A 263,071-nucleotide genomic window follows, 5' to 3' on the forward strand; every position below is an offset into this window, starting at 1 on the left:
GTTCAAAAAATAAAGATGTGTTGGGCTATTCCAGTTAAAATCATACCCCCTATGGAAGATACAATCTTAATCCCACATACAGGGGGTGTATGTTTCGAATGGAGTCACTCATTCAGGTAACCCCAGTATGGAAGATTAAGGTCATGTCTTCTATAGTTTCTGTATTTCAACTGGAATAACCCATTGTGTGACCCTGCTATTGTATGTGACAATCCAAGTGGGCTCATCAACAAGTGCTACAAGATTGTACAGTGACCTGTAATTGTAGACTGACTAAATTGCTTTATTTCATGTCCACAAGTATCTTTCAACAACACTTTATTTTGATTTGTATAATAATAGTTTTACCATTCATCATAAATATATGCAAGAATTTATTTATTTTTTATGTTTACAAGATTATTCATGTATTTCACAAATGTTGATGTTTATTTTAAGGAATCGGATAGGGTTCCAGGGGTGTATTTCACCAAACTTTTAACCCTTCATAACTTAAGTAACCGTTCGTAAGATACGAATACCCTTTTACTAAATGTAACTTTACAAAAGGTCCTGTAGTAAATCCTTATTGTTTACGAAGGGTACCAATCGTAAGTCATGTTTGTGAATGGGAACTTACCATACGTCGTAAGTTATAATTGATTTTGAGACTTACGAAGCTTCATAAAATTGAGTGAAATAGACCCCATATCACTGTAGAAAATGGTTTTGCAAAAGCATGCAGCCACTGTTTGTTGCATATATATCTTGGTCAAAGAATATTGTTTTCTGATTTGTTTAGCAAAAATGTTAAACCCGTACATCAATCTGAAGAAATATAATAAGCTTTACTTAAAATTATCGCCCGTTGACTATGACCAATCATAGTTACAGGTACTTTGTATGTCATGATAGTTGTATTATGAATTATGATTACTAACCAATGCAACCTCATTAATAACCACCTAAAATTAAGCAGCAATAAAAACTTTTCAGTGAATAACTAAGCATCTAGGATATGTGATACAAAATTCACATCAATTGTAGAAACAAATTTGTTACACTCACAAAATAATAACATGAAAAGAATGTATGTAATTAGAAAGAGGTAACCATAGGCAAAATATCTAATTCTCGATCATGAGAGCCAACTTGAGTACACACAGGTATTTGTGTCAAGCATACTACGCAAAGACCGGCGCTTACGGCGCAAACACAGCGTTTGAAAATCAACCAATCACACGGTCTTTGCTACATGTAGGGAAGGTCAAGGTTCGGTCAAGTAGGCTGCGCGATTGTGTTATTCTATGAAAAATACACTGATGCAGAAGGTACATCATCGTATGATCGAGAATTACTTATTTTGTCTGTAGTGTGATAATTACTTGTCCTGATTGAGGATGATAAATTTATAGAGGGAAGCCAAACAAGGTTGGTGTCTGAGGTTATGGTTTGCAAAATGGGTTAGGGTTTACAGTAGAGTTGGGATGAAGAAGATGAAGTGGCAATAGGCAAAAAACATCCCCAAAAACATCCTCAATTACAGATAACTAACATACTAATTGTGTCAAGTCATTTATTACAAGGCAGGTTTGTCTGTTTGGAAATTAATTTCTAGGAAAATGTGTTACAATACATCTAAAACAGGAAATATATTGCTTGTATATAATTGTTATAATAAATAAATATAGAGTATATACAGCATTACCAAAGTGATCAGCCAAAGTTCTGTGAAAATATATATTCTGGGGGAATGTCCAAAAGCTGGTGCTAAGTTATTACTTGGAGCCAATTTGTTCATTGCATGAAAGCCCCAAACATTACCAGAGAATGGGAAAAAAACCCACAATTTTTAATAACTTTGCACCGTTTACTAGGTCTTCACCAGACTGCGCAGAGACATGTGTGGTGGTTTGGTCATGTGGTGGTTATCGGTGAAGAAGAGCAGGGGTTTTAGCTCTTGCAATGCATTGCAAGTTGCTGCATACATGTATTTGTTCACTTACTATTTTGTCATTCAAGATGTTAAAGATCCCTTAACATAATAATTGTGACTTTCATACATCATATGCATATTTTGGCTTAAATCTGTTTGAAACTAGATTTGGTTGGAATATATCCATAAATAAGTTTTGCATTTCCATTATTGATGCTATACAATTCTTTCAGATTAGCAAATTAAAAGAGTATTTTCAAAATATTTGGATTCTACTATTTTATATATTTCTGAAACAAATGTGCTTTACAAGTTTTAATAAATTGAAGTAAATTTGCAAAGGCTGCTCAGATTGGTGCCAAGTTTATTTTTGACAATATTATGGCTTTTTCATAACTGGTTGTGTGTAAGACCACAAATTTTAATGCAATGATGTAAATAATATTTATGCAAATGTTTATGTACATTCTGTATCTAAAATGAAAGTTTGATCAATGTTGGTGATAATGATCACAAAATATCCTACCGTTAAAGCCTCAATTGTTTCATATTACAAAATATTTTTACCTCTAGTTGAGTGAGGAATGAAAATAAAATTCATCCTTGACTGGGATACGAACCCAGTTGAAATCCATATACCTATGGAAAAAATGACCATAACCTTCCACACAGGGAGTGAGAATTTCAAATGGGTTACCTGAATGGGTAATTCCATTTGAAATCTACACCCCCTGTGTGTAGACATTCATAGTCATGTCTTCTATAAGGGGTGTATGGATTTCAACTACAATAACCCATTGCATGTACTGCACATAGTACTTTGCTGGTTGTCTGCTGCAAATTTGTTCTCTCACCAGTCACTACTTCCCAATGTAGGGAGTGATTGATTAGACATTCAACAATTCTTCCTATACCTTTGTACAGGAGCCAAACGTTATTAATCGGTGATGAATTCACACTTTTTCAATAGCGTATAGGCTACGCAATTACACTTGTATGCGTATGCACTCTTACATGTTAAATTAATTATTTTGGAGAAGGTGGCTAAATATCGCTGTTTCTTTCGCTATCTTTTTTGTGGTCATTGTGTGAAAATCAAAGGGTTGTTTTGAGTCTACATATTTTTCAGAGGGAGGATGTACAATCAAATTTAACAGCAGTGTATTAACGATTTTATTTACAACATGCGCAATTTGGGGAAATAATGGATGTTTAATTGTGACCAAACATTGGGAATATGATAGCGGTGGAATGAACAAGTTTGGGAAAAGTGGTCTTTCAATTGACTTGTGTATTGATACCTGTACAAAAATAAGTGAAATAAAAAACAAAACCAGCTGGGGGAAAAAAGCCATGTTATTATTACTCCAGCTGAAATTGCCAATGTTTTATTTGTGCCCTCTATGTTGGTATGAATTTCTTCTAGAATAGTTGATATGCATGTTTTAGGGAAACTGACCCTAGTCAAGGAAATGTGTGGATTAATTTGTTTTTATATATTCATTGATTTTACTATGCATAAATATTGTGCAATATGAGTTGAAATGCATATATGTGTATATTGATAGATATGTTTGTAAATAATATTTTAATGAAAGGGGTTGAAAAGGCTAACAAATGTGTTGCATATATTGTGGAAAATGTGCTCAATGTGTATATTTATCTTATTAACAAAATGTTTTGATGAATCCATCCAACAATAACTACCACTCAAAGGCATTTCAATCCTAAATGTATGTGGCTCTTGTTATTTCAGGGGTATTTCCCAATGTGATCTCAAAACTTTGGGGTTGCAGCTCAGTAAAATGTTTTTGTAATATTTTCAAAAGGGTGCACAATGGTTGCCAGAATATTCTAAATGTTTGCTTATAGGAAGGTTATTCATTTTCATAACATTTTCAAAACATTTTGAAAAGTTCCCACAAAATGTTGCAACATAATGTTAGTAATTTAAGTGTGATTTGTTTTTTTGAATATTTTTCAAGCACATTTTGACACAGAAACTGTAACAACCTGACATTTAAAGTCATTAAGACCCATTGAAAATGTTTTGAATTATATTTTGTGTTTGCTGGGAAGATGTTTGTTTGCATTTCTGTCCCAGGTGCATAATTTTTTTTCTTGGGAGGTGAAAAATGCCCCAAAACTTTCATTTTTTGTATATATTATTGGCCTTACCTCAAGAACTGCAAGACATTTGGAAATATGTGATTATTTGTTTCCGTGACTTATTTCCTATATCGACTGCTCAGTGCCAGAAGTGGGTAAGTGCAATAGCTCTCATGTGTAGCTGCCATGTGTAGGTGAGTACAGTATTCACCAGCGAAGTGTTACGTGTAATCCGATTATCACTATGTCAACTGAATCACCACGCTTTTGTGTTCAGCACCACGATTGAAATGATCGCAACACAAATTCCATGGCATGTACTATCAATTCCAAAAGGTGCGTGATCCAGTTACCAGGGAGTTATGTAATCACTTCGCTGGCGAATACCGTGTGTAAATTGCCAAATGTTTGCAGGGCAGCCATTGCACTTACCCACTTCTGGCACTGAGCAATATGGCTCCTATCCCACTCACTTTCACTTTATATATTTTTATGTGCTAGCTAGAGCAGTCTGGGAAGTGAACATTAAAACATATAATTGGCAATAATGATAACTTGTTGTCATGTGTGGTTGTATTGCATGTGTAAATGATTATTTATTGCAAATACCGTACATATTTTTTGTACAGAATTAAAACAAACACTTAAGGTCACACAAGATACTGAATTTTTTGTAGGACTGTGTACCTAAAATGAAGAATTGACCTTTGTCACGTTTCTCACCATAGTGCCATAACTAAAAGGTCGCAGATAGGAGAAACGTGATATACCTTTTTGGATTCCTTATGTTCAGGGGAGTAATTTGGTATACTTTTTAAAAGAATTCAGGTAATTTTGGCCCCCACACAAGTATGGGGCTTTATGTTATCATCCAAATGGTTGCCTGGTTGTTTCTTTGTTTCTTTGTTTGCTTGCTTCTTTGTTTGGCTGTCCGGGCGGAAGCAAATTCATTAATCCACTGTGCATACAACAATTCATTAATCCACTCTGCAGCTCCAACCCAATAACCGATCAACTTCATTATTATGTCTTTAGAATCTTGCATCCTATACCTTTGTACATAACCTGGCTGTCCGATAAATTTGCTTTATGTGCACAAGTTGCCATGTAGAACCAAAAGTCACATTTTGACCAAAAATCATATTTTTTTTGACCAAAAATCATATTTGTTTCACCAAAAATCACATTTTTCACCAAAAGTCTCATTTTTGACCCAAAATCACACATTTGACCAAACACATTTTTGAACAGAAACCACAATTTTAAGCAAAACCATGTTTTGACCAAAAAATCATGTTTTTGACCAAAAAAATAATGAAAGACAAAGATAAAAAGAATTTATCGCGTCTGACGTCATCTGTCAATCAAATTCGAGCATGGTTTGTTTACCAGTGTCGTGATGATGACTTGCTGAATGCCGATTTATAACCGGGCGCCTTATTGTTAATTTTGCACCTTTCGACATGCAAACCATCTCAGAAGTTAGGTATTTATAGTAGGAAACTTTCTTAACCGAAGGCACAATGTCCAGAGAAAAGCTGCTTTTTGCCTTGTAAAAGTACGTATTTTTCGCCATTTGCTGCTATTCCTTTTCTCCGATCAGCACCAGATAGATCAGCCTTCCTTTTATGCGCTATTAACCTGTGTAAACCAATCAAAGATCGTAATTGACAGTGACATCAGACGCGATAAATTCTTTTTATCCTTGTCTTTAATTATATTTAATTTTGACCCCTGTTTGACCTTAATTGACCCCTACCAAAAATGCCTGACACTTAGAAGAGGGCAGCCCAAGTCAGATTTGTTCAGTACCTTTCAGGCATTTGTTATATACAGGTGATTACCTCAGCCAGGAGATTACTATATTCATGATGTCCACTAAATCATTAATTTGAACACATGCATTTATATATTAATTGTTTTCATAATCATGCACATCTTCATATTCAGAATCTTTATTCTCATTAATATCTTGGTAATCAGGACTTGATGACATAGTTGTTGAATTGGCTGACTTCTTAGCAAGATGAAGTTCATGCAGTTTTTGGTTGATGTAGGTGTGGTCAGTTGATGGTGCTTGGTGGCCACCTGTTAGTGTTTCCCTTGGTTCGTTTTGAGGAGTAGACAATTTAGATTGGTTGATGGAGATATGTTGTTTTGGTTGAGTTCAGCATACGGTTCTTGCTCGGTACCCTTTTGATAAGCCATATAAGTGTGGTCAGTTGATGGTGATTGGTGGCCAATTGATGATAATACATTGGTTTGGTTGAGTTCAGCATACGGTTCTTGTTCAGTGCCTTTTTGATAAGCCATATAGGTGTGGTCAACCGATGATGAGACTTCTGGATTAGAAGATGCTGTCATGGTGATGTTCTCATCTGATGGTTTATATTTGTTATATAGGATAATTGTAATTACAACACCTATCAGTACAAGAAGGATAGCACCTACAATGCCACCAATTATGCCACCAACAGGTGATGAATGCCCTAAACTGTTGCTGGTATCTGTTTTTGTCATTCCCATTCCATTATCATTGTTTGGATCAGGAGGAACCAGTGTGTTCATTAGTGGTGTTTTTGAAATTGTGATTGGACCAGCAGAACAATTGCGTTGCGGAGCGGTTGGAAAAGTGTCACTTGTCATGTAGCAAATAAACACTGTGTTATTATCATCCATGGTAACTTGTCTTGCTAAACTTATACTACCCATTTCAATGTATGACCCATTTTCTCTTTGAAGAGTTAGTCTCAGGTTGACAGGTGGTGATGAATCCCCAGCTATACAACTAAATATAGCATCAGTGTGTTCAGTCAAGATAGAAGATGGATGGATGCTACATAATGGATAATGAGGAGGTGGAAGGTATTGTTTTATTATGACTTCAATGCATTAAAATTTGAACCTTCTGCAGTTGTAAATCTGATGCTACATGTATACAAACCAGCATCTTGTTTGAGTGCATTTCTTATCTGTAGCAAGCTTCCATATCCTCTATTGGATACATATCCTAAAGTTACACTATAACTTGATGGAACACCAGCACTCAACGTAACATTCGTGGCAATAGTTGTGCCAGAAACTTCCCATTTGTATGTAACGGAACCACCAGTAGTACCAGGGTATTCACAAAAGACACGAACAATAGGTCCAAACCTTGTTGTATATGTAACCCACTGACTCACGCTCACTGACAGTTGTGCTGCAATATAATGAAAGCAAGTCAACAAAATCATGTACTGAAGTATTGATGCAGCCATGTTGATCAATGTTACATCAAAGACAACGATAGATATCAAGTTCAAATATTTATGTACAATCAACTTCCTTTTTCATACAATAAGTTGACATTAATGTATAGATTTGATCATGCATGCAAGCATGACAAATGATTGAACATTTTGCTCCATTCAAAAGTACTTATTATTAGGCGAGTGCAAGTATTTTTGATCGCTGTTATTTTCAGACATTAAATTTTAATGTAATAATTGAAAAATAGAAAATGGTAAATATATTTTTGCATGAACATTAAGTAATATAGTTATATGTATATTATTGCAATCATCCGAATATAGTCCCATGTCCGATAATAGTTCCACCCTCTCAACTTGGAAAAAAGTCGGAAAGTGAGAAAATATTTGATTATAATATCATGGTATGTTTTGGAAATCTTAAAGCCTCAACATGAACATCATTTATAGGATGTCATGGATTATAACGGCAGAAAATAATATAAACTGGTTTGACATCCATGCATATAACAGGTATAAATTAACCATTTATATACAAGGATACTTTTGTTTAATAAAGCTGGAGGGTCATTTAAACCGTAAAATGTCATATGCTTAAAGGACTCTTGTTTGCATTAAGTGCGAAAGGTGTGTAGGAACCACAGAAATAAATAAAGACATTGAACTACAAGGTTCACCTGTTTTCATGATCGCCTGGGTATGGGATGAACTTTGGTAAAAAACAATATTTTTTGTACCAAGTTTCATGAAACTCTAACAATCTGTCATTTTGATCTTAGAAAATGACCCTAATGACCTTGGAAGAAATTTCCATATTGTTCAAGGAGAAATACCAAATTTCATGAAAATGCAACAATCATTACTAATTTGACCTCAGATAACCTCTGATGACCTTGAAAAAAATTCCCAATTTTTTTTTCAAGTAGAAGTACCAGGTTTCATGAAAATCACAATTGTTACCAATTTGACCTCCGATTACCCCTGATGACCTTGGAATGACCAACCTCACTCATGCCTTTACCACAGCACCACTCTATCCTTATTACTCAAGAAGGCCATCACTATCAGAAAGCAAGGCACCACAATGAACTGAGACAAGGACCAATATAATCTGGGTCATATTTTTGACGAGAAATTGTCTGGCAATCAAAAACTGCAGTTCAACAATCATCACATTAACAAGTAGCACTGGTAGTTATAGAAACGTCTACATGAAAGGTGTTATAAGCTGGATTAGTGTATGAAAAAATATAGTTTGTCATGGAATGTTTTCACATGGTGTCAACAAGGACCTGTACCCTAAATGTTCCTCCATGGCTGCTGGCATCATTATACAGGGCTGCATAGGGATTCTCTTATATCTGTTTCTTTGGAAACAATGGGAAAAGGAATGCCCAGTGGTCTAATTGTAGGATTTCAAGTGTCACAAAAAGATGCATTTTGGCAGCTTCCCATCGCATTTAAGGGGGGGTACTACACCCCTGTGGTAAATTTGTTACTATTTTTGCATTTTTCTCAAAAAATAATAACACACTGGTAACAAAAGTTATGCATAATATTGGGGCAAGGAATCCAATTACTACACTGAGATTTCAGTGACTCAAGACAAGCGGTTCAGTATATATGATAGGAAATGTGGTACATCCTAGCGGTACCTTATTTCTTATCATAAATAGCGAACCGCTTGTCTTGGGTCATTGAAATTCCAGTGCAGTAATTGGATTCCTTGCCCCAATAATATACGTAATTTTTGTTACCACTGTGTTTTTAGTTTTTGAGAAAAATGCAAAAATAGACACAAATTTATCGAGGGGTGTAGTACCCCCTTAAATCACACATTACCTGTGTGCAGACATTATTTGTATTTACAAGTCTATTTACTACATGTGGATGCATCCACCAGTTCCACTTGTTAGCTTTCGCCCTTACACTTTGTGTGTCGATGCCTCAACACCCCTCTCACTAGTGCAACTGATGTGCGTATGGAGTAAGTAGATGTGTTACAATAAAAAAAAAATGTGCATTATTTTTAATTTGGGGGCTAGAGGCACATTTTAGTTAAAAAATGTTTACTACAATGGAAATTGCTTAACATTAATATGATAGTACACCAAACTCTTTCAATTTTCAGCATGCATTGAAAAAATGACACAAACACTTCATTGTATATTATTACCAAGGCACGCAGGTGCAGATTTTATTTGAACTTTCCACCAAAAAAATCCACATTGGTGGGTCACATTGGGCCAAAACAATCACATAATTATGTTAAATAAAAAGCGATATAAAAATGCTTGAAACATACCTGCATGACTTATACCTTGTGTTTGCCTTAATATTTATATATAAATACAATGCAATATGGTCCATATGATATTATTGCAATTTTAGAAACAAAAATATTATAAAAAGTAATTAGCCACCAATTGTATAAGCGCAATGTAGTAAAATGATTTGGTTTTGCGTACACTGATACCTGATGCGTATTAATCTTACAATTTGTACAAAACAACTGACATCAATATTGACATTGATTGATAGCATAAGATAAAGGGGCAGTTTCATAAAGTACCAAATCAACTTCAAGTCTTTAATGATAATTTTTTGTCAGACTGGAGACTTGAGGTAGTTTTGGGTACTTACAATGCTTTTCAAATCTTTCTTAAATCAGACCATTCTAGTGTCCTGTGACTCCTGTCTTTGAAATGTGTGTTAAAATATTAAGAAACATACCAGTAAACTACACAAACATTACATGGTTGCCATGTTCAGTCAGAACAATTTACAGAAGTCTAGAATCTGTCATGACCTACAGGTGAATTAAGTAATTATTGGCCAAGATCCAACACTATGAACACTAGTGGCTCTGTGATAAAGACACATACACATGCGTTGTACAGAAGAAAGCATACACGCACCTTACATTGCGTACACACTTAGTACGCTACATGGACGCAATGCGCATGTTCCAGTTTGGCCAAGAAATACTTAATTTACCTGTATTGTCGCTTACAAAGGAGCAAATAGCATACTACTGGATTATTTCTCCATGAGCCAGGCAAACTTTGAAGTGGGATATATGTGGTATGCATTGTGCTGGCTATATGGGCTATTCCAGTTAAAATTCCTACACCCCTATGAAAACACAACTTTAATCTTCCACACAGAGAGTGTTGAATTTCAAATGGGGTTACCTGAAAGGGCGACTCCATTTCAAATCCACACTCCCTGTGTGGGAGATTAAGGTGATGTCTTCCATAGGGAGTGTATGGATTTCAACTGGAATAGCCCAATTACACACACTAAGCTCTACATGTGTAAACCTTAGTAATGCTCAAGCTTAGTGTAAGATGCACCTTAATCTTTAAATTTCGGGCCTTCATTGAAATATGCCACAGGTACACTATTTTGGCATCCCTATGTGACAATCCAATATGGGATAGACCCTTCCTTTGCTTTTGGGTTGTAAACCTGAACTTGGAAAAAAATATGGGGGAAGCATTGGGGCAGATTGATTTCCATCCAGTAATATGTAGTTTGCATGGACTGAAACAGCAAAAATGTGGAAGCAGCTTTTTTCTTTTTCTTCACATAAAATGCACATCGTACATTTACAAAATAAAATATTTATCAATCAATTACAACTAAGAATGTACTGTTAGGAATGCATCTATCCAGTAGAAAATGTTTAAAACTTATTCATAATACAGAAATTCTGAATGAAAAAAAAAAAAAATGTGTTGTACAAACCTTGCAAATCATATGACAAAAAATGTAAAACATTCTGCTTTGAAATAATGGTATTACAATGTAATTTGATTCAATCAATAGGCTAAAAATCTTAGTTAATGCACCCTATATTTAACCAAACAAGAACTTTTTGACTCTTTTAAAATTATAAACTATATATAATTCATTTCATAACACACAATAAACTATATTGGCAATTCACACCTACATATAGACCTTTTTCCCAGACGTAACCGATCCATCCAGATTGGGTTCAGCATTTGAGTCATTTGTGCCTAAAAGCAAAATGCTGCGCCAGCACACATGATCACTGCAGTGACCTCTGCTTAGCTAGTGGCAAGTGCAAAATCCATGTTTCATATCCTAAATGTAAACAATGCGATCAAAATCACACACAATGATTGGTTTTCAAATAGCATCACCTAATTTTGTTTCTTCTGTCATTTGAGCAATGCTTATATTAATTATAGTACAGTATTTTAGATGGTCAGGTAAAAGAAGACAAAACCAAGAAGAAATAAGCAGTGCAGTGTAGTTTCATCTCATTGAATGTACACTGGGAAAGCACGTGTGTTGTTTGTTTACATCTGGACCCAATATCGATTAAGTGATGTCACAAGAAAAAGGACTTCCTGCAAACTGAATTCATTGCTCAATCACTAGCTTTAATAAAGGATAGCTGACTGAATATGACTGTCATGTCTTGCATCAAATAGTCTATCAGTTCATCACTCATTGCTAGAAAATGAACAATAAATTCAGATTCAAAACCACCGTCAAATGTCAAATAAATAAGTACTTACACATAAGCGCTACAGACCGGCTGCAACAAAAACATTAAACTAAAGCAGGCAGGTAGGCATCCACATTGTGGAATCCATCAATTACTGGGTATTGTTATTACATCACTGCAATTTCATAACATACAAATTTCATCACCAAGTTTGTATTAACCCCATGAGAACTACTTGCTGATTGGCCAAAAAGAAGTCAATTGTACCAATCAGCAACATTGTTAGAGTAATTTCACCACGCAAAAAAATTGGGGTGAATTATTTGCAAAGCTTCATACTGATTGGTGATTAACATGAAGATATCATGTAATTGACCAATCAGAGGCAATGTTAGATCGGCAGGTAGTGCTCAGGGGTTAACAAGTGTATGGCAAGTGTGAGATTATTGAAGTAGGCCTATTAAAGATGAAGAATTTTAACATAATATCATTATACCAATACATAGAAATCCATATTTGGCTACAGTCCTAAATATACAGCAGGTTTGTCAGATTATGTAACAAAATCTGTGAAAGGAACTAATACATTATGTAGTACAGTTTTGTGTTACATGTTAACATTTTGGCAGACTATCAGTCAAGAAAAAACAAAGAGAGCAGAAATATGACAGAAAGCAGGCCCATGATAGTTCATAGTTTCTTAGTTAAATTTAACAAGGAATACAATGTTCCAATGACATAGATTTTATAAAAATAGTCATGACAAAACTATATCATTCACATAGATTATACAGAGTGAGGAATACAATCCTGGAAAGTTATTATACAGGTCATGATGGGGGTCAAGGTTCAAAGGTGACATTTTTGAGTGGAAAATCTGATCTGGACTCGGAGGATGATTTAAGTACTTCCCATACTATATTGCAAAATGTTATCACCATGCAATTATAACTGCCACAGTACCTGCGACATCGAATTCGAATTGTGACTAAGGATTAGCATAAATTATTTGTTGATAGGGTGTTTACACAGTAGTCAACTTCAAAACAAACTGTGAAATCAACTTTTGCGTTATCACTTGTTCATGCTTCAAATAACCATTATGAACTTGATTTCTTAATTGCATGTTCGTTTACACTGCAAAAGTTGAGTTTGAATTTGACAAAAGTTGCTCTGGGTTGTCATTAGAAGTGAACTTCTGAAGTCGAGTTCAAAATGCAGCCCCTTGGTTTTAGTATACCACATACCTTCTGACACTTTGCATCATACATCGATTACCACACATGACTGCAACAATATCGCTAATGACACAAGATAGAACCAAACATGAATAAATCTATGTATAAATGTTAATCCGTGTGATATCTGTGTCATCCTTGATAACATGAAGTTGAGTTCAAATTTGACTTAAGTCGACTTCAGGCTCTGTGTAAACTGGGTCATAGATAAAGGATGCCTTACATTATTGATGAATCAAGTTGGTTTTCTTATGGACTACGTTGTGTTCAGGTGACCTTGACCTGTTTTCTCACAACATTGAGCTAGCTACTTAGTTTGGATATTGGGAAGTACTTAAATCATCATCTGGTTTTGACTGTTTCATGAGAAAACTTGACTTTTTATGCATGATTGTTGTATAAAGCCACATAAACTTGTAGCATGTTCCACAGTTTTGCTCTTTAAGAATTTAGGGCAAATGTTTTTGCAATGCGCATACCTCTAATTTTATCTCTTGCCAAAACATTTAGCCCCATGCATTACAATCCAATATTTTGCAGAGCATTATGCATATGAAACCTTGATTTTCCTTTGAGTTCTTTGATCTGGTTAAAATGCATCTATAATGTATCTTACCAACAATGACTAGTTCAGTTTCTGATTGGCTAATTATTATCGGATTTGCATAATTTATTCATAACACACTATACACACTAATGGAAAATATTTAATGTTAGACTCAAGTAAGGAATTTAAATGGTTATTTAGATGTATCTAAAACATCAAATCTGCAATTTCTTGGTTTATCTTTGGTGTAAAACAGAAAAAAATTAGGCTAGCACATCATTTTTTGAATAAAGGATTTTACAGCTCTATTCCATAAGCTGCTTAATTCCTCAATAAAAGTCTTTACACAAGTCTAACTCATGAATATCTTACACCAAGGATACACCAATTTCTGCACATTCTCTATGTTGTTGTTGAAATGTTGGTAATTAACTCAAATTTTAATTTCTACATGGAATTGGGTTAATATTAAACAATGTGGCAGTTTATGCAAGTTATTTACACGGACCTTATCCGAATGTAAGGCATCAAGACAGCTTTACTGTATTAGCGCAATACATTTCTGACTAAAAACACTTTCTGTTTTCATCAACAAAGTTTGAACAAATCTTTTTTAAAACTAGAGAAGAGTTGGGCCACTTAAAACAGATTTATTTCTGAATGTAACCGTTTCATAAATCCAAAGTGGATTAAATTTGATAAAGTTATGTCCCACTCACAGTCTACACTCTGTGACTGATAGTTTCATGTTCAAAGTCTGTCATTTTAAACCCATGGGCGTACTGGCTTTCTTACAATGCCTGTGATTGGTTAATTACAGGATATGATCATCTGAGTAACCAATCAAAATAGAGCTTTTAGATCTTTTAGCAATTTTAAGCTTAATCCCTTCAGCCCTACTGACTACTCTTACCACATCTCTGATTGGCTAAATACATGATATAGCTCTTTTTATAACCAATCAATATAGAGTAGTGCCCATGGCTGGTAGTGCCCATGGGATTAAGGGCTAGTATTAGTACAACATTTTTGCATGTGTTTTTCTGTTGTGACAGAGCTGTGCCACTGTGATATTGGATTCTCCGCTGTCATCATTAGCAATGTTTGAGGCATTGCTCTTCTTCTTGATGTCAGAGCTTCAGCAGAAAAACGTTACAGCAATATCACTGCTGCCAAACTGTCACAATGCAAAACTCACACACAATGTCAACCTATTACTGGCCCAAACAGAACTTAATGACATGTACACCAGCTACAGGTGAAAATGCTATTACTATAGAATATCTTTACAGCATATTCCCCAGTTTGCAATTTTGTACAATTTATAGATTGAAAAAAAGAGCAGATATTTGTACATTCTGCTTAGCAGATTATTTTGTGTTTACACTTCAGTATAAGAGAAAGCCCCTTAATAGTTGTGTTCTTTGTATAAAAAACATCAGAATTATGCTACATGATCTGTACAAGCTTGGTTCAGTTTTAGGATACATTTTGCAGTGTAGTTTTAAATTCAGCTTTATTTGCTGTTACCCACTTAACACATGCCTTGTTGATGGGAAAAAGTTTGTACAAGTAGCATACATGAGACAGTACAGCTTACTCCAAAAAATTAGGAGAACATTTTCAAATGTTTCACTCATTGTAACCATGGTAACCTTTTCAATAAATAAACATATCAAAATCTTCAGTATTTGACATGGTTTGTTGTCTGTTTATGAGTTCCAATTGTGTGACCTTTACACTCTATTGCCTTTGTTTTGATAGTCTGTGACACATCTTGGTTTGAAGTAGCATACTTGATTACAAGAAGATTGTACAAATGTACACAGGACCTGCCCCTTGCATTATTTCACACAACCAACTTCCTAATAATTAATAACATACACAATTTCAATGTAAAGACCCAGTGTAAAGTACTGGTTACCAGGAGCAAGTCAAGACAGGTTTTGTCAAGTAAATTTACATTTTACACCTTAGCAATTATGACCACTTGTAACAAATGCTGATTGCAAAACAGACATGTCCCCTTTCAACATGTACACATTCTGGAGTAAAACAACCTCCTATTTGACATGAATTGAGTTTAACTTCTCCTCAAAACCATGTAATTGTAACCAATGGATATATTCCCACTGATCATCCAGGACCTTTGGCTTTCTAGTCAGATGCTCCTTTATACTAGAATGACAACTTTCTTCATCTTAATCTACCATCAGTAACTACAGTAACATCATTCAGGTTGGATTTTTTTATACATAATTCCCTTCATTTAAAATCAAACCACAGATGATGTCATAGTTTTAAATCATTTGGCACTTTCCACATACACTTATATAAAAAAAATTGTGATCAATCAAGAACAAATCACTGAGTATATACACATTTTTTTAATTCTTTTCAGTGGGGATTTATTTTTTACACTATGCCTACAAAGTTTTCTACAATGGAAGCCCATGGGGTGTTAGTCAAGCGAGTTTCCACTTGACTTGAAATGAAGCCTTTACTTTCAGGATATTTGATATTAAAAACTATTTGAATGTATAGTTATGTAATAAAATATATCCAAGAAAAAATAATGGTCAACTTCTTCAGCCTGGGAGGGCAATTTTCACATAATAAAAGGCTGTGGTATTTTCTAGCCTTTTTATATTGAAAATGTTACAAAACACAAGAATATTTGCAAGATCACTGTCCTTCTCTGGGGTTTCGATGCAGTTACACCATGGTTGCACCAAAGTATCACTGCAAAGGTTTTGACAGAAAAAAATTTCTTTAACAACATTTTTTAACAACATTTTCTTTAACAAAATTGTGGCTGATTATTTTGAGACTTGAAGTCAACAATAACTTTGAATAATTTAATTTATAAAATAATGTTGTGTAAACATAAACAATGGGACTTATAAAGCACCTTTTATAAAGTAGGCAAAGTGCTAAAGAGAAGAAAAAAACAAGAAAGGAAAAGAGCAACACAGTGGGAAAGAGGTAGGTCTAAGAAGATTCTTGAAGGTGGTGATATTTTCCTTAAGACCAGAGGAAAAGTTTGACATATCGCACAACTTTCTATGATGAATTGGTGGGCAATTCATTCCAGAGGCGTGCCCTTGCAGTTGAAAAGGTCTGATCGCCAGCTTCTTTTTATGGAAAACAAGCAGATAGTACATTGGGCTCAAGACATTGTCAAAAGCGCAATGACTACTAGTATTTTCAAAGTCAGAATCTTCATTTGGTAATGGTAGTACTTTTTTCACGAGCTTTTAAGCTCTCAAATTAATCTCACCATATGCTGGTCTATGTTAATTGACCAGAGTACAGAGTTGGGTATACAGTAGTACTTGTAGTAAAATGACCAGAGTACAGAGTTGGGTATACAGTAGTACTTGTAGTAAAATAGAAATAGTACTTATAATATAACTAGTCATTAGTGACATAATTAAAATGGTAATAGTACTCATAATGTAAGTCAAGATTTAGAAAATATTTATATAAACAAGTTCATCATGGTGCTCATTTGAAGATACGCTTTCAATTTCAACACATTTACACTATGAAAAGCAGAGAAATGTGATGCTGACTTTATGTTTATATGTTTTTTTATTTAAAAAAATAAAGGACATAATTAAAAAGTCTAACTGAATTTGACTAAATGATGCTGCATTTGCAGTCAAATTTGATAGCAGCATTTCAAGTCCCAATTGAACAGCCACTGTACCTGTTTACACTGCAGTTTTGACAGTGTCTTTCGGCTGACTCGGTTGAAATTGAATAGCAAATTTTTCGTAGTGTAAATGTGGTCTAAATCTACTCCTCATGATGAACTTATCCTAAACATACGAAAATTTGAGGAAATCTCAAGCAGTACTTATTTTCATAAAACATAGTTACACTGCATTACCTTTAGCTATACAAGTTGAACTATGACCCAAATCTTTATCATCTCCAACACCACAGTTCAGAAATCTGTAATTTACCAGATTGAAATAAATTAACATCTGATATACTGGTATGATTAGCAGCATCCACAAGCAATATGTTAATGAACTATGCATTCAGAGATGCACATGGTAGACTAGCCCCTAAAAGAGCATAGCTCAAAATTCTTTTGAGCATTATTTTTTTTAAATACAGTTTTTTTGGATATTTGGTCAGTTATATCAACACATCTAAAAACAATAGCTACATTCTATTCAACCAAAATTTCATCTAATACAAAGAAAAATAATATTGATTTGCCAGTATTCACATAACATCAAACAAAATTTGTAGACCTGTTTCTATTTTCTTTTTTACATCATACCGATTTTGGACACAAGCACATATATAATCAGAGTATATAATATTTTACAAAACAAAAAATCTAGCCAAAATTTGCATATATACAAATACAGCATTCCATAGCAAAAAACAAATTATTTGGTATATTGAGCACTGGAATTATGAAATAATTTTAAATATAAAACAATTTATATGATTATTGTTTAAAAAAGAAGACCATAATAGAACATAAACAGATTGAAACTCCTTATCACACTTTAGGCTGGTACACTTTCCCGATTACAACTGCATTTGACCATAGTACCTTCAGTTTACAGGGCCGGTACTTTACCAGTAAAGCTAGGAGTTCCCACAAGCAGAATACATTCCTGCTTTACAAGGAATATGAATACTATAATTAGTATAAATAAAGTTCTGACAAATTCATATAAACATAGCTTTTAATTGATCCGTTTTCAAGATATTCACTTCTATTGTTAGCCTTGATTCAATAGGAATGCAACACATCATACACAGTAACCCAGCACCAATTAAACAATGGAGCACCACCTCCTTCAAGGATGACATTTTGTACTTCTGGAGGGACACACTTTCCCCTACATAAATGTACTGTAATCATGTCAGCTGGGTGTTAAGAGCTACTGTATGTAAACTGCATCTCAGAGATATTATCTGCAACTTATGCTCTTTAAGCATGTATGCTATTATGCCAATCAATTAGCTTGAGAAACTCAGGGTATTTTTTATTTTTAATTATTACTTCAAAATATCATGCAGGTAATATACAATGGTCATTTGTATTCAATTTCACCCTTTTAGCTTGATTTAAGTAACTTATTTTAAAACCACAACTGATGCCAAAAGTTTTGAAGCTTATGTTCAAAATTGACCATAATTGAATTTAGCCAATGGCATGAAGATACTTTTTTTCATGATACCTTAAAAATATGATTATTTTTCAAATATTACACATCATCTGTTAAGTTGATTAATCACCCAATAATATGAAATTAACACCATATCCTAAGGATGGCCTATACACACCAAACTAAACTTTAATCCTAACCCTTTGGGTAAGGTCTACAGTTGATATTAGGTCTTGTAGTCCAGGTCCCTACATTGCTAACAATATCTCTGACATGCTACATCTTGTCGTCAAGGTATAATATAACTTGCAAATTTTTATCACATAATTATAATGTATAACATTGCATTGCAATAATATTTGTCATATAAGAAAACCACCTGCTAACATTATGTAATCCCAGTTTACCAATTTCATTCAATTCAAGAATACTACTACATAATGTGTAGTACATGAATACATATAAAAAGTACTACAGCAGGGTAACATTACTATGCTTTTTAAAAAAAGAATCTCTACAAATTTCAGGCTCATAAAAATGACACACACATTCTATTTTCTATTGGTAGTTTAACTGATAAGAAAATTTTGTCATACTAACATCAAGCAAGACTGATGGTGAAAGTTGTTGTGACCATGTAGCAAGTTAAGACTCCAAATGTGATATATGCCATGGTCCTGCCTTGTTATATTGGAAGTGTTATTCAAAAGAAGCATTCAGAAAGTCATCTCATTTCTTAACCCCATGAGAACTACCTGCTGATTGGCCAAAATTAATATTGTGTCCAATTTTGAACCAATCAAGGAGGGCATTAATAAGATCATCTGCAAATGCAAGTTTGACCATACATAGTTTAAAGCCTGGTCATAATTGGCAATAGAAATGACAATTTCAAGTTATCAACCAATCAGAAATGCTGTTAGATGACCAGTAGAGTCCAAGGGGTTTACATAGCAACATTTACACAACCAAACATACAAGGCAGCCTTAGTATATATCACATTCTGCATCTGAACTCTCTTCACTATGTTATCACATTGAGGTTATCAACGCCCTGATGTCTCCATTAACACAAAGTTTCTTATCTCAAGGAATGGTTAGATGTACAAAAGGTTATCTGCTATTTTAGTACCGGTATGCACTATAAAGCTATGCATTTTTTTCTTCTCCATTATTTGTATGGCTTGATACATACCACATAAGCTTTGACTATAGTTATTTGACATTTTTATAGCCATTCCTTTACTAATGACTCTAAATGCTGGTCTATCCTTCATCTACCCATACACAAAATCCCTTTCAAGACTTCAATTGAGGGATTACATAGCTTTATTCCATAAGTTGTATAATCCTGTCTTGATATCAGGCTAACTCTGAGTAGGCTTATATGAAGGTAATGCCTAAATGTTGCCTCCTCCCAAATCCATCATTGTAGCTTACAATAATATTGCATTAGCAGAATGTAAATCTCCGACAAGTTCTGAAAACAAGTGTTAAAGTAGAACATAGTGTTAACTTGATCTTCTTTGCAATCAAACTTGACCATCTCACCAACGACCTACATCATGTGGCTTGGCTCATTATCCATATCTGAGGTATTTGCATGACAGAAGCACAGTGTCTTTGATCTCACATTAGTTTGTATAGAAGCAAACCCTCAACCAAGAAAAGTTTATTCAGATGCAAGATTGTAGAAAGTGATTCCATGGCAAGATCTAACCTGAAGCCTGGTCTCCATCGAGGCGAGTCCTGTTGAGCCGCTGGTTTACTGAGTTAACTATAAATTCACACATTTCAAGTAAAAACTTGCAGCTTCTTGCACTTGAATTGGCTCATAGCCTAAGTCTTTTCAGCTTCTTGTACAATAAGCAATTGTTTTTATAATGGCTCACAGCCTGCATTTTAAGCATAATGTACAGTATGCAGTTTTGCACATGATGGCTCATAGCCTAAGTCTTTAAGCTTATTAAACATTAAGCAAACACCTGCATATTTGCAGTTTCATATAGGGGGTGGCTCATAACCTATGTTCCTAGCTTGCAAGAATGTGTGCAGGAATTCAAAAGTAGGCCTCTCGTTCGGTTCTCGCCTCCAGCACCTCCTCTTGATGTCATAGATATCCTTGGGACAGTTCTTGGGTTGTGTTAGTAAAGTCGGTCTACCGGATTTCTCAAAGAATTGACCACTGTTTTCAATGACCTGTTCATCAGTGAGTTGCGAGTATGGTTGTTCTCGGCAGAGTGTCATGATCTCCCAGAGTGTGATGCCATATGCCCAGACGTCTGTCTTGCTTGTGAATTTGCCCTGTTACAAGAGATGAGAAATTATTTTATTCAATGTAATTCATATACAACAACTTATTATTTATTTATTTACAGGGTGAAGCAGGCAACAAGCGGCATGATGGGCGGAGAGAGATGGCAAAACCACTCAGCTGTGTGGCATTTTCCATACACTCGATTAGTTTTGTGGGGTTCATTACTGAACCCCAACGGTTTTAGCTTATATTATTATTTATTAAGATAGGCCTACTTGCTTTTGATATTTTAAGCATTTCAAAATTTCAAAATAATCCCATTCAATTACACGGTTGACAACGGAAATGTACTGAATCTAGAGTATTTGTGGTGCTCACCACCTGGGGTGAAGCAAGAGTTATGTTATGTTATGGTGAAATACCTGCACATCACAAAGTGTCATATTACGCTTGGGCAAAGTTTTCATATCATAAAATAATTCAATTCAATTACATTGAAAAATGTTGCTTTGAGTCATTATAATTCAACACATTGTTCAAGTTATTCTAATTCTGAAAACAGTTAAGTCACATTAAACAATTGAAAGATTTTGTTTCAAAAGCTCACCACTTACTTGTTCATAAACAGCAAATAATTTTTATCATATAGTGAAGTGTGAACTAAAATATGTATTTTCAATTTAATAAACATCCTCATATTGAATCGTCTTTAGTGTGAGCTCCACAAGTTTTTCTCAGTAAAACTACTCAAGTCAAGTGTCACACTTGTAAATTTATTTGCCTTAAGCAAATATTTAATAACCATGCGATCCCCATGTGACAATTATGTGATACTCATATCCAACAAAGGATTAGAACCACAACTGGCTATGCCGACCTTTGGCTAGAAGCAGTAAGTCCACTATTTAGCATATAAATTGAAGATCTGTGCCAGAAGTGATTATGTCAATATTTCAAAAGATAATTATTTTTGCTGGAAAGATCACCTGCATACTGATTTGGAAATTGAATTCAGATTGATTTACATTTTCAAATCATATTCACTTTGGACACTGCCAATTTAAGTGTTAAGTGCTCATGATAATGCCAACATTTCATTTCCCAACTTACCATTAATATACTCTCCCATGCCATCCACCTTATTGGTAAAACTGCCCTGCCTTCAATGCGGTAATAGTTACTGGAATACAGGTTGCGACTCATGCCAAAGTCGGCTATTCTGATGGTGTAGGCTTTGCCTACTAGACAGTTCCTTGTGGCAAGATCACGGTGTACAAAGTTCATGTTAGCGAGGTATTTCATTCCCGATGCAATTTGCGTTGCCATGTAAATCAGTGAGCCCATACTGAAACACAATGTGGGTAAATAAATTGGGTTAATGTAGATCCACTGGAATGTATGTGACATAATCAGGGGTGTATTTCACTAAATTTTTAACTCTTCGTAACTCAAGAAACCGTTCGCAAGTTACGAATACTTTTTACTAGACGTAACTTTACAAATGGTCCCTGTAGTAAATCCCTATTGCTTGTACAAAAGATACCGATGGTAAGTCATTTTAGTGAAATGGATTTTACGAAGCGTCATAAGTTACAATTGATTTTGAGACTTCTGAAGCTTCGCAAAGTTTAGTGAAAAGGACCCCAGGGTAGATTAGCAATGTCACTAAAATTAATCCTGAGATATGAGCAAAAGGAATGTTGAAATTCTGTTGTATTTGCAACATAATATTTATGTTCATATCATAACTCCAAATCCGATGTATTGTTCAGAATATTGTAGCCTATTAAATAGACAAAGATTTTAAATGAAAAATTTAAATTGCACAGTATGATCTTTTGATTAATCAGTCCATAAAAAGCAAAAGATTTTGAAAAGTAGAGGCACAAAAGTATCTTGTCACCACTTGGTAAGCAATTTTAGTTGTAGCTTTTGATTGCAAAATAATTGACATTTGGTTTTTGGCATCAACATTTACAAAAGAACTCTTAATAAAATGCCAAATCACAGCAACGTGCAAGGAATCCTCTCACTTTTCCATGGGTGCATGTTAAGTGATTCCCGATTCTCTCCTGCCTCTTATCCTGTGTCAAGTATTTCAGTACAAGCTATGTCTAATTTGCATTATTAATGCTCTGCGTGCTAGCTATTATAGCCATATGCTTCCACTGAAACAATACTAGGCTTGTTTGTACTCATTTTAATGCATTTTTCTTGCTGATTCCAAATATGGTCATGAAAATGTACAATTCTGAAAATTTTGAATTAGTAATGTTGAAGTTGTATTCAACTGTTTGTTGATTCTCAACAAGCCTCATTTCCGCGTGTTAGGTCACACTCACCTGACCACCCTAATATTTGATGCTCCATGTCCCTTAGGTGCATTCCAATCTGGTTGACTCTCAAATAAGAACTGATTAAGATCTCCATTCTCCATGTACTCTACTATCATACACAGTGGTTCATCCTCTGTACAAGCTGCCAGCAGCCGCACTATGTTGGGGTCTCGTAACTGAGACATTACCTTCATCTCTTTCATGAAATCAGTTCTGTAGAGGAAGAAAATGGAAAGGAGGAGAAAAAACTATTATATATCATGATCAACAAAACTGTCAATATGACACCTTTGTATACTCATTGTTTGAAAATATTTGGAATTTGATCCTCTTTGCCACCTGTTTACCAAAAAGAAAACCTAATCTATATAAATAAAAGGAAGTCGCTAAATCTTGTGCGCGAATAGACTCAGAGATGATTTCACTTTCAGCTCTGATTTATTGGTACATTGATCGGGTACATATTGCCATTAAACCATCTGAGGTTCATTTTGCAAAAATTGATGGTAACTAAGAGAATAACATAAAAAACTGTCGTGTTGCTATGCAAAATCGCATGCAGTGGCATTGTGGGTAATAAGGACAGTGTGAACCGCGTAATAATATTTCCATTAAAAAACCATACGCAGAGCAACATTGGCCTGTTTTCTGCCAACTGCGAGGTGGCCAAGAAATGATTCAGGCTATTTAGATGGACAACATCGCATACTTTAAGAATGATCTTACGAGCTTTTAAGCCCCTCACGAGAGCTACGCACCTCATTTTCCGCCACTGCACCGAAGTTGGCAGCCAAGAGATTAAGGCTACGTCGCGTGAATTTTATTATTTAAGGCCTATAATGAATCGTCGTTTAGTTTTACAGCCACATTCATACGGGAGATTGAGGAATATACGGGGAACGCATTGCACTTTATTTGGTTGAAAACGGTCAAGACCAAGAATTGGCCTCAAAATCAGTGAAAATATGGTTAAAACCGGGGTTTTTCCCGGGATTTTTGTTGTCAAAACTCAGTGGTAGCGCGTGCCGTAACTAACTGGCAGCAGGGGTTGGCGTTAGTAATGTCGCGTCGGCGTTGAGCAATGTGACGCGCGACGTCGGGTGCATAATAATTATGCACAGACCAACTTTCCGTGCCAGAGAAATAGAAAAGAAAAGAAAGGAAGACAAAACTGAAAAGGTAGGCCTATGGATGGGTCGGGTTGTGGATTATATGCATGGTACTGGATTCGGTTAAGAGATTACCCGCCAAGATGATAAAAATCGTGAGGATACGAGAGGAAAGAAGGAAGCTAAAAATGAAAGAATAAATAAATAAATAAATAAATAAATAAAAAAAACTAAGATAATGAGAACAGAATTAAATAGATAAAATTCAAACGGGAAATCACAAGCTAAGCAGGAAATATGAAAAATGGGAACAAAATGTAGAAAAAGCCAAAACTAAAAGGAGAAATGTAAGAAATGGTAGATTTATAAAATAATGCATAGGAACGGGGCTCAATAAATGAATAACATGGAAACGGAAATCACGAGCTAAGCAGCATGGGAACAAAATAGACCTATGCAAAAGAAACTGAAGAGAAAGAAAGGAGCTAAATGAATAGAAAAAAAGAAGAAAAAAAAAGGTAGGCCTCTACGGGTAGGCCTATTATACAGGTTATGATTACAGTAACTAAATGAAACGGGAGCAAACTAAAGAGGAAAGAAAGAAACTAATCAGGAAAATTAAGGGAAAAAAGAAGTTAAAATTAGAAACTAATCACGAAAAATAAGAAAAATAAATAACAACTGAAGGAAACGGAAATCACAAGCTAAGCAGCTGATAAAAATGAAGCTATAAAGGGAAACGATAAGAAAGGATAGATTTAGAAAATAATGGGAATGGGGTTAGGCCTAGATAGATAAATAACATGGAAACGGAAAATCACAAGCTAAATAGCATTTTGTTTTAATGGAAACACACTAGGCCCGTGCAGAATAAACTGAAAAGAAAATGGAAATGCAAGAAGGGACAGGTTTAGAAAAATAAAATTTACCTTTCAATGATTCTACCTTTTCAGTAATTCCTCCTGTTTTAGTGATCGCTCCCATTTACTCATCTAGCGGGGACCCGCGCGAAGCGCGGGTATCCCGCTAGTAAAAATAATTTTAATAATAGTGTATAACATATAAGTGCAGTCATGGTGCAGTTCAATTCTAATATTGGTAATTTCACAACTATTTCGATTATTTCAACTTGATATGTGGGAGTCTGTGAGTTTCTGAGAATCTACATTTGTAGCTTTCTCAACATTCTCTCTGGAGAATGGAGAAATGTCTCAAAAGCTAGGTAATCATTATACTGGAAATATAATATTTGATTTGAAATATTTGTGGCAAGTTCAAAAATAGCATTTAAAATAATTGTAAAAAAACCACCCCAAAACAAAACAAAAGCAGAACACACACAAATATAATGCTTTAATACGACATATTGTACCAAATTGTGTAATGTTCCATATGAATGGTCATATAGTACAGCGTTTGAACATATGAAGAAACAATATCATATTTCTCTCATGCTTAGATCATATTTCTCATAAACTTCATGATAACAATTTTCATATAAATTGGTTTTAGTTGAATATAATTTTAATATTGTCATTCTTTTGTGGAAGAAATTCAAGACATTTTACGTCATAGCTGAAATCACATTTTATTATTATAGGTTATTAATAATACAAGACAAGAGTAAGATGATGAGTCCTAATACGTCACTAAGCCTCCGAGTCAATATGTAATTTATTGCTGTCTGTGTCAAATCTGAGCTAATCATGTGCACATTAATATTGTATCTGTACATCAGTTGCTGTTATTTTTTATTCTTTCCCTTTGAAAAACAGCTTCAGATAGGCTGTGAACCTGGAAAATTTAAACATGTTTAAATCTGCATTTAGCATCCTCTGGCGATATTATTTTCCCTACACAATAAAATACACCTGCTGCTAACAAGGAAGACCCCCTATTTTGAGTGTATGCCTTATACTACAGAAAACTGTACCTCCAATTCACACATTGCATATGTGTGCATGGGCACCCCCACCAGCACATGAGGCCCTGTACTTAACTATCCAAACACGGACACATTTTTTCTGATCCGTTTTAAACAAATTATACACAATATTTTTGGATTTAAAAATATCAACTGGGGACTGAGTTTTATATCAACAATAGGGGACACACTCTCATGCATTATTAAGCTGTTCGCAGTTAATTGCACATCTAAGCTAAATGGGGACAGTCCCTGGTTGCATGACATCCAAGGTTGGAATGTAAAGTTTCATAACAACGTTCATATTTGACAGCAAACACATACACACCCCACACCAACAAAATTATGTGCAGTTCACAACCAGAAGCAAAATGTGAAACATCAGAATCTCCTCTACAACAAATATTTAAAGAAAAAATAATGAAACACTGGATAAATAATGTTTTCACCAAATGTTTTGGAAAAAGTCCTTAGTAGTATTTAGTTATCTAAAGTAACAATGCACAACATGATGGTATTCATTGCAAAAGTATAATATTTTTAGAGTATAATTACAAATGGGGTTCTTATTCATCATACAAATAAATAATGACTGCAACTCATCATTGACTGATGAAGCCATATTTCCTATATATCATATAACATGACAAAATGTTGGTAATATTTTCTTTCTGACATTAATTGTACCATCAATCCAGTATATCTTTAGCATGACAGATGGTAAAACGTCTTAGATATGGTTATCTGATAGCAGATGATGAGGCTGCATGATAGTAGCCTAATGTATAGTCATAATCATTATGAAGAAAACTGATCTGTGATTGACCTTGAGACTAAATGATTATCAGTATTATAAGTATTATACGATACATGTTGTGGATTGAACCAGCAACTTTAAGCCATTATGTACCCTGATTAAGTAGATTTAAAATGAGTTTGGTTGATTTATTTACAACCTATTTTTTGTTGTTGCATATTCCTAATGTTTACACAATCCCAACTTACACCTATTCAGCTAAATTGGATGTTTGTAAGACAACAGAGCAATAACGGAGTTATGGAGTGATGGAGTACAAAATGGAGGGAGGGAGGTAGGGATGGAGAGAGGGGAAAGAGAGAAAATGTAGGTAAACAGTTTTAAATAGGCATGGGTCCAAGTCTTGTATCATATGCTTTCCCTCATACATGGTGAAACAATTTGAATTCAACATCAAGTACTGCAAGGGACTGCACTTCTTTTGTGTATATATAAGAAGTATCACCATTCTGAAATTAAATCAACGACTTTTAGCTGTAATACCCACAACCTGATACAGAAAACTAATAAGATACAGCTGTGAACGGTTAATGTTCCTGTTTACGGATGCTTCTTGTATATTTAGTATGCTTTTGCATTTTGTATTCAATCTGTTAAGTGTTTATGTGGCTGCAGTGTAGCTTTCTAGCTTGTTTACATAATTTGAAAGTGTTGTAATAGGTTACTTTACTAGCCAAGCATGATATATACTAAAAGGTATCATATCAGCCTCTAAGAATTATTTTGATTGGTTACAAAGAGGGCTATATCATATATTGAGCCAATCAGAGATATGGTAAGAGTAGCCAGTAGGATATTAAGCTTTGGAGGAAGAAATCTAAAAGCTCTATTGTGATTGGTTACTCATATGATATAATCCTGAAATTAACCAATCAGATGCACTGAAAGAAAGGCAGTAATACCCATAGGGTTCAAATAATATAGAGACAATGGGTACACTAAATCAGGGTTTTCAAACATGGCATGAAATCTGTAATGAACCAAGTACAAACATGCCTTGTTTTCGGGGTGTGGTTCTTGAAACTTATCCATTTCTGACTTCAATGTCAAGTATTAAGAAGTCCACACAGTTAGGATGACAGATTTTTGTTGAATAGGATGAGACAGCAATTATTTCCAACCTCAAATAATCTTAAAACCTATTTGTGAATTCATATCCTGAGTTCTAACCTAAATAAAGGAAACAATTATGACATTTTGGTCTTAATATATTGACATTTTGGTTTAAATCCATAAAAATCACTCAATTGATGCTAAAATTAATATTGATTTGTTCAGCAAAATAAAACTATACTTTAAATGCAGTATTAATAATAACAAGTTTGTCTGTGTATCTAACATAATAGGTTAGATATACAGAAAACCTTGTTATCATTTCATCATAAAATTTTCATTAGTCAAGTTGAATTATACATAATATGCATGTACATACATTCAATAACCTTTGAATGAGTTGGGTACACAAGCTCATACTCCAAAACTTGCAGTCCAATTTTGAGCAATCCTATTAAATGCATGTTATTGAACTGTGTCATAAAAATGAGCTCATTTGGTTCATAGGAAATGGTACCATCCAATAATGGTACAATCCAAACATTAGCCCAGTTGTGGTAAATTAGGCTGTCTCTGTCACAAGAGGACAAGTGGGAAGAAGTACATTAATATTCATTCTCAAGTATTGAAATTGAAATGTCATTATGAACCAACATAAGTGTGCTTGAGAGGTTTAAATTATCATTGCTTATTGTTCTAGGTTAATAATGAATGATATTAGTATTTTTGTATTTTCTGAAGCCAACCATATCATGAACACAGAGAGAAACACAACCATGAATAAGGACATGAATATATTCATTGTAATTCACCTGCAGTAGGCAACCGAGGACATAAAATTGTGACATTTCAGTACAGAAACCGTGGACTTTTATACATAAATTTGAAAATAAATCGCTGCACAAGGACCGGACAATAGAACGATAATGTATGGCAGACCTACAGGCTCAATTCTTTCGGTGTGTAAGGCCCTCTGGGGTAGGCCTTGTTACTGTGGACAAAACCATGGTGCTTGTGTATCCATGTTTTATGAGCTTCAATTCATACAAAAGTCCACGATTGCGGTGAAAAAAACAGGCCCTACACCCAGGTACACAAATTTTATTAACAAGCACCCTCAGCTACTACAATTACCAACCCAGTAAGAGTAAGACAAAAAATATAACAACCTTAATTTTGGGTAGCTGAATTAAGCAAGTAGCATTATTATTTGAATATAAAAGTTTAAGTTTGAAGCAAATAATAATCTGTTCTCATCAACTGGGAATACAATGAGACCTGGATCTATAATAGGCTACCATTGGGAATGTGAATAGTCAACAGGTGACTCTGAAACAAACAAACAAACTTTATAATTAAAGCATTAGTAATAATGCGGAACACACCAAAAACAAATTAACCCATATACAGTCAGGCAATACAAATTCTGAAATTGAATCATTATACTAGTTTACCTGGCCTACTTATGCCCTAACCTCATTTTCTTTTGAAAGCTGAATGCATTAGTGTCAGCTACATCAGTCTTACAGTGTAACAAGCTTGTTTTATATTTTCAAGTTAAAATATTTAAGTAGGAATCACACCATACACAAAGCTGCCATTTGGTTAGTACATTCAAATCTTCAAATTTTAAGCATCAATGTGAATAAAATAACATGAAGCAGCTTTTTTGCAAAAACGTGTAAGACATCAATGTCGCCAATACTCTATTTACAAGCGTCAATACCTCAGGCCAATTTCATTGAAGATGTTTTTACTAATAACAAATTTCAGCGCAACTGCTACAGATATTCATAAGATATTCAGTTCCCAATATAATACTAAATCTAGTTTTAGAAATCGTACAAAATCTTACAAAGGAAACCATTGCGCATGCATACATTACACGTGTTGAGCATGATGCAATCAGCCTAAGTCATATCCAGGGAATCGCTGGCTGGGCCAGCCAAACCCCCATAGCAACAAGTCGGTGATCTTGTGCGTGGCACCGGAGGGGTCTTAGGTTCAAATCCCTGGGGTGCCAAGTCAAAAATTTGTTCATCTTCTCTCCTTTTTCATTCCTCCTTTCCGTTACGATAGCCAAAAACCATGTTTAACGTTAGGGTTAAAATAATCACATTTCAACTAATACAAATATTCATAAGATCTTTTATTTTGTTTACTTTTTAAGTAGCTTTAAATATTTACATAAATAATCAAACTTTATACAGTTTTCTCTGACTGCTAACTAAGCACACATCAGGGTGGCATAGGATATAGTTAAAAATATGCAAGGGATTAATTCCATATTATTCATTACTTTATTCCAAATTATCTTGATCTTGTTTATATCATAAACATTATACAGTACTTGACATTCAATTTTTACCCCAAAATGACAGAATTACTAAAAAGCCATCAATTATACTTTTATCTCAGAGTATAGTGCTAAGGTGATTAAATTAAAATGTTGAAATTGTTGAAAAGTTTTCTCAAGTGAACTGAATTCACATATTTCCATATTGCTTGACAAAACCTATGTGAAGGAAATATTGTAGAGAGTAATAATTCACTTGGTTTTGTCAAGCAAAATGAAAATATGTATATTCAATCAACAAACCAACCTACATACCTTTTGCTATGGGAAGTAACTTCTAGAAGAAATGAAAAAGCAGAGGACATGAACAAAGTCACTTGGAATCCCCCGGATTCGAACCTTAGACCCCTCACTTGCCAACTGCACGATAACCGACCAGTAGCCTCTGGGGTTTCGCTGGCCCGGCCAGCAATTCCATGTGCATATAGGACTTAGGGTGACATGACATCATGTGGGATGCATGTATGCACAGTGGAGATCCTCTTGGTAATTTGTGGCTATTTACTGGTGTTATGGTTAATATACATGTAGCATTTTCTTTTAGCTTCTCATAGCTATATACCTACTCATATATTGCCTCCCACCATGCTTCTATTAATGCTACAACAACATTAAGAGTACCAAACAATAAAATCATACAACCAAATCCAGGGGCGGATCCAAGAATTTTCAATAGGGGGCGCTATATGCCAACCAAATTTTTGTGGGCGCCACACAAAGTCAGGCGCCACTCTGCAAAAAGTATTTACAAGCATATATGCCTATAAATGAAAGTTTTTTTGACAAATGAGATGAAAAGCAGACATCCTCCACAAAAACATTATTTGGAGTTTGAGCAACTATTTTACTGATACAGGCAGCTGTACAAACATGTATTACTGTAAAACCAATCTATTGTAATGTTTTTGTGGAAGGTGTGTACCTTTTGTCTCTTTCGTCAAAAAGCACTCATTTAGAGGCACAAATGATGGAATTCTACAGTAATATTGCAAAATGCTCTTATTTGGTGGATGTCCCCTTAAAGTGAAATTTCTGTGTAAAATGTCAACTGCTATGACAATCACAAGTGGTTGAACTGGGTCTTGATAATAGCGAGAGTGTCAAGCAAGCCATGTCAACAATAAATAGACTCAGTGGGCATAGTGCATATTGACTCAAAGAAATTATTGCATGACCAAACTGAATCAACATACTGTTTGATTTGACATAACAAATATTGAATGGCAAATGTGTCTTTTTAACTTGAATTCAGATATTCAAATTAAATTTTCAAATAATATTCAAAATTGTGAAGCAAAATTGTATTGCAATAACATGTTTCCAAGATTGTATTTTTTCATTTTCAGGATAATTGTGTGTGAGTGGGGGTGTGCATGTATTGGTTTTACTACACATCCTAGGACTTAAATTAGAAGACACACCAGTTGTCTGAGGACCTTACACAAAGAACCTACAAAGTTGCATGAAAATATGGCCATTGCTGGAAGTCTTACATCTCTGCCTAGGTATATATCTAGGTACCAGTATCAGATGCTCCTAAGACATTGCCTTTTGACACCACATCACCTTTTCATGTATGCTCTGAAAGACATTGACACAAAGATGCGAGTGTGGGGTGTTTGTGTAAAATTAGAGCCATGCCTACAAAAACACCAAAGTCAAATAACTTGAGTAGAACAATTTGAGTCATAAAATGTACCCTATCATCTTTATTTATCCTCTCCAATTTAGTCCTATCACCTTTCTGTTTGCATTTCCATCAAAATTCTTCTGATGATTCTGAAAATAACCCAGAATGCAGGTCTACTGACAACTGTGATGCCACATTATACATGCCAAGAATTCCAGTGATCATTCCAAATGCAATTAGCACTCTCAATTACAACCATTCCAACATTAATGTGCTGCTATTTATACCCATATTTTTCAAATGGAATTTCTGGCAGCCATATTTACACCTTAACCCAAACAATATTTCCCAGTTCCGTCTCCAAGCCTTCCACATATGGCCACATCAACCCAATCAAACCAGTGACCCCCAAAAGAGATATAAATGCTGATTTCCCAGTCAGATGGAGCCATAGGCTCTCACATTAAAAAGCTACTGACAGTGAAGCACACAGCGCTAAATTGGCATCCTATGGCGAGACCATGGGACAGCCTCAAACTTGCAGGATTCTCATGTTCACATTCATAACAAAGAGATTTGGGTCATTCTGAGAGAGTACGTGTCAAACCTGCACAATATTACAGACTTATATGGCTTCTTTCAAGCTGGGCTAATCCAGTATATAACAAATAGATTTGAATACAGACCTACCTGTCACATACTTCTTTACAATGAGTGAAATAAGACCTAGAAATCATAAAGGATTTTGAGCCCAGGCGATTCTCTTGAAAAAAAAAAAAAAGGTGCAGATTTAGAATTATCCTCAAAATTGATATAAGCCTTTCAACTGATTTTAAATCAAGAGGCATATGGGATAACATGTTGAACATGGCAACGTAACTCAATTCTCAAAGCCTATGTCCACAAAAATATTTTTTGGGGTGAGAGGGGGATTAGTGAGATGATGAAACAAATTTACAGCACAAATAAGATGTGGGGACCACAATCCTTGGATCACACTCTTCAAAACACTATATTCATGCCAGTGGGGTGTGATGGAGTGCTGCACCCCTATAAATCCAAAAGGTCTGCTTTGTCTGTAAATAATAGCATATTTAGGCTAAAAATGTCTAAAATTTTGATAAATATACCCCAAATCATGAACTTTCTATGATATTTGTTAAAAAACAAGGATCCAAAAAGCACCCTGTGAATGCTACACAGCATTTAACTTCCTACCAAATATGGCATATATGTAAAAGTTCAGAAATTTCTGTAAACATTATGACCTTGAAGACACCCACATGCAGACTCATCCTACATTGTAACATTCTATACCAGCCCCCACCAGGAGCCTCATGCTCTAAATGATGTAATTGCTTTGTCAAGTTCAACTTGCGACCACACTAATATGATCATGTTGTGTTTCCTTATAACATACCACAGACAATAGCAATGTATCTGTTTTCATAAAGATGATTTCAACAGTGCAATGTTAATGTTACAACAGAGGAAACTAACCAGTATCATAGTGCTGTAATACTAGTAAGTAGGCCTATAAGCTTAACAGTGGCTCATGCGTCATGTTAGGTTAATTTGACTTTTGATGGAATGGATGGTAATTATAGTCATATCAGTTTTCAAATTCATGTAATATAAGGAATTAAAAGTGCATAGATTACCTACGTGATTTTGAGGCGCACGGCTTCAGTTATGCAAGACATTGTTTACTTGTGTCACTATAGGTTTCATAGAACGTAAAGCTAAGACTAATTTCAGCAGTGACTTCATGAAAATAATCAATTCACTGGAATGAAGATGTCACTTTACTTGTGGATATTTCTAGGCTAACACTCACTGTTGTTCCATATCCAAAAGCTTACCTCAGAACCTTACCTATTACCCTAAACCTTAACCATATGGCAAAACCCAAACCTTAATCACTACAACTTTATCAACACTAGTGACTTTTAAGTTCTTTAAAACTGGCTATTGACGTATTGACAGGAAACTATATTTTAATCAGAATGGCTACTTCAAGAGCTTCAAACCTTGCAGTTTTAGCTGAACCCTCTCCTCCACCTCCAAAGACACACCCTTATATCAAATATATTAGGTACCCTAGGGTCAAATCACATACTCTGTGTCTAAACTTTATGGTAAGGACCCTTCTGCATCCCTTACTTGATTTCAATAGGCACAATAACACATTTATATCACTGAATTGAGTATCTAATCTGTATTGCAATCAGGTTTTCAAGTTATTTACTTTTCAAACAAGTTAACATCTTTAAAGTGGTGATATTATGCATCATCAAACTAAAATAACCTTGTACTGAATTATTGAATTTCATTAGTTTTGTTGTCTTTTGATTGCAAAAAATATGCAAGTACCTGATAATAACAAAGCATTTAGGACCTTCTTCCGGTAAACGGTCAGAATAAAGTAAACCTCAAGAACTGAAGGATGTACTTCTAAGAGGAATGAAGATTAAGTTCAAGTATAAATCCTGTGGGTTGTTTTTAAAGTTTTTTAGATTTTCACAGTGTAAACATCTGCCATAACTGAAACTTAAAATTATTACGGTCTTGATCAAGTTTTCACATGGATGTTTTTGTTGGTTTTGCGCCGTTTCTATGTATAAATTAATTTGAAGTACTAGTCTTGCCCTGGAGATAATTGTTAAGTGATTGTTATTATTACTTAATTGAAGTGCAAAAACCTGTGAAATGAAATGGCTAAGAATCAACCCAGAGAACAATCTGGGACAAAATATTTTGATCACTTATAACCCATGCTTTGTCATTGGCCCCACTGAATCACTGGGCTATTCCGGTTGAAATACACACCTATGGAGGATATAACCTTAATCTTCCACACAGGTAGTGTGAATTTCAAATGGGGTTTCCTGAATGGGTGACTCCATTTGAAATCTACACTTCCTGAGATCAAGCTTGCGTTTCCACAGGGGTGTATAGATTTCAACTGGACTAGCCCAGTTTTTCTTCTTCTGCGTGGTATGCAAGTCAGAGGTTCAAATCCTAGGGATTCAAACCTCAGACCCCACGCATGCCACGCAGAAGATCACTGACCTATAGTCACAGAGTTACGCTGGCCTGGCCAGTGATTCCCTGTGTATATAAGACTATTCATAGCGAGCTTTAGTGAGTTTCAGTCAGGTTAGTGTTAAGCCACAGATAATGCTCCATCCTAACAAACCATAAGGCAACTTTATGGCAATACAGCTTCCATTTCATATGTCCTAGAAGATTAATTGAATATTCACCATATGCAACTCTTCTTTTGCCCTTAATAAAGATAGATACTCATATCCATCTTGCTTTCAGCACAAGGACCGCCGGGTTAGAAAATGTCACCATCACTTGCTGCAAAACCAATAACATTAATGGCTTTGATATTTCAATACCCTCAAGATCTTTTCCGAGGGAGGCAATTTCTGAAGTTGCATGTAAGAGAGTCATATCTGCTATAGCTGCTCACAGACACTAAAGGTATGTTCAGACCAAAGATATTTTTCCCCACCTCCTGGATAATACCTACATCAATGCTGTACAATCTTGTACAAGAACCACAAAAAGAATCACATCATCCATCCAACAAGTTAGAGGAAACTTTAATGCTTTGAGTGCTAGCCATATACTTCAACATAAAAAGTCCAAGTTTTGAGATATTTTGTCAAAATATCAAGAGCTATTTCAAGAACTACTGAACCAATACTAGGCTTGTTTGTACTCATTTTAATGCATATTTCATGTTGATTTCACATATAGTCATGCAAATGTACAATTAATCTTAATTATTTTAAACTTGTCGTCTGCAGTTGACAACCGCGTGGGGAGTTCAGTCATTATTTGATTAATACAAGTAACACCCCACAGCCATTACTGATACAAACATATTACACTTACATCTGCTGTGCTGACTTTGGATATCAATTCAACATGTTATCAAAACAAGTCGTACAAACACAAATAGCACAGAGAATGTGGAATAAATAATTTCCCTGCACATGGCTGACACAATTTTAACACAAATCGGCAAATACTTCCATGATGCCCCAGGTAGCCCGACAAATCTCTGACCCAATAATAAACTTGATTGCATTATGAAAAAAATACTTGTGTGTCAGTTTTGGCAGAAACTTTTCCTTTTTTACATATTATCCCCCTCCACATACCTTGCATTTTTAGTGGCATCTTTTCTCAGCATTTTCACAGCTACTAATCGTTTCTCTCCTTTATTTTTCTTCTGGAATGGGAAGCCATTGCCTATGTAATCCTGTATGTCTTCTGCCTCACACATGTGAACCTATGGGAAAAAGAACCAACAATGAGAGAACATCATATTCACATAAAAAGATCTGGAAATGATTGGTAGAATGCACAGAAGATATCTTACACTTCCCATAATGCATTTCTCCCATTTTCTGTACTGATTTGATATCAAGTGCAACATGGGTCAATAGTGACGAAATTTACTTCAATAAACAGAGCATATCCAGATCTTGCAAAATCTGTTTATTTTTTTACTATTGATCCATGTTTAGCAAGTCAATTCTCTAAAAGAAAACAAACAGAATCTGTATAAAGTAATGGGAGTGTCATTAAAATGAGGTGATGTATCATGTTGCAAAGGATTCTGGGAAGGGTAAGATATCTTCTTAGAGTAGAATGTACGCTCGTACATAATAATTCATACTTTGTGACAAAATCCTAGAATTCTGTGATTGGTCAAAATGTTTCATCTGCAAACAACAATGATATTAATGTTGCTTGGTTATTTTTGTACACCTTATCAATGCAATATACATACACAAAAGCACAATTAAAGTTTTCTGCTTAAACACTTCTTTTTGAGACAGTTATACTTTGCAACTTCATCGCAAAACAAGGTTTTACAAGCATGATACATATCGAGGGTTGACAAACAGAAGGCCTTAGAAAAATGAGTAAAATAATATTTTGCATTGAGATGTGACCCAAGTATTATTGTGCTATAGATGCAATAGGAAGTTGAATTGAGTTAAGGCTTTATGATTTTAAGAATCTGTGGTATTATAGATTATTTTGGTACCAAAATCTTAAAATAGCCAAAAAGTGAGTTAAGGCCTTCTGTTTGTCAACCCTCGATATTTGTTATTACTGCATGTGTCATTCTAATACATGCCTTCATTTGCTGCTTGTATGCTTTACATTACACCGGCATTCCAAACCTTTCCACAGCTATGCATTATGGAGACGAGAAAAGCTTGGAAACTATAAATGCATTTTTTGCGCATATATTTGCATCGGAAAGCCTTATTTTGGTTACAACAAGACAGTGGATCTGTGCAAAGGGTCTATTGATACAAAATATTTCAGGGACTGCAACAGTTGCACATATATCACATGTGATATGACCTGATCCAAGCAGACCAAATGAGGCGATTGTGAAAGTTGAGTTATTATCATCATCAATTTGCCCAGTAACTAAGCATACTATTACTGAAATCCTTGCATCCCTAGAACACTTAGTTGCAAAGTTATTAGACTCAATATTGCCAAGTTTCTTACTTACTTTACAGCTCTTTGTTCCCTATTTTTGCTTGAAATTTGAATTTCATATTGCAACCTTTAGCCAGGTTGGATCAAGTCCCATCACATATGTTCATGCAGCTGCCTCTTCACATTTAACATTGTCACATGAAGTCAAACAAATCATTGCCAGTGTTTATAGTATGCAAGGTATGGCAATAAAGTCAACTCACATTTAATATATGCTACTGTCATGTAACAGTTGGGGAATTCAAATTTAAAACATAAATGAACCTGATTGAACTTTGATTCAGGCATCCACAGGTTATCTCAACTACTGTTTCTTTCCCTGCCATTCACTTCACTAGGCATAATTTAAATGAAAAACAATATGATAAAAATTGGACAAATAAAATGCAAATTATTATAACATGTTCATCTAATGACATTTGGTAGGTGACTTGCCATAAAGCATCCAGGGTTTTTGTGCACAAGAGCATCCAGGGTGGTGTATGTATGAAAGAATACACAAGTACCCACACCACTTCTGAAGAGAAGAGACAGATTTCCCTATACTAAATCACATGCAAGGTGAGTGTAATATTGAGTTGTGTAGGGCTAAGTGATGCAAATGGTAACATTTAGAATCACTGTACCAAGAACAGCATCTTGTGTAGCTCAGATTGTATGCATTAATTAACTGGTTTCTTCCTGAGTGGTGTAAGCTGTACCATATAAGTTGCTTGGTGTGGGGTAACACATGATGGAAGAATTTGGTTGTGTATGGGTGTAACACTAGGCAACTAAAGCAAGAATTTGTTTTTTGCATAATTTACATAATAGCCATTACACAAGAAATAATTAAAACTTTAAGAACTGCTGCAAATTAAATTAAAAAGACTGGCGGTGAAAAGATCTGAGGAAGCAATCAATATACATGTAAATTTGAAAGACAAATAAAAGCAGCTACCACAACACTTATGAACATAAAATTACAGCACAAATCAACAGAAGGAAAAAAAGACAAGTTCTAGTAAAACATGCCATCAGTCACATGTAGGAGACAGTGAGACATACACTACAAGTTGATGGGGTCACTCCTTCTTCAATAGTCTCCTCTTCTGCCATCTCCAAATCGCAATAACTCCCACCATCGCTGGTATACTGAAACTCTGGTTCAGGACATAGTACTTGTTCAAATTCTTCATGACATTCTTCATGATATTCTACTTGTCCACAATCCTGTTCCTCTGGGCAATCAAGTTCAAAAGCCTGTTCCTCTGGGCAATCATGAGCAAAAGCCTGTTCCTCTGGGCACCCATGAGCAAAATCAGTTTCACTGAAGCCAATTTCACCAAAATATACTGGCTCAACACAGTCTTCACTTCCAAAATAGGCTTCCCCACAGCCTTCGTCATAAGGTTCTCTATCATAGTCTACATGGCACCCTGTTTCATCCTCTTGTGATGGAGACCACAAGAACTTAACATAAGCTCCTATTTCTGATGTTGCTAAGGCTAAATGTACCTGTTGTTTAGGGTGAGAATGTTATGGTCAGGAAAGTGAAAAGTATGGTATTAAGATGATTGTTAATGATGATTAATAATTGTTAATGATGATTTCTTTTGTATAACGGGATATTTTTAGTGGCACTTATTTTTCATGATTTTTATAGTTCTGAACAGGTTTATGGTTTGCTCATAGTTTCAAGAAGCTAAACATTGAAACATATTGATCCAAAATATTATTTTGTGGTTCTGAAATTTAAAATGAGAAAATAAAAATCTGGCGAAAATGTCCCGCTTATACAGTATAAGCGCAGCAATAAATGCTGTCTAAGGTCCAAGTATACAACAGATGAAATCAAGGAATTAAGAGATGAGAACCTATTGGGAATCAGGCCACATGTACATACATATTGGGCTATTCCATATGAAATCCATACACCCCCTATTGAAGACATGACCTTAATCTCCCACACAGGAGGTGAAGATTTCAAATGGAGTCACCCATTCTGTTAACCCTCTTTGGAATTCACACTCCCTGTGTGAAGGTCATATCTTCTATAGTGAGTATATGGATTTCAACTGGAATAGCCCATTTATGGAGGTCCTACTCAAAATGATTGGCTAAAATGGGTTAGAATTGTTAAGTAATCGCTGGTAGATAAAGCCTGAAACCACCTGAGAGGCTGGCTCATTTTAAAGGTTATCCATTTTCTTATTCTCTGATAGCAATGTAGAACAATGTAGAATATAGTTCGGATGACTTACGCACAACTATTATAGTACATAGATTAAAGTTAGCAAATACATTTGATACAGACACTTCCTCTTAATGCATGTTAATCATGGAAGTTAGTAGATGATGACACTTGTATTCATTCTACATGCTAACAGAAAACACGAACTACAAACTTACCTCGCCAAACATGCCCTCTCCTAAAACTTCCAGAAATTTGAGTTTATGCCTTGGATATTCTGGGCACGGAGACCTATTATTGTTCAGTTTTTCCATGCATTGACTCGGTACACCATATATAGTATTTCCTGACACTCCTTGAATGTTTACTACATCAGTTTCAGCATAATGGGCAAAGAGAGCTTTGCCTTTTCGGTAATGTGCCTTTTGGCGTTTCCGGTACTGCATATATCATGGAGTACTCTGCAAAGAGACAAGTGGCAGTCAAAAGTTTGCATGAGGCTACAAGTGTCTTATCAGTCTCAAGCTGTTTGTCTTTTTTGCTTTCTCTTTTTCACTACCAAATTGTTGGAGCAGTGCAAGAAAGTCTTAAAAGAGGAAGCCCTGCCAGAGCAGTTCTTCTGGGGTAAACCAAACCTACCTGGTTATCAAATTAATCAGTGACAAGGTTATCTCTAAATATGACAGGTGCTAATTGATGTCTAGCACCTGTCAAATGCAGAGATAATGTTGTCACTGATTAATTTAATAACCAGGCTGGTTTGGTTTACCCCAGAAGAACTGCTCTGGCGGGCTTCCTTTAAGTATCATTTTGGGGCGACATAAAAGTCTTAAAAGCAATTAATTAAATTTGAATTAAATAGATATAAAGTTAAAATTAATAAGTAAAAAATATTGAAATATTAGTGATTCTCTAGTAAAATGATAAAACTGCAGATACCACGTTCTAGAACTAACACAAAAAAATATGATGAAAATTTGAAGAAGAAAAAAAGAATCCTACCTTCATCATCACTCTGCTGCATATTCTCAATCACATGATACTGAGGTTCATCATTGGGATGCGTTATCTGATACGTTGGATTTGTCCTGTTCCTATTCGACACAATCGGTACTACTTGCACATTATTTGCAATAATCCCATTGGAAATTCTTCCGTTCATAGTATGTGTATCTTGGTTATGAATCTCTGTATCAAAATATGCTACTGGTATCCTGTGTTTGAGCTTGATGTACTTGCGTCGGTAGAGGAAGAGTAGGAGGGCGAAAACGATGACGAGAAGGAGGAGGATACAGACGACTATAGCTACAGCAGTGGCAGTGTTATTGGAGTTCTTTCCTTGGATATTGGTACCTTCAGCATCTGAAATCAAAATGGAATATTTATTTAAAGCATTAATCTTTTTATAGAAACTAATTTACTTTACTCTTCCTATTAAAAGGCCACTGAAACAGATACAATGTTATAGAATGGTAACTTTATGGACTTCTGAAAATGCATTAAAAAATTATAGAAAGTGTTATTAAGTGCCATACAACATCAGAAATATACTGCATTCAAAGTTACTTCACAACAGCAAGCACTTTCAATGTTCTCCATTTCTGTAAGTAGTAACACATACTTACTTTTTTTTAATTGGATGTATCATGAAGATCCCAGTTACATTTGAGTAAACGCATACATTTAATCAACTAAAAGCTTGATATTTATCAATTACGGTCAAATTGCAAAAAAACATAGTTGATGTTCCAATGTATCACATGATCTAATAAACCTATTACTATCGCTCCTAATCTAATCGACACAACATACTATGAGGTGAGGAATAACATCCTCACTTTATGACTAAGATCGATAACCTGCACTCATTAGTTAATCTGGAAATTAGACTGCATAGAGTAGAGTATGAGTTTTAATACCTAATACATGAAAAGTCATTCCACGAGTGTACATTATGCATAATTGAGGTTAAAGAACTGTCTTGCTAGGATTAACATGTTTAAGTGTTTTAAATTTGCATCTCAACTTCCAAGCCAGAGAAACACAATCAGGGGGATGGGACGTGGACTTCAGCTATGTATAATTGATCAAATTCAACATTCCAATACCTAATACTAATGTCTTTCTATGTGATACATAGAGGGAACTTCCAACCTATGAAATGTGCTATGTGCATTCCAATACCCAGTGCTAATGTTTCATTCATTCACAGTAACATCCTACATGTGTGAAAAAACAGAACCTTGCACTTAGGACTGTGCAGTAAACGGTCCTGAAATACTAGGACTGTTATGCAATTCTTCGTAACCTATGTGGAGGTCGATGGCCACTGTACAAGGAATGAGAGAAAGTATGTCAACAGCACTAAGGCACGGTACGCTCTGGGAATAATGTGCCGATGAATCTAACAATACTGTCTCGTGACTTCTACAAAGATGTATCTATGTCAGAAACCAATAGCTGCTTTAAGCAAACTCTATTTTTGAAGTACCAATGCATTGCATTGTTTACTCTTTTCAACTGTCTATATATTTCATTTAAATTATTTTTTTATGTAAGAGACACAAAATGACAATCATAACATTACTCTAAATGATAGTCTCATTTAAATTGAGAGTAACACCATGTTGGATTTTGCAATAGCAAGTTAGAATCGGTACATTTACTAAATTGCGTCACCAGCGTATGAACAAATTGCCCTTCTATGCTTGTGTGTACGCCCCACAGGATTACGTAAGCATGGGCAAATCAAATCTGCCATTGCGAAATCCAACATGGCGTTACTTTCAACTTAAGATGAGACAGAATAGTCTATGGGTAAATCCCCATTTTGAAGCTCTGCCAATTTTGGTTGGAGACAGTTATTATGGGAAAGCATTACAGATATTGGCTGAAGCTGGTACAAAAATTTTGGATTGCTAAGCCAGAGTCAATTGCACAAAGCTTTTACCTACCATTTAGTAAAGTAACTCAACATTATGTTATGAACATTTCCCCCATCACAACTTGATGGCCTTTTGGGCTGTTTTATTCAAGGGATGCAGTATTTCTGCAACTTGGACATTACTATTTGTGGAAAAGTGACCTTTACTGATAATGAAAATGGACTTTTTTAATGGTTTAAAAAAAAATTACAAAAGGCCAGTTTGTGAATGGAGACGTGCCGCTGGTGGGCGCCAGATGCGCATCCTGCCAAAGGGACTGCGTCAGTACCCGATGCCAGCAGGCAAGTACGCCTACTCGCCCCCGACCAGCCGGAGCTGGGACAGGGCGAATCGCTTGCCGCATTTCCCCTATGTGTTACACGTGTTTGTGAGAGGCGGGAGTAACTATGACTCTCTTAAGGTAGCCAAAACGCGCATGAATGGTCACCCACCCGCCCACCCCGCTGGCAGACTGGTTCATTCCATTGTGACATAATTGGGGCCGTGCCCGGCGAATTGCACTTCCATACTTAATTTAACATTTGAACTTAAAAAGTGAAGGTTTTTGTGGATGGGACATTCCTGTACCCTCCTTGACAGAGACCTGGATGAGTTCTTGTTTGAAATCCCTATTACTTGTGATGAGTTCAGTTATCCCCCAGTTGTAAGATTCAATTCATCATAATGTACAATGGATCTTGTCATTTTATAATGCAACATCATGGACCATGGTTGGATCTGGATTCATTTTAATTATTGTCTCATTTTGCCTTTCTTTCAAAAAGATACATGTAGCATTTTAACAACAAATGTCTGAACAGGAGAGACTAGGCAATGAACAACCAAAGGGGAGCAGCATTCAACCTTTTGCCCCGGTGGGTTCAGCTTGTATTTAAAGGTAGGACGTATGACCGTTCCAGGATTTGAAAATGACCCCCTATTTAACGGGGAATCAAGGACATTTGCAGCAATTTTACCCCCTATTTTGCGTGAAATCAAGGAAAATTTGCCCCCAAATACCTCCCCTATTTTTATCATTTTGAGGACGCATTTTCATTTCACCCCCTTATCACGAGGAATCGAGGACATTTTTCCGAAATAAATACCCCTATTTTTACCATTTCAAGGACGCTTTTGAATTTTCCCCCTACTTCATGGGGAAATGAGGACAATAAAAAAAACTGTAGCGGTAAAACGTGGACGAAAGTCCTAGAAATACACCCAATTTTTCATTTCAAGGACAATTTTGCTCCAAAACACCCCTAATTTGGACAATCGCGAACATTTTTGTCCTCGAAAATTCCGCGGACATTTCTTGAAAAGTATCCCTAATTGGAACCATCATGCGTACACATTGTCAGTGAAGACTGAACCCACCGGGCCTTATGCTGGTTTCATACTACCCTGCTGCTTGCCGCTGAGCGGCGTGGCGCACGCGTATTGCAGACAAACGGACCCAATAAATGCTTGTCATTGGTTGAAAAGCCCTGCCGCTTGCCGCAGCGGCAAGAAAGTATGCTGGAGGATTTAGTCACATTTATGACCATTTGATCCAGAACAATTCTAGAAACACTACATCTTCTAGAAACACCATCAAGTTGCTGGATCAAGTCATCACTCATGACTAAGAAACCAGAGAAGTAGGTTTTGAAACATCGATCCTCCATAAAATGTGAGTTCTTTGTACATGGATATGTTTTATAGAACTTAAGCTACAAATTGAACATTGAACTATAAATCCAAATGAACCCCTTCCATAAAGTGAACAAGATGTTACCTTTCTCTCATACACAACATAAATATGTTTTAACATCCTAAAAGCTGGAGTAGTTTAATAAGCACTGAGGGCAGCCATTTTGTATCTACACAGGTATATCTTAATTGCATGCACTCTCATTAGTAATATATCTGGCAAACTAATGACAAAAATAGATTGCTTTCATCATATTAATGTACAATTCCAGGGACCCAGGAGAGTTGGTATCTTCACACTTTTTCTTGCATTAACTTTTTTTATCACTTGGTCACAACACATATTGAGGATTAGTTTGATTAAATTTGTGATATTGTTACAAATTTTATCTTGGTTATTTTAATAATTTGAAGGGAAAGAGCAACACAAATGTTAATTTTTTGTAAGGTCAAAATATAACGTGGTATGTGATTTTATAGTTTTTAATATACAGGCTTTTTAAAGGCCATTTTAAATAGCATTTTGGGTAAATTTCATCACAAATTTATTGTTGGGAAATTTTTGACAGGCATTTATTTTAGCACTTTTCATGGCTAATTTCAGAACCGTAAATTTAAAAGTCCCCCCAATATATTTCTGAACCATAGTTAGGTTGTGAAGCTGTTTGGAACAACAAGTAAAACAAACTGTTCATAAAGCTATCATATAAATCGTTATCAAAATCACAAAAATTAAAACCGCTAAAATAACCCACTATTCAATATTTGGCCTACATACAAATTTGTAAATCTCTAAATAAACTTTTTTAAATGAAAGAGAAGTATGCAAACTGGTTATTCGATGCGGACAGCTGTCGGGTGACATTTAGAGTAAAGTGACATTTTGCTGGGATTTGAAAGGAAAAAAATCAGACGCTGGGGGTAAATAAATAGGGGAGCTTTTTGTTATTGCATGGGAGCTTCGAGCCAAACCAAATGCCTTATTTTTTTAGAAAGTCTTGCAAATTTGTTTACACTACCTAAACATACTGCATGATTATTCCTTATACAGGTCAACCATAACAGACTGCTTAATCCAAGAGAAATAAATACCTTAAATAAGAGACTTACCTGTGGTTAGAGGCTTGTATGTAACACTAGCTTCAGGTGGTTTGTTACCATCTAGATCGGTAGAATGTTCAGGTGGTACACCTCCAGGATTGCCAGAAAAAATAGGAGGCTCTGAAATTCAAGATATATACAAAGGATGTAAATGCAGTTCACTGTTTACTTAAAAGTTCAACATCAATTAGACTTTATTCAGTTATAATTACCTAGAGTAGAATTCTCTCGCTAATTGGTCCTGCATAAATAGCGATGGTGTAGATTTAAGAAGTTGATCGTTACTGATTTGAAGCTTATTACCATATATAGGAAAGGATGAAAGACACAAGTCAGTCAGTAAAGAAAGTCAGTAAAGAAAGTCAGTAAAGAAAGTCACTAAAGAAAGTCAGAAAGAAAGTCAGAAAGAAAGTCAGAAAGAAAGTCAGAAAGAAAGTCAGAAAAAAAGTCAAAGTCAGAAATGAATGAATGAATGAATGAATGAATAAAATGGAATGAATGAATAAAATGGAATGAATGAATGAATGTATGAATAAAATGGAATGAATGAATAAAATGGAATGAATGAATGAATGAATGATGGAATGAAATGGAATAAATGAACATATAACTGAATGAACAAATGAAGGCGCAAATAAACAAATATGAACGAACAACATAATGAACAAAGAACGAACAACAGAATGAACAAAGAAACATACATACAAACAAACAAACAAACAAACAAAATTAGACAGCAGTAAAAATGAAATAAAACAAAACAAAGAAATACAAGAGAAGGGGCAAGAAAGAAGGAAAAGACGAAGAAATAGGCCCACACAACATTTATCTGAAACATAGCAAACTATTTAAAAAAACCCAATATATTGCCTTTACCATGACAGGCAGACCAATTTGAATATTGTCTAGCTAGCGATAGTTCTCGGCCACATTTTATGCAGGAGGTAACAGAAGGATGTCTATTGAGACATTTGATTTATGTGACCTTTTTGAGTTAGCTACAATTCCAAGACATTGAGTACTGAATAAGTAGGTTTTGACACATTCTGAATTTAAAACATTCTTTGATCTTTCAAAACATTTTTGGATTCCGTAATTTAAACTTTTAAATGGTTTTATTTGAATCAAAGGCTCAAATATTTGCAACTCTGCCTTGGGTTTTAAACTAAGCTTACTCAGCGCATTTCAGAAACAAAATATTCTTCCATGAGTGCCTGATTAAACTTGCTCAACCCATTTTGAATGCAAAATATATATTCTTGCAGGTGTTTGTTAAAAAAGAATTTGCCTGTTACAATAGAGCAGATGGTAGACTTTTCTGATCGCAGTGACTATATGAACTAATAAACCATATTTAAATTGCTTTAAAAGCAATATTTATAGACTCAGACATGTAATATAAAAAAATGATGTAATTTTAGCACTGGATAAAGCCTTTGAAATTGGTTATCTGCGCTACCAAACGGTAAATATAATTTTACGACGACATTGTGGTTGAAGAATTGAAAGTGCTCTTACAGCCATATTGTAACATTTGCCGAGGAGTATGCCTTCCAATGTTTTTCAACATTATGATTTTCCATGATTGTAATGTACGTTAGACATCTAAGAAAACTAATATAACCTGCAACAATTAAGGTGCTGTAGACCGACTTCGGTCACATTTGACAGAGTGACACGCAATTGATAACATAATGTATTGGTATTAAATAGCGCTTTTCTTTGTTTTGCTTCATCTGCTCCGAACTATTTGTGGAAAAGAAATGCGGTTCTATTTCTTATGGAAATGTTACAATAACGGCTTTGAGGTACACTTACAATTTGGTATCAGAGAATTTGAAGATTATAACATTTATTAACAATTCATATTACTTATATATTATTAAATGTAACCCCATGAGCACTACATATACAGGCCAAATGATCAGCCTCTTGATTGGATACAAAGAAGGTTATAAATGTATTGAACCAATCATAGGTATGGTAAGAATAGTGAGTAGAACTGAAGGGGAGAAAGCTTAAAATTGCTGAGAGATCTTAAAGCTCTATTTTGATTGGTTACTCAGATGATTGCATCATATAATTAACCAATCAGGGGTATTGTAAGAGAAATCCAGTAGTACCCATGGAGTTAATGTTAATATAAGTGATTTATGCTTTGCAGGGATGTTGAGATTTGATAGGAGATAGGATATCAGCATTTAGCAGGGTTTATTTCTGCAACAAAAGATCAAGTAATTGCTGTTTTAATTTTGGGGCAAAAAGATGTATAATAAGCACATATTTCAATTAATTTTTTATTAGGTGCATAACATGCAGACTACAGCGTGTTTTGCTTTGGGTTCACACTGGTGCAATTATTGTCATATGACACATTACAGTGAGTGTATTTACTTAAAATGTTTCATTACATACCTCTATGTAATTCATGTACAAACGTGCCTATATTAATGCAGAATGTAAGCTAAGTTGGCTTGGGAACTGTTTTGAAATAGTGGTAACTCTCGAAACATGGCACGAAATATCAAAGTGGTTCAGGGATTTAAACTCCACTAGGCTTTGGCAACCTGCGAATGCTTTAAAAATCTTTAGGAACATCGCTTGTAGTTGCCTTTAGGTTGCTATTATTATTACTTCTAAAAATGCCTTTCCTAATTATATATCCTGACATTCCTGTGTGTTCTTATCAACATCTCTCCAATGGGCAGTCACATTTGGTATACCAGACCAATAACCAATACTCTATTGGATTATAGATGTACAGTTAGCATTTTAACATACAAAAAAGCGCCCTCTGTCCTGGACTTTATTTTACATATCTACAAACATATCTCTGTTTGGCACATTAGCTACATCACTCTTGGTTGTTTGGGTAAACACTTTACATTACCTTAGTTATATCGTCATTTAAAACAAAAGCGCCCTCGTTTGATTTGTGTGAACATACCTTTTGTAGAAGGATAGCCCAGATAGTCTGGATCATTAGGATCTAAGTTTCGTGTTACCGGCTCTGCATATAGATAGGTGTGTGAAAAAGAAGCAGGAGTACATACAGACAGAAAAAAAAGCAACAAACACATCAAATCTATTAGCCATGCATGCAACTAGGTTTTCTATGGGTATCAAGCATGGTAGGCTCAACTAAATGGTGGTTTGCTGTAAGCTTATGTGTTGCCAAAGGGTCAAAATTTTGCACCCTGGGAGTAACATTTTCTTGATATGAAACTGGGTGTTAATTCCCTGCAATTTATTTCAAATTAACAGTATGAAATTATAACAGAAAACCAGCATTAGGTTCAACCTACTGTGCAGCTCTACCCATTGTTTGTTAAAGTGACTTAATATGCCAGCCATACTAGGCCATGCTTTAGATTCTATCTTATCACTAGTGACTACTGATGAGTTGATATTTTACCAAGATGTCAGTTTACTACCTATGTTTAAGTATCATACATTAAGACCCAGTCTGTTTGAATTGTCTCTATATTGTAATCAACAAAAAAGGACTTCATGACAGAGAGTTTGACGTGCAAAGGAAAGTTTGAATTTAGAACAGATAAATAAATCAAAGTAGTTTTACAAAATATACTTGTACTGAATACCAGATAGAAGAACGTATTACAGATCACTAAACATGAACCATTCACATACAAGTACAAATCATTCTTGTTTTAAATTGAAAATGAAAATAAAATATAAAGCAAGCATCAAAACCCGTTTTATTAATATCCGGTTCTGAAATGATGATTAAAATCAGGCATCAACATGATCAACATTCTAATAAGTTATATTTATATATTTTAAATAACTGTCATGGTTTACATATTTTCTGATGAAAACTTTAATGTGCTATGAAAATGGAAAAAATGGGTTGCAAATTAAAATTAAAATGTGGAAAATTGGCAGAGCCACAGCAATGGTTTCTTGCATTTTGCCTGCTTGCAATTAGTCTTAAAATCGTCATTAAATGTGGCTTATGGTGCAAAAATAAAACTGGTATCAGCAGCCGTGTGCTACAAAATAAAAATATAATTGTGCATGATTTCAGGATGTTTTGTACAAAACATAGAATGACTTACTTTCAAGCCCAGACATCAAAGTAGAATACTTTTTATCAATATCTGGGTATCAGTTTTTAACTATTACCATACATTTTTCGAAATACAAAATTCTTCAAAACAAGATTGGTTTTTTTAAACATTCAATGATTTATTGATTACAAAAAGGTTAAACTGATCAACTTTTTGATTTTGTTCCAGCTTGTTTCTTTTATAAAGTCATTCCATATTTTGATAAAAACACCTGACTCTTTTGTGCTGATATCATTAAAACTGTTGTTTGGGGGTAAATGGAGCGGAGATAAATATGACACGCATAAAAACCTTCCTAAAATAGAAACACACACAAAACATACCTGCTGGGTTTTTGTCCCACACAGAAGCTTTAATTATGAGTGAAAGGACATATAAGATAGAGTGTTTCTATTAGAGAGACTATAATATAGTTTTAAGTACTTCTAGAAACCATGATATGTTTGTCAAGTATTCTAGATATTAAACAGTGTTTCTAGTATGAAGATGAACACTAGAACTATGAAGAAACAAGACAATTACCATGCAAAGTGTGCAACAAAAATGGTACATGTGATGCAGATTTGATATTTAATTTGTTTACACTTTTTTACAAAATATATGACAGGTCAACATAAGACATGATTCCACCATGGCCGCCCTTTAAAATAAAATTGTCTTTTCCTTTTCTGCTATTTTTTTTTCTGCATTGTGAAACCAAACCCACTTTCCAACAATTTCAGATGTTTTACAATTGCTTCCTTAAGCATGTACAATCACTTGTAAATTTAACCATTCAATGTTATACAATACTCTAATCAGTCTAATGCAAAGCAAAAAGAAAAACATTAAAATCTGCAGAAACTTGTAGAGAATAAACAAAAATTATATATCCAAAAACCACATATACAATGCAGAAAAAGCTTTCATAAAATACTGAATTTTGATCACACAGAACCAACATCTGGTCACACATTTGATTTGAAAATACAACGGTGCAAGTGAAATGAGAGATGAGATATAGTATAAACAATTATTCTAAAATTACAGTGCATGTCAAATATTTACTAGGATTTCACCAAGCAATTTATATGTATTTGTAACAATACAACCATGCACACCAAAGTTCTTCTAAATTCAACTAATAAATATAAGACCAAAGTTTGGAAGTACTTTCTAAAATAAATAACTAGGCCTAGTATAAACACTACGTGCAACAAGCAACCAATTTACAAGGACTTCCTAAGTGCCCAATCCTAACCAAAGATGAATAATATATATCCCTGGTATGAAAAGGTCCGTAATTTTCAAATGTAATGAAGATTTGAATTTCAGAAAAACTGTAAAGCCCAATATTTTTGCAAACAAAGCCCAATTTTTTGCAAACAATTTCCTACTTTTGAAAGAACCCTATTTTTAAAGCTTGAATTTTTCACAAATTTTCACAAATTAGCGCATTTTCTTAAATGAAAAATAAATATGAACATTTTGTGCTTACAATGTATAATAGGCTTAGACAAACTTCGGATAACTTGCAAGCAAGCCTGGAAATAAGCAGACTAAAACCAGGAGCAATTTGTTTTTGAACATTGCTCCTGGTTCACTGGGATTTTACAAGCACCAGGAGCAATATTTGAAGAAACATGAGCAATTTTCAAATAGTAATTCCTTTTCTGTATATACAATATAGCATTCCAGCACTACTGCATCAAGTGCAAAAACTGGAAGCGGGAGCCATTTTCTAAATAAATTGCTCCTGTTTCATGTAAATTTTACAAGAACCAGGAGCGATTGGTGGCTTTACAAGGGCAAATTTGCTCCCCGTGCCCGCTTATTTCCAGGCTATCCATTATTTCCATTGCAAGTCTATAATGAGATCTTTCAACTACGAGACTAAGTCATCAGATTCAGTATGTTAAGCTTACCTGATTCAAAATCAATCTCACTGATCAATATCCATGTGCTTCTATGCAGCAACGTACATTTGATGAACTTGGCTACCCTCTTCTCTAGATTCACTGTCACCCATCTAGCCTCATCATGTTCCATATCCTGCCGTACCGTATGAAAGATCTTACTCCTGGAATAAACACCTTCTTCTAAACCAAACACAATTTCAGCAGATTTGGGCAGCTCTACATCTTTGCTGAAAAAGTTGTTCACATAGAATCTAAAGGCAGTAAAGTTGCGCTGCTCATCAAATTCAAAACGTAATTCAGGATTGGGATGGGTGACGTTTTTCCATGCAACCCATTCGAATCCCGGTTCTAAGTTAAATGGAGTCAATCTGTAGTTGCTGCTACCAAGATTGCCATCAGTAAGTTGGCCTAAGCCTTTGATAAGTTCACCACCTGTAGCTACACCATCATAGATGTCATCATCAAAGGCATAACCACCTCGCAAATCAGGTTCAGGCATGGAGTATGACACCAAATGATCTGAAGAAAACAAACAAAAACATTGCATTCATATGTATATTCTTTAATAAAAAAAACCCCAGAAAAACAAAAACAAAAAAACATAGGAAACAAATTATTTTAATTTTGTTTAAATCATAATCATATTGATATTCAATAGCAAGATGTAATGCTATGCTATGCTACTATAATTTTATCAGTAAATGCTTTTTAACCCCATGAGAACTACCTACCTGAAATGAAATTTTCATTATCAAATGGCCCAATCAGCAACATTGTTAGAATAATTTCACCACACAAAAAAAAATGGGGTGCATTATTTGAGAAAGCTCCATTCTGATTGGTGATTAAAGTGAAAATATCACGTAATTGACCAATCAGAGGCAATGTTAGATCGGCAGGTAGTGCTCAGGGAGTTAAGGCATAGATTTGGCCAATGTCTTGGGTTAATGGAACATGGCATCTAATCTTGATTGAACAGATTCAAATTATTAATGCATATTTATAGCTGTATAGAAATTTAGTTTAGGTGTTTGTATAATATTATTGATATTTATTGGTTTCTCAAACCATTTTATGCCATTATTCATTATCAACATTCTTTATTTCGGACATCAAACATCGCTTGGGAACTCTAGGGTATTAAACCCAGGACCTCAGTGGTGCAAAACAAGGAACCAACTTGCTCTCCTAAAAAATTTAATTCATTATATTTTATAGTACTTTCTAAACAAAACATGTAACCATAAAATACTATTCAATTTCATAGGAGCTCCAAAATTTGAGCACTTAAAAAAAGAATTATTGGTCTTGGTAAAATCTGCCCCAAGATATATCAACCATGATAATTTTCAATTGGTGTTGTTTTATCATTATACACCAGATGTACTCCCTCCCTCCCCCACTTTGTGGTATTAACTTTCTATCTGTCTTCACACTTTGTATGCTAGCCACAGCAGTACATCATGCCATCCCATCATGCACCACACATGGCTGGCACCTTGCTATAATTTGCTACTGGGGGATTGTAATTGTTCATGGGACATCATCTCAGTCAGTTCTACCTATTGCAACCGTTACCTAAAATTGTGGCCAAATTGTTTAAAATGATCTTGTCTTTGTTAGTGGGAGCAGGTTAACATAGCAGTTCTGTCCTCGCTTTGCACCACCAATATACCAGATTTTTGCCCTGAATATTCCCAGATGACTTTATGTGCATTTGGTTTCCATTCCATGCTCGCTCTCGCCGATTTTCTCCAGGTTTTCCTGTTTCCTGCTGCATCTAAAACTGGGTTTTCTTCCCTGTGTGTATTGATACACCTTGTCTCCCGTATTGAATGTAAGATATTAAAGGTATTGTAAATGGTGCAAATGGTCTGAGTAACCAATAAGCATCAATAAATCCAAGCACCCAACCAAACCCTGAAATTCTGTTTATAGAGACACTGGACCAATGCATGATGGGAAGCTAATATCTGTTTATGCTAGCCTTGGGGTAATTTGTCTGGTCCATGATACAGATGCATACTCAAATATAGGACACCAATTTTTCCTGATGGCAATTTTCTGTCTGTATTATGGTAATTAACTTCCAATGCATACAGCTGTCCAACTGAATATACAATTTTGTCACATATATGTATGTATACAAACAGAAGATTTGACTTATAAACAAACTAAGATGATGCAGAGGAAAATAGACATGGGTAGAAGAAAAGCTGAAAGATATGACAATCAGGAAGTGAAGGTAATTGAGAGAGACATAAACAAGCTAAAGAGAGTAAACAAGATGGACTTTCTAAAGGGGGAAAGAGACAGACACAGGCAAAGACAGAAATTGACCAAGACATATAGATACAGGCAGAGGAATGGAGAAAAAGACATAGGTGGGAGGCTAAGGGATATGCAGGAGGGTGGGGAGGTATGGAGAAAGAAGGAAAGATTAGGCATGACCAGCTCGTAATAGGCAAGAATTATTTGGTTTTCGTTACTGGGGGAGTCAATGAATTCCCATCTTATGCCTGCGTAAGTGTCAGTCAGTCACGCAATACGCAAAGTGCAATGCACGGATTGCGCGCAGGTGCTGCGCCCAGGTGTGTGTACCTCATTCTAATCAATCCACAATGTTATGAATTCTGCCTATTATGAACTGATAAGAGTATAGAGGGAAACACACCACAAAGAAATTGAAAGACAAAAACAAGTGAATCAGGAAGAGAGGAATGTACAAATGGAGGGCAGAAAATATAAGCAGAGTTTGAGGTGGATTTGAGCTACTTGCAACCAACCAAGTGTTAAAAGACACTGCTACTGTGTGCTACGTGTCTTCTGGCATATGAGATATTGAGACTTTTTGCCAGGAGACAGTTTCAGTTTGAAAACAGCTCCCACATCTTGTTATGGAAGAGGCTATCCAGGAGCATTTTCATGGTTTGGAGATAGGTGAACAAATTGAGTCTAAGAGCCTGTTCATTTTTTCTCTTGAAGTGGGGAGCAGGAAACAGGAAGTGGGGAAGAACTTTTTCAACTTCATATAATTTGCAATGAATTTCTGATGTTCTGATCACATACCAGAGTTGTAACGAGTTATGACTTGTGACTCAAGGTAAAGTGAAATTCAGCTGACTCAATCCCATTGACTTTGTACAGTGACTTGACATAGGTGACTTGTCACAACCGTGTCACATACATACCTTGTCAAAGACATCCAAAGAGCTCCAGGCCTCCAGAAAATTTTCTGCTGTCTGGGAACTTAATGACAAGTGCTTAAAATTTTCTGTGAAATAACTGAAATAGGCCTATGTGCGCGTAGCGGACATCACGAGCGCGAAGCGCGAAAGCCTAACGGCCGGGGTCCAGGGCCCGCTTAAGGGCCCTGGAAGCACTCAGGGTTTAGATGCTCTCTCGTGAAATCTGAGCCTTATTTTGGCACAGTTTTCTATAAAAATTTACATCCTTTTTCACAAAAAAACACAACTTAAAATTTCAAAGTATTACAGTCAAAACTCAAAACAATTTTTTATTTATTTTTTAGAAGTATTTTGCAACTTTGAAGAACCACTGGACCTATTCTGAAGGGTTAGGATTATTCACAGATAATTTGAAAAAAAAAATGGAAAAAATTACGAAAAATTACAGTTTGTTATCCTAATATGCAAACCATTAACTTGTGTTTACCTCTTCATCTATCACATATTATAAATGCATGGAAAACCAATGCATCTATAATATGTGATAGATGAAGAAATAAACATTAGTTAATGGTTTGCATATACAGGATAACAAACTGTAATTTTTTCGTAATTTTTTTCTGATTTTTTTTTTCTTTTTTTTAAATTAACTGTGAATGATCCTGAAGTTTCATAATAGGTCCAGGTTTTTTTTTTTTTTTTTTAATTTTTTTGCAATTTTTTTTCTGTGACCTCTGTGACCTTTCTGGGAACGCCGTTCCCGCGTTCCCGTGGTTTTTGGAGGCCTGAAGAGCTCTACCCTCATACACACCCCGTCACACACCTACCTTGCCATAGACATCCAAAGAGCTCTACCCTCATACACACCCCATCACACCCCTACCTTGCCATAGACATCCAAAGAGCTCTACCCTCATACATACCCTGTCACATAGCCTACATACCTTGCCATAGACATCCAAAGAGCTCTACCCTCATACACACCGATGTGGTTACTTCCACTACAGGAACAATTCTAAGTTTGGTAGCTATGATGGCTGGGCTCAGGTGGACAGTCTTGACGGTCTGCGTGTCCCAGTTACCGTCAAATACCTGAAGATAAAAAACAAATACAACCAAAATTAAATAATGTAATTGAAAGTGTTGAAATATATTGGAGTACTTTACCTGACATGCAATAATCACCCAAGTTTTGAAACAGTTTCTTTAGAATCCAAATCCAAGTTTATCTTTTCTAACATACAGATCCTTTGTATGAAGTTGAATATTGTCATTTCAAAATAACATCAACAACAATATCCTTTACCAGTTCATCACATACTGTAAAAACTCAATAGTTAGCACATGTGCTTACTATCGAGCGCTTTAAAACATGCAAACATGAAGAGCCCCATCCACAAAATTGTAATGGATTTGAGCTAATCATCGATACTCATATAGTTGTATACAAACAAGCAAACCAGCAAATGTGTGCCTCAACCCCACTAGCTCAGTTGGTAAAGCGCCAGACTTTGGTACAATTTCATGTTTTCAAAAGCTCTCGATAGTAAGCACATATGCTAACTATCAAGTTTTTACGGTATGCAAGATACAAGTTACTGCAAGTTTTCATATTGGTCATATGGACTACTGTAGAAATAACAATTTTTTGCATTTTGCTGATTTTGAACTACTAATTTCTAACTACTACTTGTTTTTAATTCACATATTTGAGTTTTCATACATTCACCCACACAAAAGAATATATTCGCTTGTGTTTCATTATCTTTGCAGCAGCTGCATTCAGCATGAAAAGCATGAAAGTAATATTCTGCAAAAATGTTTACTTTTATATTGTAACCTATTATTTGGTAAAATACATAACCTACCTACACACCTGATCGGTTGATCTAAAATTTCATTATGATGATTTGATATTTGATATGGGTAAAATCAAAGACTTATTATAAGGGCTTCATAAAGTTCACATCTATGAAATATCTGCTTATTGGATTTTCATACGACTACCAGTATGTGAAGTGATACTAGGAGTGCACCTCTGACATTTACAGGTGATGTCAAAATGCAACAAATACTTTGAATCTTATAAAATCATGTGAGCATACAGCGCTCCACACAAACTTGAGTAAAGAAGGCTATGATTTAATGTAGGTTTAGACAAGAATACATATAAAACCAAATTTAGTGAGCATAACAAATCCAGAAATATGATTTTGCCCGCCCCGTGCGAGATATGATCATATTTAATGTAAACAGTAAACAGAATTGTTTGAGAATTTGTTTCCTCAAGTGAGAATTTGTTTCCTCAAGTTTCCTCATGCAACATACAATGATACATTTCTTCCTTTTCTCAAAACCTTTGATTTTTGACCATCACATTCCTGATTGTAAAACACAACTAACCAAACAGGATAATAATCAGTGACATAGTCATGGGAATCTTGGAAATTATCTTTTTGTACAAAATATTAAATTGATGGCAAAATTTACATTTTTTCACCCCCCCCCCAAAAAAAAACCCTCACTTTGCTTCCCAGTTCCCAGTATAGGGGTGCAATATTGTCGAATATAGATTCTCACAAATCTCATCAATTTTGATTCTCTCATTTGCAGAATTGTTGCAAAAATTGATTCTCTGATGAAGTATCAAGTACCTTTAAACCTTTTACCCATTATTTCAGTAGGCCTAGGCCTATACATTTTGGAATGTGAACCACCGACTTCCAATATATTCAAGTTTGGTAGTGAAATAAATGCTTTTTTGCGGTTCCTAACGCACCACCCTTGTACACATGCGCATGATTCGATATTGCAACCAATGGAACATGACCAAAGTCTCTACCAAATTTGAGGTGAACTAAAGTTGAGCAGACAACATACAAATATTTTCCCAGACTATCAAATGTATGTCCCACAATAACATATCAAATGAGCTTGCCTGCAAACATTACATGTCAACATATAAAAAAGACATACAAACACTGCTGGGGTTTAAAGTGCGTTTTCAGAACTTTCAACACATGAATAATTTATGAACATAAACTGATGAACTTCCTTAGTTGACAAAACATTAATGTTACCTTCCATTATGCGTGCATATGGGAATGTATAATGTTCAATACTTTATCCCTTTTCATAAAACCATCCAAACCTCTTCTTTTTCTGTATTGGGGCTATTCAAGATGAAATCCATACACCTCCTATGGAAGATGTGACCTTAATCTCCCACACAGGGAGTGTCAATTTTAAATGGGGTTACCTGAATGGGTGACTCCATAAAATCTGTATGGGAGATTAACTTGATGTTTTCTATAGGGGCTTCAACTGGATTAGCCTATTTTCGTCTCCATCTCATTTCTCTCTTCTTGTTGCCGCATCTCTCCATCCTTTTCTATCTTTCCCCTATTTCACATTTTGTTTCTTTCCTATTCATTACATCCGGGTAAATACAAGGGTAATCATTGCAAACATTTTTGAAAGGCTGGAAGGAAAACTGAAAAAATGAAGATCCTTTTACCCCACCAACAAATCACAATGTCCCTTTCCTCCTTGTGCAGGCAACACAATGGAGACAGCACCATTGGAAGATCTACCAGTCAATCTCATTTCAACAGTTTCACCTTGCAGTCACACAGACAGACTGTAGGCAAATATTATTCCTTTGTGTATTGAAGTTTAATGTGCTATCACAAACTTCATTTCTCATCTTTCTATCATCTTTTAAAATGTCAGAACTTCCTCTTAATAGAGATGTAATGTTATACTTTTTTGATAAAAATATTCCTTTTATTTGTGTATTGTTGACAAAGTATGCTATTACTAACTCTTTATTTCCCAATATTTTATATTTCTATATATGCCAACCTGGTAACAAACTGCCTGCGAGTATGCAATAGGCTATTCCAGTTGAAATCCATACACCCCCTGTAGAAGACATGACCTTTATCTCCCAGACAGGAGATGCGAATGGAGTCACCCACGTTTGGTAATCCCATTTGAAATTCACACTCCCTGTATGGATGATTAAGGTCATGTCATTTCATAGGGGGTGTATGTATTTCAAATGAAATTGCACAATTAGTCTCCAACAACCCCTCAAGCCAAAAAATAAGGGAAAAGAAGCACAGCTCAACAAGCCTGAACTTGATCGACAACATCCACTAAAACTCCCCGTATTAAAATGAATGATTTTGCACATATTATATGACGGTAACTACTGTGCAGTACTTAAGTTGCTCCTTTCCCGATATTTATGGGGAGCTTGGAGGGATGACACAGTCTAGAAAGGAAATGTGAGTCTATAAGAAGAAAAAGTACCGGAAATGAACCTATAATAGTAGGATTAATCTTTATACCTGTCTCATATAAATATTTGGCTCTGATGGTCGGATATACCTGTATCATTTTCGTTATGTAGTGAAATCAATAGAAAAAGAAATCATACCATTGGTCTATTGAAAATTGTAAGACTAAATTTGTTTGAATTTTGTACAATTACATGATAGAAGTTTATAAATTACATGAATCAAAAGAATTCCAACTCAGGATTTTTCACAAAAGCCAACCTTAGACACACCTCTGCAACGTTACATACAGCAAGCAGGTTTTCTACTAGATATTAAAATTGATATTACGTTGTGTACCAATCTAATATTAGAGCTAGTAAATACTAAATAATTTTCTTTTGATGGATACAAACTTTTGATACATACAAACATTTCACAACTAGGAGCCTCAAGAAAGATAAAAGAAATATTATGTTACATTTTCCCCTTACACCTCCTGCACAATCTAATTACAATGTACCAACAGACAAGAATTTACAAGTCATTCGTTAATTGAATTATCCAAAGTGAGCATCAAATCTCAAATTGAAATATGCTTGCAAAAACAAGCTACTTACTGATCTGTTTAAAATATTGTATACAGTGGGAAATGGGCCATAGAAATCATTTGGCATTTCTGGGAACTAACAACTAGCCAATTTGAGCAAATGTCAGCCATTGTTTGGCATAACAAGGATGGTTTTAGCTTTTCTGGCTACAAACAAAATGACAAATGCAGCAATTTTGGTGACAATTTATTGCACTTTTACAAGTCATATATTTTCTAGCACTTTATCAAGATTTCTTAGAACTGCATTCTCGTGCTCCTGCCCTTTTCTATGCCCTGGTGCGGTGGAATTTTTTTACTTATTCAGAACCGCGGAAAGCCATTCCTCAAAAATAATTTTAATGTAGCTGCTTGAAACTGTGAATAAAAGAAAAAACATAACCACTAAGATATTACAATGATGAAAATTATACTTTACAGAAGAATTTTTATAATAGCAGTTCTCAACAGAATTGCTTTTTTTAAAGTCCACTGACAACAACAAATCTATGTCTGCTTCACAAAGAGGGATGCAACATCCTGACAAGTGAGCAAATCAAAATATCACAGCCCTCAACAAAAGGTATCACATCATCAAAATAAGAGGACATTAACACTGTCTTGGGAGTATTTGACTGTCTGGCCAGATTTCTAGGCAGCATGTAGAGGCTCATTCTGTCAATCCTATGATCTGCAAAACATGTCTTTTTGTAATATGAAATTTTAGTCCTGAGTTCACAGTGTTGTCGAAGTTAGTGGTTTATCATCCTTAATGAGGCTCCTATGTGAATAAGTCAGCTAAGATATTGCATGAACATTTAACAAGTGTTTCTGGATATACCTTCAAATATATTTTGTTGATGCAATCAAGCAAAGTACAGTCATTTGTTGTGAAAACTCAATTTTGTTTTTCATGATATATTTTCACCAGGGACTGCCTTTTAAGAGGAGTGAGAGCAATCACTTCTCTACAGCTCTTCTTAAGTTGCATTTGCAAGAGCGATTTATAGCTCCTCTAGATGACTCGTTAAATTTTTATGCTTTAATAGCCCCAGGTGCAAACAGCTCTTCTAAAGCTCTTCTTGAAAAGACCAGAAGAGCATTCTGCTGCTCTTTTGTCATTTTCAAACGGCATTCCCTGTTTTCACCCAGTTCAATATACTGATATTAAATTATCCTACAGTTCATGGGATATGAATAATCTTGCCCAAACCATCAGATATAAAAGAAGCTGTACCCTTATTTCGGTTATATATAAGCTGTATCAAATGACTGGTGTTCATTGATAATGGATGAGTCTGACGCATCAAAATTCAACTTATGATCTAAATAGTTACAGATAAATTGTATAATTAATCATAAACTATACATTCTGGACATTTCAAGCATATCCAATGAAAATTGCATTTGGAAGAGGCAGGCTTTTCAATAAACATCAAAATTGATGGGTACCAATAATTTTGACACAGCCTGTATATCTTGATTGTTTTCTTCATTTTGCCATTTTTGGTCATTTTAAGGACATTTTGCACTTTGCCATCCCCATTTTGTCCCCGAAATTTTTCTGTGAGGGCATTCTGCCCCCCCCCCCCCGCCCCTGACTACGACACTGGATACACTAGACTGTCTTATAAAATAAAATCTCCACCATATCACAGGGGTATTCAAATAGCTTTGTTTTCTCTCTCCATAATATATTGTCAAGTGTCATTATCTCAAACTGAAAATATTAAAACGTACCTGGAACACAAACAAGCCATTATTCTCTCTCTATCCTTGCCTGCATCATTTACATGGTCAATGCCATGTAAAAAGATACCCTATATATGCTATGGAAGTGAAGTTTTTACTTGAGGAGATGAAGCATATTTGGTTTCATGATCACTCCAGTTAAAAGATATCTGTTTATATGAAAACATCCATGCTTGCATAGCTTAACCCTATTCTAGAGAAGACAAATAATGGGGTCATGGCATTAATGTTGTATACCAGTTGGCAAAGCTTTTGGAGCGTTCAGGGAGTGTGTGGAAAGAGAAGTCGGCAAAAGTATAAATGTTCACGCAACATTTATTTTTATGCTCCAAACAGCTTTCCCAAAATGACAATGTGCATTTATTAGCAAAACATGAAAAAATTTCCACTTTCCAAATTATATCATTATCAACATGAAGAGCAAAACAGCTACCTCATCTTGTTGACCTTGCAGAGATGAAAAATAGCGCAGAAAGTTTGTGCCAACCTGGTTATTGCTGAAGTCACTGTTCTTGATTCTGAGGTTACATTGCTTCTTGAAGCTATGGAGGGGACAATATTTACACTTTACAAAAAGTGGTTTAATTCTCCTCCAAAGCCGATGAGAAAACAGCATTCCGTTGTCCTGCTTCCAATATCCCTCTTCAACTACAGTCAGAATGGCAAATGAGTGACCACAATATGATGAATGCGTGTATTCCAGCCACGCATCCATCCCAATTCACCCACAGGGATGATACAGGATGCATCCAATTATGCACGCACATAAAATGGCACATTGCGTTCATTCATTTCTCATTCTGACTACATTGTTATACAGTTTGTCCACTTTGTAGTACAGAGTAAGGTTACGCATATTTTGCACAAGCATATTGTGCGCCTCGTATTAAGACGCTCATGCATTTGTGCACGCCTAGCAGTGTGTTAATTAGAGAATAAAGGTATTGTTATTAGCTGCTGGAGTGCATCTATCATCTCACCGAGTTGTTTTACGCCAAAAATAATGATATCGCCCGTGTTATATGAGACGGTAAATGCACGACAGCGGCTAAAAACAATACCTTTATTCTCATTCTTAAACACTTACAATAAAAATATCATTACCAATTTTAATCAAATTAAATGCTACATTTTACAAGGAATTACCTAGGCTTAAAATCGATCAGTCCTGTTGTTGCTATGCGCCTTCGATTGGTTCAAATAGCACATACGAGTATCGTGTCGACAGTCGACACAAACGCGCTGAAGTGTGTGATATTGTGTCATATCACATGAGTAAGAACCAATAAGTTTGCAGGAACGTTCTCAAGTGTTTAAGAATTCCTTTTGATATAATGGCGTGCAGAAAGTTGCATAATTTACTGCATACTTTACTTTGTACTTCAAAGTGGACAAACTTTAGAACACTTACTTTTTCTAAATTCTGATCTTTATATCTCATCCATCTTCCACCATTCCTTGTGTATTCCAAACGGAACTTCCTAGCATATTCTCTGCCATGTCCATAATCCCACCTGCCTTGCATGGACAAGGCAGTGAACACCGTCATGTTGATGAAGTTGATTTCTAGGAACTCATATCCACCCATGCTTTCTGGTTTCGCACTGACTGGACACCAGGCACCACCACCAAGGTTTAAACTTAGTCTAGGAGAGAATATATGAAAGTATTTTACGTTAGATACTTATACAGACAAATTTATTAGAGATGTTCATGTTGCTCTGTATTTGTGTGAGTTTCTGTTATTCAGTCCAACCTCCCTATCCCAATCTCTGTTATAAATTTTACGTTATCTTTATCTTTTAAATTATAATTTCTCGGGCTAGCATCGTTTATTTCCGATCCTTGCATATATTAATTTGTGCCTCGCATTGTCTTATGCCCTGCTATAGGGTGAAGTATATAGGCCGCCTCCTTCTTCATTATTGAACATTTTAACTAAACAAATTAATCTGCAAGATATTTTTGGTACATAAATATTATGTAGCCAGAGGTTTCCAGTGGTATAAAAATCTCAACTTTTTTTTTTTTTGAGAAAAGAGGAGGGATGAGTCTGTGCCTGTGGATCACGAAATGCCCTTTTAAAATTTATACCATAATTTCTTGAACGTGCATCATTTATTTACGATCCTCATTAGGGCACAACATATCTTCATTATTTATTTGCTGTTGTTACAAAACTGTACTAATATTATGTGCATTTACCAGCATCTATTTGGAAAACTTAAGTATGAAAAATAATGAAAACAGTTCTACAACAAATTAAACTGGGCCATTAAATTTCCTTTTCAGGCAAAAACAAACTGTCAAGCTAATCACTTAAGAAGAAAATCGACTGCTCAGTGCCAGAAGTGGGTAAGTGCAATAGCTGCCCTGTGAATATTTGACAATTTACACAAAGTATATAATTTGTACTCATCTGCACATGACAGCTACACATGGCAGCTATTTCACTTATCCACTTCTGGCACTGAGTAGTCGATATACCCTAGAAAATCAGAAGGATCATTCTCTTCTAACAAACACTCAAGAATCAATTTGTGGCTGATATTTAATAAGATTTGTGTTTGAAGAAAGTCTGGTTAGCATAATAGCCAACAATGAAAACACTTATCGATATTAAATAAAGGAAAGAAAACGCAAAACACTCATGGTGTAGAAACAGCTATTGGACAAGCCTTTAGTTAAGTTTAAAGAAAACATCTAATCCAGACACAGAGTGTATCTAGATGGTGATGTTGGTAAGGATAAGAGGGGCATCACACTTCTTTAAAATGAAACTAGAGCTCTCTGATTACTCTCTATAGTTGGACAAATAATATGCATTTCTTTCCAACCTGTTTGCGGGAATCAATATTAACTATTTGAGTGCACAAGCAAACTTCCTTTGATGAGTGTAATTTTTCAAACAATTTCTTAAGATTGTTGTCAAATGTATTAATCATTTATTCATTTTAAATCAGAAATGGATATTCATGGAATAAATATGCTTGTAATTTGTTTGGCGTATAATTGAGAAAGGCGTAATTTAACATAAGGGTGCACCAGTGATGCATTCCACAACACACAACTAGTGTAAAATTCTATGAGAGTCATTCAAAAAGTTCTACCTCTTCTCTTATAACTTTGGTTCTGTAAATGGCAGCTTCTTTAAACTTGGCATAATTATACATTGGAATGTTACCTACAGATACCTGCAAATGTATATTGATACTTTTTCCAGATTTTTGTAAGTGACCTCAGAAGCAAAATAAGTAAGTGGAAAAAAGTAAAAAGTTGTAAAACAGTTAAATGAAAATATGTGTGTATCCCTCTTATGAGATTAGCTCGATATGCAAGTGTTATGATTATACTAGCAGATTATAACTTCAACAACATCAAATGTGTAACCAAACATAAAGATAACCAGTTATAAAAATGTATTTTATCTTTAAAAACGTATACCAGCATCCAATTTATACTGTTAAATATCTAATGGTCTTCCAGAGCATGAGAATCTGCTTGGGGACCACCCGTATGAAATGACTTTTAAGTTCCTCTGAGAGCTGAAAACTCATATTATAGTTAAGTCAAATATTAAAGAGTAACACAGAAAGCTCATAAACAGTAAAACACAACTTTTAATGAATCACTTAATATATGCTTTGTCTTATCAAGTCCTGAAAATGAAAAAGTTTTGAATTTGAAATGCTGCATTTCAGGAAAAATGCACAAGTGAGCAAGGAAAACCGATGCCTTTTATTCTTTTTATATGTTACACGTATAATTATAAAATATGGCCTTGTTACACTCAGGAAAGTTTTTTTTTTTTGCTGGCAAAAATGGCCAAATGGTTAAAACAACAATTTTCCACCTGCGGCAAAACCCTGCAAACCCTGACCAATTATAAGCCAAACTAACGACAGTAGTGGGCAAGTGCGTAACCAGCATCAGCATTCCAGAAGGCAAAAGCAAGATCATGGGAACGTTGTCCTGGTTAAAAGGGAAAGAGCATCTACAAAGAGCCCCTTCACCAGAAACAGTCATTTTTTCAGACCCAATTTTACATAAAACATTTTTCCAAGGGAAACTCTTCCCCCTTCCCCCATCTCCTCATTACAGTAACACCCCTGGTAGTGGGTGATTGGCACAATTGTGCACAGACTGGATTTAGTAATTAGAAGAAATGTTCAGCTAGTTTTAAGGAGATATAATGATATCACCAATAGTTCTAGTTATAATGTAGGCCTACACACCAACAGTTGCAGTTTGTCATCATTCCAACATAATATAAGGAAATTTCTGTACAATGTGTAGCTGTGTTTAGTGTAAGCCAATTAACAAAAGATCACAGAATAAAACTCATAATCTCTCATCTCATTGTAATCTATACACAAATTCCTGCGTATAAACAAAAGAATAATATATGATACAAACGTTACCAATCTTAGAAATTTGGGTAAATGTTGCCAATCTTATGACACGAAATCTTAATGTTTCATCAATACATTTAAACAAAGGTTAATACATTGACCTAATTTGTATCTAAAAAATAAAACATCCCCTTGATAATCTTCACCACATTCTCAAATTAATACAGTAATAGTCAACTGATTTAGACTTTTGCACATGCTCCTCAATCAAAAAATAGTCTCCTTCACATGCTCATTCTATACTCATCACTTAGTATATAACATGTTGATTTAACCTCTCTCCCATGCTCATCAATCACAGCCTCAAGGGAAAGCGGGTACAACCTGTATATATCAGTAATGATTTCCTCATTATTGATGATGCTATTCAAACTAACTGCAAGTTTAGCATCAAGATTATTAGCTACACTTAGTCCCAAAGAGTAGGGGTGCTTTCTGTTTTATTTACTGTAGAGTCAAAATATGTTTGTATAAAATACACACACTTATAAAAAGCATGATGAACATAGACCTATATACATGGCAAATAACTTAATCAAACCTGATGTTTCTGATGGGTAACTGGGGGAGAGAAGGAACACTTACAAATTTATCAAACATCTAATGCAGCTAGCACTTATCAATTAGAACAATTCATAAGATGTTTTTTTTCTTCCATGAAACATACTTTATATGTTCAATTTGGGCAAGCATCCATTGCACTGCCTTGTTGAGTTTCAACCTATAACAGAGGCCGTATAACGTATATATGCAGAGAAAATCCGATCCCCATTCATTAATGCATACATAATTGATGTTTGAGTTTCCCATAGGGATAACTAACCTTATGAATACGGCTTCACAATTATTTCTTTCCTTTCATGAAAAATTTGAAATGCTATGTTGCATCTTACTCTTTACTTGCTCTTTTGGATGCTGACTTTCTCTATAGACCTACCTACTTTTTCCTGTTTTTGCAACCCACTAGTATACCCACTATTTTTTTACAAAGCACCCAAAACACCCTAATTGGACACTTTTAAGGGCACTTTTGAAAACCCATCCCATCAATATACTAAAATCGCTGAAAAGATATTCCAAAACCATTGCTCGTCCCTGTAAACTTTCAACTAGGGAGAACCAACAGATTTTGAATCTATCCCAAATGAGTGCACCAACATGCCTGGTAGTTGTTCAGTGGTTTCACCATTCCAGAGCTATCCAATCAAGCTTGCAAATTTTAAGCTCAAGATCTTAACCCACTACTGTACATGGCAACAGATTTCCCACAAGGGATATCCATGAAACGTATTGATCATCTTGTGTGATAGTGATAATTTTCAAACTAGCTTGAAAATCTTCATAGTATGTACAGCTGTAGGTATGCAAATCATTAATGGTGGTGAGGTATTTTCAACTTAAGAAGGTGAAGGATTTTCAACTTTTACATGGTGAAATAAAATTCTAAGCTCAAGATCTTAACCCACTACTGTACATGGCAACAGATTTCCCACAAGGGATATCCATGAAACATATTGATCATCTCGTGTGATAGTGATCATTTTCAAACTAGCTTGAAAATCTTCATAGTATGTACAGCTGTAGGTATGCAAATCATTAATGGTGGTGAGGTATTTTTCAACTTAAGAAGGTGAAGGATTTTCAACTTTTAGAAGGTGAAGTATTGGTAACTATGTTTGTATTCATCTTCAGGATGAACCTGCTGCATATTAATGTGCTAAAATGAATGCTCAAATTCCCACCAAGTTTTTGAATTGTAGACAAATGGTTATAGGTTATAAGTAGATTATCTCTGTGAATCTGAAATCAGGACGTATGTACTTGAATGAGCGAAATTCCTGACAAATATATGCTTTGCAAAAAGGGCTAAAAGATAGGTATCTCATGTCTCCATGAATCTGAAATGTAGACGTACTTGAATGAGCACAATTCCTGACATATATATGTCTTGCACAAAGGGGCTATAGGAAGCTTATGTCTCCACAAATCTAACTATCTAGGTGTATTTGAATGAATGAAATAGAGCATTTACAACTGTGAGCTGACAATTTGAATCAACATTCATCATCAAGCCGGCTATGTTTGTTCCACTTGTTTGTGTTCCACTGGGAATCGGGAACAAGATGCTTGTAACATTCTCCATCTCTTGAGGGGATGAAGATGTGAAATGGAGAACATTTCAAAAGATGAGCCCTTTTATCTGCTTCGATTTGATGACAGACAAACAAGGTTTCAAGAAAATATTAGACAAGTTGCTTCAGGTTAGAGTCACTCCTTGAACAGTTCTTGATGACAACTTTTTTTATATAATTTTCTAAAAGGTGCATAATTGTAACATTCAAATTTGGCATTCAAAGTTTTACCTACATGTAGTAAGCTTCTGCTTCTGAAGTTGGTTAATATGAAACGGGTGCCAACAACTCACATTGGAAATTACATCTTAAGAACCACTGACCATAGCATTCATGTACTGTATCTGAATCTCCAACATGAAGACAACATTGATGAACAGGCCTGTTATGGTTATTAATTATTTTAAACTGTTGTGATTTGGTAGTTCACAGCATCTTACGAATGGTAGTGAACTTTGGCAAAAATTGCATTGCTCAATTCATAGCGAGCGTGTAGAAGAATGAAAATATCACAGATATACTTTTATAGGTGCTGCGGTTCTTGAGTTACGTTGTGAAGAGGGCTGAAACAACAACACTTTTGTAAAACGTACATAACTAATTAACAACAATAAATTAAGCAAGTTTGCAGAGTATACGATTTGTAGAATGAAATTTTGCAAAACATCAAGGTGTTAATTTTCAATAATATATTGATCTAGATAATGAAAATCAATTTTTAGGTTGCTTCGACCAACAATACCTGGTCTACCCTTAAGAGTCTCATTGGTATGGATAATTCTCAAGAATACACCATCACTAACAAAGTATACATAAATACTGCCCTCTGTATTCATTTTTGGCTGAATTCGCCTTCAGAAAACTTTTCAAAAGAGAGGAAAGATTAGGCTAAAAAAAAAAAGTAAATTGGAATCTTAGTCATTGACAGTGATAAAGAACCCATATGGTACAATGCTGTCCCATTCAAATCCATACCCAGTTGAAATTTATTTTCACCAAAATTTCTTTGCTTGCTTTTGTATTCATCTATTCTAAACAGAATCAGAGGCCTCAAAACTTTTCAAATTGCACCCTAATTTTGAATGTCATTTGGAAATGGAAGTATATGTCATAAATGTGCCATGTGTAGATGAGTACAATACACTGTGTGTGAAATGCCAAATGTTCACAGGGCAGCTATTGCCCCACTTCTGGCACCGAGCAGTCGATGTACGAGGTACAATGGAATGCTTTTCATCAAAAAAAGGTGTAAAGCAATTGTGCACTCTAATTTGAAAGATGTATCGCAATAATTGCAATGAGGCTTAATACGAGGTCCTGTATCACCTATAGTCAATTGAAGTTTCCTTCTTAAACTTCACACACAAAGTCTTTCTCTGTTCAAAAGAAATGTTGAGAATTGCATACCTTGCATTTTGTGGCCCATAAGTTAGTGGATCTTCTCCATAAACAGAGCTAGCTGCTAGTTGATTATCTGGAATCCTTCTATCACTCATACCAAGACCTGAACGACATGTTTCTATAAAAACAAACATATAAAAGAAACAATAAATACATTTAATATTCATCAAATTTAAATAATCACTTTTATGGTTACCAATGGATCAAGGGTGGACAATCTGATACACTCAGGCCCGTAACTAGGGGGGATATTTGCGAGCGTAGTGAGAGAAAAAATAGGGTTTTTTATGCCTTTTTGTCAAGAAACTATGAAGAAAATTTTGAAAAAAAGTCCACTTTTTTCAAAATCTGCCCTGAAGTCCCGGGGGGGCCACTCAAATATGACAGTGTACGCATGCGTGACCACATTTTTTTCAAACACCCCCTAAACGAGTTTTACCCTACCAGCAAATTTAGCCCCTTAGTAAGGTAATTTAGTGTAGAATTTACCCCCTAATGAGTTTTTGGCTGGTGAAAATGCAACAAATGTACCCCTTTTGGACTCATAATTTACCAAAAATTTGAAAAGGTACCCTAAACAAGTTGTCCAGTTTCAGAAAACTACCCTTATTCTTGAAAATTACTGTTTTTAGACCCTAAACGCCACGCCAGTAACTTGCCTTGCCTAAAAAAACACCCCCTTTTACTTGTTTTTTTGGTCACGCATGCGTACAGACCATTTATGTGAGTGATCCCCCCGGCCTGAAGTCCACCTTTTCAAAATCTACCCCCCCCCCCCACAAATAAATCTTGGTTACTGGCCAGGATACACTTTAGGTGTTCCTTTTTTAAGCTAATGATAGAGTCAACCTAGCATTCTAGTAAAACTGAGATTAATTATTGTTTGCATACTTCTTTGAAAAACATTTTTTTCACATTACAAAACTTCAGGGAGAATTCTCTCTACCACAATTCATATTGAGTGCTATCAATTGCTACCAAAATACGCTTCCCCTTATGTAGTTTTCATATTTAACGGTTCTGAATGTATCAATTGCCATTTTCCCCATCTTCAAACCACCCACATGGTACCCCTTCAAGAGAATCCATGTAAACGACACATACATTTAACCAACAGCGCCCAGCTAAAGTTCATCCTTTTTCGCTCTATTTCTCTGCATTGTTTATGGCAACATCATTTGCATTCAGTAAACCACTATGCAGTTACATCTATTATCATCCTTCCTCTCTTTTTATAAGAGGCAGTCAAAGTAGGTCGCTCAATTCCAGGGTTACTGACTCCATACACTACCAGGATAGCAGCAGGATATTAGTCCCTATCATTCAAGCCTGAATGTCTTTTACGTTTTCTTATATTCAAAATGTTCTGTTCAAATGCATGTGAAACTGACCATGACTGCATATGACATGGGTATGCAAGATATAGGTTGTCACAATTGCAGGTATTAAACAATCTTGTGTGCCATCTGATCAAGCTTCAAAATAACCAGGCACCCAGGAGCCATTTACCCAATGGTCATAACATTTTGGCTCCTTCACACCAAAATCATATAAACCAGGCTCTAAATTTTTTTTTAAATAGGACCTTGTAGTTAAAGCAGGTTTTGTATTTAATGTGTACAATTGAAATTTAAATGACTCTTAGCTCTTTAAAAATGGCTCCTGGTTCACAACATAATCTCAGGACCAGGAGCTGCTTTATCTGAATGTGTGGCTCCTGGTCAAGATCTGCTTATTTTGAGGCTTGCATCTGATAGAGGGCATTTTCACACATAAGTGAAATCTCTTGGTAATCAAGAATTTCAAAGCTATTAATTATTATTATGATCTCTTTTAGGATCAAACGATAATGGGGCATATTTATTTTCATACTAGTAGCATGACTGCAATAAAGTATTACACACTGACTCCAAGATCATCATGTTTTTGAATCTGAAATGAAGCTCCTGATCCCCCACCACCTTTACATACACAATTGCTCAAAGGAATGAAAATGAATATGAATGAAAATTGAATTGTTTTTATTCAACAATTGATTTTGTCCAAACAAAAATAGCTCTAACACTTTATGATTTTACGTTTTGAATCTGCCACATCATCATGGTAAGTATCAAAGATGCTAATGTAAAAGTGGGAATTTTCATATGTGTAATTTTTTGCCCTTTTTAATCTTGTTTAAAAATAAAAATAGCCTTATACAAGAACCTATTTGTGTGTATTTATATCTTTTGTAGCTGTGTTGAGCATGGAGAGCGAAGAAATTAATGTTCTGTGAAAATTCACTTTAACAGTATACTTCATTTCTCATCTGAAGAGTGACAAGATGATAAATATTTATGTAGTAATTTCAAATGTATGATTTGGTTTGATATATTACTGTACTTTAGTGTATGTGCATATATGCAAGTAAAGAGAGAAACCGAATTGTAGAGTGTGTGCGTGCATTTTTGAGTGTATGCTTTAGTAAACACTGTCGATCGGGGACACATTGTACAATGTACATGTACATGAGAAAATGCTGTGTAACAGAGGACACTAGGGAACTGCGGTCACCTGAGCTTACTGGACGGAAATGATTAGGTGCAATACCATAAAAATGCATTATAAACAATGTCCGCATGGGGGGGGGTGTAGCGAATGTCCACGCTCAATGATTAAAGGCCAGTATGGCCAATAAAACTTAAATGTGCTGTCCACAAGTAGACAACTAATAAAACTAAAAAGTATGTGTGTGTACTTTTGTCCACCATTGGTGGTATTTACACGTGTATCAGGTGAGGTGTGTGTGAGGGGGGTGTTTCTGTGTATTGGGTGTATGTTCATGTTGAATTTGATCCAATCCAGGGACACAAGTGCTCAAACAAGAGAGCAGCTGGACATATTTAATTAATGTAGGAAATTTCACAGGGGTACTAATAACGAAAAGGGTGGCACTAGTTAGAGTTAGATCAAATAAATAAAATCAAAATGTTTCAAAATAATACGCAAGTCAAAATATTGAAGTACCAAAATGCTTCCCATGCAAGATGACCAAAACATGGTTTATACTACTTTCTTGCATTTCCAGTGCTTTTACCTTTAATGGTACATACCTTAACTGGTTAGTGACACTCTGTATGTGCATAGATATTTTTAGTAATAAAAATTGGGAAAAACCTGAATTTAAGTTGTGTCAGATTTCAACAGAACTCTTAAACAGCTTTTCTTCTGCTGCACCTACTTATGTCTTGTGGCACCAAGACTTAATAGATTGAATAAAATCCATACATCTAAATTTACCAGTACACCTCAAATACTTACTTAAATCGATCCGTGCCAATCCAATACCTGCAAAGTACAGCAGTAGCACTGTAATATTCCACATTAGAGTTCTCCACACACTTATATCCATGGTAACATCAAAGCTCTGTTAGCACGCACTATAAATCACAAACGTAAAACTAAGCAAAATTGCAAGAACAAAACAAACAAGTCTGCACCTGGTCGTGCGCTGTCGTTTACATCAAACATGTCACATGAAAGGTCACATGACATGAAAACATTAGACCATGATTGCAATACATTAATCCCCCTTTTGTCATGAAGAAGATGAGTTTCCTCCACGTCACGATGCTGCAGCACCTTATGTCTCCCCACTGGAAATTGATGTGTTGCGTATCTATTACTGTGAATAGGACACTAAAAGAATGCTTACAGCACTCTGTCTATGCCTTCCAGATAATTATAAGTATGGATTCTTCATCTTAACAACACATCCAACTTGTAATCCACTAAGATATATCACAACACAAACAATATAGGCTTAGTACAACTCCTTTACATCCTCACTACGTAATGACTTGGTATGTGTCTGATAATAGCCCCGGAGAGTGAGTGAGCGTGGGTAGTGGGTTTAACACCAGCTTTGTAGATGATCCCTCAATAATGATATCTTGCTGACTTTCCCTCCTTGGGCATCAACTCTTGTTTGTTGTAGTTGCACCACTGGAACGTGAAAACTTTCAGACACCGAATTTTAGGCGCAGCTGGAAGTTGGAGACAGATTGGGTTGAGAGGTCAACAAGCAGCTGATTTGGGGCCAAGTTCAGGTTCTCTCATGTTTTGTGTCAAGTCTGAAAGAACAAATGATTGAGTGCATTTAGTTAGATTGAGATTTTATTCACAAAATACAAGGATTTGTAAAACAGTCATTTCCAGATGTTTACACAGGTTGCAACATCTAGCAACTTTATATAAGCTCTCGTCCCTAAGGGAGGTTCAAAGCAGAAATGTGATTACTAGGATCAAAACATTTCCAGGATCTCATGCACAACAAATTGCCAAAAATTGCACCACAGAAGGTATGCTCCCCCTTCCCACAAAATTATGAGCAATTTTGTTTTTTGGGGAGCAAGGAGCTTTATTCTGAACAGATATCATTTCCAAATTTAGACCATTTGTATATTTTTGGTCTCTTTTTCATTTTATTTGGTATTTCAGGAGCAAGTTGCAGTAGAATTCCAGTCATACATCACCACCCAAAACATTATAAATAAAGACACCCCCTCCATGGCCCAGGCATTCCTTTTATTGTCCAATGAATATGGTTCACAAACTTATATTAAATGCACAAGAATTGCACACTTATATTGAACTTTGCTTGTAAACAGAAATATGAAATTCTAACTGGCTATGGAGGATTTAATCAACTTCAAATTTATTTTTACACTGTTTTATTTATCAACTTCCACTAAACACCTCGAGGGAAGAAACTAAAATAGATTTAGAATTGTAAATAATATGGATTGCATAATATGGATGCATAAGAAAAACACCAGTAAATGCAACAATTTTACAAGTGTAATAAGCATGATAAGTACAAAACCATGGTCATGGCTTATTAAAATGAGACAAGTGATGGGATGTGACAGATGTTTGTGGCAGTTTTCATTGTAGTTCTCACCCTATATCCATGAACTTGTAATAATGTGAACATAACAATGTTAACCATTTCTATACCCTGGTTCACCTCAAGTTCGGTAGTGCTGCCAAACCGCTCTTGTACTTGTAGACATGTTTGCATGCTCTGCACGATTAACTTTATGATGGTGTATTGAATCAAGTACAAACATGCCTGCTTTGTCAAGTGATTTAGAAGATCTTGAACTCCTTTTCAGAATTTTTTTTTTCCTTTGTCCAACCAAACCAGCTACAAATGGATGGGGGTTCTAACCCCTTTCTTAGTGGAAAGTAGAGTACACGGATATGCGGCAGATTTGGGTTGTATTTCCAGGCTTTTTGGTTTAGATTTGGGTCACAAGTTTCAGAAAAACGTAGAGAAGGGGAGCTTCAAACAAAGTGTTGATTTTTCATCGTTTTTAGCAAACTTTGTACAAATTTAACAGAATTTGGCAAATTTAAGTTAATTTTATTTCAATTCCCAGTTTTTCTTAGGGCTGAGGCCTGTAAGTTTTGGTCAAATTTCATGAAGTTTGGTATATTTTTAGAACACTGCAAGTTTTCAGAATCCAAACCGCACATCCCAACCTCCCTCCCCTTGGACAGGCTCTTGATTAATTACAACAACAATGTAGGCCTAATAATATTTAACATAGTTAGTATTGTACCTAAAAGTACTAACATGCTTAGTATTTGCTAAGTGTAAAATTTCCAAGGAAAGAACTTCCTGATATATCCCCTTTTTCCACACAGGGGAGAGTGTAGTTCCTCATGCAGATAGTATGATATTTAAGTATGACGATAAAGTTGCCTTTAAAGCAACAAGGCTATATTAAGACTTCTCCACCATATGGTAAAACCAGACAGGTTTGACACATCTGAGAATATAACAACATTATTACAGGCAGTGTTTGGTTGGGAACTGAGATAATAATAACAAAGACTGCATATGGGTCAAGATACACAATAACTTGATGATACAAGATATCTTGGCTTTACCAAAACCTTTGACAACCTGTTTAATAAAACCATAATTATGACATTAACTCATGACATGAGCAAGTTACCTTATGAAAAATTTGGAAAAGCATAAAATTGTTTCCAAATAAATGTATCACATGATAAAACTTGCCCACGTTGAAGTTTGTTCAACTTGAGCAAAATTTGTTTGTGGTAAATATTTAAGATTGGCTGCTTGACAGGCAACATTAAAACAATGACTGCTTCATTAATAATGTTTCATTGCCGCCATAAGACACTAGTGAATTATTAGCAGTGGGAAAACATATTCGTCTGCCAATGGGCTATTCCATTTAAAATCCACAAACCCTTTGTGGAAAATTTTGGAAATATCTTCCACAGGGGGAGTATGAATTTCAAATGGAATTAACACATTAGCAGTTCCATTTGAAACTCACTCTCCCTCAGGGGAAGATTCAGGTAGAATCTTTCTCAGAGGGTGTATGAAATTCAAATGGAGTTGCCCAATGTACTCATTTAATTTGAAATTCATACTCCCCCTGTGGCAGATATTTCTAAAATCTTCCACAGGAGTAGTGTGGATTTTAAATGGAATAGCCCAATCCAAGTATATCGAGTTAATGTGACAAAATTCACCAGCATTCTCTTGATCAATTTCAAAAAGCCTTGCAAAAAAGTCCTTTTAAAACAAGGCTCTTGTTTCAGAATGAAATAAAAGGGAAAATACAAAAAACGTAGCATTTTCAAGAGGACAAATCGACAAAATGTCCCCAGACATTACTTTCACCTAACACAAAGCACACAGTCCCCAGGAAACCATCCACTGTAACATTGAGTTGACACCTTTTATTTGGAATACGTGCAAAAGAATGAGTGGTATAAAGTTCTTATTTCGGTGATAAAAGCATGTACGGCATAGTGTAATGTCAAGCTTATGATCAAATAGTTAAGTGTAAGTCACTTCAGTTATGCATCAATGCATCTCAACTCAGTAACATGATCATCATGTAAATACAGCTTCGGATGTGTTCCGAATTTCCCTGCTTGTGCTTACGGCTTCCTATGGATTTAGAAACTTTCCTACAAAACAGGGTTACCATGGTTACCTGTTATTGTGAAACCTACGCCAATACTAGGTATGTTCATGATCAAAAACAAACAATATTAACTGATTACAACCATTTTTGATCCAATATTGTTATACATTTTCCCATTTTCAGTGTTTTGCAGTTTAATTAACCTTTCATCTCCTTTCAACATCCTCATTCAGAGGGTTATCAAAGGAGGCGGGAGGAGACAAACGTGTTTTCTACCAGATACGCTTTTAGCTTAGAATATTTTGGCACAGGTGTATAGCTTATACAAGAAGTCATGCTTGAGTAGGGGCGTACTGCAGCCTTCATATGAGAAATGTCACATTGATTCTATTTTGATATTGCTGTTATGGGAAGGAAGAAACTTTTAAATTGCATCAGCTTGCAATCACATGGTAAAGCCATGGATAAGAGAATCTTTGAAACAAGTAGCTTACACTGCGTACAGTGGCAGCACCAAGGGAGGGGGAATGGGTAAAATCCCCCAGTCAGAACTCTTTCCCACAGTAAAAACCCAAGCTAATGAAAATTGTCCACTTTCTGCAGCAAGTTTGGGCTGAATTTGTTGATCTTTGGGCCCCCCCCCCCCATTCACTGTCCTCCCCCCATTCCCTCTCCCCCAAAATTGTTGTTTCTAGTGCTGCCAATGACTGTGCACGTACACTGTAGAATGTCTCATAATGAACAAAGGGATACAGAGATATGGGGATAGCTCCAGATAATTGTGTTCCAAACCAATGAATTAAATAAAAGAATGTGTTCTCTACTATGTCGCCATTGCCCAAAGAGGGAGAAATTTGCGCAACTTATAAAACCCTTGTTTGTATTCTGCATGTGTTTCCATTTCTGACACCTGTAACATTCTAAACCCTGTATTGACATCTGGCAGAAATGCTAGCTCTTTATGCCCTATATAATTTTGGTCCCCTTCATGCTTGACAGTCTAATATGGCAGACAGCTTTTTGAAGTCTTTGATCTCCCATTTACATTCTTTGATTCACACAGAGTTATGCCCATATCATACTAAGCAGTCACAAGGAGCATAGCATTTTTTGTGGCGTAATGTCTGTCCCTTATGGAAAAAGCAAAATGCTATTACCCTATTGATCAGTCGCTAGCATGCGCGGAAATAAAATCATCAAATCACAACCAGTTGACTTGAAGGTAGCTTTGTCGCTAAGTCAGAACCCACGACTGAACACTGGTAGCGATTGCGTAAAAGCTACCAGCCTTTGATCACTAGCTAACATGAATTGGGCAGTCAACTTTAAAAGAATTCCCACTTCCACCTGTATGATTGATTCATGAGATGTACAAATCCCTTGTTGCTATGTTCAAAATGTAAAGATATTGATAGCACATTCTACTCATGTTTGATGCATATTTATCAGCAAAACTGTCCTAGTTATGGTGTGAAACTTTAATGTTTCCAAGCCACATTTTTTATGTGATTTAAATGATGCATGTATGTATCTTCAAAACATTGGCCTCATGTGGAAAAGCAGCACATCACAGTGTTAAGCAGCATGACAGTATGACAGAAATGGAACAAAGTTCAACAAAGTTTACACTTTAGTTTGTTTCTTGAAAATCTTGAAAGAGAAATTATATGCAGTGTGGGAATTTAACCCTAACCATGCTTAATCTAACAAAGCAAAACCACTGCCATTACATGCATCTCACGTAATGCCATGACGCAATTATCTTATGTCATAATACCCATGGTTTTGTTGGCTGGGCAGCGAAACACCTGTCGGTGATGCACTGCTTGGTAAGCAAGGGGTCCTAAGGTCGAAGTCCAGAACAGTGCAACTTTTTTGTTCATCTTCTCTCCTTTTTTGTTCCTCTTTTCCTTTCCGGCAGCAAAAAAAACACTTGGAGTGTTCGGGTAAATGATAAGATGCCAAGAAGCAGCCTTTCAATTCATTCAGAATATGGCTGGTTGCTTTGAAGTTAAAGGTGTGTGACCAGCTTCAGGTTGACAGCATCGCACACAAATTTAACCCATCAAAATACACAGATTTTGGAATTAGATTTAAGCTCATATTCTTCTCAGCATTTCAGAATAGACTGTGTGAACTAAAAAGTATTAAAAAGAAGTAAACCGCTCCTGGAAGTACATAAAGTTCTAGGAGGCACTGCTATACTTGAATTTGTTTTACTAGTAGGCCTCAATGTAAGAAAGAAAACACAATAGGAAAAAAATCAGACCATCAACCTTTAATGTAGTATGTATGCAAAAGTAAACTGCTTGAAATCAACCTTTTAAAAACCACCCACATCTTCCTCCCATTTCCATACCATTTCATCCGCTCACAGGAACAAAGTGAGGTTCAAAATACTGCCACTGAATGCCAAGCTTGCTCTAATTCTCTCAAATTGAAAAAAAGATGAGCAAAGTGATGTTCAAAGTACCCTGAATTAATTCAAAACCTGCTCTTATTCGTTTAAGCGGAAGAACATTAAAATACATAAATTGGTCAGAATTGGTCTGGAGTGGGATAATGCAGGCGGCGGCGATATCAACAAAAACACTCTTGCCGTCTTGGACTAGTGGACAAACAAACGATTGAGTGCTATGTTTGTGAATAACCTGTATAAATGCATGATGTGAATAGAGATTGGGATCCTTAGCTGGTCACTGTCTGAATATGTGACATTTAAAAAACAGAATAAAATATTCCACGGTAATACTAGTGTTTTAATATTACATTGCTATATTATGATGACATGTCACCAAAATCTTTAACAAGGCAAAAATTTGATGAATTTTTTTTCTTGTAACCTTATGGGTTTTTTTTCTGGAGGCTAAAATGACTCCGAAATATCACCAAAATCTTGAATGTGGCAAAAATTTCATGATTTTTTTAAAATTTGAAATATTTTTTTCTTGTAACCTTATGTAATATAGCAAGTCTAACAGCTGAAACTTAATAATGTAGCTAGTCTAATAGTTAAAACAGTATAAGCTTTAAAATAGAACTGCTAATGTGATATTCATGTCAAGTCCATCATATCCTTCAATTTGACACACATGAAAACCACATCACAACAACTGAAACGAGAAAAACCGCAGTCGACACCGTCCTTGCCACGCCAGAGGTTTCATCCATTCAACCCCACACACCATTACTAACCTCATTAAAGGATCATAATCGCCATCTAGCCTGGGTAAATGAGGCTGTACCAAATCGCTTGCTCCATTTCTCTTCATCTACCTCTTGTCATCACTAGGTTCAGATTGCATACATGTTAAAGCATCTACAAGTGTATATAGGCCAAACTCCTCTGGCACTAACCTCCTTCAAACTGTAGTGCCATTATAGCAGTGATTTTAACTAAATGATCCAATAAGATTGTATAAGGTATTCCGAGAGAGGCCTTATTTGATGTATTAATAATACAAGTCGCCATATGAATCAACAAATATTTATATTTCCAAACCAACGGTTTAATTGATCCAACTTCTTCAGGTTGAATCAAACTTGTTACATGAAATACTCCTGTAAATATTTAAAGTTCATTTGTTTTGTGTACAAGTAAATTGTAAAGGTTTTACCTTTCCTTCAAAACACTCCCATATTCACCATCCCTTTTTCTTCCCAATCTTCACACAACTCTGAATCTGATAGGAAAGGTATCTCCAGTCCTCTTAATAACATCCACGCATAATGTATACTTGTTTGACCATTACACGACCTTGACGCACATTAAATTAAATCACAGTTCAACTAGAGTGCCTCATCTGCACATATTGAATCACACATGGTTACGGACTTACCACTTGCATTCTGTAATTTCACGCTCGCTTCCTCTGCCAACATTGAGAAATGAGGCCTAGACAAATCACTTGCTCTATTTCCTCATGAGCATCCTCCTCTTGTCCTCCCTCACTACCATCATCATCATCATCATTATTATCCACACCTTCTCATCATCATGTTGACATTTCATATTGAGACAGATGACAGGCCAAACCTCATCACCAGTCTCCACCATTCACTCTCCTGATGGCAAATAGTAACCTTGCCTCTGGGTACGGTATCATCAATGCATGGCCGGGTCAATGACCATTATATAAACACGATGACCAAACATCAGTCCTCCTACTCGGATACTACAATAGCCTACAGCTTGTAGTTGGAATTCAACATTACTCAACTCAATCAGATGAAATTATCTCTTTATTGACCCTGGAACCTGTATGTAAATAGTAGCAGGAAATCTCCCTATGTTCATTACAGTACTATTGACAACTATGCTCTATGAAATGGTATATCTGATTGATTTTAAAGCAAATTAACTCATATCATAATTAACACCAATGATAGTTGCACAAACCACACCAGCATTACATTTATCAACATCAATATTTTGAAATGGCTCGTTTCCACCTCGGAAAAGATGACATAGCATATTGATCTATTTATAGAGTAGGGTAGGGTTAATGAGAGTTCATACATCACAACAATGAAATTAAATTCAATATTCGTCAACTTCCTCACACCATGCAGAGAGCTGCGATCATATCACCCATTAGGCGGCAGGACACTGATATGACTTTTCCAAGAAATTTAATATCAACTCCGCAATCAATTAGTGAGCTCTGTGTGAAGGTTTACAACAAGATTTACAATGTGAGTGCATCGGTATAACTGTGGAAAGTGACGGATGAAGATTTTAATTACTTTAAGTAGAAATTCTCACATATGTGAAATAGTTGTAAATTAAACAAATATTCTTGCAATGAATTTGATAACATACACCTTGTGTATACAGGCATGAGATGGAGGTTCAATCAAAAAAGAAAAGCACCAAAAAGGAGGACAATTAATGAATCTCCTATACTTTTATACAGAGAAGAAAAACTCAAACAGGAGGAATTCCTCTAATCCGAGGAAGAATCTCATCCCTGCATACATATGCCAAAAGATTGAAGGTGTGGGTTTATTTTATTTTGAGAACTCTTGGTAATAAGCTTCTGTAACTCTAGGATTGATATTCGGTGATACTAAAGGTTAGAAAAATAACTTGGAGATTTAATATATATCTATGAATGCTTCTTATTTGACCAAATCTATGATATAGCATTGAAAAACAACACACACAAGAAAATTACTTTTTTATTACCATTTGTAGACAAATAACCTACTTTTATAACCTATATTTAAAAATTGATGTTACCTCTGACATACTTTCTTCTCAATGATATTATGATTTATTATCCACACACTTCTCACCAAAAATAAACACATTTTCATAAATTTCAAATTTTGTGAATCAAAAATTTACCATGATTGGCTATACTATAAATTTATGAAGATATAGTACTCTCATCCACCATGTGCATTATTTATTTATTTATTTATTTATTTATTTATTTATAACATTTGGCAAAAGGCAGGCAAAGCCCAATACTGCTCAGAGGCTACTAAATTCAAGGGATGCCAACCGAATATTACGGGACAGAGACATGGGAAAAGGTCCAATTTTTGATACAGGAGAAAAACCGTAGCACCCGCAGAAAATCCTGCAAGGAAAAGCATGGAACGGTAGGTAACCAAACTCACATGTGGCAACGTGGGAATTGAACCCAAGCTGTAGTGGTGAGAAGCGAGTATGTAAAAAGTACCAGCTCTTAACTACCCATGAATGTAAAATTCTGGTGAGGAGTACAAGTTTGCTGCGGGATGTTGTTAGTGCATCAATATACAATCCCTTATCATTGCATTAAAAAGTAATAACATATAGCAGAATAGGGAATATAGTAAGAAGGCTGTTTTTGATTTGACAAATATTTTCAACATCTTCTCAATATTTTCAACTTTAATATCAACTGAAAAATTTATCACGAGAAGTGCATCTCAAATTCAGAATTCAAAATTAGAATATATATCATGATGGCTTTGTTCTATTTTCAATATCATAAAAATTGCATAATGTGAAAAACCTTAAGATGCGGTATACATAATGGGTATGTGGAATTCAATATGAGAGCAGGCCTGTATCATTTCATGGTGAATTTTGCATACTTTAATGGACTAATGCAATACTACATCTGAGGCAAATATGAGTAGCTTTTAACTTTTTTTACATTTTGTTGTGTGTTCTCACATACACTGTATTTGTCGTCATCATCATCATTATCAGCAGCAGCATCATTATAATGTTTGCCTGCTGTCATTTTCATCAAACATGTATTTTAACCAATTGCAATGTCATTGTCTGATACAATAGGATGATTTCAAACATGTTACAGAATAATATAACTTCTGCTATCTACTGAAGATAGCAAAATTATCAGCAACAAACATTCAGCAAATTTAGCCATCTATTGAAAAAGCAAACAAAGGCATTAGGCAAATAAAGTCTGCTATCTACTGTAGATAGCAAATTTATTCTCTTTAACTACAACAATGCATGTACACAGTTCTGCCATCAACTTAAAATACTAGTAGCTAAGTCATTTTCTTCAAATATTGTAAATTTTTGTCCAATGACAGTAAATATTACTACTTAGGATACCTTCAAAATCTAACCCCAGATCTATAAATGTCATTTAAAATTGGTACACACAATATCTCCTCTCCTGTCTACTCAAGACATATTTAAATGTGACATCTTAAGAAGTTGTCTCGCTGGTGACAGGTGTTTCCGTATAAAAATATTGCCACCACGTTTCAATGTACAGGTATCCACACCATTATAAAATCCTATAGATTAAAAGCATTCAACTTGTTCTGAAGGCAAGTCACATCACTATGATACAATATCAAACATTCACACATGAAGTGGACTGCTTCCTACAAACAGGTTATTTTAAATGTCACTTGCTATCTTCTGAAGATAACATAGTATTGATATGCTTCATATTGCTATATATATTATATACTGAATATATCACTGCATAATACATGTATTGCTACTTACTGAAGATAGCACAATTAAAATAACCATATTTCATTAGAAAAGCCACTTGCTATCTACTGAAGATAACAATTTATTTATATGTATATTCATATTGCTATCTACTGAAGATAGCAAAATTAAAATGACCATTATTTCCTTTAAAATGCCACTTGCTATCTACTGAAGATAGCACAATTACACTGACCCTAAATGATCATATTTCCTTGAAAAAATGTTTTCAAAATATTGCTATCTACTGAAGATAACACAGTATTTAAATGTATTTCATATTGCTATCTACTGATAATAACACAGTATTTATGTATTTCATATATTGCTATCTACTGAAGATAACAGTATTTATATGTACTGCATATTGCTATCTCTACTGAAGATAACACAGTATTTATATGTATCTCATATTGCTATCTACTGAAGATAACACAGTATTTATATGTATTTCATATTGCTATCTACTGAAGATAACACAATTTTTATGTATTTCATATTGCTATCTACTGAAGACAACACAGTATTTATGTATTTCATATTGCTATCTACTGAAGATAACACAGTATTTATATGTATTTCATACTGCTATCTACTGAAGATAACACAATATTTAAGTATTTCATATTGCTATCTACTGAAGACAACACAGTATTTATATGTATTTCATATTGCTATCTACTGAAGATAACACAGTATTTATAATTATGTATTTCATATTGTTATCTTCTGAAGATAACACAGTATTTAAATGTATTTCATATTGCTATCTACTGAAGATAACACAGTATTTATATGTATTTCATATTGCTATCTACTGAAGATAACACAGTATTTTATATGTATTTCATATTGCTATCTACTGAAGATAACACATTATTTATATGTATTTCATACTGCTATCTACTGAAGATAACACAGTATTTATATGTATTTCATATTGCTATCTACTGAAGATAACACCGTATTTATATATTTCATATTGCTATCTACTGAAGATAACACAGTATTTATATGTATTTCATATTGCTACCTACTGAAGATGGCACAGTATTTAAATGTATTTCATATTGCTATCTACTGAAGATAACACATTATTTATATGTATTTCATACTGCTATCTACTGAAGATAACACAGTATTTATATGTATTTCATATTGCTATCTACTGAAGATAACACAGTATTTATATATTTCATATTGCTATCTACTGAAGATAACACAGTATTTATATGTATTTCATATTGCTACCTACTGAAGATGGCACAGTATTTAAATGTATTTCATATTGCTATCTACTGAGTCCACACCACCAAATCACACCACCAAGGTAAATGGCCGATAAAAAAATCAGTGTTTTTATTGTGAGAACCACACCAGGGTTGATTTAATGGGAAAAAAAGTTAGAAAGAAGGCTGGTGTGTCTATTTTTTGTGATAGCTGTACTTTGTGGATGGTTTTCTTATTATCTAAGTATAAAAAGATTACATTTGTCACAATTCTGAAATTTGAGGCACATTTTTTGTTCTTCTTCGCCAGATGACGTCACTACATAGAATCAGTGTGCTGTAAGATTGACAGGATGTACGTAGTTTTCGACGAATCACTGAGAAAAATCAAGCCGCTTACCTACCCAATATTTGTTGGTTTTATGGTAAAAAATATCATAAACAATAGTTAAAATGGTGTTTTGAATGAACCAGGAGGTTTAACAATGAGAAAACAACAAATTCCTCCATACCTTTTAACACATAAATGAATAGGAACTCTATTTGGTGGTGTGGAACCTGTATTTGACATGTATGACAGACACTCTAGAAACACTGTCTGGCGATGCACTATATTTAGATCACCGAGCGAGATAAAATTCAAATTGTGGAATAGTATATAACCAGATTTGTCTGTTTTGGGGTAAGTTTTTTGCTAATTTTGCATTACCTGGGGGTGGGGGGGGCTAGATATGGGGATTTGGAAATATGCTCAAAAATGGCTTTAGATTGAATTTTGGAAGTTTAAGCTTACTTGAAAAAGTCTCAGTAGCCTACTGGAACTTTACCATGCTAAAGTGCATGTAATTATTAATCAGCTAGTCAAGACCATTCTTCTTGCACAAGATATAAGGCCTATAATCCTGAACTAAAAAATTGGTGTTTTGTCGAGTAGGCTAGGCGCTAGTTATTGACTCCGAGACATGACTGAGTTCAGCTAGGCCTATGCAGTTGCAGTAATCTGTCTGATTTCAATGTTGTTTTTGTTCAGATATGACCATGTATGTGACCATCTGGCATCATGATGAAGGTTACAGAAAAAATCCCTCAAGCATTTTTGACTATTTACAAGAAAACCGCCGCAAACAAGAAAAGCCTTTAAAAAGGGAAGCCGTGTTTCATGAGTAAGTCCAACTATCGCTTTGCCTACCTGACAATAGGTCTGGATATAATGTTTGTTTCAACTTTAACATGTGTTCTGTGACTCAATTAAAAACATCTGAAAGGTTGAGAAGCAAAAAATTAGGCCCTGTCTGATTATCATATCTTAATGTTGCTATCTTCAGTAGATAGCACATGGTTAGCAATGCACATGCTGCATTAATTTGAGTCGGCATCAATACTTAAACTTGAATGATTTCACTTTTAATGGTCAATATATGTTCAGAAAGGCTGAAGATCATGTAAAATGGGGTTTTAAGAAAAATTTTGGATCCTGTAGAGTCCACACCACCAAATCACACCACCAAGGTAAATGGCCGATAAAAAAATCAGTGTTTTTATTGTGAGAACCACACCAGGGTTGATTTAATGGGAAAAAAAGTTAGAAAGAAGGCTGATGTGCCTATTTTTTTGTGATAGCTGTACTTTGTGGATGGTTTTCTTATTATCTAAGTATAAAAAGATTACATTTGTCACAATTCTGAAATTTGAGGCACGTTTTTTGCTCTTCTTCGCCAGATGACGCCACTACATAGAATCAGTGAGCTGTAAGATTGACAGGATGTACGTAGTTTTCGACGCGTCACTGCGAAAAATCAAGCCGCTTACCTACCCAATATTTGTTGGTTTTATGGTAGAAAATATCATAAACAATAGGTATAATGGTGTTTTGAATGAACCAGGGAGGTTTAACAATGAGAAAACGACCAATTCCTCCATACCTTTTAACACATAAATGAATAGGAACTCTATTTGGTGGTGTGGAACCTACTGAAGATAACACCATTTCAAGTTCCTTATTCCTTCTACTCTAGTCCTTTAGATCTTCTGTAACATTGTCATTATTCATTTTCAAATTGCAATCTCCTGAAGAAAGCAACACCCTTATAATAATAACAACTGAAGGTAGCACATCAATGCCTAAATACATAAAACAATACTAAAAAAATGTATTGCCAACCACAAGTTGTGCTTTATGTATGATGCGCTATTCCCAAAAGATTTGAAGGGCGTCAACCAGGTGTACAATATATTGTATAAGTACTCTTCAGTTAAAATATATATGGAGAGAAGCAGAGCACTCACGCATATCTACATTCTTAAAATATGTACACACATCAGACTCAATTGTGAAAATTATTTATGCAAACTTGAAAAGCTACCCATCTAACCTGACTCATCACTGAGTGCACACGTCTATGACAATCGTTTACTACGTGCATATACTGCATAGCAACCTTCAACCCTTCGAGGAAGTATAATGTTGAAAAACAAATATTAATAGGAAATTCAAGAGTACTGTTTTTAAATTTATCGTCTCAAAAAATCTTTGCTTCAGCTAGGTTGCAATACGATGTACTAATAACTTATCATGAAGGAGGAAAGCCGATCTAATCTGATCAGGTAAACTCTATCAAAGAGCTTTAAATAAATGAAACCAATTTGTGTGAGCAAACAAACCTTCTGACAGCTTTGTCTTCTCATCAATTTTAAATTTCCTATTATAAAAACAAGCAAAATAATATAGATTTATCCTTATTCATTTCTAACAGCCCTGAAAATCAAATTTAACCACAATACGTCTGGGGAAATTCATTCATCTTATGCTATTATACGCACCTAAAGTGAATCAAATTTTTGTGGCTAATAATTTCATAATAATAAATGTGGGAGATTATTATGAATGAATAAAACGTGACACAACTATCTCATACAATTTAGTCTTGAATTACAGACTGATTTGTTCATCTTAAAGTACAAATTTATTCCAAACTGTCAGTGATTGGAAAACCAAAACTAGTCAAATTAATAGGTTACATGATTTTATCCCTACAGAAACGGCTCAAACATCACTGCAGTTGATTGAATTTTCCCGGGTCTGTGCATACAGCTAGAGAGAGTAATAAAGTGGTTTTGCATTATAATTGAATTGATATATATACTAAGGGATTTTGATAAGATTAGAACACAAGATGGGTTACTGACCTAATTATTATGTGATTCCGACGGATGATGAAGCTTACGGAGATCAAAATTGACAACTCACTTCTATAATATGTTCTGCATTATCATAATTATTTGCAGTCGTATTCAATTATTCCTAATTCCTGACAGGAAGGTATAAGGCATAATTTCTATTTAACTGGGTCAACAGTAAAATTACATCTGGTAGAAATACATGGTTTTGGAGGCCAAATGATGCACCTTGATTTACAAGTGTGTATTTATATGGATACAAATATTTTTCCATTTAAAAAAATCAACCACAAATGATTCTAGCAGCTGATTCTAAGTCCAAGCTCTCCAAATCTGCAAAGGTGTGGTTTTTTAAAATCAATAATGTCAAAAAACATATCTGGAGCCAAAAACTGAGATTTGCATCGCAAGTAACATAATTGCGTATTTGTAGCAGGCAAAAATAAATGGATTTCATACTTAATTGCTGCTACTCCTAACCACATGGGTCTAATTACTGTCCAGTTTGGAATTTAATTAATAAATGTAAATTATAATTTGCAGGGCAGCAGATTGCTGGTCACGACTTTCCTGGAATTAGATCAGATTTACACAGCATATGAAAATTACTGGGTTCCCACTAATATACTGTAAATCAATAATATGTCAGATTCAGTGACTGGTTTAAACCTGTTAGAGCCAATTGGGTTATTACAGTTGAAATCCATACCCCTTATGGATGACATGGCCTTAATCTCCCACATAGATTTCAAATGTAGTCACTCATTCAGGCAACCACATTTGAAATTCACACTCCCTGTGTGAGAGATTAAGGTAATGTCTTCCATAGGGGGTGTATGAATTTTACATAGATTAGCCCATTTAAGTTTTGTGTGCATTTTGCTGGTTTGCCAAATACAGTAGTAATTTTGTCACAGTTTTTGGAGAAGATGCACAAAACTATTCATTTCGGTGAAAATTCAAAGTAGAGTACCGTTAATCTTTTATGGATGATAACTTTGCTATCTTCAGTAGATAGCCAACTTGTCTTCTTCTGTAACACGGTGGAGTGATTTTATTGTTGCCTTGGAAAAAATGCATGCAAAAACATTGGACTACAAACTGTTAGCAACCTATGTAACTTTATTCTATTGCTGCCCTGGTTCTGAAGCTTGAACTTGGCACCATTTAGTAGTCTTTTTAAAGAAACTCAAAGCCTCTGAAGTCCCAATAAGCCATGCATAATTTCAGTGCAAATGAGGCTACCTCCTGTTACCATACAACACACTTTTATAGCAGGCACTCTTCAGAAGTTGCCATTTTGAACCATGGAATTGCATGTTCATTATCACACTACTACAGCTATGGTCCATTAAATGTGCAAAATAGGCATTAAACATGGAAAAGAAATTAGCTCCTACGGCTAAACTTAGTGAACCACATGTGGAAAGTCAAGAGGCAATTATGCCCTGATTCTATCTTAAGACCAACAAATTACTCTTAAAATGGTGTTAACAAAAGGTGTGCCTGCTGAGCATGCATGTGTGGACTAGTAAATACCTCCAAAACAAGGTAAAGTTCTTTTTTACATAAATGATAATAAAACCAAAATTCAAAACACTTGTTTGTTAGATATTTTGGAGCAACGTAAAAATGCATATGGGACCATGTCTCATTTGCCATGTGAAGTCAGGTAACGGTTGGATAGTAAAAAGTCAAGTGGGTCTGTGGTTAGGAGCCTACCTTTGGGGTACTGCATACTGCCAGATCCTCAGTTAGATAGACCTTATGTTGTAGGGCCTTGTTTGCAGCTCTTTTCAAGTAAGGGTAAGGGTGGGTGGTATGTGTTTACAACATGCATTTATAATTTAGAGAAAAGTATTGTTTATGGTTTACTCTTTTAAACGGTTTGCTCATTTGTTTATTTTGATAAAAGCAGTAATCTGTTGTCTGTATCATCATCATAATCATAACTGCCATTGTACCTATGGGCATAAATGTTTATCAGTATATCAGCTTTGCATGCAACCACAGAGTTTTTCACCTTCCTGCATGAAATCCACAACTGCAAGCTAAGCACTACTTTCAGCCAGCCAGCCAGCCAGAGCCAATTATGATAGCCAATCCCTTGCAAATGACCTAAACTATTACCTGCCTAATCCATCTCCATATATTCAGCAACCTGATAATCACCTGTGATATATGCAGCAATTCCAGTAGCTGGCCATTGCATCCTACTATATAGATGGTAATGTAATCATTATCCAGTGACAACACCAAAACCGCATGTCAACTCTCTCAACACTGACAACATTGCCTAGAGCCCTTATTTCAAATGCAATTGACTGTTGAATCCATTTGACTTCATTTACTGATTGCCGATTGTGTATTCAGAATACCTGCAATCCCATGCTAATGTCAGGATTATGGCATAGCTGAAAATACCATTCAGAAAACATTTAGAAAATGACCCAAACAGATCATAGCAGTGACAATTTGACCTCAGAGTTGTAGTGTAGTGATTATTCTTATTACATTTTTATATCAAAAGCAGATTCTGCAAGTTTCCTGATCCAATCTATAGGACCATATAGCCAATCCTGCACCTTAGAAATAGATGTGATCTAGACTAAGCCCTGTTCACAAACCATGACGCCCCTCGAATAGCGCGAGGGAATTGTTGGGATATCTTGGATCATTATACTGGTAACATAGTCCCAGCACAGAGCTTGTGCTAAAGTGATCAAGCAAAATGTGGCTCTTACAGAATGAATTCAATCTTCTTCAAATATTAGTGTTCACGTTCCTGCAAATGAGTAGTTCCTGCAAATGAGTAGAGACTTAAGCTTACCTCAAACCGATGTTAAAATGATGTCTGCCTTGCTCTGCTTTATCAAGTCACATATATATCCAAATTATTATCTCCTATCCTATCGAAAGTGTTACTGTTATTTCTCCAACCTTCACATCACACAGAATATAACAAAGCAGCTAAACCATGCAATACAATGGCATCTATTAATGCTTATCTTCCAGCATTTCCAGCAGCCAACTATCCACAAGACTAGCCAAGTCCTATCAAGCACACCACATCAATCCCTCATCCAATGATTCATTAACAATGCCAGCGACATTCCCACCACTTTGACGAGATATCCAACAGATTATCATTTTGCACCTTCGGAGCACGGACAGCTTAAGAGCTACGGCTAAGTGAGAAAGATTACGCATCTAAATGAACCACTCATGCAATCTGATCACGATTTTGCCCCATCACTAGGATCCACAACATGCTCCTTCATCAGGGCACAGTTCTTTAACCCCAATACATTTGTACAGTTATTGCATGACTTTTGAAATTTTGAGCACAAAAACTCATACTCAGGAACTTGAGGTCAAATTTTGCACTATGATTGTTTCATTGAGGTATACTGAACTATGTCATTAGAATGAGACTATTGTGGTCCATAGTGAAGCAATGCATAATCCTTGTCAGAGTTCAAAGACAGTTTCTGTAACAACACTTGACAGATTTCAATCTACTCACAAATAATGTTTTCACACAATTTATCCGTGTCTCTTTTATAAAATGTGTGATTCATTCCGTAATATGTGCAAGAGTGAACAAATATCTACAACCATGACACAAATCGATGGATTTGAAATATACATGATCACGCAGCATTTACCACCATACAGTGTTCTCTTTCTCACTGTAGAGAATATATCATATTACATCTATAATAGTTATATATCATTCTTTTTTAATCAGCATCTGTAGATATTACCACCTTTTAGTATGTTTATCCTATAATAAAATCATGTGGATTGAAACTGAAAATTTAACACGGATTGGGGCATTTTTCTCCACTTCGTGATCTCTTAGATTGAAATTGAATACATACTGTTGGCTGAGGCAGTATAATGACAAAACCGATTATAAAATGATGGCAAGTAGTCATGACTGGAATGATACATATAGGTTAACATATGCAGAAAAAAGTTGTGAAAAGTTATGTTCAATTTATCTTCTTAGTCCCTGATATGGTTTTAAAATATTATATTTTGCGAGGTATTTAATTTTGCAAATTCCATGAGGAACCCAGATTTAACAATTTAAATGCCAGCAAATTGATAACTTTTTACATTTGATGAATTAAAATGAACATAGAATTTTGGGATACGCACATGCCACTTTAAGGGATCTAAAATGAGCGTTTATTATGCGTTTCGACAGTATTTTTGTGGGACATGAGAGCACCTCAGACCTATCGAATTGCATTCTGAATACTGAAGCATGTCTTTCTGATATCAAATAATTTTCATTTTTGAAAATCACAATATAATACAAATTTTATGACAAATTATAAAAATTTGATATTTTCAAATTTTGATATATAACAGTCCTCGGTAAATTATATAAATCTAATGATATATTCTTAAAGTTTATGTAGCAGGGAGGAAAAGCCGACGGTCAATTGAAAATTTTGACCTTTCATATTGAGGATATGGATTTTTTCCTAAAAAGACCTAATTTTTTTGTGTGTTTTGGGAAAAAAAATCCATATCTTCAATACGAAAGTTCAAAATTTTCAATTGATCGTAGGCTTTTCATCCCACCTACATACACTTTAAGTATAAATCATCAGATTTATAAAGTTTACTTCAAGTACTGTTAAATATCAATTTTTAATGATTTGCCATAAAATGTGTATTAAATTGCGAATTTCAAAAAATCAAAATTATTTCATATCAGAATGACATTCTTCGTATTCAGAATGCAATTCGATATGTCTGATGTGCTCTAATGTCCCACAATAAATACTGTCCAAACGTTCATACCCCAGCCCTTAATGTGCATACAAAAAAGGTTGTTATATAGTTCTCACAAAGAAGTATTTTTGAGGTATGAATTTATTGCGGTTTTGACCTTTGAACAGGTTGGCAATTTCCTTTATTCAGTTTCAAATGGCCACACATTGAACCAAAAAAGCCTATGGATTAAAAATATTTTTACAGGTTTTTAAATTCAGTTTAGCAATTAAGCACAAAATGCGTGAAAAATAACACAAAATGAAAATTTCCGCAATACGATATTGATATTGCGCTCTAATCAATTTGTACGTATTTTGGCAACTCACATTATGACACAACTAGATTTGCAATGGCAAAGATGCATATCTTGCCTAACTGTATTTGTATTTGACAGAACCTCTTGATTTAATGACATTTTAATATATTTTAAATCCAAAATTGAGATGCGACAGGAGAACACTTTCAAATGCTCTTCATATAGTGCTCAGATTTGAATGTGTTTATAGAAGTTTGCTGTGTTAATGGCAATAAAATCCCCTTCTGAATTCCATTTCATTTAATTCTATAGGATGATCAACCCAAGATAAAAATCATAAAAACAAAGCATATGTGACGCGATGTGATCAAGGAAATGTGTCTTCACTGAGAAAATTAATCTTCATATTTGTTTATTTATAGACTTACAATAAAAAGATTCTTCAATACTCCTTTTGGCCAAGCATTAGAATCTACTTTATCAAAACACAATTAATTTTTCATCTGTGCTGTGATCAAGCAAAATGAGAAAGAAGTTGGAAATTTAGTTTGCAGATATAAGAAAAATGTGTCAACATTTTTGTTTATTTATAGACTTACATTTAAAAGATTCTTGAATACTCCTTTTGGCCAAACATCAGAATCTACTTTAACAAAACAAAATTAATTTTCCATCCGTGATGTGAGCAAAATGAGCAAAATGAGAAAGAAGTTGGAAATTCTAGTTTGCAGATATAAGGAAAATGTGTCAGTGGCATATTTCTATGTAATTCCTGTTTTGTGCTAACTAAATTTGAATAACTTTCTACCAAAAGGTGATAAAATATGGCATTTTCAGTGACACCAAGCTACAGAATTACTAATAATATTATTTGAAATATGAAAATATAGAATTAGATCGACATCAGACTAATTTTGCTTGATCACATTGCATATAACCACAGTGACTCCCACATCACATACCCCATTTAGACTCGCCAACATCTTCACTAAACACTATAAATAAGATTAACTTTCAATAAAAACAAAGAACCATTAAAGTATGTATTCTATAGGGAAGATAAAAGGCTGCATAAACATTGCAACCTGTTTTCAAATTGATTTCTTAATGTTGAATTCTATATTTTCATTTTATTCCCCCATGCAAAAATCACACTTTTTGGCTCCAAATGCATTTTAGCAGGAAATCACAGATTGGCAAATATGTATCTTCCCCTGAAAATATCCCGTGCACTGACCTATCTTGCCTATCACCTTGTTTGTTTGGTTATTTAAAGTGTTTTTTTATATTTATATGCAACCAAGATACTGATACTAAACTAATAAAAGAAGTGTTTTTTATTTGGCATTATGTGACAATGTGTGACCAGCAGAAGAGTCTTCTTCAAATTCAAGGAGCTTAAATATTAATGGGCAACGTTCTCTGTCATTCACAAAATATATGAAAAGATGTTAATATCACATTGACTCTGCTGAATATTTAAAAGTATAAAGTAGATGGGAAATTATCCTGCACAGATTTGATGGGCCTCAAACGTATGATAAATGTGCATTGTGACTTTATTCCCATTAGTGGCAATGGCAGATCTCAGAAACCTTATGGTCTTGAGTTCTAATACCAAGTGGGACAACTTTTCCTTTTTTCTTCTTCTTGAAGCGAGGAATATTATGTTTTATCACAAATATATATTTTTCCCTTTTCACCAATAATCTTTTAAAACAAAGACTTGTCATCAACTATTGAATTCCTGCAACACATGTCCTTGTTTTCATATCCCACATCTAATAGGATCTAAATCCAGTTTGCTCTTTTGAAAACACTTCTTATTGACATTTTCTTGCATCCATGACAGGAAACTATGGCCTCCTAGTTATATTTTCCTAAGTGTTGTAACATAAATAACATGTCAACAATTATTGATGTCTCAATAAGCATTTGCGTGCATCATCTGTAAGCAGAAAGTATGTATGAAATAGTTCCCTTTCCTTCGTTCAATTTCTGTCTATGTGAGGTCTCATGGTTTAGGTATTGATATGGTTCCTAGAAATCAGGTGGGATCATGATTTTGTTCTGGGTGGGAATATGTGGCTGTGATTCTGAAAATTGACTCTGCAATTATATAAAACATCATGAAAAGAGATCCAAAAATATACTGATGATCTCAAATTTGAAATGATTCCTGACCAAAAATATTTAAGTCTTCAAAAATTTAGCTACAAAAGGATCAAAATGGGCAATTTCTTCTTAACCAGGTTTGCTCAAAATGTCACATTTAATTTTGAGCATTTGAACATAACACAGCGATGATAGTTATGACTTTCATGCACTCATAATAATGGGCCTACTTTTTTGACAGCTCTTGTATCTGCTCTGTCAGCTTAACTGCCTGAGTGAGATATGAAATTCCCCATACACAATTGACACTGGCAAGATATTACAGGCACTATTATAAACATGTATCAAGAAACTGTCAAAGAAAATGTCAACTTGGATTTGATGCTTAATATAAACCTCTTAGCATAAAAACACTCCTCACTGCCACATATGAGCATAATTAGAGTTCAGATGAATATGTTGATTGCATAGCCATTTTTCACTTTGTAAATTATACCAAATGACCACAGGCCTGTAAGCAAGGCAAGTAAACAAGTCATCAACAATATATAGGGTGAATAATCATAACAAGATATCAGTTTATCAAAAAAGTTATAATGACAATATTTATACACCTCTTGTGATATAATGTCTGAACCACTAATCACTCCTATTTCAACAGGGTTGCATAAGTTAAAACAATCATGTTCAGAAATACCCCTTGGTGGTCATTATACACTTAAGAAATATTAAGGACCTATGTCTGATCCTCGAGGCAAACCAAGACATGCAAATCCTTTTCACAGGAGCACAATGTCTTAGATTTACTTACAGAGTACAACTGTACAAATACAGAATTGGATGCAACCAGGACAGCAACTTTTCTTGCTATCATATTTTAAGCAATTCAGGACTGAAAACAAACAAACAAACAAACAAAACAAACAAACAAACAAACAAACAAGCCTACAAAACTTGATAAACAAAACCAAACAAAAACTTACAATCCAGATGCACAAAATTCAACCCTGCCAAACCTGAGATGCCCTATTGGTTCTCATCATATCTCATTTTTGCATTTTTTAATTAACTAAAAAGTTTTCAATATACATGACATGAGAACAAGAAGCCATTTACAAGAATTGAATAGTACCTTGAATGGAGCTTCAATATCAACACTGCCATTTTCTTCCGTTTTGCCAATTGTTTCATATAAAATAAATACACAATGAAAGTTTTTGTTGACATACCCTTCACTTAAAGCTACAAAATTTAATTTGTAACACTTTTGCTCAGATCACTATTACATGTAGAGCCTTTAAGGATTTTGAACATTTGAGTACGTCTTTTGCAAAATCTTAAGACTTGTAAAATCTGCAGATATTGCCCGCCGTGTAAATACGACCACGGTCACTCACCGGAATAATTGCTTCAATTTCAGGTGTGTTTTCCTCTATGCCTTAAGGAAATGTAGAATTCAATATGACTGGGGATCAATGTTTGAAATGGGTGATGAGAATTACGTGCACCATTGCACCGCAGGTCTTCACCTTTTTTCCCCACATTCTGTCCAACTCAGCTGTTGCTTGAAATTGCTTTTCTATACGTCAGTAGCTCCAAATATTCATAGATAGATAAAGTTTCATGTTTTGCATCAAGTGATTTTTGTTTGTTTGCTGTTTGTTTGTTTGTTGTTTTTCACTGGGTCTATATTCAATCAGAATCCCTTTGTTCTCCTTTGTGGCACGTCAATAGTAATATTCAAAAAAGAAGTGCATTGTTATTTTGAGTTTATCCCTCTGCCTTCAATACCATATTAATTTTAAGATCTTTTGAAGTTTTGATATATTTTGGCTTAATTTATGTTAATTTGAAGTTAGTCAAAAACAATGACAGTAAAATATATGCAAAATTAAAAAGCTCTTACAACAGTAACTGTATATCACATCTGTTCATGGTGTTATCGTCAACATCGCTTTAATATGTACCAGAACATCTGGCCATGGTTTGACAGAAATGCTATAAGTGAAGAGGACATTATTTCCAGGGATGAGAATAGATGGATGGGACCATTGTGACTTACACTACATTGAAATGTTGATGCAATTAACAACTAACTGAGCTTCTGAACACAGATGAGTCCGCAATTAAGTTGTTATCTTAAAATGTTAAAACCATGATTCTTAAACAAAGGTATAGGCCTCCTAGATACATGTATGCTAGTGAATATAGGGGTCACTCAATATTTTGTGATTAGAGAGAAGGGGCCATCTCAGTTTGTGCCCTAATCACTAGACTAGACTTACATCATATCATGAGGGTTCCGATTCAGAGCTATATGTTCCATAAAATATGCTCTGGTTTATGGCTGAACAAGATTGTTATCTATGACTTGTGATCACTTGAAATGTTTTGATATTTACAGAATTTTTTTTCAACTGGCTCCTCAAATCATTTAAAAATTAAAATCATACAAAGCTAAATCATATATAAAAGAGGAAAAACAGAAAAATCATCAACTTACTTATTTTACTCACATTATACCACCAAAACCTGCACATGAATTCCTCTGGATATATAAAATGGCATATCGTAGCACTATTTTAGTCCATTTCCCTGAACAAAAGTCATTAATCCGTACAGTTTTTGTTAAATGCGTATATTTACAAATTACATATAAGTAACAAAAGGAGCTTTGTAATTAAGCAGCTTATATCCAGCAATGCTATGTCTTAATCTTCACAAGATGCGAAATGCAGACCGAGGGATGCATTACACATGCGGATGAGTGAATACTTATGCACTGAAGATTTGTAAGATTTACATGGGATGTCAATTTTAACATTAGTTTAATTTTGTTTATTTCCCAATATAAAAACACAACTCATCATAACATATTGACAAAATATAGAAAAACTGTGTATAAACATTGACGATGATGCTATACATAATAGATGCCAGAGAAAAACGAAAGGCAAATTTTACCACTAAATGTGAACTTTATAAAACACATCTGATGCATGGAATATTTATCTCTTCAAAAATGAAGCGATCAAGACATCACTAGTCATCATCAGGCCGTTGCTCTTTTTATAAACACTTGGTGAGTAAGTGGCCAATGTTGTCATGGCAGTATAAATTGCGGCAGCTAGGCCTCTATGTTTATATCGTCCATGTCTGTGATCCATATCTTTGAATAAACTTGGAAACTCTATACCTGAAAATGTTATTTCACGTTATATCAATTCACTACGTGATTGCTCAGGCTTCTTATAACTATAGTGTAAGCTTACTTCTACTATTATGGATTCTATACACAGGTCACCAAACTCAAGATACAAAAGCATATCACAAGAATCATTAGCGACAACTAGGCATATTTGTCCTCCTCATATATTTCAATTATCAAATAGTTACAAATATGATGTGGGTTTGAAATTCACATGTTTTAAAACCTGGTTTGAAAATTCTGAATAACCATTCAATCAACAGATTTTGAAACAAATATCCTACTCAAGAAATAAGCTAATAACACTACAGGGTGGGCCATTAAAAAGTTCACACTTTTTCGATGGCTTATTTCTCAGAAATGAAAACACATATTGAAATAAGTTGAACATATTTGTAAACCTCTATGTCTGGACTGTCATTGCTGAAAAGGGCATTAACATCCATGGTCTAATTACAAAATGGCGACCATTTAAAGCAGAGAAGTCAAAAACCACTTTGCACACACGTAAGACTATAGACAATGATCATGCATATTAAGTTTTTAGGCTTAAGCAAGTTTTAAAAAAGTTTGATGACTCTATATATACATTTACTGGAGTGTCATTGCCGGGGTCATCGGACTCATGCGTGTATGAGTTGTTTACTGTTTGAAAATCATTCACCTGTGGAATTGACACAAAAGGCTGATTGGACATGCTCATTTACATAACAAAATATACTAGTTTTGGAGGGAACTTCAAATTTAAAATGCCTTGCGTGCGTTCTTGTCATTCATGTTAGAGATACCCGTGTAAGTACTTTGAGGTGATTCTTGCTGTTCAAAATGCGGCAGTTTACAAAGGAGGAACGAATTTTCATCGAGGAGGAAATTTCAAGAACCGGAAAGGTGCGCACTGTCCTGAATGCATGGCCGAACCAGTTTCCGAATACCAGACTTCCTAGTCGCCGACACATCTATAATATTAAACAAAAGTTTCACTTACATGGAACTGTTCTCAATCAGAACAAATCTAACAGTGGGAGACCACGAACAGGAAGATCAGCCAATCACATTGCCGATGTTAGAAGGGATTTGCAAGCTAACCCAAGATTGAGTACTCGACGGAACAATTGTCCCCATATTCCAAGGACAACGTTCAGACGAATCATCACTCATGATATCGAATGGCATCCTTACAAGATCCTTAAGCGTCATGGACTGCAACCAGGAGATCCAAATCGGCGACTTCAGTTTTGTAACTGGTTAGTTAACAGAGCACGTCGCTTTCTTGATACCGCTGTTGTTGTTGACGAGGCAAACTTTCAAATGGACGGGTCTGTCTCTTCTCACAACGTACGGATGTATGCACCGAAAGGCAATCCTCCGAGAGACTTTGCTTTTAACGCTCCACATGACAAACGCAGTTAGTGTTCTCCCAGCCGTCACAGGAAACAACCGGTTGATAGGACCGATATTCGCTGACCAGAACATAAATGGAAACGCTTTACCTCGACATAATCAATGATCAACTAGAGCCTCAACTGGTCCAAACAACTGGACAGCAAGCTTAACGGGCCATCCGCAGGGCGTGGTTCTTTCAAGACGGAGCGCCAGCCCACCGTCTTATCGCTGTTAGAGACAGATTGCAGGAGTTGTTTCCGCATCGTGTTGTCGGCCTTGGACATCATGTGGAGTGGCCTCCGAGGAGTCCTGATCTGACACCTTTGGACTTCTGGCTTTGGGGTGATGTCAAGGCGTCTGTGTATGCCGAAGGTCCACCAAGGAATTTATGGGAGCTGAGGAGACGTATTACAGATGCGTTCACAAGGATCCGACGCACCAGGGTTACTTCAAGAGCAGTTCACCATATGTACGATCGTGCGATGAATTGTATTCGCGAGCAAGGAGGACACGTTGAAGGACGATAAGAACACTTTAAAGACAGAAGCATTTTCACTGTGGCATGCATAAATACGTGACTTTATGGAACCATGATAAGCAGTAATGAAGAACAGAACTATTTTTATCAGAGTCAAATATGATTTTACTTGTATTCTTACTTTTCTAGTGCAATATTTTTAATTTCATGACAATTTGAGACAAATAACTTCGTTTCCATTGAAGCACTGCTACGGTTTACATGTGTCTATATGAAGAAATAATTTCCGAAGAGAAGGAGAGACATTCCTGACACCTATTTATAAATTTATCTTGTTATATCTCTATATAAGATTTATGTTATAGTGCAATAACCATCACGAAGACTCGGGTATAAAATTATGCACATTATCTAGAATGCGACTGCAAACAAACGTTAACTGCGCAGATTATTTAAAGCTACTGTTACATATTCTGTTCAACTGGAAGGCTACATATTCTGTTTGAAAAAGAAATATTTATTTAAATATGGTTAATTTACCAGAGAAATATTGACAGAACTTTCATGCGTACTGTTATTTTTCTTCCTTTGTTCCTAATCCATTGTGGTGTGAACCAGCGACCACCATATATCGCGTGATCATCCGCTCCATTTGACTTACGTGTGTGCAAAGTGGTTTTTGACCCCTTGCTTCAAATGGCCGCCATTTTGTAATTAGACCATGGATGTTAATGCCCTTTTCAGCAATGACAGTCCAGACATAGAGGTTTACAAATATGTTCAACTTATTTCAATATGTGTTTGCACTTTTGAGAAATAAGCCATCAAAAAAGTGTGAACTTTTTAATGGCCCACCCTGTATGTGACGTCCAGAAATGTCAAATGACCCCATTCTTGAGTTAGAATGAAACTGAAGTCTTCTTTAAACCGTTAATTTTACACAAGATTAGACCAAAACACTTGCCAATTACACTTGCTCGTGCTGTGGAGCTGAATTTATTAAATCTTCCTCCTGCATGCACAATGGACTGAGATTTGTCATCGGGAGGCCAACAAAGGCACTTTCTCTCTATTCACTATCCTCTCTATTCGTAAATATACAACTTGTTGTGCAATCGGGTAATACTAATAGCTCTGATTTGTCATCAAAGGTGTCATCAGATGCGAATAAAAATATTACATTTCCTGGCACGATATGTCAAATTTCCAATAACAAAAGATGGAATATTTTTTCACATGAAGCAAAATTCACTCCATATGTTCAACTTTGATATGCACAGGTTTTACCAATAACATAATTTCCATAAATGGGTGTTGGGAATTTGCTTACCTAAATAATAATATGATCCAATGTGTTGATATTAAAAAGCAAGAAAAGTAATAACAATCACATGGATGTGCAAAAAGAATTTGTCAGTGCATCAGCTAGTGCATCAATGAACCAATTCTTGTAATTTTCTATGGGAATGTATTAGGAGGGCTTGTATACTTTTCTCTCAGGAATGGCTTGAAAAACCCAACTGCTGGTCGACTGCCAGAAGGAGCCATGGCAGAGCCGGTGGTTGTGCCTAGTTTATATTGTTCAGAACAATAGAACATGGTCAGTTGTCACCAGGGTGCAAGCGGCTAACCAGCGGCGTTTGAGTTTATAAGTCATCCCGGGAGACGGTAGTCATCCCTTACGTGATAAAATCTATATAACAAAAATAATTTGGTCATATAGGTACAGATGCGGATCCTGGAACATACCCTGCTTGCCAACTCCTCTCCTTCCCTGACAGTGCATGTTCTATAAAAGGGGAAAAAGAATTCTCATTTCCCTTTTTGTAAGAAATTGATCTGTTTCCTAAGGTTTGACTATATTCCTTACAAACATTTTGTTGTGATATTGTGGACTAGATAGCTTGTTGTCCTCATTCCAAATCATACCCAATTGTAACTTTAAAATAGTATTTGATTCATCATTCACTTTATAATAAAACTCCTTCAAATAGATACAGATTCTGGGAATATCTGACATAATATCCTTTCACAAGCCCTAAAAGTCTCAGCTTGGCCTATATTTGGATGTTCCACTATAAAAAGCAATTTTTTTCCCCAGCATATTAAATTTCACATATTTTAAAAAGGAATCAGATCAAGAAACTAAGCTTCCATGATGTTGGGTGCTGGAGGGTTAGAGGAAGCACAAATCTAAATCTTTTTGTGATAAACTGCATTTTGCTACTAGATGGGCTATATTTGAATGTGAAAGAAAGTAAGAAAGCATTTAGTGCTTGGTCGCCTTAATTCTCTGCAAAGTTTTGTTTTATTTATACACAAAACATTGTTACAATTGAAAGCAAACTAGTTACAATGCAAGACTACAATTTGACAGAAAGCTCTTCAAAATCAAATAATAAGATTGGAGTTGGAATGTTATTACATAGTATGTCCTGAATACAAAATGACCAATGCTGGTAAGATTGTAATTACCTCCAGTGCGTGTTGTAATTGTACACAGGACAGTAGCAAGAGGGGTGGATGGGGAGGTAATAGACGTCCCACTTTTTGAAATATTTGTTATGTTTTTCTTTATATATTTATTTTGGCATATATTTGTATTTTGACCACTCCACATTTGTGATGGCCACCCCACATTTTTCAGCCTTGCTATGGCTCGACTGTACAGCATGTTGCATTTATGTATTATTGTTATCCTCACTGCTACCATCGTTATCGCTGTCCTCATCATCTTTAACATGTTTTTTTTTTTTTAAAAGCTCATTATTTCCCTACAAGATGGGCAAACTATAGAATCAGTTTGAGTCAATTATCTGGTCTCCCTTGATGCTACACTTTATTACAGAATCAGACAAGGAGCAAATAAGCCTATATTGAACAGCTGAGTGGTCTTATGCTGTACACTCAAGATGGACCATCCCTTACATTTATTAATAAATATACTGCCACCTCATCCATCTCCTTGTTTTCAGCATCACTAATCAAGGGATAAATGATGGAATTGTCACTCCTGCATTCTAAATTCCTGCACGCCATATAATAATAACATGCTACATGATATTCACACCTAGTCTCTCCTGTCACCTTCATCATAAGCAAAGGGCCTCTAAATTATATGAGCAGAAAAGCTTTAAGTTTCCTGGTGACCTGAAGACCTACATATTGCAATGCAAATATGCATAAGACTTAAAGGTAAGGTAGTTTTAACACTGATGGTCCAAGGCATTTAGAAATAGTCCAAGCATTCCACATCATCAATTACTAACAGTAATGAGCACTGTCCACATTGTTCTTATATAAACATTTCCATGTTGGTAATACCCAGTTCTGATTAGTGAGTCTTCTTCCTCTTCCAATGAGCTGTCTAAGTGAAAAGTGAAAGAACAATGTTTTCTGAAAACAGTGAAGGGATAAATGCTGTTGAATGTCAAAAAACCAAGTACACTATCTTTACTCAACTACTGGTCAAACAGTCCACTATTATCCCCACATGTCACATCTAGACTTCATAAGATTAAATTCCCCTCCATCAGGTGGGTGGGGTTGGGTGCTGAAACATGTATCCTGAGGAACTTGTTTCATACAAAATATGGTCGAAAAATCTACAAATTTTATTGCTTGAATTGTAACACAGACTACATCTTACAAGATATCCAACGTTCATTATGCCATGAATTCCAAACACAGGTAGGCCTAGGCCTCAAAATGTATGGCACATCTATAGAGGAAAGCTTAGAGTTTCCTTCTAACCTGAAGACCTACATATTCCCAAGGCCTGCAGGGAATTCTTTGGTTGTTTCAACACAGACCAATCAGGAAATTGTACAAGTGTAATCACTGTGCCATCATTAAAGAAAGTATTTACAGCATCTCACAACTCGAGATTAAATTGTGGGACAATAAAAACACCTTTTCTAAGAGCAAGGTGATAAGCCACCTGCAAGCTCTACTATTAAGTTGCAACTTCTACTGCATCATTAGCGAAAAAATAAGTGCAATTTTCGGTGGCTTTGTTTTTTTATTTCAAGACAGGGAACATATGGAGAGTAAAACAATACTGGACTTCACATTTTTTAACTAATGATTATAAAGTGGAAATCTGATAATGTTCATGAAATGTTACGTGCTAGATATATGTGATGGTTGCAAACCATGAAATAAATTCACTGTGAACATTTTAATATAATCAGTATGCAATATTCACTACCTGTTCTGCAGGACAAGAAGCTAAGATTTCAAGTCCTACACCTGCTGGCAAAGTAACACAAAACTACCCTTGGTGAAGATATTAATGTTTGAAAAGCTTGGCACCCGGCAAATCCATGAATGCCACATTCAAGAAATCTTAGCACAAGAGCATTTGGCACAAGACATTACATACAAGAGATGTGTACTTCTTCAAGGCATTTACTTTCCTTCCCATCATGCACTTGGATGATGGAGAGGTCCATAGAAAGGTTATCAATCTTTGCATGAAAGTGTCCCTGCCAAAACGTCAAATCATTCTTTAGTCCACAAAATAGAAGAGCAAAACAAGTACTTTTTGACAGTTTTAAAGTGAACACTCTGCGCTCTGATTGTGTCCATAATATCTTCAGGCATACCACTTCTCTTTCCATCAAACATCCTACTTAGGAAGGTCTACGGTTTGATGGTTTGATGTAGCTATGCAAAAGCAACTCAAATTCAAACACAGCCCCCTGATGTAATGTTTTTGATATGAGTGACAAATAGTATACAAGAAATGCAACATTCTACTTACATTTCCATCACTGCTGATAACTTATGCTAGGTGAATTTGAACCTGCCATTTCATTTCACTTCCTTTTCCTCAGAAAATAGTCCTTATGACTTTTGAACTTCATCCACTTTATATCTCCAATGAAAGTCTAATTGCAGCCATTCACATGTTTACATTGTACTCTCTCTATGACTGATTGAAAATCTTGTGTGACCAACTTTGATGCAACCTCTGTGACCAGGGATTTAGAAATAGATAAGTTGAAGTGCCACTTATCTCCATCTAGCTGATACTTTATTTTCCCAACAGCTTGGGTTCAAGAGCAAGTTTGTGACCGACTGTGATGGCTATCTGCAGATGTAAATATTCCCAAATCCCCAAACATCTCAAGAAGTGAAGCCAGCCATACAAGGCAAAATTCTTATATCATCTCGCTGACCAACTGCAAAGTTGACTTTACCCGAACAGATGCACACAAAGCTACAATAATGTATTGAAGATGCCTAGCACAATGCCGGATCAATTTGTACCAGCATTTCAAATCAGGGGACATTTTACCCCTCTTTGAGTTTGATATCATATGTCACTAGAGGTAGAGTGGTAAAAAGGTCATTTACCTTCAAAATCTGCATTTTTCCTCCTCTTTGTCCTGCTGTGCAAATTCATTCGTAGACATAAAAAGTCCTGATTGTGTCTTCCTTCTCCGATTATTATCCAACTTTTTTATATGCAAAAACACAACTAGAGTCCTGAATCTTGCGATGGGTTAAACTCTTCCATCGCCCATCTCTCCTCCAAGAGTAAGCTTAGGTAAACTAGATAGATTTAGATACCCATATTTGGGAAATTACAATTTCCATTAGCTAGTTAAAATTTGAAAAAAGTTCTTGACTCATATGCAAGTGAACAATGCCATGTAATTTATAGGCCTGATACCATGCTGCTGGTACTGACAGCCTATGACATAATTCATGTTCATGTTCATGGTTGAGTTCATGCTTGTTGTCATAACCCAGACAGGTGCATGCAAACACCCTGGTACAGGGATATGGTTAATACACACCTATGACGTCGCGCTATTGTTTTACCGCTCCATTATTTTCCACGAATGGAGCGATGATCACAATAACACGCCATTCGTAAATGCCTTTCTCTTTTCTCTGAAAAGCAAATACTTTTCAGGGAAAAGTACTGGCATTTACGAATGTAGTGTTAATATCAATTGCACTTTTGAAAAGCAAGTATTTGCGAAAAGTGCGGTATTGTTATCATCACTTCATTCATGCAAAACAATGATACGAAAAACAAGAAGAAAATGATTTTCATTAATACAATAAATTGAGGAAGCGGATAGCAACATTTGCACAGTATTGTCATGGGACCTGAGAGCACATCAGACATATCGAATTGCATGCTGAATACGAGGATTGTCCCTATATCTAATAATAATAATAATTTTGATTTTGTGAAATTCGCGATATAATACAAATTATTAAAATTTCATATTTTTATATTTTTCCAAATTTAACAGTCCTCGAAGTAAACTTTATAAATCTAATGATATGTATTTAAACTATAGGCCTATGTAGCTGGGATGAAAAGTCGACTCAATTGAAAATTTGATTTTTTATATAGAACTTAAACATTTGTTTCCAAAAAGACCTACATTTTTTAGTGTAAAAAAAAAAAAATCTATATCTTTAATAATGAAGGTCACAATTTTCATATGATTGACGGCTGTTCAACCCAACTTCCTACTATTTACTGCATATCGTTAGATTTATACAATTTACTTTGAGGACTGTTAAATTTCAAAAATATCAATTTTAATAATTTGCCTTAAAATGTGTATTGTATCGCTAATTTAATAAAATCTAAATTATTTGATATCAGAAGGATGTGTCTGATTTGCTCTTAGGTGCCACAAACAAAATACGTAAAAAACGCCGCTATCCGAGCCCTTACAATGCAATCTGTGAAAAGTAAGTCAAGATCAAAACGGGCAGGTTAAATTGTTGGCTAAGTACGTTGTACTTATTATGCAAGATGTGTTTTACCTAAAGGCTTTACTTCGTAGGCCTTTACTTTTATTTATTTGGACCTTTCTTTCTACGCTTACTGTTTTTTATAACATTTTTTTTCCTTCTTTATATTTTTATACGTTTTCAGTGGCTTAGGCCCTACATATGATTTGGCATATTTTGGGCAACATTGCTACATATACATAATACACATTCTGTATCAATGTATTTAGGCCTATGAATCTGTTTATTTTCAAATCGTTCTCTTCGGGCATGTTTAATAATGATAAAAGCCACAGTAGGTCTATTTTCTGTATAATTTTTATTTGTCATTAGTATATCTGATGTTTCATCTGATGGTATTTTGGCATGCTTGAATATTTACTTACATCGATCAGTAGGCCTATCCGATACCGTAAAACGGGTAACTTTGGGCACTTTTCAGAGTTTTTAAACCACTGCTTCCAAACAAAACCAAATATATTTCTAATTATCTCTTTTTTATGACGTTAGGGTTCCCTTCTACACCTTGAAGTTGAAAAAGATTTTTGAATAATTTTGAAAGGGTGCCCTAGGGGTTGAAAATAGCCTGACCAAAGTTACCCCGCATTTGGGGCAACTTTGGTCAGAGTATTACATTCCATGAAGAAAAGAAAATGAAAAAATTGATCTTCGCTGTATATGGGCAAGGTTTTGTTTTTTGTGACATTTGTCCCCATGCAAAATTAAGCAAGCACGCATCCTTGCTCACAAATATCGATTTTTATTTTGTCTGAAAAAATGTAAAAATGCTCATTTTTGGTCAAAAATGCCAATATTTTCAGTAACTTTCAAAGAAATTGGACATGAGCGACTTCTTCCAAATATATTTCTTAACAAATTGAGACCAAATATGACTAAAAACAATATTGCTGTACGGAAATATGACCATTTAAAAATATATTTGAACGACCAAAGTTACCCGCTTACCGGTTACCCCCATTTTACGGTGATTAAATATTACAATGTTAGGGACGCTCCATTTGATTTCGGAAGGGGACTGGAAGTTGAGGTGGCTTTTATATCGCGTCGAAGGCGGCGAAGTTTGTTTTGTTTTTTGCCGACAAAGTTCAAGGACAACAATAGGCCTAGGTAAAATGTGTTGTAGTACATTTAAAATGTTCATACCTTTTCGTACCTGATTTTGGTCCTTCTGCTGCGAATCAACGATAGGCCTATATATCCTCGGAATGATTCCATCACAAAATTATCCAAGATAAACAATAGTGTCCATAATTGCATGGTTGTTCCAAAATCGTAAACTCAATTCACAGAGAAGAGTATCATTGCTCAGGTATAGCGATAGGTGTAGTTTTCTTGAGGTTGACAACTGTAATGACCATTTCATATGAGCCTATACATGCTATATGACCTTTTGCCAATTTTCCTTATTATGCAAAATAGACACCTAAACGCAACTACTTCAACAGTTAATACATTAGAAGTGGGCATAAAGAACTATTGATGGTCTAATCACTTTAATGATTTTACGAATCTACGTTTATTCAATTTGTGTAACAAACATTTTAAATCTTTATAATTCAAGAAGGTGGTTACGGATGATTTGAACTAAACACCTGGATCGTGATATGATGGGTATTTCTATAGAAATTTTACATAAAGCTGAGTCGGACTATTTTTGCACTCGCACCTAAAATTTAGTACGATCATTATATTAGTGTATTGTCCGGCATCAATGAGTAATTGATCAATTTGTAAAGAGCAACCTATTTCAATAACACTCCATTCGTGAAAAATAATGGAGCGGTAAAACAATAGCGCCGACGTCATAGGTGTGTATTAAGTCGGTTAATGGCACGGTTAGAGCGTGAGTGGGTAAGAATGGCTTCGCCGCTCCGCGGCTCAGCCATTCTTACCCACTCACGTTCTAATCCTTGGCCATTATCCTATACGTAATGACCTACCCTAGATTTACCAGTGTTGCCACACTCACAGTTTGGTAGCCTAAATAGGCTACTTTTTCTGGGCTACTTTGAAACATTGTCCAACGACTTCAAAAATCAACACTAGGATTTCAAAACTTTTGGGTGACTTCAGAGTTTGAGTGGAAGCACATTCATTTTAATGTTTTAGACAACAATCTTTGGATAATAATGATTTTAGAAAAATTTTGTCTCAAAATGTCCTATAAAATTTATTTCTGAAAAAGTTATATTTGGACAGATTTTGGTCAATTTGCGGGGCATCTCAATTCTCTTTTCTTTATGAACTGAAATTTTGTGGCAACTTTGTGATTTACTACACATCACTGACAGATCTATGGACCTGGACTGATGCTAATCATGCTAATGAAATGGAATAGGTAGGTAGGTTATCTCAAGATATAAATCCACAGATTGGGAGTGCTCATCATTTGAAGAGATGAGAGATGCAATGAGAGCTAGGAGAGTTATCATCAAGGGACTGCCATAATCATGCAATGACAGATGTGAGAACCTAAATTTCTTTGTCTGCTCTTGGAAAGTCATTTTACTTAGAGTAAAAGCAAACAGAGCCAAACCAAAGCAAAACAATACATATGAACAGAGCACTGTATTGAGATTGCACTTTTGTATGTTTAATTTACAGAAGCAAATTAAAAGAAAATTTAACTTGTCCCATCAACTAGACTACTAGGCAGTTTGATGTGATTAGGCCTATATTAAAACTGCAGACTACCTTCAGATATTTAAAGGGGCATTTCAGTGATTCTAGCATCCTCTTTGTGGTATGGTTCAATAGATATCCATGAAAAAAGCTTATTTCTAAAATTTTATTTGATTCAGACATTAAAATTTGTGAGTTTCACATAATTGAATGTACTCAAGTGTCCCAGACCACTGTGTTTAATTTCTGTCTGACAGACCACAAATACAAATCGGATGATGTCTTTGTTAAACAAAGGCATCTATAAGAAAACTCTCCTGAAAACTCATTTGTTTTAATCTGAATTTGTATTTTTGCTTTGTACTATATTTCATGTGTTATTGTTTGTTGTATTTTGTATGGCGCCTTGATCAATCTGGATATTGCGCCTTATAAGAAATTAATGTATGTATGTATAAGAAAGGTTTCACATTAAAGTGTAGTTCTAATTTTCTGATGGTAAATAATCTGAACTGTTTTGGAGTAAGTTGGCAGTGAGGCTGTGGATCGTGCACAAATTGCCCCTTTAACAGTTCAGAATCAAACATTTTAAATGTTTGTGTGTCTGATTGATTGAATAAATAATGAAAAAGCAATATATTCATTCAATGCTAAGGCTGCCCTGGATGATCTTCAACTATAGATTAGTTTTGTCAGCTAATCATTCATACCTTTACCTGAAAAGGAAAGAACGAGAGAGCAATATTTGACTCAATTTTCATATCCAATATATTTAATATATTTAATGAAAATGAATCAAAATAATTCTTGACATTTCTATTACTCTCATATTGCATAATATCACAAATCATTATTTATGCAAGGATGATGATGACGGCAATGATGGCATATCTGCTGCACCTCATCTTAAATTATGAAATAGTTCTAAACATCGAACAGTGTAAACATCCATTGGGTGAATAGAATCATCAGGTTTGTGAAATTATGATCAAATTAAATTTATATGTTTTGGTGAATAGATTCATCCAGTGGCAGCGCCAGGATTTTTTTCGGGGGAAAAGTGAATTTCAAGGCGGGGGAAAATTTTGTTGAAAATTGCTTCAAAAAAGTGAAAATGTTTGTAATTTTGGGTTTCTACTGGGGGGCAACAGAGGGAAAGAATTCTGACATGCGGGGAGGCATTTTCCCCCATGTCCCCACCCATTGGCTTATCTTTTTTATGCCATTTTTTCACCAAGAATACTGAAATGCCATAGCAGCAAGAAATTTGTCAAACATGACCAAATGCAGATAAATGAGGCGGGTGAATGAAACGTCATAATTTGTGACCTACTCATAACATTATCCATGACCCAATGCAGGTACAGATGACAGGTAATAATTTGTGATCTACTCACAACATTGTTTATGACCCAATGCAGGTAAATGAGGCAGGTGACTGAAAGGTCATAATTTGTCAATTTACTCATAACATTGTCACACATGACCCAATGCAAGTAAATGAGGCAGGGGACTTAAATGCCAGAACTTGTCAATCTCCTCATGTTGTTCAACACTTTTGCAGGCATTTGATACCAAAGAGTTCTAGCAAATGAATATATCAAAATGTGTATTTTCAAGTATTTGGATTCAATCTATTTTTCTAAATTTTTGAATGGGTAATAATATTTCCATATACATTTTACCCATTCTGTGCAAGTTCTCTTGAATTCCTAAGCACTAAAATGGAGGAAATTGAAGATAAACTGTTCAACATTTTATAGCAATTTGGCAGACCAACCCATCTCACAATATTCATGAATGATAAATACTTTTTTTGAAAATGCAGTGTTATCAGGTATCACTTCTTTGAAGTGCTTGCACTCAATATTCTTCCATTAACATCCATCATTACACTACCATGCCATGGGCACACAATATTATGATAACATTTCTCTTTTTATCCAGGTAAATTATCCCCTATATGACAATGCAGAGAAAGCAGGAGGTTGAGAGTGACATCTGCATACATTGTTATATTCACATACAGAATAGTTCATGTCTTTGCAAAGATTATGTCCTTTTTTGTGCAAGACTCCTAGACATGACAATACCAAAAGACACAGTTCCAAAACCCAAATAGTATAACATGCTTATAAAAGGAACTTGCATTTCCTGTGTGTCAACAATCATTCTCCACAACACAAGTTCAGGTTTGATTATGTAACATATGAATGTAGGTTATTGAACGATGCAATGGAAGATGAGAATGTTTTAGCTCATTGTATCTATGGATACATTCATTGTCAGGGTCAAAATAGAACACATGACTCATTCTACCTAGAAATGCCTATACTCTCCATAAATTACAAGCAAATTTATATGATGATCAGAAATACATTGCACTTGAATTTGGTTTATTTCTACATGTCACCATCAATCATTATATTAATAAAGGCAATAGAGAATGTCAGGTAGTAAATTTGCTGTTCTCATTTACACCAAGTAGAATGTTTTCGCTTTGATAATATTTATTATCTTGAACCACAACATTTCATGTCATCATCATCATGAATGAAAATTGAAGCGTTACCATGGTGGAGCCAGTTTAACATTGTAATGGGGCATTTCTAATGATACTAAAATGAGACTTGGAATTATATGGCAGACTCATAGTCTAATGCACAAAACGATCTTGGGACATAATGACTGAAGCTAACATTAATATCTAAGCCACTAACATGCCAAAGTTGCCAAGATGACCACTTTTTAGCTTGACTTCCACTTCCGGGAATATATAAATTTTCCAATAGTATCTATACAGATGACCTACATCAAAGACAAGAATTTCTATGTGCAGAAATGTAGTCAAACAAGTAAATTTGGTGCACGAGCAGTTTTATTGCAGCATATATTTTCATTAATTATAGAATCTATAAATGGTAGAATGACAAAATTCACAAATGTTGTTGCTGCAATAGTTTAAGACAAAGAGTAAAATGGGGACAGCATTTTCCTGCTTTAATATACAGAGTACCCAATAGTTCCTTTATCGTATCAATGATCTTCCGATTGCATCGTGGCCCCAGTACTTGGTTCCAACTACCAGCTGGTGTCTGGTGATAGAGCCTGCAAGCAGTAAGGATTACATCGTCCATAGATCACATGAACTATGAATCCACCCCAGCATCTAAATAACATGTTTGGAGAAAGGGGGGCTCGCGAACAAATCTTGACATCAAGACCTCTTTTTTTCTCCCAACATGTATGCTTTGTGGTTGCTAGCATTTTATTCATAGATCATACGAAGTTGGATGTGATGGATACCCAAAATCACTTTTTGCCCCTTTTGTCCCCCTTTCGCTCTCAAGTGCACAACATTTTTCCCAGATAGAATAGAAGTAAATCAAAGTACACAGAATTCTAACACCATCTTACATATTTCATCCTACATTGAAATTAAACAAAAATACAGAAGTGAGATGAGTAGTCATAGAGTCTACTACAAATGCAATGATAGCTCATGTATAGGTAGATATACATGATCACATGACACAGAAGTCAGCATTTGTATTCATTGGCTTGTAAACTTACCCAGTATTCCACTTTCTGTATTGAATTAGATCAGATGCTTGAAGTATTCAGTGCAGATAACCTGCAGGATAAGATGAGAATAAAACAGATAATAAGAAATGAGTTAGGTAACAGCTGTAAATAATTTGCAATCACTTCTGAATATCTATAGCTACAAGGAGATTGGCCTAATTTCTGTTGAGGGAAAGTACATTATGTAACGCAGGGAGAAGATGCACAAGACAAGTGCCACCAACTTAGTAATACAACAAGAACACCCGTCTTTCCCTCCCATTATACCTATGTATAGCATGTGAAAATGAGAGAGAGTTGTATATAACCCAACAAGATATGCACAAGGGGACTTCATACACAACTCTCCTCAGGCTGACTAGCTCTCAGTGTTATTGGTTCCATTTTATGTCTGCTATAAACCTGTACTGGCAACAAAGAAAATTGGGTCTTGCCTTTTTATGAAATTTGACGAGTATCAATATTTATGAATTCATATCAAACCTAGTTATCAAAATGTTACAAAGAAATTTTAAAAGATGTGACAACTATTCCTTTTCACCACAACCTGAAAGCTGGAATAGTTATAACGCTGTATTTCAATACTTATGAATTCATATTAAACCTAGTTATCAAAATGTTACAAAGAAATTTTAAAAGATGTGATAACTATTTCTTTTCACCACAACCTGAAAGCTGGAATAATGCTGTATTTCATATAGTTTATTTCAATATCCATCAATCCTTAATCTTAATTCATCAACTAAATGTATAAGTATGAAAACTAGTGTATCCTCTTTCCAAATACGATATTTGTGTGCTGAGGAGGCAGAAATGAATACGATATCACCAGAAACACATTATCATCTTCAAAACTACACTGAGGCAGGCACAGCATAAATATTCATAGAAACTATAAGCCTTCAAGTCAATGCTTAGAATTGAGCAGGTACCACAGCCGCGTAGTTCAAAGGATTGACAAACGCTTTATGATCCTGGCTCCAAGCAGGAATTGTTGAAGAAGCAGAGTTACCACCCTGTCATAACAAAACAAACAATGCTTGCAGAATGAAGGAACATGTCTATAAACACAGAATTTCAACCCTCTTTTTAATGCAATGTTGACAAGTACACCGATTATTACTATGCTTCTGGCAAATGGTGAGAGTGAATGATAAAGAGATCCAGGGCATATCCTGTTCATATGTATCACAAAATACAGGGTCGAATAATACCAAAGCTGATACAGACCCTATATTCTAAATGCAGCATGATGAGGAGGTTTTAGCCCAATCTGTGCTCTACACCACTGTCTGTGATGATGCATTGTGGTGAGTAGTTGTCATCCAGAGAACATTATCCAAAAAAATTGCTGTGCAGAAGGAGGATCTACTTGGGAAAGGATCTATAAGCCTGGATCTATGAAGCAGTTTGCATACAATCACTCACAGGAGCTCACAAGTTACGCTAAGTTGACCACACTAAAGTATCCCTTCACTGAGGAGTTTCAAAACCATATTTATCATAAAATATTCACATTTCATCATGCAAGTTGCAAAGCACAGATGAGCACAGATAATTCATTTATAGTTCAGTCACAGGTGCAACTCATAGAATTTGAACACTTCTTGTGACCGTATCTCAAGATAAGTTTTAACAACAAATGAACTTTGTTTGAATGCATTGCATATGACGTAGGCTAGAGACCAAAATTCTCCGTTTTGTAAATTCGGTGTTGTTTTCTGTTTTCTAAACATAACCATAAAAATTTACCGACTATAGAGAAATCCAATTCTTTTCATATTTAAAAACATTTCTGTAAAACGAAGAACGTCAGGCTCTATTATGTTGGCCATCACAGTTTAGCTTTGATTCATCAGTCCATCCCTAAATAAAATTTATTCCAAACAAGCATAATATTAGGCCAGGCCTACATCATGAATAGACATCTTGATTGTCTCCCAATCAAACTGTGCAGCCTACTTTTCCACAATAATACACAACTTGATCCTTGAACTTGATGGTGTAACCCAGTAAACAATCCCATGTTTTGCTGGGAGGTTTCTGCTACTCCCAATGGGGATATGATGACACCTATGACCTCACAAGAAAAGTGTTTTGAAACCTGACCCATCATAGACCTTATTTCTCACCATGGAAACCTGACCTTATTTGACCTAGTAATAAGGTCTAATAACAATGCTTTGTACATCAATTGAGGAGTATCAAGAAATTGGGACACTGAACATGCTGAAAGTGAGAACTTCTGATCACTATGATCTCAAACAAACTCATCTGTAATGGCACAGTTCTTGAATCAATCATTCTGCACAACCACAGGTTAATGGTGATCAGTGAACAGTGCCACTGGAAATGAGAGTATTTTGGGCTCATATTTTGTGACCCAGATTTGTGTGCTGAGGTGGCAGAAATGAATTCATCCAACTGAGAGCTAAAAGTGAAAATTAGGTTATTTCATTATATCTGGTGATTTTTAGCCTCATTCACAGTGTGATAATTCAGTTAGCCTTACATAACTCCCTGGGTAATTATTTAGCCTTTCATAACTACATATAGTTAAAGTTGATCCCTGGACTCATCCTTTTCGCCCAGCCCATTCGGGCTGGTACCTGTTTCAGGTTTGGGGTCAGTTTACTCAAGAGATTATATTTTAGTGGTATTGGAATGATTTTTTTTTTTACTTTTTGTGGTTAAATTTTTTTAAATATTTTAATTCGATTTGTTAGGAAAAGTAAGTATGTTTTGCCGTTTCAACGAACGAAAACGAGTGAGTATTACCAAAGTTATGTTTGAACTAATTAATTATGACTTTAAAAGTTTAAAGGCCTAAATGTAACAATAATAGTTAATATATATAGCATCATATGGTCAGCAGAAGAAAATCTGACATCACCTATGATGTCATATCAGTGTCCTTGACCGGGGTCCTTACTCCTTGACCACTGAACAGCGTGATATCATGTTGATAACAGATCTATAGAATCAAAATCTTCATCATATCCTCGGATCATATCACAGATTCTCAACAATCTGTGATCATATGGACCATATTGATGTGAAAGTAGTTATCTATCATATCCTGTGTCGTTTTATGGATAAAAATGACTCAAAATGTTATTGATGAAATGGTTGCTATCATAAACATCAGTTTTGTCTTTTCAACGGGAAAAATCCGATGCAAAATAAAGTTTTTAGGGCCTAGCTATAATATGGGCATAATTTATGCATATAGTATTGAACAATGTACCCCATTTGACATGCACTTATAGATAAATAAATTGTCTTACTTTATTAATTTAATAACTTCTTTATTATAAATAAAATGACACATAACTATTTGATTCATAAAATTACATTCAACAAAATGATTGAAGAGAAAACACACAAGGCACTAGGCAGACTGTTATAGAATGGAGTATGTAAGATGCCATGTCCATAGCTTCAGAGGAGTTTCCGACTAGCAATCAACATGATCAGCACATTCAGAAAAACACAGTTTAAGAGTGAAGATTGTAGTGAGTAACCAGTCCTTTATAAATGTGCTGGCCACTATCTATTATAATATAGTAGGCTTAAACTATACATTGCGAATTAATTAAGTTATTTTAAAATAAAATGTACATGTAAGTTAACTCAAACCGGCAGTGTATATATCGAAAGCAGTGAAATCGGACATTCCTAAGCGAAGATATTGAGTTCGTAAGTTCTGGTATTACAAAATTGGAAATTGAGATATCGTGGGTAAAAAGCTGAAAAGACAAACAAACCCAACGACAACAACAACAACAACAACAAAACAAACAGACCAGAACAATTTGGAGTACATGTAATGAATTAAAAGAGTTGACATGAGATTAGGAATTAATGTTTTCTGCTGTTTCAGTGTGCATGTTCTCATCGTTGATGGTTTGGTGGACTGTCATGTAGATGTAAGCGTGATCCTAAAAATGCCTTTCACATTGACCAAAACTAATTACAAGACCTCTTCTACATTGAGGCTGGCTTTCCTTTTAAAGGGAATTTTTATATAAATGGTGTCACCATACCTTTATTCCAGAATAAATGTGATCAAGTTCCAAGAAAATGCAGCCTTATTCCCTCCCATCCAATCCACTCAAAATACTCAAATGTATTTCAAGTGAAAGTATTGATAGACAGGAAATTTTAGGCCTTAAACCATCTACTTAAGTATTCACATGCATCGCCGCTCGCGTACGCTAGTCACACATTTAATACGCAACACACAACTACTAGTGGAAGTGCTGCGCCCAACTGCGTGCATGGCATTCTATATCAATACATGGTGTTATGAGTCTAAAATCTGAACAAAAAGTACATCTTCATCCAAAAGCTATGACTAATAATTTTTCAAGGTCAACTGAAGTACCAATAGGCCATATTCATTTCGCCTCAGGGGTAGAAAAAAATTCTTTCCCAGGAAGAAGAGCCAAATTTCCACTTCTCACATAATGACATAAATCCCCAAATTTGCCTGGAATGAGCTTCTTCCTGGATTAGGATGCTGACCCCCCCCCCCCTCCCTAAAACACAAGTGTGAAATATCGAAAATTCAAACCCTTTAAAGACCTACTTTGACCAAACATAATCAGACTTTTTGACCCCTCCCGCTAAAGAATGAACTGTCGTTTTTAGGATGTCATCGAACTTTTGGTTTGTTCCCTAAGACCTAGTGCCATCTGCACATGTTTAATTTTACAGTTGGCCTATTTTAGACCAGATTTGAACATAATCAGGTATGATTCATCAAAATGATTCCACACACTTTACACGTAGCTGATAAATGCTGAAACAATCACTTTCTGCAGCAACATTCATTGAAGCCCATCTTTCAGCGGCAAGATTTTTTCCACAATTCATTCAACACTGACTGGCAAACATTTTTCAATCATAGCAAACAAAAATTTTACAAAGTGCTTATGAAATCCATGAAATTACTGCCAAACATTAAATAAGCACAATATGTACATTTTGTGACTTTCACATGTCACATCATCACCAGAATCTGTGGTAAGATGGGTTCATGAAATTTCTATACACATAAATTTCTATTTTGCAATAGAAAATTCAAGATTTTACAAATTTTCATACATTTTCTCCTGCAAAATTTCGTTTTTCCCGCATCAGATAAAATTCCTCTTTACATGTTATTTTACAGTAAGCAGCAATCATTGCAAAGTTAAAGTTAATAATTATTGACATCATCAATGAACAGGTTTTTAATTATTCTGGAGATGCCAATGATAAACAGAAGATAAATGGTCTGTCCTGTATGCTAGATGGAGACAAAGATACTGAACCGAGCTCTAAAATGATCTACAACAGAAGCTAGCAGTTGACCGGTTCCTTCTTTAGCTTTCAGTGATGAGCATGTGCATTCAGAGTCTATTTTTATATCAAATATTGCTTTTACTATATTAAGATGGGTCTGAGGGGAGCGAGCATGACCTAGCATTGTTTGTACTGAAATATTAAGACAAATAAAGCTGACACACAAAATAAATAAGTGTGAGTTCTGTACAGAAGAACCAAAGGCTTTATATACGTTGTAAGGGGTGTCATTTCCAACCCATGTGCATGATTGTTCTCGGGAGGGGGCAAATACCCAAAACCTTTGTTGTGGTATATTATTGTCCTTAACTCAAGAACTGCAAGATATATGGAACTATAAATGTGATTATTGGCTGCTTTGGTTCCTATTGGTTAACTCATTTCAAATAAGATCAATGTATTTATTACAAAGTACAATGCAGTTTTTTAATTAAAATGTCTATAACTGGAAAGATATGGCTTACATGTATGCTATCCCACTCACCTTTAATAACACGATCAAGCTGTATGATTTAGCATGCAGTGGCAGTGCCACCAGGGGGGAGGCATGGGGAGCAAATGCCGGTGCCCCCAGTCAGAACTTTTGCCCCTCTAAGTAGCCCCCTCCCTCTCTCAAAATTACAAAAAAAAACTCAAAATTACAAACAAATTCACTTTTTGCAGCAATTTTGCACAAAATTTATTGCTTTTGCCACCCTGAAATTCATTTTGCCCCCCCCCCCCAAAACCAAAAAAACAATTCCTTGCACCCCCCACTGTTGGCATGATTGCTAAAAAGAATCATCATGGTTACATAATCAACTTGTCGTGCACACATTACAATGCTAATAATTGCATTCAAATTATACAATTTATCAACCTTTTTGTAATACTTATCAATGTGTCAAAATTAATCATTTGCAGCCAGCTTCTGTAAATTGTATTTTTTATGAAATGTCAAATAAAATACACATACAAAATTTGCTGGCTTAATCTCTTCTGTAGCTATGCTTGCAGTAACATTTTTTTCTTGACTTTTTCAAGAAACTTTGCCACTAATTTGCTTCTATTATTTTCCACCCTCGAGGCTATTTTCCCTACACATTATCATCAGCAAATGTTCAATGAATCTGACATTTCACAAAATCAACTTATCAATTTGTGAAACATGTTTTGTTGGAAATCTGAGCACGCAACATCGTGATTTGTGACGAAATACGAGAGTAAATTTTAAAAGGATTTGCAATGAAATGGATAATTGTTGCAACTTGAGCTGACTCATTCCACACATGTGCTCATCATTATGTTTCACTTATTGCCTAGAGCTGCCTAATAGAAATATGTTCCATGTGATTTCAGTTTCGTTTGCAATGTTTTTCCCCCAATGTGAATAAATTTTGAAATATTGAGTCCATGTGAAAATTCTGTATTTTCAGATGCACATGGTGCTAATAAAACTTAACAACTATACTTAAATTAATACTAAAATAATTAGCAAAACTCATCCTAAAATATGTCATTACAAATAGATACAGTCAACAGGTTAAATCTGTTTTGCTTCCTCTAGACAGTTACAACACTGCTTTGATGCATCTGCTGTCTTAAATCACAATGAAAATGGGGTAAAAACATGGGATTAATGCTGTGATGGATCATGGGGGAGAGGGAGATCAATGTAAACGTAGGGAATTTAGCATTACATACATGTATGTACATTTGTTTTAGCACCTTTTGCCCTCCAAAATACAACTGTGTTATTCATGAAATAGATTCATCAGGTTTGTTGGTAAACATTATGTAAGATTTCTTTTAAACAAAATTTCCGTACAAATCCTTGCTCATCTTCTGGCTCATAAATACGCCCTCTTCAGTCTGGATAGTCTAACCGAAATTTAACGATCTACAACCATCATTCTGATGATGCCTACCGACCATCATAGGTGAAACCGTCAATAGTGAGTAAAAGTTTTGTTTTGTTTTAAAAAGAACCTTTTATAACAACTTTGTGTTAATTTTACGTACATATCGATCACAAACTTAATAGCAAGTGAAAAGTTTAAAAACACTTAACTTATAAATAAAGAAAAGTAAAACACTTGTAGTGTACCCCATAAATCCATGTTTCACACAATGAAAATCACTTTAAGCTTCATGCATTTTACAAATGGGATCTACAGCACTAAAAGTACCAAATAAGGACATAAGCATGATAACATTGAAATTGAAATGTTCTTGAATATCATGAATACAGTGACAGATGTTCTCATGTTTTCATGTGCAACATGATTACTATTTAAGTACAATTGAAACATGATGAAATCACTCTGACAAATGTCAATGTTTTGTTGTATCTATACACCATAGGTTATCCAATCAAATCTACCATTGGTTATTTTGATACCATACAAAACACAGACTTGATATAAGCATGATGAGCACAAAAACATTGTTCAAACCATGGTAGAAGGGAAATCAGAGCACCCTAAAATCCATCAAAATTCAGATTTTTGCCTTTTTTGTGCAAGCTGCAAACATTTATTGATGAAAGCAATATAATGAAGAGTCTTAAAACTATCATGTATGATATCATGTGTAAAGTGAAAGAAAGAAACCCCCTGGCTACTTTGATGTCTCTTTCCGTCCCATCTTGGATCATCTACCTTTACTGTTCGATTATAAAATACATCATATGTGTTAATTGGAGCACATCTAATTTCTAATAAATAAATAAGTTACAAATCAAACTTTAATCATCTAGACATTTTTCGTTTTATATGGTCATAAAAACATTCTCTCGCCAGAAGTTTTACAAAGAATCATCTATATTGAGCACATGTATTATGCAAGCATGGATTTAAACACAAATGTCAGCAAAGAGGCCAATTACAGACCAAAACATGAAACATGAAACAATCTGAATTCTCAGCAATCAGTAGCGATAAGATTCAATGACTATTTTATGAATACATTTGCCTTGGTTGGCTTTGTCTATAGCACATGGTGGGCTGTGGTTGTTAGCGTAATCAATAATTGCGAGATGAAATCAGAATTGCGGATTGGCTTTAATCATACTTCATTGCTGCAGGTGTCTCTCTGTCTGGCTATACTTGACAATGGTTTCATGTAATGTGCCAGGGGAGGGCTGTCATAGCCTCTTACACACACGCACACATACCTGATTTGGCTTTTTTAAGTCCTCTACCACTATTCTGTCTGCGTCTCTGCTTTTAGTTTCGTGTAATGTGCCAGGGGAGGACTGTTATAGTCTCTTACACACACCTGATTTAGCTCTTTATCATAATATTGTTAAGCAAAGCTGCACATCTTCAAGAGCTTGACAATAGGGTTTCATGTTATTAAGTGTCTGGTCATCTATACTCAGGAGAGGGTTGCCGCCGTATCTCTTGCTCATTTTAATATCAAGCTGAAATTGCAGCAGTGACTCTCACCAGCAGCATCGCTGTTTGCATGTGAGTGCTCAACAATGCGATTCACATCATACAAAATGGCTGCGGGTTGCCAATGTCTCTTGCACAATTCAGTTTTGCTCTAATAATCATTTCAGGATTACAGGTGTACTGTAAGGAATGCTTGACAAAGCATTCCATATCATATGCTACAGGAAAGTTGCCCCAAACTTTTTACACAGTTCTGGCTGTGTATAACTATGTGTTGGCTCTATTTTGCTGAAGGTCCCTCCTGCAGTAGTCTTTGACTTACATGTAACCCTAACGCTCCTGAATACTACAAAATACTACTTGATATATGCGCTGTTCGTGCATGCATCCCACGTGGTGTGATGACGCAATCGCCCTATCTGATATATAGGCACGGTTTCGCTGGCCAGCGAAGCCCAAGACCCGTGGCAAAGTGTCGCCGACCGAGTGCTTGGCATGCGAGGGGTCTCGGGTTCGAATCCGCCCAGAGCAAACAACTTCTTTCCTTCTTTTCTCTCTTTATTCTTTCCTTCTTTCCCAAAAAAAAAAAAAAAAGCCCCATGGCGGTTAGGGTTAGGTTACCACTACCGAAACTCAGTATAGGCTTCCTTAACCCTAACGCTCCTGAATACTACAAAATACTACTTGATATATGCGCTGTTCGTGCATGCATCCCACGTGGTGTGATGACGCAATCGCCCTAAGTGGTATATAGGCACGGTTTCGCTGGCCAGCGAAGCCCAAGACCCGTGGCAAAGTGTCGCCGACCGAGTGCTTGGCATGCGAGGGGTCTCGGGGTCAAATCCCGCCCAGAGCAAACAACTTCTTTCCTTCTTTTCTCTCTTTATTCTTTCCTTCTTTCCTTCCCGTCAGCCAAAAGCCCCATGGCGGTTAGGGTTAGAGTTACCACTACCGAAACTCAGTATAGGCTTCCTTAACCCTAACGCTCCTGAATACTACAAAATACTACTTGATATATGCGCTGTTCGTGCATGCATCCCACGTGGTGTGATGACGCAATCGCCCTAAGTGGTATATAGGCACGGTTTCGCTGGCCAGCGAAGCCCAAGACCCGTGGCAAAGTGTCGCCGACCGAGTGCTTGGCATGCGAGGGGTCTCGGGTTCAAATCCCGCCCAGAGCAAACAACTTCTTTCCTTCTTTTCTCTCTTTATTCTTTCCTTCTTTCCCTTCCCGTCGCCAAAAAGCCCCTAGGCGGTTAGGCTTAATAGGCACCATCTCTTACACATCTGTTCTGGCTGTGTATTTTGGCTCTCATCATATCATTGCTCAAGGTTTTTCCTGCAGTATTTGACAATGGTTTTACGCAGGGTTTTACGTCATACTTCAGTTGAGTAATACCACAATATCTTACGCATACATCTGTTGTGGCTGTGTGCTGTGGCTTTAACCATTATAGCGGAAGCTACCAAATCATTCCATATCATATGCTACAGGAAAGTTGCCCCAAACTTTTTACACAGTTCTGGCTGTGTATGACTATGTGTTGGCTCTATTTTGCTGAAGGTCCCTCCTGCAGTAGTATTTGACTTAATAGGCACCATCTCTTACACATATCTGTTCTAGCTGTGTATTTTGGCTCTCATCATATCATTGCTAAAGGTTTTTCTTGCAGCATTTGACAATGGTTTTACGCAGGGTTTTACGTCATACTTCAGTTGGGTAATACCACAATATCTTACGCATACATCTGTTGTGGCTGTGTGCTGTGGCTTTAACCATTATAGCGGAAGCTACCTCCTACATACAGTATTTGACAACAGTTTTACGTCATACTCCAGGGGAGGGTTACCACAATCTCTTACACAGACTTGTTTCTATCACATTGAAATCTGTTTTGGCTATAATTATTATCATACTTTACAAGCTGCAATTATTGATGTGTTCCCATATGATGAGATTGAACTCCTATTCAGGTTTTGAAACATTTCCAAGTGACAGCAGGAGAGATGAACTTTAGGTGACAGTAAAAGTGCAAGGATAGGTTTTATTTGGGTTTGTACATTTTGCAGTGATTGGAGTTGGACTGACATGATCCATATACCAACACACATTAAAGATATGTATCATTCTTATACTGATAACAATGGCATTTGAACTTTATATGACCATAGTCTCCATGATATGACTCTGGATAGCATACAAATAGCACTACTGATATGAACGCATGATAACAATTAAGGCTAATTCTATGTGTCAAAATAGATAATATTAATATCGACATTATTATCATATTCCAAAAACAAATATTCCAACCAAATCCATATGGGATCCAAACAGTGTTGAAAAAGTACATTCACTGAGAGCTGCAGTGGTACCAGGGATATCCCTTGTGGTACAAAGTCTGATCATCAGCCATTCAGACAAGCATAACATTTAGCTATAGGGTTATTAGTACCTTTCTTTTGCCCTTTTCATGTCTTGACATTTTAGTGATACCACAATATGTATCAAAAGCAAAGGATCTCAGTAAAGAGATGCAATAATGGGGTACATGTAGGATTTTTGAAAATGATCAAATTAAAAAAAATGTTTTTAGTCAAATCCAATATAATTTGTCACTCTGTGAATCTGGGCTTTCGTCATCTTGTATGATGGTTTGCCAGATGATCAGGCCCACTGCTTCACTCACAACACTTGGCTGCTGACACAACCTCATTACCTGAAATTGGTATGATCAACACATCAAGACAAGATAGCAAAATTTTGGGCTGGGGTAAATTGACTTTGGGACAAAAACGAACGATATACACGTTTGTATAAATAAAAAAGAAAGTAATATTATATTAAAATTCTTTACTCTTTAAAAACGTGTATACCGTCCGATTTTGTCCCGTAGTCATTTATCCCGGACAAAAACTGAACTAAATGTGAAGCACAATGTCAGCCAACACCTGCTATATGATAAATATTCAGTTAATGAAACAAATGCCGTAAAAATGTAATTTTTTTGACTGTATATCGTCTATATCGTAGAGCGTATATTTATATACATGCATCTTGAATAGCATTATGTTTTAGTTTAAGCCTGTTGAAGTTACACAGCTTTGTGGCGCAATTGATACGGCATCTGCCTCAGACGCAGTGGGGCACGGGTTCGAGCCCCTGAATGTATTTAGATTTCTTTTTCATTATTATTTTACAATATTCTTCATCATATTATATTTGTCATAAGCCAATGTCCGTCTTTTTTCTGTATGTCTACCTATATTTTACGGCACTGTACAAATATCATCGTAATTTCCGCACTGATGATGTTTTTATATAAACATACGTAAAATCTATGATACGGGTGCAATTACATTAATTTGACGTAATAATAGCTGATTGAAAATTGCTCATTCAGTTCTTTTTATTTATCATTTGAATTAGAAGGAATTCGATGTAATACTGCATTTAAAATCATTCTTTCTTTTTTTGACAAAGAGTTTTCGCGTAATTCAGACCCAAGCCAAGACGCAAAACCAGGCATTAGCGATGTTTTTAATGACCACCCGCTAAATAAACAATACATTTTTTCTATTTTTTTTATTTATCGTAAAGCCCTATCACTTATATGTTTTTGTGTGAAATATGAAGATAATACAACATTCCGTTGCAAAGTTATTGAGTAAAAGCGGAAAACAGATGCAATATTTAGGATTTGACTCGGACAATCCAGGAAAAAAAGGTTGGCACAGTTTGCCTGTCTTTTGGTATATCTCTGCCCCTGCTCCCCCAATTCAATGTTGGACCAAGCCATGTTGTCAACAGGTCTGTGAGACCCTCCAACATTGAATGATGGGGAGTGGGGAAGGATGAGATATAGGGGGGAGTCTGTACTACACATATATTGCATGCATGTTTCCCTCGCCTCCCCAATTTTAATAGGGCACGCATTTCCATTGTTTAGTGCAAGTGTGCCAACTATTAATTTCGCGGGTTGTAGGTTAATGGATATGATACATGTATAATCAAATACTATAAATGTACTAAGAATGTTTTCAGTTTCACATCATCCTTAAATACATGTACATGTATATAACAATTCTCTTATGGTAGCTTCAACTTCAAGAGCTTTTGTGACATAAAAGATGGCATTTCATCAAATGATACATGTCAGCTACACCTATTAGGCCCTTCACAATTGATTCTTAGTTTCCTGTTTCATGGTTGAAAACAAGGGATGAGTTGACTTTTAATTATTAATTATTAATTATCTATTATTTTCTTTATTTTAAAACAAGTGGTCACAACCTACATCAACCCGCTTTGACTAGGAACATGCATTTAATTGTTTTACAACTATGTTTGATTTTATACATAAGTAATGGTACAGGTATGTTCTTTGTTTATTCATCATTATAGTTGATATGAGCAAAGTCAGAAAGTAGCAAATGGAAGTCATTAAAAGTTATTTTAAAAGAGAAAATCCAAAATAAAAATAAAATAATATAAACAATTATCTACTTTGGACGCGGGCAGGAAACAGGAAACTAAGAATTAATTGTAAAGGGCCTTAGATGTCATTTATTATTATTTCTGTGTGAAACTTGTGAAATATATTACCTGTAGAATATTTTGTTCCAGAGAAGGTGTGTTAATGAACTGTGCCATTGGAGATGATGCTATTTTTGATAGTGAAGGTATCATCATCCTTATATCACATCCTTCCATCTTGAACAATTCCCGCATGACAGCTTGCTTTTCAAACTGGGCTGTTTTAAGAGATGTCAATCAAAATAACTCTGTTACTCTTTACCCTAACCTACCTGTAGCTGTTTGAACTAATTTACACTAAAAATGTTTTAGAGCACTTTTGTTCTGTAGGAAGTCACCAAATTGCAGGAAACGAGGAGGAGGATGGCAAGCTTCACAACGCGCCCTTATCATTATCCTTGGCATATCTCATCCTTCATCTTGGTAGCAATTCCCCTATGGTTGGCTGTCATACATAGATGGGAGATCCCAAATGATGCATCATCAGATAGTTCACTTCATCACAAGCAGTTGTATTGAGGAGTTTAAGGTGACAGGTCCCATCTGCAATAGCTGCCAGTTGTCATACACATACTTTTAGATGCATACAGTATAGAATGCAGAAATTGTCAATGCCTTGCAAAAATTGTAAAACGTAATACGGCAGCTATTGCATAGAGGGCTCTCTGTCATCCAGCACTAATCCTTTCATTTCATTGAAGATGTAAAGGGAGTAAAATGCAACTAACGTGGCTTTAACAATGAAAATTCTCTTTTTTCAGAAAGTATAAAACAAATCAATTTGTGGCACATTAACATTCTGCACATACCCCTGAGGAAGATTCATTAGTTATTCACCTCCATCAGTATCAATTAATGTACTTATCAAGTAAATGATGCAAACGCTGATTATTAAGAAAATATTACAAGCTTTTACCTGTGTAACTATGAAATAAATTCCTTTTAGGAACATTTTGATTTCATAAGATATGCCAAATTAAATTGCTGCAAGTTTTACCTGCAGGAGTGCGATAGCTTACTACATGTTGTTATACAGCAGATTGAATACATGTAACTAAAATTAAGCAAAATTAATTAAATTATAATCATAATTTACAAATCGCATCCTTTCCTAAAATCTTCACCTCAAATCATATCAAACTGCATATTTTCCAGTTAATCAAGCATGTAGTATTGATTTTAAAATGATACAGTCAAATATATTTCTTCACTACACATTTAAGGTGTGCATCCATGCATAAATGTTTTGTTGCAGTTGTATCTATATCAAATGTTCCACATTTGTAATTAATTTCCGTTGTTTATTCCTGTTTCATTAAAGCCATATTATAACATTTGCTGATAAGGACGCCCTTAATATTTAAAAAAAAATTAAACCAACATACCCTGCAAAAAAGACTCCAGCCTCCAGGTGCTGTAGTTTTGACAAATCCGAGATTTTGAATAAAACGCAGGAACCATCATTTTATTAATACGTTGGAATTATTAGTCAAACACATACACAATGTTCATAACACAGTACGTACATGGCGTACAGGACGGTGATCTACACAACAAAGGTTGGTACCATAACATGACCGGTGCTGGTAGTAAATTCCAATTTTCTTTGCTTTGCCAAAGTTGTTCGGCTCAAAAATAAAAGGGGAATATCAAACAGTAAAAGCTAACATTTTATGGCAAAGAAATGCTAATCTATTTTGTATGAAAATGTTATAATATGGCTTTAAGAAACAAGCCATTATCTTTATAATGAGACAGTACACTCATAAGCATGGCATTGGTAGTTCAGATGCATACATGAAGACATCAAAGCAATTACAAATGTTACTGATATACCGTCTACTATGTAAGCGATATGATTATGGACATTAAGTGTCATGCATTTGGATACAACTCACCTCGCTACGACATCCTCATATAGACAACATAAGACTTGCAAGCAAATGGCTCTTACAGTGAACCGTCATTAAAACTACACAATATGCATACAAATGGAGAGTTCCTACAGCGTGCTATAAATCCAAGTCATATCTGTACGCTAACAAGGTACTCCACGTTTTTACATTGTGTATACTTAATTACAAGTCATGATTAGGTTACCTACAAACCTCGCTGCGCATGGCGCCTGATTGACCCAAAGTCGACCGGATTCTGTTCTTCATTTTTTTTTCCAAGAATTCCCTACGCCACTTCTCGCATTAACAATAGAACTCTCGCTTTTAACACATGTTTACCTACACAGGGTATTACAGATCCCTGTGGGCAGTATTATGAAATCTATTCAAAGACTGACAAGAATCAGGACAGCATCTCATTCAGGAGCATCATTACACCACAAGAGAATACTACATAAAACTAGTTTACTTTTTTACATAATTAATAAAAAGATGATGGATTGGTTTGTTTCGTTATAATTTTAGATCATACAGGGTGTCCCAATAAAAAGAGGCCCCGCATTGCGCCCTCTTTTTCTCCTATTTCTGAAGAGTTGATCTAATATATTTTGGTATGTAAAGAACCCTTTAATCGTTAGCTTTTATAAACCAAAACAATTATTTCAATCGGCTCACAACTTTTGACGATATGCCCTTTTGAATAAAAGTACCCGTTTTTCACTCTGTCCACGGATATCAAACGGAGTGGTTGGGATGGCTCATGCTGTGGAATGGCCTGCACGATCACCAGACCTCACACCACTTGATTTTTTCCTTTGTGGCAAAATCCAAGATCTTCGCAAACGTGACACTGAATGCAGTCTCAAGTATCCGGCGCACAAGGATGGTACGCAACGCAATTGATGCAATGAGGACCAGGGCTGAAACCTATATTCGCCAAGGAGGCAACCGGGTAGAGGGCAGATCAGCACAGTAAACTCACTTCAGAAGAACCAAAGACAACCAAACAGCCATTTAGGGCTACCTTTTATCCTAAAAAGAGAAATGACTTATGTTGTAAATAAAAAAAAAAGCAAGAAACAACAAAGTAAGAAAGTAAGAAACATAATAAAACAAAAAGGCATAAATAACCAAGAAAAATAAGTAAATTTGCAAGTAAAGCAAAAGAAGTCCCATTCGGCATCCATTTTACCCATAAATTAATGACACTATTAACAAAACTTATTGCCCATAAACCTACAGGTAAAGCCCATTCCATAAATAAAGTTATTTTATAAAGTTCTCATTGAGGAATGTTTGATATTCATGCATGGTATGTGTACTAATTTTCAATCTTTGAAGTAGCCAAACCTTCTCCGTGGACAGAGTGAAAAACGGGTACATTTCTCTAAAAGAGCATATCTTCAAAAGTTTTGAGCAAATTGATATAATTATTTTGGTTTATTAAAGATAACGACTCAAGGTTTTTTTACATACCAAAATATATTAGATCAACTCTTCAGAAATAGGAGAAAAAGAGGGCGCAATGTGGGGCCTCTTTTTATTGGGACACCCTGTACCTTTTCCTCTTCCTTCTTAAACTATCATTCAATTCAAATATTATTACAAGTGTGAAATTTCACTTGAACATGAAGTTGCATATGGATAAATTGGGTCATAGATGTAGGTTGTATATACAACTACAAGATATTTAGGTTGAGGAGATCATCTCTACAGATTAATGCTTCCATCATTGACAATTCTGCTGTATTGATGAGGAAATTTCTCTTTACCCTAATACCACAACGTAGCAAGCATACTTTCCTTGAGCACACATAATTTGGCTGTGATGAACTGCAGTTAGGGGCTGTGCAATAATTATGAGCCCCCTCCCCCCGGGGGTAAAATTTCTGAATGGCCTGCCAAAAATTGCTTGTCCCCCCCCTTTCGGCTCGCCAAAAATTTCTTGCCCTCCTCCCCAATTTTACCCTCCCCAGGGCTCATAATTATTGCACAGCCCCTTACATACATGTATACCATATATCCTGCCTAAAAATTTCAACAACAAAATGCATTTTGGTTTTCAGGCTACCAACAGGAAACAAACATGTTTCTTTTTTTGTTATGCAAAAATTGACTCCAGGCAGGATGGAGAATGTTGTTTGTTGATGAAGACAATGTTGGACTGCAGGTGCATCATCAAACATAGATAAAAAGGTTAAGTTTCTCTTTATCTATGCTTTGAAAGGTCAGCAAATGAAAGTACATTATTATAATGGATCACAAATGAACTGAGGATAAAGTTAGCGGACTGATTTAATTGTGATGATACAGTCAACAATTTAACTCGTTTAGTGTTGAATAATTTTCATATGTATGATATATTTCAAAAGTATCCCCATTTTCATCAATAAAACACTGCTCTCTAACACCCCCCAGATTACTGTCAAAATATATAACCTACTCTCTAAATGTAAAAGAGTGAAAATTTCACTCGGAACTTGGAGTGATTTCATTCTCACTCTATTCGAGTGGTTAGTCATTCTTTTAGAGTGAAAAAAAGCTTCTACTCGGTCAATCTAGATTCACTCCTTACAGAGTGATCCAAAATTACCGCTCAATTTCAGAGTGAAATCAGAATCACTCTTTGCGGAGTGAATCCACAGTTCATACAGCCAATCAAAATCCGGAAAATAAAAAAAAAAACAAAAAAAAAATTGTGATTATTCATTCGGCGAATAGTCGTTGCAGCAATGGCGGTGGAGTTGTCAGTAGTCAGGAATGGGCGAGGCAGTTTGGCGAAGAAATAGCCAATATTTTCGCCGGTAAGTATACTTTGAACTATTTTATTTATATGTTGAATCATTGCAGATTGTAATCGACAACTAAAAATCTGATGTTACTGTCTCAAAGGTGATAATTGTACCCATGAAGCTTCTTCATTTGTTGAACACATTGATTCACATTGTCCGTCCGGCATTACGGTGGCACACTCATGGACTGCTATGCATACCTGGTACATGTATTACTTCATAAACCTGTAAATGATTGAGTGTACTTGTGTAATAATTGTAATGTTTGTTATACTGCGTCAGCCTTTTTATTGTTAGTATGTACCCGATCACATCTCCGAGTCGATGCGCTAGTCATGCTATACATACCAGTAGCCACAGGATCACATGCAGCAAGGCCAGGCCATACCTAGCTAGGCTTAGGCCATAGGGCCAGGCATGTTATCTCTGACCAGTCTCTAATTTATCATGTTTATATACTGCAGCATGTTATATCTGCATGTGTGATGCCAAAAGTCACAGAGGACTATAGGCCTCTATGTCTGACCAGTCTCCAAAAGGCTTTACTATAGTACAGCACGTCTACCTGCATGTGTGATGCTAGGCCTATAGTCCTACATCACTAAGCTTTTAAGCATGCCAAAATTACCATTTTAATCTTAATTAACATGTAAAAATACTTATTGTGTTGTAATTCCTTTGCTCACAAAAAAACATGAATGAATGAACATTTTGTGCCTATTTCTGTGATTATTTTTTGTCAGTCTCATTCACTTCTTTATTTCAGAGCTATTAACTCAAAAGAGTGGTTTTCCACTCCTCTTTGGAGCTGTATGAGTGACCACTCCTTTTGGAGTGAAATTCACTCTCCTAAAGAGTGATTTTATTCACTTTTTTTTTCGAGTGAATTTCCTCACTCTTTTGAAGAGTGAATTTCACTCTAAAAGGAGTGGTCACTCATACAGCTCCAAGGAGGAGTGGAAAAACCACTCTTTTTTTTCTTTTTTTCACTCTTTCACATTTAGAGAGTACATATCCAGGAACCAAGTTACCATTTTCAAATTTCATTAATAAATTAAGTCTTAGTCTACTTTCCTTCCTGATAGTGACACAAATGGATGCTAACTTACATTATAAGCTTACATTGTTTTTCTAAGATATTTTATAAAGTATCCTCATCTTCACCAATAAAACAGCAGTTTCAAAAGAAAATTGAGATCAAAATATACAACCTACATTTTATAAGCCAAGTTGTCATCTTCAAGCATCATTTTTCATTATTATGTATACTTCATCCCACTGATAAAAGTCTAATATTTTATCCCCTATCCCTCATCAATAAACCCATGCACTCTCCAACCCAAACAAAATTGGAACCAAAATATACAACCTACTTTATTACGACCCAGTTCTCCTTACCACACTTTTGCAGCATCAATTTCTCATCTGTTTACCCTCCTTGATGTACATCAAATATCAATCTCATCGTCCCACACTATCCTTGCTAGAAAACTACCATTAGCCAATATTTACACTGCAATAGATGTCATTCAATTCCAATACAGAAAATAATGGACTTTTTACAAGTGTTTATATTTCATAAACTTGATTAAGATGGATTTCAATTTCCCGAAACTGGATTTTTGTCATATTTTTTTTCTGTAAAGATCTCTTCAAAAGATAATTGCAAATTTTGATTGAAAAAAAACTTGCTTCAAGGCAATATCTTCTGAAGTTACACTATGTAAAATTAAATTGCTTTAAAAATTAACTATTTATCAATACGTTATCGTAGTATATCTGGCGCTGTAAACGCAACCTCTTACGCTGCAAGATAAGTGCTACGTTTAACATGGAATAGATCGGATACAACTTAAAAGTTGCGCTCATATAAGCTTAAGAGTACACCCCTAAATTGGATCGAACGATTGATAGGCAAATTTGCTTCCCATTATCAAGAAGTTGTGTACTTCAGAGACCAATTTGTAAAAATCTTACTTGACAAACTTCGCGATTACTTGGTTCTTCTTGTATTAATAAATAAGTAGGTCTTATTAGACTGTACTACTTGCTACTTTGTCAGATCAGATTTGATATTGCTACAGTGCCTTTTCTTTGAGACAGGTGATATCAACATTTTGATGCCCCTGCAAACCAGGCAGGCCCAGAAAAAAATGTTTTCTGGGTGGATAAACTAAATATCCCACAAAATTATTCATACAATTTCTTGTATATTTATTGAGGACACAAAATGCCCTTCCAAATAACAAATTTCCCTCCAAATGCCATACTTTCCCTGGAAGGAGCTTCTTGGTTCCACATTTTCCAGGTATGCCTGTATACATGCCATGTGTACCAAGTGCCACCTTTATGTATGTGTTGCTTCATCTAGATGTGGAGAACACTCAGTCAAGCAATAACTTAAGTCAGTTTATCTTCTCAAGCAGACAAGGTGTAGTTTTATTCTGAACAACAATTTTCAGAGCCATAAGTAGCAAAGGGAAGCATGACTTTTACTAAACAGCTCTTTTTAGAGGCACCATAGGCAAGGGGAAGTCTACATAAGCAAGGGGAAGTCTGCTAACCCCAAAAGCATTTTGGAACAGTATGCCTGTTCTGTTGAAGTTGTATAAAATCTTGAACATGCCTTCTCTTCTAAATATACCAAGTTGCATTTGTATGCATTACACACACTGCAACTGTAGTGTAGTCTTTAAACAAATTAATTTCATTATAGCGTACATTATCTTGATAGCTGTAGGAAATTGAAGTGATCGCTAAAACAAATCATTCACATCCATGTTAATGACACTCTTTTTTCACTTCAGATTTCTCAATCCCATTCTGCTACACACATTTTGATGTTGTTCTCTCATTGTTTCCAAACCACCAAGTCTAATTTGATCAATCAGTGCATTTAATTCCTCATTATTTTCCTCTTTCCCCTGTTCTCCTAATCCAATAAACCTCTAAATGCTGACATCAATCACACAAACCCAGATTTAGAATTCAGTGTTCCATTTTGAATTTGAAGTTTCAGGGACCGGATATTACACTTTAATCAGTAATGTAGAATCTATACGAAAATGTGTTTATTCATTGGTTTGATGATACTCGACATACTCCTTGATATTTTAGGTAAAATCTTCATTCTATAACTTACAAATAACCTACATTATAGCTCCTTTCTACTGTCTTATTTTCTGCTTACAACACTCAAGATAATAAGGTCTGTGGATAGTTGCACTAGAAATGTTCATAGGGCAGCTTATTTACCTGTAAAAAATATCTGCACGAGATAGTAAGACTTAATATATCAAGATGTATCAAAGGAGCCACTTAACATCATACTCATATGAATCAGTTTTACCAGCAGATTACAAAAAAAAATTCTCTTTCATTTGTACATCAGATCATCAGATATCCACACCATGACGGTTTAGGCCTACCGTATTTACTCTATTAGTGGCCCCCTCTAATTAACACCCCCTACCATTTTTTTGACCAAAATTTTTGAAGAATGCTGAAATTTCCATACTATCTAGTGTAAGGAAGCTTACCACGGTCCACACACGGTCGGTAATTGCCGAAAATGACATCGCAAACCCAGAAGTGGAAGTCATTGATACCAAGTTCATAATTTGTCGTTTCGGCATGATTTTTAAGCTTTCAAAATGAATTTTTTACGGAAATTAATGTTGTAAATGGAGTTTCATGGAGTAAATACCATATATATATTGATCTCATAATGGGAAAAAAAGAGAAATTCATACTGATGGGAGCAATTTGTACATATCCAATGCTATTTTCGCCATGATCTCTTATATACTTCAAGCCAGGTTATTTTTAAGCATCCATTGCTCATGCACTCAACTACAATATTTTCAATCATTTGTGCCTACTACTGCTTGCCTGAGGACAATTTATACTTACTGCATTGATTCTGGTTAATAACTGTGGCTAATTTGATCTTTTCTATTCATGAACTTCAGGCAACGTACTCAAAATCAAAATTTTGAATACAACTGTAATAATATTATTGAATGTATAATGCCAATAGGCTTTTATCAAAAGGATGGAATTCTGTTGACACCTGTGCAAATGCCAATACCTGGCAGGTTTCTTCTGTATCAAATCTAGATCAACCTGACATTTATAACCCTTTCTGATCTAATTAATTTTGCCATGTGAAAGAGTATGGAAAGAGCATTCTAAAACAATGATGTTGAAACCTGGAGTTGAAGGGGGAGAGGGAGTAAGTGTGTATGAAGCACAAAATGTGCCTGCTCCTTTAAAGTTTCTTGCCTCTCTTCAGGCCAACAAATCTGATGTGAATCTGTGAATCTATCCTCGCAATCTGATAAAACATCAACAGCACGAATCCACATGGCTAAACATGCGTATATATCAAAAGTTCACAGAAAGAAAAGAATATGTACTCGATCGTGAAGCATTGAATTTACTTCTTAAATTGCATTATACACTTCAGTTTTTAGTTCAATATTGAACAATATTAGGCCTACTGATTTGAGAGGCATTTAACAGCAAAAACGGCATTAAGTTGAGTGAAAATCAAACATGAAACTTTGCGTGAAAATCAAACATGAAACTTCCGATCGCAATCTTGATTTGGGGGTGGATAGAGGGCAGTATTTTTCAAATCATTATTTTGGGCCGTGAGAATCCAAATGGATTCATGTACACTGTCAGATTTCTGGGCCTGCTCTTCTTTCAATTGTTTGAAACATATGTAATTTTTTGGACATAAAAGGTTGTAAATGTTATATAGTTGTTATTGCTATCATTCTCAAACAGAACCATATTATATTCATATATTTCATTTTTGAATCAATAATATGGATCAAAGTGAATAAGATGTAAATTGACAACTTTCCTATCATTTTCCCCACACAATTTCCAATTCATACTTGACATTTAAATGCATGAGGGACAGATGAAATTGCTGCCTTTTAAACATAGGCAACCCTTTCAGGACAGAAATCCGTAATACTGGTTTAGCTCCAGCAAAATGTTCAAGCTAGAAGCTTAAGGTGATACTACACCCCTTGATAAATTTGTGACTATTTTTGCATTTTTCTCAAAAACTAATAAAACACTGGTAACAAAAGTTATGTATATTATAGGGGCAAGGAATCCAGTTACTACCCTGGAATTTCAGTGACTCAAGACAAGTAGTTATTGATTTATTGATCAAATATAGGGTCAACAGTCTGATTTCAGCTCAGACTGTTGTCTGAGCTGAAATAAAATTTTCAGTGCAGTAGTTGTAGTTCTTGCCCCTATAATATACACATCTTGCTTGTCACCAATGCGCTATAATTTTTGAGAAAAATGCAAACATAGACACAAAATTGGCCAGAGGTGTAGTACCCCCTTAAGTTGCTTTAAAGTAGAGGCCTGGAAATGACTGGAACAGAACACTACATGCAAAATAGCAGGAAAGATGCACAGGACAATTTTTGGGGTCCCAAAATTTGGGGGCCCATCTGGCCCAATGGTAAATCCGGCCATGCAAAATAGTTCTTCCTACCAGTGAAGTGCAAGCAGGATCTAGGCAGCAAGCCCTGAGCTGGATCTGCTCTCAAAGGCAAAGCAATGATAGTTGATGGCCTTGCAACTTGGTAGTCAGCTAGCAAGGCCACTGACCATGTTAGTAATGAAAGGATCTATACCATCACCAACACTGTGCCTCTTATCAAATCAGGACAACTACGATCCTGAGACATATTCCAAGGATGCAGGAAGATGAACCATGCAGAAGATATGCTCTCTACACCCCATTACATGGTAAAAGAAGACCTGGAAGGCAAAGAACATCCTAGTACTTGTATTATGTGCAAAAACTGTTGGGGGACTTCAACAACTTAATACTGCCAGATGCCATTACCACCTTGGCTTCAAAACGTAGTACATGGAGAAACTTTGTAGTGGCCTGCTTCGCAGCCAAATGAAATGAATTCAGCTAGCCTTTCTTGAAGGCCCATTAGTTATCCCCCATGAACAACATTGCAGGGTCCATGGGGCGTCATTGACAAAGACTAGGAGTTTCTTTGGTGATGAATAAATATTAAACTGCGAATATGAGAATTTTGCAAATTCTCACATTTCGGCCATTCTAAGGCATGTTATTGAAAAATGATATGATATCAGTGCAGTACATATATACGTATTTAGTTATCTTTTTGCCACTTTGAAGGTTAAAACTCATATTTAAATTCTTAAGTAATATCGTTTGGAATAACACAGAGCAGCTTTAAGTCAATTTTTCATTTATTGAAGAGTAACTGAATTCTAATTATAGGACATAAAGACTTAAATCAAATGATCAGAAAATTCAGAGAGAAATGACCACATCATGTATATAAGCTGCTTATTGCTTTCATTCAAATGTCATTCAAAAAGCTTTTAAAGAAAAAGTTCATATGTGTGGGTAACAATAACATCAGGGACAAGTGGATATTAATGTAGTTGTCAGCAACATGGCATTTAAAAGTAATACTATTTACCTTATCAGCTAATGTGTCACCATATTACAAGTTTGGGATTTATGGATATAAGTGTGTTGTAAAAGGCGATTGAACTTTGCATAAAATTAATATATATCTCTACTGTTCATAATGCACGGCAATGTTTTATGAAATGATCAAAGAACAAATCCAGTTGATCTACTACGGTTTTGCTAGTATTACTTCCCAATCAATTTCCAGATTTGTATCAGTTAACTGTTTTCATTGACATCTGGTAAGGGAAATTCCCTAATGTGTTTAACATGTTTACCTGTGATCTCATCAGCTTGGAGAGCAGAGTGAGTTCACAGTATGTATTCACCACAGACATTACATGTAGAAAAAGTTTTCTGCAGATGTCAGGTTTCAGTGGTTCAACTATAAGGAAATCCACTCTAGAAATGTACCTTGAAAATACCGATCTTTGTTATTATGCACATTACAGTTGGGTCAGTCACCCAAGATTCTACAAACATCTTATCATGCATTCCAATACATCCTTGAAACATGCATCAATCAATTGTCTCATGTAACATAGGGGAAGGAACCTGCTACATCTTGGTAAACATCCTGTTATGTATTTACAGAGAAGATTTCTTCCCATCTTCTCTGGTATTTGTAAGGTTGCATGCTGCATTATTGTATTGTATTATGACTGAAGAGGATGGAATTTATGACATAACATATGATGTCATACAAATTTCACAAATTAATTGGTAAAATAATATTTTTATTTTACTTTAAAGTCAGAAATACCAAACTCTATAAAAATGAATTCTTTCAAAATTGCTGTTTATTTTCTTCAATGCTGCACAGATAATTTTGAGTACTTTACAGTTACAGTTTCAGATTTTTGTATATTATTTTAGAATTTCAGAGTACCAAACGTTAACTTCTATTGTCCATAGCCATAAATCGGGACTGGGACTATTACTGAAATGCATCAAAAACTATCATTTGAAAAAACGAACTGATAAAGCAGAGAAATACTTGCTCACAATTTGCTAAGGATGGAGGGATTACCTTCCAAAAATCACAATAATAAAAATGTGTCTCCAGATATTCTATGTACTACAATGTATGTCAATGTTTTTGAAGCCCCCCCCATTTCAGCACATCACGTCAAAGCTCACATTGGGCCCCACATTCCTTTTTAAAGGAATTTTTATTGAAACATACTGTAGATGCCACTAATAATGGATAACCCTACAATCAATGTTTCATAACTAGAATAGTCAAGTCTCATACTCAAACCAAACCATCCTAATCTATACGGGTTTTGTCGTCAACCGATCGCAAAATGGCTTTCAAAAACAGCTAAAAATAGCAGTGCCAAGTTTTTCTCATATAGCTCAAAGCCAGAAACATCAGGATTGCAGAACATTTTGAGAAGATAAATCTTCTTTTATCAATAATTCTATACAGCAGGTGATACTGATTAAACCCCAGGCTCCAGTATGTCCGACATTTATCAAAATTTCAAAACTATGCATTTAAGGTTGTGCTAGTTGCTCAATGCTGATACTGGTTAAGATTATTGACTTTTTACAAGTTATAATAGGCTTATTTATACATGTATTTGACTTCATGTTTGAAGTTTTTCAGTGGGAGTAATATTTACACAGAAATCTGTACTAAATTATGAATGAAATTTATTTTATTAATGAAATTCCTTCTTTCATTTCCTGTATTAAAAAAGATGAATTATGATGCGCCGTAATATACATATTTGATAGGTTCCATGCAATTCATAATTCACCCATCACAAGTTGATACAACGTGTCACCTGTGATTAGTATTAGGCTAATGAAAGTTGATTTTTAGTTTCCTGTCACCCACCCTCACTTCATTTTCTGGCCCTAACTTGAATTCATTATTGTGATTTTCCACAAAATAACAATAAAAACTGGCTATTTTTGGAGAAAAAAAAGATGAATATCTGTGCATTTTTAGTGGAAAAATCAAAATCAAAACATCCATTTTGCTACCAACCTTGCCGCCTCTTTTTAGTATTCTTTTAAATCTTACTTGGGCTAACCATCCATATTTGAGTGAGTGAATGGTAAATAACAACACGTTTTACACTCGCGTTTGGTCATATAATAAAAGTCACAAAAATAATGAATAATGAAAAAGTTACCTCACTTGTTTTCTAAAATTATGTGACGTGAAACTCAAGATCGATTGTCAGTAGCCTAAACCCATTCAAACATATTTCCTTCATTTTCCTCTCCCAACAAATTTCCTGAGACTGAACTGCTACACAGCTCATATACTGCGTATGCATAAACCAGCTGACCTGTTCATTGGTCTGAATATTTTCATTCATTCATTAATTCATTCAATGCATAGTACACCTCACCCATCAGAGTCCACCAGACTTGATGCAATTTGTCACCTTGTGAGTATCTTTTTCTCCTTCAACAATCTCATTTAGCACGCAGATGCATTTTCTCACCCAATGCGCTACTATATTTGACAATTCACAAGAAGAAGTGTGTCCCCATCAATGGTTATCCAATGTTCTACCTCGACACCTTGCTTTATGCCCAAGAAATGGCTCTATGTGCCAAATTACTCTCAACTCTGATGGCACAGTTCACTAACTTCATTCACCAGTGACAGCCCAAAATAGACGACCACTGTGTGAAGGAACATCATATTCTACGTACATTTGGCATGTATTAATATCTGCAAAATGTTTGACATCATGTTTCACTGCATCATCACATTTAAAAGGTAAAGTAAGCCACAAGAGTACCGTCCATCCTCATTTTCCAGTAAATTATTGATTACGAAACCTAGAACGCATCCTTAAAATAGCGTTACCCACATCAAACCTTGAATGGGATGAACGAGCATACAAGAACATGATAATTGTGTAACAAAGCCTCTATAGGGATGAGGTTAACCACCACCTGTAGCAACACACCAAACACAGCACACACCATGTCTTCCCCTTGGCTGCATCACTGGGCGCCATGACGACTCGGCAATACGTCTTTTCATCAACCAATCAACTGAGCTTAATCCCCATGACACTTCAAACTCCAAGTCTATCATCTCTCATTATAGAACAGCAATCAGTGGTGATAAGTCAAGAAAAAAAGAAATCGACTTTGCACGCTTGCTTCTTTTTTTGGAAGTTTCCTCCTATTTCATGCAAATTGTGTGTTTACTGTTTTCAGAAGCTTTCAGTAACAAAACAGTCAACTAATTGAAACGCAGGGGGTGTTTTCAGTGCACTTACCTTGTAAATCCTCATAAAACGCATGGAGCAGCATAACAACTCAAATAGTATCCTGACCTTTGAAGGGATGAGTAAATGGAATACAGGAGCTGAAGCCGCTAGTTCAGGAAGCTTACAACCGATTGAAATTCACGTCCAATCGCCACCAAGTTAACGCTAAATCATTAAGTTTGACAACACAGCGACAACCTGGACCCTACATGACCTATATCTACTATAGATAATGCAATCTGGGAATGCAATGGGGAGTATCTCTCAATGCACGCCAGTCCGCGCACACCGGTCATTATGACTGTAGTCCATTTAATGAAGTGCTTCGAGGAGCAAATCGACAGGACGCAAAAACGCTTTAAGAAAAAGATACATTTGATATAAATGTCCGTGTCGTGACTTTGGAATGCCTGTGAGGCAATAAACAAATCAAGATTCATAGCACGGGGGATGGAGGATTGAATTCATTATGTCCATTCCACTTGTTGGAGCTAATTGCTAGTGTACAGCAACAGCTACAAGCAGTTTATCTTGTTAGTGCAACTTGGCTTCATTTCATCTTCCTTTAAGAAATTGAGTTATGAACAAAATGGCAAAATTCTATGTGACTACATAAACTGATGGTACTAGCTGTTAAAAAAATAAGAACAAATGCACAACAGACTAAAAATTATTTTTGAATTTTGCTTGACAAAATTTACATTTGATTTTACTCAATTTGATATTTCATCTATCTCATCGGAGGTGATGAACATATATTGAAAAGTAGAATGCTCCAACTGTGAATATAGCTATTATGTTTCTCAAATTTTCAAAAAACAAAACCTAGCTTTTATAATTAAAACAAATTATCAGATCTGTTGTTTCGTTAATTATCCACACAGCTAAACTGTATCCAAGGTAAACTGTATTTGAGGTATTCCTTCCTAGACATGAATATCATTCAATACTCACCAAACACCCACATTTTATTCAATACCAATTTCTTCCTGTTATTTACAAGTCTGCTTCCCACATGCGGTACTTCATTCTGTCAATCATATGAGCTCAAAATATCATTACACTATTAACTCTAGATATTACTTCGGTTGCAGCAATTTTAAATCTAATCAAAATTAAAACTCACAAAAATATTATATTGGTTTATAAAAAGAGGTTATCTATAGTGAATTTGACATTAACCATTGATGCTTTCAAATTGTTAAAAGCGCAATAAAATTAACTGCGTGAAAATTCTCACATTTCCAGTTAGCTTGTAAATCCTCTGTGGCACTAGGCTCCACTAAACCTGGCAAATCCTATCTTCCAATTTGTCATTTCAATTCCTCTTCATCAGTGGCTTTTTCGCTCCAGTCACACTGATGCAAACCGGTTGTATATTTTCATTTATAACCAATCCTAACCGTCAGAACTGATTGGTGAAACAAATCCTATAGGGCCAACATATTTTAATACAAGCTATAGAAGAGAAAAGGTGATATTTGTTACAAAAATAATTGTATTCTATTATAGTAATTAGTATATGCATTTTTGTTTACAATTCTCACACTAGTGCAGTTCTTTGAAAGCTGGACCTTGTTGTAGCTTGAATTGGCTTTAGCAGTTTGTAAAAGTATTGAATTTTAAAAGGGAGGAATTATCAAAACGAGCATGCATCATTAGGACAAAAATATGACAGAGTGTTCCTGTAAGACCAAAATGTGGAATGCCCTTTTAATTAGTCAAAAAACAAAAAAGATGAAGAACCATAATTATGAATGCCCCTTTCAGACCCTTTATGACCAAATGGTGAGTGAGGAAGTAAGTTAGTAACATTCACACTTGTCAGTTCTTGTAGGCTGGGCAGTAAGGTCCAGCAAATAATTACATGTACAACATGCCTGTCAGTTTCCATCATCATTCTACCAGCATTCCACTTAGCAACATATATCTTCTTTATACCATAAGCAATGAACCGGTTATCTAATATTTGTGACACAGTCTATTCCACTTAGGGCTCATATTGAAATTCCTTTACACAGGAAGGTGTGCGCCATCCTGCAGCTTTCCTGTGCTAGCCTTCTTGTGTTAAAATCCTGGGCAGGGTGTATCACTGATGCATATAATCCAGCCGTTTTATGACCGGGCTTTCCTGAGGCGCGCGCTTAGCGAGGGGAATCCTGCCTTCTTTCTTTGTGAAAACGTGGTAGGGCATTTCAATATGAGCCCTTAGCCAATATGTGGAAAAGGTTAAAATTAATGGAGATGTAAGCAATAATAAGTGTAAACAACATCAACAACAACAAATAAACAACATAACTGACATATCAAACCTATGAGCATTTCAACATTTTTATGTTTATGATTATAGTCTCTGGGCATGCCGATATTGATATTATCTCAACTTTTAAAATTGTCTCCTTTTGGCTTTTAGATCGTGACATATTTTACTAAAAAAAATAAAAACTGTAAATTGCCCAAAGGTGAACTAAAATTCTAAAAACCTAATAATAACTGCTATTATTTGTAGAAGTGTCTGGTGCCATGGCATGATATATATGGTAACGGTCAAAGAAATCAATTTAAAATTGCAGGTCAACTGTGGTATACTTGGCAAACAATCACAGTAGTTCAGTGAAAAGTTTAAATGGATAAGTTACAGCTCTGTGCCAACCATTTCTTGAAGCTTATAAATCTAACAATTTTTACAACCACATTCATTTTTGTCAACAAGTTTTGGTTACCTCCAGACCTGACAATAACACAGCTGTATGCTCCTCTGGTTGCATACTCAAACTTGTTATTTGCCTGGAAAATATTCCTCTTACCCATGTATCCTTGCTCAATTTAAGCCAACTCTAAAAGTGCCATTTTAAGCAAAATGTCAAGCACTTTCATGGGTTTTTTAAGTTCCAAAGAATATCATCAGCGTGTCAAATGGATACTTACCTATTTTAAGAATCAGTATGCAGTGTGGATGTCATGTAGATCACAGGTAGTAGAGAATCATATGAAAAAGAAAAGAGAAAAAATATAATTCATTATTGTTACTTATGTTCAAAAATTGTTTCAATTATCAACATAAATATAATGCCCCTTTAACAAATTATTACTCTTCAATATTTCTTAACTAAAATGGCTATGTTTGATGATTATTTCAACTAATTATAAGTCAACATAAAATAAATATATGCCCCTTTAACCAGTTATTACTTCTTCATATTACTTGACCAATTGTGTCTACTCCCTCTAACCTCCGGTCAGACTCTAATGAGTACAATCTGGGTACTCTTCAGAATAAAACTTTTTATATGGTTCCATATAGTTCAGGATATTGCATGCATGTGTCCTGATATTTTTGTCATTAATTAACTCAGCCATAGGATGACTTAAACATCAAACAAATCTACTAGGCCTAATGCCCCCCAGCTTTCCCTTTTAAAGGATGTTTCGTTTGTTTAAAGTGTGAGCTAGTAATTGTGATCTTCACTAGCAAAGCACAACTACAGTATAACAGGCTATTTTTGCAGAACTAATTTTGTGCAAATTTTTACTTTCTGAACATATTCACAGGGTATTATATTTGTGGTTGCATCTGACCAGGATGATCGCCAGAACATCTCACTTTATGATTTAACTTAAAAATGTTCAGCTTTCCCCTTTGAAAGACATTTTTGAAAGACTTAATTGCAATACTGGGTAAAAACCACATGTGCCTGCTAACGGTCAAAATTTTTTTATTGCATGAGGTGAAAGGGGTTTGGTAGTAGGTTACAAAATGTCACATAAAAATTCCTCCGAGCTCGTTGCCATATAGCAACGGCAGATTTTATGATTTTGACGATTTTTGCTTATTTTGGGGTGAAAATAAAGGAAAATAGGTACTTTTCTGAATTGCTCCTGACTTTAAATTTGAGGTCACATTAAAAAAACAACCTTACCACCATAAAGTCCTATCTTTGTGCCTTCCCCAGATACAAAAAATATTTCAATAATATTTCCCTATGTGCAATTTTAGGGCTGGGCAACATTGCCAATTTAGCATTTTTGAAAAAATGTAATTTTGACCCTATCTTTGAAGTCTAAAACTAATTTTGCTTGAGCACCGAGAATTATTTTCTCTTTGTTGGTACTTGGGCAGACATTGCCCTTCCAAATTTGGTAAAACATCTCTGGGGCTATTTGACCTGTAAAGCCAGTGTTGCCAGAAAGTTTGATAATTTTCAAAAATGCATTTTTCAAAATAATGCATTTTGTACATATTTACTCATGTAACCTTTAATACCACCAACTTAATTGAAATATTTGCACACTTTGCACACATGATTAGACACACACTGCAACATAAGCAGCACTTTGAGGCTGGGGACAAGTCCTGTTCTTCAAAAACCGGTATTGCCAGAAAATCTTACTTTATTAATCCAAATTTCCAATTTGTGTGTTTTACAATTATTTATTCGGCTAATTTTATACTATCAATGTTAGTTGAATAGAATGTGCATTCCAACATCATCTGATACAATACAGGTTCAGACACATGGGCGAGTTTTTCGACAGGTGGCATAGCAAGCCATATGCTTAGGGGACCTTGAGGATACTCAGCCTAGTTTTGACAAAAAATAGTCATTTTTGCATGGAAATTTTTTTAAATGACATAATTATATGCATCTTGAAAAGTGCATCAGCTTACTAAGATGGATGTTTGGATCAGAAAAGTAAATCACAACATTTTTCTGTGACCTGTGGTTTTTGACCTATGACCTCTTGGAATTCATAAGTAGGCCTAAAATGTAGGATTTTAATGATTTTGGTCATTTTGGGCAAAAATGAGGCCTTTTTTTACCACCATCTCAAACATGTCAGGTGTTGAAACTTAGGCAATAATGGTGTTACCAGATTATATTTACCCATAACGTAACTTTTGAGTTCGTCAAAACATGCGTGCATTTGTTTAGAAATATAGCCCGGTAAAATGAATGACTACGACCAATAATATAAACTTCAAACTCCCATGCGGGCATCAATATTGACGCTTGCATTATTTGACACCCTCATTGAAATTCTCCCTAAATTAAGACATCCTTTTATTGTTCCGATGCCATCAATTTCTACTTCCACTTCTACGCTTATACTGAACAGGACCTGTTGACGGATACTTGTCCAGGGTGGAAAGGTAACATCACTGTCTTCACATGTTCACATGGAAACAACCATGCAGACAATATTTTACCAGTTTACAATGCAAGTAAAAATCCAACTGGTGATGAAGCTAGTGGGTCATGATGTGCTGTTGCAATTAAAACACTCCCTATTTTCAACCATTTTCCTAGTTTCTAACACAATCCTCAAAATAATTTTCTATCCGTCTGTGTATATGCTATCAATTTGGTTAAAATTGCCATTCCAAAAGTATCATGGTAACAATGATATGATCATTAAAGGGAGAAAAGATATAATACATAATACCCTAAAGGATGTTGAGGTCGAAGGTCATTTAGGGGTTGAAATAGCTGTGATTGGGCTCAAACTTGGTGAATATAAATCGAGAGGGGAATGTGTTAAAATCACAGCAGAGGTCACTTCAGGTCAAACATCATGTACAGGTCAAATTTCAAAATTGCTCTGATTAATTTGATTGTGAATAATAAATTGCTAAATAACATTTGACACTGAAGAAGACCTCTCTTACTTCCATACCCTTACTAAAGCTTCCCTTTGAAAGGTCCGATGTTTAACATTTTCCTGAAAGACTCACAATTTTAAATATTCCCCCCGAGATGCCCAGATTCAGGTATGTAAGGATGTGATCAACTGCTGAAGATAACATTCGATGGTCTTTATAATAAAACATGAAGGATCTAAAGATTTACCAAATCCTGCATACCAGAAAAATATTTATGTATGTGGTCCTAGATCTTGGCCACATCCCAGTCCACATTGAGTGTTTGGGGTGAATAAAGTGGGCCTATAGAAGAATCCATTGAGCCAAGTTATAGTCAAAATTCAGTTGGCAATTACTGGGTCCAGTCTGCATCAAACTGGTGTTGTTACTGCCCAATTGGTTGGATTATACCGGCTTAAAAATCAATGTTGAATTCAATGAATATTGTGTTGTAAACTTTCATCATTCGGGTGATGGAATGCAGTTTAATATCTCAGCCAAGGCCCAGACGTGAATTCAGGGGGGCGGCTTCCTCCTTCCAGACACCCTCCCCCTCCTTCCAAAAAAAGAGGAAAGGAGAGAAGAGAAGAGAAAGGGGGAAGGGGAAAAAGAGAAGAGAAAAGGGAGGAAAGGCGATTAATTTTACAAACATTTCTGACAGCGAAGTTAACATCCTGTAAAAATTCTTCTGAAAAATTGTAAAATTACGTAACAATAAAGTATATTTTCTTTATAAATTTATATCTTTCTTATAAATTTTGTAATTTTTTGAGTATTGATAGGCCTATTGTTAGTATAGAGCAGTGGTTTAAATCAGAGAATACACTTGAAACTGTTTTTCGTTGATACGAGTTCACTCGGCTATCCCTTTTGGATTCGTAATCAAGAATCAGCAGTTTTAGTAGACGCATTAACAGGATTATCATCAAGCCAAAACAATTGTTTTATTGGCATAACATTTTAAGCTATTAGGAGAATTCAAAGAAGACAGTTTCCATGGAAACGCCATTTATATCCATTTTTACTAATTTTACTGGGAAATTAGCTCTATTTTACAGATATTTAATTAAAATGAGCATTAATAGCCGTTGCCATGGAAACTGCATACTCGTTGAATTCTCTCAATAGCCTAAACTTAAAGAAGCCCTATTTGTCAATGAACTTAAGTGTAATTTAAACTTTTGTAATGCAAAACATTGCTAAAAATGGTAAAAAAAAGGTCAATTTTTGCCCCAAATGACCAAAATCATTAAAAACCTGCATTTTGGGCCTACTTATGAATTCCAAGAGGTCATAGGTCAAAAACCATAGGTCACAGAAAAATGATGTGATTTATTTTTTTGATCCAAACATATATCTTAGTAAGATGATACACTTTCCAAGATTATGTCATCTTTCAAAAAATTTCCCATGTAAAAATTACTTTTTTGGGTAAAAACTAGGCTTAGTATCCTCAAGGGCGCCTAAGCCTTAGGTGTACTGAAGGCACCTGTCCGACTTCGCCCATGTGTCTGAACCTATATTGTACCAGATGATGTTTGAATGCACATTCTATTCAACTAACATTGATGGTATAAAATTAACCGAATAAATAATTGTAAAACGCACAAATTGGAAATTTGGATAAATAAAGTAAGATTTTCTGGCAATACCGGTTTTTGCAAGACAGGGCTTGTCCCCAGCCTCAAAGTGTTGCTTCCGTTGCAGTGTGTGTCTAATCATGTGTGCAAAGTGTGCACATATTTCAATTAAGTTGGTGGTATTAAAGGTTACATGAGTAAATATGTAGAAAATGCATTATTTCAAAAAATGCATTTTTGAAAATTATCAAACTTTCTGGCAACACTGGCTTTACAGGTCAAATAGCCCCAGAATTTTTTTACCAGATTTGGAAGGGGCAATGTCTGCCCAAGTACCAACAAAGAGGAAATAATTCTCGGTGCTCAAGCAAAATTAGTTTTTAGACTTCAAAGATAGGGTAAAATTGCATTTTTCAAAAGTGCTAAATTGGCAATGTTGCCCAGCCCTAAAATTGCACATAGGGAAATATTATTGAAATATTTCTTGCATCTGGGGAAAGCACAAGGATAGTACTTTATGGTGGTAAGGTTGTTTTTTTTTTTGATCTCAAATTTAAAGTCAGGAGCAATTCAGAAAAGTGCATATTTTCCCCTATTTTCACCCAAAAAAAAAAAAAAATCGCCAAAATCATAAAATCTGCCGTTGCTATGGCAACAAACTCCGGAGGAATTTTTGATGTGCCCTTTTGTAGACTACTACCAAAGCCCTTTCACCTCATGCAATAAAAAAATTTTGACCGTTAGCAGGCACATGTGGTTTTTACCCAGTATTGCAATTAATTGCTTAACCAGCTTGACTTTTACTATGTTTACAACAATGACTGAGTACCTTAAACTTCAACCAATACATGCCTACTTGGATGGTGGTCTTATTAATGTAATTCTAATCACTGCCAGCAATTATAAAGCAATCAAATTAACACTAAATGCAATACGCTGGTGATTGATAATTTCACAGATATCACAAATGCCATGAACTTCACCATTGCATGCTCAATCATCCCTAATCTCACAATTACTAATATCCAATTGCAATGGCAGATCCAGAATCTGTGTTCCAACCAATGCAAGCCATTTATTCTGATCAAGTTAATGCCACTAAATGAATGCTAACTATCTGCTGACAGACAGCTAATGGCCATTCGGTCACTGAAAGGCAAACTGTGTAAATTTCACAACAAGTTTGTTTGTTAGCTTGAAGATCATGTGAATTGATTTGTTTGTCAGCAATTACCTTATAAATGAACTGGTATGTTAAACCAAGTCTGCACACAATTAGTTGCATTTTGGCTGTAAATGCATGTGTCTACAGGTCTAAAGAAAGATATACCCCATGAATTTGGGTAGATTTTGTTGTCTACAGTATTATGAGCCCAGGTATGAGCCCCTTGTGTAACCACTTGTGTTACAGTATTGCTCTATGGCTGCGAGTCCTGGGTGATACATTGTATCTACTGACATGGAAAATAAGATCAACGCTTTTGGTACATCATGTTACAGGATAATGCTGAACATCAAGCGCACTGACCATGTTAGTAATGAAAGGGTCTATACCATCACCAACACTGTGCCTCTCATCAACTCTGTCAGATCACGACAACTACGATTCCTGGGACATATCCTGAGGATGCAGGAAGATGAACTATGCAGAAGATATGCTCTCTACACCCCATTACATGGTAAAAGAAGACCTGGAAGGCAAAGAACATCCTACTTGTCTTATGTGCAAAAACTGCTGGGGGATTTTGACAACTTTCTACTGCCAGACGCCATTGCCACTTTGGCTTCAGATCGTAGTACATGGAGAAACTTTGTAGTCGCCTGCTTCGCAGCCGAATGAAATGAAATGAATGAGCCCCACCCCATCTACAGTTTGTCCACTCTGAAGTACAAAGTGACAACACGTGCATATATAGCGTTTAAACAGTGCGTAGTGCTGCATCTCTGCTGCAGGTATGCGTACCTTCAAAGTCGGCATATTGGTACTTCGCATTACCATACTAAAAATATGGCCCCAATAAAAAAAGCTGTGTAACGGCGTGTCTTCTGTGGAAATACACTGGTTGTTCCTACTGCTCATGCATCACTATCACTTTCCAAGTTGGCCATGACAGTCCTATCAAACAGGAATGCAAGAAATCCAAATCATTGCAATGTAGACACCCAAGCCTATACATTATCAGATAAACACAGCTGGTATCTTCTACTGACAATTGAATTTGACAACTTGTTATCACTCTTGATTCATCATAGCTCCTATTTCATATTTCTGATGAAAGGTGATCAACACATAGGGAGGTATCATACCATATTGGAATTATAGCTGCTCTCCTCTGCACCTCCTAAATTGTTTTTAAAAAAATGCAACCATTTCCATGCCAGTGATGCCATCATCTATAGTAAGCTTGAACTGGCATTAGCTGGACGACGTCACAAAATTTGCATCAGAGTATTTTTCAATTTTTTCAGGGTCTACATGGTCTATGATTGCAATTTGCATGGAAAAAACATAAACTTCAACTTCCATCCAGTTGATTGCCAAACTATAGTAAAATTTTCATTCAAATAACTATATTATATTGCAAATCATATTTTTATGCATAAAATGCATTTATAAATGCAATTTTGTATTGATAATAATAATATTATCACTGCAAATGTTGTTAACATTGGCCCCCATCAGAAGCTCACAGACAGTCTGTCCTCATAATATTTTACACTGGGTCAGGATAAACAACATCACTGACACTGAATATGCAAAAGATAGAAAACTGCAATTCGGGTCTGAAAAAGGTTGCTTCTGTAGGCCATTACATCAGTTCATAGCAGCACATAAATTCCAAACCATTTATATCCCCATTCAAACAACCAACACACTGACACTGAAGTACTGTTCAAGTTACATCAATGACAAAGATGCAATAAAACATTTCACAAAATTTCTGAATTTGATGGAAAAATCTGTTTCGTCCTACTTTTGAAAACAAAACCTGACTTAATCAGTGTAATCATCTATCTCCAGCTAGCTAGAATGCACCAAGCAACATATTCATTCTATCTAAATCAGTTAGAGTCAACTTTCACACAATTTGGTCCATATTACATTGTAGATGACCATCTCACTCAGGATAAGCTCAGGTTTCAGAAACCAGAGCCGATAACGCTTAACTGAAAAAGATCACAAACCATGTCGGGTACATCGCATAAACCCGGAATTAAAGGCCCACAATTGATCGTTGAGGAGAATGGATAACTTTGACACGGCGGTGGTGGCACACATCTTCCTGACTAGGAACATTTTTTTAATAGTGTACTACTTCCTGGTGTGGAAAAATGATCTCAATGAGGTCAAATTGACCCGAGATCAAATTCAAAATTAAGATCGAATTTGATTTTTTCTTCACTTTTTAAATATGAAATTCTTATTAAAATTGTTCAAACATCAGGTTGAGAGGCCTGTGAGTACTCAAAAAGACAAGTACATATCTTGACCCAAATCTCTACTTAAAATATTAGGTTTCTTCTCAAATTCAGCACAAATTGGCTAGAAAAGCATCAATGGTCACATTCATATGGGGCTTTCTGTATCCCATGCATATGCATCCACACACACATTTATTCCCTAAAAACTATTGGGAAAACTGTACACCAAAACTATTTTATTTAAAATTTTATAGAAATTTTGATGCAAAAGCATTACCTTCTTTTCATGCTAAAGTTCATGCCCTCATCAATTGTTCTCATACAGCACACAAAAGTTAAAATCCTTTGGCAAAAACTGGACAGCAAAAACGTCATGTCATCACACCATGTAAATTTGTCAGCTCTAATGATTTTAAACTGTGTTGTAAGTATGATCCCTTTCCTTATGTGTATAGGCCTACTCACTGTGGTGTACACTTAAGAAAATTATTTTACCAATGATAAGATTCTCACATACTTGTGGAACAAATTTATCCTCTTAATTGAATCATTCTATTGTAAACCCACTTTATTTTGCAGTTCCATTTTTCATTGATATCAGAGTAGCTAATATATTTAGCAGCAATTTGTAAAATTCAAGCTACTTACCATTGAAGCTAACACTATTTCCTCATACAATTACAATTTGACATTTTGCACAGGTACTTTGGGCCAATGACATCTTTATCATAATAAATTATGTAAAATTAAAATCCTCACAAAAATAGAAGTGTTTGGCCTGTGACTGTTATGTTTGCTCATGATGGTTGGATAGTAAACAAGTTTAGTTTTTGGTTGACTAAACCTGACAACCAATGAGGCTTATCTACCACACATTCCTTGATTCATTCATCTAAAACCACGGTTACCACTTGTAACACCACCCTGTTTACATAGGGTGAGTTAAAATGCATGATGTTACCCAATGTTGCCAATGTTGTGAGTTAACCATACAATTGGGTATCATTTGATTTTTGTCCGACCTTGAGGAAAATTTATCAACTGATACTCATGCCCAATTTTCCACAGATGAACTTTTGATGAAAATTTTAACAAAATTAAATGAATTTGTACCACTACCAGGCCAATCAAAGTCCAAGATCAAAAAGTATGAAAAAGGAGTCAATTTTTATTAGACTTAATTAAACAAAATATTTGGCTGGAGCCCGGGCCTGAGCATACTTTGTGATCAATTAAACATTCCTTATAAATCCCATTCTCAAAATTTCATCTCATATGACTTTGCAAACAGAGACCAAGATCACAACAGCTGGAGAAAGCTTGTAGTCGCCTGCTCCACAACCGACTGATGCAGCCGACTGATGAGATGATGATGTTAAACTGGAAATTCTTCCAAATGTTTTCTTTTTAACCCTAACACCCAAAAATCTTACAAAATCTTACGATGAAAAAATCTGCGCATGCATGAATCCCAGGGTCTGCGATGACGCGCAATCACCCGAAGTGTTATATGCGGACGGAATTGCTGGCCGGGCAGCAATAACCCGTGTAGCTACCGGTCCGTGATCGTGTGCTTGGCATGCGAGGGGTCAAAGGTGCCAAGTCAAAAATTCTTCTTCTCCTTGACTTTTTCGGATCTTCTTTGACTTCCGATCCCAAAAAGCAGGGTCCAGTGTTAGGGTTAATCACCAACTGACCATTATTACAAAATTCAAAAAAATTCTTATTCCATTAAAGTAAACTAATTGTTACAAACATTTTGGGTGCCTTTTATTGTTCTGAGACAATGCACCCCAGGACAATGCATAGGATAATAATTGGCAACACTGGTTTTAGATAATGCCAATACAGGACTTGAGGTCCATTTGTAATGTTCTTGTTTCTTTAAAATTCTAAGTTGTGAACAAGGTCATAATTATTATTAATCCTCTTACAATATTAAAAGGCAGGTGTTTTGATAAAATGAAAATGAATTATTAATTTGTTATTAAGAATCAAATAATAATGTGGAATTAAGATGGATCATTTTGACTTTTATGAATTTGAAAGTGACACCTTTCTTTGTTGTTTGAAAAATTGCAATATTTGTAAACCACAGGCTTGGTAAAATGAAAATCCATGTTCATATTAAAATAGCAATGTTGTAAATAAAGTAAACATTGCTAGAAACTAAACTGAGACTAGTTTACTAGTCTCAGGTTCTAAATTATACACTTTTGCATGTTTTTTTCAGTTAAAAGGAAAAAAAGAAATGAGCCATCACATCTCCTGTGTTCTTAAATAATTTTCGAACCCTTGACAAGCACTTCATTAACAATATCAAGTGGTTTTTGGTGCCATATTTAGTTTCTCTCAGTTTGCATTTGAACTAGAGTAAACTTTTGCCCTTTGGAATTAGGTTCTCATTTACCTACTTCATGTTGATGTTGACCTTTTGACACTTGACAAGCTTTATTTAGCCCTTTTGTTGTATTGTCCTCTCGCCGTCTGTTCCTTTTCATCCAGTCCTCAGTTCCAAACTAGATGGCTTATAAGGCAAAAAAAAAAAGAAGGTTTGTCTCAAAGCTCACAAGAAATTTAAAAACAAATGCGAAATGCGATTTTATTTTTTTATTTTTTTATTTCTGACTTTTTTCATGGTATTTTGAGGAAAAAAAGTCTGATTTTCGCCGATTTTTTTTTGAAAAAACTATAAAAAAAATTTTTTTGAAATAAAAAAAATTTCCGCATTTGTTTTTTGTCAAATCGTGGGATTTTACAAACGCGCGCGCAAGCTTTGAGACGAACTTTTTTTTTTTTTGGCCTAATATTGGATATGCTACTTCTGAATAAGAAATTGGGACAGCAAGTTTTCTTTTTTCCACATCACAAAAGCATACTGTAAAAGTGGACATTTTCACGCTACGTTTATTTTTGCGCTTTTCGCCTTTGAAGCTGCTACCGCGAAAATAACAATAGTCGAATATATCCCTTTTGTGTATAGGCCAATGTAAGGAAACTTAGAGAATCACACATTTATAAAACAAAACAGTTCAAAAATGACAAAATGCCGAAAATTAATCACACAATAATTTCCACTTTTACAGAAGACCAAACCAACGGGCAAAATGCCATAAACGGAACATAAGATTATAGGGAACATCGCTGAACTCTGATAACATTTGTATTCTTGCGCTGTCTAAAAAATGGCTTTTTACATGTTATAAAGGGACACACATGATCTTATCCCGATGTAGCTATCTAGTTTCCTTCATGATTAGTGATATTTCTGATTATGAAAAGACAATAGTTTGTGGGAATTTTCCCAAATTATCAATCACTTTTTCTTCAGAAATTTGTACAGATTTTTTGGTCCTCAACAGATCTCTAAAAGTCACTTGAACTGTAAGTTTGCAACTATAGGTGAAGGTTTGAGATGGATATGAAAATTTTAGACTCTGCAATATTTGACCCCTTTTATGTCAATGTGATGCATCTATAATAATATTCTATAGAAGTACATCTGACTACCTGACTATCAATAATTGAATGTATTGGCCTACTTTTTATGTTAAATCTTAAACACTCATTATCTAGTCCACAAATCGATTATCAAAACACAAACCTGTGTCTCCAATCCATTTACACTGATGCTGCTCTTGTCAATGATCAAGTCTTTACAAGCCAATTTAAACCTTATGGGACCGCAAATTTCTGTCATCTGAGTATAAACTCTGTATTCGGTACTCTTGTCAAAAGGATGTTTTTCTTGCCCCCTTCCTCTTCTGCCTCAGTTTGTTTGTCTAACACACATCCATCCCACATAACTAGGACTAGGAGCCAAAATGGTGTCATAGCTATGGCAAAGTTCATTACTTCCATTAAACATTCATTACTCAAACCTTGACCTCTAGTTGTGGAGCATGAGTTTATATTCCCAAAACACTCAAAGGTCATTCTACGAGTGTACAAACTTTGAGGTCAAAGAACTGTGTAATGATGGATGAGCATGTTAGAGGTCTGTAACACCTTGCCTCTTGTGCACCTTATTCACCCAACAGGCTCAGTGCATGTTATTAATCGTGTAAACAAAACTAAACATTTGTATTGGAAAGAAAATTTGCTTGTGTGCATCTCATTTATTCCAAGTCGTTGCACTTTATATCAAATGTCAACATGTCAAATGTATGTGTATACACTATTATTAGTATTCAAATCCACTCTTAGCAAATATAACAGAGATTTATAATAATTTAAGCCAAAGTATTCTAGCCATCAAGAGAGCTCCAACAGAACATTTCATATGGAGTCATGATAATATTACAATACATGTAGTACTACGGTAATAGCAATGCTGATACAAATGCATTATGGTTGGGAGACTTTATCATAGCGAGCTGAAACTTCTGGCCACATCATTTCTGGGTTTGGGATCTAGTGACCAAACAACCTATGATATGTATACAACATATTAATTATTAAATAATAAGCTCATAATAATATCAATACATCTGTGAAACAATTGAGTTTAAAAATATAATGTATGCAGACATAAAATCATTAAAAATACTTACTAACCTAGGGTTTCATCTGCACTTTCCACAAATACAGGACACTACATGAATCTACCCTTCATGTAACAACAACAGCAATTTCCAAAATGAAATCTAGCAGACAACTTACAAATTCTATGCATGATTATGAAATCTTCAGTGAGCGTGACACAAACACTATGCAATATTCTCCCTTTACTCAAGTCGAAAAACAGCCAAAACCTAGAACTAGGCCCAACATGCAGACAAGCTACATTGCAGAGACTTCATGTCTAACACAATGACACCTAGAATTTGTGACAAGTCGTTATTGTTGGTTTTGGAGCCCAGAAATTCATTGGCAATAGATTCCAAAAGCCATGTAGTGTCAACATGACAATGGGGTATGTTGCCCATGGAGACACGAACATATCACCTGACAATTCTGATAAAACATGAACATGCAACATCCTGTGTTAAAACATAGATTTTAAAATCTATGGTTAAAATAACAACATTTGAGTAATAGTTTTTCTGCTCAAATTCCTTGAATACAATAAAATGTTCTCCTATTTAAACATGCTTGCCAAGATGTTGATATTCCAAGATGAACTTTTGAGTTACATTATTGAATGGATGATGGGGAAAAACCTGTTCTATGGGTGAACAGACTTGCCACGTAGGCTAATTGACACTGAAAACTAAATAAAAACAGTAAGCTTGAAAAATCTTGCAAACATATTTTGAAAAATTTCTTAATGTTTTTAGTCAAAATCATCCACTGTGTCAAAAAAAATGTCAAAAAAAATCCTTAAAACGTAAAATCTGGGTCCTTCTTTGTCACTTAACCTGGTATATTTATTTTGGCAGAACAATATTTTAACCTGCTCTGCATCTGCCAAATCCAGATTATATGCATCCCGTCATCTGGTAAACATGTACTTTAATGCACTCTGTGGATCTTCTGTCGAAGGGAGACTGAGGTCCAAATTTGCCTTTATTACCTTGGTCAGAAAGGGTGACATGACCCATCTAATACTGATAATAATTAAAACCAACCAAATTACAGCATGTGTCAGGAGTATCCTGCATTTAAATTTTGAAGCCATCCCTGGTTGTTCATCATTGCCCCTAGTGAAATGACTCAATAGGACCTCCAACATCCTCATCTGTCAAGGCACAGTTCTGTAACCCTAATATCTTTCTACATTCCATTTGAAAGTGTTTGATACAAAAACTCATACTCCACAACTTGATGTCAAAGTTTAAGCTATCTACATGTATGTTACATGGGGTCAGGGAACTTTTTATGACACCATTTGGGCTCATCACTTAAATTTCGCGGGTCACTTTATTTAGCTATTGAGAAAAAGCAGGATTTTTTAAAGGGTTTTAAATTTGCGAATTCAGAAGTTTGACTGTTAGTTTCAATGTAAAATGTTATATTTCGCAGGGGATTTAATTTTGCAAATTTCAGGTCCTCGCGAAATTAAATACCTCACAAAATTGAAGTGTTTTACAATATAGTATCTCCATCTCCCACATGTCAAACCCAAGGGTTTGGTTCAATAATCTGTGTGAGTGCATATCAACTGAAATATATTATGAACAGAGCTTGTCAGTTTTCAAATTTTAATATGGGATTTCAAAATCCCAAAGCGTGACATCACTTTCTCCTTTCCAATGAAACTGGTGAATATAACGTTTAGAACCTTGCCTTTGTGAATGAGGCTTTTGCGACCTAATTTGGTGGTTCATTTACATTTTGCTAAATAAACTATGATGTTTATTGTTGTGTTATTTTTAATAATGCATGCCCATTTCATTGGAAGCTCATAGCAAATATATTTAGCTTTGCATTAACTTTAATCTATTCCAGTATTGCCCTTTAAATTTTAAATGCGGACATTGCCTCGTCAGCATGCTGTATGCGAAACAACATGCACGAAACAGTATGTGAGGCCCCTTTTTACATTTATATCGCACATAGCAGTCCATAATATTCTCCATGAAATATTAAACAGTTTAACAACAGGCGTTATCTGAAACAAAATATAAATATAATGATAATTTTGTCATCAAACTAGGTCAATAAAACAAACAGCATCAATTATGGAGGAATTGTCAGTAACAAATCCCTCTGATGATATTGCCTTGCATTTACACAGTTTTACCTTACTTTCACTCTATCCGCCATAGCTTCCAATGTGAGAACCTCTCCAACACCTTTCAATTATTGAAAGAGAAAGTAAGAAACTGGGACACTATTTCAATGCGGTTGGATCTTCAATAAAAAGCTAAAGGTTGTGTTGTTGTACTGAAATGTAAAGCTTAACAGTCTCATACAAATGTCAAAGTCCTAAAAAACATACTCAAAAGGAGTATGATCCATGTGAACACAGTGACTATGAGTTTCAATCTCATACATCTATAAAGCTTGGTTCATATGGATGCATTATATACCCATGAATTATGAACCAAGCCCTTAGAATTGAAAGTCAATATGCAGTTTTTCTGCAATGAAATTCTCTGAGCTTGGAAAATAATGATTCAGTTTAAGCCCTGAATACCAAACTTTGTAAAAACAAGGTCTTACATGTTACCAAAAGGTATTTTCTTTTATTTTGAATATAGTAACACGGAACTTGTATCTTTACAATGTGTTTACATTGTTGGATGTATGCCTGGTGGAACTTGGTCGGCGCAACTACCCCCCCCCCCACCCCCCGGATTGACGTCCATGGCTCTGGCAGCAGTTATAGACATGCTCATCAGACAGGACACAGTTCTTTAACCTCAACATGCATGTACCTTCATAAAATGACCTTTGTAAAAAACATGTGTTGGGTACAAATACTCAACTTGAGGCAATTTTAATAGAGCTGAGTGTTGGATGTATGATAATTGGACTATGCCATTTACATAATATGAGACATTTTGTTTCTTAGTGAATGTTATTCCTTTCTGTCAAACTTTACAGGTTATGCACTTTTATTATCTTGCCTATTTTGATTAAAGATTTTAAAACTCTTTCTTCTTGTACTTTGAAGGTGCTTTTTATTTCAAAATATTTAAGAATTTTAATTTGAGGCTCTGAGGCTTCAGTAACTCTACACTATTGAGAAATACATAGCACCTCTGTTTGAAAGCAATAATGAAATGGTTTCAAGTATTTGGGGGCACTAAACTTTTTTTATCTTATTTGGAGACAGAAATGGGACCGAGGTCAAGAAATCAATACAATGCTGTAAGTGTAACAAAATGGGATGGAAAATATTGTTTTATTTTGCAACAATTTTCTTTCCTTAAAAGGCTCACAACCACTTGTCTGCAAAATTTTTACGTCATCAACTGAAAATGATAGCAAGCTTAATATTTGGAACACCTAACTTAGTTTCAAAAACTGAAACCCAAACCAAAATGATAATTTTGTAACTCAATAACAAAATATTATGAATTTCTATTGCTTCCCCTTCATGTAACCAAATATGAAAATTGGCTCATAATTTCTCAAAAGTTTTCTGAAGTGGACGCCTTCAAAACACAAATTACCATGGATTATGCTGCACTGCTCTACTATGAATAAAAGAAATGGCAAAGAAAGAGACAAAATGAATGATATAAGCAAATATCTGAACTGAAAATATGCTTATCTTGAGAGTTTTTACTTTCCCAGACATGAGAAAGTATCAGTTTTATTTGTAGACCAGAACTATTTTAGTATTCGGTGCTGTCTTCATAAGATAAAGAGGTCAGTGTAGTAAAGTAGCACCTCCAGTAGGTTTTATTTTTCCATACACCAAAACGTTTCACAATAAACACTGTAACACAACACTTTTACATGATTGATTTAGATTCAATCATGTTTCACCGTTATTCATCACCGTTTAACAACGATGCGGCCGCGTCGTCTGCGTGGTTTACTTTTCGCGAACTTTAGCTGCCTGAGCGAAGTAAACCCCGCAGACGCGCCGGACGCGAGTTGTTAAACGGTGATGAACAACGGTGAAACATGATTGAATCCCTTTCAACAACGAAAAGAAGCTAAATATCGTACAATTCACGATTATTTTACGAGGAATGTCAGTTAATCATTGCCACTCAGCCTTACAAAAACTTCGATGATTTCTCTTTTGATATCAGCAATAAAACTACAGAATAAAACGGCAATGTTTATATTCAACTTGTAAGCTGGCATACGCACAAAGGTTCCAGGCATGACGAATTTTACGCGCTCTCGCGTAACGCGTAGTCTCGCTCGCGTTCGCGTATACGCTACAGTAAAAGTGTGGATTCATCACGGTTTAACAACGGTTGGCTCCTGTACAAAGGTATAGGAAGAGTTGTTGAAATCCTTATAATATTTTTCTTTGCACTTGCCATAATGGACCACAAAACAAGTCCCAGGTTATCCTCTATGGTCTTTGTTAATGCATCAAGGTGCTTTTCTAAGTGCTGTATGGAAGTGATGAAATAGTTTTTGCTTTCACAAAAATGTACTTTTAATGGTCTTTTTCTTTATTGTGATAACATGATAGACTGCGATTGGTTTTCAAGCCGAGGATTCGGTAAAATGGCACTGAACGTGACAAAAACTATTTCCTTTTTTTCCAAGTCCTTCTTGGGTTTGGAGTGTGTTGCTGCATATAGGTTGATACAAGACCTGCATAACCTGTTTACATCGGCGGAAAATATGCTGGACTATGAAAACACACAAAATACACTGATGGACAGTTTCTACAATTTGAAGTTGCTAAATTAAGCCATAAACTGCTGCTACATTTTGGAAATCCAAAAAATTGGGAGCTTCAATACCAGTCAATCTTTTAACCCTAAGACTGAACACTGCTTTTTGCTATATAAGTTACAGAAAAAACAAAAAAGGAGAGAAGATGAACAAGTCATTTGGTACCCCCGGGATTTGAACCTTAGACCCCTCGCATGCCAAGCACACTATCACCGACCGATAGCCACAGGGGTTGTGCTGGCCCGGCCAGCAATTCCCTGAGCATATAGCACTTAGGGTGATTGCATCATCACATCATGTGGGATTCATGCATGCACTGTGGTTATCCTTGTGGTATTTTGGGGTACCAGGCCGTGTTAGAGTTAAGGAACATGGTTTTTGAAGTAGATTAGACTCATCATTGATTCACTCACTACAAGTTAAAATGTACCTCTGAATCCACAAGAAATTACCAAAGTTGACAGGACTTTCGAGCATCATATTCTGCCCATTTAATATGAAATATCCACAAAGTGGTACTAATTTGGACACTAGTTGTCCAACAGAGGCACTTACACAGTTGTCACTTGAATCTTAAATACTCATGCAGGGGGCGCTTATTAAGGAAGGGGTGCATTTAATTAGGTCAAATACAGTATGTGTATTGGCCTATCACTAATCATAAGTGAGTAACCTAATTCTTTTCTATTTACACTGTTCTCAAACAGTCAAATCCCATCAATTATTCGCTTCTGTTTGATTACCGGAAAATAGGCATTTAGACAGCCATGAGTGGACACATCACTTTGATGATCAGTTGAGGAAAATATCCCTTGTCAAATAGATAAGATGCATCAGCAGCACCTCCAGCCTGGTCAAGAATCATGGTGCCAGTTGAACTCCCCAGGTTCATCCATTACCATTGATGGATGGATGAGATTGGGCCCACAGGATGAATTAAGACAACCCACAATGCACTAGGATTTGAAATTAGGCACAGATTGACCTGTGTAACAACACTAGATTACAATACACATGGAAATGGAGGATGAGTTTGAGCCAGAGAGGACAAATAAAGACAACCCCACAATTCACTAGGATTGGAAATTAGGCAAATTATAACACCCATGGTACATTATACTGAAATGGACACAGAAAATTGCTATCTAATACTTAGATACAGTATTTGAGGATATAAATAATTTTTTCTGTTAGAACTAGGACATTCATATTGACCCATGACATTTACATTATAGGCAAAATATCTAATTCACAATCACAAGAGGATGTACCTTCTGCGTACTGTTGCGCCAATGTACTTTTTGCAGAACAACACAATTGCGCGACCTAAGACCATAAAGATGTGCATGCTCTGTAAGCACATGGTCTTTGTGTAGTACGCTCTACGCAAATATCTGTTGGCTTTCATGATCGAGAATTGGATATTTTGCCTGTTTTTTATATTTTTACAAAATGATGTTTTTAATGTCAAAATGACAGTCAGATCTGAAAGTGGAAAAGCCAATTGCATGAAGGGAAAGTGTTTTTCATCCTCTTGAGTTTGGCTTGATGGACTTGAAATGTGCAATGCAATGAATGATGTGCAAATGAGAGAAATCCATGATCGTTACTGACGCAAGCCTCAATCCTCAGGTGTCTGAGAGAGGTACAAGTTTATGAGACAGAATTAATTAGCGGTAACTAGTATCTGTGAATTGCAAGATGGGTTGGTGGTAAGGCAGTTTGTGCCTAGAGCAGGGTGCAATGATACAGGGAATGAGATGACTAGAATTGATCACAATTACCATAATTATACATCACTATTCAATAAAATGTTTTCTCTGTATTCTTTGCATGTTTCACTAGACACTGGACGTTCAAGTGATGATCTGAATTGGCTACATATTGCATGTTTTTTAATCTATCTATCTTGAACATTTCTGGTTTCTACGGCTACCTGCACAACAAAACTAACCTCCAGACCATGGCCGTTCTAGTAAGAGCCATGACCGTTATACGCCATCCACATGTAAATTGCTGTGCGTTCAAAATAACTATGCCCACACTGTTCAGGCATCGCGATCCAATCACAGCTCCCTGATCCAAGCTACAAGCCTCGCCTCTGCTTTGGTCTAGACATCGGAACATACATGTACAAATGAACATCGCTGCTCTCAATGAGGAGATACCAGTCCAAAAATATTGTCATCCGATTTTATGGGTAGTGAACACCACTAAGGTTCCCAGGTTTGGTTTCAACTGAACTTGAACTATTCATGTGAGACCATTTATTTTATTTTCAGCCTATTTTAGGAGTTGACCCCAAATAATCTTTGGCCTCAGTATATGACCTTTATGACCCTACCATTAGATGAAGGCCCAGCTATGACCAAAATACGGTTGCAAATTTGCATTTGAACTCTCCATATGCAACCACATCAAAAGTCCAACATAAAAGTGTATACTAAAATAATGTTTGACAGATACACTGACAGACACACAAATCATGCTGCAATACACTCTTCTTTCCGACAACAATGTAAAATCACAATGTTCTTACAACAAACTTCCTCCTGTCAAAAGCTGTGTAAATAAAATCATATTTTGGTGTCTAGAGATAAAGTGATGAGAGTTCTTAATATGATAACTAATGGTCCATATGGTCTCATGGGAGACCATCATTTTCAAACACTGAAGACATTAGCAAGCACTAACTGATTTCAACCAAGGGTAATAAATGTTATGAAGATGATATTCAAGCTGTACATGATTGAAAAAGGAGCAAGATAAAGAAAGATAGAGACACTCACACAAAAATATTTCATGTATCAAACCAGATACTTCTTATAAACATTTTTACCAATTTGGTTGCGATACTATCATGATTCGCAAATTAAACTATCTTGAAAAAATTATGCATTCAATTCTTATAACATACAATGACTTCTGAAAATTGGTTACTTTTGTAAATTGAAACTCAGCTATACGAGCAAGAAAACCTCTTCATATCTTAACTTTTTCAAGAAGTAAACAAAATCTACTAAAAGAGGAAGTTTTAATGCGATCATATAACCAAGAACAGGAATATCACCCTCCTACGAAACCACTTCTCCATCTTTGCTGTTTTATCCAAGAGCCTGCATGTGGATTTTTACTGCTCGTGTAATACGTCCCCCAGAGCCACTTAATGAGAACATCGTAGCCATGATGTCGCCTAAGTCACCTGCTTTTATCCCGTACGTAACACCTGAGAAATTGTCTTGTGGTTCAACGTTAAATCTTACTCAAGTACTACTATGGAGTAAACAGATTTAGTGTCAGTCTTTATACGTATAGTATGCAAATTTATCAAATATGTACCGCACATTTATTTTCTTGCGTAAGTGCAGGAAAATAATATTTAATATAGCAGTTGAAATGTATAAATAAGACATTCTTATCAAGTTATATGCGACTACTGTTTCAGCGAGTTACAGCGTTAAATGCAATTTGTTGATTTGTAATGCAAAGGGGAAACTTCTCAGGCTTCTGAAGTTAGAGCTAAAAATAAATCCAAGAACCCTTGAGGTTGTCCGCTGAAGTTCGTGCTTTTGATGAATTAAAATCTAAAAGTGGCAATTAGAAAAATATGTGACTTTAAACTGAGTTCAAAGTATTTTAAAGCTTGATTTTGCTTCAAAATTATGCCAAATTCTTTAAAGGAAATAACCGAAGTGTTTTTATTTAAAGGGCACGCCACTTTACATCATAAATTTATAGTTTTGCCCTCTTCAACATAATATCTTCAGATTCTTCACAGCATAAAACTTTCACAGATAAAAAAGAAAGCATATTTTATAAGGTACTTATTTTTTGTGGCATCATGCTTTCTTTAATTATCCATGGCAAAATAAATAATTAGTGAAAATACAGTACGGCCAAGTACACCGATCAAAATATCTTTTGTTTGAAGCAAAATTGGTTTTCATAATAATTTAAGAAGCTCATGAATATTCTCTGTTTATCAATATTTTGCTTAAAAATCAATTCATTATTGTTCAGGGTACTTTTATTTTGCATGTATTTATGCATTGAGTCTTTTAGCAAAATATTGGCAAAAATCAAATATTCATAAACACTTTGAAGTATTAGCTCATAAACTACATTGATTATTGGTAAGCAATAAGATACAAAGACAATTTTAAATGCTTACATGCATGTATCATGAAAACCATATGTCTGAATTGCTTCAAACAAAAGGCATACTGATCAATATTATACTCTGCCCTACTCAGTTACATTTAAACATGATTGTAGCATTTTTAAACTGCTTCATGATCCACCTTAATAAACACAAAACACTTGAGATATTCCTGCAATTTCATTGGTTCGGTGTTTCAGTTTTTCTCTAAATACATGTAAGTAAAATATTATTGTATATAACATGGTAGCAATCACACAAAAGCAGAGGTTTTCTTTAACTTTTTGTGGTCACCTTTTTGTGATGCAATGAAGACTCACTATCAGCGTCTTGTTCAACTTCTTCTTGGTATTACGCACTTCATAAATACCTGTCTATGTATAATGTATGTAAAAGATGCGTCCTGAAGGTGATGCAAAGGTTAATTGAATCAAAAGCTTCACACCTGGCATTTTCATGCATTGTACTTAAAACTAAAATCTTGTGCATAGACCTAAGAATTCAACTTGTCTGAAAATCGGTTATTTCTCAATACTTAAATTACTTTGGGTATTTTCATATTAATTGGCATGCTATGTTTGGATTAAATGTGCAAGAATTGTGTTTTTGTAACATTGCTTTTCAAAAACGCACCCCGATTCTACAATACGAACCGTAACTGAAAACCAACTGGGTCGATACATAATAATACCGGCATCAAATCCTTGTTTCACCTCAATAGCCCCCGATGCTATTTATAGTACCCCTTTTCTTCTTCAGCACCGCAATCCATGCCTTGCAGCAATGTCAGCCTTGTATTGTTCAGATGAATAGTATGTCTGCTGCTTGCAATAAGACAGAGTGTGCTTTACTCCAACATGTTCCAAGTTTGTTTGCATTGCCCATTTCAGTGGGCATTGTGTCCAGTGTGAATTCTAAGTTCAAGGTCAGAACAGATAAATTGAAAAATTGAACATGCTTTGCCCATAGACTCTGAATACAGAGTCTATGCTTTGCCACAATGTTTGTACAACTTTATAACAATAGGGAGGTAACAGGGTAAGTACAATAGCGCTGTAGCAATGCTCCATGCTCGTAGCACTTGGGGACAGGAGATGCTGAACATTGTACTGAATTCATGCAATACATTTTCATGAGAGAATTCTACTTTCAGTAGAGATTTCTACTACCTTGATGAAATGTAATTTCCTTAATCTTTTATTCATTTCATTGAATTGCAGTGACAATTGAAATTTTATTATTTGACAAATATTTTAATTGTATTATTAAAAAAAATAATGATTAATGATTTTCATGAGTATCCACCCAGTTTACAAACACAGAATAGAATACCAGTATAATGTATGCCAGCTTTTGCTGCACAATTTTGCCAATAATAATAAAATAGAAGCTTTCAATAAATTCATTCACTAGGACATTTTCCCAAAAACAGCTCTGGCCAAAAAACTGCCTAACCTTTTTCTAACAGTGCCTACATGCACTGCAATTTCCACCCCAACCCATTCTAAGGTTTTATCTCAAACTTTCAAGGAGGGGATGATAGCATTACCGGAATGTTTAAATGGGGTCCCCATGCCCCGACCTGATAAAACCATCTTGGCCTACAACAAGGCCTACGATAAAACCCTCAGTTCACCATTAAAATATAGGGGCCTACATGTATGTAGGGCCCATTTATAACAGGGAATTGACTTTTTGGCAACCATCACTGGGACTTGCAATAATCTCAGCAGGTGGTCAGTGGTCACTTTGTAACTTTATGGGGGTAACTCGCTTAAACTTGCTTTTTCTTAACTCACCCTTTTTTAACTCGCAATGTACCTGTCCCCTATTTTACAACATTCCTTTTTAATGTGGATGAAAGAAACTAAATCCTTTGGCACAGTGAACTTCACTCTCCAATACACCTGTTACAAATCTATGGGGAAAAGGTAGCTTGCAAGGATCTGCCAAGTTCAAAGTTCAGGCCACTATTTTGTTTGAAGAAATGACTCAGCTGCTGTCAAGGGATTTGTCTTCTACTTTCATTTTCAAATTGCACCATCTGCACATGTAAAACATGAGCCAACATTGTGAAAGCAACGTGTGCATTGTTAAAATAATGCATGATCATGGTTACCTGTTGTAATTCTATGTATAAATTCATCACACAATTTTTGACACTTTGGCTTGACAATTTTTCAGGTTTTCATGTTTATGTCTATTTTTAACTATTTCATATAGCTTTGCTGGAATCTTTCATCATAGACCATGTCTGTATATCTAGATGATTTCACATTTTCAGTTATAGACAAAATCATATTTTGACGTATATTTTTGCATTGCTGTTTAAAATAAAGTAAAAACTATCAGATTCCCCATTGCTAAGAAAGTAGATTTAAATTTGAAATTTCTGGCTCAACATGTATGCAGCATTGAAGTACATCAAGTGTCAAATCTGGTCATTCGTCAAGATATTGACTCAAAAAATCGATGCTTACATTTGACACTAACTTGTATTACTTGTAACCCAGAAAACTGCCTCCTTAAAAAGAAAGAGTCTGCTTATATCTAGTTTTCAATCGCCATCACTACCATGTTTACCCATAAACATTCACACCAAAATCTGGCGACAAGTCCCTAATTTACAAACTGCCTACAACCTTGTCTAAAAGCCAAGCCAAGTAGCCCATCAATTTTGAGATCCGTTGTATGGCTACCTTACCTCCCAATCTTGCCCCTCACTTCATTTGACAAGTATTTTAAAATGTCACAGCCAGTTCACCAAAACGATCCCATCCATTAGGTTCCGCATCCTTTGTACAAATTGATAGTCTGCTGAATTCCACCCCCTTAATTTTGCCTCCTTGTTCATCGAGCACGCTCAGGTGTGTGCGGTTAATTTGATGCTCTAAGCTGTATGGTTTCAATGCATGAGATTTGATTGATACTGAAAACTTCCATTGAACTTCAAGACTGTCAGGAACACTGACAATTCTAGGCAAGTATATTATGCAGATTCACAATGTTCAATATAGAGGTTTCTGTGAAATTATTCTTCTGTGAACATAAAATGCAAGAGGAGAAAGCAAACAGCTCCATTTGCATGAAATTCTTCTTCCTTGAACATAATATACAAGAGAAGCAGGCAATACAATACAACTGATACTAGCAACAGTTTTCAGTTGGGTTAAAAACCTGAATTTGGTTAAGTATTAAATTTCAATCACATAAAAAATGAAGCTAATTGTAAACACACCAATTTTATTTCACACTACAAAGTCAATTTTCATTAACATAAAAATTAAAGTACATATATTTGATATTTAATTTATAAGTAATTGGCTTGTGTTTTGTCCTTCTGGGGGTCCGATATCATACTAGAATCAATTTCTTCATTTATGATACATCTCACGTCAAATTTACACTTTTACAGGTAATTTAGAGTTGGACATTTCCTGTTACAATGTACAGGCTGTATCAAATTGATTGGTACCCATTACTTTCTAGTAATAAATGGACATGCACTACTGTCACATCAAGGTGTAACATGACATCAGTATGCAGATGAAAATTACAAAATATCATTTTTAAATGATATTTTGTAATTTTCATCTGTCAAAACTTTTCATCTGTTAAAACTATCAATGCTGGCCATTTTACAATGTTTCATTAATCTAGCAGAAGCAGACTTCGATAAACGTCAAAACTGATGGGTACCAATCATTTTGATACAGCCTGTAGTAGGTTTGTAGATGATCAAATGGAAATTAAGTTCCAACTTCTGTATCCGCTTTCATTGGGGAATTTCCTTTTCCATTATTAATTTGCTGTACAAATATGGAATATAGATGAAGACAAATACAAGATGTCCCATTGCATGAATCCTAGAACACACCAACACTGTTGATGCTCAGTCCAGCCATAAATTACATAATCCATATCGCTTGGTTTACAAACCAGCTCATCTGCCAAGAAGCAGTTCTTTACCCACAATAGGATTCCACATCATGCATAAAATGATCTTTGTGTATGTTGGGTACAAAAATTGCATGCTCCACAACTTTGGGTTAACATTTGAGCCATATTGTTGAATGGATGTTAATGAACTAAGCCATCAGAGATGAGATCACACTGGCTCATAGTGTATTCGGTGTTTTAAGCTTTTAGAGCGTGAATATGTCAGAAAATTAGGTCGTCCCATGATGCATTTCCAAGAAATTGAGATCACCTATGGAGCTTGCTATTCTTTGCTTTAGAAGTTGGTCATTGTTTATAAAAGAACATCAATGCTCTTGGATGTATTATCTCAAAGCACATAATTAATTTTACAAAATGACAGATTATGTGCAAGCTGGCCATAGGCTTCAACATAAAAATTACAAGTTTTATCGAGATATTTTCTCAAACATCAAGAGTTACCTCAAGAACCACTGAACCAACACAGGGTTTGTTTGTACTCATTTTAATGCATTTTTCATGCTGATTTCAAATATTATCATTAAAATGTATCATTCGTAAATTTTGGAATTTTTAAAGAAAATTTTGTACTTGTCGTCTGCCATCGACACCCATGTGGAGAAGGGTTAATAGTACTCCGAAATAAGGCTTGATGGGAAGACATGGTTCTCTGCTGTGAAGCGTGAATATAGCCACTAACCTAGACATGAATGAATTCAACACAAAGTTGAAAATGGACTATGTCTGTAGGGATAGAGTCCATTTATTTGGTCTTATGAATAATAATGAACATAATGGTGCCAATGGCCATCTTCATCATATTTTGTTCCATTTTTGACGGATATTGTATGATACACCTTCAGTAAAATAGCACTGATGTACTTTTTAAACATGGATGATTTAGGGGTACATGTTTTGCAGTACAAATTTCACTCTAAATTGAAATTATGAAATGATGCACTTAAAACTGCAAATATGGCCTCATCATCATCAGTCCTATTTCCTTGTTCTCTGGGTAGCGAGTATGGTGAGGTTATGTACACAGATATGCTTGAAAATAGCACTGGATCTGTAACCTGATGGATGAGGTAATTTACCTTCCATTTTTCATACTTCCCAAAATCATTTTTAACTTGAGAAATTCCTCATGTAAATACTGGGGTCACTCAAGCTTTCAAGAGTTTTTGCACTAGTTGCATCATATTTTGTGGAATTATGGCAAATCTCTGACAAAATATGGATTTTCAGATCAATTATGATCAATTTTGATTCCATAAGAAAATGAGTATAGCAGTAGGGCCTATACGTTTTTATCACAGATCCTGGAAAAAAATGCCTGTTGGAATGATCTAGATTATAGTCTACTCTTCAAACCTAATTTTGACTGATGAACGACAAAGGCAGTTCATCAGTTAGAGTCACACTGATCACAATATGGGCAGTGGTGGCACCACAGGGGGGCATGGGAGGACCCCCCCAACTTCCACCTAACTTGAACTTTTCGCCTCAATCCCCCAGTCAGAACCACCAACAACCATTGAATAGGAACAAACTTTTCAGGCAATGGCTCATCCCTTCATTCAAGCAACCTTCCACTTCACATCAAAGTGCACAATTTTAGCCAAAGGGTGCACTCAACGAAACCTTTATGGATCACTGCAAAAACTTGTGCAAAACAAATTGGAACCTGAACTTCCCCCCTTTATCGGTGTTCATGGACTTAGAAAACTAAATGATCTGGTAAATACCTTTTTGCCCATCAGGCTTTTGCTTGAGAAAGATATATGCGCTGTTCCTTCATAGTCTATGGTTCCTTTTACACAGTACTGGCATGATGTGAAGCTTCTTTGAATTAGCAATGTACATTAGGTCCTACTTATTTTTTAGCAAAAATCAAGATCAGTTCTGATTGTATTTTCCTTGCATAAACATTTATAATAAGGAAATGGCAAACAACCCTACTTTTGATCCAGCTTTTATCGAAATTATGCTTTATTATGTGCACTGATAAATTTCTTAACATGGAAGACCTACATCCTGAGCCCACATAAAACAATGATATTGATAACATTATAGGGCAAACAAAACTTTAATAATAATATTATGAATTTAACTAAATATGACGATCCATGACATCAGCTCAAAGGTATCTTGCACCACATGTGGTATCAACCTGTACATGTTTGATTACAAACAAATATATCACCAGACAGACAGACACACAGACAGATGACAAACATACATCTGTCCCCACCTCCCCTAGGTAATATATCATCTCCTCACTTCCATCTATTGTATGGGGCTTGCTACCTGCCAAGCAATCACACTGCCCCCAGCATTGTACATCATAAGTTGTGTTCACATTGTCGGACGTACGCCCGGCGGAACTTGGTCGGCGCAAGTTGCTAGGAGTAGCGGTAGGTGCTGCCAGGAGTAGGTGCAATGTGAGCGATGGTCAGCGTAAGTTCCGCCAGGCGTCGTCCGACGATTTACTCCTGACAAAAGTCAGGAGTAGCGAGCTGGGTGTTACCTCCGCCAGGCGTAAGTTGCAATGTAAACGCAGATTACGCCTGGCACCCGGAGTAAGTTTGACCTTTTGCTGGTCGGAACTAAGAAATTACATATCGCGTGGTTGATAAAGGTCACAGAAACACCGGAAGTGGTAGCCAATGTTTACGCCAAACAGAAGTGAATACTGGTGGAATTAGTCGGCGTAGTACTAGGAGTAGGCTTGGTGTGGACACGCGGTAGGAGTAGGGAAAATATTTGTGGAATTTTGATCAATGTTAGCGTAAGTGTACGCCGGGTGTAACTCAAAATGTGAACACGACTATACATAGTTTTATACCCACTGTGGTTTTATACCTAACATATGTGATTCATGACCTCGTGATGAGGACAAACAGCAGGAACATAAGGAAGTTGTGACTGAGGAGAAATCTGAGAAGAGGCGCTTGGATATCAAATGATGGTATCTCTTCCTCCTTTGTGTAAAGCTATATTTGCATGATAGCATCTGGCATAAAAAATATCTTCAGGTGGAATTGCATAAGTCAGGCTATACAAGGACAAATGCACTAAACATGTAGGCCTACAGCCCTTCATCTCTAGTTGATACCCCCCCCCCTCATTTATGATAACATGGCATTTTGCTTATTGTTTGCTACCTGTGATGATGTTGTCACCAACCACAGCAGGTAGACCAAAGACAGTGCAATGTGACCTCGTCTTAAGGACAAACAGCTAGAGTAAAGGTATTGGAGGAAAAGATTGAGATGACTCAGCTTTAACCCTTACACAACTGAAACCATAAAAGCTCACTATGAAAACCGTTGCACATGCATGCATTCCACAAATGCCATGACGCAATCAGCCCAAGTCATATATATTCGGAATCGCTGGCCGGGCCAGCGAAACCCCTGTGGCTACATGCATGCGAGGGGTTCGAGTTTGAATCCCGGGATACCTATTGACTTCTTTGTTCATTTCCTTCCTTTTTTGTTTGTTACTTCCCTTCTGATAGCAAACAAACATGGGCTGGGTTAGGGTTACTAATATGTTTGCATATTTATTCATTTATAAATGACTTCACTTTTAATATTACACTCTGCGCTTGTAGATAACTCCTTGAATAGACAAAGTTTCACAATACAAGGATGTGAGAGATCTCACATCCATCCCTGATACCAAACATAATATTTATACACAACCTGAAATTAAGGATGCACAGCAGGGGCATATGAAATGTGAGATGAGGAACTAGTGCAACCTGGTATCTCTTCCTGTTATGTCCAGTACAGATAACCATACATGGTGTATGTGATCAAACACCATCTTAACTCTGATGTCAATTATATTCCATTTTCACGTCTTTACCTGATAAATTAAAACACAAAAAGTTTCTTGGAAATAGGGTACAGTGGAATAAAACTGCAGTTTATGCCTAGCTGAAACTGCCAAAATGGAAAACAAACTGGCAAAAACTCATATCAGGGATATGCTTATACATTGTATATAGGGCCTAGTCAGTCAAATGTTAACACAGAAAGCTCATAAATAGTAAAAGACAATTTTTAATGAATCATTTCACTTATTTGTCTCATTTAGTTGGTTAAACCATGGTTTTTTCCACCTGTGGCAAAAACCTATTTCGACCCATATCTAATTTGAATCAATGTTTTCTAAGATATGAGCAGTAATTTTGTGTAAACAACCGAAAAAAATACCAGCATGACCAGACCCATTTTGCATGATTGTATTGTAAAATGTACTGTCATCATGATGCTTTCCTCCAAAACTATGGTTTTACAAAAAGAGATGAAACATTCCAAACTATTAACAAATTTTGTGCAATATATAGGCCTATACACCTTATTCATTGTCTTTCTTGTCAGTTGAAACTAAAACAATCAGAATAATTTTATCTAGTTCATTCAGTTTCATTCCTTTGACAATTTCATGTTATCACTCAGGTGATGTTTATCAAAGCTTTCGTTTCTGTACAAAACTTCTGATAACATAATTTTGTAGCTCGATGTTTTTGATGACCTTAAATGCCATCATATTTATCAAGTTTAATCTTTTTTCTTACCTTTTTTCAATCTGAAAATATGTCGCATTTTGGTCAGATTTGAACACAATTTTGTATTTCACTGTGAACATTTTCCATAGAAGTATACATGTAGGCTACATGTTAACTTTCTCTACATTTTCTCTTCATTTCAGAGTCATTCTGTGATGAAATAATCTGGTCAGGACAACATATACATGTATACGACTTTTTTGTGGTGGCAGATCCTAATCGTGCACACTAACCTAATCCTCCACGGCATATACACGCGCATAGAAGGGTCTGGCGATCTGTGGCAGTGCAACGTAAATGGCGTTACTCTCAACTTGAGATGAGCCACACTATACACGATCAGCATCATGATGACATACAATACCAGTTCCTCCATGGCCTATCATTTCTATATGACCAATAATGCAATTGCAGAGTGATGGCAGCTTACAAGTTACAAGACTTTACCGACTATTCACTTGGCTGTCAACTCCCAGGTCTGGAAGATATTACACTCAAACAAAGCAAATGTGGAGAACTCATCGGCTTGTATATTAACTTACCTTACAAATTGACAATCCTGCTCAAGAGCGGGTCATCTTATTTTCCAATCTGTTCATACAAAGACAAAATAATAAGAAATATTAGCATTTTCAGGTCACATTCCAATGATATTTTCAAATTCAAATTATAACATTAAGTTATCTAAAACAGAGGGGTAGCCAAAGGGAGTTGGAGCTAGGGGCCTCTGCCCCACCTCTGATAACTGTCGGTACACCTCACAATATTTCAGTAAAGAAATCTTTCATGGGATAAGAGAAGTTTTGATAATATAAGGCCTACACACATGAAAGAAAGAAGTCTCTTGATATGAAATTGCCTGAGAATCATTGTAACATTTCTGAGAATGAAGCATTAGTAAGTGTATGGAACCGGTTACATTTGATGAGGTGGCAAGGTGGGCTCTGACCAGCCCTGGTCTCAAAAAGCTGGCTATGCTACTGATCTCAAAATTTCTACATGTATGCAGGGATATTCCCATATCAGGATGACGGGGATGGACTTATTTGGACAAACTGTTCTCCATCACAGTGCTATTTGTGCATACCTATTATATGTTTCAATTTTAGCCCCTCAGCCCCTTGGTATTTTCACTATTTTTCATATCCTGGATCCACCCCTGTGCTGCTGTTATTTAAATTGTAGAATGCAATTCTGCAACGTAGTAAGAAACAAAAGTTACAAACTGCCGAAGGCAGTACATGATCAGGTTGCAAGGTGTGCGCTTCAGAAATGTTTTAATGTTGGGAAAACACTGGAACATGGTGAGACCGACTGACCTAAAGGTGACATTCCAGTTTTAAACAAAATCTTTTTTCTCAGAAATATTGTTGTAGGCCTATACTCAGTGGCCCCAGTGGGAATGTCATATGGGAATGACAAAATAAAATGTTTCAGTTTGAGAATCTTTATAGATGTATTCAATGGTTTATGTGAATTAAAGCCTGTATTTTCCTTTTAGCATTATCTTTTTAGGATATGGATCAATAGCCCGGGACTACAGCACCTATAGGCTGTAGCTCCCCCGTTATTTGGGGCTGCCCGAAAATACAAATTGGTTGATATCTTTTCCAAATGACCGGATCTGCAAGAAATCTTAATGCGCACAATCAGGATGTAGTCCTAGGTATCTGAGGTACAAAAATCCCACTTTTTTAAGTTGGGGAAGTGAGGCTGTGGATCATAAAATACCCTTTCTTTAGTACAACTACATGTATTGAATTAGGTTTGACCCAAACCTACACTTCTAAAACACAAAATCCACCAGACAGACAAATTCAAACCCACTATAAGTACATTTATGTACACATTTTGTCATTATGTACAGTACAGCCATGTCTAGACTTTTCTTGTTTCATTCCCTATAGAATCCAATGTCAGCATCACCAATGCTAGCCACATTTGAATTGAATGGCATCTAGATGAGACTTGTAAATAATGCCTAACCTAACACCCTTTAGTAAATGACCTAACACCATCACTCATTTCAACTCATGATCCAAAAGTACTGCATAAGTGCTCATTTCTGCATGTATAAATGTCCTCGCTTTGCCGATTTTGTACTACTTGGCTTGTTTTTAAATTTACCATTTTGAGTTTTCTTGCATATATCCATACACAAGAGAACACATTCACACATTTTTATTTTAGGGGTAGCTGTACTGAGCGTACAAAGCGTGAACATTTATCTTACGCAAATATGTGCACTTTTACAATAATGACATTCACACCACATGGATGCAATCTAGTGGATCAAGTTGCATTTAAAATACAGGCTCTAGAGAAATTTTAGCTCAATGTTTAAATTCATCCTAAACAAAGGTTGGCCCACGTCCCACTTTCTTTTTCACTCTCCCTAATAAAATATTAGGCCGATAGTCCTACCTATTAACCTATAAGCTTTCAAAATGCAAACTCATTTATAAGACAATGCTGAGGACACCTTACCTTACCCCCTTTATTGTGCCTATGAACTTGGGATATTTTATGATCTGCACATGTAACTTCTGTATCCCCCACTCAACACCCCCCATGATATACCATTACCTAACAATAGTAAACAAAATGGTCAATTGAGCTTCATTCCTTCTATTTAAAAAGAATCCGCTTGTTTTAAAGAAGACAATTTTACCCAAATGGTTACATTTTAGCACATCACATCAACGCTCCCACTGGGTGCCCCATTCCTTTTTTAAAGGAATTTTATTTATTCATGGCAAATTTATCACACTATTAAAGCAAAATGCAACCTGGAACAAATGGACCTACTTTCTGTTCTTGTGAAAATGAGCACAAGTGGTTGATCCCATATTTGAGAGAATACTTGAATGGGCAGGATATGGGTTGGATAAAAGTGGTCAAGGTCTGGGTCACAATGTCAAAGTATGGGATACAAGTATAGTATTTATTTATTCAAAGTTATTCAAGATGGCTATGGTATTCAAGATGGCAATTCTTTTGAAGCAACTAGCTCATTTTTTGTATTCCTCCATGAAAATATTGATCAACCCATTATTGACTAAAATCACACAGCTAGAAGGGCGCAGCATTAGATTTTCGGGGTTCAGTGGGTCATGAAAGTCAGACAGAATTTGACTTTTTATAATAAAAAGATTTTTTACTCATCAGTGGGCCAAAAAAAATTCAATTCATCTCAATAGTGGGCGGACAAAAACTTTCAACCCACTGGAAATCTAGTGGTGTGCCCCTTTCAATATATCATCTATATACTATACTTGCCACACAATTTTGGCTGAAAATCAAGATTCTTGGTATAAAAATAAATTTTAGTAAAGCTGTTAATTTTGCGACTTGTCACTTTGCTCACCCCCCCTTGAATGCGAGCAGTCTCTGACAAAGACTACCAATAGCCAAGATCCGGGGCCAAGATTAAAAGAGGGCCTAGAGATGGCCTACGTATATAGCCCAAAGGTTCTTTTGTCCTCTGGTCTGCTGACCAGTTTGTTGATAGGAAAGTAGTGAACTTCCTGAAAACATCTTCAGAGATCTGGGAATACTGCCTCAAGAAAATGTCTGATGTCATTTGTTGTACACAGCCAGCCAGCATTCCCTTGGTATGAGGTCACCCTGCAGGTAGCAGCTAATCATACCCTCCCCATACTCTCCCATAGCTATGGGCTGTTTATATTTGGTAGATTGTGGCTATTGTCATGATTGTATGAGGCTAGATCCAAAACTTGATAAATAAGTCCCTATACTCACTCCCGGTTTTGACAAATACAATATTACTACAATTACAAAAGAACTGGACATGTAAGGTTTCAATTTTGGACAAAAATGATGTCTAAATTTAAAATTCTTACATGCTTTACTTTTGAACTTGCACATTTACAGGGTATCTTGAAGTCGTATTATTAATGAAGTACGGTATATTGCTGATCAGCAGACAAATTCAACAGCTTTTCTCCCTTTTCTATCCCAGCATGATGAGTCTACCAATACAATACTTTGCATAGGTCAGATCCAGTGAGATTTAAAATTACCTTTTCCGAAGTCATAAATAGTCTAATAGATGTCAAAGTTACTCAAATTGATACTTCAGTTTGGATTAAAGGCATTTGGGGTCAAAATAACATCAATTTCCAGCTAATTTCACAATGCAGACAACATCTGGTATTTTCAGAAAATATTTTTTCTCTCAAAATCTGTGCCAACTTTCACTTTTGCAGCTCAGGAAGGTATTTGACCCCTACGTATGCAGTTTGATCTTGATTATTGTCAATATCACTTCAGGATAATATTGTTACCATGGTTACCAGCATGCATCTAGGCCAGTGGTTCTCAATTATATTTGCTCCTGACTGATGAAGGGCAAAACAAATTTCAAAGATCTGTGTTTGAGGGCCAAATACACCTTCTATGTTTACTATCAGAACTGCTCAAGGGCCAACCACAATTGGCCCCCAGGCCACATCTGGCCAGCAGGTCGCCTATAGAGAATCCCTGATCTAGGCCCTATAGGGGCTACATTTATCACTACTTTTTCCTGACCTCCTGACTAAATACGAACACATTCCACTTTCCATTTGATTCCAATTCATCCCTTAATGTTTGGTCAAAACATAGGCCTACATGTAGAGCCTATGTCATGTACATTAAAATGTAGGGGCCAGCAGTGTTAGAAATAATGGTGGATCCTCAATCAAGCACGTCCATAAAAATTGACAATTCAGTTCCAAAGGTTCGATTGGCCCTTGAAATGTTTGACTTATTTCTAACAATGGGGACCCAGGATTCAATCATTTTAAAACCATTAACAAATGAGCCTTAAATTGTCAGTGCCCTCAAGCTCTTTGCTATATTCATTTGTAAAAAAAAATGAATTACAACCAAACATGTTTACTCATGCCAATCACATTCATCAGACTGGTCAAGTCATAAAACTTTCAGCAGGTCCAAATTTATGTCTGCTGATAGATACATATTGGGCACAACATAAGTCTATTCTTAGAAAATCACAGCCACATGACCACCATAATAAACCATAAATTAAGCATATGTTTCCCAATCTTCAGTAAAATTACCAGTTCAGAAAGGTCCTTCAGCCCATGAGGGTACACACATAAATAGCCTATGATAAAGTCACTTTTCCAATATCTGTGCTTTTACCATCTTTGCTTTTACAGGTCTAGTAAGTAGCCTAGTTTGTCCAGTGCAATGACATCACAGTATACAATGATGGCTGGCCATGCTGACAACAATTAGCACAAATAACCATGACGTCATTGCACTAGACAATTTCGTCAGCGGGAATTTTGAATATCGTGTGTTGAGAGCTGGCTGTTTTATTTGTTTTTATGGTCAATATGACTGAGTTTGTTGTAAATAAAACCATGTGATTCGTACTTGATAGCCTAATTATTTTTCTATAAACATAAAGCTGAGATGAATATAAGGCCCTGGATATTAGGCATAAATGTTGTGATTGCCCGAGACATCCTTGAATGTGCAGTGATAATTTTTAACATAAATTGTGGTCAACATGAAGAGCTGCTACTCTGCTACACCTTGAATTATAGGCCTACAGGCTTTTAGATTCACCATACAAATACATGGAAACTTGTAATATTCAAAAGGGTATAAAAGAGATACTGGTAAGGTTGAGTGTACTTTTTCCAACCACATCAGCCAATTGGCATATTCACATAAGAAAGTCTTAAATAAAACCTTTAAAGACAACATAATTTGGAGAACTTACATGATATATTTTCACTTTTTAATTGTAAAATTCCAAGTTTGCACAAATTCTTTTACCAGATGGAGATGAAAATGAAGAAAAGTTGTTTCAACCCTACTATTTTGCAAGGCCTAATCTACCAGGTCTGAACTGAAGAGTCCAAAAGTGATTACATAAATTGTAAAAAGAATGGTATTTTCTGCATCAATATATGTTAGTATTGAAAAAAAAAACTAAATGGGGGGGGTGCAATGGAATAGATACTTTTACTTACCACAAATATTCCATTACCCCACTAAACAAGATTTGAATTAGTCTGTAACAGTCGGTACACCCACAGAGTCATACCCTTTTACTTCTATTGTATTTTGTCTAGTTTATTTTGCACATGTGCACTAATGCATGACTACCATTTTCAATTAAAATCTCTGTGTGAATACATAAAATCTACTCCCCAAGTACTGTATAGTCTCCATTATACAGGCCTAAAAATATATCATTTCAAATTACATCTTGAATTCCAATACCTATCCCCTACACATTTGTACATACAGGCCTACATTTATGCTAAGCTTGTTCAGGACTCATGCATGCACAAAGATTGCAAATTGGTATGCGAGTATATGAACATCACAAATATTCACAGCTATATCAAACTGCTGATGTCGCCATTTCAAAGGAGCAAAAAGTGTATAGGTTTTCATGCTTTCAACACATAACATACATGTATGTACATACTTCCCTAGCAGACCAGCATGACAAATGTATGAAAAATAATTTAACCTTCTCAAATTTATTTAATCATTTGATGTGTGAGCAATGAGCATGGTGAGTGAGCAGTTTAAACAAGCTGAAAATCACCACTTGCAAAAACACAAATTTCCCAAATAGCCTAATTTTGCCTAACTGTAGCCAACATTTTGGCAATTTGCATTCAATTTGGCCAAAGAATTTTACAAATAATTTGTAAAATTGGTTATGGATAAGTCCACTTTCAAATTCTTAGCAGCACATCCCATCCCAAACCAAACTTGAGCCCCCGATAAAAAAAAAAAAATGAAATCAATCTGTGCTTACATAAAGCTATACTGTAGTCATCATCAGCTGATCAGTGGATGTAGGGATAATATCAGGAAGTTATTGGCATTAACTAAACAAGCACTTCATTTCCTACGATTACCGCTAGCACTATTATGGACTACTTGAAGCTGGCTGCAATATTGAATTTGTACAAATTAAATGCAACTTGAATACAAAGTCCAATTAATATTATTTTTGAGTACAATAATACCCAATTACCTCTGGAATGGAAGTGTAGCCTATGCATTTCTTGGACTTAATGGTATACAATGTATTGTTGGTCGAAGCAGCAAAAATTAATGTAGTTTACAGAATCTTGCGAATGGTAGTTTTCAAAGTATATGATTTGTAGAATGAACTTTTGCAAAACACCAAAGTGTTATTTTTCAATAATATATTGATTCAGATAATGAAAATCAATTTTTTTTTGGCTGCTTCGACCAACAAGACCTCGTGTAACCTTAAAGTATGGTAACCTGCGTTTTTGTACAGGTGCTAAGAAAGGTTACCAATTGAAAAGCTCATTAACTCCATACTAATAATTCTATTGTGTTTAGTATTAGGAAGATCAATATTGCATAAAAATTAATTCTTTCCCTATTTCAGGCAAGGGTTCAGGTCCAATGCCCCCTATTCTTTTCCCAAAGTACATGCCACTCATGCCAAGTCTGATAAATGGTCTGAAATTGAAGTTTCATCACCTGTTGCAATTCATAATACCTCCAATAGATGTACTAGTACCTGCATTATGTTTGTTTGTTTGTTTGTTTGTAAACATTCACTTTGTTATTTTTTTTAGTTCAAAGAAAATTGCACCTTTTAAAATAGTTTATCATCATTTTGCAACTATGCTCACTGGTATGGTAAGGTAGAATATGATCACTAATTATCATCAATCTAATCTAAAACCAAATTTATACCAATAATGCCCCCTTATTATATGACTGACTACTGAATAAAATCAATCGGGCTTATAAATTACAGTTAGTAGACAAATTTCATGTTTTATTGATAATAATTTCCATCATATTTGATTTGTGATACTGATATTGAATCACAAATAAATCAGACCCACATACATGCATCTAGAAGTTGGTCAGATTCCACATTGTTTGATCATTGTACAGTGAGTGACCCATACACCCACACGCACACACCCCATACACACAAAATGGACTTGCACGCATGTACTTGATCAATATTATTAGATAACAAATTCTAGACATGTCCACAGAGTCCACTTGACACTGAGTCACAATGAAGTGTCTTGAATTTATTCATACACACTTCTAAAATTGGATAATGAGGGTCATACATCATCACAGCTAATTTTGAATTTGTCCTAAATCTGGACATTTTAGCTTCATGATGTTCGCTAAGTTATATTGAAAGACAATGGGCCAACATACATGTTTGTCGGATAATAATATGTTACAAACAATAACCTAGTACTACATGTACTTGTAATGGTTAAAAAATATATCTTTACTCAATCTATTTGGCATTAATTTCACCATCGTTAATACGTTACTGGTGAATATGTTACTGGTTCACACTTGGTTTGCACAATAGCAACCCATTGACTTTGTGTTGTGTTCAATTTGATCATGGTTCCAAACAAATAACATGAACCAGTTGACCTAGCTGGCAACGATCAATGTTGACGTCACACAACAATGGCAAATAATAAATATAAAACATTCATGTTGTAGTCATTTTAAAAAGAGATAATTTTCTGCAAAGAAATATTGAATTTCTCCCGTAAACACTACAGAACATGTCATTAACCTGAAGCTTTTACATTTACGTAGTATTGGACACTCAGGTTTCCCATTTGACTTGCTCAAAATTCATAAGTGATTTTACTTGCACGTTTTGATCCCTAATATAATGTTGGTCACATAATTTCTTTGTATATAAGGCAGGCTACATTGTAGGCATTAATATTGCATGCAACTAATTGATGCATGTAACGCAAGTGTCAACCACTGACATACATCTGTGTCTTCTTCCTTATTGCAACCTGTGAATTCAAGTAGGCCAGTAATTATCCAAGTGAACTCATCAACACTCACAAAGATCCAGACTGTGAAGTATACAATCAAAGAGATGACCATCATCACCATCACCATGACTCACTTCAAATTAAAACCAGTATTGAAGTAACTAGTTATCAAAGATACAGGTTGTGAATCTTGCAAAATTGTGTCCCTCATCAATGTCTTGTAATGCTTACCATCTTGCTTGTTGTCATTCACCAGGGACAGACAGAATACGCAATTCGTTTAGGATGAAAAACTATAGTCTGCTAGTAGTACTAGCACTGGTCCAGTGCTGGATGTGACAAGACCCTACATGTACTTGGCAATAACCAATTGCATTCGCCCTTGTGGACTCAAGTCTGTGCGTTATTCCAGGGCGATCAGAGGAAGTCAGTAAATACAGTTTACAAATATATTGAAATGAGAATTGTGTTGTGTGGTTTAATCTGCATTGAATTCCAATCCATTGGATTTAGGATGCAAAATAATCTGCCAAATGTGTGATAAAAATTCATTAAATGCAGGCAAAATTGACTATGAAATTTGTAAGTTATCACAGAGGTTGTAGTATTCTAGTTCAATAGTCAATACCTAATTCACAGTCTCTGATTCCAAGTATGAATCAGCCTAAAAATAACTTACAACTAAACCATGAAAAAAATGAATAAATTTAACACAAGTCTGAGACGATAGTTCAGCTTGGTTAAAAGCAAAATTGAATCTGCGAATATACAAATCGAGCCCGAGCAAGCTTACAACTGTACCATGAAAAAAAATTAAATTTTACACATTCTGAGCATCCCTACCTAATGTGTACCAGCTTGGTTGAAGGCAATCAGTGTTATAAGGCAGGCTACCTGGCCAAGATGAATTAAGTGATGGTATCACTTGGTATCTGAGCCTAGGAGGATGACAGAAGTGATTAGACCCGGATGAATCAGAGGCAGTCAATGGGAACATAACAAGGTGGCAAAGATGCGCACTGAACATTTTGGATGTTTTGGTGCCTAACATTACAGTGTATTTCAAAGATGATTTTCAAACAAACAACCCAAGGCAGATACCACTTTTACACTATTTAAGGTGGTACTACACCCCTGGACAATTTTGTGCCTATTTTTGCATTTTTCTCAAAAATTATAGCGCATTGGTGAAAAGTAAGATATGTATATTATAGGGGCAAGGAGTACAACTACTGCACTGAAAATTCAGCAACTCAAGGCAAGTAGTTATTGATTTATTGATCAAATATTGGTTGTCCCTCATTTTTTACTAGATAACTCCACAACTGCAGTTTGTGCTGAAATAAAATTTCCAGTGCAGTAGTTGTAGTCCTTGCCCCTATAATATACATATCGTACTTATGGGCTATAATTTTTTAGAAAAATGCAAAAATAGGCACAAAATTGGCCAGGGGTGTAGTAGTACCACCTTAAGTTTACAAAATTTGATTACAGGTAATATAGAAAAATTATTTAATTCGTGTACATCGTGGAACATGTACTCTTTGTGTGGCTGTGCATTGTAGGCTATTGTACGCAGATAACCTCGCATATGGACGTGTATAGAGTAGCGTTGTACGCTCGCGTATTAGCACATGAGTAGTCGCGGAGTAACAAGCGTAGTTGAATGTTCCATGATGTATCGTACACAAATTAAATATTTTTTTACACAAAGTAACCCTAACATAACAGCCTTTTTGCTTTTGGCAAAAGGGAAGAAAGAAAGAAAATATAAAAGAGAAAAGATGTTCCCTTTGGTCCAATTTTGAACCATAGACCCTAAGGTACGCTGCTCATCCAGCTTTTTTGTGTGTACATTATGTGTGTGCTGTGATGATTGCGCAAGCGGATCATAGGATGCATGTGCTTGCAGCCCCCTTGTGCAGCCTATAAAATGTATAGCCTTTTGTAGCCTGAATGAAAGGATTAAGGTTAGGGTACCCCAGTAGCATGAATTCAAAATTTAAGTGCTAACATGCAGTAACACTCAAGAAGATTCTAAATTCCCATTCTGTATTTCATAGGTCTATCCATGGACTAATATTGCCCTGTGGGGCAGGATTTTTTCCCACCCTGATCCTGGCATTCCCCGAATAATACCAACCTTGTCTGACTGACCCGTCCCGAACAATTTCGGAATGATTTTGATTCCTTTTTGGAAAACATGGATTCAATAACATGTTCATGAATTAAAAGATTTATACAATTTTTAAAATTAGACCTGTACAGGTCTACATCATAGTCTCCAGTAATGTGTACCTAAATATTGACAGAATATACAATTGACCAGCTTTACTGGTCATATTTGTCCTATGCCCCAGATTATTACTTGTACAAATATAAATTTATTAAATGTACAAATTTATGTACACAATCAATTGGTTAGTGCTTTGCTGACTTTTAAGTCTAAAACATCTATACATGTATGCATCCATGAAGGGGCCTATGTATGTAAACACCAAATCAGTCGGCTGCTGTAGGCATAACATCGGGTTTTGTTGGGGCATGTTTTCCCAAAAAATTTATAGTTTAATGCCAATGTCATTATTATTTTCCGATATTGCATGCACATTAACATTTTTCAATGGACATAAATGCGGAACGTCACTGTATTTTTGGGTTTTTAACTTCGGAATGCAGGACTGTCCTGCAAAATGCTGGAAAGTCTACGACATAGATGTAGTACATCACGACATTGTACATCATTACAATTTGAATCTAGTCATGTTCTTGGGTCATTACATGTCCTACAATGTAGAGTGGAGAATTGAAATCGAATTGCCTGTGTGGAACCAAGCATAACAATATCTGACATGAACATCTGCTCTAAAATGTAGCAAAAGGCAAACCTTAGTTACCGGTAACACATTTGCTATGTAGTACAGCTAAATTGTCCGACCCCAAACACAATACACAGAATACAGATCATTAAAAATAAAAGATAGTCAAAGAAACCTACATAAATTTATACAGTATGTTATCAATACCGGTACAGCGGTACTTCAATTGACCCAAATATATTTATTTTTGTGATGTGAGAATGCACACATGGAATTTTAATGGAAGTCAATCTTTGACAAGATGGAAAGTAGTTTATGTTATGGAAAGCGCTACCGTTTTACATGACAAAACTTTTTTGGCTTTCTTTACTCAAGGGCATAATGATGTGGTTTGATGACAAATTTGAATTCGCTTTTTATACGAAAATGCATGGTGTCATTGCTTTCTTAGCTGCTGTCGTGCATCTATCGTCTCATATAACGGGCGTCATCGTACATCATTATTTTTGGCGACATCATTATTTTTGGCGTAAAACAATGAGGCGAATTTACTTAAAATAATGATGTTGCCCGTGTTATATGAGACGATAGATGCACTCCAGCAGCTAAAAACAATACCTTTATTCTCTAATTGTCAAAAGCCGTAACTCACACATACGATGGGTGTAGTCATTGCTGCACGCCATATTTTCTCTATTAACTTAGGTCTTTAGGATAATTTTCCCCCATAAATCAGAGAAATCAGAGATATTATAGCCAAAATAATAAATTCTCGATCATGAGAGCCAACTTGGGAACGTACAGTTATTTGCGCCGAGCGTACTACGCAAAGACCGGCGCTTACGGCGCAAACACAGCTTTCGAGAATGGACCAATCACACGGTCGTTGGTAGGCAAGGTCGAGGTTCGGTCATGCAGGTCGCGCGATCGTGTTATTCTATGAAAAATACGCTGACGCAGAAGGTACATCTTCTCATGAACGAGAATTTATTATTTTGGCTATAGTATACTGTACTGTGATATCTGCCAGGAATATCTGCATGCATCTTTTCAATTGTTGTTACACTCACAATTTTTACAATGATCATGTAGCTTTCACTCACTAAAGTAATACAAGGCCCACGCTCCACAACTCATTGCACTGTGTATAATGTACATGTAATTCTGTAATATTTTTAATAGAGACTTCTTGATGCACTTGTATGCACATCGTCATAGATAGAGTGAGATATGAAAATGTCATGCATGTAATCTTGAAGTTGCTGAACACAATTGATTGTCACTCATGCACTGGCCTGCATCAGTGCATGCTCGACAGTGACTGTCAGAACTTCACAAGCTATACAAATGTGGGACTGCGACTATAACCTTATTAAATGCCAATGGTATGTGTTTACATATCTCACTGAGCTTTCTAAATTCTATGTGAAATATCTACATGTAGATCTCCAAAATGCCAATAATAATACAATACAAATAGCTTTTCGTACTTACCGACGCGACTGCGGCTGATGCAGACTGCGGAAGTAACTCACTCCGTAGTCGCCGAAGATCCCACCACTGTACAAGTCCGTAAAACAATATTCTTCCTTAACTACTTTCCAGACGGCAAGAGTTGAATATCAAGATCCAGTATTATTTAGGATAAATTTAGGAAAAGGGCCAAATTCGCTACAATTTATTAATTTTGAACCGAGGAATTCCACCGTATTCATCACCGTACGTTGACTCAGTGGGAAATTATTGTCAACATCAATTCATTAAAAGTGTTTCTAGATGCTTTTGACAAAATTCTCAGTAACTTCTTAATCTATTATAATTATGTAAATTTACTGCTTAAATATGCTTCAGTAAATTAAAATTTAAATATATTTAAATAAGATTGGTGTGTTAAAAAGTCACTATTAGTAAAATAATATATAACCACAAAGCGAAATTTATTCAATATAAATTTTAAAAACACTGCTCTTAAACCAGCTGAGCGACAGGTGGGCTCTTTTTACGAGTATTAAAATTTGAGCGGTTACCGCACCATAGCTGAACCATGGGGATCGCAGAGTACTTATGTGGTGTTGTGGAAACCAAGCCACTGTCACGCTTTTTGGACTTTTTCACGTGACACTACCCAGTCACTATGTTTTTGATATATCTATTGTAGAAAAGATCCGAAATATAAATATTGACACGTTTCAGACTTTTAGGCCTACTACGGTATTACATGTGGCACCACCCAGTCACTGTTTTTGAGATATTTAATGTAGAAAAGATCCAAAATATATAAAATATTGACCATATTTTGAATATTAACCCAGGTCTTAATATGAGAAGTGGCAGAGTAGTTTAGGCCATGAAACATCGCCCATTCGGCCACGCTCTGTAAACATTTCCGGGGTCCGCCCCTCTCCCACCTCTAAAAGAGAGAGAGAGAGAGAGAGAGAGTACAAACATTGGAGTCAACATCAAGCCCCATGTCGCAAGGAAGTTGTGAAATTTCCCATAAAATTGTGTCAAAAACGCATACCTGCATACCCAAAGGCTACTGAGAGTAATACCGTGAAAAAGTCCAAAAGCCAGTGACCCAAACAACCCCCAGTATTCCCCCAACATTGCACTACAAAATTCACTGACCAAGTTATTTTAACAAACTTTTGACAACTTCTGCCAATTTTTGACATACACCCACATCTCACAAGGTGGTTCCTAGCATGTCGTTTCCAAAACAGACTACCCTTACCCGTCCTCTATACCGCTAAACTTCCTCCACAATCGCCATCTACACCACACTGCCACTGAAAAAAATACAGTATGTTGTCTACTATTACAATAACTACCTGTAACGACTCGTTATACCTACATAACAGTTCATGGAAATACCGGTAGGCATAATGTCATCATCAATAGGACTCAATTGGCAATGGCCTATGTTGCTGTGTTACTTAACAAGTCATTCTAGGTGTTCTAAACTATTCTTTATTAGAGTTGTTATCACAGAAAATTTAGTTCATATTCATCCGATTTTTTCTGTTTTCACCCCTACGAAGTTCTTTTTTTTTAACCTTTGACTTTTTTGCTGATTATATAAACTCCAAAAGTATTTTTTCCGAATCCTTATGACAAGAGGAATAACAGAATTGGACAAGTTTTTAATTTAAAAATGTTTGTCGTTTTATTTTAATCATCTTTTATTTGTTTTACAAATGTTTGCCAAATTGATTTAATTCATTTAATATATATTGCTAATAAAACGGTTGTGAAACAATTATCAATCACAATGTTTATCAAACATTTATAGTCAAACGGTTTATAAACGGATAAGGAGCCAAACGTTTGTTAAACATTTTCGTAAACGTTTGGCAAACGTTTCATATCGCTAAATGTCAAAGCGCTTTACATTTATTCCGCTGTCGTAAGAATAAAGCTGATATCTACTAATGATAATGGTTTGGTGAAGTAGCTATCTACTGACGATTCGGATATTGATGAAGTAGCTACCTACTGACGATTCTGACGAAGTATAGCTATAATATTATACTGCTGATGCTGGTATCGATCAAGTACGTAACTGTCTATTTCTGATAGTGGTATTGATGAAGCAGCTATCTACTGCTAATACCGGTATTGATGAAGTAGCTATCTACTGACGATTCCGGTAGTGATGAAGCAGCTATCAACTGCTGATGCTGGTTTTAATCAGTACGTAGCTTCTGATAGTGGTATTGATGACTACTACTGATACTGGAATTGGTGAAGTAGCTATATACCATGCATGTATACTGCAGATACTGGTATTGATGTAGTAGCTATCTACTGACAATTCTGGTATTGATAAAGCAGCTATAATCTACTGCCGATTTTGGTATTGATGAAGTAGCTGTCTACTGCCGATAGTGGTATTGATGAAGTAGCTATCTACTGATGATTCTTGGTATTGATGAAGCAGCAATCTACTTCCGATTCTGGTATTGATGAAACAGCTTTCTACTGCTGATCCTTGTATTGATGAAGTAGCTTTCTACTGCTTATACTGGTATTCATAAAGCTACTATCTATTGACGATTCTGGTAATGATGAAGCAGCTATCTACTGGCGATTCTGGTTTTGATGAAGTAGCTATCAACTGCTGATACTGGTATTAATGAAGTAGCTTTATACTACTGATACTGGTATTGATGAAGTAGCTATCTACTGACGATTCTGGTATTGATAAAGCAGCTATAAGCTACTACTGATAGTGGTATTGATGAAGTAGCTATCTACTACCGGGGTACTGATAGCGGTATTGATGAAGTAGCTATCTACCGATGATTCTTGGTATTGATGAAGCAGCTATCTACCTCCGATTCTGGTATTGGTGAAACAGCTATCTACTGACGATTCTGGTTTTGATGAAGTAGCTATCTACTGCTGATACTGGTATTGACGAAGTAGCTATCTACTGCTTATACTGGTATTCATGAAGCTACTATCTATTGACGATTCTGGTATTGATGAAGCAGCTATCTACTGCTGATACTGGTATTGACGAAGTAGCTATCTACTGCTTATACTGGTATTCATGAAGCTACTATCTATTGACGATTCTGGTATTGATGAAGCAGCTATCTACTGAAGATTCTGGTTTTGATGAAGTAGCTATCTACTGCTGATACTGGTATTGATGAAATAGCTTTCTACTACCGATACTGGTATTGATGAAGAAGACAACTACTGACGATTCTGGTATTGATGAAGCAGCTATCTACTGCTGATACTGGTATTGATGAAGTAGCTTTCTACTACCTATCAGTACTGGTAGAAGACAACTACTGACGATTCTGGTATTGATGAAGCAGCTATCTACTGACGATTCTGGTATTGATCAAGTAGCTGTCTACTGCTGATATTGACACTAATGAAGTAGCTATCTACTGCTGATACTGGTATTGATGAAGTAGCTATATACTACTGATACTGGTTTGATGAAGTAGCCATCTACTGACGATTCTGGTATTGATGAAGCAGCTATTTACTGACGATTCTAGTATTGATCAAGTAGCTGTATACTGCTGATATTGGCATTTATGAAGCAGCGATCTACTAACGATTCCGGTATTGATGAAGTAGCAGTCTACTGCTGATACTGGTATTGATGAGGTAGCTATCCACTGCTGATGCTGGTATTGATGAAGGAGCTATCTACTGACGATTCTGGTATTGATGAAGTAGCTATAATATATACTGTTGATGCTGATATTGATCAAGTACGTACGTAGATGTCTATTTCTGATAGTGGTATTGATGAAGTAGCTACTGCTGATACTGGTATTGATGAAGTAGTTATCTATTGATGATTAGGGTATTGATGAAGTAGCTATCTACTGACGATTCGGGTATTGATGAAGTAGCTCTCTACAGACGATTCGGGTATTGATGAAGCAACTATCTACTGTTGATACTGGTATTGATGAAGTAGCTATCTACTGACGACTCTGGTATTGATGAAGCAGCTATCTTCTGCTGATGCTGGTATTAATCCGTAAGTAGCTTCTGGATAGTGGTATTGATGACTACTGCTGATAGTGGTATTGATGAAGTAGCTATCTACTGACGTTTCTGGTATTGATAAAGCAGCTATAAGCTACTACTGATAGTGGTATTGATGAAGTAGCTATCTACTACTGATAGTGGTATTGATGAAGTAGCTATCTACCGATGATTCTTGGTATTGATGAAGCAGCTATCTACCTCCGATTCTGGTATTGATGAAACAGCTATCTACTGACGATTCTGGTTTTGATGAAGTAGCTATCTACTGCTGATACTGGTATTGACGAAGTAGCTATCTACTGCTTATACTGGTATTCATAAAGCTACTATCTATTGACGATTCTGGTATTGATGAAGCAGCTATCTACCGACGATTCTGGTTTTGATGAAGTGGCTACCAACTGCTGATACTGGTATTGATGAAGAAGACAACTACTGACGATTCGATTCTGGTATTGATGAAGAAGCTATCTACTGACGATTCTGGTATTGATCAAGTAGCTGTCTACTGCTGATATTGACACTAATGAAGTAGCTATCTACTGCTGATACTGGTATTGATGAAGTAGCTATCTACTGCTGATACTGATATTGATGACGTAGCTATCTACTGCTGATACTGGTATTGATGAAGTAGCTATATACTGCTGATACTGGTATTGATGAAGTATCTATCTACTGCTGATACTGATATTGACGAAGTAGCTATCTACTACTGATACTGGTATTGATGAAGTAGCCATCTACTGACGATTCTGGTATTGATGAAGCAGCTATCTACTGACGATTCTAGTATTGATCAAGTAGCTGTCTACTGCTGATATTGGCATTTATGAAGCAGCTATCTACTAACGATTCCGGTATTGATGAAGTAGCTGTCTACTGCTGATACTGGTATTGATGAAGAAGCTATCCACTGCTGATGCTGGTATTGATGAAGGAGCTATCTACTGACGATTCTGGTATTGATGAAGTAGCTATAATATATACTGTTGATGCTGATATTGATCAAGTACGTACGTAGCTGTCTATTTCTGATAGTGGTACTGATGAAGTAGCTACTGTTGATACTGGTATTGATGAAGTAGCTATCTACTGACGATTCTGGTATTGATGAAGCACCGATCTACTGCTGATAGTGGTATTGATGAAGTAGCTGCACTACAAAAACAAAGTCTAGAGAATAAGCACTATTCTAGACACCACGTTGTCCTCGTTTTGTAAACATGTTTAAATGCTAATCATGTTGAGGAATGTGATGTCTTGTGTTTAGATATTAAACAAAATGCTTCGAAATTTGACATTCAGGTTTTAAACGTGTTTACAAATAGAGGACAAAAAAGTATCTCTAGACACTGTTGCTGCAGTGTGTCTACTGCTGATACTGGTGTTGATATGAAACAGCTATATCTATAATCTACACTTGTAGATTACTGTATTTGTTGCATTTAAATCCCAAAAGAACCCAAACTATGCTATTGAGACAGAGTTTTGGACATTATTTGTATGAATCTATCATCACTATTTATATTAATATCATGCAGAATTGTTATTTATTTATCTTTCAAATTAATCAAACTGATGAAGTAGCTATCTACTGCTGATACTGGTATTGACGAAGTAGCTATCTACTGCTTATACTGGTATTCATGAAGCTACTATCTATTGACAATTCTGGTATTGATGAAGCAGCTATCTACTGACGATTCTGGTTTTGATGAAGTAGCTATCTACTGCTGATACTGGTATTGACGAAGTAGCTATCTACTGCTTATACTGGTATTCATGAAGCTACTATCTATTGACGATTCTGGTATTGATGAAGCAGCTATCTACTGACGATTCTGGTTTTGGTGAAGTAGCTATTAACTGCTGATACTGGTATTGATGAAATAGCTTTCTACTACCGATACTGGTATTGATGAAGTAGCCATCTACTGACCATTCTGGTATTGATGAAGCAGCTATGTACTGACGATTCTGGTATTGATCAAGTAGCTGTCTACTGCTGATATTGACATTAATGAAGTATCAACAGTATATATTATAGCTACTTCATCAATACCAGAATCGTCAGTGATAGCTCCTTCATCAATACCAGCATCAGCAGTGGATAGCTACCTCATCAATACCAGTATCAGCAGTGACTGCTACTTCATCAATACCGGAATCGTTAGTAGATCGCTGCTTCATAAATGCCAATATCAGCAGTATACAGCTACTTGATCAATACTAGAATCGTCAGTAAATAGCTGCTTCATCAATACCAGAATCGTCAGTAGATGGCTACTTCATCAATACCAGTATCAGTAGTATATAGCTACTTCATCAATACCAGTATCAGCAGTAGATAGCTACTTCATCAGTACCAGTATCAGCAGTAGATAGCTACTTGATCAATACCAGAATCGTCAGTAGATAGCTGCTTCATCAATACCAGAATCGTCAGTAGTTGTCTTCTACCAGTACTGATAGGTAGTAGAAAGCTACTTCATCAATACCAGTATCAGCAGTAGATAGCTACTTCATCAATACCAGTATCGTCAGTAGATAGCTGCTTCATCAATACCAGAATCGTCAGTAGTTGTCTTCTTCATCAATACCAGTATCGCCAGTAGACAGCTACTTCATCAAAACCAGAATCGTCAATAGATAGCTGCTTCATCAAAACCAGAATCGTCAATAGATAGTAGCTTCATGAATACCAGTATAAGCAGTAGATAGCTACAGCAGTAGATAGCTACTTCATCAATACCAGTATCAGCAGTAGATAGCTACTTCATTAATGTCAATATCAGCAGTAGACAGCTACTTGATCAATACCAGAATCGTCAGTACATAGCTGCTTCATCAATACCAGAATGGTCAGTAGATGGCTACTTCATCAATACCAGTATCGGTAGTAGAAAGCTATTTCATCAATACCAGTATCAGCAGTTAATAGCTACTTCATCAAAACCAGAATCGTCAGTAGATAGCTGCTTCATCAATACCAGAATCGTCAATAGATAGTAGCTTCACGAATACCAGTATAAGCAGTAGATAGCTACTTCGTCAATACCAGTATCAGCAGTAGATAGCTACTTCATCAAAACCAGAATCGTCAGTAGATAGCTGCTTCATCAATACCAGAATCGTCAATAGATAGTAGCTTCATCAATACCAGTATAAGCAGTAGATAGCTACTTCGTGAATACCAGTATCAGCAGTAGATAGCTGCTTCATCAATACCAGAATCGTCAATAGATAGTAGCTTCATGAATACCAACCAGTATAAGCAGTAGATAGCTACTTCGTCAATACCAGTATCAGCAGTAGATAGCTACTACTATCTATTGACGATTCTGGTATTGATGAAGCAGCTATCTACTGACGATTCCGGTTTTGATGAAGTAGCTATTAACTGCTGATACTGGTATTGATGAAATAGCTTTCTACTACCGATACTGGTATTGATGAAGTAGCCATCTACTGACCATTCTGGTATTGATGAAGCAGCTATGTACTGACGATTCTGGTATTGATCAAGTAGCTGTCTACTGCTGATATTGACATTAATGAAGTAGCTATCTACTGCTGATACTGGTATTGATGAAGTAGCTATCTACTGCTGATACTGGTATTGACGAAGTAGCTATCTACTGATTATACTGGTATTCATGAAGCTACTATCTATTGACGATTCTGGTATTGATGAAGCAGCTATCTACTGACGATTCTGGTTTTGATGAAGTAGCTATTAACTGCTGATACTGGTATTGATGAAATAGCTTTCTACTACCGATACTGGTATTGATGAAGTAGCCATCTACTGACCATTCTGGTATTGATGAAGCAGCTATGTACTGACGATTCTGGTATTGATCAAGTAGCTGTCTACTGCTGATATTGACATTAATGAAGTAGCTATCTACTGCTGATACTGGTATTGATGAAGTAGCTATCTACTGCTGATACTGATATTGATGAAGTAGCTATCTACTGGTGATACTGGTATTGACGAAGAAGCTATCTACTGCTGATACTGGTATTGATGAAGCTACTGTCTATTGTCGATTCTGGTATTGACGAAGCAGCTATCTACTGACGATTCTGGTTTTGATGAAGTAGCTATTAACTGCTGATACTGGTATTGATGAAGTAGCTGTCTACTGCTGAAACTGATGAAGTAGCTATCTACTGCTGATACTGGTATTGATGAAATAGCTATATACTGCTGATACTGCATGGTATTGATGAAGTAACCATCTACTGACGATTCTGGTATTGATGAAGCAGCTATCTACTGACGATTCTGGGTTTGATGAAGTAGCTATCTACTGCTGATACTGATGAAGTAGCTATCTACTGCTGATACTGGTGAAGTATATCTACTGCTGATACTGGTATCAGTGAAGCAGCAATCTTTTGACGATTCTGGTATTGAGCAAGTAGCTGTCTACTGCTGATAGTGGTATTCATGAAGCAGCTATCTATTGATGAAGCAGCTATCTACTGACGATTCTGGTTTTGATGAAGTAGCTATCTACTGCTGATACTGGTATTGACGAAGTAGCTATCTACTGCTTATACTGGTATTCATGAAGCTACTATCTATTGACGATTCTGGTATTGATGAAGTAGCTATCTACTGGCGATTCTGGTTTTGATGAAGTAGCTATCTACTGCTGATACTGGTATTGACGAAGTAGCTATCTACTGCTTATACTGGTATTGATGAAGCTACTATCTATTGACGATTCTGGTATTGATGAAGCAGCTATCTACTGACGATTCTGGTATTGATGAAGCAGCTATCTACTGCTGATACTGGTATTGACGAAGTAGCTATCTACTGCTTATACTGGTATTCATGAAGCTACTATCTATTGACGATTCTGGTATTGATGAAGCAGCTATCTACTGACGATTCTGGTTTTGATGAAGTAGCTATTAACTGCTGATACTGGTATTGATGAAATAGCTTTCTACTACCGATACTGGTATTGATGAAGAAGCCATCTACTGACCATTCTGGTATTGATGAAGCAGCTATGTACTGACGATTCTGGTATTGATCAAGTAGCTGTCTACTGCTGATATTGACATTAATGAAGTATCAACAGTATATATTATAGCTACTTCATCAATACCAGAATCGTCAGTAGATAGCTCCTTCATCAATACCAGCATCAGCAGTGGATAGCTACCTCATCAATACCAGTATCAGCAGTAGACAGCTACTTCATCAATACCGGAATCGTTAGTAGATCGCTGCTTCATAAATGTCAATATCAGCAGTATACAGCTACTTGATCAATACTAGAATCGTCAGTAAATAGCTGCTTCATCAATACCAGAATCGTCAGTAGATGGCTACTTCATCAATACCAGTATCAGTAGTATATAGCTACTTCATCAATACCAGTATCAGCAGTAGATAGCTACTTCATCAATACCAGTATCAGCAGTAGATAGCTACTTCATTAGTGTCAATATCAGCAGTAGACAGCTACTTGATCAATACCAGAATCGTCAGTAGTACTACTATCTATTGACGATTCTGGTATTGATGAAGCAGCTATCTACTGCTGATACTGGTATTCACGAAGTAGCTATCTACTGCTTATACTGGTATTGATGAAGCTACTATCTATTGACGATTCTGGTATTGATGAAGCAGCTATCTACTGACGATTCTGGTTTTGATGAAGTAGCTATCTACTGCTGATACTGGTATTGACGAAGTAGCTATCTACTGCTTATACTGGTATTCATGAAGCTACTATCTATTGACGATTCTGGTATTGATGAAGCAGCTATCTACTGACGATTCTGGTTTTGATGAAGTAGCTATTAACTGCTGATACTGGTATTGATGAAATAGCTTTCTACTACCGATACTGGTATTGATGAAGTAGCCATCTACCGACCATTCTGGTATTGATGTAAGCTGTGTACTGACGATTCTGGTATTGATCAAGTAGCTGTCTACTGCTGATATTGACATTAATGAAGTATAGCTATCTACTGCTGATACTGGTATTGATGAAGTAGCTATCTACTGCTGATACTGATATTGATGAAGTAGCTATCTACTGGTGATACTGGTATTGACGAAGAAGCTATCTACTGCTGATACTGGTATTGATGAAGCTACTGTCTATTGTCGATTCTGGTATTGACGAAGCAGCTATCTACTGACGATTCTGGTTTTGATGAAGTAGCTATCTACTGCTGAAACTGATGAAGTAGCTATCTACTGCTGATACTGGTATTCATGAAATAGCTATATACTGCTGATACTGCATGGTATTGATGAAGTAACCATCTACTGACGATTCTGGTATTGATGAAGCAGCTATCTACTGACGATTCTGGGTTTGATGAAGTAGCTATCTACTGCTGATACTGATGAAGTAGCTATCTACTGCTGATACTGGTGAAGTATATCTACTGCTGATACTGGTATCAGTGAAGCAGCAATCTTTTGACGATTCTGGTATTGATCAAGTAGCTGTCTACTGCTGATAGTGGTATTCATGAAGCAGCTATCTACTGACGATTCTGGTATTGATGAAGTACCGGTAGCTGTCTACCGCTGATAATGGTATTGATGAAGTAGCTATCTACTGCTGATACAGTGGTGGTTTGTTTTTTTGGTGTTTTCTATAACTATGAGACCTACTGGTTTAGAATCTGATGGACGCCACCATTGGCACTCTTAGACATTTTAAAGTAAATGACCCCAAAATGAACCCATAGGGTTATACAGGGGTTAACTTAAATTGAAAGCGTTAAAATATCACTTAAAAAAACACTTCAAATTATTCGTCTGTGCCCAGTTATTAGTCAAGCCCAAGCATCACAAAATTATAGGGCCTATGTCATTCTTTTTTCTCAATACGATACCACCTATGGTTGAGAAGGTGCCTGCACGGGTCAAGGGTCAATTTCCAGTTTGTATAGGGGTCAAACAAATGATTAAAGTTGCTCCGATTGCGGGCTCCGATTTTCGTGAAAATTGTTCGTCTACCAAGAGGAATTCAGAAAAATAGTTTGCAATGAGTTACTAAAATAGAAGATAACAAAGGTCAAACGCCATAAGTTGCTATTCCTATTGAGATTATTGACCTATGAAAAATTTGCCTCCGTTACGTCATCAAACACACATCGGAGCTAAATGTAAACTATTATGATGAAGAAAGTTAAACAATTACTCAAAGCTTATTTTTGCTCACTGTACCTGGGAGCTTTCGGAATGTATCACTATTCCTTGTTCACTCGGTTGATGGACTGGTGAATGATGCTTGTTACTGGTCAGAACCCGTCGGACCGTGACGGGAGTGTGTATGGACTCCTTACGCCCCTCCGGAACCAGTCCGTTTCTCTATCGAGGATTTTAGCCCCGTTCCAATCAACAGTATGACCTGCTTTCTGATGTAAACTATTATGTCATTTCTGAATTTCTTTTACGAAAATCGGAGCAATTTTATCCTATCGACCCTTGACCAGATGCGGCACCTAACTTCTGGCCAAATCAAAAGTGTAATGCCACCTGGCCCAAGTTAGTCAATCCAAACATCTATTCTGCAATCCTTTTAAATTGTTGCCTATCATCAACCGTTAAAAAAAATTCAACCGGTTAATTTCAACTTATCGCGAAATTATCAATAGGCCTATAATTAATTGGAAATTGTGCACCTTCCTTTCTGCCTGCACTCACAGATATCTGTGCTGCACTTTAGTTCAGGTACCTGTTCAGTTTAGTCAGGCGGTGGTGGAAGCTATATCGCCATTTTTGACGTCGCCATTGGATTAACACATAATCATGAAATCTTCACAAACAATTCTAAATTTGTTATGTGGTGTCAAAGCAAAATTATCTTACTCTAAAACCGTTGGGGTACGACAATGTACCGCACTATAAGTATGTTGTTTTACAATTTATAACTGCTAACCGTGTATGGTGAATGGGGCTGTCAGCCTTGTATTTTCGCCAGCCTCGAACGTCACGTGCTGCGTGTCCTATGCCGCCTGAGTTTAGTTTACGCTTTAGTTAAGCCGCCCTCTATTGGCTGATAAAAATTGGTCAGCCTCAAAAAATATTGTGGGAATAAAAAGGTTATAAAATATTACGAGGGCGCTATAACACTTTTATGATCAGAATCAGCAGCCTGAGAATCAGAATAGAATGCATTAATATTAGAAACTTTAATCTACATCTTATCTTACTATAATTCACCAGAATCTGTACATCTGTCCATCTGTTTGTCTGTTTGTCTGTCTGTCCGCCTCTTTTCTCGGAGACTACGGGTTGCACGTTCATCAAACTTGGTGGATGGGTGCAGCTTGGTATAAGGAAGAACGAGTTTATATTGGTTAGCGGGTCAAGGTCACCCAAGGTCATCCAGGGGTCAAATTAGTAAAACCTGTTTTTCTCGGAGACTGTGGGTAACACGTTCCTCAAACTTGACGGGTGGGTGCGTCTTGACCCGGGACAGAACAAGTTTGTATTGGTTAGTGGGTCAAGGTCACCAGAGGTCATCTAGGGGTCAAATTAGTAAAAACTGTCATATGGGCATGAAACTTGGTGGGTAGGTGCATCTTGACCTAAGACAGAACAAGTTTGTATTGATTGGTGGGTCAAGGTCACCCAGGGGTCATCTGAGGTCAAATTAGTAAAAACTGTTTTCCGCCTATTTTCTCGGAGACTAGGGTCGCACGTTCCTCAAACTTGGTGGGTGGGTGCATCTGGACCTCAGACAGAACAAGTTTGTTTTAGTTAGTGGGCCAAGATCACCTGAGGTCATCCAGGGGTCATCTGAGGTCAAATTAGTAAAATTTTCGTATGGGCATGAAACTTGGTGGGTACAGTCAACTTTTATAGTCAGATTTTTGAAAGGTAATTTTGGGGTCATCCAAGGTCAAATTACTAAAAACTCATATGGGCATGAAACGTGGTGGGTACAGTCAACATTTAGAGCCAAATTTTGGAAGGTCATTTTGAGGTCACAAGGGGTCATCTGAGGTCAAATTAGTAAAACTGTCCTATGGGCATAAAACTTGGTGAGTACAGTCACCATCAGCCAGGTAATCGCGGCAGCCGAGAATCTTACTATAATTCACCAGAATCTGTCTGTTTGTTTGTGTGTCTGTTTGTCTGTCCGCCTCTTTTCTCGGAGACTGCGGGTCACACGTTCCTCAAACTTGGTGGGTGGGTGCAGCTTGGTATGAGGAAGAACAAGTTTATATTGGTTAGTGGGTCAAGGTCACCCAAGGTCATCCAGGGGTCAAATTAGTCAAAACTGTTTTTCTCGGAGACTGGGGGTCGCACGTTCCTCAAACTTGACGGGTGGATGCGTCTTGACCCGGGACAGAACAAGTTTGTATTGGTTAGAGAGTCAAGGTCACCAGAGGTCATCTAGGGGTCAAATTAGTAAAAACTGTCATATGGGCATGAAACTTGGTGGGTAGGTGCATCTTGACCTAGGACAGAACAAGTTTATATTGATAAGTGGGTCAAGGTCACCTAAGGGTCATCTGAGGTCAAATTAGTAAAAACTGTTTTCCGCCTATTTTCTCGGAGACTAGGGGTTGCACGTTCCTCAAACTTGGGGGATGGGTGCATCTGGTCCTCAGACAGAACAAGTTTGTTTCAGTTAGTGGGCCAAGACCACCCAAGGTCATCCAGGAGTCATCTGAGGTCAAATTAGTAAAAAACTATCGTATGGGCTCAACTTGGTGGCTACAGTCAACTTTTATAGTCAAATTTTTGGAAGGTCATTTTGGGGTCATCCGGGGTCACTCAGGGGTCATCTGAGGTCAAATTAGTAACAAATGTTGTATGCGCATGAAACTTGGTGGGTACAGTCACTTTTTAGAGTCAAATTTTTGGAAGGTCATTTTGGGGTCATCCAAGGTCAAATTACTAAAAACTGTCATATGGGCCTGAAACGTGGTGGGTACAGTCAACATTTAGAGCCAAATTTTGGAAGGTCATTTCGAGGTCACAAGGGGTCATCTGAGGTCAAATTAGTAAAAACTGTCCTATGGGCATAAAACTTGGTGAGTACAGTGGCCATCAGCCAGGTAATCGCGACAGCCGAGACCGCCAAATACGGGTAACCGCCTAGTCTTACTATAATTCACCAGAATCTGTACGTCTGTTTGTTTGTCTGTCTGTCCGCCTCTTTTCTCGAACACTAGGGGTCGCACGTTCCTCAAATTTGGTGGGTGGGTGCAGCTTGGTATGAGGAAGAACGAGTTTATATTGGTTAGTGGGTCAAGGTCACCCAAGGTCATCCAGGGGTCAAATTAGTAAAAACTGTTTTTCTCGGAGACTGGGGGTCGCACGTTCCTCAAACTTGACGGGTGGGTGCGTCTTGACCCGGGACAGAACAAGTTTGTATTGGTTAGTGCGTCAAGGTCACCAGAGGTCATCTAGGGGTCAAATTAGTAAAACTGACATATGGGCATGAAACTTGGTGGGTAGGTGCATCTTGACCTAGGACAGAACAAGTTTGTATTGATTAGTGGGTCAAGGTCACCCAGGGGTCATCTGAGGTCAAATTAGTAAAAACTGTTTTCCGCCTATTTTCTCGGAGACTAGGGGTCTCACGTTCCTCAAACTTGGTGGATGGGTGCATCTGGACCTCAGACAGAACAAGTTTGTTTCAGTTAGTGGGCCAAGATCACCCGCGGTCATCCAGGGGTCATCTGAGGTCAAATTAGTAAAACTATCATATGGGCATGAAACTTGGTGGGTACAGTCAACTTTTATAGTCAAATTTTTGGAAGGTCATTTTGGGGTCATCCGGGGTCACCCAGGGGTCATCTGAGGTCAAATTAGTAAAACATGTCGTATGGGCATGAAACGTGGTGGGTACAGTCAACATTTAGAGCCAAATTTTGGAAGGTCATTTCGAGGTCACAAGGGGTCATCTGAGGTCAAATTAGTAAAAACTGTCCTATGGGCATAAAACTTGGTGAGTACAGTCACCATCAGCCAGGTAATCGCGACAGCCGAGAACCGCCAAATACGGGCAACCGCCTAGTCTTACTATAATTCACCAGAATCTGTCTGTTGTTTGTCTGTTTATCTGTCTGTCCGCCTCTTTTCTCGAAGACTAGGGGTCGCACGTTCCTCAAACTTGGTGGGTGGGTGCAGCTTGGTATGAGGAAGAACAAGTTTATATTGGTTAGTGGGTCAAGGTCACCCAAGGTCATCCAGGGGTCAAATTAGTAAAAACTGTTTTTCTCGGAGACTGGGGTCGCACGTTCCTCAAACTTGACGGTGGGTGCGTCTTGACCCGGGACAGAACAAGTTTGTATTGGTTAGTGCGTCAAGGTCACCAGAGGTCATCTAGGGGTCAAATTAGTAAAAACTGTCATATGGGCATGAAACTTGGTGGATAGGTGCATCTTGACCTAGGACAGAACAAGTTTGTATTGATTAGTGGGTCAAGGTCACCCAGGGGTCATCTGAGGTCAAATTAGTAAAAACTGTTTTCCGCCTATTTTCTCGGAGACTAGGGTCGCACGTTCCTCAAACTTGGTGGATGGGTGCATCTGGACCTCAGACAGAACAAGTTTGTTTCAGTTAGTGGGCCAAGATCACCCGAGTTCATCCAGGGGTCATCTGAGGTCAAATTAGTAAAAACTATTGTATGGGCATTAAACTTGGTGGGTAGCCCTACAGTCAACTTTTATAGTCAAATTTTTGGAAGGTCATTTTGGGGTCATCTGGGGTCACCCAGGGGTCATCTGAGGTCAAATTAGTAAAAAATGTCGTATGCGCATGAAACTTGGTGGGTACAGTCACCTTTTAGAGTCAAATTTTTGGAAGGTCATTTTGGGGTCATCCAAGGTCAAATTACACTAAAAACTGTCATATGGGCTTGAAACGTGGTGGGTACAGTCAACATTTAGAGCCAAATTTTGGAAGGTCATTTCGAGGTCACAAGGGGTCATCTGAGGTCAAATTAGTAAAAACTGTCCTATGAGCATAAAACTTGGTGAATACAGTCACCATCAGCCAGGTAATCACGACAGCCAAGAACCGCCAAATACGGGTAACCGCCTAGTGTATATAATAGTGGTAGTCTGTCACTCTGTCTGTGACTCTGTCTGTCCGCCTATTTTCTCGGAGACTGGGGGTCACACGTTCCTCAAACTTGGTGGGTGGGTGCAGCTTGGTATGAGGAAGAACGAGTTTATATTTTTTAAGGTCAAAGGTCAAGGCCGGGTCAAGTTCAACTGAAGTCTAATTTCAAACACTTTAAATGGCAAATCTAGCCATGCCAATGTGTTGACCTTGGACTCTCAAACAAAAGTTTCCACGGTGACCTTTTCGTCAGACCTACGGTTAAGAGGTCATAGGTCAAAAAGGTAAAAACTTCAAATTGCCCCTATGGAGCTCAAATGTGGTGGGTGGTGGACCTTAGACTAACAAACAAAAGTTTCCACAGCGACCTTTTTGTCAGACCTACAGTTGAGGGGTCATAGGTCAAAAAACATAAACATTTCAAATTGCTCATGGAACTTGGTGGGTGGGTGTAACTTTGGCCAAGGAAGCTCAGATTTGAGATCGAAAGTCAGGTCAAATTGCAAAAAGCTGCAATTGAGCTCATCTGTGAGGACAGTGATCCCAGCCAAAGGACACACCCTCATTTTGAGATCTGCAAAAGCCAATAACCATGACAGCCGTGAACCGCGAAATACGGGTAACCGCCTAGTGCTAATTTATTGCACATGCCAACTTTCCTGCAGTATCTTTTTAAAATAGCCGAGTGGGAGGGTATTCAATGAAATATTTGTGTGTAAAAATCAAACTATCCTATGTTTAAAAGAATATATGAATATAATGATTCGTGATACCCAATCGTGGTACAGTTGATGTCGTTTAGGAGGCAGAATATTTAATTTTAATTTTATATACACCAAATTATTTGTTGAATTTATTTCCTGAAATAATTGACTTTGGGGTCTAATGTGATTTGATTTGATTTTTGAGAATTGATCAATCACGGTATTAGGACGCGCAATCGTGTTATTCCAAGAAAAGTATGTTAAGGGGGTACTACACCCCTCGATAGATTTGTGTCTATTTTTCTCAAAAACTAATAACACAGTGGTAACAAAAGTTATGTATATTATAGGGGTAAGGTATCCAATTACTACACTGGAATTTCAGTGACCTAAGACAAGCGGTTCGTTATTTATGATAAGAAATTAGGTACCGCTAGGATGTACCTCATTTCCGATCATATATACTGAACCGCTTGTCTTGAGTCACTGAAATTTCAATGTAGTAATTGGGATCCTTGCCCCAATAATCTACTTAATTTTTGTTACCAGTGTGTTATTATTTTGTGAGAAAAATGCAAAAATAGTCACAAATTTACCACAGGGGTGTAGTACCCCCTTAATGCAACAGTACACAGATATTTTGCCTAGAGCTCACTCCAATACCCTGCCTGTGCTCAAATCTGAAAGTTAATGGAGCTGGAGCAAATATAATATCAAATAAACAAATTTGACTTTTAAGCAAGGTGTCACTGTCAACTTTCAAGGGATATTGCTAGATGAAACAGTTCACTGCAACTAGTAAATGCAGTTTAATTCAACCCACCTAATAAACATTAAATGTATATAGTAATATTATTTTTTCGAAAAAGGGTCAAAATATGCACTTTTGGATTATGTTTTTTGGAAGAATAATCAATCTAGACTAATTTTAGTCTTAGTTATTCTTAAAATAAAGACAAAAATCTTGAAATTTTGTGGTACTTTACAATTGGATTGAATGTGACATTTTTGATTTATTAAATTTCGGTAATGAACCTGTATAATATAGTGTAGTATTGTATAGTATAGTATAGCATAGTATAGTATAATAGTATAGAATATTTTAGTATAGTATAGTAGGAAGGACTCATTTTCTGTGATATTTAAAAAGAGTTTGAAGCAAAGCAATAACCATGGTAAACAAAACACACTTGAATACAACAGATATCTTTTAAGATACTTTTATACTTCAGTATTTAACATTTATTACTTTGATGCACATTTCAAATAAAAACACAGTGCAGCTGCACACAGATTATTACAAAGAAGAAAAACATAATAACAATAAAATTTACTTCTAAACCTTTGGTGATCTCTTTGAAAATAAGAGGTTAACAAAACATGGAATGTGATTTTGTCCAAATCGTTCGCAAATATAGTATTATGCTGTCACTTGTTTCTTTAAAAAAATTTCATTTTAGTTTACCACAGCTTCATCGACTCTAGGTCCATATGCACAAAACAGTTAGACCGGTTGAAAAATAGACCTGGTCTAAGTGGAATTTAGTCCCAGGAGAAAGGACATTTTCCTTAACATTTGCATTTAAGTTATTTTGTATTATTTTGTAACTTTGCATTTAAATCTTAAAAATTTGCTAGGAATAGACTGTCCCACAGTCTCGGTTCCATCTCTGGGTAAATAATTAGAGCTAAAACCACCTTTTCCTTCACTCCAAAGATTAATACCAACACACCACTAAGCCCTAACTACCAGCAACAAAGTTATAGTGCTCCTGGAGCACTGTGTGTCGACAAAACTCAATTAATCTACAGACCAACTTGCTTTTTTGTAAATAGCTCTCCCTAATCCGATCGGGTTTATTGAATGTTATATAATCTACATTACCGTTCTTCATGGACCCGAGGGGAGGGTCTACTCTATGAAGGAAATAAGAGTAAAGGACCATTCCTGATGGAACTAAATTCCACTTAAACCAAATCTAACTTAAGACTGGTCTAACTCTTTTGTGCATACGGATATATGAATATTTAACTTTAGATCACGGTTTTGGATATTATTTGAAAGTATGAAGCAACATACATCAATAAGTATTGGATGGGTTATCAATGAAGTGTCTCTCTGTTGGCTAAACGTAGCTGATGTAGGAAATTTGGCTCGGACTGGGAGGTTAATTGTTGATTCACGCCTTTGTGCTTCTTTCACTGCTTGTAAGGTATCGGCAACTGACTGAGCGAGATAGGCTCAAATGAGGTTTTCTTTCTTGGGTCAAATAGATGGGTTTAATTAGCTATAATATCCTCTATTGCAATAGGTTCAGTTCGGGTTCAGCTTAGTGCACCTTTATTTTGATTATGGAATAGCAGATCTTCAGTATGGGGAAGGGTGCATTCAGAGTAGCAGACACAGTGACATAGCTAGGGTTTGTGGCACCTGGGGGGCAAGGATACAGAATGGTGCCCCCTCCAATTCCTGAAACAATTGCATGTGGAGTGTGCAAAAATTTGCACAAATACCACTAATATGATTATAATCAAGTTGAATTTCAGTCTGAAATGGTCTTTCAAATATTAAAATTTAGAAAATATTGATTTTCACCATTAGTAGGGGCGCAGAATTTATTTTAAGTGCCGCTGAATTGGTCGATTCAGCGTCGCCCAAGGCACGTGCCCGCCCACCCATACCCCTAAGCTGCATCACTGGGCAGTCCTTATAGTACCGAAGTGGCTCTTTATAAAAATAAACCTCAGAATAGCAGGCTATTGACCTTTTTCCCTCTATCCCACAATGCACTATTCCAGGGGGTATGGCGTAGTTCATCAACCTCATAGATCGTGTGCATCCGATGGTCTTTGCCAGGCCTTTGCAATTATTTTGTCTTAATATGGGCATACTGATTCCATATATGCGGATTATCATAAAGGCCATCGATGTTACTAATTATGCAATTATTGAATACACGAGTGATGCAGTTACGGAGCGATGCAGAACATCTGTGTAAGAGATTTTGTTTTCGTTTTATTTTCAACTCCGAAAAAAAAGTGAAACGGACGCTGGTAAAATATCACTGCGTGTCCCGTCATCAGTTTTTCACCATTAGGTCTATAAAATGTATACAAAGTTAGGTTTCAATAACAGGAAACTTTTTTTGTCGACGACACCATGTCCATAAGGCATAGAAATGTTGTTTTTGCCCCCAAAAGGTATTAGTGATCGTGGGCGCCATTATCATGATTTTCGGGATTCCTTTTTTTGTGATGAAGGCACCAGCCGAAATGTCCGTATTCCAGAATGTAATGAACATAACTCTGTACTCCCCGGGAGATGATGTATTTTATGCACACTCATACCCCCCCTGGAATAGTGCATGATGGGAAAGAGGGAAAAAGGTCTATAATAAACGTTTACAAGCATTATGTCTTTCTTTAGGAATCAGCATCTCATTGTCGTTGATCTGTCAAAACCTTGTTGTGTGATTTTTGACTACCTCACAAACTAAATACCCATCCCCTTCATCCAACGAGGAAATGATCACACATGAGGGTTTGATTGTACCATAATAGATCTCGCTATACAATCAAAACCTCATGTGTGATCTCTTAATCACTAGATTAAGATGAGGCAGTTTTCACGATGTAGTTTCACATACTTGGTTGTGATAGAACAGCAACATGTTTATGGCTTTACCAATTGTTTCAAGCCCTACTGAGCCGTTTACCACTCAACTATAAAATCTGCTGTAAACCCAGCAAACACAGCATGCTTTACAGAAAACTTTTACCCGTCAGGTTATTAAAACGGTTTGACCAAAACCAAAACTTGTTTATAACACGTTTATAATATTTTAAAAAGTTTTGTGTTTGCTGGGAAGGCCTGATGTAAACTCTGCAGTAAACTGACTCTTCAGATTACCATATTCATTCCATTAAGTGCCCGTGACGTTTAGGCAGAGCAACCTTTAGCTGTAAGTTTGCATAGAAATAGAGACTGCTTCCAATTAAATTCCCGATTAAATGTAGTTCACACACTTAACACACTCGGGGGAATTTACCTACCCAAGTATCGAGCAAGACCAAAGCCAGTTCAAACCTATCCACATCTATAAACAAATTATAATATATGGAAAATCCAATAGAAACAAAATTTCTGATGCCTGTTTTAACCACCAGTTTGGACATTTTATGGCAAAAAAACATACACTGTGTACAGGTAAGCTTAAACAGAACTTTTTTTGACAAATCACTGGGTGGATGCTTATTGTGGCATGGGCACTTAATGGAATAAAGACAGTATTTCAAGTGCACCAAATGTTACTGTGATTTCAATATGTATTCAAACTGATGGGATAACTCATTCTGACACAGGTTATAGAAAACAAAAACATGCATAAAATTATCACACTTAAAGACTTACTGTCACTGTCACCAACAATGTAAAATCAAAAATCAAAAAAACAGTTTGGTGTAACTGACATTCATGTTCTCAGTGACACCAAACGCCACGTGTCATGTCAAAAGGAGACACTTTTGGGCAGGATCGTAAATGGAGAAATAACCAAAAATCTGCACGGGGGTGACTTTTTCACAATTTGGGTTTGTTGCGAATTTGTGATGTTATTAATGTTTAAAATATTGTCTGACAGTTTCAGACCGGTGTATAACTGGCATCTTGTATTTTTGAGACATTTTTTCAAGGTAATTCCTACTCTCAACATTGTCAATAATATTTTTAAAGGTCGATATCTCAATTTCCAATTTTATAATACCATAACTTACAAACTCAATATCTTCACTTAGGAATTTCATTGGGGGAAAATGGTGTTGTGGAGCCAAATATCTCGTTATTTAAGATATATTTAAAACCTCAAAATTGATAACCTGCCCAAAAGTGTCTCCTTTTGACATGACACGTCACATATATTCATTTATAAATAAAATCTGAATGAAGAAATATATGATATAATACTTTAAAAGAAAACACACATGTTCAGACCGTAAACTAATCAAGCAGTTGGAACACTTTATATATATTCACAACAATCCGATAAAGTTTGAAGTTTTATAAACTTCAGCTTGAAAGTAACTTTTTCATAACTTTTTCACAACTTATAGACACAATAAGTCATGTATTATTTCAGAACTATAGCACGGCATATACAATAGAAATCTCTGGCTAGCACATTTCAAGGCAGAGTAGATGTATTTATAACACACAATAGTTTTGCATTTTAAGTTGTTAAGATTTTTCAAGTAACTTACTTTTTGTACATACTTTAGATGGGTATGGGTATACGTACGTATAATAACAATTTATATTGGTGTAAGTATAATTGCACGGTGGCACATTTTTGTACATGTGGTATTCAGGCTTTGGCAAGTTTGGTGGATGGATTGCACCAGATTGAATTTGATTAAATGACAACATTTGGGACATTATTTGACCCATTCAGGTCAAAGTTAAGTGTTAAGTACTAGTAAACTTATTTAATGGGCACTAGCAGAATAGTCGACTGCAGATCCGTCAGATAACGCTTTTTAATGGGAAATGAACTTTGCTGCTTGGATGATGTCACGATGAGGTTAGCATTTATTCCGTATTGAAAAGCGTGTTCTGAAGGATCTGCACTCAACCGGTCTCCTAGTATTGTAAATCTATGCTCATGCTGATCAGATTGTGTCAAATTCTCTGTTTCTTTAGTAATCAACAGTAGAATGTTGCAATCAACATACAGCTCAACATCCCTTTTCCAGAACACTATTATACAGATTGGAGGATAACACATTGTAATGCTTTCAAACTTTTAATTTCTTGCTTAGAAACATTTAGCAGGACAGTAATGCGGACCTCTATTACACGGATCTGTCTATCATCTGGCTTTGTGATCTAATAGGATAACACATTTTAATGGTTTCAAACCTTTAATTTCTTGCTTGAAAGCATTTAGCAGGACCATATCTAGTCAAATACCATATTGCAGTGTTATCACCCCCTATTGATTGATTCAAATATTGTGTTGTCCCAAAAATAGCACTTCTGACATTCAACACATCAATCATTTTTCACTTATCGACCAATTGGTCCCATGACTTTAATTCTAGTCAATCATGTAATCAATTAACAAACTACAACAGGAAATGGTACTATTAAAATTAAGTGTATATCAAAACCCTTTGAAATGTGATTTTGAGATGAGTTATTATTCATAATACGATACAATGAGAGAACTTTTATGTTACACTGTAGTGCGGTGCCTTAATGTTTATGTGCAATCCCAAGGCTCTGCAACCATGATGCATCTATGTACATGGAATTATTGTTACCAGAAACAATCCTATCATTTGTGCGTTAGTTGACGTTAATATGCCGGTCTACAATACAACATGTATTAATGGTTGCCTGCTATAAATAATTTCATAATTTGGAGTGCACAACACCAGAAAAGATATCATATACCGTATTTCCCATAATGCATTTCTTCCCTACACTGTTTTGCTTTCAGTGTAACATGGGTCGATAGTGAAACAAAATATCTCAATTAACAGAGCTCATCCAGATCTTACAATTACGGTATTTTTTTTTTTTTTTTACCTACAGTATGTTGCCGTCAATAGCAAATCAGTACAGGGCAGAAATGCATTGTGGGAAGCACAAGATATCTTCAATGGGACAATATTTTCACTTTTACAGCTTGTTCCTGGGGGACCACTTGTATTTCCAACTTGTATATCTTTGTCATTTATGCAGGCTTTCAAAAAGTACTTAAAACAAGTATTTTCCCCTTGTGTAAAATCACACCGTAAATAAGTAATATGTGCCCATTTTCATACCCTTAACGATACTCAAGTATCTCGCCTGACGATGATTTAAGAAAATACAATACAGATTGATATACATGTAGAAATACAAAATATACAAGTGACCCCATGGGAAAAAATATAAATATCAGGTAAATATTTTGGAGATGATATACATTATTGCTCACCTACATTTTGTATCATACACTTTAGATATCAAAATTGTGAAATTTCAAATAAAATGAGAGAAAGAAAGAGGGAGGAGGAGAGAAAAGACAAAGAGATAAAGAAGAAGAGAAGAGTAGAGTCGAGTGGTGGTAGAGGCAAAAGAGAGATCCTGATAAATGTTTAAGATTTTTTGTTGATACATCCCTGGTTCATAATGTCTATTCTACACAACTATTTTACAAACACACTTGGCGAATGTGAGTGATACATTAGTCACTAAACAGCAGAAGTTTCAAATTTACTGTTACCAACTTTTGAGATTTGACTCAAAGAGAAAGGATTCACAATTCAGAATTGCCCTGTGAACGTGTTTGTCATACATGGAGATAATATAGTGTTCCTACAGCATTTATTGGCAAAAGTCAGATATGGAATGATAAATTGCATTTTTAAGTTTGAGTGTTACAAAGATCTGCACGCGTAGCACTTAGCCCATTATCGGCACAACACATTACTCACACAATGCACACACTTCACCTTCACCTGACACATGGCAAAATAATCATGAGAACACTATACAGAGTGCACAAGTTCCCCCTAATACATTTTAAAATACATTTTTAAGTAAGTCGAAAAATGTTTTACAAAATGTAAAAAGATTCGAATAGCCCTATTTGTTTTACCCCTGTGGACGAATTTATAGCATCACACATCATTGCGTTCAGTCAAAATGGTTAAATATGTAAGAAAAGAGGCTGTTTTAAAAGTTGCACCTGATAGATGAATAAGGCTGACCTACTATATTGTTTGAGAGTTGACTCAGACGCAACTTTTAACACTGTTTAAAACGGTTTCTTTTTTTACATATAATGAACCATTGTGACTGAATACAATGACGTCACATTTGACGTGTGATGCTATAATTTGGTCAATAGATATAACACATATAAGGCTACATCATAGAGCTTTATACATCTCTATGGGCTACACATATCTCTTGACACGTTTGCATTTCGTCAAATATTTTGTTATTTATTTTAAAAAGTATTTAGGGGGAACTTGTGCACCCTGTTTACTGTCCTCCATGAGCTACACACAAACAAGACGGAATCCATTCTCTTTGAATATGATCTCTTTGACTGTCACACAAATGGAAGAAATTAATTTTATAACTGTTTTATAAATCATGTTCCTTGTACGACTCAATACTGGAAGACACAAAAATGCACACAAGAGTGCTACATACTTGCTACAGCCGCCACATTATTCTTACATATTACTATTTCTATGAATGAAATGGATGGATTTTAAGTTACAACACACAGTAATTCAGCTTTGGACTATAGTTAGCTATAAAAATTGACTCACTGATATGGACAGAATATGTACAGGCATGTTCACATCCTTTGCATTTCTTTTAGACCCTCAATTCAGAATGCTCCAGTTCTTTAAGACCCGTTTTGTTCCCTCAAAAGCCTGCGAAAATTCAGACGGTCAGACCACACATCGTGCAATTTCATATAAATAGTCACTTGTTCGTCAGTACTGTTTGGTCAGTACTGCAACTGACCCTACTTGAAAGGTCAATTTTTCCATCACTTTTACAATGCTAATAAGACAAAGGTTCATTTACATGTTGCAAAATTTGTGACCTAACTTCTATTCGTGAAAATAAAACCTTTTTACAGCATTTTCTTACGTATCCATTCCCCAATTCAGTTCCCTTTGTGATATTCTGTTTATGAATTCTTTAAAACCTCTTGTGCTGACCCTCGTTCATTCTATAGTATTCGACAAGGTTCTACAGCATTGTCGGACTGCTCTTCCAGATTATCGCGTAAAACAGAACTATGTCATGCCTGGGTCATGCAATACTACGAAGCTTGATCGGCGAATGAGGTGCCAATGTGATGATGATGTGATCAATTAGCCAATCAGAACCCCACTTCCATGTTTATCCTGTAAACAATGCCAAATGAGGCAGACCACTTTAGAACCTTGCTGAAACCTATAAACAGTAATTTTAGATCCCTCATTTGTTCCAAATCAGACAGTTCTGGATATGATCGAATGTTAATATATACAGGACATCCCGATTCTCTCCTTATAACATGTGGTTGGAATACAATATACCTTGATAATTTGAGAGGTCATAATGACATAGATACTGCATATAGATTTATAATTCATGAATGAATTGAAAAAATGAGGTGATTATTATAATACTGAGGGTATTGCACTACGGATGAAGAATGTGAAACTGTTATACAATACATAGTATTTATACCACATACTATTATAGTAAAGCTCAGTAAGCTCAGCTGGCTGATTTCACACTACACAATTACACATACATTAGGGATGGGTTATTCCGTTTATTTCCTCGAATGTTTTTTGCATCAATGATGCATGCGTTTAACATATTAACACTCATCAATATCAAGTTGAAATATGATAGGTGCGGTGCACTTCACAAAACAGGAATTTCTAACAGGTTACACTAGTACCAATGGTGCCGTACATGAGGTAAAATTTGCGAAGGCAAATTGAAGGTTGAAGATGACTTGCCTGTACACGTCTACCGCAATTATGACTTTTAAATAATTGTAAATAATGCTATGATGGTACTTCTTGAAAGAAGCAAACCACCACACACAGGGAAGAAATTGTTCCTCAGCCTCATTTTTCCATCAAGAAAGAACACTTGGTATGTATGTCATGTGCAATATTGTGTCTGAGGATAATATTGTGATATTATTTTCAATACCATATTGTCTGTAATAAACCAGTTTGTCCAAAAGGGGGGCGTTTATTGAAGGTGAATTGTCAGTGAATTAATCAGGGTAAATTTCCCGATGGTGCTCCTGTAGAAAGGAGGGGTTTACGACTATACTAATACTATACCATGGCGGCGCTCACAGAAATCAAGTGGAAAATGATATTTTCGTGGTAAATACCACAAAAGTGCATCATCAAGCAAGAATCTGGTGAAATTTTACCATAATTAGGTAATGGAATGGATGGCAGTGTGAGTCATGATAGGTTTTAACCATGCAATTTAGCGATCGTCACTGACAAGACTGACATGACTGATGCAAGTTTTAAGCTTACTCATACGATATAGCATGGAAATGTATGCATTTTTGTCAATTCTTCTGTGAAAAATTGGAGGGGGCGTTTATTAGAGGGGGAGCATTTATTACAGACAATACGGTATATTGTTTCACCATACCTCAATAACAGGCCAGTACGCAGGATTTCATTGAGGGGGTGGGTGCTGATTTTGAAAAAGTGGACTTTTTTCCAAGGAGGGTGATTTTGTGAAAAGTGGACTTTCTTCCCAAAATTTGGACCTTTTTTGTCCAAAAAAGCGCAAAAACCTGATTGTTTTGTTCGCTACGCTTGCAAATTCTGAAATTTTGGGACTTTTTGTATACTTTTCCAAATGGGGGGTGCACCCCCACCGCACCACCCCTGCATACGGGCCTGCTCAATAAGTTCTTTACGATGTGTAGAATAAAAAGCTAATAAAGTCACTAACATTGGCAGTCACTACTCACTAACATTGACAGCATCCTTAAAACACCTCGATTGAGTGAGTTTCCTTCAATATCACTTTTCACTCACTCTGAATTCACATATTTCGGTGTGAGTGAAAAGCTGAGAAACTGAGTACTATTTTGAGCCAAAACTCAATCCAATTTGGCAGAATTTTCAATGAGTTGTGAAAGTTTAGAATAGAGATAAGAGACTGATTTAGAGTCAACATTTCAGTAGTTAATATTATTGTGTAGACGTTGACTAATGGCAAGGACAATTCTGATATGGATCGTAACATTTTTTGCCAGGATGTCAATACCAAATATATGGGTGGCTTAGGTGCTAATATGCTTTTCAATTTTTTTGTTAGTATTTAGATTTTCCATACAACAATTACTTGTTGGAGATACCATGGTTCAAATCAGTGCAGAGACTTTAGGTACACCTCATTTACATAAAATTCAAACCAATTACTTAAATTGGTAAATGGATGTACAGATTTAATCAAGTACAATGTATTGAATGCATGCTTCTTTATTATAAGCTAGATAATTATATTAATAGGTATTAATAGGCAAGAGGATTTGCCTACTCAGGTCAATGTGAAGATCACACAGAGATATTAATTATTCAAAGCCCAACTGTACGTGCATTAAAGCTCTACATTGTGTAGTCGAGTTGTCTGTATGCTATCAATTAACCTTTTTCTGTGTGCACATTTTTCACACTGATGATTTCCCAAGAACCAATGCCATACAGGATCAGGCTGATAAACATTTGCCTCCTGGGACAAAAAAAACAGCCCAATTAACAAAATCTGACAAGATAGTTTACAACATTTCTCACCATTACATGTAAATACATTTCTTTATGGGAAAGCAAAATTTCTCTCAAAATGTTGAGATTTCACAGGAAGGAAATTCATCAAGTACATGTTGAAACAAGAATGGGATATTCCAGTTAAGATCCATACACCCCCAATGGAAGACATGACCTTAATCTCCCACACAGAGATAATGAATTTCAAATGGGATTACCTGAATGGGCGACTCCATTTGAAATTCTTGTCCTCAGTATGTGAGATTAAGCTCATGTCCTCCATAGAAGGTGTATGGATTTAAACTGGTATAGCCTAACTCATTCACAGGGCTGCAAAATTCTTCTGAACCTTTGCGAGAATCAAAAACATTATAAGTCTGTAATACAAGTGTTTTTAAGTTCAATTTTATATTATTTAAGTTGATTATTTTTGAAAATAAAGAACATGGTGAAGAGTTTACTGAATAAGGTGTTGGTATTCAACTTGGACTAGACATGAAGTAGGAGTATTGATTACAGTAGAGGACAGCAGGGTTATCAAATGTTGATAAAATAATACATCATTATAATGCCTTGGCAGTGATAATGAAGGCCATATCTATGATATGAGTATAAAAAGGAGTGAAAATACCTTGGGCAAAAAAAAAAAAGTTTTGATGAATTTCTGGGCTAGAAATCAACCAAACTTTCAGTGTTTAAGTTTCCATAATGATGCAACTTAACTAGGAATTAAATCACTGCAGCATCTTCTTGTGTCAATTTCATTAAATTATCTAAATTTTTGACAAATGCTTTTTTCAACCCTGCAAATATTTGCAAAAAGTTTTCTATACATAATAGTAATCTCCAGTCACAAGCGTAATCGACATTTGGATATTCTAAGCCTTAAGCCCATATCATACATACATCTCACTATTGCTTAAAATTGTAATGTTTACTAAAATTATACTCCTATGTTATATATTGTATATCCCTAACACACTAGTAGATAAGCATTTCCTATGCATTCTCCTTAGGTCATCATGAATTCTCGATTTCTGAATAGTAGCATACAATAGAGTAATGATATACATGTAACAGGCATGTTCAACTGTCTGCAATGTCCAGAAATGAATCCCCTGGTGAGATGGCTGTTACACATTACATACATTGTATCACTGGGCCCCACGCATACTCAAATTCACAGGTGTAAAATGTTAGAGTTAGAATACAAGCATTAAATTCAAACAAGCTAAACATTTGCTTGTTCCTTGTGATAAACATTTCCAATTGGCTAAGGGGTAAAGGAAACCAAAGGAATGGCCCATCTTAGTATCTCAGCAAACACAAAAAATGTTTTTAAAACGTTTGCTTGTTTCTTGTGATAAACATTTCCAATTGGCTGAAGGGCAAAGAAAACCAAAGGAATGACCCATTCACAGTATGCCAGCAAAACACAAAAAATAAAACCTTATAAAATAATGTGTTATAAAGACCTTTTGGTTTTGGTCAAAATGTAGGGTTATAAAGATCATGAAAATAAAAAAACACTACATGTACAACAACATTTTAAAAATATTTTCAAAATGTTATTGTGAAATACTTTTTTTGGCAAACAATTTGGAAAAATGATATCAACACTTCATAATATGAATGTTTTATATCAAATTTTCAAAAATGTGTTCTGAATGTTATACCCTAACCAGACGTTTGACGTTTTCTGTAAAACATTTTGTGTTTGCTGGGATACTAACTTGTACTACATGTACATGAAAAATATACATGTAGTGCTTAAGTTTGAAAACAGCTATTCAAGCCCTGCTAATCTATATAGAGTACATGTATGTGTAGTACACACATATTCAATTACATTGCATGATACTAGGGCATATATTTTGCAGCTAAAAATGTGCGTCCATGAATCAGAGTATGAATCGTCAAGTGTTTCATTTCAGTCAAATTTTTCTACATACGTATATTATTAGAAGTCTTCAAGTTTAGGAAATTTAGTCTTTGGTATCGGTACACCCCCCCCATGTTTTGACATGTTTGATGAAGAAATCCTTCTTTATAAAACAGATAGGGGGAACTTCTAATCATTTTTTAGATGATTGCAATGTTGTTATACATTATATACCACTACTATTTGACAATGCAAAGACTGACAGTGGTAACATGTATTACCTTTACATGAAAATAACACCTTTCATTTCCCAAGTCCCTATAGATGAGTTGACCCCAATGTTTATCAACAAAGGCAAGGGACTTGCATATTGATATGCTTGAGCGGACTGCATACAACCACTAAACTGTTCAATAGCCTTACTGAGATATGGCGGGAGTTTAAAAGCATGGGCCCTGAACAAAATATGATGTGCGGTGTGCGCAGCCATACATGTATACTGTGCAAAAAACAATGGAAATTGTGATGATACGTGCGCATACTGCCAGGCAATGACGTCAGAAGTCAACTCATCTATACATATAAGTACAACATTAACAAACTCAGTTTCTTTAGAGTCTACATGTAATGGACTGACATAATTTTAATACTGGATTAGCATGTCAACAATGTTTTTCAAACAAATGAACACTTTTTCAAAGCAAATTGCATATAGTTTTTAAAAACAGGATTAAAAAACCAGATAAAAGCATACAGTTTTTAAAACAAGATAAATAATATGCTTTTCTTCAATAAGCACCAATAACTTAAAAATACAACCAAATCACTCGGATAGATGCATAGGTGGTAGGCTGCAAGAGCTTGGACTTCTGGATCTATGGCAAGATAGAAGTAGACCAGAGTCCACCATCATAATTAGAACCTCTTCACCAGCTCGGTGTAGCTTAGATGGCAAGGTATGCTGGAAAGCAATACTGGCATCCTCAAAACTTTTCCCTTGTTCTTTATTCAGTTTCATCATCACTTCTAGAGGATTTGAAATGTGCAGATACACTGACTTGATGGTGGCAAGTACAACTTCGTGAGATTTTTTCCATTCCCACTTATTGCATAGTTGTTTCCACTTCTCGGCTGCGTTTTCGAGTCGTGCGGATTCGGTACCTTGGCTATACTTGTCAATCAAACTGAACATATCCGGGATGCTCCGCGGGAACATGTGCGGCTTGATTAGCTCTTCCGGTAAAACGGCGTGAAAGATGAACGACTCAAACTTAAATGTATGCTGTCCTGCAAGCATAGCCCACTTCTCACTTTCGCGACGCCTATTGTCATCTGCGCTATCCGAGCTGCACGAGCGACACATGAGCGGGCAGTCCGAAGAGCCTTTCTCGCAGAGGCATTTCGCTGCCTCCTCGTCAGAGGAGCTTTCTGACATAGTTTGACCTTGGAAAGTCTAGTCTGTAATGTACCATGCCCATATAAACTAGTACATTAAAATATCACACACTATAAGTTCACCATAAATGTTACTTCAACAATGCTACAACATCTGGAAGACTCTCCTTGTCAATATCACCAATTTAATTGTTTCCTTTATTGCTACCAAATTAATTGTTTCCTTTAGGTATACGTATTTCAGGTGCAATAATCACTTTGCTGCTTTGATGACTTCTTCACCAGTACAAACAACAGAACTGTCAACTGCTGTACTCCTACAAGCCTGCAGACATCATCTGCTATACTTTCTTGGTCTGTCCTGTAATAAAAAAGATAAGAAAACAATACTTGTATTTATAGGTTATTCAACTTTTGTAATGACAGGACTCACACCACAGATGAAACTGTCAAATTTCCTGTTTGCCATTGATGTCTATACATTCAGGCTTACAATGCCAAGTTTATGTAGTATCATGGCTGTCACATGTACAGTACATGTCATGATACATTGACTAATAATTATGAACATATGGTACACCAACTGGCAAACTCCAGCATACTAGTAATCGTATAATGAGGGCAGATGTTTCATGAAGTGCTAAAACAAAACTGCTATCATTTTCAAAGCAAAGTCTTGATAATGCTTTTAAGCATTTAAAATGCAAAGGCATGCAACGCCATGCAAAAGTTGTTAGACTGGGCGATAGAATAATCAGCCCCATGAATATGCAAGAATCCTCTTCGATTACAAAGCATGTTGCTGGTTATTAAATTCGGGATCAGGGTTGTACATTGTAGGGCTCTAGCCAATACCACAATAATGGTGGTGCCAGGATTTTTTTTGGGGGGGCATGGGGCAAAGTGAATTTCAGGAGGGGGGCAAAATCAACAAATTTGGCGCAAAATTGCCATAAAAAGTAGAAATTTTTGTAATATTGGGTTTTTACTGGGGAAACAGGGGGAAAGAAGAGTTCTGATGGGGGGGCATTTTCCCTCCCCATAGTTTCCCTATTTCCCTTCATTCCATGTAGAATTGGAACCTACAATTCCTGTGTTAAAGCTTTTGTTAACTTCAAGTAAGTTGGGCATTGATTAAATTAAAACTGAAACAAGTGCTTTATTCAATTTCTCAGATGCAAATAGATTTTTACACTGTAACAGTATTACAATGACACCAAACCATAATTTACCTCATATTCATATTGTAAGAAGAAACTGCAGAATTCAATCTTATCTGTTTTTCTAACCCCAAGCTACATTTTTAGGTTATTCCTTCATGTAATTTTACACGAAGTTAGGGTTAGGGTTAAGGTTAGGGTTAGTTTAGGGTTAGGATTAGGGTTAGGGTTAGGATTAGGGTTATGATTAGGATTAGGCTTAGGGTTAGGATTAGGGTTAGAGTTAGGATTAGCTTACACGAAATAATTACATGAAGGATCGACCCATTTTTAGTAAAATTTGTTGGCAAATAATGTTGGACAAATCCTACTATAATTCACCAGAATCTGTTTGTTTGTGTGTTTGTGTCTTTGTGTGTCTGTTTGTCTGTCCGCCTCTTTTCTCGGAGACTGGGGTCGACGTTCCTCAAACTTGGTGGGTGGGTGCAGCTTGGTATGAGGAAGAACGAGTTTATATTGGTTAGTGGGTCAAGGTCACCCAAGGTCATCCAGGGGTCAAATTAGTAAAAACTGTTTTTCTCGGGGGCTGGGGGTCGCACGTTCCTCAAACTTGACGGGTGGGTGCGTCTTGACCCGAGACAGAACGAGTTTGTATTGGTTAGTGGGTCAAGGTCACCAGAGGTCATCTAGGGGTCAAATTAGTAAAAACTGTCATATGGGCATGAAACTTGGTGGGTAGGTGCATCTTGACCTAGGACAGAACAAGTTTGTATTGATTAGTGGGTCAAGGTCACCCAGGGGTCATCTGAGGTCAAATTAGTAAAAACTGTTCCGCCTATTTATTCGGAGACTAGGGGTCGCACGTTCCTCAAACTTGGTGAGTGGGTGCATCTGGACCTCAGACAGAACAAGTTTGTTTCAGTTAGTGGGCCAAGATCACCCGAGGTCATCCAGGGGTCATCTGAGGTCAAATTAGTAAAAACTATTGTATGGGCATGAAACTTGGTGGGTACAGTCAACTTCTATAGTCGAATTTTTGGAAGGTCATTTTGGGGTCACCCAGGGGTCATCTGAGGTCAAATTAGTAAAAAATGTCGTATGCGCATGAAACTTGGTGGATACAGTCAATTTTTAGAATCAAATTTTTGGAAGGTCATTTTGGGGTCATCCAAGGTCAAATTACTAAAAACTGTCATATGGGCATGAAACGTGGTGGGTACAGTCAACATTTAGAGCCAAATTTTGGAAGGTCATTTTGAGGTCACAGGAGGTCATCTGAGGTCAAATTAGTAAAAACTGTCCTATGGCATAAAACTTAGTGAGTACAGTCACCATCAGCCAGGTAATCGCGACAGCCGAGAACCGCCAAATACGGGTAACCGCCTAGTATTAAGAATGCAAGAACTGCATGTGTCACACTGTAACAGTTTTGATTTATGCCAAATTGATCTGCCCTTCTTACACTTCTTTAAATCTCACTCTTATTATGGTACTCTTAAAATTCTGTTCATAATGAAAAGGCAATCACTTTAAGGGGGTACTACACCCCTACCCAAATTTGTGTCTATTTTTGCATTTTTCTTAAAAATTGTAGCACATTGGGGACAAGTAAGATATGTATATTATAGGGGCAAGGACTACAACTACTGCACCGTAAATTTTATTTCAGCACAGACAACAGTTGTGGGGTTACAGTCAAAAATGAGGGAAAACCAATATTCGATCAATAAATCAATAACTACTTGCCGTGAGTTGCTGAAATTTCAGTACAGTAGTTGTAGTGCTTGCCCCTATAATATACATATCTTACTTGTCACCAATGTGCTATAATTTGTGAGAAAAATGCAAAAATAGGCACAAATTTGGGTAGGGGTGTAGTACCCCCTTAAATTGAAAGAAAGTGACAGTTATCATGGATATGGTTGCTACACTCAATTCAAAGTTCACACCGCAACACATTTTTGAGACACGAAATGTTAGTGATCGACTGATCGTATTTTCCGAATATGTCGTTATAAGACAGTGTCAATAAGTTCATGAAATGTGTTTTTGATATCAATAATAACAATGTTTTCAATCATATTCAATTAAAATTACCTTGTTTATCCTACAAAAGAATGGAAAAATACAATTATTCTATATGCGGTAAACAATATTTTACCCAAAATAGCTCATATTTTTGCTATTTTTTGATAACAATAACAATGATGCATTATCAAGATGAGCTCCAGTCAGAACATGTGGGTATGGATTAGGCCCTAGTATGGATAATAAAGTAAAAAGTCAGTTAGGAACAGAAAGTGTTGAAATAACCACTGGTACAGTGGTACCCATATTAAATCACTCACTGGCGTGAGTGCTGTAGTGTTGTCAATCAAACCTAACAACTTCCGGGCAGCGATCAAATTCGACGGTATCGCATCGCAAAATGCGATGCAATTTCCATCAACTGCTATGCACTTTTCCAAAATGCATAGCTAAAAGTGCTATACTGCTATGCAAACATGTGTTTTGCATAGCACAAACTGCGATGCAAAAAAATTGACTGAATTCGAACCCTGCTTCCGGGTCACTTCCTGCAATGATTTGTGTAGCATGCCATAAGTGTATTAATACTGTTTACACACTTGGAATAAAATAGCTTGATGTGAGTTAACAGTGTGTTAGAAAGCCCAATAAATGTTAAATAATGAATGTTAAAAAATAATGAACAATGAAAGAGCCACCTCATCCTTCGGCAAAAAACAAATGATAGGAAACAGGAGATCAAATTTCATTAGCCTACACAGTGATTTTTAATATAACTAGCGGGATACCCGTGCTTTGCGCGGGTCCCCGCTAGATGAGTAAATGGGAGCGTTCACTATAACAGGAAAAATTACTGAACAGGTAGAATCATTGAAAAGGTACATTTTATTTATATAAATCTGTCTCTTCTTACATTTCCTTTTTTCCTTTCTTTTCAGTTTCTTCTACATGGGGCTATTTTGTTCCCATTAAAAATTTTTTTTTTGCTGCTTAGCTTGTGATTTTCCGTTTCCATGTTATTTATTTACTTAACCCCATTCCTATTATTTTCTAAATCTGTTATTTCTTACATTTCCCTTTTAGCTTCTTTTTTTATTTGGTACTTGTGATTTCCCGTTTCCATGTTTTTTATTTAATTCTGTTCTCATTATTTTAGCTTCTTTTTTTCTTACATTTCCTGATTAGTTTCTTTCCTTCTTTGTTTCGTCCCGTTTCATTTAGTTAATTTAACCTGTTGGCCTATTACTCGTACCTCTTTTGTCATTTTAATTTCATTTTTCTTTATAGTACCGCTCACCGCTTCATGTTGTTTATACAACACACATTTTTTCCCCGTATTTATTACGTCCTCTCATAGCGTGTATGCGGACGTGTTCATCCGTTATCATAATCCCGTGACCCGTCCATGTACCTTTTTGTCCTTTATTTTCTATTTATTTTTCCTTCTTTCTATATTATCATGTCTACTGGTCTCTGGCTCGCAAGACGCGTGGCTCTGGGCCGTTTACGCGCGCATTGGCGTAGTGCGCATTACACACGCGGCGCTGACGCGCTGCCTGTCAGCTGCAGTTTTTCATAACAAAAACCCTGTTTTTACCCATATTTTCACTGTTTTGGCAGCCAATTCTTGACCGATTTCAACCAAATAAAGTCCAGTACATTTCCCGTATATTCCTCGATCTCCCGTATGAATTTGGCGACATTTGGATCGAAACTGACGGAGCCTTTTACATATGCCACATACTGGAACAACTTAAATGGTTATCTCTTGATAAGATTAGAAATATCCATCTTGCTGAATTTATGTATAAAGTGACAAACAATATAGGGGAGATTGGGGTTAGTTGAAACATTTTTCACAAAATCGTCTTTTTAACGCAAACCAATTATTTTCAAGAAACACTAACCATATCAGTATAAATATACATACATGCTACAAATACAGCCTTAAACTTTATTAGACCTGCTTATGATTATTCATATAATCCAATTTGAAAATTTGAAAAAAGTTTCAACTAACCCCACCCCTGGGGTAAGTTGAAACATAGGGTGAGTTAGTTGAAACACGGCTTGTAAAAATTTCAAAATAATTATTATTGTGTTGTTAGGGTTATACTTCCCTTGAAGGCACCCTTTAACATACAATCAGTGTGAAAAAATGAATAAATAAATATGTGGGAGTCTTGGCGTCAATACTTTGGACACAAGGTGACGAGTGTCACCATGGACCAAAATATGAGAAGCCTAAAATATTATAAAATGTACTTTCTGTGTGCACTTTTTGCTTGTATTATTGCTTTTTAACCATAAAAGCAATATTGAAGAAATCTGTTGATGTTTAAATTTAGATGAGTTATTTTGATGAGTCAACTGTATCTTTTAGAGTAAAGGATGCCTATTTTGAACAGTCTAAAATTGAGTTGAAATTCAATTTTATAACATTTTTATACCATTGTCCATCATGATCGGCTGTGTTTACTTTCAAACTTCTGCTAAAATGTCATGCTTCACCAATTTCTAGAGATTCTATGCTACGGTATTACTATAGCAAAAGACTAGTCTAGCTTCGGATATGAAGCTATGACTAGATCATGTGATCAAGTGACAAAATGACTGATGAAATTAAACAATATCAATAAAAGTTACTTCAAACTGATGAAACAAGCCTGAACTAGTGTCAGTATCGACAAGGCTTTGTCAATAAAATTGTTGACAAAGGCACTTTTGCCGACTGTCCCTGACGTTCTTGTCGTGTTTCTTTAGCGGTTTCATCGTGACTTTCTTGATCTATCACACACGCTGGTAGCAGGGGTAGCGCTAGGCTGCATTGTGGGGTCCCGGACTCACCAAAATGCAGTTTGGACCCCCTATTTTTAAATTTTCTGCAAGTTCAGGGGTTCCTGCAGACCCCCAGCTTTTCAATCTAGCGCACCACAGACATACTATTTATGCTGCATTTGTGCAACTCTGCCTCACCAAACTCTACTACGGACCCCCTACTTTACTTTCAGATTTTCTGCAAGTCCGGGGTTCCCTGCGGACTCTGGGGCGCTTTGTTCTAGTGCTACCCCTTGGCTGGTAGCATCCAATTCTTTTACTCGAAAATGCTTGCCGATACCAGCGCTAGCCTGAAAATATAGGGTGCCAGAGTGTTGGCAACACAAGTCAAAGTCAAGGGACAGCCAATGAAAAAGTAACAGCTGTTTGTTAGCTGTAACAGCACAGAACTGGGTGTGTATTTACAAATTTGGGTGTGTAAAACACTCCTTACACAGCTGGCTGCCTAAGCCCTATGCAACATCACGGTAGCACATGATCGTCAAAGGTTTACTGCAAAATATTACATCCACAATGACAAGATCAAGTTTTTCTAGATCTGGATGCTGAACTCCCGATTTTAAGCGGGACTAGCCTACGTCACATCAGAGGGTTATGACCTATAAATGACCTAATTGTTGGAGTGACTGGGTTTGTTGAGGGCTATGAAATTTGAGTCCAGGAGTTTGACGAATTCTGTCTTGAAGCTTGTGAGCTTCTTTTCATTTCTTCCGTGTTCCAGGTACTTCCTGCTGATCGGTGATCGCATGCCATAGAAGTGGCACTTTAGGTCTTCTCCCCTTCTATGCACTGACGACCAATCATGAGTCAACTGTCTTTTGGTCAAGACCGTTGCTGATCAGCAATTCCAGCAAATCAGCGTAGTATTGTACAGGCCATCAGGGTTCCTTTTATTAGGCTAATGGAACTTAATTGTTAGTTTCCTATTGACCGCCCGCATCACTTTTTCGATTTGACCAAAACTTTCATTATTTTCATAAAAAGTGAATTATCTGAAAATTGAAATGGAAATAATCAAAATTGAAACTCTCAAAATGTCTGACATCCCCTGCTGATCATAATCAGCAGTTTTTCTTAGTTGTAGGGGTAGAGGATGTAGTAAATAATGGAAATTTAAGGATTACCTCATCATGTTTCTAGTGATTACAAAAATTGCACATTTCTTTTCATTTTAATGACAAAAATTCAAATCTTTTCTCAATCTGTTGCAAAATGTCTGTAAAGATGATCTAAGCATTTAATACCGGTTTTGAGATGGTCTTTCATCAACAATATATACTTTGGTACTGGTGGGGAACCTAAATTTGGAGAAAGCTGTTCATAAAATCATTGATTTTGTTGACATAATAGATAATGAAAAGAGACCGAATAATGAATAATGAAATAGCGACCTCGTCCTTTTTTCAAGCATCCAATCGAAACTAATAATTGAGTTCCATTGGCCTTATGCGTTAACCATCGCGTATACGCGCGACGTCAAGCATACATGCATAGGACTTTGTGGAAAAAAAAATGCACTGGACGGCTGGCAGTAGGCCTACGCTTAATTTGTAGAAGGAAATCTGGAGAAAATGACACGTCTGTTTTGCCCGGTTTTTTAAGTTGGCGTTGCCATTGCCAAGTTATGTTAACTGAAATCAGCGCGATTGTTTATCAACGCTGTGAACGTTCATGAACACTCTGCGCACCTAGCCCGAGGTACTCACACCTCCGTCACTACGATTTCCACTGTCCTTCTCCGTACGAAGGTCTGAGACTCCTGACCTGAGCATATCTGGTCCAGGGTACACATAAAATACCACTTTTTCTCATAAATACCACTTCCTACCATTCCTCACGTGAAGATGAGACTTAAACAAAACATATTTGGTGCATGTTCCTAAATTTTGAGCACATTTGAGGATGCAAAAGACCAGACTTGTGACTGTTATCGTCGCCGTGTTTTGAATTCTTCCTATTCTAAATAGGATGTTCTCCCTTCTTGCTTGTGGGTTCTTCCTAAAAATAGATGCAGTCAGTTTGACGTCATCACCACGACGTGAGTTCACGGTGCCCCGTTTTTACGTACGTAGGGCATTCATGGCCATAGTGAGGAAGGAACAGGGCCATGTGATGTTTCGGGCTACGGCGCACCATGCGCACGCCACAGCACAGTCCAGACCACGGTTACGGAAGAAATAAAAATTTTAACTTAATTTACTGTGTGGATTAGCATCGTCGGTTGTCTGACAGTGGCTTGGATTGAGGGAGGATAAAACTTCTTGATCAAATGAGATTGAGAACCTATACAGGTCATGAGGATGATGAAGAGGATGCATGGATGAGGTGCAAAATTCTGCACCAATGCATTCATGCTAAAAACCGGCTAAAAAGATGAAACCCAGTCCAGTAAAAACGATATTCTTACCGATTTTTTAAACTTTAGACTTTCCTACGTGAGATGAAATGCTGGATGATATACTTTTCACACGTTCAACCGCAAGAAACACGGTAAAAATTAATCGTACACCCACTCATCCGTCATCATCGTGCATCGAGCACATCTCAAATTCTCAGGTCAACTTGCGTCGTCAGGTTACCATGCCAGATGGTGCATGGTGATTCTTGGAGTAAAATACAATGTTGATAAATTGTGGAGAGAAAGTGAACAAATGTGGGAAATATACTTAGTAAAATATTAAGAATTGACATTGTTATAGTAAATTAGTTACATAATTTAGCTTAATTATTCATGAGTATAAACATTAAACCTAATTTAATGTGAAATAAAATCAGCGTAAAAAACACACAACAATACCATTTATAGCCTCAGTTGTTTTGTTTATTTTAGAATGAGTGCAAAAAGGCGCCCCTCATCGACCCGTAATATTTTTTAAATTAGAGAGACTTACTTTACTTTAGGCCATACTGTGAAAATTGATCAGCGCCATCTAGAGGATGCAAAACTTTTGACCAATCACATTCACTGGAAACTTTCTGCCAAAAATTGTGAATGAAGTAACTTTTGAAAAGATCAAAATTTGGCAAAAATCTGGGTTTTTTTTACCATCATAAATTCATAAACTTGAAAACCCTAACGGACATTTATCAATCCAAGAAATTCTAATTTTAATATTTTGTATACTATGCTATTCTTTCTTTCTTTCTTTCTTTCTTTCTTTCTTTCTTTCTTTCTTTCTTTAATTCTTTCTTTCTTTCTTTCTTTCTTTCTTTCTTTCTTTCTTTCTTTCTTTCTTTCTTTCTTTCTTTCTTTCTTTCTTTCTTTCTTTAATTCTTTAATTCTTTCTTTCTTTCTTTCTTTCTTTCTTTCTTTCTTTCTTTCTTTCTTTCTTTCTTTCTTTCTTTCTTTCTTTCTTTCTTTCTTTCTTTCTTTCTTTCTTTTTTCTTTCTTTCTTTCTTTCTTTCTTTCTTTCTTTCTTTCTTTCTTTCTTTCTTTCTTTCTTTCTTTCTTTCTTTCTTTCTTTCTTTCTTTCTTTCTTTCTTTCTTTCTTTCTTTCTTTCTTTCTTTCTTTCTTTCTTTCTTTCTTTCTTTCTTTCTGGCTGGGCAAGAAGTTATTTGCTAAAAAGGCTGGGTACTGACCATAGATCGTTTTATACATGTATGGCCTACGTCTACAGTTTAGGTATTTTCGTCTCAGGTCCACAGGTTCATTGACACGAATAAAGAAATTTTGTATGTCGATTTCGTGACTATATACTGAAATAAATGATGCATACAAAGAAGGAAAATAAATAAAACACACGAGAGGAAATAACGTTCCACTATCCCACACATTTAATACTAGACCAGTATTGTCCAGGAGAAAGGTTTGTCCGGTTAGCGGGTTCGTGCGTTGGTTTGCACACGGCCTTGACAGGTGACTCGCTACACACCATAGACACATTAATTTAAACCTGACTCAATCCAAATATCCTGCATGGTCTGTGATTTTGGCTTAAATTATCTGTAAGTTGTGGGATTGAGTAACTTCTGAGGAAAAACACATTTGAAATTTAAATTTAAATGAAGCACATCTTAAGCTCTCTGATTTTTTGTTGATTAGTTTTTGTCCCGAGTTTTTGTCGACAATTGATCAATGCTTGTCGACAATCGGGAAAATTGCTTTGTTGACAATATTGTCTAAACCCTACTGCCAAAATCTTAGAATTGCCAAACTGACCGTTCTGAGCAAGTTCTGGCCTTTTGGCACTGAAGCAAGACGATCGAGTAGTGGAATTGCCAAACTGACCGTTCTTAGCACTGTCCAACCTTTTGGCAAGCAAGACGATAGAGTAGTGAAATAACACATAACACAGTACACTGCACCGGTACCGACATAGGAATTCCGGTTGTACTACCGTAATTTCCGTCCTTTTGCCACGGCTTAATCGGGCTTAGCCCACTTTCGACCCCTGAAACTCAATGTTCCGCGGTTTATCCACATACCAGAGTCTACCGGTGCGGGGTTTTCCGTGACTTTTGTAGGCCCAATAGCTATCAATTCCAAGTTAGCTAAATCTGTAAGGCGGTAGTGTTAGTGCATTGGTGTGTGGAGATGAAAGTTCGAGTCCATCAGCGCCTATTCGCCAGCGAAGTGGTTACATAACTCCCTGGTAACTGAATCACGCACCTTTGACATTTGTAGTACATGCCATAGACTTTGTGTTGCGATCATTTCGATCGTGGTGCAGAACTCAAAAGCGTGATCCAGTTGACATAGTGATAATCGGATTACACGTAACACTTCTCTGGAGAAATTTGAAATTCCCTTGGGCAAGGAACTAACTGCTTATATATTATTGTCTCGGTTACCCGTACAAGATTTCACGGGGAGTTGATAATACTGGCCGCGATGGTTTATTGTGGTATGTATAGAGTGTGCGCTTCTTACCTGCACATTACTAATTGTTGCTATAAAATGCCGGATGATGCCCGGATAAAACGGTTTATACACTGTAAATACAGTGCTTAGGATTTAAACACTTGCAAGTAAACTAAACACGTTTAAAGTCTAAGCACAAGTATTTTTTGTGTTTAAATCTGTGATACATCTTTCCTCTACATGTTTAGATTGCAAACATTTGAAGTTCTAAACAGTTGGTAAATATTTACGTGTTTCGAAGTTTGATACTTCCAGTTACATGTTTAGGATTTAAATGCATCGTGAATACATGAAAAAAATGTAAACACAAAATAGCTAAACGTTTAGTAGAAAACATGTTTACAGTTTTGACGCCTATTCAAAAGATGCTCGTCAAACTGTAGGACACCCGCTTCGAAGAGTAACACTTCCAGTTACATGTTTAGGATTTAAACACGTCCATGTTTTAAATAGCGCGGTTTTGTCCCACGTGACATAAAAGAACAATTTCGATTGGTCAATCAGACGCAGCTCGCAGACGATTTTGACAAAATTCGATCTTTTGTGCCGTAGCCGAGAAGGAAGCAATACGCATTTTGTATCTTCAATCAAAATGGACAATCCTTTCATTAATTTGCTCGGAAAGAATGGTCATCTATGGAAGAATATGACGAGAGACAAGCAGAGTATTTGGGGAAGATGTTGGAGAGGTATTGAAAGGTAAGACGGCTTATTTATTGTTATTTTCATGATTTCATATGAACGCACACGTAGGCTACCCGGGACTCGCCATTACATGGTGATTAAGCTTATAACAAATAACAGTCATCTAGCATGTTAGCATGTTGTTAGCATGTTGGTAGCATTTTGGATGCTTTTGGACAATGTAGGAATTACGTCAGTATTGTGTGACGATTTAATTCTCGGACAGGCTGAACGCAATAGCGAAGATTAAGATGATTGTTATTTGTTAAGCTTAATCATCATGATCATAATCATGTAATGGCGAGTCCCGGGTACGTGTGCGATCATATGAAATCATGAAAATAACAATAAATAAGCCGTCTTACCTTTCAATACCTCTCCAACATCTTCCCCAAATACTCTGCTTGTCTCACTCCATACCTCTTCCATAAATGCCCATTCTTTTCCGAGCACATTAATGAAAGGATTTTCCATTTTGACTGAAGATACAAAATGCACAGCATGTAAACATGTTTAAATCCAAAACACAAATCAATCTAAACGCATCATAAGGCTAAACACATTTACTGTTTCAATCCTAAATGCTTGTCAATCTAAACATGTTTAAACTCTAAACAGGAGTGCCCTAAACATAAAATTGACCTAAACGTTACAAAATGGGGACGAGATCGGTGTTTAGATTTCGTGTTTAAGGTCTAAACACTGTATTTACAGTGTACGGGCCACAGTGGACCGCAAATTCCTGTAAAGTGTACTGAGGCTTATGGGGTTATGTCCGTGTGTAAAATATGCACACTAATTAGTGCGATTTTTTCCTTTGTTCTTTTTTTAATATAGTGGCAGACATTTGAAGGCGATGCCGAAATATCTCTATTTTGACAGTGAGTTTGCTTTGACGTATTAACAGCTTCATCATTGCCTATATAATAATCCAGTAGCCCTAAAAGAAAATAAAGAACACCTAAATTTGAGTAAGAGATGACGTCATGATCAAATTACATCCTGCGTTTGTTGGCGATTGTCGCCGTCGTCTCGGAAGGCTACTACATGTGGGTCTTGTTAGTTTAGGATCAATAGGATGATACTAGGAAGGCAGGCCAGCCTGGCGAGGTACCATAGCTTTACAGGAAGGGCCTAATATTTTGTTACCTTGACTAACCCAGCTCAGGTTAGACCTACTTTGCAACCCTGCTTTGCAACATCTAAATCAACTGCTCATATTGATTTGACTGTAGTTTCTTGAAAGTTTGAATTTCTGTGCAGAAATTTGCCTGGGTCCTGAAGCACTGAAGCAAATACAAAATAACTCACAATACACTTATTTATCGTGCAAACAGTAACCTAAATTTCAAAAGTCACGTTTCGTTCCTAATTTTGTTCCTATAAAGCCAACATTTAAAGATGTAATTTGAGCAAATTTCAATTGGAAGTTGATTAGTTTGCCAGTAATTTTGAATGCTTTGTAGTGTGTATAATCTGGATCAGAATCATCAAGTTAAGCTACAAATTGAAAGTGTTTAAATAGTTTTAAGCATTAAAACTTACTCATTTGGACGTTTCATGTGTATCAAATAGAATACAGGATGGAAAATGGGAAAATAAAAGAAGGTGTTCATTCTGGTGAAGACTGTATGCTTTGTTCCATTCAAAGGCCAGTGAAAACGATGTTTTGTCTTTAAAATAACGAATTCTGAAAGCTTATTATTGTGTACCATCATCGTGTTCATGACAACCAAAGTACTACGTCTGTGATTTGGGCATGGGATTAATGTCTTCTGAGCGTGTGTTTTCACGATTACTTAGTGAATGGATTTTTAAGGCGAAGAATGTTTCCTCCAATTTTTGGCCGACAGTTTTTTACACCTATCATAATCTAACAAATAGCCCACAAATAGTGCACCCAATCTATAATTAGAATCTTGTTGATCCCCTTATTCTCAAAAGTCCGACAGCTTACAGACGTTGCGAGTCTAGCGACATGTTTATCGGAGTGGAAGATCTAGGTTGACTAGAAAATGTTCTACAATGTGGTTGAAAATAATTGGTACCCATCACTCCCAACTTTTATTGAACAAACTGACTTACAGCAAAATTATCTTTGTGCAGCAGGACGTAGCTACATGTAGAAGATTCTGGGAGATTCTAGAAGATCTAATCTAATGAAAGTTTGGACTTATTGGATCGAGATGCAGAAAGTCCACCTTTTGTGAGACAACGTATACAGAAGTTAAATTTTTGTGTTCAAATTTTAGTTTTTTTTGGTCAAATGTAAGGTTTTTGTGCGTGGCAACACCAGAAAGCAGACTATTTTATGAAAATTGCACTCCATGGGCACCTATAATTTTGATTCAGTTCTTTATAGCAAACCGTTTCATATTATGCTGAGTAAGCATTCCAACAGTTTGAACTTTACGGATTGCTGCAAGCTTTCTAGACCGTGCAACCATCGATGTTCCGCAAAGCGTACCTGTGAAGGGCATCAGCAGTGCATGGGTGTTTTCTATGTATTTTTCTGAATACACACATACTCATACTTTCTGTGAAAGTTGATACATTTGATTAAGAAGATTGTGTTTTCTCAAATCAAAGAAAATAATAAAATTAAATCATGGAAGTGCCCAGATCTTCACCTTCAATCATTTTGTTTAACATTATTCTAGTGTTCCCCCTTTAAATCTACCATTAGACCCGCATGATCGAGAACTCTTCTTTTATAGCCTGGTTTGTGGAATTTACTTGTGACTGGTCCTATTAGGACCCAGGAGTGTTTTTGAACTGCACGGTATAACAAAACTTAATCGTACTTTATGAAGTTTTGGTCATCTTCTGAAACTGCCATTTCTCCTTTAATACTTACAATTAGTATTATAATACCACGAATAAGCTAACTAGAAATATACATTAAAGGAAAGTTACCTGATATATTTGGAAAATGGAATATTTAAAATTGACGTATAACATAAAATATCACCCCTTTCAAGCATTCATACGGTTTCTTGTAAATGGTACTAATTCCTTATGGAATTACTGACATATCAGCGTGATAATGATGATAATATAGTCAAGAGTGTTTTTTAATTAATGATAATCATGTAATAAATTTATATCAAATGAGAGATCCTATTTTTCTCATTAACATATTGAAATTAGCAGTTCCAAATCGGTGTACTTACGAAGCTATCATCAAAAAACTGTCGAATTAGTCTAAAATGTGGTATACCACAGGTAAGACTAATTCAACAGTTTTTTAATGATTTCTTTGAATACCGATTTGGAACGCCAAATTTCAATTATGTATGAGCTTTCACCTGATATCATAATCTACATCTTGATGGGGTAAAGTGGGAATGAGGCTGTCAATCAGGATACCCACCTTTAAACAGAAATTACATGGAATTTGAATTCAAAAGAAAATTATTAAAGGAAATAAATAAACAGTAAGTGTAAATCCCTCCTGTCATCACAACCATATTTTGTGTCCCATATGTCAGCATTGTGCGTGCGAATGCGCATAATCATGGTAAAACTACTCAGAACTCTGATTAGACTGGATCTGTTCTGTCATGTAGAGTTCCTGACAGGAACCAACCCCTTCCCATGACTCCATCCATTGACTGCCACACCGCAAAGGATTGCTATGCACCGTCTCCTGCATATGGATTTGAGATGTGTGATGTCGGTAATCCAATACTGCGACAATGATTTCAAAATGTGACAAATTTCAGTGATCTTATCCGTAGAATACACTTAAAATTATAGATATGCATCATTTTACTAGAAGTAACTTTAAAACTTAAATCACTTTTTGCTTCTGTATGCAAAGCATATGAGGAGATCCCAAATAGGATTTATATATTTATTCAAACAAATTTGCCTGACTAAAATGATTCTTTTTTTTAAAACTGAAACTTTCCGCTGCTCTGACACAATGCTTTTTTCTTTACTCTTCTGTCCTTAAACCATACCCCCACCCCACACACCCCCCACATATGAAGCCATCATGATATAGCTGGAGAAAGGTAAGAGTAGTATAGTTGGCCTATATATTTGACAGCGGGGTTTAGGTGTAAACAGCCGAATTCGTGATTTTCTTATTTTCATGAACCTGATGAATTGGCATCAATCTCCAAACTGTTTTCGGTTTTTGCGCTGGCAGGATCATTAAAAAAAGTTACGGGTCCTTTTTTCTTCTGAGAATTTCGACTGCAATGTATTTTTCAATTTCGTGGACAGTATGCTGCGAGTACATTTATAAATACGTATTTATAAATACGCAATCGACCACCTCCGCGCTGTCATAACAGCTTGTAGACAGAAAGTCCGCGCTGTCATAAGAGCTTGTTGACAGAATGTCGCGAAGTTACCTTGTACATAGCGGGCGGTCTTCCTGTACATTTGAACGCAAAGGCGGCAAACAACACGCGACTACTGTGGAGCAAAATTGTCTATTTTGTTCAACTTCGTGATTATATTGTAAACATTTCCCATATAAATATTTTTTCCGTCGGCAAATACTTTCAAAATGTTGTTTTTGATAACATATTACAAATTCGGAATCCCCTCATGTGCACTAATTTTCCTATTCAATTAACACTGAAATTTGATGAGAGCTCCTATACTTGTCAATGGCATGAGGATTTGGTCACGTTTGCTGGTCGTGGTATGTCGTGCGCATGGGTCACGTGCGTATTTATAAATACGTATTTATAAATAAAGTCGAAGGTAGCTAGTGGACTCTTGCAGGTAAATCCTGTTTTTGTTTGGTATGCGCAACTCAATTTACCTGTTATCCTTAGTGTATAAATTTACCTATTATCCTTAATGTATAAATTGGTGCCACGTGTATGATACATACTTATAAGAAGGGTCGTAATTGTTACTTCAAACAAGATTTGTTTATCAGAAACAGCAAGACACCACGTAATTAATCAGATTTGAGAAAAACCTGTATTTTGTCAAAACTGGACTTTCGCATGAAATACGGTCTTTGTATTAACAGAAGTTCATAGGCCAAAAGAGTTTTAATCACTGTCCACCGTCGAACTCAATACCATATTACCACATATCCAACAAGTTGATTCCAGTAGCATATTCATGATATTTATGCTACTATGATTAGTAGCCTGTAAGGAACCGGCATTAGCTTTTTAGCCCAGCACTAGATGTACGCTGTAACTCTTCATCGCACCATTGATGATCAAAGAATAGGCATAAAGACCTGAATCGTAATTCACCGAAGAGGTAGTGATATAACAGGATTAATTACCATAGCGATATAGGTGAAAACAATTTTTGAATATATTCGTCGTAGAAGTGACGTAATAAGAGGATTAACTGCCATAGCAATATAGGAATACAATTTTTGAATTTATCGCCCTGCACTACAATGTTCACTCGGTACTTATGCATTGGACCACAGATGTCAAAGAACAGGGATAAAGACCTGGATCATAAGTCTATAGAATATTCATATCATAACTAGGCGGTTACCCGTATTTCGCGGTTCTCGGCTGTTGCAATTACCTGGCTGATGGTGACTGTACCCACCAAGTTTTATGCCCATAGGACAGTTTTTACTAATTTGACCTCAGATGACCCCTTGTGACCTCGAAATGACCTGCCAAAATTTGGCTCTAAATGTTGACTGCACCCACCACGTTTCATGCCCATACAACAGTTTTTAGTAATTTGACCTTGGATGACCCCAAAATGACCGTCCAAAAATTTGACTCTAAAAGTTGACTGTACCCACCAAGTTTCATGCCCATACGACATTTTTTACTATTTTGACCTCAGATGACCCCTGGGTGACCCCGGATGACCCCAAAATGACCGTCCAAAAATTTGACTCTAAAAGTTGACTGTACCCACCAAGTTTCATGCCCATACGACAGTTTTTACTAATTTGACCTCAGATGACCTCTGGATGACCTCGGGTGATCTTGGCCCACTTACCGAAACAAACTTGTTCTGTCTGAGGTCCAGATGCACCCACCCACCAAATTTGAGGAACATGCGACCCCTAGTCTCCGAGAAAATAGGCGGAAAACAGTTTTTACTAATTTGACCTCAGATGACCCCTGGGTGACCTTGACCCACTAACCAATACAAACTTGTTCCGTCTTAGGTCAAGATGCACCTACCCACCAAGTTGCATGCCCATATGACAGTTTTTACTAATTTGACCCCTAGATGACCTCTGGTGACCTTGACCCACTAACCAATACAAACTTGTTCTGTCCCGGGTCAAGACGCACCCACCCGTCAAGTTTGAGGAACGTGTGACCCCCAGTCTCTGAGAAAAATAGTTTTTACTAATTTGACCCCTAGATGACCTCAGGTGACCTTGACCCACTAACCAATACAAACTTGATCTGTCTGGGGTCAAGCTGCACCCACCCACCAAGTTTGAGGAACGTGCGACCCCTAATCTCCGAGAAAATAGGCGGACAGACACACAGATAGACAGACAGAGAGACAGATAGACAGATAGACGATGCGTATTATTATATAGACTAGGCGGTTACCCGTATTTGGCGGTTCTCGGCTGTCGCGATTACCTGGCTGATGGTGACTGTACCCACCAAGTTTTATGCCCATAGGACAGTTTTTACTAATTTGACCTCAGATGATCCCTTGTGACCTCGAAATGACCTTCCAAAATTTGGCTCTAAATGTTGACTGTACCCACCATGTTTCATGCCCATACAACAGGTTTTAGTAATTTGACCTTGGATGACCCCAAAATGACCGTCAAAAAATTTGACTCTAAAAGTTGACTGCACCCACCAAGTTTCATGCCCATACGACATTTTTACTATTTTGACCTCAGATGACCCCTGGATGACCCCAAAATGGTCGTCCAAAAATTTGACTCTAAAAGTTGATTGTACCCACCAAGTTTCATGCCCATACAACAGTTTTTACTAATTTGACCTCAGATGACCCAGGACCTCGGGTGATCTTGGCCCACTAACTGAAACAAACTTGTTCTGTCTGAGGTCCAGATGCACCCACCCACCAAGTTTGAGGAACGTGCGATGCCTAGTCTCCGAGAAAATAGGCTGAAAACAGTTTTTACTCATTTGACCTCAGATGACCCCTGGGTGACCTTGACCCACTAACCAATACAAACTTGTTCCGTCTTAGGTCAAGATGCACCTACCCACCAAGTTGCATGCCCATATGACAGTTTTTACTAATTTGACCCTTAGATGACCTCTGGTGACCTTGACCCACTAACCAATACAAACTTGTTCTGTCCCGGGTCAAGACGCACCCACCCGTCAAGTTTGAGGAACGTGCGACCCCCAGTCCCTGAGAAAAACAGTTTTTACCAATTTGACCCCTGGATGACCTTGGGTGACCTTGACCCACTAACCAATACAAACTTGTTCTGTGTGGGGTCAAGCTGCACCCACCCACCAAGTTTGAGGAACGTGCGACCCCTAGTCTCCGAGAAAATAGGCGGACAGACACACAGATAGACAGATAGACAGATAGACACACAGACGATGCGTATTATTATATAGATGATCACTCTCACCTGTAAGATTAGTATCTTCGAAAAGATCGGTATTGCATTCAATCTATGATTGCAGACATACACAGGTGGCGAGTGCAACCTGCTTGTAGTGCAGGGTGATATATTCAAAAATTGTATTAATCTATTGCTATGGTAGTTAATCCTCTTATTACGTCACTTCTACGGCAAATTGCCCTGCACAATAAGTAGGTTAGACTCATCACCTGTCATGTCTGTGTATGTGCGTAGCCTAATCACAGATTGCATACAGTACCGCCCTTTTCATACTGAGACACTAATCGTACAGGTTTCAGTGAAAAGTACATGGATTCTGCATGATGTGAAATTAAAATTACGATCCAAGTCTTATTAAGCCTATTCTTTGATCAATGGTGCGTTGTAGAGTTACATCACATATGTATATCGCTATGGTATTCCCGTCACCCTTGAGGTTACGCATTGCTTTCTTGCCCTTCGGGACAATTATATATTGGAACTCCATTAGTAAAGAACTCAACTATGGGACTCTCCGGCCTCGGGCTTGCGGTATTGATGTTTTTGTTGATACAGGGGCCTATATCAATAAAAACATCAAGGCCGCAGGCCCAGCAGGGCCGAGGCCGGAGACTCCCATAATTGAGTTTCTACTAACGGAGTTCCAAAACATAATTGTCCCGGAAGGTAAAAAAGCAATGAGTAACCTTAAGTTATCGACAGCCCATCACCTTTTTTTCTTTTATTACCCTTAATTTCCCTCATTCTTCAGACCCTGTCCTCTATCGGGGGCTAATGTATAGTTTAAGCTTGTTTGCTATTTAAAAAAATTGCTTCTTAACAACCCTGCGGGACAACCTTGAACAATATTGTCTTTGACCGCTATCTCTTTTTTTTAATAGCCGACACCTCCACATTCTTCCACAAACCTCATGTTACTAGTTTTTATATTCATGGTGTCAAAATATCTCCAAAACGTTGGATGAATGCACTAAATTTAATTCATAACTGCTGAGGGCGCTATCACTTTTAAGACATCTTAAACTGCCTTATATGATCAGTTTAAGATCATTTGTTAATTGACTATATACGGCAGTTTAGTTGGGAGACCAGGTCCGCAGTACCAGTTGTTGTCCTATTAATTCATGGCACATTGGATGGCCCAGGGGAAAGTTAGCTCATATTTGCAAGAATATCTACGACTATCCATGCCTTCAAGGTGAAATAAACATACTCATGTTACCATCTGGCCATGGGCCATGGCCATGCCTTCTGCCTGATCTTTCCCCGGGAAATGGTTTCCCACATCCTCATCCCTCCAATTTACTTCAAAAAGTTTTAGGGTCGCACCATTAGATTTCCAGGGGTGGCATGGGAGCTTTTTGAAGGAAAAGAAAAGAACTTCGCCCACTAGTGAGACGGAAAAAAATTCCCCCACAACTCTGTATAAAGGTACATTAAAATTGGAAAAAAATCGCCGCCAAAGCGATATATATGTATTAAAAAATCCGCCTGACCCAAACTCCCATGTCCCCCCCGATAATCAAATGGTGCGTCCCTTAGATTAGTATACTATCAGAAACCTACAATCCCGTTCATAAAATTGTTGGAACACTTTAACGTGGGTACTTCAAATATGCCCCCATTCCCCCGATCAATGTTGGTAGTTGTTTTTTTGGCCATGCACCCCTAGAGACATCCAACATTGATTGGAGGGGCAGGGGGTGGTTGTAATAGTAAGGAGGGATTCAGACTTCACAAAGAAAGCGAAATTTTAGTATGTCAAGTACCCCAGAAATACGGTTTCAAACAGTCCTACTTTGATACAAGTGTTCCAACTATTTATGACCGGGATTGTAGCAATTATTCATAATGTTTGTGTGCATAATCTTCCTTGCAGACTCGGTCGTTTGGCAAAGGTATTTGTATATAGCCCAAAATAACAAATCAACTGACATTTTGGAAATAAGATTTTTCCGTAGATATCTGTTGAAACATATCACGAAATCCTCCTTTAAAAGTTTAATAGTGTTGTTTTGACATCTTTAAAAAACATTTTGAAGATCTTGTTTTGACATTATGAATATAATGATGTCAACCATAGGCCATAATTAGCGGGAACAGGTGAACTTTGTCTGTAGACCATTCAACGGATATTGGGAAGAAAACAGTTAATTTGGGATACCACAAGGAAGAATGTAGTCTCACGCATATTCCCACATATAGTTCTACCAGACTGGTAATAGACCAGTATCAAAGGTTAGTATAGTTCATTACTATGACGAGTTACTAAGCATGACTAGTGCATCCCACCCTGATATCTCATGGCTTTAACTGTAAAAACTTGCACACCAAGAGTGACTTAACCATGATAATGTTTTCATAGAAGTTTTACCACACGGAAACACGGAAACATATACCTTACAATTATATAATTACAACAATAAAAATTTACGGTTTACCCACATTATGTTTGAACATCATTTTGCGGGAGACTTTCCTTAGAAACATTTCACATTATAGTATGTGGTAATTGATTATTGGTAATGGTAGGTTGCCATTTTGACTCATCTAGAAATTGACATCTTTAAAGGAGACAATCACATGAATCAAAAAAGTTTGGTGTTGCTTTTTCTTATTGGTAAAGTGCGAAATTCCATTTTTTTTAAATGAGATTGTTTTTTGCACCAACAATAACGGCAGGAATGCGTCTCGTCATGCGTCGCACGTGCGTCACTCAGCGAGTACTTATTGTGGATTTCAATAATCCAGATTGGTCTCATGTTCAGATTAATCTAGATTAGAAACGTCGTGTAGACTACAGTCATTATAAAAACTATTGCGGATACCACTGGATATGGTGTTATTGTTATATTCCATAACGAATGACTTCCTATATATTTGGCCATGGTGAATGTTACGGTAACTTCCTGCAATGCTATATGACAGATACAGTGTTGCACTTTTAATGGGTTACATCGAAACTTAATATAGACCCTATTGTTTTTGTTAATCTCTGGCGATACTAAGGTATACCAAGTTTTTATCAGAGCAAATGATAATTTGTCTTGAAGGACCAGTAACATTAGTAAGTATTCTTACATCATGCAGTTATTGTTAACTACATGTATGCACACAACACAGGGACACTCACAATAGGCAATTGACCCGTACTGGTAGCGCTGTGTTGTAGATATAGGAGATGAACTAGTTGGCGTCATATATCAACAAGTATAAAAGCTATGATTTTAGTACTTTCTCTATGTTTCAAATACTCATTCTTTTCAAAATATCTGAATTTTTAACCCGGTACAAGCTTTAATAACGGGGGACCATACATTTGTATGAGAAAGGAAATCTACATCTTATCCAAACTCCCGTGTTAATCCAATGCACATTTTGCTTCACCGGGCCGCCCTGACTTGAAGAGGGGTGTCACGAAACCGTAATAGGTACATATTTAGTACGTTCTGTCAACCAAGTATGTTTTATTCTCTACAATTACAATTTTATTCTCCTTATAATAACGGGGGACCGCCTTGATAAGTAAATGATAGCAAACCAGTGAAAAATACACCAAAACTCAGTTAGTGGAGCTCCGCCCGTACATGTCAAGAGCGTCATTATCGATTGGATTAGTCGACCGTAGCAGACAATTCGATCGCTCATTGGATTAATATTATCACGTGGTAAGAAATTTGCATTGGACAATCGATTACTATAATGGTTAAGTACTGCATATTTCGGTTTAATCTTCACTAAGCGGGTTTATGGCTGAAAAGGTCACGGTGAATTTGCCGTGGACAAAACTGCACTATGAAAGTGCCAAAAAATTATATGAGGGGAATAGTGCAGTTGTGGATTGACGGATCTTTGAACGTCCCTTGGAACTTGTAAAAAAAATGTCCGCCATTTTCTTGAATCTGGATTGAGTAGATGTTTCATTTAACACTTGATGATTTTAGAAGGAACGTGGAAACCTAATGTGCTACATTGAAGAAATATCTTCCACGAACATTGGGTTTAGTTGTCACATGTGTCTGAAGATTTCTCAAACATTTCATTTCCCAGTAGATGAACATCTTGCGATTCCCAGTGTGACCAGGTATCTGAGCATCTCTTAGTAGTAGGAGAGGATGCTATATCTCAACCGTTGATTAATAGAAAGGGGGGATTTTTGACAACTGCCCAGGATTCATAATCATCCTTAAGTGAAAAGTGAAAAACCAACATCCTTTCAACGATTCTAGAGAAAACCAAACGAAATATGCGGAGGAAATATACCTCCTCTCCCCTATTTCATAGTAAGCATTAAGATATACAAATGACGAAAAATCATTGGATCTATAGGTTTGACTCTGGGTTTGACTGGAAATCTGAATTAATCAGAGTTAGCCAGGTTTTGTGTTATTATCATGTTAAAGGTTGAATTGACGACCTGAACTTTTGATCCTGAACTACATATAATCCATATCAAAGGAAAAGTAGATCCAGTTAGGATCAAAAAGCCGGGATCCAAAGCTAAGGTCGGTGGTTATTTTCCCCAACAGATTTCCGAAATAATGGAGTCGTGCGAATTAACTCTGATAACATGCCACACAATATAGAAAATATCAAGTGATAATAATCATGGGATGCTGGTTATTTTGTCTCCTGGAGTACATCATCTCTTGTTAACAACGTTGATTAATCCGTAGAAAGTACGAGAAGTTACCCTCGATTCCCCACTCATGGGAATGAAAATATCACATAAGCATTATTAAACTACTATGGGAATAAGATTGTGGAAGTCACAAATAACCAATGTAGAGAGAAATTTAAATTTGGCTCGATATGATTTTGGTCTGTTTGGTATGTTGCCATTGACCATTGGTCGATTCTAGAAAATGCACACCCTCTATAGAGGAATTTGGATTTCCGGACTCTTTATCCTGTCATGATTGTTGGAAATCCAGAATTTTAAAGTGTCCACAGGCAAAAAATCCAGCAGAAAATAGTTCAATATCGGAAATTCTCAATTTGAGAGATTCAATTCCATGATTTAAAAAAAATTCTTTTTCGAAGCTTTTCCCAGTAAAATTGACAACTGGAATTTCTTTTATTGAAAAGTTACTCCTCGTCAGGGTTGTGCAGTCTGCACTTATTTTCTGGAGTAGAAACAGCGCTTCTAAGAAATTGCCACCACTTTTCAGACACAGTGAGTTGACATATCTGTGTGAGAATATCTGTGTCACTCGCTAACGGCAAAATATGATTGGGAATTCCCATGCAGGTATCAAAGACAAGATAGAACCCATGCAGCCTTGCTACAGGATGCATTCATTATAGTAAGGTAGTATATTTCGTATATTCTGGTTCAAGTCTAATATGTTTTATGGTTTATGAAAATGACTAATTATTTGTTGGGTAAACCACATTATTGTCTGCTTCAGTGCAAAAGTGACAGGAAAATGAATTTGAAGGTTTCTCTCGTTTGTGGGTACTCTGTCATTCAGTGTATCAGTGATGATACGTGGAAATCAATCACACTCGTATGGCGATTGAATGTAGTTTGATATCTGCTGTATGTTTGAGTAAACGACAAGGAAAATCGTAAAGATATCTGTTTGTACACAAATACATTAGACACTACTTTTGGTATTATTTTGGATCTTTGTATCTTGTATACTTTTCTCAGTGCCGACTCAGTTTTGTTTATTCACGGTTTACTACTGCTATTTAAAGTAATAATTTGTGATTTGCATAAAGAATATATTCCTACTTAAATGTTAGTTTTCACTGATCACATTGTTTCTATTTAATTTCGATCCAAACAAATGAGGTTTAACGAAGAAAATTGCTATTTCATTCCAGCGTTTACAATGAGTATATTAGCTCGCCGATCGTATTACATGTAAGCTTGTGATTTCCAAACGCCGCCCTTTCTGATTATAGTCTTGGCACTTCGTGAAGAAATATTCCATATTAAATGTCAAGTCTGTATTAGATTAAACAGTTAATAGACATTTCTTGGTCGCCTACAACAAATTATGCTCAATTATAGCAGACATTATTTTCAATCAAGGTATTAAGACTTTTTCTTAAGTTAATGGAACAAATGATTTAAAAAGTATGTGCTTTTACCGGGAATAACTCGAAAGTGTTAAAAGTAAGTTACATTTTCTGAAGCGAAGACATGTAGGCCTATGGCAAGACATGATGTTCCAAGTACAACTCAATGAGTTCTAACAGAATAGTAGCATATTTTGTGGAATATTATGTAATATAACGTTTTCCTGGACCAAAGAACGAAAGAATGTAGAATTGCCACGATTGCGTGTGGAAGTGACAGTTAGCCTGTGTACAAATAAATTTAAATTTGGTTACTTTGGTCAGTTTGGTATGTTACCATTGTCTATTAATCAAGAAACTGCACTTCTAAGAAAGTGTCACCAATTTTCAGACACAGTTGACATATCTATGTGAGAATATTACATATTTTCCGTCGCTATTGGCAAGAAATGATTCGGAAATCCCCAGGTATACCAAGACAAGATAGAACCCAGCCGTGCCGACAGGATGGATTCATTAGAACGGTTGTCAGTAAAATGCCATTTCTTATTCTAGTTAAAATCTATTTTTTATGGTTTATGAAAATGACTAAAATATTTTTGGGTAACCACATTGTTGTCTGCATCAGTGCAAAAGTGACAGCGAGATGTTAAATTTTAAAGGTTCTATCGTTTTCAGGTAATACTAAGACTGTCATTCGGTGTATATTCAGTGTTACATGAAAATAAATCATACTCATGATGATTGATTGCGTAGTAAGATACCTAGTCAATGTTTGAGTAAAAGAATATCGTCAATCATTTGTAATTGAAGACATTTTTGTAAACAAATACCTTCGACTCTCTATATGTCATGAAAAGGCATATGCCTACAAGCTTGTGTCTAATCTTTGAAAGACAGCCTGATACCTAATTAAGAAAAATTATATATGCCTACATAAACAGTCTGATGCCTATCTTGAAAAATTATATACCTACATAAACAGTTTGATGCCTAATTTTGAAAAGTTATATGCCTATATAAACTGCTTGGTGCCTTACTTAGAAAATGTATGCACGTATAAACAGTCTGATGCCTAATTTTGAAGCAGTATGCCTACATAAACACTCTGATGTCTAATTTTAACAAGTATATACCTACATAAATAGTCCGATGCTTACAAAGGGTGTTAAGTATTTTGACATTCGATAAAGATAAAACTCTTCCAATTAACTATTTGCATACCCCAAAACAGATGAAGCTCCTAACCATTCTACATGTAACTGTGAGAATGTTATACCATCACATAAGTATACTGAGTATAATAAAAACACAAACCAGCATTGATATTAGTCCTCTTTTTCCAACCTTCTTTATACTAAATGTTATTGTTACATCACACAGTTTAGAGATTTTAATCTTTTAATTTTAAAAGTTATTAACAATCAATAATAAATAGATGAATCATGGAATATGATTAATTACTTACGAATCTACCAAATAAATAAATAAGTCAGTAAATAAACAAGTAAATAAATATGTATAGGCCTGAATAAATACATAAATGCAGAATGCAGAATGCAGTTAGTATTTTAGTTACAAAATTCCAAACATTCTATTATTTATAATTTTCTATTATAAACGCAAAGGACCTGTGCTTTTACTATCCGCGCCTAATAAATAATGGGTCAATAGTAAAACTACTGTATCCCTGTAGGATTATCTACTGACCAGGTGCTAAAGTGGATGCTATAACAGTACTCAATCAAGTAATATCAAGGTCATAGCAGGGCGTTATACAAAGAATGGTCAAAGGTCAACGGTTCCAAAGAAGGATAGCATAGACGTAGACGCAAACTTTCGTGCGGGAAACATGAAAACATACGTGCCAGTTGTGCCCTTTTTATGAGATTTGACACGGTGCCGAAGAATACAGCTGTTCCATAATTAGTCCGAAACCCTGTTTCCAGACGAAAATTTGTATGTTGTTACAAGGAATTCAAAGTAATTTGATCATCAAGTGGCCCACATATAGAGGAATACGACATCTATCGTGAGCCAATCTGCATTCTGTTGCCTGCAAAAGCCGACGATCAGGTAAAAATTCTAAAAGGAGCGTGACCACATAATATTATTTGCCTTAATTTCATGATAAGCTTAAAACGCATTGAAAGCGCCAAATTGCAGTCTCAAAATTTATGATATTAGTAAATCACAAAAGCGAATGGTAACGTAGATATGTGGAAAAGAACTGCAATAACAATAACAAAGTATGTGCCCAAAGAGTTATCTTTGGCATGTCGCTTTTTTGAAATATCACAAAAAATATCAAATTTTGGAAAAACGCCCCAAAATTTAAACTAAACACGAACCTTCGAAAATAAATACATATTCGCACTCGGCGGCCCAGTCACTTTGATTAGGGGTAACTCGTTGCTTCCACTCTCCAGATACCTGTACTTCAATTTCGCCCATACCCCACGCCTTAAAAGCCCAAGTCGCCAATTGAATCATTTCTTCAACAGTTTTAATCAACACGGGTTTTTTTTTCCAAAAAACAACATGGTTTTTGAATACGTAGGGTCTTTTTTTTTTTATCTTTTCGGTTTCTGTTTTCATTTTCATTTACGTTTGCGGATGACATTGTTATTTTGAAGTGTTCGCCTCATAGATGTGACCAATCTTTTTATTCTAGCCATTTGACACTATATAAATAGAATAAATGAATATAATTAAAGCCTTAAAAGCCCAAGTCGCCAATTGAATCATTTCTTCAACAGTTTTAATCAACACGGTTTTTTTTCTCCAAAAAACAACATGGTTTTTGAATACGTAGGGTCTTTTTTTTATCTTTTCGGTTTCTGTTTTCATTTTCATTTACGTTTGCGGATGACATTGTTATTTTGAAGTGTTCGCCTCATAGATGTGACCAATCTTTTTATTCTAGCCATTTGACACTATATAAATAGAATAAATGACTATAATTAAAGCCATATTATAACATTTTCATGCAAAATAGATTAGTATTTCTTTGTGTAGATCACCGTCCCGCACGCCATGAACGTACTGTGTTATGAACATCGCGAATGCGTTTGACTAATATTTCCATCGTAATGATAAAATGACGGTTCCTGCGTTTTATTCAAAATCTCGGATTTTGACAAAACTACAGCACATTGGGTCTTGATTTTTGAAAAATATCGAGGGCGTCTTCCTCAACAAATGTTATAATATGGCTTTAAGGGGACTCGATCTTTTGTGCGTAATTATAGAGGGCCAGGGGATTCACTCTATCATTTAAAAAAATATTTGAAGAAGTTAAAGAGCCCTAAGAATAAAAACTGTAGTGTAATTCATGCCAGACACAATTTCTTTATATGATAAAAATTAATGTTTGTAATCGATCAAAAAACAAACGTTTTATATCAATTTTAAATTTTATAGCCTGAATCGGTAAATATGGTACCTCTCGCCCTTTTTTAGGTCAAGGCTGTTTTTACCATTATGCAGCGAACCATTGTTGAAGCTATTTCACATACATGTACAAAACATTCTAGAGAAAGAATGAGGCCATATACTGTTGAAATATCTTTTGTTGATTTCGAATGCTAATGTCATGAAGTCGTAAATTTTAAGGTCAAATTCCTAAAACCAAAACAAAACATTGCGACGCAGATATTTCCCGACTTACGCAATTTCATCATCACATCAGTGTCTTTATTATTTGTTTGAAACCTTTCCCAAACGTTCGTGCTCTTTATGCATAAAACGGCTAATCTATCTTTACAAAACGCGTCTTTTTTTAGTAAACAAAAGGCTAAAGATGGCATTATGAGATTTATCATTTATCATTACACTCCTCCACTCAACTGCCACCGTGGTCGAGCGGTAAAGCGTTATTGTTCCTTTCGTTTATCAACGACCTTCCCGATGGCATCTCTTCACATCTGCGTCTATTTGCGGACGATTGCCTCATGTACCGCACCATCTCAAAACCAGAAGACAACAGCAAATTACAGGAGGATCTTTACCGCCTACATCGTTGGTCTCAAACATGGCAAATGCAGTTCAACGTTGAAAAGTGTTTTACGATGCATTTCACCCTTCGCCGTAATACCACCTTGGCTGATTACCATCTTGGAGGGAGAAACCTTGCCACTGTAACCGATTATCCGTACCTGGGACTCACCTTCGCAAATAATATGTCTTGGCAGAAACACATCAACACCATCACATTACGTGCAAATAGGATGCTTGGCCTTGTGAGGCGTAATCTGCGCAAGTGCTCCACCAAAATTCGCCAGCAAGCGTATGTATCTCTTGTTCGACCCCACCTCGAGTACTGTAGCCCGGTGTGGAGTCCGTACACAAAGAAAGACATAGCAAGGACTGAAGCAATCCAACGCAGGGCTGCCAGATTTGTCCTTCAGAAGTACCATCGTACAGAAAGTGTGTCTGCCATGCTTAACACTCTCCTGTGGGACACCTTAGAGAAGAGACGTCAAGTTGCTAGCCTCATCCTTTTGTACAAGATGCAAAACAACATCATTGCAGTAAACCCGAATCATTATCTGTCTCCAGCTCTTCCAACCAACACCAGAGCCTACCACCCCAGCAAATACCAGCTTCTTCCAGCCAGAATTCAATTGTACTCCAACTCCTTCCTTCCTCGTACAGTCACGTGGTGGAACTCGCTTCCCGGTACCATCCTAGTCTCACCGTCTGTTGAGACTTTCAGGGGAGCTGTGGCTGCATCAATCTAGTCTGCAGCTGTTGGTTTTTTACTCGCACACTGTATTATACGCACTGGCACACTCACTCCTGCACCGCTCATGGACAAAGTCCCTCGGCTATACATCCACATGTGGATCCTACCGAGTACAGAAGTAGAAGTAGAAGTAGAAGTAGACGCCTAATCAAAGGAAGTTCCGAATCGCTGGTTCGAATCCTAACGAAGCCTGTGGAAACTTTTTTTTTTCTTCAAAATTCATGATCGCATTTCGAAATGAGTCACTTGTCGGTAAATCATGTATCGTATCCTTAAGATAAATTGGCTGAACTGAGTGGGAGAGGGAGTGGGAGAGACAAAAAGGCAGGAGCAGAGAAATTCGCATGGTGTTTTAAGTCTTTCTTTAAGTGTCACATTAATATGGACCAGTTCAACGTCAATTTGATTCGGACACAGTTCAGACCTGTTGTAGGCTATCATGCCAATAAAAATATTTAAAAAAAGTAATAGCATTCTTTGATGCTGAGAAGGTAACAAACTTGCTATGGAGGAGATGTAGCGACCCCTACAGCAACATTACATGGAGGAGTCTGTCCCAATCGGTAATGAAAGAGAGATGTGCACTTCGTTCACTGTTTATACAAATCGCCTCCTTTACCCTTTTTTTACCTTTTTACCTCATTATATTAGTAATATGTACTCTTTTGCAGTTTATGTCCGAGGTGACTATATTGTTTCAAGTTTATTCACGGCAGGATTTACGTTTTAAGCAAGGTTTTTCCTGTTTAAATGTTTCCGTTGAGTTGTTGTCATTATATCTTGGTTTATATTATTCATTCAGTAGTTCAAAATATTGGCTGTAAAGTAAGTCTAATACTGGAACTAAAATTTGCTACTCACCTTTTTACGTTGAGTCCGAAAACCTGGCATTGCGAGACATTTCTTGCCGTCTGACGTCACAACATCAGGTCCGATGTTTTCGGACGTCACGTAGTAAAGTAAGTTGCTAAGTTAAGTTCCAGTAAAATAAAAAAATTGTGTTGTTGTCATTGTCAATGTTGTTGTTATGTAATAATGTTATTCCTACGACTGGGTGTCCTTTTGTGAAATAGATATCGAGGGTTCAGAACCAGAAAGCCTTTACTTACTTTTTGGCCATTTGGAGATATTGGTACCAAAACCACCAGTACCCAGTGGGTAATACCCACAGATTCTTCCAACCATAAAACTTTAATTCAATCAAACTTCATATTGCAGATATAGCACGATTCTAATTAGCCACATCTTAATATAGCCAATAGCAGTTAACCTTGTAGCTAACTCTGAGTTGAGGCTTTCTAGCCCGAACTCAATTTGGTCAAACACTGCATAAGAAATACTGGCCTGCACAATTACACAGTTCAACCTTTATGCCACTTGAGGTTAATTATTATGTTGAAGCGCCGGACACAATTGACACTAACCCATCTTAAAGTACTTTCTTAGTGTAGTTACAGAGCTACACAGATAACAGATAATGGCTTCTTAACTCCTAAAAAAAGTTTGGTAACTTTCCAAAACGGCTATATGATAGAAATATTTGAATTTTATTTCCATATTGTTTCTTATAAATACAAACAAATTTTATTTCCTGTCAAAAATGACACCAACTTTGTGACTTTATAACTTATTCCATGGTTGAGTAACTGTCTTTGAAAGACAACGAGGTCTCAAACAGAATGTATCAAATCTGCCATTGTCTGCGCCATTTGCATCAGTAAACATGAGTAGGGAATATCACACTGTTTAATTAAAACAATCGCCATTTACCTCAAATCAGTAACGAGTAGAGAACCCATATGCGTTCACAAAAGCATTGCATCTTCTCATGCTTCTTATCAACCTGGCCAATAGTTTCTGAGGGATGTCATTCCATTCTTCAAGCAAGATCTGTTTTAAACAAGCCAAGGTGGTTTGATCTGTTACTCTAGTGCGACCAAGTTGGTCCCAGAGATGTATCTATAGGATTTAAGTCCGGGCTATTGGCTGGCCACTCCATTTGTTGAATTCATTCTTTATGCAGGAGGTCATTTACAACTCTTCACCTGTGTGGTCTAGCGTTATCATCCTGTAGAACAGCGTCCGGTCCAAGGTTTTACAGAAATGGGACTGCGACTGGCTGAAGGATTTCATCTCGATAGTTGATTACATTGAGATTTCCGTTGACTACTACCAGTCTGGTTTTTCCTGTCATCGCCTTTTTCATCTTTTCATCACGCTTCCATCACCATAGGCTGCTACTTTGTCAATGTAGCAATTTGTAAAACGTTCGTCACGTCTTCTGCACACTCTCACTCGGCCACCCAGCTCCCTCAAACAAAATCTTGCTTCTTCACTAAACATGACATTGCGCCACATGTGTAAGTTCCAACCGCTGTGTTAACGACACCAGCGAAGACGGACAAGATGATGAAGTGGAATCATCTTCCTGACAGGCTTGCGAGCTCGGAGATCAGATTCATGAAGCCTATTGCGAACAATCTGGTCAGAAACTTTATTGCCACAAAGTCTTGCGTGCATTGCTTGCTAAGTTTTGGCACTTAGTCTACGGTCTTGAACTGCTGCCAGCCTGATGTATCGGTCTTCAGCAGCCGTTGTTTTTCTTGGGCGACCACTTCTGGGTCTGTCTTTGACATCTCCGGTCTGACGAAACTTGGCGATCATACTGGGGAAACTCCAAAAGTTGCCGCAACTTGATTCAGAGGTATGCCAGCCTCAATAGCTCGAGCCTTATCCAGATCTGATTATCGAACAATGGTTGATTAGAACTTTCTTGCAAATGACCACTATGAAGAAGTGACCAGCAAGAGAGATCTATGAGCATGATCTATTTCGACCCACCTGTAGAACTGTAGAACCATCTTAGCCATTTTCATTCAAAATGATAAACTGCAAACAATTTTTCATCATGCATTAACCCACTCATTCATTCAATCATTCAAATCAATGAGATGAGCGCAGATAATGGTCAGTTTGGCACATTTTCTTTGAGACCTTTCTGTTTTTCAAAGAAAGTTACGTAGCCGTGGAATAAGTTATCATCACAATGAGGTGTCATTGTTGACAGGAAACAACAATGGTTTCACTGATATGAAAAATATGGAGATAGATCCGAAAAATTCTGATATATAGTCGTTTTTGAAAGTTTCCAAACTTGTTTTGAGGAGTTTATTATAAAGAGATAATAACGCATTCCATTCACCATTGACAACATTGTTAGAAGCCGTAACTCAGAGATTATAGATTTCAGTTAGCACTAGAAAGACGTACTCTGTACTTCTTCTTCTTCTTCCAATATAGTACAGTCCACACTTAGCGTATATAAATTTACAGTGCTGAACTAAGGTGGGATAAAAACTGGACGTCGTCTATCGGAGCTGGACAGACTGCACCTGTCCTAGCCCTGAAGCATTCCAGGGAGGCGCTGCCAACAAGCTGCTAGAGAAATGTTGGTAAACAGTTATCCCGGCAAATGACACATGATATTTCATTAAGTACCCAGGTAGCATCACGGTTGGAACAAGGTAGGACTGTGGAATATCAACACAAGTCCATAAGCGATGCGGTACATAATTTCCACTTTAGCCTAGATACGCTGTTCCTGTAGGGTTGGCAATTACAGTTGGTGAAGCATGGCTGATACCCTATTGGTAGTTCTGTAGTCATGGAAGACGAAGCGGGCACATCTACGTTGTTCCATTTCCTGATGTAAGTAGTGGAGTGCGAATCCCAGATGACACTGGCATATTCCTTCACAGGAAGTATCTTGTAGCAGAAAACTCTGTAGCAGAGAACTCCCTAGGGCACTGACTGATGCAGGAATGCATGGGTAGAGTTAGCTTTGGATGCAATTTTTGGAATGTGGGGATTCCAGGTGAGATTATGATTGATATTAACGCCCAAGTATTTAGCAGAGCTTTCCTCTTCGAAAGTATGGCCAAAGATGTTATATGGTATCTCGAAAATCTTATTTTTGTTGGTGACGTGGAGCACTTGAGCACTTTGTGGGATGAAACACTATCAATCAATGTTTCTCCCACATCTCCAGTCGATCGAGATCGTGCTGAAGACCAGTTTCAACTTCCTCCTTCTAGATTTTCCGGTAGAGAATGCAGTCATCTGCAAATAACCTGACCGTGGATTGAAGTGATATAACATCAGGCAAGTCATTGATGAAGAGGAGAAAGAGCAATGGTCTAAGCACACTGCCTTATGGGACACCTGAACGGACAGGAGGTTATTTAGATTTAGCGCTATCCAGTGTCACTTGCGCTGGGAGCGATGGTTCAGAAAATCAGCAATCCAGGTATTATGTACTGTCCTCAATACCATTTAACTTATATAAGTTTGTGAAACAGACTCAATTGTGGAACTCGATCAAATGCCTTCGAGAATCAAGCAGGATGACGTCTACTTGGTCTTTGCCAGATCCTAAAGGAATTCTAAAGAATATCTTAAATCCCACTATTCTTTATCATAATTGAAATTTGTTATAATGAATAGGATATAATTTCCAGTTATAGGACCATATACTTGAGTTAAATCAGACACTTACATTATTAAAATGGCATTTCTTGAGTTAAGGCTTTCTTGTTCTCAACCCTCCATATTACATTAGGCCAGACGTATCTTAACTTAGTTTAATATCATATAAAAAGAGAAAAGGCGATACATTTTTCTTCATTTGTTTGAATGATTCTGAAAAGGTCTTACGATGATGCAATCAAATGCAATTAGAGAGTGAAACCTCATTCTTCGCTACACAGAAGCCCTGATTAATTGTTTGACGGATTGCTAGTACTACTGCATTACACCACATTGCGGACTAAATTCTGGAACCATAGATATTGTTTGTACGGATAGCAGATGTTTTTGTATTATTTAAATTTGTTCATTTTATCATTACGTAAAAATGCCAATAATTCGATTTGTTAAAGGAAAGACATTTTGTTTACTGATTATTCAAGTGTAGTGGGTCAAAAGAAGGCTCAAACAAATCATCCCATGTGGCTCTCTATATTGTGTGCATATATTTAAGCTATTTTGCAATGGGTGTCAAGATCAGAAATATTTATGGAATTCTTAAAAGATGGTCAAGTTACAATTTCTCAACGCCCATGCATTTCATAAATATTATGCACTAAATATTTGCAACATACACATATGGAGAATAAAAACCAAATCAAAACGGTAAATGTCGGCCAAAAGCCGCAAAGATAACCAAATTACATTGGCATTCCACCTCACACATTCTCTCGCTTTATTACAATAATTATTTACATACGGGATTACCAGAAACATATATGGTCAATTCCACCGAAAGCGGGACAAAATTCTCTCTATGTTAACTTTCCACTTTAAAATGTCATTAATAAAGGAAATCACGTTTTTGATGGAGCATATCATGTCACGTCCATTGTGCTCTCTTTGTGCATATAGGCCTTTACTAGCAAGTCATACCAGGGGACAAGTTATGATGGCTTAAATGAATTGGCGTTACCCACGAATCCAAAGATAAAGCACCATATACCCAGCAAACACAAAACGTTTTCGACATCATTCGCAAAAGGTTATAAAAGGTTGTCAGAAAACATTTAAATGTCGGGTTATATAAGGGTATATTAAGGGTATAAAACGTTCTTATAACATTAAAAATCATTTTTTGATAATCTACTGCTCAGCAAACAAAAATGTTTTACAGAAAACGTTTAAATGTCGGGTTATATAAAGGGTATAAAACGTTTTAATAACATCCCAAAAACATTTTTGAAAACTTGATACAAAACATTCTAAACAGAATGTTATTTTGGGGTTGAACAAATATTTTGCGAAAATGTTTGCCCAAAATATTTGCAATAACGTTTTAAAACGTTTTCATGACCTTTATATAACCCGACATTTAAATGTTATTAAAACGTTTTGAAAAAACATTTTAAGAACATTTCTGTGCTTGCAGGGTGCAAATATTTAAACATAATGTTATTTAAGTGTTGACAAAATATTTGGCAAAAAATGTTTGCAAAAATAGTTTACAATAACATTTTTGAAAACATTTAAAAAATATTGTTGTAGTGTGTTTTCATACAAAACGTTTTAAAACGTTTTCATGACCTTTATATAACCCGACATTTTAATGTTATTAAAACGTTTTATCTAAACCAAAAGCCAAAATATAACTTATTAAAAACGTTTTTAAAACGTTTTTGTGTTTGCTGGGTATGTCATTGAATGTCCTTCAATCAAAATGAAATTATTACCGTTAGAAAGATGTTTGCATGATCTCTCATCATATGTAAAACGATTGAATTCCACCAATGTTTGTGGACTCTAGAGGCCATTAAGTCAATTTGGCTAATAATTTTGTTACCCGCGTATCAAAAATAAAATGATCGTTCTGAAAAATGTTAAGTGAATATGCCATAAATGACTATATCATGAAACGAAGTTTCGTTCTATAATTCTGAGGTCCAAGTGATTATTTTATGCAAATACATTTTACCCATAAAATTCCATAAAATAAAATTTGACGTTACCCACGTATCAACTGTTACCCACGAGTCCAGCAAATATAATTGCCATAACTTAAATTAACATTTAATGACTTTGGACACTGAATTTAGTTTGACAAGCGCTTAAAATTGTAAATCGTAAAATTACGTTCACCGCTTTAAAAAAGAATCTACGACGGTTTAAACTTTTGTTACCCACGAATCCCGAATAGATGCTAACCTTGAAAAACAAGGAGATTGTTTATTTTAAGTTTAAATCAGCACATATTCAAGCCATGGGTATGCTATAATTTTTACAGTACGTACAGTTTATGCACCTAAGAAACGCAAACCCCAAACGGTACTATAGTACTTATAGCTTTACCCACGAATTCGGCGTTACCCACGAATCCAAGGATTTACTCGTAAATTATATGTTTCTTATGCATCTTAACATTTTGAAAACATGCGAAATAGGTTCCAAAACAGTCCTCTTTAATAGCGTCCTCTTGAAGGTATACTGAAGCTGTATCATGAAGTTTTGATTGATTATCCTAAATTACCATTTTTTGGGTAAATGCAATTGGTTAGAGAAACGGGAATCATTGAAACACAATGGAGGAAAACCGCATGATGGTTTCCAACCTTCTGTAATGCCGCTTATCAATACATACCTTCAAATATGTGTTACCCACGAACATTTTGGTTACCAACGAATCCCTACTTAAATTATAGTTAACAATGTATTGATAGTGTTTTAGTACATGGGAACTGTCAAACACGATTTAATAGAATATTGCTGCATGAAAATATGGAATGATTTTACTAAAATAATAATATAAAACTGTTTGTTCTGTCTATTTGAATTTGGCAACTTCATTATTCTCAAAATTTTTATACCCAAAATGCCATAATGATCCATTCTAAATATTCCATGTAGTTTGTATTTTGATTAAAATTCATTTTAGTGCCATTGCAGCCTGAATTATTGACATACGGAAAAGTATTTTTTATTTTTACTTAAAAAAATTAATAGGAATTGCTATTTTCCAGACGCTGTTACCCACGAATCCATCCGAGATCCTCATCCTGCGACGAGATACAAAATCTAACTTTATATTTATATGAAGCATTTATTCTAATCTTTCGAAATAATACAGTAATGTTAAATGACAGCCACTTTGGAAAGAGTTCGAAGAATTGACATAATCTTAACTGTACACCTGGTTCTTTCTTAAAATTTGTAATAACCAAAATATTTCTTTGTAGATATATGTAATAAAATTCTATTTTACGTTCAAAGTCTTCACCGATTTCTAGTGTATATGAGTCACACATAAAATATTGAAAGATATTAAAGAAAGTGAAATTTTATGGCGTACAACAGGTGAAAAAGGCTTGAATTCGTGGGTAACATGCATATGCGCATTTAACACTTTATTTGGTCTAGCAAGAAAAGTCATTTTTCAATCCGATGGCACTTCCACCTGATGATTCACTAGATATGATCGTCTCATTTGATAAGTCTAGAATTGAAAAGGAAAACATTTTCAAAATGGCCCCCAGAGAGAATTTTGTCCCGCTTTGGCTGGAATTGACCATATATTTTTTAATCATTTATTATTAGATGATGTTTTGGGACACGGATATTTAACAAAAGTCAACCATACCTTTCTACATGCGAGTCTCTGTATGATTGTGTGTTTACAACTAATACGAGGGCTGGTCAATAAGTTCCCGCAACTATGGTGTATCTCCGCTCATGCATGACCTGGTCTGTTACTTACGCTAAATACAAGTTTGTACTTTTGTCTTTCAAAACAAATATGTATTAGCGATGCTGAATACTTGATTACGTAATGACATTAGCATAAACACAGTAGTATATGGGCACTGCCTGATTTATAGTGAAAAATAGTCAAGAAAATCTTGCGCCAATTTGAGGTATTGTTACATAATTCTAAATATCTCGAGAATAAAAGTATGGAATCTGGCGCGGTTTTTGCAACTGTGTAGACCGATAATATAGGAATGATGCTGTATTCTTTTTAGATCTATACCATTTTTATTAAAGAAAAGGGATCGTGTTGAATATCTCCAATTTTGAGTAGGCTTTATCACCCATTGTTCTTTACATAATAAGAGATAGAAATATTAATCGATGACAAAATTTAACAATTCGGACCTGGTTTGATTGGGTATCTACTGATTAATAAAAAGGGAGATCCCAGTGGTGAAATCACAAACATTTCTTTCTTAATAAACCCTTGTTTTCAAAAGATCTTGTTTTTGTAATCAAAGTAGCACACCATAGAGAGGCTCTGGGTTGAATAAGAAATTTGAATTTCGAAAGGTATGTCTAATTCTAGCATAAGACTTGGTATAGCAATTCACTCACACAGTGTCACACAACATGGGCCCCAGGGCCCAAAACGCTAAAAAATAGGACCGGCCGTTACTCAGTAAATAAAGCAGCTACAATGCCCAGCTTGAGTCTACTGATAGAATTAGAGAATTATACTTCAACATAAAAATTATGTACATGAGCCTCATAAGTAAACAATTATGGGCCCCAGGGCCCCACATGTTAAAACAAAGGGCCGGCTGTTTCTCATCAATTAAAGCAGCTTTAGGGCTCAGAGTGTGTACACAGATAGCACATGAGAATTATATTGTTACTAACACCCACATACCCACCCCTCCCACACACGTAGGACTATAATTGGAAATACCAGCGTAAAGGGTTAAGGCTGTTCCAGTTAAATTACATACCCATTGGCTGTTCCATTTAATTTACATAGTCCTTCTGAAATGGCCCCAAAATAGGTTGTTCCGTTTAATTTACATACTCCCTCTGAAAGGCTGTTCCATTTAATTTACATACCCCTCTGGAATAGTTTTCCCCTAATCATATTGCATAGCCTCACTGTGAATAAGAGAGACTGGCAACAGCAATCTATGGAGTTTAAGAGAGACGACCAAGCGGGAGGGGACTTTTTAGAATTTCTTTATTTTAAGTGCTACGAGAGTGCAACCTACATTAAATTAATGCTTGTGCACACATTTTCCACCCAATTGGACGACTTTTTACAATTTCTTTATTTTAAGTCCTCAGCAAATAAGTTTGGGTACACCGATAACATGCGGGTATAGCCGTATCTGTGTACAAATATAAGGCCCTCTAGTTCCTTACTTCTGCTTCTTTTTATTACACGTTCCTCAACTACAATTCAAATTTCCCGCCAATGTTGACAATTGAATACATGAATCCAAAACCCACCCAAGTCCATGGGAAGTGATTTTGAGAAAAAAACATGTGTATCATTTTAATTCCTTCAGTTAGATTTACCTGGTCAATATGGTAAGTTGTACGTGCAAATGGGTGGGTTAAACTGTATTAGGTATGACGATTAGCATTTCAGGGACTTCGTGGGGTTCATTTTAAATTCTGGACTTTTGGTGGTTTTTTGAATCATATACTAAGACAATAATGTTGGAATGAGATTACCACTAGTAAGATAATACAAAATAAAGCACACAGCTATGTATAATGTTGATAAGCATTCTGCCATGTAATATAAACCACACACTTTCCTTGATTAAACCCATTTTTTTTTTTTCAAAAGTCACTCTCCAGCAATGAATGTGTTACAAGTGGACTTTTATACATACTGGATTTCAATCAATGTGTTACAAGACTCAAATCATGGACTTGGGTTGATTCTTTCATACATGCTATTTTTCACATGCTCAATAGACACGGAGGATGAATTTGAGTTGTTCTTTCATACATATGGCAGGCATATGTATAGCAACACTTTCCCATGCTTAACTCAATTTGGCCAAAGTATGGACTTGGGTGGCTTTTGTATTCATATATTCAATTGTCAGTGTACATTTGGCAATGACTTTATAAGTAAGGACTGTAAGTTTGGGTACACCGATAACATGCGGGTATAGCCGTATCTGTGTACAAATATAAGGCCCTCTAGTTCCTTACTTCTGCTTCTTTTTATTACACGTTCCTCAACTACAATTCAAATTTCCCGCCAATGTTGACAATTGTCAGTGTACATATGGCAATGACTTTATGCAAATGAGATTATGTAATTACAGGTACTCTGATACTAATTGTTGTGAGTTTTGAAAGACAAAGGGACAAACTTTATTGATCGTAAGTAACAGTCATCTAAGTCATGCATGAGCGGAGATAAATAATGGTTGCGGGATATTATTGACCAACCCTCATATGTGAGGTTGAATGTAGCTGCATGATATAGGCCTATGTGTAATGAAACTTTCTTTGCTGCTGCTGTCTTTGTAATGCTTGTAATTTAGTGGGTGTTGATTTTTAAAATATTTGCTTTGAACTAATACAAACCAATAAATATTGAAAGATAACAAATTAAATAAAAGAAAAAACAAGTTAAATGCAATATCAGTTTTTAATTATGAACATAAAAAGCAGTATCCAATTTAATTATCAATGAAACAATGGACAGCACCGAGCTACAGTGGCGTAGATTTCTTTTTGACATGGGGGGATGAGGTTGGAAAAAAATTCTTGAATTATATTGAATCCGGCACCTTTCGGCGACAGACTACGTTTATGGTACAAATGCGCGCGAAAAATGTTGCCATTTTGAAGCGAAACTGATGAAATATTGTGCAAAAGTGGAATAAATTAGGGCGTGATTATTTATCATTAAGTAATATGATAAAAACTCAAGTTGATTTTGAGATTGGTGACTCATCATAGTTACATGTACACTAATGACTATTTCGGCTGAGGATACAAAAACACAAAAAGTGAGACAGAAGACATATAAGTGGTTTGTGTAATTTATATCATACCAATTCTGTACCAAAAATAAACAATAACCCAGGTCCCAGTAAACTAAACAATATTGTGTCCAAATTGGTAGTAGTTACAGTTTGCAAGGCTGCTAGGCAGGTCCAGTGCATGCTGGTTTTGTACGTCATCTGCGGCAAGCAAATCTAATATTGAAACATAACTTTCCATTTATTTAACTATGACACACTATGGGCGAAAACAAGTAAATACTACTAAAATTCTAATTCAATTACCTTTTCCTTATAAACATATTTACCAATTAGCTGGAATATCAAAAAGCAATTATACATTTATAGTTCTGTAAATAGGCAAATTCATTCAAAGTTTCTTTTCAATTATACAAATCTGGTTGGATAGTTTGTTATCAAAAACACATTAACCACCGTTCTGTAGATTAATGGCCATATATGTGATTTTTAACAAATAAATTCATCTCCAAAAACTGATTAAGTGGAAAAAACTTGAAGAACACCCTAAATAAATTTTTGAGGACGTAAACGCCTATTCTGGATCTATTCCTTTCCTCCTTTCGTATTCCTCCTCGAAGATTATTATTAAAATCGAAATGCTCATGATGTTGAATAATATGCGCTGATATTTTGAGCTTTTACGGCAAAAAAATCAACAACAACAACAACAACAACAGCAACAACAGCAACAACAACAACAACAACAACAACAACAACAACAACAACAAATAAACAAACAAACAAACAAAAACTTTCCGCGTTGTGTCGCAGTACTTTGGCTTATCGCTACATTGCTACTCCCAATTCTGTGCTTCCTCTGAATAAACTCTTTCCTCACTTACGTAGGAGACGGTAAACAACAATAAATCAGCTTGGTTTCCGACTTCATGCCCCTTATTAATTTTATTTATCTATTTTGTTTTTCACAAAGTCGAACTTTCAGTCATTAAACGTGAACTCTATAACGGGCTCTATAACCGCCAACAAATTGATACTTCTTCGCAGGTTTCGAGGTGTTATGTCAATGTCCTATCACCTTGTAACCCTACATTCTTGAGGTTTTAGAAAATAAAAGTGTAAGTTCATTTTGTTTCTACGTACAACCACAGGTACAACAAGCTCGCATGTCTTATGCGTTGTTTTATTTTAGATTTAAAAGCTTAAACAATGATCCTAGAGAAAAGTTGTAGAAATAGCTCAAAAGTAAAGGATACGTCAATAGCATTTATATTATGTATTTATTTCGTATGGAAATATGTGAAAATGGAAGAAAACGCAATGTTGATAGCTTCATAGCCTCCACTCAGTTGCATGTAGCTACAAATAATTGGACAAACTCCACAAACAGTAGCCAAAATGTGACATTTCTACCTTACGTAATATGCCGTGTTCGGTCCACACTTGCATGGTATGTACGTACGTTAGCTTATCCATTCTCTTTACAAAAATGTGAAAATCCGATTTGTGATCGATTTTTCAATTTTTCTGATTAAGCGAATCACTGATAGTTAAGGGTAGATAAGGTATTGTTGGTCAAAAAAAAAGCCAAAAAATATCGATTTTCATTATGTAAATCAATATAATATTGAAAAATATTACTTTGATGATTTGCAAAAGTTCATTCTACAAACCATATACTTTTAAACCTTGCTTGATTTATCGTTGTTAATGAGATATGTACGTTTATGTAAGTGTTGCAGGTGTTTCAGCCCTCCTACAACATAACTCAAGAACCACAGGACCTACAAAAGTATATCTGTGATATTTGAATTCTTCTACACACTCGCTATAAAATGAGCAATGCGATTTTTGCCAAAACTGACTACCATTCGCAAGATGCTGTGAACTACCAAATCGCATCACTTTAAAATAGTGTCAAACCTTAAGCATGAAATTATTGAAATGTTGATTCAACGTTTCAAGGTTGGAAAACACGTTAATCAAGACTATAATCATGGGTGGATAGGTGTTTCCGGAATTTGGACAATACAAGAGCATAATTGAGCCGACTGTTGCTCAAATTACCATACTCTAAATGACAGCTTCTGTATGCCGTATTTGGGCATTTGGGGCAACGTCATACAAAAATAATGAATGAATGGACCGGCTAGACCCACCCACAATCCAAATAGACATGTAAATACACAGGATTACGCTAAATACAAGTAAATGTGATAGCATGAAATTTATTTTGACTGTCCTCTATAAAGGTTTGTGTTTATTAAGTTTGTTTTCTTTGATATCCTATTTAAAATATAACGACAATGTAAAACAATGTAAATCTGGACAATTTAAAGACAAATACAAACTTTAATGACATGTTTTAATCCAATACCTCGAGAACACCCCTACAATATTGTAGAAGACTCCATATCCAAAACAATGTCAGCCAGTTGAACCTCTTGGCTTGTAATAACTTCCTGGGTAGTAGCCTGTGCAATATTTACCGTACAGGAATGGATCATTTTATTTTTTGTCTTATTGGAACACCCATCAATATTAACATACTTTTAAGTACTTTTAATTGCTTTTAGTACATGAAAACAACAACAACTAAAATCATGTGATAATATACATATATATTAAGCACATTGCTTGACCATTAATTTCATTTTCACTCTGCTAAGAGTACAACTACGTCGATTTCAAAGTTATGTTTCACCACACATGTCCATTGTTTTACTACCCGAATTTTTAAGTATTTGTACCCTCAAATCATTTTGTCAAAACCCGGGGCCGTGCTCAAAACTAATTGCGCTGCCAATACTATCAATCTAGGGGTCTCAACTTTGTTTTGAAACGCGACTCCCATTTTGATAGTCAGACCTTTCGCGCTCCAATGTCAAAATTGTGTCACATACATGTATATTTCTGCTATTCCTACACACAACGTTTTTGAGCGCGTACCCTAAACGAGAACGTAAATAATAACGTAAATAATCATCACTTAAAGTAATCTATCTAGCTGTTGTGCCTGGAATAATATCACTATCACATAATGATATCATTGATATGAATAATGCTTTCTCTTAGTTTACATTAATACATCTCTAACTTTGTTTAAAAATAGGACATAAAGCAATTTAAGTTGGGGAAACTATAGTTACATAAACAGTTGCAATGTTTGAAGAATATTACCCATTTCTGTGAAACCATTAGGAGGATTTGGTCAGATTTACCAGGTCAGCTTGGTTTAGGCCCCCGCTAAAAAGAATGACCAATACCCCACGCGAATCTTACTGTTGATGCATCGGAAAATGAATGGTGTATTAATTCTTCCCGACTAACCATGTTAACCAAATAAGTCTATAATATCTTTTATTTCAATCTATGTTTATGTGTCAAGGAATTTAATGGCCCGGTTTACCTATTTTGTTTTCGGGTAACCATGATTAACGATTACAGTAATACCATCTATAAGCAACTCAGATCGATCTGCACATGTAACAATTTCAAAGACTGATTATGTCGTCGATACCCAAAACTTTCCCACAAAACTTTATCCATAAAAGGTGCATCAGCAGGGTAGTGTAATTTTACGTATTTTACGGTATTCTGAAGAAAATGGCTTATATTAAATGATATTGTATGAACTAAATTTGACGTGTTTGCAAATTCAAAACGTGAGAAGAAAAAAGCTCAGCAAAAAGCACCTGAAACAAACTGGCAAATTCATTAATACAAATGAGGAAAATGGATGGGCTGAACTGCCAACCTTGTCTAACTCTTAATTTCATTGTAGTACCCTCGGATGTAAATAGAGTGGCTTTAAGCCGAGTTGCGTAACCAGTGGGGGGGGGGTAGGTGTGTTGGCGGGACAAGCTGTCCCCTGGAGACAAAAAAATACTGGGAAGAAGAGCAAAAAATAGGGGAAATAGGCAAAAATTAGGCTCGCACATCAATACTACAACTTTTGATCAGAAATTTGGAAATGTTTAAATCTTGCCCGCCAGGTCAAGTCTGGTTACGCAACTGCCGATGGGCCCTTGAACATATTGAATACATTCCATTTGTATCTGTATTGGTATCTGTGATGGAACACCTAAACTTATTTTGATATATAGCCAAGCTTCATATACATGCATCTCAAAACAAGCGTATATTTAAAGTGTAACAAGTAAGTCA

General features: G+C 36.0%; 1 protein-coding gene across 1 annotated transcript; it reads right to left on the minus strand.

The window, feature by feature from the left end:
* Positions 1-9,437: 9,437 nt before the first annotated feature.
* On the minus strand, positions 9,438-186,574 carry LOC140138021 (discoidin domain-containing receptor 2-like). The gene is given in 18 exon segments (XM_072159859.1): positions 9,438-20,988; positions 22,052-22,286; positions 23,284-23,490; positions 36,345-36,475; positions 40,102-40,293; positions 40,295-40,344; positions 40,886-41,245; positions 45,610-45,720; positions 48,548-48,610; positions 50,015-50,041; positions 51,596-52,108; positions 55,722-55,869; positions 62,813-63,047; positions 69,353-69,464; positions 72,647-73,458; positions 112,903-112,963; positions 173,736-173,784; positions 186,329-186,574. Coding segments are annotated over 15 exon segments (2,778 nt in total). The 5' UTR covers positions 72,738-73,458; positions 112,903-112,963; positions 173,736-173,784; positions 186,329-186,574; the 3' UTR covers positions 9,438-20,685.
* Positions 186,575-263,071: the final 76,497 nt, after the last annotated feature.

This window comes from Amphiura filiformis, chromosome 17, assembly GCF_039555335.1.
Source record: "Amphiura filiformis chromosome 17, Afil_fr2py, whole genome shotgun sequence".
NCBI classification, from domain to species: Eukaryota; Metazoa; Echinodermata; class Ophiuroidea; order Amphilepidida; family Amphiuridae; genus Amphiura; species Amphiura filiformis.